Raw genomic sequence first — 243793 nt, 5'->3', positions numbered from 1 at the left:
AGGTTGCTGGTCACTCTTACTTTTAGAGTTTGAGTACTAGTGTCTATGACATGCAGACACATCCAGATGGTTGGCCGACACTGGTGACACCTCGTGAACTCAGCTGAGTCAGTCGATGAGGTGTCAGTGTGAATGTGACTTCACTGCACTGAATGAAGATTCAGTTCAGTCGAACATTAAGTTCTCTGTTAATATTTCAAGAAGTTTATCTTGCTGCTCAGCTCAGGGACAAATGTTGAAGCACATTCTGACTTAAGAGAGTTTTACCCTCTTTTTGTGGAGGTAAAGTTAAATTTAAGTAGGCTTCTTTCTACTTTTTAAACCATTCTTGAGTAAAATAAATGTTATGATGGAGGTCTAGATGAAAGTTTCAAAAATCTGACTTTAACTGTTACTATCAATTTTCCTCAAGAAAACAAAAAAATAGTAAACTCCTTAAATATTTTGGACTAAACCATTGCTTGGTTGCAAAACGCTTGGTCATTTAAATTTCCCTGCGTTTGTTGCCTCCCCAACCTTCAGTGTAACCTAAACGACACAGAAATGTCCAGCTCCATATTTTACTGAAAAATACATCTCTCCACACACCAAGTTTGGTTTAAGGATGGGGTTTGAAGTCTGTATTCACTTACACAGAAAATTAAATTCACTAAATTGAATTTATGATTTAACTAACCCATAGTTCTCGTCCACATTTGAATATCCCTTGAATCAAATCCCAAGAGGGTTACTCAATCTACATTTAGGAGCAGTGGAGCTGTCATAAATTTGTGATATGCTTGAAAAATACTCATGGATGTTATTTTGGAGACTAATATCATCATTTACTTCTTATTCATCTGTGAAGTATAAAAGCATTTAAAAGCAACTCTCGGTGAAAGCATCAATGGTGTACTAATGGAAGAACCAGACAGCAAGCGGTGTGGATCACCATAAAAAGGGTTTTTATTTTGTGAATGTACAGACATGTGGCGAGCTCTAACGATAGCGACGCAGCTGCAGGGTGTTGCGCCTCTTCCAGGCTGCACGGCGGGAGCCTCCGATGGTCAGGTGGAACTTGTGGCCCTTGCCCAAGCCGCGGCTCTTCTTTCCTGCAGACGTCAGGCCACGCATCTCTCTGTGCTTGTGCACAGCCTTTGTGATCCATTGGGTGTCTGGGTTGCGTCTGATGGCCTTGTGGAAGGTGTCGACCAGAATCACCTCGAAGAACTTGTAGGTGGAGTCCTCACCCACCCAGTAGGAGTTCAGCACTCGCAGGGCTCCGCAGTGACGCCCGGCACGCTCCTGGGGAACAAAAGTGAAGAAAAATCAGAGTGGAAAAAAAAAACATTACAAAGTCCTTTTCATTAAAACAGATAAACATATCAATGTAAGAAGGAATGCTCCTACTACAACTTCATGCTGTGCCAGTTCACAAAGAAACCAAAAAAAATACAAAAACTCACATTCGTGAACAAACTGTACAGGTCTGTAAACAGACAGCAAGGAGGGACTCAATCATCCCATACAGTTCTGTTTGTTTACTGCTCTCCTGACCTACTGTAGTTTGAATGCAGTAAATATATCTGACACCTTTTTATCATCAGATCAGATCTTTAACTTAAACACAACTGCTTGTTCATCCGCTTTCTCCACCTCTAAATGGATGTAATCTGTCTGCTGTTGGACATATATCTATAGTGGTACAGCATGGCTGAAAACACACACACAGCCTGAAATAACCTAATGTGTGAACGATCAGTAAAACGTGTCAGGGTGATACATAAAGTTGCTGCCTGCTTCATATTAATCTGGATTCAGAGCACCCTGAAAGATTCTCTTCTGCTGATGAATATTGAACAGGAAGTCAGAGCAGAAAATTACACATGCTGTTTTTCTGATGGTACTGACAGCAGACAGAGATAGATAAGAGCCCAGTCTTTAATTTACACACAACCCAAGAAAGTGGGTCACAGCATGGAAATGATACGGAGATTTCAAATTATTTGGTACCCCGGATGTAGCTCCCGCTGGTTTATCTGGTTGTTTGTTTGAAGCTGGAGAGTGTTTATGTCCTGATGTGTGAGGCCTGAACATGTTCCCATTATAACACCTGTCGCATGAAACTGCTTCATATGTCCCCGTCATTCTCATTAGTACAGCATTAGTAGTTCATTAGAAGTAATTGTATTAACATGCAGGGGTCAAAATAACAAGAGGATACCACTGAGTTGACAAAAACCATGCCTAGCTTCAAAACACCTCTGGTGTAATGTGGTCCAGTGGCCTCAGTGCGTTCTCTCTTTATAACAACCCTTTATTAAAACAAACATCAAATACAGTTGAATTTTTGCAAAGCAGGTCTGAGCACACTTAAAGGTGTTATGGAGACATTTTTAAATCTAGTTTATGGAAGCAGGGTCTCAGTCCAGACATTATAACAACAAACTCAGATTTTTGCAGCAATGCAACAAAGTTTCCTCACACTGAAAAACTGGAAATGTGCAGCCAGTGCCAATTTTTTGATTTACAGTCCCAATAGACAACAAATGCTTAAGGCTTATCTGAATTTGTTTTAATGTCTTTCTGTTTTTAAATATTTGGATTTGGAGATTTCAGCTCTAAAAATTAAATTCAGGTATCCCATGTTTGGGTTAATTGTGATCCTAATTTGGAAAATGTTTAAAAGAAGGCCCTTAGACCCAGCTGTAAGAGTAGTGCAATGTCTCAAAGTCACTAACCAGATCTCTTAGATTCCTGTTCATTGTGTTAATATCTGCTGTGACAACTGATTACAGCGACATTAAACCTTCACAGTTTCTACGTCTCACTACTGGGCAGAAAACACACTCAGTTGTTTCAACAAGCATTTAAGTCATAAAAGACAAACTCACCTCAGCGGTGGACTGCAGACTGCGGGCAAACTTGATCTGGTTGACACCATGGTGCACTGGCTTGCCGTAGGTGGCACCCTTGGGCACGGGGCGTTTACGGCCTCCACGACGCACACGGATACGATAGATTACGTATCCTGATTAAATCCAAACACAAGCCGTGTTAACAAACCGTCAAACAACAGATCAGACATATACAGCTCAAACTCTAAACCCCCCCACTCACCCTGCTTGGCCTTGTAGCCCAGCCTGCGAGCCTTGTCAGGTCTGGTGGGTCGGGGAGCGCGGTGGAGGTTGGACAGCTGACGGTACTGCCAGCAGCGGACGCGGAGCAGGAAGCGCATCACGTCGGACTGCTTCTTGCGCCATAACTCCTGCATATATCTATATGCTCCCATGTTGACTTATCTGAAAGAGGAAAATAAACAAAGATGAAAACTCTGCACCACAGGTCACACTAACAAAAACATGATGCAATAACTGAAAAACAGTGCCACTACTGGCTCTATAACCTATGAATGTTAAAATCTTGTTCCTTTGATTTTATCAAGTCAGTACGTGAGCTCATAAATGTAAAGGTGCAATTATTGCAAAGACTGAAAGTAGGCAAACATCCAAAGATATGGGATGTATGGCTGCTGAAGCTTGGTGATGATGGTGATGTAAATGCTTGAAATATGGTGCTACACGGTGAACCAATCACAGGGCTTACAGTCTGTGCTTTTAGCAGCTAGTTACAAGCTTCATCTTGCAAAAGAACACAAACCACTTAGATAAGTTGAAGCCTATAATTTAACAATAAGATAATGTTGCTTTCACATTAGCACAAGTGTAAATGCATCACACTGAGAGTTCTGGCCATGAGCACTGAGTAGGCACACTGTACACACAGGAAAACACACGACTCTTTTAGCAGTTTTCAAAGCCTCAATATTACAGTCTGTCAGGTACTATTAACTAATACACAGTTATAAATCCAGGAAATAAAGAAAACAATGGCACTTCACTGTTCAATTACCAGTTAGATCATATACATACTGTTCTCATGCAGAAGATGTAAAGGATAATTCTCCATGCTCTGAATAGAGTTAACAAGTGACACAGCTAGCATGCTACAGCTTATCGCATATCCATTAACCGGCTACTACAAACTTTCCCTACAATACGCTGACTATAAAATGTAAAATAAGAACAGACAGGAACGTAATCGCCGGGAGAAAAACGCGAAACAATATATAGTTTAAATAAGTATCACGACAGCATGGCAACACCACATTGGTACTCTTATACAGCTATCGATGCTAACGATGCTAATGGCTCCCGGCTCGCCTGCATCTCATCAGCTAAACAGCATTTATCTGCATTTAAAACCACGACATCAAACAAATACTGAGGGTTATAAGATCATCTGTAACACTTTTATCACTACAGAATGTGAAACATACAGATGGCTGTATAAACTGAGTGATTTTAATGGATTGAGTTTAGTATGAAGGTACAGAAATACTCGCTTACATGATGGCGTACCAGCCGGAAAGAGAGAGGAAAAGTACCCAGCATGCCTTATGAAAACGGCAGTGACGATTTTCCTGTGTCGTGCTCATGGGAAATGTAGTGTATTCTCAAAATTTCTGTATTCACGTTTCAGTCGTGCTTCAAATTCCTGTATTTTATACAATATGCGGTTTAAGTTACTACTAAACTATACTTTTGTTGTTGTTTTTTTAGAACCACAATTATAGTTTGAAGTATAGTATTTTTGGATCACACTAAAAATCTCATGGATTGTTAAACTGTGTATAGAACAGATTGAAATAAATCTACACAAACAGGATGATAAGCAGCAGGACTGATAACAACTACAGTAATAACATTCATATTAAATAGATACAACTTTAGGAAAGGTAAGTGTCATATTGTCATTTAATTTTACTTTGCGATTAATTGTAGGTGTTATTTCATCCACTTTTATTATCACGTGAACCTTACCCTAGCTTAAAAACAAGCACATATTCAATTAATTAAAAATAATAATAATTAAAAAAAATATATATAGCGTCTGCGTGAGTGAACGCTGTCATATTCGCATGCGCAATAACAGCCAGAAAGTAAACGCAAAGCTGCAGGATGGATGGTCTGGGAATGATGCCACATTTAAAGACCTGATAGACGGACACTTCTCCACCTGAAGTAAGTGCAAAAACTAACTAGATGAAGCTATTAATTTAATAGTAATGTTTTATTTAATGGTTTCACTTTGATAGTGAATAAACGTGACGTAGAGTGTGTAGCTAGCCGGATAGCTCGTGAGGCTAAACACCAAAACGCTGTCATACTAAGCAAGAGCGAAAGTAAAGGTGAATCCGGTTTGTGGCGATGTTAAAGAAGCTGTTCTCCGTTTTAATCTCGCAATAACAATTTTCATTTATGCCAGAGCAGGCTGAAAACATTGTGACTCATGGTGTTCATGTAACACAGGCACGAAATGGGGAAAGGCTGTAAAGTTGTAGTGTGTGGCCAGGCAGCAGTTGGAAAAACTGCCATCCTGGAGCAGTTACTGTACGGAAATCACACTGTAGGTAAGGACTGCACCAGAAACGATCATAATCATAAGGAAATAACACTTCTCACTGAGATTAACTTTTCCTGTCGTGCTCAGTTTCTTTGTTGACTCTTTCACATGTTTGTATGTGTCAGGCTCAGAGTCCAATGAGACCCAGGAGGATGTGTATGTGGCCTCAGTGGAGACTGACCGAGGTGTGAAGGAGCAGCTGAGGCTTTATGACACCAAAGGCCTTCATGATGGACAGGACCTGCCCAAACACTACTACACCGTGGCAGATGGTTTTGTGCTCGTCTACAGCGTCGATAGTGTGGAGTCTTTCAAGAAGGTGGACATACTGAAGAAGGAAATCGACAAGTCCAGAGATAAGAAAGAGGTGTGGCTTGTTCAGAGTGTGCTTTACACGTCATTTATTGCATTTACAGCTTCTTCTTATTGCAGAGAATGTTGAACAGCCCAGTCATAAAATATGGTGCTGCATTTAGAGTTGTCAAACCTCCAAAAAACCTTCAGTGTAATTAAAGGCATTGGAAACATACGGTTTGATCAACAGCATGGACTGCATTTTATGTGCAGTCAGCTGTAGAGCTGTGCCTCGACTGTTTCCTAGAAGCTAAATGAAGGGCCACCCTTGACCACTGTGGGCCCCAAGCAGAATTTGGCATTAAATGAATAGTGCTGCAGAAAAATAGCTGGATTTCCTTCCTGAGACTAAACACAGAGCTTCTTTCCTGCCTCGTGAGTTGCTGAGATCTATATGCTGACGCATCCTCCTCAGCCAGCTTCGAGTCAAGCATTAGCTTCCTTCTGTTTCTCTTTCCCTTGGCTGTTACTGGCTCCCAACTCAAAGTGCCTTATGCTGGCCATCTCTTCAGTGCTCCAGCAGCTCTGACTGGTCAGAGGCTGATTGATCATTGCAGTGATGCAGACTTGATGAGACCCAAAACTCAGCAGTGTTCCAATCCATAGGGAGTGGCGTCTATAGTGAAATCTTTCTGTCATGGATGATGTTGCAGTGTAATGACCAATCACAAGCACTCTTACACACACACCAGTATCATTGTAAATGGGAACTTTACAGCTTTTAAAGCAGGTTAACGGTGTATGTGTTTGTTGTCGTAAGTTAAAAATGTGTCTTGGACTTGATGGATTTTACATGTCTGAAAACAAGGATGAGAGCGCATCTTTTGTGTCCACAGGTGACTGTAATAGTACTGGGGAATAAGACAGACCTGCGGGAGCGTCGTCAGGTGGACCAGGAGGTGGCGCAGCAGTGGGCTCGAGGAGAGAAGGTGAAGCTGTGGGAGGTGAGCGTCACTGAAAGAAACACTCTCATCGAACCGTTCACCCAGCTGACCAGCCGCCTCACGCAGCCTCAGAGCAAGTCTTCCTTCCCCCTGCCGGGGCGCAAAAGCAAAGGCACCCCCTCCAACGACATTTGAAGCTCTGAAGACACCCCCATATGCACACATGCAGACACACACTCCTCTGTGCTTCTGTTAGCAGGCTGCATTCACCTCAAATGGGTAAAACCGAAAGGACAACATGTATTTATGTTCAGTCAGCATGACTTCTTTGGAATTAAGACTCAAATTCATTTTTTTTCTGTTTTCCACTGAGTTAGATAGGATCACTGTGTCTGAATGCTGGGAGCAAAGATGAAGTCAGAATGAAGTTAACCTAGCTCATCGCAGGGTCTTGAAGAAGTGATAAAGCTGGGCACAAGATGCCAACCAGCACATACAAAGCCCAATTACGGAAACTCAAATCTAAAAAAAAAAAAACAGATGTCTGTTTCACAAACTGACATATACAGCCAGTATGCAAGCAAAGGTTTCTTCTTGTCTGTGCAGGCCTGAGGGGAGCAAACCTGGCAACCTCATATTGAAGAAAATTCTTCTTAAGTTTAGTATTTTTTGTGTTTGCTTTTTTATTTTTTAGAAAAAAAAAATGCTGGTACCAGAGGAAGAAATGTTTCTGAACTATTTGAAGTTGTCAGTTTCAGTTCTTTCATACCTGCACAGAGACCAGAACTAAAACCTTTGACCGTTAACTGGATCAGTATGACCTGTGTGTGCTATGGCCGTACAGAGTTCCTGTGTGAACAGATTAAATTTTGCTTGTTCAAATTTTTCTTGAAAATATTTATATATTTGTTTGCACTTTTGAACGTCGGACCACAACCACATCCTGACTCTTGCTCTGAACTTCACACAGACATGAGGTTGACATTTTACCTTCCTCTCTGTACCTGGTCACCTACATTTGAAAGCCAAATCTGTTACTACCAGTTTCTGTTGAGTGCTTTGACATTTCAGCTTGCATCACATTTCCTTCAGTTTGAAAAAGTAGCATTTAAATATATTCTGTTTTGGTCATTCCAAGTGAAGATTTAGCTTGTCACTTAGCATAAAATTTGACTTAGTCTTGGGCTCAACATTTACTCATTCTTTTACCCGCAGCTGTGAAACTGGCTGTAATAACTGCAAAGTAATGCTTGTGAGACAGTGCACCTGATGAACGTACACCCTCTAAAAGTTCTCGTTATTGTCACTAATTGGCTCTGATTGTTGGTCTAGGTGTTTGGCAGCATGGCAGAAAGAATCCGAGATGATCCTGTTTGGTGAAGAGAGATGATTTTTTGAACCAAGACACACTTGTTACAAAACTCTCTTTGGCGCCCCAGACTCAGTTGTCCAAAACAGCAATTTTACTCGAAAGAATATAGGAGCTGCTGTTCTACCACTGCCTTGATTGGTTAGCTAGTTTGTGTTTTTTTTTGTGTCACATAATTATTGTAAAAAATGCTGGGTCAGACTCCAGCACAATATTTCTGTGATACAGAAAAACCCAATCAAACTTACCGATCAAGTCAGCGGTAGACCAACAACTCCTGGATTCTTCTTGGTGAAAATGGTGTGATCGTCATTGAGTCTGGTGGTTTTAAAGAGGTTGGTGTGAATTTGTTTCTGGCTAAATAAAATAAACTCTTCTCAACCAAAAAGTTTGATCTTTGTACAAATTATATCTGTCATGTTGTCTGACACTTGGAGTAACAATCTGAGCCTGTTGGTGGTGAAAACGAAAATATTTAAAGGATGTCCTTTGATGGGGGGTACTGTCCAACAAGTATTGCTTTGCAGGTGTCATAGCCGTTTTATGGACACTGGTTGAAGAATTGCATTTAGATCCTAAATTATGGTAAAACAGAACCTAGACCTCAAAAAGCAGTTTAATCACTTAAACTGTGTATTTGGACTATTTCAGCCTGTTATTTAGCCCATATGTTTTTTTCCCTTTAACTATGGGCCTCATTTCAAACACTGAAGGAAGTGGTTTCTTCGTGAGAAGTATTCACAGGGTTAACAACCTGACCTGTATTTTTTTAGCACACATACCAGCATGTGATCGGTATTTTTACTTCAGACTCAGAAAACAGGAACTGTGTAGTAACTGTGTTGTAAGCAGTCATTATAGAGGTTTCAAAGAGGAACCTTGCATAAGGTAATGTGATTTCCCATCTGATGTGAATGCAGCATAAATCTTTAGTCCTCCTTCAGGACTCAGCTAGCCTTCGTCCAGCCCATCTCATGTATTAAGTATGGCCTGGCAGCAATAATACTCATGGTACTGCCTTCAGTTTGATGTAAGGTTTCATTATGTTAAGTCTCGCGTTAGTTGCACTCTTGTGTTGTCCAGCAGGGCTGCTAGCTAAAGCGCTGTGTTAGCCTTTCTAACAGTAGAAATGTCCGTGTGAGAGGAAATATTTATTTTTTAACTAATTTATTTTTGTCACTTTAATGAGCCACATTCCTTGACTTGTGAAAATGGTGAATCAATGTGGAGGATGATCTTTGCTGTTTTCTGTCCTTAATGTTTGGAAGTAATAACATCCAAAGGAGAATTGTAGTATGTTAAAATCTGGACCTTATTTTTAAAGAGTGGTTGGTACGAGAGTTTGGTGAATGTTCCAGAAGTCAGCAGTGCACCAGACTGTAACAGCTACAGTGTAATCAATGTGGATGAATGTGCTCAATCAAAGTATCTCCACATAAAGTGTTTGTTTTAGCCATTGACAGACTCTGATTGCTAATTGTGTTGTCAGTCAAAATGACAGGAAACATCCCTCTCAAAAACAAACTTTGAAAAAAAATGATGTAGGACAAGAACCAAAGTCAGCTGATCTACTCCTGGCTTTAAAGCCACCACACTCCATTATCAAAAACAGACATTTTACCTAGAGGATCAGGGAGTTGCTGTTCCACAGCTGCCTCGATTGGTTAGCGGGTTTGTGCTTTTCTGTGTTACAAAAATATTGTAAAACGGTTGGATCAATTACAACCCAATGTTTTTATAACAGGAAAGAACACATTCAAGCTTACTGATCAAGTCAGCGGTAGACCAGCAACTCCTGCATTCTGCATGGTGGAACTGGCTGTTTCTGCTAGTGGAGTTTGGAGGTTTTGAAGAAAGCACTGATACAGCTTTGTACTCATACATTCCTGCTCTTAAATCCAACGGTCTCCACTGATAAAAACACCAAGTTTACCTCAGAGAACATGTGAGTTGTATGCCTACAGCTGCCTCTATTGGTGTGTTTCATTGTGTTGCTGTGTGAATTTGGTGATAATTTTTTGTATATCACACAGTAAGGCAAAGAAACTCACCAACAGATGCAGAGGTAGACCTGCAACTCCCATGGTCTGCGAGGTAAAATCAGTGTTTTTGTAGATGGAGCCTGGTGGCTTTTAATAATGCTGTGAGGGATCCTTTCTGTAATGATGTCGGACACTGATAGTAACAATCTGAGCCTGTCAGTGGTAAGAACAAACGCTTTCAGTGGACATACTCCGGTCATGTGCAGTTATCAACAATGATTACGCAGTAGTCATTATAGCCTGTAGCCCAGCTGCCAGCTAAAAATAATCCAACACTCACTGTAAGGATAAGGGCCAGGTCTGAAAAAACTGGGTTCTCCTTTGATCTGCTGCTAGTAGAACAGAGTAAATGAAAGCACTCTGTTGTCATGCTAACCTTTAATGATTCCCTGCTCTGTAACTTCGTCTTAAGATGCACTGAATAAAATGTAGCTTCTTCATATTTAATTATCTGGAAATGTCACCTTTTTTTTCTTCCTCCTGAGGATGATCACAGATATTTAGAGGTGTTACAACTGATCAAATGCAGTCGGGTGCTTCTGTTGGTCATGTTTAATTCGTAAGGAACAGAACAGCTTTTCATCAGTACAGAACACAAATCACAACCAATATCCATCCATATCTAAACATGTCTACATGTGTGAAACACCTTTTCAAAGAGCGGGAGTCAGAGCGGGAAGCAAACACCAACTGCAACTGAATACATGTGAGAGTTTACACCGACTGGGAATCATGCTGTGACACGTTTCATCTAGCAGTTTAGTATTAACGTCCATCTTCAAGCACAAGCTAAAAGTTCAAAGAGAAAACACTTAATGTATTATTGCCAGGTTTGATTATAGTTGGGCTGCAGATAACTTAAAAAATACAATAAACAACAAAATGTCAGGAGTTAAGACTTCTTCAATTCCCAGATAAAAATCCACCCGCCCCTCTGCAGGGGGGCCACAGCCCCTTCCCGAGTTCACCCTCCCTCACATCCCCGAGTCGTCCAACCAGCAGCAGCTCCTCAGGTGATTATGTGGCGTAGCGTTTGGTCCACTGTTTGGCTATCCTGTCGTGTTCAGGTCTGTTTGTTGTGTACTGTGTGGCGATGCTTCCAACCAGAGGGTCGGCTGAAACACAAACAAAACAAAGCTCAGTGTCTCAGTATGCTCTTCACACTTTCAGGTACAGGTGCACTATTTATCATAATCTAATGCCAAATGTACGTTATTATTATATAATCTAAACTTCAACTCTACACCCTTTCCAATGTTAAGTGAAATATTTTAAGCATTTAATTTTGATTTAGAGTGACGAGGACGCTGAGATGCTTTCAAATGTGAAACAAGCTTAACACAATTTAAAATTAGCCACAACAGAAAAATGTCCTATTTGCTTTCTTGTTACATAAAACAAGGCATGACTACCACGCCTCAGTGGAGGAGCCTCATTATGGAGTTCTAAGACGTGAAGGATGAGGGTGAGATTTTTTTTAAAGTATTTCCTACAAATTCACAATAAACCTTCAGCTAAGATTGGACAATAATTTCTACTGGCTCACTCAAGCCTTGCTGCACTCCCATCCTAACAAGCAACAAATATTTTCATCAAACCAGTTTTCACCATGCAGGTGTTGTAAGTGTAAACTGCTCCACCTTCTGTCTAAGTCTGGATTCAGAAACAGCCGGAGCTGCTAATCTGAAGATACCAAGCTGTGAGGAGGAGCAATATGAGCAGACGGCAGGAGTACTCGTAATGAACTCAACTTTAAAATCCTTTAAGTGAAGTCGTCTAAATCATGAGCAGCTGCCTGTATCAGAGCTTTGCAGCTGAAGGGTCAAAGAAGGGTTACTGCGGAGAAGAGCGTCAGCGTAATATACAATTACTGCAGATACTTTGAGCTGAAACTAACTCTGCAACCAGTAATCATGGTCCATATTTCACCTTTTGATATTTACAGTCATCAAACCTTTCGTAACCCTGAGAAATCTGCTGCAGATATTTCAAGCAGTGCACGGTTGATGTTTTTACTGATTATGATGCAGTTTCTTGAGAAGCTAACAAATAATAGCAGGTACGAAAACATAAAAGCAGGATTGAGTTTCACATGTAACTGACCTAGAGATGTGACATTTTAAAGAAATATGGTCCATTTAGTTTTAGAGAAGCTTTTTCTGCCTATCAGGGTAGTTTTAGGGACACTTCAATACAGATACTTCAGGCTGATCCTGATCCTCAAGACCAAATTGCAAATGCAATTTTTTAAACAAAGGACAAAGATGTGATCAACAAACTCAATGTCTGATTTCAGCAGAGATGGAGGCTCTGGCTCTGTGTTGCCAAAGTAATGACAGCTCTGGTTGTTTACCTATTAAGATAGGTGTGTGCGTGTGTGTATATGTGCTGCAGCTCTCACCAGGGTTGCAGTCAGTGAGCAGGGAGCAGATGGACAGCAGGACCTTGGAGATGGTGAGGGCAGGACTCCAGTTGTCCTTCAGGATGTCCAGACAGATCACTCCCTGACTGTTGATGTTACAGTGATAGATCCTGGTACGAAACGTCACCTGAACACACACAGGAAGGGGAAAGACAAGGCTTAGCCCAAAAGCTTTTAAAAAAAAACTTTTACTTTACTTGTGAAAGTACTCGTTGAAAAATGTGACCTTTATAAAACCTTGGGTTAGGAACTCTTCATTTATCAGTTTCTGACTGTGGTTTTCTCATCCATTTTTACACATAAACCAGAAAAACAGGGTTTGAAGAGCAGCATTCAGGGAGCCTCTGTGTTAAAGAGGCTGTAGAAGCTCAGGTAGAAAGCATGAGCTGCATTACAAAGTACAACAGCTCCCTCTAGTGGAGAACATTGATTTAACACCTGCTTCAAATACAGACTTGTTTGGAGACCCACACCACAGACTGTTGGTTTCCAGCTGTGCAGGACCCACCTTTGGTGGTTTGAAGGGATAGTCGGGAGTGAAAGCGATGTCCAGGAAGAAGACTCCTCCCTCATAGACTGAGCCTGGAGGGCCCAGGATGGTCGACCTCCACTCATAGATATTATCACCTTTAGGACCGGCACTAGTAAAAAGAAAGAGAAGAAAGCAGCTGTCAAAAGAAAACATACTTCACCAGGAAATTCTGTGATGATTGGACTGTTGTTGCAGTAAAGGTGATTTATAATTTGATCTTATATGATTGTTACCCTGAATACCATGAGATGTGCAATTTAAGATAATAAACAACTTATCTCTAAAGAGTGTACTGCTACACTTAATACTGTTATCCTAAAAGCAAAACAAAGATCAATGTGTGTCTGTGTGCCTTTTATCCGCAGCTGTCATTGTGGTATAATAAGTCTGGAGTAATGGGATGTATTTTGTTCTGTTCTTTAGTGTCTTAATATGCCCTGTCTACAGCGACAAAACAAACACATTATCACTGATGATAGTACAGCACTCTGTCAGAGCAGTGCAGACAAAAGAGAAAGAGACAAAGCAGACAGCATCTTGTACCAATAACAGCAATTAAGTTTCAGGAGATGGTCCCTGAAAAAGAAAAGCTTCATGACTATTTATGACCTGAGAGAAAGAGGGAAAAGCAAAAAGAGGAGAGTCAAATAAATAATGAGACCTGCTTACAGCAGTGTAGTTTCATACTGGGTAGTCTGAAACAATTAATCAAATGAGAAGTGTATTAAACCAGGCAGGGGAGATAGTGTTTTCAACTAAATCAGGTTTCAGATGTTTCATTACAGCATCACTTTTCACTTTTTTTAGCTTCATATGTGAGTATAAACAGCAAACAACTGTGGTCTCCTGGTAAAATATCTGCAAAGGTTGAGCTGGTGTGTGCATGCAGCAGGTAACATTCAGGAAAAAGTACCATGGGAAGAGGACAGGTGATGATGCTTGTGTCATATAGGTTATGTTCTAAAGTTTTGCTACCTTTACAAAAAAATGCTGATGATGCATGAATCAATAAATTACAGAGTTGATCACAAATATTTCATTACATCAACTTCAGTGTCTGGGCTGAAGTCTCTTTATTAGCAAAATTATGGGATTTGGTCCCCGTTTGCTCCAGTTAATAGCCTAGCTCCAAAGTGCGCGCGCGCACGTGTTAAAGCAGTTACATGATTTAGTCTACACCCAAATTACCAGTTGGTTAAATAAATGGAAGTATTAACATTTTAATGACGCAGGCCTGAAAAGGGGCACAAGCGGGCATATGGTTATGAACACAGCCACCCGTAAGGACTCCGGCTACGGTTGTAAACAATTACAGACGTCTGTGAACGAATGGCATCGCTGTGCAGTTTGACGTATTTTGATATAGGAATTGAAGATAATGTAGCAAAAAGGTTGAGACTGGTTAATTCAACCCGTGAGATACTTAACGAACAAAAACATGTGGACGTTGACGTACAAGAAGGACTAATGGTGTGGCCACACCAAACGCGAATTTGCGACGCGAATTTGCGGCGCGATTACATACAAAGTCAATGCAAAGACGCGTTTAGCCGCCGATTCGCCTCGGGCGGCGCGATTCGCGCGTTTGGCGCGGCGAGTTTGGAGCGTTCACGCGTTTAGGCGGTAGACGCGAATTCGCTCGAGTTCAAAATATTCCCCCACGACGTCATTGTTATGACAACGTTGGGGGGCAACTGCCGCCTGCTCCGGCTCCAACTCCGCCGGAGGATGGAGGAGAAAACAATCTGTGTGGTGTGTCATCATCCAGAGTTATACGATACGACGTGTGTACTCTACAGAGACCGGAAAAACAGGAGCAGGCTTGGTTGAAAGTCTCTGAGGAGACAGGTTTTGAATGTAAGTTCTGAAAACATTCGTTCCCAGCTGGATCTGCCTGCACGGGCTATCACTGAGTCCGACTGTGTTTTCCTCAGCGGAGTTTTGAGCCTGATAAAGAGGAGGAAAGAGTGGAGCAGGGGCAGAGCCAGGGAAAAGATGGAAGTTCTCTGTGCTCCTCTCTTTCCTCCACCCCTTCATTATCCCCAGGGAGACCTCCGTGAACATTGGGCCGGGGGTTCGGGTGGTCGGGGGTACGGGGTCGGAGGTTCGGGGGATCGAGGATGAGATCGCAGGGAACAGCCAAGCAGGGCTGGTGGATTACCAGGGAGAGGCAGCAGGCATTGATTGTGATCTCCAAAGCTTTCACACACTCTCCTGTCATGCTTTGGAAACCACAGCTCATTGTTTTTCAGCTGCTCTTTTGGACTTTCGGTCTTTAAATGAACGAGCTCTCTACTCCGCATGCGCAGTACCGCGCATTCGCGTGTTCGCGCCTCAGCTTGTCAAAAAAGTCCAGCGGCGAGACTCGGGCGTTCACGCGGCGCGTGACAGGCCATTCGCGCGAGTAAATTCGCGTGTTCGCGTTTGGTGTGGCCGCGGCATAACGGCTGGTGCTGCTAGCTCTGCTAACATTAGCCAAACCTGTTGACATCTTTCGGGTCTGACCCCGCGACAATCATAGTGCTCAATTTTGACCTTTCTTTCAAACAATTATAACTTTTACATTAGTTAGCTAGTCAGAATTGTAATTAACGTTTAATAACTCGCAATTTAGTCGCATCCCTCCTCACATAAGTTCCCTTGGTGTTTTTCTAAACGAGCAGAACCTTGAGCACGCTTGAAATTCTCTCTTTAACGTGTTTTCTGATTTATTATAAACTCGTATCTTCTTTGTGACCTGCTTCTGCTAAAAGCTGTACAATTAGACGCTTTCTACACAAAACCACCTAGAAACTCAATTCTCATCTCCTCATTGGTAATTCGTTAAAACATCGCAGAGCAGTCACTCGTGTGAGTCATTATGCCAACAAAGCGGGACGTGATAAAAAGGAAAAAGATCAACAGCTTTTTCCCCCTGTGGAGATAAAACTGAAGAGAGGAAGGCCACAGCACAAGAGCCTCGACGCTACAACAACAACAACGGCAGCAGCAGCAGCTCAGAGTCAACAGCAGCTTCTGTCAGAGCGTGCGTGCTGGAGATGTTTTCACGTAATTGACTGCTTGATGAAGCGCTCTGAACGATACTCTTCAGTTTGCCTTTTCATTTTCAGATAAGTAGAGCCCTTAAAGCGTGGTTGACTCATGTAAATAAACAACTTGTTCACTGGGAAATACTGCATGCATGCTAAAGTTTGAAGGAATCTATGTAGACGCTGGAATAATCTGAATGCATCAAATAAAAAAACACAGAATCCAGTAGCTGACAGATTCACTGTATATATCTGATTTGCAGCAGCAGCAACCCGGCACAGTAGCAGCCTCTTAAAGCTTTCTGTCCTGAGAAGAGACAGGTGAGGTAAATGTCAGCTGTAATCTCACTTTCTGAGAAAATCTGTCTGTGCTTTATCACCACAGGAGAGGACAGCGGAAATAAAGGCACAGAGAGATGAACAACAAACCAAAACTTCAAAAAAAAAGAGACTCTGACCAGCCTTTGAAGAGCTCTCTTTGTCTGAGGGGGACAAATATCAGGGTTAAACATTTGAGCTCTACTTGATTGCATCAGTCTGCAGCTGTAAACAGACATGAATGGCTGCCGTGATCCTTGAGGATAAATATGCTCCATCTAAAGCTTCAATATATGCACCCCTAAAATAATAATCAACAAATAAGGACAGCCTTAGCCTCAAATTGCAAAAGTTGGGGTTGGTGGAGCAAAGAATAGAGGGGAATACAGAAAGCGATGGAGAGGTATCTATCTTAAATTTTTTTTTTAAAAAAGGTGTGTACATAGTTTCTAGTTTCTCCTGGAGCAAGGGGCAACATATGGTTTAAAAAAGAAAAAAAACATGAAGCCCATGCTGAATTGCTAAACGTTACTGTGTGTTGTTGACAGTCTGCTTGAGGCTGGCTGCATAAAGACCAGAAACCACATACACACCAAGAAAAAACAGGACTTTTATGTCATTAAAAAAATGCTTTGAACTCAGTTCTTAAAACAGCTTGTCACTGGATCTTAAATTCCACAATCAGGACACACTGTATGGGGGGGACTTTTTTTCTAACTCAGCTGCTTAAAAGATGATGTTAAGATCACAAGTTTGTCCAATCAGAGGTGCAGCTGACAGGTCTGGCACCCGATATCTGTAAGTGAGGAGGCCCACTGCCCGCCTCCTGATTCATCATTCCCAATATGGCCCCTTCTGGTGGCTACTTCCACATATCATACAGTCGATGTTCTGAAGCCATCCCCAAGTGGAACTGCAGGTTTAAGTTTATGCCTCAGCTATCTTCCTCTCAGCCGGAGATTAGAGCTTGCTGTCAACCTGGCTCTCGTTATTAAACACTAACAGATTGTCTTGAAGAGTAATATGTGTAATGGAATAAACAATAAAACTAAAAATGCTGATATATGTAAGGCTCTTTTTGAAATGTTGTTAAGCACTTTTATTAACAGTCTGAGCCAAAAACAAAAATTTCTAGAGGATTATTTCAATTTGACACATACAACCCCAGACGAGACGCTGCAGCTTTTACAGATTGGATTCTTACTGAAGCAATCTGCAGTTACAGAACTTATTATATCTCTTTGTCATGAAGACACCAGAAGATACAGAAAGCAGGATTGAGTAAATGTTGGGAAATACAGACCAAAACTCGAAGTTCCAAATGAGAAGTGTTACCGTGATAAAAGTGCGCTACCTGTAAGTAAAATGGCAACAAAAACCCAGCTTCTTCTTTTATTGACACTCTGTAACCTTCACCTCTGTGACGGACCCGACCTGAGATGTGACTGCTGGTAAACTGGTCTCACCACAGGGCCTCATGTGGGACCTGCTGCTGAGCCGAGAATAGATATCGTATCATTTCCCTCTGAATCAACCGGAGTGAGGTTTCTGTCGCCTGACAACAGAGACATCTCACATCCACAGACGAGCCACACAGAGCGCTGGGCTTCCTCCCCGCCTGCCTCCAACACACAAAGACCTCCCAGTGCTTTGTGAGAGGCAGACACACACTCACACACACACACACACACACCATGCTATCACCGTTGTCACTCAATTCAATATCATGGGAGGGGAGGGGGGCTTCTTCTACGACCCCTGTATACACTCACTCTGCAAGAAAAGCGCTGACATTTTGGCTGTTTCATTTTTTCTGAGCAGTTAACCTTTCAGAGAGGAATACAGTGGTTTGCCTAAAACTGTCTGCAGCAGCACAAGAGAGGAGGACATGGATCAGCTGACAGAATAAATCTGAAGCAGCTGAAAGGAGCTCCAACTTTGTGCAACAACACAGTGTGAAAAAGTGGATATGAAATGCTTACATTAACACAGGAAAGAAGCTCTGAAAAAATCATCACATCTGAATTCAGTGAACTAGAATCATCTCAGCATTTTGTCGTGCTGTAAACCTCTGCAGTGACTCCCTGCATCTGCACTGGGCTTCCTTTTTAATGAGCACTATCTGCTCACAGTGGTGTTGTGATGACCAAAAGAAACACTGTAATAAGCTGCCTGACAAAGAGACCGTAATAAGTCCACTTCACAGGAGAGTCGAGGAGGCTCCATACAACTGCACACACACCCTGACAATTTAACACAACAGCAATCAGCCTGTAAATGTTCTCCCTGAGCTTTGTGTGGACAGAGAGGATGAATATCTCTGTATTTCCCTCCAGAGGAAAGCCTCATACTCATCTCTTCTTCACACAGAGCGCCTTCATTTACAGCCACAGCCAAGCAAAGAAGATCACATTATTGTTATAACACTGAAGAGCAGACTTGATTTTTTTATACGGATCCAGACAAAACAAACAGTTTTTACTTTGTTTAAGCCTAAAACTTGAACTTAAAGAGGGGATTTTTCTCAGTCATTCATTCTTTTCATAGTAGTATCTTTACATAATTTACACCTCAGATTTGTCCCAATTTTTTTCACACTGGTGTCTTAGAAAACTCTTATCAGCCTCTGTATGAAATCCTTCATTTTAGCAGCTGTCTCTTTAAGACTTCCTGCTCCACAAACCCCTTTCCACCTGATTGGTCAGTTCTCTGGGGGCCTGCCAGGAGTAGAGCAATGGGGAGATTCTGGTGTTTGAGGCCCACCCCGCCATTCCGACGTATGAATATGGAGAGGTTTGGAAATCTGCACGTTCATTTTGATCTAGCATTGTTACTTTATATCCATGTCTAAAGTATGGAAAAGAAGAATACCCCCTCTTTAAAGACTACCGGTATGTTTCTCATGAGAACTAGCACTCACCGTTGTAAAGATGTGACTGTAACTAAGGGATGAGTTTGTTGAGCAAATAAATGGAGAGTAGCTCTTCTTAACACTACTGTTCTTTGCTAAACAAAATTTTTCCCAGGATGCAAAGCAACAAGGTAATGTACTTGTTTGTAGTTATATAGAGCTATTGTTTGAAACGTGACAATAATCAAACGTGTACTCAGTTTGTAGTTTGGTGTCCAGAAGGTGAGCAGACTATCTGTTTAGTGTTCCTCGCAGCGCGGTGCTCTGAGACTTTTTTGTTATTTTCAAGCAGCCAAAGAGGCTTTTGATGTAGGTATACTTCTTTTTATGTTATGCAAAGTTTGTTGTCTTCAGTGGTGCATTTATAATTTCAGATTTTTTTCATGATAAGTTTTGATGCTTTTTGATGTTATCTAACATTAAAGAAGAGTAGTGATCTTTTTAAAGCACATGGTGTTAAAAAGTATTGAAAAGCCAATCCTAGCAGGAAAGGCACCAACATTACTGAAGAATAGTATCAGTATCTCATCAACGATTACATGAAACTTCTACTTCCTCTCTGACGCCTGGCACACAGGAGGGAAACTTCTCTCCGCTTCCACCTCTGCAGCTCAGAGCTGCTTTCAGGGCTTTCCGAAGCTACGGCAACACACAGGCCAGCCACTCTCTCTCCGGGGAAACGTTTTTTTTTTTTTTTTTTTTTTTTAAAGCTATGAAGAAGCTGCTGAGAAAACCACAGTAATCTCACACATGCAGGACGGCAACACACGCTGCAGAGGTGTGTGTATGTGTGTGTGTGTGTGTGTGTGTGTGTGTGTGTGTGTGTGGGAGAAACGGCTGCCAAGACCTGCAACTGAACAGGGATCACATGCAGCTCAGATGGCTCACACCAGGCCTGGCAAAGTCTCTTTTAGCACACACATAAATCATACACATTACATTTAGTAATCCTTAATAGTCGATAAAACCTGACCATAGGGGATAGCTGTAAATTGCTGTGGGTAAGGATGGTATTTTTTCTGGATATTACTGATTATGAATAATAGCAGAGTAAACACCTCCACCACCGACTGTTTAAGCAGCAAGAAGCTGTGAAGACAGTGGATGTCTTCAGTAAAAGAGAGAAAAGAAAGCAGTGGAGAGAGGGGAGGTTTAAGTCCTGCTGACCCTGAAAGATGAGAAACAGGTTACACATCGAGTCAATTATACTGCAGCTCAGAGACAAGCTGACCTGAAACTGCTTTCCTGTGTTTCTAATCATCCGATCACTCCAGGAGCAGGTCTCTGAGGAAAATCCAGCCAGGTTTTAAACCTCGTAAAAGAACCAAGTCCTATTCTGAAACAAAATCCATTGTCTAGTATTTCCACTGGATTTAATCAACAGATAAATTTGTTCTAGAGAGGGGAAGACTGATGAAGATTAAACTTAAACTTAAACTTTACAATAAAACCATGAGAACAGTGAACAGGAAACTTAGATAAACTGAGGCTCTGTACCGAGAGACCAGATGAATGAAACTAGAAAGGGTTACATAATACAGACTAAAATACTGCGCCAGGTATTTCCTGTTAATGCATCAATCAGATACCACCCCCCAGCTCCTCAACTCAGCAAACAATTGCAGTCAGCACAACAAACTGACAGCAATCTGTGTTTTCCATTTAAAGACATGTTTCCCTCTGATCCTGCTGGTATCAATGTGACAACATGTATCAGTTATAGAGCACTTTAATCAGAGTCAGAGATGAAAAGTTCCTCTAAAAGGTTCTGCGAGGACTGTACATTTGTTACTGTTATGGGGAGGTGACTTTACCAAGGTACGAGTTTGTTTTGGAGGTCAGATCTTCTTAACCATTTAATATATATATTTTTGTAATTATGTAGAGCTATTGCCTGAAATGTGACAACAATCAAACTTTGTAAACTCAGCTTGAGTGGCCAGAAAGTGAGCAGACTGTCTGTTTAGACCAGGGGTGGCAACTTATTCACGAGGGACCACATGACAAACCTGTCAGAGAATCACACCAACAATAATGTCAACTTAATTTTGCTTAATATAAATTTTTTCCCATTATAGAATAAACTTCTACATTTTGATAAGCAACAACTGCTAACCAGGAGCATAAGAATATTCTGTAAATATGTGAAATTGTGGTGTAATGTGGTGTCTAATCACTTCCTGACTCTACCTCCTGACATATTTTACAATTCCCCCAAAAAATACATGAGAACCACAGCTGTCAATCATCATTAAACGTTACGTAAAGCCTTGTTTTTAACCTCATATAACTAATGAAAACGAAACTTTTCAGAAAAAGAGGACTTGAATACAAGGCAGCCAAATGATATCTTCAAATCACCACAACAATCGGACGTGAGAAACATTTCTACAAGGTATATTAGTTTTTTAAAGTTTGACCACAGCCCATCTGGAATGGATGGAAAGCTGGATTTTTTAACCTATACTGCAGCCAGCCACCAGGGGGAGCAGTTTTTGTGGAGGAATCACTTCAAGCCGAGCAAGCGGACATCCATTTTTTTTACAGTCTATGCTCACAACGCGATACTCGGGGACATGTCTACAACATGTAACATCAGCAAATTCTGGTTATGTCCTACCAGTGTTCATCAACCAACGCCAACCTCACCAAGCAGAGCTAACGTAACCTCACTCTTCATTTTATTGATAGACTCAAGTTTGAACAGACCACAGCAGAATAACTGCTGCAGGGGAAAACCTATCCTACCACAAATTTTGAGGAATTGCATTTAGAAATAAACAAATCTGGCACTGATAATCTGATTTTTATATTGTGGTTATGAACACAAAGTCCTCACAGAGCCTTTAAAAATGACTGAAAAAAGTGGTTTGTTGGAGCCCCATTCCACCTTAAACCAAACTTTATGAGTAGATTTCAAGATTTCCTCCTTTAAAACAGAGACACTGTTGTAACTGGCACACAATTAAATTAAAAACATCTTAATGGATCAATATTCTACCTCATCAAAGTTTTTGTCATGTCACCCTGAGATTTGAAGCTTAAAATATCAATAACCGCCTTTAAGTCAGCGCAAAGTCTAAACCTACTTAGCACTAATTACTCGCTCACGACACAACGCCTCATTTTCCTGAGCTGTCATGAGCGCAGCGCTGGAATGTCAGGAATCTGTCTGACACCCAAAGGCATCATCTGAAGACGGCATTGAGTGACCGAAAACAGCGAGAAAGACAGAGAGAATAAAGTGTCAGGATGACTGCAATAAATAACATAGCAGGTGGAGGAAAAGAAGGAATAAAACATGGAGAATAAAAAGCAACACGGTGTTACGGGGGAGGGAAGGGAGGGGGTGAGGCAGGCCTGTGATGTCTGCAGTTCACACTTGAGCGACAACGAGGCAGTAGAAGGATAAAAAAAGAGGGCCCAGCTCGGCGTTTCCCGTGAGGAGCATAATTAGATTTTGATAAATGACAGATGAAAGACTCTTTGGCTTTTAGTGCTCATAAAACAAAGTTTGCTCCCAGAGAGGCGCTGATGATAATGGAAACTAGTCAGGATCAGTCTTTTCTTCATCACTCAGTGTCCTTTTTAAGAGCGAAAAGAAGCCCGAGAGGAATGAGACGACAACCGACTGACTCATCGATGTGTAATCCATTAAACAGCATCTGCAAGGCGAAGCAGGCCGGCTCCATTCATACCCTAATGAGCAGATTCTGTGCTAAATGAAGCAGAAAGAAGCAAAATCCTGTAAAAAGCCCCCCTCTCTGCACGTGCTGCTGAATGGAGGGTTTCACACCAACTGGAAAAGAACAAAATGAAGAGACCAGGCCTCTCTCTCTTACACACAGATAAATCACTCAGGGCGCGGTCACTACACACATGTGAGGAGGCGTTTAAGTCAACTCTGAAACTCTCCCTCCTTCAGATGATTAGGCCAGGTGAGAACAGCGTCTCTTTAACTTGGGTGTCACCTTAGAAACAAACAGACACATTGGCACAAACATGAAGGCTCAGGTTGAAGTTGTGCCAAAAAACAAACCAGTTAAAATAAAAGGTGCAGAGGTTTAGGCCTCATTTAGGCCTTAACTTTCTTAACTGGGGTCCAAAAGACACTATTAATTTTTTCCACCATCTCTGTCTTTTAATCTAAATGATAAAACTCTCTCTAAAAAGTGCCGATACCCTCTACGTGAAACACACAGTCAACATATTAAGACAAAATTAAATTTCTTTAAAGAGGGGGTATTTTGCTTTCTCATATTTCAAACATGGATAAAGAAATAAAGCTGAATGTCCAACCTCAATGTACAGCTTTCAAACCTCTACATGTTCATATGTTGTTGAAACCCCTGAATCTGTTCTGAAACTGATCCAAACGGTTCGCTCTACAAAAGGAGGAGGGCCTCAAACACCAAGGTCTGGCCACTCAGATGAGAGCAAGGAGCCTTAAAGAGACAGCAGCTAAACCAAAACTCAGTCCAAGGCTGACATTAGGTTTTGGTTAGAGGACCTGTACTAGAAAGAGTACCACACACTCAGTTTCTCTCCTGCAATCTGTGAAAGAGAAAACATCACGAGTGAAGCTGGATTTCAAGTCTTAAAACATCAACAGCACCTCCAGCTTAACGGTGTGGAGCATTTCTCCAAGAGAAACACTGAACACTAGATGAGAAAGCTCAATAGCTGCTGGCAGGAAAACACCCTGAACACACAAAACTGACACCCTGACCATGTTTGGAGAGGACCCAATCCAGAAGAGCAGCTTCCTAACTGCCGTCTACTCACTCCACGGTTGACAAACTCACCTTTGGGTGTGCTTTTAGTGTTTTAAATCCCACGTCCTGGTCTAAATGAAGGGGTCCCTCTGAACCAGGAGTTTTCTTAGAAAGACTTTAAATCAGGGTATGGGATCATTTATACGCTCAGTGTTTCACTGCTAAACTCTGATAATTTATCACTTTGTGTAAGTTTTGCCAATCACACTCTGTTGTTGTCTGATTTTAATCTCACTGAGGATGTTCCTGCCAACCTCCCTGTATGGCATGTGTCTTATCTGGATCCCAAATCTTTATTTTGGGAAAAATGAGAGATCTACTGTTATGTCGACAGATATTTCACTGTTTTCTGTACATGTAGCCCACTGAGATGAAAACAGACTCTCCTTTCGCCTCATCAAATAAAATATCAGAGATGTCAAACTGTGTGCTCCTGGAGGATTGATTTGAAGAAGGAGATGATGGATATCTGCCAACCATTGATTGACTATGTGAAATAATACCTCCTGCTGCTGTGCCCATGAGGTTTGAGGTGTGAGATGTGTTGGTATGAACTTCACTTTTAAAGCACAGGTGTTGATGGGTGTTAGAATTTATGTGTTTGTGCTCACACAATAGCATGTGTCAATAGGAGTCACACATTCACTGTTTGTTTTTTTTTCTTTTTCTCTTTCTCATGGATGTGTGAGTTGTGAAAGGGGAAAATACAAAATTAATAAAATATACTAATCACAGAAAGAAAAAGAAAGAATGAATGAATGAACATGACAAAGAAACAGAGAAAGAAAGAAAGAAAGAAAGAAAGAAAGAAAGAAAGAAAGAAAGAAAGAAAGAAAGAAACAAAAAGAAAGAAAGAAACAAAAAGAAAGAAAGAAAACCGTTTACTAGATGAATGGAGGAGAGGAAGACAGAAAGAGAGAAGTAAAAGAGAAAGATAAATGTATAAAAGAAGGAAGATTAGAGAAAACAGGGAGAAAGGGGAGAAAAACTGAATAAAAAATGAACATAGAAAAAATAGAAATAAAGAATGAATGTAAGACTGAAAGAAAGAAACTAAGAAAAGAAAAGGAAATAGAGTAAAAGAGAAAAGGAAAGACTCAACAAATGTAGACACCAAAGGAAAAAGAGAGAATTAATCAATAAACTAATCTGTTAATATGGGAAAGAAAGAGGAAGAGAAAAGATGGATTATGCAGTTAATTGAAGAAGAAAGCAGGAAAAGAAAAAAAGAGAAAGAATAAGAGAAACAATGCAAAATAAATGAATTAATATAGGAAGAAAAGAAGGGAAAAGAACAAAGTCTCCAAGTAATTGTTTGATACAAGAAGGAATTAAAAAGAAAGAAAGGGTAGATTAATGGATGGAAATAAGAAAGAAATTGAGAGATAGAAAGATGTAAAGAAAAAAGTAATACATGGAGGAAAAAACAGTGTGAAAGAAAGACGGATAAAGGAAAACTGGACATTGGAAAAAATTGTAATTAAGAATGAATAACTGAATGAATAAATGTAAGAAATAGAGAAAGAAAGTGGGAAGGAAAAAATGAAAAGGAAAGAAAGAAAGAAAGAAAGAAAGAAAGAAAGAAAGAAAGAAAGAAAGAAAGAAAGAAAGAAATAAAAAGAAAGAAAGAAAGAAAGAAAGAAAGAAAGAAAGAAAGAAAGAAAGAAAGAAAGAAAGAAAGAAAGAAATAGAGACAGTTAAGCCTCAGGTTTCATTTCAAAGAGACTTTGGCAGCTTATGATCAATGACAGACATGAAAAAGTCTTCTGTCAGCAGCTCTTCTGGTTTTTACAAACTCAGAACAAACTACGGAGGAAATTAAGCACAAGACCTGGACTGAACTCAGAACAGCTGAGAGATACAAGGAAGACCACACAGAAGAGAAATCCCCACCTGTGTGAATATGCAAATGAAGTCCTGTTACACCTCCTGTTAATCGTTCATGTTTTATCTGACTCTGATAACACTTGTTTGATTACACTGCATTCTGCAGTCCTGATGTCTGCAAGAGTTCACATGTCACTGGAACGCAAAGTGCTCATCGTAAAAGTGTCTATGACTTTGTTTAGTGAAGACAAATGATGAACAAATCTCTACTATATATCAATTCCTGTCATTTCTGTTGAATGAGAAGTTTAAAATCTGCCATGCAACCAAAACGTCAGACACACACCTCACCAGCTTTTCCAACAATCATTTCATCTGCAAATACCTGAACTGTTGACAAAGAAAAATCAGATCTCTACCAAGCACTTCTCTGAAATTCCTGCCTCCCTCTGGTTGGTAAGGGTGTGTCAACAAAGCAACAGCTAAGGACACAGGATAAAACCCTCAAGTACGCAACAACAAACAGAGGTTTTTCAGAGGGGTTAGAGTCAGGTGCTGGGCAAAACATTTTCCTTAGGAATGACAAGAGACTTAAAGAAGCTCTAACAAATCTCACACACAGGGATAAGTCTTTATAAGGACGCATCCTAACCTGCCAGGCTGTTTCAAAATATAACTCTATCAAACTAAATTTGGCAGCCCATAAAAAGCTGATGTAAATGTAGAAAGAATGTATTTTGAGAAATCTAACCTGAAAAGAAACATTAGCACAACATGCAGACCTCCACTCATCATGGCAGCCAGCACAAACATAACGAGGAGTGGACAATGTCAAATTAAAGCCTGGACACAGCAAAAACTGCTTCATGTGAGTGCATCTTTAAAGAGTGGGTATTGAGTCGTTTTTTTTCAAAGATAGTCTTTATATCCTGTCTCTCTGGACATCTTAAAAAACCCTGTTTTTCTCACCCTGGTGTTTTAGAAACCCCTTATTCCAGCCTCTGTCTAAAACATTTTGTTTGAGCTCTCTTTAAGACGCCCCCTTTACTCTGATTGGCCAGCCATCTGGAGGCCTGTCAGGGGCAGAACCATTAGCAGATCTTGGTGTTTGAGGTCCACTCCTCTTACATGTCTTGACCCACCTTAACTGTAAGCTTATATCCATGTTTACAATCAGAGAAAGTAAAACACCCCCTCTTTAAGTTGTTTTCAAGTATTATACAGCATATGGTTGTGTTTATCACTGCGTTCACTAGCCTTTGGTCCACTCGAGAGGTTTTTACAGTCCATGTCACATTTACCCATTCACACTACATTCACACATCGATGGCACAGTATCAGGGACAGTTCAGGGTTAAGTGTTTTGCCCAAGGACACTTCAGCACGTTAACGGCAGGATCTTACAGACTAACACTGAGCTTCATCTTTCTGTTTATGAGAAACTGCAAAATGGTCTGAAAGGTTTGTTTAGCTTTATGGTGTTGTAATAACGTATGTTTGTAATTTCTGATGGGAATGTGTCAGATAAAGCCAAATAGTCTCAATTTACATTTTTTATGAGAAAGATCCACAAATATGGAAAGATTTGACTGTTTAAAAGCAGGATGACATTTCTATCAGCAAATAGAAGCCCAGTGAAGCTCTACTGTTTTGTCCACTGGTGGCGCCAACCATGACATAAACCTAAGTCACATGCAAGAGCTTTAATTCCTAAATGCCGTTAATGGGTTTCTATGTGCACTCAAAGTGATAAGAATATATTTTACTTCCATTAAACTAAAGTTTCATTTAGAAAAAAGGTCAAATGTCTCATATCCAGCCTCCATTCAAGAAACAGTACATGCCGTATTAAAACATCAAAAGAAAGGAGAAGATGCTCACTGCAAGCTTTCGATCAAGTTGCCAAAGACATACTTCAGTCAAGAGTTTTCCCTGACAACAGGCAGGTAACCACACACCTGTTACGTCTGCAACATGTCACAGTTCAGTCTCTGATCCACCATCAGAGGTAGTGACAGAGGCTAAATGGCCTTATGTTCCAGCTGAGGCATCAGGGCACACTGTGTGTATGTGTATGTGTGTGCGTGTGCTTGCAAGATGAGCCCCCCCCACACACACACACTGAAACATCAGTATTATGCTGCTGTGGGGTTCAGAGTGTAAGCTCAGATGGGCAGGGATGACAGAACTTCATCATGGTGCTGATGTGGAGTTGGGCTGTATGAGAGGCTACTGACAATAATCTATTACGCAGTAATAACAGAAATAATCAAATAAATCAAAACTACCTGAGCCCTGTTATTAATGTCTTAGGTCTAAATGACCTGTAGGTAGAAACAGTGTAGGGATTAATACTGTAAATTGAGATCAGCTGTGATGACTGAGACGTAATCCCTGAAGGTAAAGACTGTCCAGGAAATGTGTGCTTGTGTTTGCGACCAACAGGACTGTTTTGTTAATCTAGCATCCCTCAGTGTTAAAGGCAGGATTTTTACAGACATTTTTAATGAGAAACACTCTCCTAAAAGAAGTACCCACTGACTCCATTCATCTATTTCCTTCTGCTTATTCAGGGTCAGGTCATCCTGGCAGCAGCCAAAGCAAGATGACCTAGAAATCTCTTTCCCCAGTAAAGTTTTCCTGTTTCTGAGGGATTCTGAGGCTTTCTTGTAGGGACATGAAGCCACACAGTTTAGAACTGGGTGGAAACACCTCAGGAAGAAGGTTTCCAGGAGGCATCTTGATCACGGGCTTGGAGTAGCTCTCACTTTGTAATGCAAAACAGAAATCTGGGCTGCCTCCAATGAAACCTTGATCAGTGGGCTTAGTCACAATTATTTCTGCACCCAAAAATTAACCAAGGCGGCAAGAGAAACTTCTCACTGGAGGGCTAAATTGATTTTTTTTTGTCTGAGTAATTTGGCGAATTTTTAAGACAATTCTGTTACACCTGTTTGTTCTCTGACTACAATTTCTATTTCTGTGGATCTCTTTTCTGTCTGTCATGTGGTCCATTTGAGCCCAATAGTAGCAAAACAGCCACTGCAGCCTATTCCACCACAACTAGATAACTAAATAGTTATATCGGGCCCAATGTAAAAGAAAAAAAATAAAGAATACATAAATCAAACTTGTTCCCCTTCAAACTTCTGTATATTATTCCTCTGGATAGATAATAATTGGATAGCCGTGTTCGAAGCCTGTCAGCCACAGAAAAGACAGACGCACAATTATCTTCTGGTTTATGAGGCAGAACATTTAGTTTCTCATTACATATTTCCTTTCTTTCAAGGACAACACATATAAAGCAGTAGAAAGGTGTAAAAAACTTTTTTCATCCTCGCTCCGAGACACATGGGCCATTCAAGTAGTCCACATCAAGGTCTGTCTGTGTTAGAGTCATTGATAAAAATATACAATAGCAGAAACCTGCTCATTCAGTGACTTGAATATTTCTAAAGAGGTGTCAATGGTCTCCATTAAACCATGCAGCACATTTATTCACTCACCTGCAGTTTGGTGGTGGATCCAACGTAATGTCAGCCAACTCCTTCTGGATTCTACAAAATCAAATACAAGACAGACGTCACGAGAGAGACCCTGAACAAATTCTTTAAATCAAAGCTGAATAGAAGGATGAATAGAAATACACAAAGAAACTCTTAACAATTACAGAAATGTCATAAATCTTAAAAGATGTTGCACAGATCTGAGTTTTAATCCTGGTTTGAGCTGATGAGGTCTTTCTGTGCCTTGTTCAAGAAGTTTAAAGAATGTAAACTTCTGCCTGAGTCGGACAAACCCCTGGACTTGTTTTTAGAAGCTGGGGAATTTGAAAGATTCTTCAAAAAGGCTGAGAGATCTTGGGACTAAAATGTGACTTTAAGGCTCTCTGCACCACAAACCCAAACAACGGTCTGGAGTTGACTCCCCACACACCACATCCCTGACCTCCGGCTCACCTTTTAGCGCTGGTGGAGAGGAGTTTGGAGGTCTTGCTCATGCTTGCTTTGTTTTCCCGTTTCTTGGAGGGGTTGGTGTCCTGTTGCTGGTGTTGCTGCTGCTGCTGATGATGATGGTGATGATTTGAGGATGACGAAGAAGAAGAACTGGTGCTGGCACGGGAATCTTCATCCGACATACCTAGCCTGGAGAACAGGTAAGGTTTAGAGAGGTATGACAACCCAACTTGGTCCTGAACGTAACCCTGTTTAACCACATGTAGCATTAAAGTTTGAAGCCTTGTTTGAAGATGCTGACAGCTTGAGCAGGACTTGACATATCTTTGGGGTGTGCTCTCAGATTCGGCATGTATTAAGTACATGCTGATGCTTAAACAATCTTCAGTTTTTTCTATATTTGATCTACTTCACACGTCTGTTGGCGTCTTCAGCACATGGACATAAGGTTGAGAAACATCTCACTTTAAACACACAGCTGTTAGATAATGAGAAAATGTAAGCCGAATTAAACACGTGATCATAACAATTAATTCAGAATCAAAAAATGTGTTTTATAGTACAAGGGCCAATGCTGACGAGCGATTTAAGTTGAAATTTAACGTTTTTTAAAGGGGTCTCGGACCTTCTTATCCGCGCACGTTCACGGCTATAGGCTGCAACTATAAATCCCTGGTGCATTCAGGGACTCCATAAACGCTTCCGTCGTTTTACGGACCGGGCCAGGACTGCACGGTGACCCGGGTTAACTGGGTCCATCAGTTTTAATCCATCATGTGTGGATGTTATTGAGGAACTTATCCGTCTTATCGGCGGAGCATTTCCCTCTTTCATAACGCCGAATTGTGACCCCGGCTAATGTTTGCAGTCGGGCGTTATTTTTAGCCTTGCCGAGCTGCGACAAAGGAAATCATTTGGTGAAATAGTTCGGCTACAGGCCTAGTTCTGCCTCCTGACACCATACAGGGAAACACGATACACCAGACCTCTGCTCCGGCTCCAGGCGGAAAGGTCGGACTGGAAAAGCAGAAATACACCGACGGGGCGATGTCGCAGTCGGCAGGGAGCCTCAACACTACACCTCAACAATCTCCAGGCGAATGAAACTTTCACCTTAAGAAGTCAGCAAGCTTTCACAGCCATGGCAAAGAGTAACCAACAATCTGAAGCCCATATAACGTCATTCAAAACAAATACAACACGCTGTTTGCTCCAAGGTTTTCCTCTTAAATTTAAAGCTATATCCGTCGACATGCAGCTGATCTCGGTCACAGGATGGACCGACTCTTAAATTCCCCCCCTGAAGGCGACACGGATACATTCATGGTCCCAGCTTCTTCTAAAAGACAAATATATCGTAAAAGGATGTAATATCAGGAGCTGTAATATAAATATTCAGTATCTGATACCTTTCTTTGTGTGTGCACAGCTTATGTGTGTGTGCCTCCGCCGCCTGGACGCACCAGTGTCAAACCACCCACCGCGAAAAGACTCACAACTACCGGTCATTACCGGAAAAATAAGAGCACACACAGGCAGAGGTGACATTTTAACGAGACAGATAAGATAAAGCTTTATAACGCACGCTGGAACACCCGTAGTAGTGAATACAAGGACAGCGTATCATCTTCTTTACACTAAACTAATCTAGAACAAGATAAGTGCACACTGACAGTAAATCTAAATGTATGCAGGTCAAAAATGTCTCAATAATTTTTGCATAAAACAGTAAGGGTAAAAGAAGATTTAAAAAAAAAAAATTGTACACAGCTTTGAATGTATTCTGTGAGAAACTTTAGGTTTATACTTATTTTGATGACCCCTCTGGAAAAAAGAGTACCTCTTCTTTCCTTATATTTATATTCCTATATAGTTTATTTACTTATTTTGACACTTATTATTAATAATTGCCATTGGACTTGGACTAAAACAAGTCTGTTCAGAAATATGAGTCAAATCATTCAGTGCCGTTCACCAGGTTTTGGGTCCCCCCTCTAGCCCAGTCATTAAAAAACATGTTCCCTTTTGGGAACCAAACTGTGCAGTACAATGCTCTTTTTGGAAGGGAAACCCGCAAAAGTGCCCTCCTGGAAACAAAAATGTGTGCTTAATCGCCATCTTGGGAACAAAAACATGCACTAAAGTGCCCTACTGGGAGGCAAAATATTCCTGTCTGTGCCTTTTTCTTCCTTTTTGCCCCCTGTCCTGTAAAAAGGCTGTGCACAACACTGTAAACACTGATGTTTCATTTTTTAAGTCATATTGGTGTCAGTCTGTTTCTGAACTTGCTAAAAACTTCTAACAGAAGCTTTAAACCCACTTTCAACTGTTTATATTATTAATATCATCAACTACTGCTAATATAACAGATTTATAGCTTCAGTGATAGCATGATTATATTTTCTTTTTAATAATCCAATAGACAATCAAACAGCACAAATTTATTATACTTCGGCTAAAAAACTATATGTGTAATTATTTCTTTGAGCAAAATATGAAGACATCAAAAAATAAGCTATCCTATTTTTAAGGATTAGTGAAATAAAAATTGTGCTGACTTGATCATTTTTTAGAATTAAAAAGAAAAGAAAAAAAGTAATATATGGAAAATAGCTCTACATGATAAAATGTTTTTAAAAACATTGTTACATAGGATTTTATCATTTATCCTCCTGACGCAAATTACCATTTGTTATGTTAGATATGTATAATCCTTAACTTGTGAGTCAGATAAAATAAACAGGATAGTCAAACTTTATCTTTGTGCAAGTTCACTTTGTCCTAGGGTCGGTGATAGATGTAGTTGTCCTGTGTCAATTATTTCACAACACAAAAAGAGAGGTTAAAACTTTACGGCAGGGTTACATCCCGACTCCTCCATGACCCTACTGGGCCCCTGCCTGTCAATGTTAAACCTCTTCAACGTGTCCATGAGCCGAGAACAGCGTGAGTCGAGGTTTGGTGCTTTTATTTTGTAGAGATTCTAGGCTCTATTTCCGGTATACCTGTGACGGGTTGATGAGAACTTGACTGCCGCTGGACGCGTGCCTCCTCTCGCCGGAAGTGTTGGTCCAGCAGCAGACAGACGTCCTGACATTGTCATCGAGATTCATCTGTTTTATCTTCAAACAGCATCAAAGAGTGATGTTACTCTGATTTTAAACTAAACAAAAACTTTAATGGTGATGAAATTATTAAAAGGAATCATTAACCAAAAGAGCAAACCTGCGCTGTGAGAGAAAGCCCTTAAAATAACCTCTGTCTGAAATGAGTGAGGTGAAGTTTTACTCACTCTGCTCTCGACATGCTGACCCCTCACTCCCTGTTACTCCTTCACTCTTCATGTTTTCCCTCTGAAACTCGGACAGACAGAGAATTAATCATTTTATCATAAATTAGGTCCATGGGATGAAAGGGATTTTTACAGGGAAGATATTTTTGCCATTATTTAAAGCAAATACAGCATTAAAGCAGGGTATTTACATATGCATTCAGTAGCTGAGTGGAGGAGAGAAGGAGAAGAAAATGAGAGCGTTGTTCCCTGGTTAGTAAAAAAAAAAAAAAAACACCTGCTGCTGTTGGTTATTAGTTTGAGTTACAACTCAACACTAAAGCAGAGTGACAGTTTTAAAAGGTCTTTATTCTGTTTGATTAAGGGTCTTGACAAGTGAAATGTGCTACAGGACAAACATCAAACACAGAGGCCATCTTTAAAGTGTACAGCGTTATCATATGACACTTCTACAGAAGGCCAGTCTCTGAAGACAAACATGAAAATCATACGTATTTCTTTAAGTGATAGAAGAAATCTTGGTCCGTCATCAGTATTGGCAGACTAAACTGACTTTAAAATAGAAAACAGATTATTAAAAAACAAGATAACCATTAATTATTTCAAAGACTGGTGCAAACACTACTGTGTTATTCGAGGGGTGATGTATAGTGAGCAGGTGGTTATGCAAGATTAAAGTCCTGACAGGGTCTCTCATCTCACCCTAAAGGGACTGTAACATAATTTGGTTTTATATGCAGCTGTCACCTGAAGATGTTACGGTGAACATTTCCTCTGTCCGTACAGTTAAACAAGGTGTGCTGGACTTCTGCAGAGTATTCACATCAGCATTTTTGTCCTCACAGCTTTGACGATACTATTCTCACCTCTCCTGGTTGAAGTGACCTCATAGAAATCAGCAGCTAATGGCCAAAAAACACCAGATGCATCTCGGGTTTGGCTCCATATCGGATCAGATGGGTTTCTACTCAAGTCAATGTGTCAACTTATACTGGATCTGCTCCGTTGCGGTCTGGCTGTGTCCCTGCTCCGGCAGGTTGCAGCAGATACACAAACCTCCTGTTTTTGCCAGATGCCAGAGCTCTGATGGGTCAATTTACAAAAAAGCAGATTAAGGGGGACTGGAAGTTGTGCACAGAAACCACCTAAAAACACTTTCAAAATGTAACAAACTGTGTCAAACCCAGATTGTGTTAAGCTTGACTACAACAACAAGATAGATATACGTTTATTTTGTCCCCATGGGGAAATCGAAGCAGAAAACACTCTAATGTCATTTCATTTCACACTTTAGGTAGCCCACAAAACAAAAGACACAAAATACTTTGATCCCTTTAAAAAAAAAAAAAAAAAATCTCCACATTCCACACATTATGGCCAGACCAGTTGGATCTATTTCCTGTCGATGTTTAAAAATTTGATGGCTTGAGGAATAAAAGACAGTTTGGACCTGTTAGTTTCAAAGAGAGGAAGGAAACAAAGCAGATGGCAGCAGTTTAAAGAAGGAGGCAAGTGGATGCCTTTCATCAGCCACAATAGCGTCAGCCTTTTTCATGACCCAGTCTTATACATTCGAGGTGTATGGTTCCTAACAGTTTACTGGCTGTTGTTACTGTCCTTCTCTCAGATTTCTCCTGTGCTTTAGAGGCAACAAATCAGCATAATGAGCACAGCCAGGCTAGGAGTAAAGAGGTTTGAGGTGTTATGGCCCAACAGTGTAGAAACTCCTTGGCAACTCCAGCTGTCTGGTGTCCTGCAAGGTGCAAGACTTAAGGTGTTGAGTGAGTTGAGGAACCCATTAAAATAATGGGGTCCAATAGCTCTTCTGACTGCTCTGAGACCAGCCTAAGGTGGACTAACCTCTTTACAACAGAGTCAACAGGCTGAGAGGAGCTGACTCTTTTACAAATGTTGCTTTGATAGGTTGGGAATTAAAAAATGTTGACTTTAAGTTTCAACCAATCAGGAGTAAGCATTCAACAGCTGGTTAAGTATTGTCTTTTTTTTAAACCTGCTTGACTAATCTGCAGAAATTAAAATCTTATATTCATTTTTTGTGGAAATTTCTGCATCATCAAACGATGTAGACTTTCTTTCTGATGCTCCGACTTTTATCAAACCATTTTTCAGGGACTAAAACTCATGGATGCTGTTTGTTTTTAATCCTGGCTCTGCTCCCTGGTGTGTTAGTTAAAATAAACTGACAGAAAAGTGAAAATAAAGAGTTCTGTTGAGACAACCTTTATATTTACTGCAAACAATTGGCTGCACTCCAACCTGCACCACCAACATTAACATACAGACCAGACACATTTTTATTCTCCGTCTAACTTTGGCCTTTTCTCTCCTATTGATCACTCACCTCTCTTTGCAAATGTTGCATCACTTTCCATGCATCAGTGACTTCTGCTTTTCTCTCTTCCTCCCACAGTGTGTGTGCATGTGTGTGTGTGTGTGTGTGTGTGTGTGAGGGGAGGCAGAGAAAGAGAGGAAGACTCCCCCTCCCCCCTCCCGATGTGTCAACCATAATTAACTCTGCCACTGTTGCTCCACTTTGCCGGTTTTGCAACACAGTTAGTGCCTGAAAACCACAGAAAAAGCTTTGTGTGCTGCTCACAGCGAGGCAGACACGTCTGCTGCGAAGACAAACAGCAACAAGTGTGAGTGTGTTCACTGGTGGATTCTGTCTCCAACACATGATGCGGCTGAAACACACACACACACACATACACCAAACATTCTTCCATCTTTCTCCTTGTTCTCAAGCTGTCAGGAGGCATTCTGGGAAGCGTAGGAATCACTACTTTGAGTAAAAATTAATACACTGTAGTAAAAAGGAGTCAACACAAGTTGAAGCTTACAGGCTTATGAGCAAACACTGTGCTATCTCGTTAGTTGTTTGCTTAAAAAATCCTGGAACAACAAGATATTTAATCAGTCTTTTGCACATTGGAGGAATAATCACTGAAATTCTTTTTAACGGGTGTTTTGTGCTGAAATCTCACTGATATAAACCCAAATTAGCTCCTTCCAAAAATTTATGTTTTCTAGTGCAAAAGAAGACAAAATTGTGAATATTTTTGTAGATCCATGTCAGCAGCCATCCTCATAGTCATCCTGGATTTTACAGTTGCTAAAAGAACTGAATATTGTATCTTTCCTTTGAGTGATAAAAATATCTCACCAGTCGGTGCGTTTAATATAATATCTGAGCTGTTTACAGGAGGGATCCTCTTAATGGTGTTTCAATTGCTGTATTACTCTGAAGTGCAGCTCAGAGCTGCAGATTTAGAAAAGGAGCTGTTGAGCTGAAGTCATGGGCTGCTAATCAGGGTACGTCCTCTCTCAGGATGAATTAAATCTATCATAACTACATTTAGAGCGCACCGGACGACACATCTTAAATAAGATATGAGATAAAATTGGCATCTAGATTTAGGAATATCCTCAAAACTCTCCCATCAATTGTCTTTCTGTGTTTCCTGAAGCAAAACATGCAGCCAAGGCTTTCAGGTTGGTATCACATTATTCACACCACAGTAGCACTGTCCTAATGGTTACTCGTGGTTATTATCCACAGCATTTCACAGCCGATTGACATCACAGTGTGTCATGGTCTGATGATGTACAGCATGTACCTCTGGGAACACAGGCCAACTCTCCCAGCCATTTCATCAGAGCGAGCAGTTAGTTTAAAGAGGCAGTCCTCTGCTTTCCCATATTATAAACAGAAAGAGACAACGCTGGAATGCTGAAATCCTTCTTCTCTGCTTCATCTCTGGGAGGAGCAGCAACACCAGTGCTAGCTGGGGTGAAATTAGTCCACTCACAGCAGGTAAAACTCTTCCAATGTAGTGTTCCTGTCAAGTGTTGGCTCCATTTGCCATGTCTCTCTGAATAGCATGATGCTACTCTCCTCTGTGGTATTCCTTCTGATTCTGGCTTGGAACAACTAGCTTGTACATCATATTGGAGATGAATCCTACATTCCCCATTATGCTGGATGGAAGGACAGGTCGGTGTTTTTATTTATTTATTTTCTTGTTTCTTATGTCTGTTTGGCTTTGTTTTGTTTTTGTTTTGTTTTTATCCTCTGTGAGGCACTTTGTGTTACTGAACTGCATGAAAGTACCATATAAATGAAATAAAGTAAAGTAAAGATGTTGTCTCTTCTTAGGGAAGATTTACATGACAACAGGTAAAATGCAAAAGTTTTGTTGCGTTTCAGCCTCGCGTTTACACGGAAACGGCGTTTCAGCCGACCCAAAACACAATCTTTTAAAAACGGCCTCCAGAGTGGGATTTTTCTGAAACGCTCCCAACACCGTTGTCGTGTTAACAGTAAGCCGGCGTTTTCAGTGGAAACGATTGTTGCAAACTACCGTGTTATGCTTGTGCTGCTCAATCTGCTGTATCTGCTGACTGTCTTTCAACAAAATGTGCATCTGTTGCTCCACTTTTGAACTTAGTATCCCCCAATTCACCAGATGATTGGCTCAACTCTACTTCGGAGGAGATCTCCCAAAAGCTGCTTCTTGACAAAACAGTTATAGCACCACCTGCAGGCCTGGTATGCTTACTACAGCGTTTTCAGTCCCTCAGTGTTACCGTGTAAACGCAGATTTTTTTCACTGCGCTTTCGCGTTTTCAGATGAAACGTTGTCGTGTTAACGGGGCCTTTGTTCACACCACCGCGGGGAACATTTAGTCTAGCACCGGTTAGCATTGACATGCTTTAGGCTGCTAACAGCTGATCTCATGTGTAAACAATGGGACCATGGTTACGCTCTAGATCTTTGGACATACACAGGAGCAAAAACAGTATAAAAACACCCAGTCAGTTTGGTGTCAATCCCAACAAGTAAACTGCAGTATCTAAATACAAAGCCAGTTACCTGTGATAGGTAGCTGATTCTGAACAAAAGATGAAGGAATTTTAGCGCATATTTTGTCAATGAAATGTTAACACAGCAGAACATATCACCACTTTTTGGGGGACATTTTAGGGGAAGCTGGGCTTCCCTTGCAGTCTTAGAGCAATCGCCACTGCTTGATAGAGAGGAGAAATTCATTACTGGATCACTGCTGGTTATTCGTCATCATAGGGACTGTTTTATTTTTGCTCTCCAAATCCTGCCGGTATGTGGTCAAAAAATCAACATCAAAGTAAAAAATGCTAAGGCTTAGAGACAACAAATGGACACAAGAACACTCCCCATAATGAAATCCGGACCCCTGAGGTGGATCAGACATAAATACTAAAACGGATTGAAATGTTATTCGCAGTATTTAGGGAAATGAGTTCAGTGTCACTGCACTCTGAACCAACGACTGTATGTTTGCACACCAACCAAAGGAGATACTGCCTTTAAGACGTCCAGGGGTCTGTGTCTAAGTGGCCGTACGAAAAGGGTCTCTGTTGGGGAAAAATCACAAAAAATCACAAAATGCTGTGAAAACTTAAAGACTGTTTAACCTCGAGCTGAGAGTCAGCTGAATTAGTCCACCTAGGATCCAGGTGCTTTACTGTCCTGCAGAGAGGTGGAGCAGAGTCTGGTTTAAGCAGCAGGAGACGCAGCCATGTTTTTATAGTCTTCAGGCTGACAGTGGGGGTGTGATGAAGCAGGAAATGTTTTCTTTACACCCTATAAAACCTGAAACCCATTACAGAACATCAGAGCAGGATGTAGAGAGATAAACTCCTGCTGCTCTAAAAGCCTGAGGCCGTGTTCAGAGGCACAACAGCACAGCCAGACAAAACAAAGCCTCCTCACTCACCTCTATTAGACCCCTGTGTGAGGACGGAGGGGGGCGCCGATCAGGAGGAAACACACAGGAGCTCCTGGCTTAAGAGGTAGTGCCCCTCTGACCACAGAGCGAGGCGGCTTCATCCGGGTTTTCATTCACAAAACACAAACCAGCAAACATTCCTGTTCGATTAGTTTACAGTTTGAGCGACATAAATCAGCTGGAAAACAGATCATAGCTTTGAGTGAACGCTGACTCTTCTTTCTACTCATCTCTCTAACTCGGCTTCTAGATCTTCAAAACGTTTACTTCAACATGTTCCCTATTCTGGAAAAGACCAGGGCCTGTATTTAACCTCTGTTAAACCAGATAAAAAACACATTGAGATCAAGATCTCTTTTACAAGTTGTTTCCAGGCTCTCATAGCCCCTCTGTTCAGAACGCTCTGATTTAGTGGGCGTGACCTTCATATGTAAATGAGCCACCGCTGATACCGCACCTCTCTTTCGTGTCATTGAGAGCGGCGCCACGAGCTCAGAGTGCACAATGTTTAGAAAACAGCCAAGCTCGTTTACCGTAACATTACAGGCTAAAACAACAGGCTAACCGCAGCTAAAGTTAGCATCCTGAAGCTAACACAGAGACAAGGGGGACACTGAGGAAAAGCTCTTACATCTGCTCCACAGCACACAGCATTTAAAATACTCACATTTCCAGGGTCTGAGGTTTGTTGGTGGATGGTTGGTGATGCGCCTGGATTCAGGACCAGTCTATTCGCTAGCCCTCTGTTGTACTGTCCAAAGTTGGAAAAGCAGTCGGCCGTGAAGTGACTAGCACACACATGCACAGTTTTACTGAGAGTAGCTGGCACATTTCATTGATAAATGAACTCTAGCCACTTAGTCTTGTCTTCTTCTGAGATGGGAAGCTTGTGCATGGAACTATGTAGCTGTTTACAGCCAAAAACGAAGCAGTGATGGCTCTCTAACTATGGCATTCTCCTCCCCTCTAGCAGCGGGGAGAGGAGTGGGAGAGGAGGGGGTTCGGGGGTATCTGCTCCGATGGACCAATGAGGTCAGACTTGCTTCTGATAGGTCAAAAAAGGGAATCGCTGACATCGGCAAATCCCGGAAATTCCCAGGATTTTACATTCAAAAGCACTACTAAATACAGGTTTTGTCATTAAATATCACATTTTGTGGGCTGGGAAGAAAGCCAAAGACCCACAAATTTCACTAAAAGACTTAATAAAGTGATTTTTTGCATAATATGGGACCTTTAATTTTGTGTGGATTCAAACATTGAAGTTAACACTTGTTCACTAACTTCAATATTTAGTCAGTACTGATCTAACAGTTCATTGCTATCCCTCTATATGTTATGGTGTGAGTGTGAACGCTATGTTTGACTCAGTGTACCATGAAGCAGTCAGTTTTGGAGCAAAAAATATGTTTAGGAGGTCAAAAGAGAAATGTGGAGCAGCTGCTGCTACAAAGTTTGGATTTTTAACAGATATTTACTCAAGTCTGTGGATCATCCAATCAGAAACAAGCTCTGAAAGGTTTAAGACACAATTCTCATTTAAAAAAAAATAGACAAGTACATTTTTCTTACACCAGACTCTTTCGCTCTTTCAAAACAATTCAGGTGTTATTTGTCTAAATATCTTGAAATTAGACATTTTTCTGTACTTGTCAGTTGAATTTGGCCCATACTAAGTCTAATTAGACAATCTTTTTACTAAAATAATACATAAATGCACTTATATATGTGTTTTTGCAGTGACCTTTATATGTAACAAGCCCTTATTCAGGCTGAGGTCAGATAACATCACTTTACCGTGCTATCTCTCTGCTCTCTGTGGTGAACCATCACCTGTAACAGGAAGTGGTAAGAGCGATACCGAAAATCACACTCACACATGCGTTTAGAGAAGAAACAGAGACACAGAGTCACATTACAGCCAGTGTTTAATTGAGTTTTCAATGAGTATGTATCTCACAAGGCATTAAATGTACAGCAAACTACCACTATTGTCATACATGGTGATGGGCTCACTCCATGCCAGAAATAATACCATGACTACATGTCCACCGCAGGAACACACATCCTGATGCCATGCACTAATATCCACCATGAGCTGGAAACAAAAACGCAGCCACTCAGTCTGAGCGTCTCTACACGAAACCATCCAAAAAAGAAGAGTCGGCGCAAACTCCTAGAGAGCGAAGATGACAATGTTATAAACAATGCAACGACAATAAGAACGACAACAATTGACAAGAACAACAACAGTATTAAAGCTTTTCATGACCATATCAACATTCAGTGTATTGGAAAATACAATCCCAATAGACTCTTTGTATAAAAAAGAAGCTTTTCAAGTCAGCATGGAACAAATAACAGTTCGTTTTTCCGGGCGGGGGCGAGGACGGGGGAGGGGTGGATGACAGGAGCGGGTGTGCTTCCATAGATTTAGGAGGAGAAAGGTGTGTATGTGTGTTTGTGTGTGTGTCTGTGTGTGTGTAAGGTAATGAGAAGGGTTCCAGGAGGAGGCGTGCAGGTCTATGTGGCGTAGCGTTTGGTCCACTGTTTGGCTATCCTGTCGTGCTCGGCTCTGTTGGTCAGGTACTGTGTGGCGATGCTTCCAACCAGAGGGTCGGCTGAAACACAAGAAGAACAAAAGTCAGATCCAGGTGTGACAAACTTATAAAACAGACCACTTGAACTTTAAAGAGGGACTAGGGTGTTTTTCTAACTGTAACTCAGGTACTTCAGCGGTATCTTTGTGTAATTAACAGCTCAAAAGAATCCCTATTTTTTCTCTCTGGTGTTTGTTCTCTTTAAGGGTCTCAACTCGACAAACCCCCTTCCCTCTGATTGGCTATCCTTCTGGAGGACCATTTGGGGAAGAGCTATGACAAACCTTGGTGTTTGAGAAGTTAAGAGATACAACGTGATTACCCCATTATTTCAGCAAGTCTCAAGACGATCTCGTGCTACTTTTGGAACCCAACATTTTGACCAGTTTACAGACAGATTCAGGGATTTTTACAACATATAAATATTTAGAGGTCTGGAAATCTGCACATGTTTTCACGAATATCCATCATTGTTCAAGATATCCATGTGTAAGATATCACAAAGCATCATATTCCCGCTTCAAAGACCACAAGGGCCTTCTGAGTTTTAAGACAGATTGACCTGGAAATCATTTGGACTTATGTTTTGGATTACAAAATCACAAAAACATCGCCACCCTAAATGACTTAACTTCATGATATGCTCATGTTGAACAGTTTAAGGTTGTTTGTGTGTTGTGGGATTTTTGTTTCATTTACCCTTTACATTTTTATTGGCACAAAGGAAACATACAATAACAGTTCAACAGTTGCAGACCATAAACTAATCTACAAATTACACAAACTCACGTACCCACACTTAACTTGCACATATTTTTGGATACAAAAAAAAACAAATTAATAAATAAAATATAAACTACAATTTCTGTTCAGGTGAAGCCTATATTCTTTTTTTATTATGTTCATATATGGTTCAATAAACAGCTTGGGTCTGAAATGCTAGTTTCCTGATCAGCACATTCTGTACAGGGGGTGCATTTTTTTCCAACTCATTGGTTTATAAGATATTATGATCAGGAGTTTGTCCACTTGGAGACACAGCCCAGCTCACATGACTGATGGGCACCCTACAGCTGCTAGAAAGGATGCTCAAGGCCTGTGTTATAGTCAATATGGCCCCCGCCTAGGGATGAATTAGGTACTTCTATAGGAACCGACCGAGTTCTGTCAAAAGTAATGGGTACCAATTCACATATAATCAAAAAGTACCATGTTTAGGTACCTAAATGCATCCTTGTGACTGTGAAAGAGAGGAAGAGTAGGTAATTTTCCATGCTACACACGAACACAGAATTGCAAGGTTATAAACTAAGGAATAAATATGTTAAATTGAAAAAATATATACTTTACTATTAAACAAATTGATATTTTTTACCACATAAACACAAAATGTACCTGGCAAACGGTACCGTTAAGTACCAGTACCCATTGCCAGGTACCGGGTATCAGTACTGTATCGTTTTAAATGTGAAAGGTACCCATCCCTACTGACAGCCAATGATTGGCTTCAATTCTCTTAATCAGGAACAGATGGGTGACATCACAGAGACTGGGTCTATGTTTTAAACAGTCTGTTTTCCCCAAGACAATACACTCTGAAAGTTCCCTTATCCACATTCTCACTGTAGAAGCGTCCACACTTTTCCAACATAGTGCAACAGCAATCCTTACTTGTAGAGGTCCAAAGTCTATAAATATTGATTGTTTTAAAGACTTCTGACCAACATTTTTTTAATAACATCTTTCTAAAAGTCTTGAATCTGTGGACATTTCCATAAACAGAGAATAGGAGTACAGTTGTCATTGACCCATTAGTTCAAGCATCTGGAATAATAGAAGACTCATGGTGAAGTCTGAGTGGAGTTACTTGCATTCTTGTCAACCATTGTGATTGAAGTATTTTCAATCTTGTTTTTAATGTCTGTCCAGTCTGCTTCATTGATGTCTTCTTGAGCATCATTTCTCCATGCATTTAGCTTGTCTAGTGTTAACTCTTTGGTATTAGACATTAATGTATTGTACCATTTAGATAGGTGAGCCTTTTTTCATCAAATTATCCAGGTTTATCTTCTCTTTTTCCGTTACAGGTGGAAAACACATAATATGCCCAGACTTTGATGGCAGAAAGTGTTTTTTTTTAAATTCGAATTAATACATGTTTATCGGTATATGATACTTCTCCATGACTTGAGTCCTGTTGTCTGATGTTTTATCTGATTATCACTGTTTGTTTATTTTTACAGTTGTCTGTTTCTGGGTTCCCTTACAAAGAAATAAAAAGCTTAAAAACTCTCATTGTTTCTTCGATTTGCTTTCATATATGAGAGAATCTGTTACATTTCAACACCTCTTTTAAAAACCTGAACATCTACATGAAGCCGACTGTTTTAGAAAACACTGAATGTCTTCAGGGTGCTCTCTAATGTAAACATCTCTTTCCCCCAAGGAGACGACGTGATTTCAGCTGCAGCCTTCAGAAATCCACATCTGTGACAGTCATATATTATTTATAAAGACATACAGCATGTTTACACAGTCACAGTCACACTGTTTGACATCCAATTACCTGACGCCAAGCATCAGAGTCTAAAACGGTGCAGAACACCTGCAGCCGGCCACCTTTTCTCATCAACATGCATGAGAATTTTATTGCAACCTATGAAAAAGCGGAGAAAAGCTGTACATCAAACAAATGGAGTTCTGTTCTTCCTGAATTCTGACGTGAAGCTTGTAGCGTGTGATGGACAGCGCTGACCAGGCTTTCATCGACGTGGAGGTAAAACGTGTTCGCTGCTGTAAATCACAGGTGATCATAGCTGGTCCAGTGTGTTGATTCACGCAGGCCCGGTCAGTAAACAGCCTCCGTTATGAATCCCCGACAGCTCCTCTATTGATCACGCTGATGCTCCACATGCTGTCCGAGCTGGTCAATTCCTCAGTGAGGTGACAGAGAGAGACACACACTCTCTTAGTCACTAACACACACACACTGCTCTCGGCTTCAGACCATCTCCTTTAGGGGCTCGGCCTGCTGACTGAGCGCTGTGATGAGCTCGGCTGAGCAAGCAGCACAAACAGCCCTGCGCTCTAATCCCTGACAGCGTTTCAATGATGGGCTTTTTACAGGCTTATACTCAGATTTCTGCATGAATGGATCCTCACATATCTCAGCATTGTAGCCCGCAGCTGGAAGCGTCTCACTTCTTATGAGACGGCTTGTGAAAGATTTCCTGAATCATCATGTCAAAGGCTGCTTTATGTCGTGCTTCTCTTGTTTGACCCATTCGTGCTCTGAAGGTCAGAGCAAGAGCGTTGTCTTAAGATCAGAGTGGATCCAGCCCAGCTCCATTCATGCTCAGTATAGTTAAGTCAGTCAGTAAATTGAAACTATTCTTCATCATACAAGATGCTAACATTTATGAAACATGCTGGAGGAGAGCTGTTGTTGGCTTTCTTGCTGCCTCTGAGAACGCTTTTGCATTTTGTCATGGTTGGAGAAGTCTATCTCCTTCTCTGCCTTATCTGCTCCTCACACAGGTCAGTGTGTTTTTCAGTGTGAGCTTAATTGTTTCTCTTAAGATACATGGAAGTGTGTTTTTGGAAGGATCACTGTACAGCTGGTTTCGAGTTACACGTTAAAGACCTTCAGGGTACACTTTCCTTTTTATTTCAAGGGATAGTTAAGTGCTTGTTTCACAGAAAACAAAGTTCACCGAAGGACTGTGCACATTTTGTAGCTACACAAACAGCACATTTTGCATACATGTAAATAAACTCCCCAGCATTCATTTTAAGCAAAACAGGCCCTTTCCTATTCAAATGAGCTTCACGTCAAATAACACCTGATTCACAAACACTGAGGCTACAGTAAGTGTGAAGTATTGCTGCCATAGCTGGTAGGAACTGCACCGCAACTATTTACAATTCTCTGAATGACCTGAGAAAAACAAACATCTGTACATAAAGTCTGTTCATATCACTTTAAATTACCCGTTATGATGATGATTAGTTAAATCAGTTTGAAGCTGTGCAAGCTGGCACCAGGAAGTGAGCAGAATAAAAGCTGAGAAATTTGTGTCACATCTGTCATGAATATGGAATGTCTCTCTCCATCCAGCTAAACATACACATGGGTACGATTGATAGCATTTTAGCGGCTTCACCCCCTTTGTCCTTTTCAAGCAGAAAACTTCTGTGTCACACACCTCGGAAAATTTCTAACTTACGCAGACAAACCAGAGCACCTTGTGTTGGAAGTACCCAACATCCTGGCATCTGTATGAGTCATCACACAGAGATCACAGCAATAGTTGTGTGATGAATAATTCCTGGCAATAAATTGCGGCCAAACTCGACAGAGAAGAGGAAAAAATGTTGCTAACAGTGTAAGGCCCCGTTTACACAACAAGGTTTCATCTGAAAACGCTGTGAAAAAGCAATGAAAAAAATCTGCGTTTACATGGAAACGCCAATGGACTGAAAACGCTGTAGTTAGCATGCCAGGCCTGCAGGTGGTGCTTTAACTGTCTTGTCCAGAAGCAGGTTCGGGGAGATCTCCAGTAGAGTTGAGCCTGTCATCTGGTGTATTTGGGAATACTAAGTTAAAAAGTGGAGCAAAAGATGCAGATTTTGTATGAAGACAGTCAGCAGATTCAGCAGATTGAGCAGCACAAGCACAACACGGTAGTTCACGACAATCGTAACAACGGTACTGTTGTCCTGTTGTATGCGCGCGCGCAAGGCAGAATGTGATGTCAGCGTTTCCACTGAAAATGCCGGCTTACTGTTTACACTGCAACGGTGTCTGGAGCGTTCCAGAAAAATTCTCACTCTGGAGGCCGTTTTCAAAAGTTTGCGTTTTAGGTCGGCTGTTATGAGAGGTTTCTCTGCCATTGTGTAGGTAGGTGTGGTTTAGGGTGAGTGACAGGGCCAGACGCACATGCAAACGTGAGGGGGGGGGGGGGGGGGGGGCGTGGTGTGCAAACTCAAGGACTAATTATCAAGGGGTTGCACCTGAGGAGGAGAGCTCGGACTTCTGAGGTTTTTGGCTCTGTTTGGAGAGGAGACGCGACGGCAGAAGAGACAAACTGGAGAAGAAAGCACAGTTGGTCACCCCACAGAATGAAAACTGTAAATACATCTTTTAAAATCTGAACAAGAACACAAGAGAGCGGGCTGGCCGGTAAATGGACCGACGTAGCTGAGAAGACGACGGACGGATCAAAGACGGGCTGGTCCGGGTGAGAGGATGGTCGACCGGTGTGAGTGACCACACACACAAACCCCCTCCAGAACAGGGACATGCTGCATACATGCAGGGTAAGGCAGCCAACACGTCCAGGTTCACGACAACACGCAAGGGAAAACACAGGAGCCGGTTAGGTTACCCGCTAGGCTAGGTGTGGGCTCGCGAAGCTTGGGTAGGCCGCATAGCTTGGTGGCGTAACATCGGCTGAAACGCCGACCTAAAACTGCTTTGCTTTGTGAATACGACCTCGAGGTGGAGCAGATAATGGGGACAAATGGTGCAAAATTCTTGGTGCTGTTATCAGTTACAATCTCCTCTTCAACTGTTTGTTCCATTATACACCTGACAGTCTGCTTCTGTCCTCAGGTACACTTTGAAATATTATGTTTACATTTGTGTCTGTTTTGAAGAACACTTTGGTGCATGTTTCAAGGTTTGCTTTAGTGTCTCTTTGGAGGTTTATCTAAGGATCTATAACATAAAACCTTTCTACAACCACTCTGAGTTGTTAATGAGCATCAGGGCACTGTTAGAAAGAAAGAACAGTACAATCAGAATATCTACAAAATAAACCAGACACATTCACAGTGTATCAATTCAACATGTGCAGAGGTTTGTTGAAAGACAATCAAAGTGAATGTCTGAGTTTAAAAAGATGTGTTTTTAGAGTGGATCTGAAAAGTGAGAGTCAAATTTATGGGTGGTTAATGGGGGGGAGTTCCAGAGGTGGAGAACCTACTGGACCCCATGGTGGTCAGGTGAACCAGAGGTGCAGACAGGTGAGAGAATGGGTGAGTGTGTTGATTTGAGTCCAGAGAGGTATGGAGGAGCGAGGTTATGGATGGCCTTAAAGTGAGGAGGGGAATCTTGAAATTGATGGAGCCAGTCGAGCTCCTGTACCGTGTGTGCTGTTAGAGAAGGTGGCTATTCAGATGGGGAACATTTGTACTTCTGCCAAGGAGGTTATGTTTTTGAAGGAGTTTGTCTGTTTGTTTATGAACAACATCACTCAACAAGTAACAAACAGATCTTGATGAAATTTTCAGGAAATGTACAAAATGGGATAAGAAAGAAGTGATTAAATTTTGGAGGTGATCCGGAGCACTGTCTGGATCCAGGACTTTTTTAAAGGATTCTTTATCATTGTAAGATAGGGCTGTTTTCACCATATGTGTATATAACTCCACAATAAATGGTCGGATTGCTTTACAAAAGAATACAAGACAATGTTACCATAATTTCTGACAGATGTAAAAGTACGATCCAGATCCTGCCAATATTCTGGATACTAAGATCCAGATTCTGAAATATGTACTGGGTCATCATAATTGTCAATGCTGTCAGGTAACAAATTATTGTACAAACCTGCAACTAACACCAAATTGTAGCAGATAGTCTGCTGAAAGGGAGTATAACATTAAAGTAAGACTAAAGTGTCTGGGTTTGCTTTTAGGTACCCACTCATTATTGCCCGATGCCTTCTTTTTTAATTTTGAATTCAAACAGCATAATTTGTTTGGTTAAGAATCAAATGCACTTTGACTTTTGTGTCACAACACAAACTTGAACCCCAATCTCAATGTGAAAGATCTCTGCTTCTTAGGTAACTCTGCCACCAAAATCCACCAGAATGGATAACAACACATCCTTTCAACCAGTTCATGCAAGGCCTACACATGACTCATGAGTGCAAGAGTCAAAGAGGACACAGAGATCTTTTTGTAGGTAGAGGCACAAACAGTAAATAAGAACAGCTTGATTTAAAGGTCAGTGCTCCTTAAAACGACTGTATGCTGATGGTTTTGGAAAGCTGTTTTTTCTAAACAAGGAAAATGAAGGAATCAGATACAAGTATTGAAATTGTTGGATGACAGTAATCCATGCATATTGTTCTTCCCAGCAGCCTCAGCTCTTTTTGTATGACTCTCCTGTTCTCAGTCCCTTCAGACGGAGTGCAGGCAGCAGACAGGAGCTGCAGCGGCCGACGACACAAACTGTTTTTATCTCAGACATTCTGATATCAATCCAGATAGCAAAGCTGTCCTTTCAAGCAGAGCGAGGTGTGTGTGTTATTACAGGTTTGACAAACTGACACCCCCTGAAGCTGCTGAGGGGACAAAGCCGACACTTTTATTATAAAAGACTGGCCGGATATCCACACGTATCAGCCAGACACACAGGCCGTGCAGACAGCAGCAGCAGGAGGAGGAAGAGGAGGTGGAATCCCTCTGGCTTTGTTAAAAATTTAAGATTACTTTTTGGACGTTTCACAGCAGACGACAGGGAGGAAGGAGTGTTGACACCAGACAGAGGCCCAGGGCTGGATGTGAGCCTGAGATACACTGTGACAAGGAATGTGACTCTGCCCCAGCGAGGCTCAGGACGCCTCAGGTAGAGATCCGCCTGTGGGACGGTGTGCAGGGCTCAGTGTGGCATGACGGCAGGGACGCCAGCCCCCAGGAGGGCTGATTAACTGTCATTTCATCCTCCACCCCTGCTTTAATGAGCCACATGCCGATGATCCCGGAAAAACATCAGACGGAGGGAGGTGGGGATATTTTTAGAGTATTTCAGACCCACACTCAGAACTTCAGGCTGGGTTTAAAAAACTTAGACAAGTGGAGAGACGTGCCGCGGGTGGACTGAATCTGATGAGGCAAGAGGCAGAAAGAGAGGTAGAAAAGTGCGTGGGTAACAGGAAGGAGGGGTGACGGGGTGTCAATCAAGCCTCTTTTGTATCATGCTTTAAAGGCATCAGCTCATTTCATCGCACAAACATCTAAAAATGTGGAGGAAGAGGAGGAGAGAAAAAGCTATTCTGTATTTTTTTCTTTTTTTTTTTTCGCCCACAGAGGAAGAATATCCGCTCAGAGGTTTATCAAAGAGAAATCCCAGCAGAGGCCGCGAGCGATCATCAGAGGACTTCACCATCATCACTATCGCTCTTTCTCTTCTGGTGCCATCTCATTCCCCACCATTCAACTCTGAAATCACCAATCTGTCTTCTGCCCTTTTAAGCCCCTACCTTTCTTCTCCTCACACATTTCTCACCCCTCTCTGTCTCTCTGATATAGGACACCTTTTTCATTGCTTCTACCACCTCTGCTTGCTCAATTTAAAACTTCACATCAACACTCATGAATCACTGTGCTAGCTGATGTTGAACTGGAAAAGGACTGGCTCTACTGGTTACATAAAAGACAGATTCCTCTGCTTTCTGTGCTGCGCTGGTGAACTGAACCATAATGGATCTAATCAGCTTAAAAAATGTCTTCTTCTTGACCGCTGTCAGCTGTGTACAGGCCTGTGTTTAGTCAGCCAGGCCTCGAAATATTGATTTAACTGAGATGAAGGGAGCAGAACAACTCAGCATCGATGTTAAGAGGGGATGCAAAGCAATTTGCTTTTTTCTGGGTCTTACACATGTCACCAATATTTCCCCACCATCTTTTAAAAAATAATGTTGCAGTGAGTAACAACTAAGAAAAACATGCTGCAGAGATGATACAGGTTTTCAAACGTCTAATCTAAATTAAATAAATTAATTAAATAAATTAAAAACTGGGACCAAAAAAGCGAAAATGACTGTTAACCTCTTACTGCTTGAGTTAATTACAATTAAATATAAAAATTGTTTTGTGTTTTTGCCCCCATTGAGTGAAGATAGTAAATTTGAATATAGCAGATCATTAGTTATAAATAAGTTATATAATAAGCTACATATAGATTTAATCAGTTCACCCTCTGACCAATATATTGAGAAAAAGTGTATTTAATACACTCCTTCCTTGGTATGTTTAGAAAATGACTCAACAGGCACAAGAGGGATACAAAGGTCTCCTCAGCTGCATCAAGACCTGACAAGTTATGTCACAAATTCACGAAAGGCATAAAAGGCTATGTTCACACTGCAGTTTAAAGTGACCTGAATCTGATTTATTCACTCAAACGTGACACATACCTGCTTTGTTTCCAACAGCCTAAACAGCAAAAGTCACATTGAATTTGACATTTTCATATCAGATTTCAATGTGGTGCTGAATAGATACGTGTTGGATCTTTTTGAATGCGATCAGGGTCTGACAGCCAGATCCCATTTGATGCGACTTTGACTTTGATTAAAGAAAGTGGAGATGGAGTTCTAGAGGGGCGGGGAGAGGAGCGCATAGAGAAAAGAGAAAGTGAAACTTAAGTATCCTTTCGCGTTTCTCCTTGTAGAGAGCTGGGAGTTGGGTTGCCAACTTTTTAAAATATATTTTTAAATATATTTTGGATATTGTCCTGTCTGTCCTTTTGTTTTTAACTATAATCATGAATGCTACTGGTTATCAATATTGCATTGAGCTTTTTCCATGTTGTACAAATGAAATGTCTGTATTCTTAATGTATTGATAAGAAATAACCAATCTGAGAAAATATATTCAGTAAAACTGTGGCAGCTCAAAAACAATTTATACCTTTTTAAAATCTCAATCTGTCGATTTTTTTAGTAGGATTAACTTTTCCAAATTAATCATATTTAATTAGTTATTGATAAGATTCCTATCTGGAGATGCTTCAGGTATGAACAATTGTGAGTCAGACATTTGTTTACTCTGATGTTGCACTAAAATTGCTCTCTGGTGGTCTGTTGCATGTCCAACAGGCCACCATGTTCCACAAAAAGCACTCGGCGACAGGTTTTGCCATGTCCTTTGAAATCGTTTCACTCACACTGTCAAGCCATTCATTTGAACTTACGTCTGTGTTTTTGCACCCTTTGCTTTTCAATGGGGCACAAGCGGAGTAACTTTCTCTCACCCAATAAATGATGAGCACTTATTCCACGCTTAAAATCAACCAACCAACTGCCATTTCTATTGGGCGGATGCGAACGCATGTTAATTTCAGGCAGAGTGGTGCTGCGTTCAAGGCATACTGGAAATATGGGACAAGTTGAATCAAATTGTGTATTGATTTCAAACGGGACGCAACATTTAAGTGTGAAATACGGGACGATTCCATATTTTATGGGACAGGGTGGCAACCCTAGCTGGGAGAGAAACAGGCAGGGATCGTACAGGCAGCAAAGCAAGCTCAAATAAGCAGCTACCCCTAAGAAGACAAGACCCCGAAAACCCGGGGCCATGTTCGTTTCCGTAAACACCGTTCTGTGCGTGACATCATAAATGTTCAGCTGAGCATGTGGGTCACTTCAGAAGCACAAGCAGTTCACATCACAGTGCAAACAGGCCACATTTAAAGAAGCAATGTAGACAAACAAAAAAAATCTGATTTGATCAGAAGGAACAGAAGCCAGGAAAATTATCATCAGACAAACCTCGTTTAAAAAAATGTTTCTGAGCTTTTATGGTTTTAAACTGTTTTTTATCATTTCTGTCACTGTTTTAACTTGGAGTCATTGTCCTCACATCGTCCTGTGTTGCCCTTTTTCTCTTTTCTTTGTATTTGTTTTCTGTGGGTGGTGGATTTGTCTTGTGTTGATGTCTTTATGTCTCATTCGCAGTGATCCTTGTCTTGTGAGACAGCAGTTTGTTTTATTTTCTAAAGGAAAGTCTAGTGTTTACCATCACAAGCATGACATTAGAACAGTGCAATCACAATAACTGTATCCAACCAATAAGATCAAACACCTATTAAAGTACTGATCATCCTGTCAACATTTTAACATTTCTTTTCTAATCTTTCCTTCATTTTCAATTAACACACATTTAAAGACATTTACCTGATCACTCCCTGAAATCCCTGAGGTCTTTACTTAAACAGACAGATGAAGTGTGAAATGTTTCAGATCCTGTTTAAAGAGGCTTCAGCTCTTTCCTCTCTGTAACCTGCCTGTCTGCCTCTCTGCACAAAGCGCTCAACTCAAACTGCAAAGTGACACACTTCTACCTACATTATCCACACAGAATGGACGTGTCAGTCAAGCTGTCACGGCTGAAATTGGAGGGCAATATGACAAGGAGAAGTGTGTGTGTGTGTGTGTGTGTGTGTGTGTGTGTGTGTGTGTGTGTGTGTGTGTGTGCTGCAGCTCTCACCAGGGTTGCAGTCAGTGAGCAGGGAGCAGATGGACAGCAGGACCTTGGAGATGGTGAGGGCAGGACTCCAGTTGTCCTTCAGGATGTCCAGACAGATCACTCCTTGACTGTTGATGTTACAGTGATAGATCCTGGTACGAAACGTCACCTGAACACACACAGGAAGTCACGTTAAGCCTCCACTTCTTGGTTTAAGGTCCTAACTGACAGAAATCACACAGAGACAGTGATGATATTTCAGACCTTAAAATCTAGTGTGGTTTTCTAGGAGAGGCATTTAAAAAAAAGGTCCTTTTGTTCTAATAAAAAAAGTAATAACATAAACACTAAGGGGTGAGAGGATTGCAAGAACTAGAACTACACCCTGGGACGATAGTCAATAAATCAATTAATCGTTAAATTAATCGTGAAATAAATGAAAAAAACTCAATACTTTTGCTGGTCTCAATATATCACCATGTGCATGCGTGTTGGGTTTTTGTAGTTTGGGATGAAACTGATGAGGCTGATGAAGCCTCATGGATGACAGGAGAAGCATCTTCACCAACTGTGAACAGTCCAGTTGCCTCTGTTTGGAGCATTTAGAATAACTGAGCTGGATGAGAAAAGTTTACTCGTTCAATACTTATTTTCCCCACTATACATGGACACAGAGAGTGTAATTGCTACATCACAATAGAAATTCTGAATATTAACTCTTTTTTTTTTGTTCAAGTGTATTTTGAGTGAGAGCCCATTTTGTTTTTATTGTTTGTTTTTTTGGATATTTGAAAGTTAATAATATTCCAATTACATTAGCAAAAATACTCATGACAACTAAAAGTTTATTGCATTTGAAAGGGTTTATTACATTATTATGACAAATATTTTTATATTAGTGGTTAATATGGTCTCAAACTAATATTGTCAATAATACTCTGTATTGCCAATAGCTTTGGGACAATATATCATCCAGCAAAATTTGTTTTTTGGCCCAGGCCCAACAACAGGACCAGCCATACCACAGTCATGAGGAGGGAACTTTGAAGCTAAAGAAGCTCTTTACTTCACCTTCATATTCTAACAATAAACTGTACAGCAGGGTAAAACTGGTGTCCCAGTGAGTGATTTCACAACAGACAGCTTAAAATTAGGGAAGGACTGACTCTTTAAATCTTTATTGGCTGATGCCCATACTGATCCAATTTGACACCAGTATTAATTTTACATTCTCTTCTCCTTAATATGAGGATTAGACTGAGAATTATGTTTAAGACCTTCAGGTTTTTATAAATTTGTACATCTAAGTGAAATAAAACTATCTTGAAACTGACTGAATTTTATTTTATGGGATTGTAAAATAGATAAATGTGAGGTAAGTAACTCTCTAACACTAACAGGAATAAGAGTTTCACTGTTCACCTTTAAGCAGTGGGTAAATGATGAATTTAACTTGCAGATATTGAAAGTTTACATCAGAGTTCTTGTGAAACACGTGAAATTCTTCCAAACTGTTTTTAGCTCTGTTAAGTAAAAATTCACAGACACACAGCAGTGTTGATGACGTAGTACACACACACACACACACACACACACACACACACACACACACACACACACACACACGCACACACACACACACACACACACACACACACACACACACACACACACAGGAGAGCACAGAACCGAGTTTAATAGATCCGCCCCATGGTTCAGGCCTTTGTCACCAATGTCTGGTGTAACTTTAATGATTGTGTTTGTACTGGTGCATCCCTTCTTGAAACACAGACGACAAAACAGCTCCTTCACAGTTCTCTACACTGGCTCACAGCAGTTTAGGTCTAAAAGCGGCCTCCTCTATGCTAACAGTCCTTTTTATAAAAAGGTGACTGATGCAGCTTTTGCAGCATGAGTAGATGAAGAACAGTGTGAGATAAATATAAAAAACACTAAAACAAGAGTCACTGAAGTGAGTGTCTGCTTCAAACCCACACAAGAATCTCTTCTGCTGTGGACTGGACCCACCTAAGGGCTAGACTGAATGTGTGTTTCCGTTGGATCCGCTGGCTCTAAGTCATGTCCCCAGGGTTACATTTCAGCACTTATAGAGGCAGTAGTTTGGCCACAAAATCTAATCAAGAGGATGTTTCTAGAAATTGGACAGTATCTTGCAGTTACTTGACAGAGAAGAACACAAAGCAAACACCTTACAGCTTTCAGAATATTAAAAAAGATGTAGAGACATCAGCAGCTCAGAAATAAACCAGAATTCTCTGAACAGACCTGAAAGAGACATCTATCAATATCCTAATCCATCAGTAAACAGCTGCCTTATCTCAAATCAATGTGAGCATCTGAGAGGTTTAAATATGAAACGACTGGCTCGACATGATGAAAAAAAAGTAAATATAGTGCAGACTAAGACAGCAGCTCACACTTCAGAGTTTGTAAGTGATGCTGACAGTCCTTGTGGATCTGAATAAGTCAACAACACAGCCCTGTATTACTGCCAAGCATCAACACCAGCAGCCCAAGCTCATTAAGGAGTGACCTCTGACCTCTCTGCTTTCTTTAAACAGCGGCTGCTGACCAGCACAGACAGTCTATCTCTGCTTCCTTTGTGACTGCAGCGTGCCCTCCTTTCTCTCCTGCCTCTGTTATCCTCTCATTAAGTCTTCCTTCCTCCCTCGATGCCCTCCTTTCAGGAGAAACAAACCACCGTCGCTCCCTCCTCTCATGACACGTTGATATTACCAACACAGAACGCTACACAGGACACACTCAGTGACGTGAGATGAGGATGCAGGGACTGGACAAGTGAGCGGTCTCGTGTCTGTCTCCTCTTCTGTTCTTACACCTTCAGCTCAGTCGGGTTAGCGTTGGCATGCCAAAGCTGGCGGCTCATGAAAAAGATCCTTGGCCGGTCTGTGTGGTCTCATTAACAGCCTGTAATCCTATCACAGCTGATGCTAATAGATTATGATGCTGCCTCCGTGTAACAAAAGCTGCTGTTCTAATCCTGCAGTCCTCTCTATAACAGATTCATCACTCGGGCTCTAAAATTAACCCCTCCATCATCATTTTGGATGACAAAAGCTTTCAGTTTTTCGGATCAAGACTCAGATACAGTCTTCAGCACAGAGGTCAGTTCTCCGTGTGTTAAGCTGGAGGGCTCCTCTAACATGATCCCAGGCGAACCTTTGTTTTAGATATTAAATTTAAATCCAGGATGATGTTAGTAATATTGAGACGTCTATGTTAGAGGATCAGTTTGTCTTCAATCGGCCTCATCATCCTAACACGAGTCGTGAGCCAGCGCCCTAAGCAGCTGCAGCTGTTGGGTCGGTGGCTGTGAGCTGCTGGATGACACCGCTCACAGCCAGACTGGAAAAACAAGACAGCAGGAGGCCAGGAGTTTAGACCAGCTCAGTTTCCCCCACAGCATGGACTGCCAGGAAGCAATGACTGGTCAGGAAGGGAGATGAGAAGATGATTGTTGCTATTTTGGAGTCAAATTTCACACCAATCTGCAGATTAAATACCCAAATGTGTGAAAATGAAGCAAATGTGTTCTGAGGAGTAACAGCAGGTTTCTCTCCTGTCAGTGATGGAAATGTGATATATCCTAACCCTGGTCTCTTTTGTGTTGATGTGTGGGAGAAAATGAAGCAGCTGTTTGAGTTCATGGTTTATTAAATAGAAGTGGTTTGTCTTCAACACATCACAAATAAAAACTGACAGAGGCAACAGGCTTGAAAGAGAGTGACGTAAAGACTACTTGTGAGGGGGCAGATTTCTCTGAAGCTGGTTCTAATTCTGAGGTATATATGCCTCATGGTCTGACCAATCCAGATTTGGCGTTTGTTTTGAAAACCAAGCACGCTTTGCCCTCAACTCCACTGTCTGATAGTCAGATTTTGACTTTTCAAGGCTCTGGTCTTTAAATATTGATCAGCTGATGATCAGCCTGTCTGAGTTTGAATCCAGTTCCCAATAAATTGCCTACTCTCTGTTTTTCATCTCTTGCTTTTGTTTTTTCTTTTTGTATTTCTAAGCTGTACTTACAACCTGCCCATATCTATGACTGCCAGTTGTGAATTCTTGTAATTTTCCTCTCAGTCTTATGATTTTGTTCACAAGTGTAAGGTTAGGTCTATGCAGCCCTACACAACTAACTGTGACACGCTGTGTTCTGACCCAGCATTAACTCCTTCAGCAGTTTGAGCTCCAGCAGCTCTTCTTTTACTCCTCCTCACACATATCAGGGAGCCCTGGCTGCCCATGGCCCCGTGACAGGCTGACTTCTTGTTTTCCTTTTAGTGACTGACCTCTGCAGACCAGGAACACCCACATGAGCTGCAGTTTTTGGAGGTGTTCAGACCCAGTTATCTAAACATCGGAATTTGGTCTTTGCCAAAATCCTTATCCCCACACTTGCCCATTTTTCCTGCTTTCAGCACATCAGCTTGAAGGACCACATCCTCACCTGCTGTCCATTATAACCAATCCATGGACAGGTGGCATTGTAGAGAGATAGTTAATGTTGATCTGGGTATATTTGATAAAATGACACGGAGCTGCTATTGCTAAGCTAGCAGACTGTCCTGTGTTTTACTGTTTTTGCCGTTTTGAACTGCATGTCCCCGGAGAGTTACCGTAGGGTGCTGTAAAGCAGATGTTCTTGCTGTAAAGTTTCTGATTGTGTATGTGTTCTGTAATAAAGCTAAGTGTGACTGTTGTTGCACATGAGTTTTATCATCAAGTTCAAGTTCAACCAATCACCACTCCATTTGAGAATGCTAAAATCAGCCCTGATCTGGTACTAGGGATTGAGATTGGGATATCCTGAATAATGGGGCCAGTGTGAAACATTTGCAGGGTCTGAGTTATTAAAAAAATACATTCATCTTTTTTTTAATGTCTAACTGTACCAGAAATAAGTCAGGAGTCACTCATGTTTAACTCATCACTTGAAGGATCTCTGTGGATGCAATGTTAAAGTCTAAATAGGAGACACCTGCCACCTGCTTTTTACAGAGACATTAGGGATGGAAATTGATAAGATTTTGTCAATACCAATGCCCTTATCAATTCTGCTTATCAATCTGATTCTTTATTGACTCCCTTATCAATTCCTGTTGTGAATTTTCTTGGTACAAAAAGTAGCTTTACTGGTTTTCTGTGTCAACAACATTTAATTGAGTTTATACTGTAAGTGAATAACATGTAATTGGTCCCAGTCTGGATATTTCTGGGCATAACTATACAGAAACAGGTAAAAATAGCACACAATGTGACGTTGATGTACTGTGTTGTAATATATTAATAATTTAAGTAGGCCATCTAGTGTCTCAAAGTGGTTACAGCAATGGTTAAAGTTGTTTGGAAGCTTTCTGTAGTTATGAAGTTAGCCATGAGCCTTTCAATTGCCTGTTAGCTTTTGACATTTGAAATTCTCAGTATTTTTTTTTTTTAAGAGTTGATTAGATCTGTTTCTGTGATGAAAGTTGAAATTCTATTCTGAAGCTGAAGTTATGCTTACTGCTAGCATATCAATGCAGTTTCCCATATACATCAGCATTAGGCTTGTGCTATTTTGTTATTTTGGTGATTTATACCATTTCCAATATACTGAATATGAATCTCCTGAGAGAGAGTAATGTACACTTCTTTATGAAGTCAGTTCTTCAGTAAAACTTCAAGCTGAAAATCCTGAATCAGAGTTTTCTTGAGAAACGTTATCTAACTGCTAAGCTAAGAAAGCTGCAGCAGACTAGTTGATGTAAGGCCGGCGGCTCCAGCACAATGTAAAGAATTGATAAGGGAAGCTAACAATATTGATGGATTGAAACATTTCTTATCGATTCCCAACAGGAACCGGTTTTCAATTCCCATCCCTATCTGACGCTGAGTAGGACTGTGTCTTGTACTCTGCAGTTGATAAGATTTTTGTTTTTCTGTGACTTTTCTTGACCACCACATAAAAATCAAATTAACAGCTGTGTTTAAAATGCACCAACTTTTTTTTTTCTTCCAAGAGACTGAATCCTAACATTTGTTTAGACTCTTCTCCAATAAGTACCCTAAAAAAAGATCAGGCTTTGACTTTGAGGGATTCTCTAATTTTGAACTTTTCTATTTCTGCAGTCCAAACAAATCTCAAGTTTCTGCCATAACTCAAAGCAGGCAGAGAGCCTCTCTGTGCTGAAAGGTCCACATTTAAATCAGATAAACATGGATCTCCCAAAGTATCCCCCTGTTTACTCCTCCTGTTTATTTTTACAGTAGGTGTCTGTAAATATCTGATAGAGGTTAGCCAGGGAGTATTTCTAGACCCAAAACCAAAACCCGGGGCAAAATCAGAAGCACGACTCATGCCGAGGGAGGAGGAAGGGAGGGAGGGAGGTGGCAACCGCTGTCAGCCAGTCTACTGTGTAAATACTGACACACACTTGCATCAGCACAACACACACACACAAACACACATATACCCACAAACCCACAGCCTCACTGGAGGGAAGCCAAAAGCTGCTGAATGCGAGCAGCGTGTCTGACAGAGGGAGACACAACAAGAAGAATCAGCTGAGGGAAAAGTGGTGTGATATTTGAGATTGTTGGTTCCTTTTGCAGCTCAAAAGCAACAATGAATGTTTCCTACTGACATGTGCTGTGTTGGTATCACAGAGCGTTATATCTTCTTTGCTTTGTGTCATAGAGCTCCATTGTTGTCCCTGAAAAACACATCAATGAGCCACACTGTTGCACTGGCTGACATGCTCCTTTATCATCATGAGCACACACACTTGATGTTTATTTTGACTCAATCCCACACACACAACCCCTCCTCCCCTCAAACACACTGAGGCACCCAGTGTGTATTCATCCACAGCTGAAAATAGTCCCTGATATAATCTCTGTTTTTCTATAGTTGAGGAGTGTAAATAAAATAAAAAATGACAAGGTTGTAATCTAAATCAGTCAGATTATGGTAGAGCAGAATATTCACAGAAGATCCCCTCTATAGACAGCAAACCTAAAAGTCATGGATGGCCCTTTTTACACAGTTTAAAGCAGGACTTTGATGCTGTTTCGCCACTTAAAGCCGTCACGGAGAGGCAAAGTTTTTCTGCAGCTGAGCCAGCATTGAAAACAGAGCGTCAGTGTGAAACATCTGAGCCTGTCAGAGTGTGTTTGTCCTGTTTGTTAACACATGGGCCTCTAGTGCTTCCCTGGCGCGGGAGCACGAAGTGAAATCACACACACTGTGATGCAAATATTACACCTTTGAAGATTTAATGTAAAAGTAAAAAGGTGTGATGATGGTGGAGCTTTGTTACAGTGCTGTTACAAAAGCCTCTTTTATATGGGCAGTTCACCATAGCGCCATAAAGCAGCTCCAGCGTCATCACTTTGCATTTCTGTAGTACCGGCATCCCAGTGTATAATTTTGCATGGCTTGAAGGCGCTGTGGAAGCATGAGAAGTGAACACACACAACAGGAGCTATACATACACATACACATACACTGTTCTACCTGATCCTCTTTACCTTTTGTTACTACCGCTAATGCTAAGACGGTGTGATGTGGGACCATTCAATTCAGCTGCCATGCCTATGAGACAACCGTGCTGAAGATGAAACATTACAGTGGTGTAAATAACATGCCTTTAAGCTGGCAGTATCAAGAATGGTAAGCTCGTAGCGTATAAATGGCTTCTGCCAGTCTTTCCAGAATGTGATAAATTCATCTTTTTTGCTGATTTTAAAGGAAATTCTGAGAAAAGAAAAAAACACAAAGGTGTGGCATCAACTTTCTAGTGATTTGAAAATGATCTACTGGGTTGGAATGGCCACCAACCCTCTTCTAATATGTTGAAAATTTGAGTAACAGGCTGAGTGAATGGGTTTCTCTAGCTTTTAAAAATGGCTGAACCTCCATACAACACACAGTCGCCTGGTTGTCCTTGAGCTTAAAGAGGGGTTATTCTTCTTTACACATGGATGTAATTTAATGCAGAATGCTCATGCTAAATGCGTGCAGAATTTCAAACTGATACATATTCATATGTTGTAGAAATCCCTGGCTATGTCTGTAATCTAATCAACACGGTTTATTCTAAAAATAGCAAGGGATCTTCATGAGACTTGCTTAAGTTATGAGGTTTTCTCTTTAGGATCTCCTAACTGGTTCATGACCTTGGTGTTGGCAGGAGGGGCCTCAAACACTAAGGCCATGTCAACATGTAGTCGGGTTTTTGGGAAACCGCATATATTTTTATACGTTTATGCCTGTCGTCCACACGAAACCGCAGCTTTACGTCACTAAAAACAATGTTTTCTGAAAAGTCCGGCCAAAGTGAAGACTTTGGAGAACTTTGGTTTCATGGTTTCGTGTGGACACCGGTAAACAGAGTTTTTGGTTCTCAAACATCACAATTGAATGACGGGTGCTCACTCTGTTGGCTGGCATGGGTTTTACGTCAGAAAACACTGCCCATTATGGGTTTGGCGTGCTTGAAACCATACTCCCCGGCTGATTCACCCGCTGCGTGTGGACGAAAGTATTTTTAAAACAAACAAGGGGGGTATTCTTGTTTTTGAAAACACCCGGCTACGTGTGGACATGGCCTAAGGTCTCATAGCTCTTCCCTCCAGAGGGCTAGCCAATCAGAGGGAAGGGGGTTTGAAGTCCTACAGAGACAAAAGCTTTACAAAAATTCCAGACAGAGGCTGAAATAAGAACTCTCTAATACACAAGTGTGAGAAAAATTGGATTATTTCAAGCAGCAAATCATACAGGGACAATATAAAACCAACTTAAAAAGGACGAAACCCCCTCTTTAACTGTAGTTCATGCTCATTTCACATTATCTAATGCTACTGCTGTTGACAGTGGATCGTAAAAGACCCCTAGGGATAAATCTGGTTAAAAAATTGTTGTTGTTTTTTTCACCTGGTTCCACACAGTTCTGTACTGCGCAGACTCTGGTTGAAAGATGGCAGCACCTCAGACCAGGGTATTTTGACTTCAAAACTGTTCGCTGGCTAAAGGAAGAGCCACGCTATCAGCTCTATGAGTCTATGATCTTGGATTGGACAAGAACTGAGGCATCACTCACTGGTTTTGAACAACCGTTCTGGAGTCTATTTTTTTTAGCCATTTTTGTCAGATAATTTTTCAAACCACATTTGGACCAGACAGAGGACAACCATTACTATTCCTGGTAGCTGTGATGAAGGTTTGCTAAAATAATTCTGCTTAGCAAACCTTGAGTTATAGCTCTGAATGGGACCATCATTTACAAAATGAACATTGTGCTGTGTTGAAGAACACTTCAGACCAATCACTGAAAATATTATGCTTTTGTGAAAAAACATCAACTGGATTACTGTGAGAGCTGAGAGGTTTAGAGATTTTCGGGATGCTTAATCAAGTCAAGCTTCTTCTTGCAACCAGTGGAGTCTCCCTCTACTGGTCACTGAAACAGAGCACTTCTGCATTATTCACAGTCTGTGAGTTTAGCCTGAGACAAGCAGCTAAAACACTTTAACACATCTGCGCAGTAATGGGGAGATTAAGGAGAGGATTTAGATGTTAGACTGATGGAAATAGGCATATCTCAAATGATAATATTGCATCAATCTAACATCTTCAGCAGAGCCTGTGAGCGAGGTTGAGATGTGAGCATATCCGCTTCTCGCTCACGGAGCTGTTTGTTCCCTCCGCTCCAGCGCTCAAAGCTGTTTCAGGCTGCTACGCTCAATATTGCTCTGTGCTCAGCTCAGATCTCGCCCTGCCCGACTCAAATCACTCACGGCTTGCTGCAAATAAAGAAATGTATCTGAACTTCACCGTTGAACTTACAGCAGCTGACTTTTGAGACAAAACTGTGTGTTTGCTTGAAAACAGTGGTATAAAGTTACAGATACGAAACAGCACAAAACTCCATCTGACAAACTCCATCTGACAAACTCCATCTGACATGCTTTAAACCATACAACACTTTCATCATTTCATGGTCTTCATCTTTAAAGTTCAGGGTGTTTCCATGCTTTGTTGCTTTTTGTCCACATCTGAGTTGGATTATGGTTGGACTGTGTTCATGAATCAATAAATTAAGTAGAGCACTTGTTTCTAATGAACCAGACATGTTGGCTAAATTTACAGGCACGGAGGAAACTGCACTCTGAATCCGATGCATTTTTTTTTCATGAATTTTGCAGCATAAGAAAAAGTGGTATCATCAAGCAGTCATCAAGCAACACACACACAAAGACCACACACACACAGACATATTTATCATCCAAACATTGCCCAAAATTGCACCAAAATGTGTTGTAAAATTTGAAAATGTGATGTTGCAAGTAGCCTTTGGTGTCTCTAAATAGTCAAACTACCCTGGAATTGAGCTGGGCAGATGTAAAAATGTGCAAAAAAAATCAAACTTGCTCTGAAAAAAATTATGATGGACAAAAGTTTTGGTGTGTATGTGCAAACATGATTAAGATAACACAGGAAATTGAAAATGGTTGAGGATCAGAGGTTCTTACTGACATATTTATTAACCACTAAAGTAACATATGGATGCTCTATTTAACTATTTCTTTCAGTGGTTTCTGTTAAAAATCAGTCACTTAGTGTGCCCAAACATCTTTGTGCCATCACTACAGAATTGTGAACAATTCTCCACAAGGGGGCGATATGTGGAAATTGTGTCAGGATGTTTTTATGGCAGGATCAGTATGTGATAAGGATTGTTTTAAGGCTATTATAACCTGCAAACTACATTTTCAAGCTCAAATATTTACTATCCTGCATTTTGAACTATTTTAATCCACTATTTTGTCTTTCAATTTAATAACTTTAATTTGATCTTGTGTCCTCTAATGTGTTTGTTGTACTCTGGATGTTAATGAAGCACATTTTCACATCATGATAAAATTAATATAAAGATGTGAGCTGTAAAAGTTCACTTGTAGTCCTGATATAGTTAAGTGAGGTGTTACTAGATAAACTTCGGTTTTGTTTGTGTACCAAGAGAACGATTTGTAACAAATGAATACATTGTAAGATGAAGGCTGGGCGCTGTTTGAAAATGGACCTGGGCCACAATTGTCCTCTGGGTCATGCTTTGGATATGCCTGGTTTAAGGCCCCTGTATATGGGGTGAATTGTTAAACCAAGGCACTAAATCAGAGCCCTAAAAACTCAGAAGTTTTAAACCCTGCCGTGGCTTCAAATACTATGAAAATGAGTTATCTGTACTGAACAGTCTTAGACTTGCTCCAGTCGATTGCTTCAGCCTTGAAAGAGATTGTGGTGGGTGAAATGTTATTGTTTGAAGCACACGTGCCTGTGATTGTTTTTGACACTAAGAAGCTCACAAGTGTCTGATAGCATTTTTAGAAATGACCCCTGTAGGCATGTGTTAGGAATCATTCCTTTTATTTTCAAGGCCTTTCTTCCAAAAGTCAACCAGACTTCAGTTATACTGATTAACTTTTATCTTCTGAGAGGCATCAGAAAGATTTTTTTCTTAATGGACTCTGGAGGCCTTTAAGAGGGTCATGAAATAACAAATCTTGACTGAAAGATCTACTTTTGAAAGGATTCTTTGTTAGGACACTTGAAATAAGAATTCGAAAACTGAACACAAGAAAGGTCTGACCAGTGACGAGAGCTCAACATTAGCAAAAACTATAAGCTCTCAGCATGGATTCACAAAGAATGAATTGCATCTGCTAATAGCACCAGGAATTGTGCATCATTTCCCTGCTATCTACTCAGTCTAGAGTCTAATTCAAGAAGCAAACTGCTCTGATGATATTCAGGCTCAAATACAGCCTCAAAGTTCTGCAGCTCAGTTTACTCTAGTTTTACATCTGATCTCAGATGAGCTGCCACATCTCCACTCTGCAGCTAAGAGCTGTGCTGGGTCTGTCATCCTGATGGTGCTGAATTCTGTCCACATACAGTATGAGGATGAGCTGAATGGAGAGGGTAAGTTCTTACTATTCATGGAGCTGAGTCATAACAGATGGGACACAAATTTCACAGTTTATATCCAGCTCACCTGGAGTGAGCCAGCAAGAAGCAGCTTGGCTCTTGCAGGTTAAGCATGCACAAAAGATGCACAAACTCATTCTGTCCAACGGTAGATTTATTCTGACAAAACTGTAAGATGTTTTTGTTCTTGGAAAAACATACAAAAAAGTGGTCTCTTTTATTGATGGTATAGTCACATTCATTACACAGCCGTTGTCTCATAGCTATAACTCCAGTGTACCCCTCATGACTGAGGCCAGCTGTGACTCAACACTGTGGTGCCAGTGGGGAGAGAGAAAGGGTGAACAAAGCAGCTCTAAAGTAGGATGAGTCAACTGAAATGGAAGCTATACTTATGAGCCTTTGGTCATGGATGCAGCAGAGGCTTTAAACAACTGATAGATAACCAATTAATAAGGCAACACTGCAAAGTAGATGGATTATCCAGATTTAACGCCTGTCATTTGATGAATCAATCAGTCTCTTTTTTTTCAAGAGCCAAATCACAACAAATGTTATCTCAAGATGCTTCACAAAAACATTAGCAGGTCCAGCAAGCCTGTAAACAGCCTGGGCAGAGTTAGCCTGGACGCAGCTATAGCAACAGTGAGTGAAAAGATGGTTGTAACATTTTTTTTGGGAGGGTGTTATTTTACAATTGTTAAGGTAGGGTCTGCAGGATTTTCTTAAAAAATAAAATTTAAACTTTTACAGGAATAATCCTGCTCAATGGTTTCCAGTGGGCCTCTATATACATGTGTCAGTGTCTGCCTCAAACCCCTCCTCAGCCTGTATGTTGATGTTTTGGTTATATCGGGACATTTATGGGATGAGCGTAAGCAACCAATCACAGCGCACCCAATGCGCAAGTGAATTGGCATGATGATGATCACGAGTGGAAGCTAATCAGAGCAGTTAGGATAGTGGACCTAGCATGGAGGAAGAAAACATAACCAAGTGAAACGAAACACCAAACAGATAAAGCTTATTGTTAAAGTATGGAGAAGCTTGGTTCGTCCTTTTCTTGCTTTGGGGTACTTGGGGAGCAGCTTGGGACAAAGACCAAAGCGAGTTGGTTTTCTGCTAACCAGGTATGTGTCAAATACCCTTGATTAGCTTGTGCTAACTTGCCAAGTCAGGTGCACAGCTCTCGAGTCTTTCCCTGCACCTCAGGTGGTTGCTGGGCTAATAAATGTTTTCACGTAGCCTTGGTCGGAGGCTGTGGGTGTGTGCTGCTGCTGGCACTGAGCCAAGGAGGAGGAACCCAGCTTTGAATGTTGTGTTTATGAAGCAGTAACAAAATTACTGAACAATCTACCTTTAACCAACTATATACAACCCAATTTTTTTTCTTCCAGGAAAACAAGAATTTGTCTTCCAAGTCTGTCCTGAACGGGGGGGGGGGGGGTGTCAGGTAATATGGTATTTTTAGTTTCATTGTACCCTATCAAATTAAATTAATTCAATTTAAATCAACTCAATATATGCCTTACTATATCTTTTCTAGGAAAATGGAATCAACTGGTTCGCATGGAACCAGTTAGACTTGCTAATTATTATAAAACACTTCTGCATTGTTCTGTTTGTATGAGCATGCCTAAATTCTCTTCAGTTATGTAATCTCTTTATTTTTTTTGGAGTCAGAAAAAAAAAACGAAGCCAGCTTTAATTTTTTGTCATAATATTTACTAATTGAAGTGACGCTGCTCCTCCAGCCCCAGAATAAAGCACAGCCCGTCATTCATCTGTCAGCTATTATTCTGTCAGCGAGCTGGAGGTGAACGAGCTTTAAACAAGCCATTGTTGCAGGACAACAGCGTGAAAAGCTGACAGCCTGCCGGGACAATGGTGACATTGTTCAGAGCACCGTGTGTGTGTGTGTGTGTGGAGGGGGAACTCTGGAGGGATGTGTGTGTGTGTGTGTGTGCGTAGCTGCAGGGCACTGCTCACTCACTCACCTTGGGTGGTTTGAAAGGATAGTCCGGTGTAAAAGCGATGTCAAGGAAGAAGACTCCTCCCTCGTACACAGAGCCTGGAGGGCCCAGGATGGTCGACCTCCACTCGTAAATGTTATCCCCCTTTGGACCCGCGCTGCATTCCAGTAAAAATAAAGAGAGGGAAGAAGAAAGGAGAGAAATTGAATCTTTGAGCAGGCGTCTGGGGAGGAAGAAAAACTCTAATAGTGTAACTAAATTCTGAGCACAGCAGCAAGAGGGAGAATAAAATAAAGTGAGAGATTATCAGCTGTTCAATCAGCCGCACAAAGCTGCTGTTTCAACCTCTTACCCATTAGAAGATTATTCTACACTGTAAGGAACAAAGAATGTGTGTGTGTGTGAGAGAGAGAGAGCTGAGAAAGTGATGAGTATGATCAATGTCATGTGGATGACTGATCTGTCTGGGATGTGAAGGCAAGCATGAAACACACACCACCCTGCACACACTGCACTTTGCACACACACGTAAGCAGGAAGGTGTTGAGCAGCAGCAGCAGCAGCTCTGTTTCCCCTCTCTTCATCAGCGATTCACCGCCTGGCAGCTGGCTGCTGCCGAGCTCCACTGCTGCCTTTATTCTCAGCACACAAACACAAACATGTACACACAGACAAAGAAACGCACACACACAGCTGCAAGAAGAGAGGTACTAATCCAATTCCATTTTCTGCTGGAATTAGGCCAGATGCCCCTGTCGGTTCCTTGTATTACTTTTACTTTCATCATTTACACACACGGGGAGAAAGGCAGAGAGAGAGCAGGAGAGTGTGTGTGTGAGTGAGTGTGAGTGAGTGCACAGGAACATAAATGTAAGATGAGAGCCTGAGTGGAGTCGTTCATGTGAAACAGCAGCCTGTTGTAAAGCGCTGAGCCTCTGCAGACCTATTTCTTGTCAGCGTGTGTTTGGACACAGAGAGGAATTAGGGGAGCGGGCTGGAGGAAAGGACGCCGGCATGTTCCCCTGCTTGGATAAAAATAGTCCAGAGAGCGATGGAGCGCTGGGACCGACGGGGGACTGGATGGAACCATAAATCGCCAGGCTCAGCGTGAGGCTGTGCCCTGGTGTGACTCTGTGCTGAAATCTATGTTTGTGTGTCAGATGCTGACGGTTGTTGAGACGCGCTGACAGACGAATTTCAACCTTGATAAGATACTGATCTTTCATTATAAGAACAGCTCTGACCACAACTGCTGAGCTTCATTACCTCAAACACTGTGTGTTTGTCAGTGCTGTGAAATTGAGAGATCTTAGTATGAGTTACACTGTGCAAACTGATCTTCAATACAAAGTACAAACTTTTAACAGTGAGAGCAGTGTGGCTTTGTTTGCAGTGCAAATCTAAGGCTTATGTTTTAATTATAATGAAGATTTCAGTCTAAACCTGCTCTGTTTGTGATGTCTTTGGATTAAAGATGGCATTAAACAAATATGATCTAAGAGAGGGAATTGTGCTCATTTTTAAGCTTTACACTTTCTCTCTTGTACCTCTAGAGTAGCTGTACATGATTTACAGCTTAGAAAAAAACTTTTTTTTCCCCATATTGGGGTTTTAGAGAACCCTTTATTTCAGCTTCTGTCTGAAACACTTCATTTCAGCTAATGTCTCTTTAAGGCTCTCCATACACAACCCCCCTTCCCTCTGATTAGTCAGTCCTCTAAAGGCCAGTCAGAGGCCGACCTATGGGAAGACCTTGGTGTTTGAGGCCCACCCAACATGTCACAAACCAGTTAACCCTTTCAGACTCAAATTAAGTTTGAGTCACAGAAAAAAACAGATATTTGGGGAAAAATATCATATGGGGTAGCTATATAAATTATGACTTTTTTTGAGAGAGAGACCTTCACGTGCAATGCATTCTGGGATATTGCAACATTGTAATAAAGCTACCCCTAGGGAAAAACCCAGAGGAGATAAAATCTACGAATTCAGGATTCATCTTTTGCAGTTTTGGTTTCAAATTAATGGAGGTTGGTACTGACACTTACATGAAATTGATGCCTTGAAAATCTGTTTTGGTGAAACCAAGGAGGCAGCCATGTTAAAAGTGACACAGCTCTGCCAGTTGGTGGGAAAGTGGGAAACTGTTGCCAAAGCACAACTAAGTTCTGCAGTGGTACTTCTGAGAATTAAAAAGGCTAAAATGTGGATGTGGAGTAATTAGGTAACTATCAATTTGCTGTTGCAAATCTGCAATGTTTGCCTTGAGAGGGTTAAGATAACCTTGTGTGCTGACCTCATCATTTTAACATGTCTCATGAAGATCTAATGAAGATCTCGTGATATTTACAGATTGCACTGTTTGGAGCAGTTCACAGACAGATTCTGTGATTTTTACAACATGAATATTCTGCGCACATGATGTATGAACATCCAGCGGGTCCATGTTTAAAAAAAAATGAAAAAGCAGAACACTCCTTATTTAAATTGTCCTCTGTGGATGAAATGGTTATGTCATGGTGTAATTCATCTTAGAAACACCACAGTTAGCAGGGATTTGCTGCAATCTGGCAGCAGGAGATTGCTGTCTACTTTGTCTTGTTTAAACTTAGATCAAAATTTACATAACTCATATTCTTTTGTTTGCACAGATTTTAGGGATATGTAGCAATTGAAAAAGCTAAGAAATGTTGGTGGTGATGGTAAGACTAATTTTTCTTCTCTCACATACTAACAGTGTGGATGATAGAAAGTGATACCATGCTGAATAAAGCAGTTCCATGCTAAAAATCAGTCTTGGCAGCCTGTTTCAGACGATTAGATCTCTGGGGCTAGACCAAAATCATAACATTTTAACTTGCTAATGTGATATCTGCTCTACTTTCATATGCTCTTCTTATCACTGCTTGCATGTCTGTTCTTGGGCAGAGCTTTCTGAACAGGAACTGTTATCATCATTAATGGTTTCAGTCACTTTCACACCGAGTTCCACAAAGAGTCTTTTAATGATTTCCTCAATTCTGTACTGTTTGTTCTAAAACAATCCACCAAGTCAAGCCTGAGTCTGGTTTATGTTACCAAATACCAACACATGAGAGCTGTTGGTCAGCCAAGTCCACAAACTACCAGTGTCAGCCTTGAAAATCAAGCCATTAGTCATGTCTTATTGCAAAGTAGACATCTAAAATGTCTCTCTAGGCTTCCTCAGGTCCACCAATCACCGGTTTTCCTCTCCGCACGGTTCCCACAGTTCAGTCAGCAGCATCTGGAAATGTTTAAAGTCTGCCAGCAGCACAGCCTCTTTGTTCTGTTCCTGCAGCCTGGTACAGCCCGCTCCGACAGGACGGATTTGAAAACCAGTATTGAAGGATCACTATTTTTATCACCTCCCTAAGCCTGTCAGAGTGATGGAGAAGACGGAGGAGACAGACCTCTGAGTTTCACCTCAGAGTATCTGCTGGGATTTATCTGAAAAGGCTTGACTATATTTGAGTTTACAGCTGAGAGGTCATCCTTTTAGAAACTAAATCTTAGAGAGAAGGGAGAGGAGTGCTGTTCAAGATAAAGGCTGAAATGATGAGAATGGTCCTGACTATTTCCAACCTGTTGTGCCCATAATCAAATGATTAAAACTGTAAATCGGACATGACAAAAAACAACAGGTGTTTAGAGTCTAGTGTCTTAAGCCACAAAAGCGACAACTTCTTTGCTGATGTGGAAGTGCAAAAAACTGCAGTTTAGTTTCCACCTGAAGCTCTAAAAGCCAAAGAAACCCAATCAAAGCCCATATTCCAATGTTAATTTCTACAGCACAACTAAACAGCCCAGTACAAAAACAGTTCCCTGGTCCATAAACAGCTGTATCAGGAGAGAACTTTCCTGAACTCTTCTGTTTATATCAAGACTGACAGTTATGTAAAACTTAGTGTTGTTGGGGAAGTGGCTGATTTCACTAACCTATGGGCTTATTGAAGCTTTATTCCCAAGTTGGCGTTGATAGCACCTCTGTGCTGGTCTCTAGATCATCAAAGTGAGTATGTGACTGAGTCTCCAATATGGCGACCATCATCTAAAACTACCATTGTAACCAATTGGCTGCACACTTTTTATTGCTGATGACATAGCCCACCCTATAGATCCAGATACGGCCCTTACTGAAGTAGAAGCCCGTACACGTAGCTAGCCTGCACCTGCTTCAAAATGTTACTTAGGGGACTGCAAGCCCTGTGATTGGTCGGCTATCAGGATTATGTTTCCTGTAATAATTTTACCTGCGGCGGCTTCTCTCTGTACTTCCTTGTAACAATATCAGCTTCATTAAGACAAAATGTGCTCAAACTCGTTGTGAGAGCAGAAAAGATAACAGAACTGGAAGCAAATAGAAGACACTGCCCTCATGTGTTTGGGGGGAGTATTGCATAGTGACCCTATGAAGTGATTATGACTGCATCACTCTTGACTGTTTCACCTTTCTCAAGCTACACCAACCCTAAACCTTTTTTGCCCATTTACACAACCCCCCCCCCCCCCACCCCCCCCCCCACACACACACACACACACACACACACACACACACAACACTTTTTACTCCGACATGGCACACTCACACCAACTCAAGGCCACACAGAAAACAGGAACTTTCAGTGGTGGCTACAGATGGTTGAAGCTGCTGTGTTTCCTCGCCCAGAGCCACAAAGAGGAGCTCAACGAACAGAAAAAAAACCTCTCTACTTCAGCACAGAAACTCTGAATGTGACTAATGTTTACACTGAGTGGGTGTTTGTCAGCTGCGGCTGAAATCGTAGCTATAATCTCCTGTGACAGCTTGTTAGGACTTCATAGAACAACAGTAGAAAACTTAGTAACCCAGGGTGGTGAATATGTCAGACTGCTTTTATAAACCTTTATTTAGGAGGTGGAAAAAAAAACTCCTCGCTGCACATTCAGACACAATCACAGCCTTGTTGTGCAGCAGGAGCAGCTGGAGGCTCTGTGTCCTACTCAAGGTTTCCTTCACAGCAGTTGTTATGATGCTCATTCACATCTCTGCAAACACAGTACTTTACAGCTTGAGAACTGCAGAAAGTTAAGAAGGGCAAAAGTTTGAAATTGAAAATCTATCATCTGTAGACTTCCTCAGAGTTCAGTTTACATCTTGAAGAACAAAGCTCATATGTAAAGTACATTTCTGGTGGTTTCTAACCTGGGGAGCAAAAAGTTTTGAAAAATAAAATCCACTAAAAAGTTTGTGTCTTGTGACAAGAAGGGATTCCTAGAGTTCATCCCTTTTTTTGGATACTTTTTGTTGAAGACCTGGTCCTGATTCCCCCAAATCTAAAAAAAAAAATGTGCGAATATGAACCTTGTTCAATATTCAAGCTCAAGTATCAAGTTGTGTGAAAGAAACCCAGGGGACAGCTGTGCACACGCTCTGTGGACTGTCACATGGAACAAACTGACAGCCAATCAGGAACCGAGTTGACATAGGGACAAAAGACATCAAATGCAGCCATAGCTACAATCAAAGAACATAAAGTTAAAAACCAAGTAGCCTGACAGACAGCAGTACATAGCTTTCTACAGATTTTGTGAGACATTTTGTACAATCACAAGTTTTGAGAGAAAGGGTTATGGAAAATGTGTAAAGAATATTAAAATCTTTAAAGAGGGGGGACTGTACTATTTTATAACTGTCCATCTCATTGCCCTGTAGTAGCAAAAAGAACCCTATTTTTCTCATTTTAATGTTTGAGAAAACTTTAATTTCAGCCTCTGTCTGAAACACTTTGTTTTAGCTGCTGTCCCTTTAATGCCCCATGCTCCACAAACCCCTTTTCTTCTGATTGGCCAGCCCTCTGGAGGCCTGTCAGCATAGGCTGTACAGCCCTGTTTCCACCAAGACCTTTGTGTTGGGGTGCCAGACTAAACTGATCTGATCCTGGAAGGTGGACACAGTTAAATGGTCGAAAGAATGGTCACTTGCCTGCATCAGCTGCTGTATTACTCCTTGCAGCACAGCCTCCTCTGAGACAAAGCTTGATTTAGAGTAAGCCTGAGCTGTGCCTCTGATTGGGCAAAATCGCAATCTTAATATCTTTTAAACTACAGAGTACATAATCTTATCAGAATAAACTCTTGCAGCCTAAAACTCTACTCACAGCTGTTTCTGTACAAGAGGTAGGAATGCACTTCTCTCTTTCGTTCTCACCTTTTTTTTGTTTCTCGTTGAAAAACTTGAATATTTTAAAACAGGACATGTATTATCTAAATAACCTCTGAGCTGTGGTTATACTTTCCCGTCTTGTTGTGCTTCTACACTTGCATGAGTGCTTCAAGTCAATGAGATGCATGTAAAGGGAATCCTCCTGGCTCTGCTTCAATCCATACCAGGAGTTTCCCGTCAGCCTGTAACAAACACAGGCCTGCTAACCTGGACTGCAATAAAAAAAAAAACTATCTTTGTAAATCTCTGCATCATGTCCAGACCAGCAGAGCAGCATTCCACTGACACACACACACACACACACACACACACACACACACACACACACACACACACACACACACACACACACACACACACAAACACACACACACACACACACACACACACACACACACACACACACACACACACACACACACACACAGTGAATGGTGATGTTTACAGTGAGTAGGGGGGGCCGCACAAACAACACTGTTTGCAGTTCAAACAGAGCGCTCAAACACACGCGAGCTTAAGCACAAACTGATGAGCAAGTGTACAGAGCTTCATCATCCGCTGTCCTGCTCATCATCCTCTCTCCCCCCAGGCTGACAAACACTGAACAGACTCGTGACCACGGACAGAGGAATGTATGTGTAGAACAGAAGCATGGAGGACAGAGATCTCTTGAGGATAAACGGTGCTTTATACGGAAGTTTATTCACTGGCTCCTGAGATGCAACAACACGCTCAGTTCAGGATACAATACGCTTTGTTAATAGAAGTGACACAAGTCAGGCCATGGAATCAAAGCACCAAACATTTTTTTCTCATTCAAGCTTATAAAATGCTGATCCATGTGTTTACCAAGCAAATAAGCTACATTTTTTTAAACAAGGTATTATCATTGTTTGATATAAACTGATTACAAAGAGAAAGGAAACTTGTGTTTGTTAGATCATTTCTTTGTTGTAACAATGCTTCTTGTAAATAAATCTTATGCTGTTGGAAAGTCTGTTTATTTCTCTTTTAAATGGAGCAACATTTGTAAGAAACATGAATTTGTGGGATGAGCAGCAGAGCTGAGTATGTCAAATTAAAAGTATTGCCAAGTCTTTTCTGCCAATGCCAAACAGCTTGGTTTATATAGAAGCACAGTTTACAGTTTACAGTTTCATTTAGCAGATGCTTTTGTCCAAAGCGACGTACAACACAAGCAAGAATTTAGTTAGTAAGTGCAACAACAGTGCTACAACTTATTTGGCTGCAGCTGCTGTCATTAAGTGCAAGTTATTTTTCTTTTCTTTTCTTTTCTTTTCTTTTTTTTTGTGGGGGGGGGGGGGGGGGGGTTACAATAATCAACAAGCCTGAAAAGTCATAAGAGCTGAGTCTTAGACCTACGTACTCATTCTACCTCTGAGGACAAAGAGGAGAACAGTCAGCTTAAGTGCAAAAGTGTCCCCTGAACAGATGAGTTTTCAGACATCTCTTAAAAGTAGAAAGGAACTCTGCGGATTGTAAAGAGTTAGGTAATTCAGTCCACCATACGGGCACAACAGAGTAGAAGAGTCTGGCTAGTGATTTGGAGCTACGCTGGGCTGGGAGCACCAGGCGTCTTTCACAAGCAGAGCGTAGTGGGCGAGAAGGAGTCTAGACCTGAATGAGGGACCCCAGGTAGGCAGGAGCCATTCTTGTTAATGTTTTGTAAGCCAGCAGAGAGCTTTGAATTTGATTCGAGCTGCTAGTCTTTGTAGCCGCTGTGACACCACTCATTTGTTTTGTTGTTGTTTGTCATACTGGAAATGTTGGCTAAACCTCACTTCTGGTCACACTCAGATCTGGGCCATTAGCGCCTTTGCTAACAGCTACAGTGTGCCCCCTTCCATCCAAGTCAGCCATGATGTTGATTATCCAAACTTTTTAGTTTAATTTCTTCAAAGCCAACAAGTTTTCAAAGAATTCTGTCCAAATAGTAGAAATGAGCTGCTCAGACCAAAATCATTTTTTTTAACAGACTGCAAAAAAAGTTTACTTTTGCTCAAAAGATTGGCTTCTTTAAACAAGTGTGTATGTGGTTTCCAATGATTCTGCAGTCTGGATTGGCAGCTCTGTGGACAAACAGGGATCCTATAGCCCTGTGTTCAGCATCAGCAACGCAGAGAGGGAAGAGTAAGAGAAAACCTTAAAAACACTTGTCCACGAGTTGCTGAACTTTTCACATCCATGAGCGTCTGCTTCACACCAGCACAAGAATCTGTTCTGCAGTAGTCTGTACCACCTGAGGGAGCTTTGATATTTACAAGGTAAGTGAGATGTGTTTTTGCTTAGCAGCTGGAGCAAGGCATCGATCCTGATGCTGTCTCAGATTAAGGAGAGTGATATTTCAGCCCTCATAGAAGGGGTATGGTAGCTTCAGGAGCTGACAATATCCTGTTGATCCTTATGTATAGTGGTTGGTCGAACCCTGCTGCAGACAACAAGCTGTGTTCATGTAAAAATCTGATGCAATATCTGTGCATGCTTTTATATTATATGTATTTGATCCAATTCTTTTGCATATAAGAAAATCAACTGTGCAGCATAAGCGTAATTTTTGTTTTCTTTACATCAAGAGATGATTTCCAAAAGTCATTTATGGTTTTTAAACACAGGAAACCAGTGATGGCAAATCCTGATCCAACAGGACTTTGTTTGAATTCTTGGCCTCTAACAGCTCAAACACCATCTTTCAGCATCTCTGCAGAGCTTCCTAACCCCATCCATGTTTTGTTTAAGCAGCTTTGGTTTCTTCAGTTCCACTTGATTTCAGTGTACAGCAGCAGCGCCTCTGTGACCTCTGCTTCTAGTAGCATCATTCTTCACTTTCCCCTGTGGCTGTATCAATGATTGTGTTAGCTAATCAATTCAGCTAATGAGGCTGAGTGACACAGAGGAGACCCCACTGTCCATCTCTGTCGACTCATACTAACGGATTAAAGGCGAGGCTGTGGGCGATTTCAGGTGGCTAAAGAATCTGCAAAACATTTGGTGGACTAGCTCTATTGGTGCCCTTAAAGCACTGTTCTAATGTGCTGAGTTCAAATGTACTTTCGGATAAAGTTAGACACAAAATTACAGATGAAAAAAAAAGAGTGTGTTAAATTTCTTTTGGTTTATTTTAACCAAAGCCAAAAGAAACGCTGTCAGTGACGATGAATCTAAGCATAACTTCTTAAGGATCTTTTGATTTAAAAGACAGAAACAGTGCTCCCTTTGTGTTCTCTCAGTGTGTGTGTGTTTGATGCCTTTTACACATCATCGTCTCAGCCACCAACACACTGTTATTATTGTAGAAGCGCCTCAGCCGTGTTTTTACGCTCAAGGGCACTGCGCAAATGTCAGTGACTCACCAGGGAGTGTAGAGAGGCCACGCCGCACAACTCTGTTACAAAACAGGTAAATAATGAGATATGGCTCACAGACAGGAAGCTGAAATTACTGACAGGAAGGATGTGGACATTAAGATGTTGTTAAGATTGGTCTGGGGTTATGTGTTTGAATTACAGTGTCTGTAATGTGTCTGCTTGACCATGTGTGAACAAGTCATCTTGAATTCCTTCCAGTGCAGGCTATACACAGTTTTTTTTATCTTCATAAGGATTAAAATGATCATTTATTTAAGAAGTGCGAAGAAATCCAATGAGTGCACAACAACTTTTCTTATCATTAGTCAAAAAAGACCTGAGTCCATTTAGTTTGTGTCAATAAAATCTCAGTAGTTTTAAAGCTCTTTGATTATGCATGGGGAAATGGAGAAGTGTTGGCAGGCTGATAACTTTACAAACTGACTCTCAGACCTGACAGTGTTAACTGCTCCCTAGTATTTTACCTGGAGATGCTCCAAAACAAGCAGACTCTAGGATTAGACTCTTAACATTGAGGTTTATGAGGCAAAAACTGTTTTACCACAACACTGTCAGACCTGATGTAGCGGGATCTGTGAGCTGAGTTGCAGCTAGCTGATTTTGGAGTCAAGACCCTTCAGTTACCAAGGTTTTAACCCAGAAACCAAAAAACTGAAATATTTCCACCAACTATAAAGGTGAAGCGTGTAGAAATGGTAATTTTAGCCACATCTAGAGATCAGATCCTAGAATGACCCCCTCTGTTCCCTAAGCCTCTTATCACAAAGTGACAGAAGCCTATGCAGACCAAACGCAGATGGCATAATTTACAACAGCAACATAAGGTGATGAGGTGAGGCTTTATTTACTCATTTCTGTAACTATTGTTTTTTATAGGTAACTCTTTTTGGTTCTTGTCTTTTCCGATGTCACTTCTTCTCTTTGTGATCTTTTTACAAGTGATTCACAATCACAAAATACTCTCAATATGAATGTTTTTTTGCAAATTACTCTCTCTAAATAAAGTATTTTCTATTCTATTTCTATTCTATTTCTATTCTATTCTATTCTATTCTATTCTATTCTATTCTATTCTATCAACATTAACCACTGTTTTCTTCTTCTTCTCCTGCAACAACTACTCATCTCTCTTCTCTTCCACCTGCCTTTCAGGTGAATTTCAGGACCCCACTGAGGCTTGTAATAAAAAACTGTGTTTTGCTCTTCCTGTGCCCAAAATCTGCCGTAGGCAACATGGCAGTTGTCAGCCTCCGTGCCAACTTCTACAAACTGTATCTTTAAATGAACGGATCCTGTGATTCAATTCCAAATAGAGTGGTTTAATCACCAAAAAACAGTTTCTCTGGGACTCCTTTCAGACACATGCTGTAATAAGTAACTTCCACCTGAGCTGACACTGATCTTTGGCTAGAAGCAACCTCAAGCCTCCAGAAATTGAGCCAATGCCAAAAGGTCCTCAAGTGTCCCCTTGAAGCTGGCTTCAAAAGCTGGTTGGAAGAACTGTTGCTGGTGTTGGCCAAGCTAAAAGCTAGCATAAATGCTGTCTCTTTGCCTCACACTGGGTTAACCTAAATTTAGGGTGGGCCAATAACTTCAAATACTCTGCTTCAGAAACCACTGAGTGACATCACTAAGACTAAAGACATATTTTATACAGTCTTTTTTTGTTTTTGTCCATGCTTTGAGTGACTGTCAGTGGTCAGGGTCAAACATACTGAAAAGGATCAGTTGGATAAGAACTGGTAGAAAGAAAGTCTGTTCAACAGCCACATTTTATTGAACATAAATCTTTTTTGGTCTTTTGTGGTTTTATGTGACCATGTGGAAAATCCAGTCTCTTAACGACACATTACTTTATAAGTGTTTGTTGGTAAAATAAACAAGTCCCCCCTTGATTTTAAAGTATCAAGTTCAATCTGGATTTAACAGTAAAATCCAGAGAACAAGACAAAAAGTCAGTTCAGACAGAACAGAAAGGCATGACATCTCATTTCTCTCAGTAAGAACAATGAAGTCCTCGTGCCTCCTCCTTGGATTCAACAGTTTTACAGTTTAAAACAGGTCTGATATGATCAGGTCTGCACAGCACTCTTTGACACACAGGGCTGAGGTGATCCATAGAGGCAGACATATATTCACATGTAGGAGGAGATCCAAACAGACAGGCCAGCAGGAAGTTGTCAGCTCTTGGCTCCCGTTTGCTCCAGTAAAGGACAGAACCAAAGAGGACAGAACGGCAGAGGATGAAACCTGACCGGCTGTATTCCCATCCACTTACATTCCAGCCTGCGTGGCTAATCCCCCTCGCATTCCAGATTACAAACTAACTGGATTAAAACCAGATGATGGCTGATACAGCAAAACACGGACTTACTGAACTGAGTAGTTTTAGATTTTTGTTTTTTCAGAGGGATTAAACAAATTTATCATCCACATTTTTAAACAATGTAAATCCTTTTGACCTCAGAAAAAAAGCCTGCGATACCACCCTGACTGTTCCTTCAATGATCTAAATTTCAACCAATGCTCAAACTCCACAAGCTCAACCAATGACATGACAGATGTTGGTGCACAACATAGATAGATAGATCTTTATTTGTCATTGTCACATGTACAACGAGATTAAGCCAAAAGGAAGAAAAAGGAAAAAAAAAAGACAGTCAAAGCTAAAATCTAAAATCTAAAGCCAATACATATGAAATAAGACTTGTTTTGTTGTTTCGAAATCTATTGACCCCAAGTGGCAATGCTCTGTCTAAGGTTTGGGTCAAGGCCATGTCAACTTCATTAGATTTAGGGTGATGGATTTCATTCCACAGGGTTGACCCTCTGGATGGGAATTCTTTTAAATTGTGTACAGTACTCTAAGAGGTAAAGAGATCTTTTTGCCCTAGTTACTCTGACACTAATGATCGCATGGTTGAATTAGGGCTAAGGGGTGACTGGATCAGTGGTAGAATCAGTTGTTTTTTTGATAGGAAGGTTCTAGGTATGATCCTAGGTCTCATTGTCCACAAAGTCCCTCAAATTGTCCTCTGGCACTTGTGTGAATGGGATTATTTGACACTAGCTGGGTTTCCATTACACCTAGAATTGCGCAAAACCGAAATATTGCAATAAAGAAACGGTAATGAAAACACCACATTTTCAAAAAACTTCTCAAATTTCGATGAAAAGTTTTGTTCGTGCCTGTTTTGAGTTAGCGTGATCATGACCGACAGTTTGAGCGGTGATTAAAACACTTATGTTCAAGAATCGGCATCATCATGAGTGCAGCGTCCGGACAGACATTATGTTTTACGTAACTCAAGTTGTCCGCAATTCTGGTCGTAATGGAAACACCGGCAAGGCGAAATTGTTCTACATTGAAACTTCAGAAATATAGCTTTTATTTTGTGAAAAAGCAGTCTCTGTCATCACTGTGTGAATGTGAATGGGGAAATGTGGAACGTAAGCACATTGAAAGATCAGAAGACCAGAGAAGGCACTACACAAGGGTCTTAAAGCAAGAAGAGACAAAAATATGTCTTAAAATATATCAACAACTAAGGGGATTAACCAAATCAGTTTGCATCAAGAAAATGTCATATCCTGGGTTCTGAATGAATAAATCAATGATTAATTGGTGAAATCATTGTGTGATTTTTCATGCTGTGCACAGTCACATCACAATTAACCAGAGCTGAATTTCTGAGGAGTGAGACATCCTGAATGATTACTATCCTTGGTGAGTGAAGTACATGCAAAACAACACCTGGGAAGTGACAGGTAAACAAGACAGCAACAACATCCTCATGTCCCTCAACTCTTAAAGGCAAGATTTGGAAAGTGGATTTTTCATATTAAAGAAGTTTATTAGTTATGTGTAAGAGTTTGATGAAACCTGCTGGATGTCTGTCTTTTAAAAGGTGTTGTAACATTTAAGAGCCGGTAGCTAAATACGATCCATATAAAACTTGTCAGCTCTTGATGTTAAAGCTGTTAAAAGACGAAAGCTTCATTATTGCTCCCTCCTCTAACTCCTGTTTTGTTATCTTCAGTGACTGACATGGTTGAACAGTAAATTGGTTTATTTCAAAACCAATGAGATCAGCTGCCAATCCAATTCGCTCAATCAGTCAGTCAATCAACATCATCCAATCACGACGATGAGAACTCTCTGAAGGCTGACATAAACTCATCCTTAGCTGCTTGTCTGGTGTTCCAGCTCCTTCAGGTTTGGTTCTTATGGCTTTTTTAACATCAGGGAAACAAATCACTTGAACCTAGGGTATCTACATTGAGTATCTTTTGAAAGAGAGTCTAACAGAGACATTTATTCATTGAAACTACAAAGCACTAATTCAGCTCTAAAGACTCTGAGAATTTCTGCCAAATCTCACTGAGACGCTCAGCGGGATGTTGGTACTGACTGACAACCAGCAGCCACTAAGTATTATTTAACTATAAATCTCTGGAGACTGCTCTGCTGGTTAGCGGGATGTTAAAGCCTAATTAGCTAACACTAACCGCCATCAACACATCAGTGCACTTATTGAAGGGTAGGCTCAAGGTCTCTGGAAATGAGCCATACTGAAAAGGCTGCAGACAGAGGTGAACGGCTCAAATCCCCTTGAGATAAAAGCTCTTTTGATTCCTTTGTTCCTTTGGCTAAAAAGGGCTAAGTGTTGGCTTGCGCGGGCCTTTGTCCCTCTTCACATGGTTCAACTCCACATTCACAAAGCTCAAGTTCACCAGGAGCAAAGGTGACGAGAGAGGGCTACAGGAGGGCTGATGGAAGGGAGGTCAACCCTGGTGTAACTCCAACACCCTCTAACCCTTTGAATCAGCACTAAACCAATTACACTGCCCGATTGTCTTCAACATGTTGCCTAGCAACATCACATCCCTTGAGGGACTCTTTGCATGTGCGTGTGTGTGTGTGTGTGTGTGTGTGTGTGTGTGTGTGTGTGTGTGTGTGTGTGCGTGCATGTTGTGTTGCAATAAGGATTTCCATGGAAACAACAACAGCAGAACAAGCAGACATAACAGCATGCAGCTCCACTCACCTGACAACTGTTTGGCTAATGGATGAAGCATAACAGCCAATAAAAGAACCAATTCATCTCTGGTTATGGCTCATAATCCACAAAAAGGTCCTTCAGGGACAAATCAACAAATGTTAAGCTATTAAATTAGCAAACAAGATCATATGAGAGAAATGGAGACGCAGATTACCTCCTAAATGTAAGTGACAGCTCATGCACAGGCATCCAATCTAATACACTCCCCGAAAGCTCGTTTTAATGATGCTTCAAATCAGAAGTGAAATTTTCATCAATATAAAGCAGTTGGAAATGAATCAGACCATTCAGGCTCTGTGCATGATTTGCTGTGATGGTGAGATCTGACAGTGCAGTCATGAGAGAAGCTAATCATTCTAAACTCCGCTGCCTCACGTCCCATCATTAAGAAACATACTGAAGGACTTTTAACTGAGAAATCAGACAGAATGCTGCTTATTTGGTACAGCATAAAACTCATCTACATGCTAATGGAAGCTTAGGTAAGAACACAATCAAAAAAGGTGAAAGTGATGTTGTGTAACCCTGGAAACATTTCCTTCAATAACTTTTCAAAGGCCAGGATGGCTGATGTCAACACCTTGCCAACATCTGATGAGGTGGACTGGTGTCCTTTTTTTTTAACTCCACTCTAAGCTCTAAATTTTCCCAGTAAAAACTGATACAATGTTTTTCAAATAAGTGGCAACCTCCAATCTTGGCTCGCATGTGGCTCCTTGCTTTTCAGTGTGTGGCTCTTAAATCCATTCATAAAAAAATTAAAGATATATAGTTATGAGTAGTAGAGTGCCAATCAATCTAAAATATTGATATATTGATGCCAATGTAGGGATCAGTATTGATCAATACTTGGGTGATGAGATTGATACTTAAGTTTCAGTTTCTCTTCTCTACATGTGCTCCTCTCAATCACTCATGTACTCATAGCTATTTTGATAGATAGATAGATAGATAGATAGATAGATAGATAGATAGATAGATAGATAGATAGATAGATAGATAGATAGATAGATAGATAGATAGATAGATAGACAGAGATAGATAGATAGATAGATAGATAGATAGAGATAGATAGATAGATAGATAGATAGAGATAGATAGATAGATAGATAGATAGATAGATAGATAGATAGATAGATAGATAGATAATTAGATAGATAGATAGATAGATAGATAGATAGATAGATAGATAGATAGATAGATAGATAGATAGATAATTAGATAGATAATTAGATAGATAGATAGATAGATAGATAGATAGATAGATAGATAGATAGATAGATAGATAGATAGATAGAGAGATAGATAGATAGCTAGCTAGCTAGCTAGATAGATAGATAGATAGATAGATAGATAGATAGATAGATAGATAGATAGATAGATAGATAGATAGATAGATAGATAGATAGATAGATAGATAAATGGAAATGTATTGCTTTTCATTTTATGTCATTTCATTCATGTGTAAGAGGAAGTGCGTGTAAGACCACGGTGTGGCTCTTTGTAGTACCACCGTCATTTTTGTGGCTCTGGGTCTCTGACTGGTTGGCCACCCCTGTTTTATGGCATCGACCGAAACACGTTGGTAGCACTGAGTATCAAAACATGTCTAATCTCTCAGTGCCAAGTTTCGGGACCCAAAGGGTTATTCACTTTATCAAGATCTGATAGTGCCCCCAGTTTGGCTGTAACGCTACATGTGGTTGCAGCATGCAGGTTGTTGCCATCTTGGTGGTTCTGTCAATGTTTTTAACGACTTTTGAGACACCTCTAGAGGATCTTTTTTATAAGAAAACTGCTAAGATTGGAAAAATATGACAGCTGAAAAGATTTGTACTGTAATGTGTAATGTAGTTTCCTTTTTGTTAAAACTGACATTATGAAATTGGTATTGAAAAATTATCCTTCAGGAACTGGTATCGAAGTGAAGGTATCGGTACCAGTATTGAACATTTTTGATCGATACCTTGCTCTGCCTGTGTTTTGCTTGTAAAACATGAAATCATTGTCTAATCTCTGTAAATGACTCGCTCATGTTTCCTCAGTAACTACCTGCCGTATGTGTCCCATGCAGCCCTTAACATCGCATCCACAGAGCTCATTTAGGCAAATGATAAGGTTGGATGTGAGTCATCTCTCTCTCTCATCTCCTCACACATTCAGACACTAAAGGGAGGGAAATGTGTTTATGATAACCTTTACCGCTGCTGTAGCCATTAATGGCTCCCATTACAGTCCAGAAATGGTAATTCATTAACCCTTCTCCACCTCCATCGGCAGTGAGGAGCTACAGCATGTAAAAATAAAACCGAGGAAAGAAATGAGAGAGTAGAGAAACGGTGGAGAGGAGATATTTTTGATTACATGTCTTTGAATATGACATGACGCCTAGTGAGGAGAATATAAGAATTTCATTATATTCTCATCAATAGAGACTGATGTTTTGATGATAACAAAATCTTTTTATAGGATAAAGCTGTGACAACATGACACAATATTCACTATGATATGTGAAAAAAACCCAAAGAAGATTCAGAAATGAATGCCATCAGTGGCATTCATTTTCAAGGACAGCACCTCTTTGGTCTGTATAAAACACTTCTGATTTCTAATTCCTTCTACTAAATGAAAACTTTGTCTGAATCTGATTTTAATAAAATCTTGAAAAGTAACAAGCTATAAAAGTCACTCTTCATGGTCTCAGTTACAGTCTTCATAAAATCCGACTGGTTCCAGAGTGATGTTCCTTTACTCTTCTCATCTTAAAGGCCTCTTTCATCTCGTGCTAAACGTCTTCAGTAAAACTTCTTTGATCTTGTTCTTAAACTGGAGGCGTAAAGTTTCACACAGCACAGAGGCTGGAGATTAGCTTGTGGTTTTGTGGGTGCAGTCAGAAGTGTGTTGTTGACAGGGGGACTAAATCCTGCCTCACTACAGTGAGCTCTGAGCAGAGGTGAGGCTTGTGTTGAGAATTAATGCAGTGCTGCTTCCACCTTTCAGGTTCCGTGCTACAAGCAATAAAGGCTTTGACTGAAAGTGTTGAGACGGAGCTTGAGGTGAGAGCTTATTCTTACGCTTTGACTTATTCTGCAGAACAAGAGGAGCGACAGGAAACTGACTAAACACAAACAGCTTGTTCTTAATCTTTAGAAACTATCTTTGACACATGTACCATGTTACACTGCAGGACAGGCATAACGTCTTTAACTCTGTGGTTCTGTCTGACGTTCACCCTGATCCAAGTCACAACTGTGGGCTAGTAAAACACTGTCCTCACCTCATCATAATAAAAAATAATGTTCTGTGAAATGTCATGACACCAGGCATATTTTGGATCCATTAAGTTCAACCTCCACACTGTGTGATGTTTCTAAAGTGGAGTCTGCTGATGTTGCACTGCACTTTCATAAAGTTGAAGGACGAAAGAACATTTCCCGTGTCCGTTTTATCACACTTATTTAACACACTTCTTTAACATGTGGCATTGAATTTTACGGCCAAAAAAGCAAAAACAGGTGTTCTGACCTTTGACCCTGATTATACACATTAATTTCAAACCACATTTGCTTGTGTAGAACTAAACTCTAGGACTGGGCAATGAGTTCCATTTCAATAATGGTTTTCATATGGCCATACGCCTTTATCAAGAGCTCAGATGGGAGTTGCAGATGTCTGAAATTTGTTAAAAAAAGGACCTCTGTTTTGTCAACATGTTGTGCTACCACAGTGCAAAGCACCACACAACTGCTAGTAGACAAAAGAAAGCTGTGTTCTGAGAGGGGCAGGAGGAATGTACTTGGGTGTGTGTGTGTGTAACTTAAGAAAAGGGGCTTATACCCCTTCTTGACCGAGCTGGTGCTTGTTCGGCTCTAGTGCCTGACTTAATACCTGTTCTTCGTGTTTCCACCAACAAAGCAACATCTCTAGGAACTAAAAACTGGAGCTTAGTAAACATATGCTCTTTACGGTGCTGGAGCAAAGCACCGACTACGTCAGGGGCTGGGGCCAGGGTAACGATCAGCGCTGGGAAAACTGCGATTTTTAAAAAGAAAATTTGTAAGTAAATGGTCCGTAAATCTGACATGGTGTTTTCCTTTCAAAACCTTTGAATTGAAAGCCACATTAAAGCAGAGATGGTCAGACACTGGCACTGTGGTCATCCGCAGATATACAGGGCAAATTGGACTGAGCCTCGCGGACAAAACACATGTTTGAAAAGCTCCTGTGGGAGATGGCTGCAGCAAGGCATGAGCGGAGTGTCGAGCAACTCCTAAATAAACATAAAAGTTCAAGAAAGAGTTCAGGGATGTAGCGGCAGTGGTCGACCAAAGAAGAGCCCAAACTTTGGCTAACAACGCTACCGGGGCTCTGAACTCTGAAAGCCACAGAGTCCATGCTGTCCATGTCTTGTAGACCACTTATTTCTGATCCTGGTAAGTTTTATTCTGTTGTTACACTTATATTCAAACGTAAATATTATGAACTTTACACCAACTATGGGCAGGGAATCAGTGATTAGCTTGTTATTGGCTGGTTAGCTTTCAAACAATGAAACTATTCCATAAGAATCCTGAGGAAAGCAGCAGCAATATTTCATTGCAAGAGCTGTATCCAGAATAAGAGCAAACGAGTGCCAGTCTGAACAGTGGGGCATAATTAACTGTTGGTTCTTCTTAAGAAAACTACATCTTTTAATAGTAGGACTTCGTTCTTTGTGAATCTGGATCTCAGGTTACAGGAGGGACAAGCTGTGCTAACACCACCTGCAGCTCAACTAGCAGCAGCACAAGGTGATAGACATCTATCTTTTTGTGTTAACCTGCTTTCAAAAGTTTGATTGGCTTCTTGTTCCCTTAAACAGAAATGGTTAATGAAATAATTATTTTCTCTTTTATACAATACAGAAAACTTAAATATGAACATCATACTTTTGCAATACTTTCAGCCCCCTGTATCCAAAAAAAACCCACAATCAAACTTTGGCACAACATTGCTTCTTCATAGTAACCCCCTTTAAAACACTTCACATTTCATTTAAAGCTGTGGCTCTTAAAGTCATTTAACTGTCTGCTGAGGAGCAAGAGTGGAACATTTGTGGAAGCAGGAGGAAACGTCTGCTGAATGGCTGTTGAAATGTCAGCTTTGACTACCAGCGAATGGAAAAAAAGTGAAATAGAATTCAGTGTTGCTTGATTCCTCCTTCTTTAAAATAACAACACACTCATTGTGCACTATTACTCACATAACTATCTGTAGGTGCTGCTGATCTCGCCATCCATGTACAGTTAAATTCTGCAACTGAAACACTACACTGACCTTTACGTGCAGAAGGAGATATCACTTACATCCAGCATGGTTCGTGCTTTGTTCCAGAGTACAATGTTTTCATGTTGTCTGAATGAGTCACTTTATTTTATAACAGTCAACACAACACTTAGAAACAAAGGCATAGACTGAAACAAAGAGTCAGACATCTTGGAAACCAGCTCTGGGACTCTCCAGTATCAAAACATTGGATATATTTCACACAGTCGTAAAAAGTTCAGCAATGTTCAGACAGTTTTACAACTCGTGCACTTTAAGTCCCATGTGAAGCTCACAGAGACAGCAATGCAAGCTGAAATAGCTTGATTCAGAGCAGTGCTGGACTGAAGGTCTGCATAAGGTGCCAGTATAAAATGCTTAAATTTGTTTGCAGCTGTCTGTTTTGAACCGTGAATCATGCTCAGCAGCTTTAGTGAGATCCTTGAATAAAAGTACAGAGCTGAAAACGAGTGTAGAGAGTCCTCTTTAAGACTCATAGGACGGCTGTGTCAGTGTTTGGATGTGAAATCTGCCGTGAAGTGTGGAAGTTATAAATTGAAAAAAGTTTGAAGAGGTTTTTCAGAAAAAAAAAAAGTTGAAGAGTATAAAACTATCAAACTGTTTGGATGTGACCTAAGACTCTTTTAAAAGTACTCCAACTCCACCAGTCGACCCCACTTCTGCTCTCTCCTGTCCTCTGATTTTATGAATCACTGCTCTCCATACTCTGCCCCCTGTGTGATATACTTCTGATGCCGTATAAGCACCACTCTAAGAAAAGTGGAGCTATTATTATCTATACAAGACCAAGTCTGGGGACGAAGTCAAATAACGTTTCAATAATATATCAGACGCTTCCTCTGGCCTCTCTCTGAGACCTGGCTCTGCTATTACATGCTTCTCCAGAGACACGCACTCACACTCAAACACACACACACACACATACACACACCAAGGTCACAGAGACCTGCCGACTCAGCGCGCTGTAGTGAGTGAATGTCTCGTTAGCTGCTCTCTGAATATGGTATGCAGAGCTGATGGCAGAGCACTCTCTCAGAAATGAACACTTTCTCTGTGGAGACTAAATTAAATGAGGGAGGAAAACTGCCAAAAAGAAACATGTTGATCATTCTGGGTGAGCAAACACAGAGCAGCACCATTACATTATTGTAATAAACACGGCGCTCTGAGCCTATTGTGAGAACAGAGGGTGTATCAGAGGAAACGCAGGGTGACCTCGCAGGCTAACCAAATAAAACAGTCGCTCAGTGCCCTCCACACAGTCATCATGGCAACATTGATTAGGCTGCACTCTGCTCATTGATTTCACGTCACTCCTCTATTGAGATGGGCTCCATAGACTGAAATCACTCACAGCCAGAAACATTCAGTCTATCTATAATTCACTCCGTCCTTCATCCCCTGCTCTCGCTCAGCACCCTGCACACATTCCTCTTTTCTGAGCCCAGCAGAGAAAAGAGCAGTCTGTAGTTTTTTAAGTAGACTATTCTTTCTCAAGGATACTGGTGTAGAGATATGTAGTAAATGTCTCTCTTGTGTAAATAATCATGTTTGGCTGTTTTGAAGCAAGATACTAGAGCCAAAGCAAGCGCTTCCACAATGCCAACACTATGTTTGGCATCAGTCTGCATCAGTTTCTATCAATACATGTTGAAGCTCCTCAGTCAGAGGAGACGGGTCCAATCAAGTGCATTTGGAAAGACATCCATGTTAACACCAGATCCATTTCATTATTACAGTGCATGTGGCTCAACATGACCTGATGGGAAGGCATGGCAGCATTTTACACTACAAACTTACAGCAACCAACCATCTGCCAAAACTTGTGTTGAATAGGGATGGACATTTCATGAAAAAGTACCTGTCATTCACCATCCAGGCAGACAGGAGAAAGGAGAGACCCGTTTGATGATAATAATATAAGAATCTTCATGATTTATATTTGAGTTTTACGCAAGCGGCAACCCCCAGTCTGGAAATATGAGACAAGGCAGAAAAACTAAAATCTGCTGTTTCTTGAGTGTCCACTTGAGGCTGGCTCTGGAAGCACCTGAACTCACATACACACCAAGCCAAAAAAGCAGTTTTCACAGCAGAAATAAAGATGTTTACAGCCTGGTTCAAAAAATTTCTCCCATCTGAATTGCTTTACTAACGGCACACACTGCACAGGGAGTGAATTCTTTCTGACTGGGCCGTTTTGAAGATATTAAGATCTTACGTTTCTTCCAATCAGAGGAACAGCTCAGCTTACGTGGCTGACGAGCTATGTGGGGACTTAAAATTTGAGTCACTTCCAATATGGCCGTGCCATCCTATTTGCTTCAAAAACCCATTTCAGAAACAGACAGGCGTCCATTAATCAAGTCTATGGTTTTACTTAGCAAAGTTTGCCCCTAAACTAATTTTTATTCTTTTGTACAAGTTCCCCGTAGAACTCTTCTGCGCTGCAGAAATCATGAAGTCATGAAGACATATTACTGAGTAGTGGAAAGTAACAGCTTTCAGATGGCTTACAACTACTGACTGAAGGTTGCACTGCATTACAACCAGGAGCTGGTAAAAATACAAATTTCAAAGATGAGATAATAGTTACATGGATTACTCAATTTATCTGTTATCCAAACATCTTTCCATGAGTTTATCACTTGGCTCGGTTCACTGACCTACTACTAATGTAGACAGGCAACTCATTTCTTGGCTGACGAGTCAACAGTCAATCTGGGAAAAATCTATTCAATACGGCTCAACACAAGATCACAGAATCTGTGGTTCCACAATGTAAAATAAGTCTGCTAATTTGTCTTACATTTGTAAAGCTTCAGTCTGTTTAACAAGTTATCGTCCACATCCCTGAGCTGGTAAACATTGCGGTTATTGTCAGTTAAACCAGACACAGCTTATGTATTCCCTTATCTTTATCTTCATAGATAGAAAAACTGACAAACTGCACTAATGCAATTAAATGACATCTTACATCTGTGCTTGTTTACATCCCCGTAGTTAGGCATTAAAGCATTACAGCTTTCCTTCATGTGGCTGGACCACACCTTAGACACAGCACATGGCAAGCATCTCAGGCTCTGTATAAAAAAAACCCGACAAGCTATTTGATTGGTGAGTTATTCTAGTACAGAACACACACACTCATCCCTAAATATGATTACGTTAATGACAATTTATCTCAAAGACTGCAAATTGAAGAAAATTAGTTATCATTACAGGGTTTTTAAAGTCATTCATCATGCTGCGAAACACGCCCCTGGACCAATTTACAAGTTCACCAATGAACAGTTCTAAAAATTTGCCCAAGTTACTTACTGAGAAGGGTTTCTGCATTTACATCATGTTTATAGATGGTTGTGCTGACATCTTTACCCATCTCATCTCTAGACCTTCATGTTGTTTAGTGTCACCCATCTGCACCCGAACACGACTCGTACTATAAACGTCATTACCATCACCCACTCTCAGTAAATTTACCTTAATACTTCCTGATGCGTTTTCATTTCACTTTTTACGGAGCATGCTTCAATGGCTAGTGAAACATTTCCATATGTACCAGGGGAAATTTTAGCTGTTCACACACACAGACCAGTTTTTAGCTGTTCAGTGTATGTGTGCAAAGAACATAAGGTAAATTCTGCACAATTTGACCAGTCTGAAGTTTTGTCAGAACCAAGCTCCACTCCGGTGTTTCCTTTTGGAAATTACCTCCATGGACTTTTTTGGAAGAAAATGTCCAAAGAACTAAATTTAGATCTCATCAGTGGAAATCTACTCAATTCCTCCAAAGGTTTGCCATTCCCATGGAAAGTTCCCGCAGTGGAAACACAGCTTAAGTGTCTTGGACACCAGAACTGGGTGTCCTGCCTCTGCCTCTCTCCCCAGGGTGCCAGCTACTGGGGATTCATCACCTGAATGAAACCAAAGCCGTGGCAGGGAGCGCTGCATGTGTTGCCGCTGCTGAGGCTGGGGGCTCAGGCCTGGCTGTCCGTGTTACTCTTCCTGCCAAAACTGTAATGAAACCTCACCGTGGCCCTGCTCTGCATCAGAATCGTTTGCCCCGGTGCCAAGATTTTACTGTTTACTCACACATGAGCCCCCCGGCCTCGGGCAGGTGCTAACTCTCCTCGCGCGTGCAGGAAGAGGGGGTTAGATGTCCTCTCAGCGCAGTGGGGACCCAGGAAGGAGATGATTTACACTGATCCATTAGCTCAAGCTTAAAACAGCATTTTCTCTGCTGAACAGCCATGAAAATAAAAGTGAAGACACCCCCCATTAAGATTTGAGGCTTGAAGGTGATAGCTGTTGAAAGCGGACCACAAAAGGGCACATTAAGAATTCAACAGCCACATCAGCTGGAAAACCAACTGAGGCATGCATGGAGACAATTAACCAGAGATTTACTGCATGGAGGATGATCAGGCGGGGTCGGAGGATTCAGCCTTTTCCCCCGTGGTCTCTGTTGAAAGACACTCTTTGATTAACAGTAGCTGGGGGCTTTGCCAGGGCACTGACTGGTATCAGGACAAGAAGGCCAGTAGTGTGAATGGCTCCCTCAGGCTCCATTGTGCTGCATCTGGCGTGCAGGTGACCTACAGCCGGCTTGCGGCAGTCCAACTACCTTGAAACTCTGACTACCTTTGTACTGAGCGCTTAATTAATCTTATCAAGGGCAGACGTGCGCGCGGCGAGGACAGCTGAGGCGAGTGAGTGAATGAAAATACTCTTTGGTGGTTGATGATAAGAGCTACAGATACCTCTCAGATAGGCAGCGGGGAGAGATCAGAGCAGCCTGAGAGGCAGAGAGAAGGGAAGATTTGGAACACAATCCCCGAGTGATGAAAAATACATCATTCCCACGCCTGCTTCGGTGTTGTCTGCTGACTGAAACACATTATGGGCTGATTTTTAAGACGGCTGTGAAGGGTATGCTTCAGTAGAGCCTGTGGGTGTAGCCTGGCTCTCACTGCGCTATTGATTCAGCAGCACTGCAGTTTAGAGAGGCATTGGCTGAGTATGAGGAACGGAAAATAAACAGAGGACCAAGTGGGAGCTGTGGGAGCTCCCTGGGAGTAGACCAACAGACTCTGAACCAGTTAAAGAATACAGATCCATGGTAAGAGTCCAGAAACTACCCACTGCAGATGACTTTAGAGAAACGTTCAGTGGAGTTCAAAAGCCACAATCTAAATCCTCTCTTTAAAGTCCTTTTAATCTTCACTGTCTCTCTTTAATCTGCAGTTTGAATCAATTATGGTACACCCCTCTGAGCTATGTCTTCTCTTTAGCAACATTAAAACCAGTAATCAATTCTGGAAAAGGCAAATATTTCTTTTAAGTTGTTCTGTATTGCCACAGGAACTTTTTTTTTTATTACAAGTCAGAGATAACTTACTGCCTGCATAGTGTCATCAGCAGCCTATGAAACAGTTAGAGGAGGTTATTTGTGGCTCTGAAGCAGCTCTGTTCAGCTAGAAAGACTCAAGGACACAAATGTAAGTTAGTTGTTTTGAGTAGAAGGATTACTCTTGTTTTATCAGGTACTTCTATAATCATTTCTGTTTAGATCCACTTTTAAAATCAGAGAACACGACTGATTAGAGGAAGGTCGTTTAGCTTACAGCTACCAGATAATCAAGCAAATAAGTAAGACACAGACAAACACGATCAGTCACAACACTGAACAGATCTACAAAAGGGAGCTTGGCATAGAAAGAATTAAAAGAATAAATTGATAAAAATGATTAACAAGATAAAATATGAGAAAAAAAAAATTCACTCACAATTCAAGGAGAGCAATATTAGAAGAACAATTTTCATATTTCAATAGTCTGAAAGCAAAGAAAGGCCAAAAGTATTAAAGGATGTGTTTGTCAGATAGACTCTAGGTTAGACAGTGTCATCCTGAGGGCGTTAAAGAGGGGGTATTCTGCTTTCCCATATTTTAACCGTGGATATCAAGTAACAACTGTGGGTGTTCATTTTAAATGTGTGCAGATTTCCAAAGCACTAAATATTCATGGGTTGTAGAAATGCCCAAATCTGTCTGTAAACTGACAAATCAAAATGTATGAGATCTTCAAGAAACTTACAGAAATGATGAGGTCAACACATAATGATTTCCTAACTGGTTCATGAGATGTTGGAGGAACTGCCCTAAAATTACAATGTCTGCTTATAGCACTACCCCCTCCAAGGCTGGCCAATCAGAGAAAAGGGGGAAAGCCTTAAAGAGACAGTAGCCAGAAGGAAGAGTTTCAGACAGAGGCTGAAAGAAGGGTTTTCTAAAACACCACAGAGAGACAAAAAAATGTTTTATTTGAGCTGTAAATTATGTAAAGCTACTAAAAGGAAAGCCTTGAAAAAAACAATACCCCCTCTTTAAAGAGAATTCCTCAGATTTAAATGTGCCCAGGTTGACCTCATGTCCCTTTAGATTTGTTAACAACCTGGTTCCTCCAAAAGGAGATCAAATCTTCCTAACATACTAAAATTATTTTTGAGCAAATCTTTTGAATAGAGCTTAAATGTCTTTCACAGAGACCATAAAACCAGAGGATAGAAGAAGACTGCAAAAAGACTTCTAATAAAGGCACAACACAAAAGTCCATAAAATACTTTCTGCCTGTTCTGTGCAACAGTAAAAATAATTCAGATTTTGTATCAGGTGAATCCTCTATGTGTTATTATGTATGTAATAAGGTTTCTGCCTCCTTCCCCACAGGGTGCTTATCTCTCTGCCAACACACAGCGTCATTTGTTTCAGTGTGAGAGCTTTGGTGATGACAGCTATCAAAGTTTACCTTCAGCAAAATAAAAAATGGTTTCTGAATGTTGCTGAAAATGCAGTTGCTGTTGAAATCTGGCTCAGTGGATGACTGAATAGCTTTGGTCTATGCTTTGAAAAACTTATTTTTTTCTTCTTTGGTAATTTTGGTGAGGCTCCATGACTGATTCTGATGCCATGCCAACAACACTTCAAAAATATGTCATCCTTAGAAAACCAGTGGTCTGACAAGAGACTTTGATGAGAGAGGAGTCTGCCTTCAATAAATCCATAATACTCTAAAATCCAGAGGATCACTGTATCAGACGTGACGTATGTTAAACTTTGTATGAGTGTCTTTACTGCAAAAAAAGACTTGGTTTGTTCGTCAAAAGTACAACACATCCATACACAAAAAATGCTACTCAAAACCTGAAAAGCAGAGCATGAATGTATTAAACTCTCCTGCAGCAGAGTGAGTCTGCCAGGCTTTCCTCAGGCCACACTTTTCTGTGAGCCTCTGGGAAGCATGATGATGATGATGAAGAAGATGATGATGCTGGGTGTCCCCCTTATCTCCCCCTCTCACTACTGGTTGGTTCAGTTAAGCTGTAACAACACAGAGATAAAGAGAAGCCCAGGACGGTGTCAGCTGTCTGCTTTATCTCTGGGATGACAGGGGACTGTAACCAGCCATGCACACACACACACACACACACACACACACACACACACACACACACACACACACACACACACACACACACACACACACACACACACACACACACACACACACACACACATCTCCACAGAGTAGGGGAGCTGATGCCATTACTTCAATTAACTCTCCTCTCTGCTATGTTGCAGCACTGTGGCCCAGGTGTTGTTGGTTTGAGTGCAGGGCTTCAGAGGTTTAAAGAGAGTGGAGTTTTTGTGACTATGTTTAAACAGCATGCATTATCTGAGCTCTACTCTGCAGCTTCCTGCAGTGTTGACACGCTTCTACTGACAGCACCTGAGCAGCTCTGTCTGAAGCACCTGGGGCCCAAACCACAGACTGCACAAAGATACAGTGGTCTGTTCTTCTTTTACACCTCTGTCAGAGTGCCGGGGCAGATGAGTGATTCAGACTTTTTTTTTTCGGTCACAAATCACACAGTTATGACACTTCCTTTACCTGAATGTGGCTACATGAGTGTTGAGAGAAGTAAATCTCCTTTCTGTGTGACCAAAAACCAAAGCGTGTGTTGAAACAGGTGTTGATGGTTAAGTCAAATCCATGTCCCAACAGAAGGTGACACTAGTGACAGGACACTCACACTGCAAACCCTGACATGTGACACATTTTCATTTTTACTCACAAAACAAAGATGCAGAGCGATTACCTCATATGTCAAAATGAACAATAATAAATGGGCTTTGAGAATCAATACCACTGATCAGGCTGTCCTGTGAATCTTAAAGTCAACCTTCCCTGGATTCAAAGTAAGGCTATATAAAAGAGGGGGTATTCTGCCTTCCCAAAGTTTAAACATAAAGTCACAATGCTGAATGTTCATACTACACCAGTGCAGATTTTCTAGATGTTACATACTTAAATGTCGTTGAAATCTCTGAATCTGTTTGTTTATTGCTCAAAATGATGTGTTTCATAAATAGCACAGTACATCAGCTCTGCATGATGATGTAAAAGCATAAAGGCCTCCTAATTGGTTAACTACGCTAGGGGCACGCCTCAAATACCACGGTCTGCCCATAAGCTCCTCCTTGACAGGTGTCCACGAGGCTGGCCAATCAGAAGGAAGGGGGTTTGTGAAGCAGTCAGCCTAAAGCTGGATACACTGTGCAGTTGTTGGATGTTTTGAGCTGATTTGCCACAAGTGAGACTATTTTTCTGATCGGGCTAAATTTCAGCCCAATTGTGTCATGTTTTGTGTAGTACACGTGAAGTAACAAGGAGATTGACATCTCACAATGTGCTCCCAATCACAAATCTGTTGATCCCAAGAAAATCAATCATGTTTGAGATCCTGATCGCTCCTCGTGTAGATATTGCACAGCAGGAGCAGTATCAGAAGCTGACCTGCTTCAACCTCTGGCATAGAGTATGCGCAATCTCTGAAGTGATGGCAAGAAATTGGTCTAAAGTTAAATTTAGCTGTCCCTGATTACCTCCTGTTCTCATTGAAGAACTGAGAGACCGTATTTCCCATGTCTGCCCAGGCAATTCCCAGTCCATACACTTCTTCTTCTTCTTCTTCTTCTTCTTCTTCTCCTTTTTGTTGTCTCTTCACACAGAATGGCACAAATTTCCAAGGCAGTGCGTTTGTTTTTGTTGAGCATCTTTGGTGTGCGTCCTCCACTTCTGGGTTTTTTCTGTTTCTCCTTTGGACGTTGCAGAGCTGGATACAAGGGTCCAGCTCCCTAACTCCATAGAGGAAGGATACAGAGTCCGAATATAGACCGTATAAAACATGGACATAGTCTCCCTGACGTCAACCGTCTGTTTCTGAAACGGAAAATGAAGCACATTGGCTATAGAGGCCATATTGGTAGTGGCAGGGGCTTTGCCTACATCTGTAGGGCACCTGTCCGTCACGTGACCCTGAGCTGTGCCTCTGATTGGGCGAGCTTGCGATCATAATATCTTCTGAACGGCCAAGTTTTTACAAAAAAATCACCCCCCCGTACAGTGGGTGCCGGTAGTAAAATTAGCGACTCAGACAGGAGACGTTTTTTGAACCAGGCTGTTAATAGGTAAATTTCTGTTTTGAAAATGGCTTTTTTTTCTTGGCTTGGTGTGTATGTCACTTCTGGTACTTCTGGAGCCAGCCTCAAGCTGACACTCGAGAAACAGCAGATTTTAGCACTTCCGCATTGTCTCATATTCTTAGACAGGAGGTTACCACTTGAGTCCGAGGCGTGGACGTGTAGTGTGAGCAGTGAAGTTGCATCAGAGCATTGGGTTGCATAGAGTGAGAACATGATTCGTGGGCTGCGAACTTTTGAACTCAGCAATCAAGTCGTGCCGTTTGAGATGAAGCTGAGTCAAACAACTTGAAATATCGCACAGAGCTTGATGCGCCCGTGAGGTCCAAAGGACTCTGTGTGGTTACAGGATGTAATTTTGGCAGCCTCGCCTTTCGCACAAACTTTCTCAAGCTGAAACTTTTTCCAGTTTGTCACATTTGTGTGGAAACCATAACTCAGCCTTTACAGAGACAGCGACTAAATCAAAGAGTTTCAGTCAGAGGCTGAATAAAGGGTTAACGAAAACACCAGTGAGGGGGAAAAAAGATATTTCTGAGCTGTAAATCAGGGAAAATATTTATAGATGTACCAGTTGGACAGTTTAAAGCCTTAAAAAAAGCAAAGTATCCTCTCTTTAAAATTTCCTTATACCATTGTTTACCTGCTGCTAATTCTGCGTACCTTCGAAACCACACTGCTGTTTTCAGATGAGGAAAAACAAGAACAGTAAACACTCCTGTTTTTTATTGTCATTGCAAAATATCTTCTTGTTAAGTTTCTGCTGTTATCTGTAACACCCAAGGTGTCGGGAGTTCATTAACCTGTGTCATAACTTTGTCACTGTGTCATTTGTATTTCACACCATCCTGAGTCCTCGCAGCTTTCCAACCAGAGCTCGACTTCAGACTCCATGAACATTTTTAATTAATCTAATGTTACAGATACACAGACTTTGAACTGGTTAAGACTTCCAGACTGTTTTTATGGAGCTGCACTCAGGGAAAAAGTCATCCTGTCTGAGGTGGACGATATGTCTACGTCCAGAATTTCATAGATAATCAATTAATGCTGGATTTAATGAGTGAAGCTCAGGAAGTGAAAGTGTTTCTGACATGAATGAAGTTTCCTCTTTGAGCACAAGAAAGGATGTGGTTGATCTGTGTATGAGCACAATGAGTGTGTTCCTGTTGAATGTGTGTGTGTGTGTGTGTGTGATAGAGGGAATATGTAACTGCCTGAGTGTGTTTCCAAAGGAGACTGAGCGGCGCTGAGGAGACTGCAGCTCCTCCAAACAGAACAGAACGTCATATCTAATGAGAAGCTAATCATACATCCAACACAGACACCATGTACTTCACTGACACACACACACTGATGATGACCTCATTCACACACACATGCACACACACTCAGACACACACCACTGCAGAGACAGGCTTAGTCAGCTGTAACTAACTGCAGACGAGAGGAGGGAGGAAATGAGCGAGGCGAGGAGAAAGTGGTGTAGAATCAGTTACAGCAGAATGTCAATATGTGGATCCTCTCTGAACACAGCCAATAAATACACAGCTTATGATCCTTTTAATAAAATCTCACAACAAAGGGAGCATTGAGGTTTTTCCACTGTGTTTAAAGAGCAGGCTAGGAAAAGAAAAGGGTGTTTTCTGTCATAGATGGCTGTGATTACAGAGAACAATACTCCCCATGCTACAAAGACACCCTCTTCAGTGTTTGATCACTGACTGCAGTGATATTCAAGACCAGCAGCTCAGGTCACATGTGGATCCTTTACACAAACACCACAAAAACGGCAGGATATAAAGATTCACTGAAACTAGATTTTCTTAAAAAAACGAGGACATTATAAGAATAGGAAACTCATTTCTGACCATGAGGCTGAAGAAGTTCTTGAGAGTTTGAGTTTGCAGCAGCGTGCAATGGAGCATGGCTAGAAGGGCTTTCAGTTTGGAATAACAGGGGATTTTTTTGATCAGGGAAAAAGTATTCTGACTGTACTGAATGTTCATGTTGTGTCACAGCAGATCACAAAGAATCTCCACATGTCAACGAAATATTTAATCTTTATTTTCTCACTGGAGTTTGCTGACATTTCATAGTTAATCACGAGTTAAATCATATTTAATATTTCCATCATTTTACTTTTCAAAACAGTATTTACCAGTATTACTAAACTGTCTACAACCATTTCTCTCTGATATCTTGATTTGGTTATCACATTAAAAGGACTGTAAGAATAATCTAGAAAAGCAATTTTTTTTCCCTGAATAAAGACTCAATTTCCCATGAGCACTAGCACCCACTGTCATGAGGATGTGACTCTTACCCATAGACTGTAAAAAAACAGACGTCTGCTTGCTCAGCTTGAAGTGAGGTCTCCACATTAACTGCTCCCCCTGGTGGCTGGCTGCAGTATGGGCTAAAAAATCCGGCTTTCCAGCCATTCCAGAAGGGCTGTGGTCAAACTTTAAAAAATTAATATACCTCATAGAAATGTTTCTCAAATCCGATTGTTGTGGTGATTTAAAGATATTATTTGGCTGTCTTGTATTCAAGTCCTCTTTTTTCTTAAAGTTTCGTTTTCATTAAATATACAAGGTTAAAAACGAGGTAACGTTTCACGATGATTGACAGATGCTGTTCTCGTGTATTTTTTTCGGGGATTGTAAAATATGTCAAGGTTGAGTCAAGAAGTGATAAGACTCTCGAAAGAGAAAAAAAATATACATTATTTTTGTCACCCAGCTCCTCTCAAATTCTCCCAGAATCCCTCATCGTCTCTACTGCGCAGACTCTGGCTCCAAACTGCTACAATGGTGGCGCCTGTGACAGGGGGGTATTTTTACTTCAAAACCGTATAACTATAAATGGCGGAGCCACACTGTCCACTCTATATACAGACTATGCTCTTACCAAGATGTGCGTTTTGAAGCAAATGGAGTGCAGATATTTATGGGCTTTCTTTAAGCTGGCTTGGATTTTTTATATTACTATTATTATTTATTTATATTGTATTGACATTTTGCCTCAGACATCTCCACTGTATACATCTGACATTGTGTGTGCTCATCAACCCTATATATCCATGTAGATTCTCATTCATCCAGGTCATGGTTACTCTGGTGATTAAGATAAAAAAGGTAACTAGACAATGAAGTGTTTGGAAAGATGTCTCACCTCCCATTATAGAAACTTCATGAGTTTGAGCCATAAGTTTGTGAAGTGATGAACAAGTCTGATCATTCCTCACTACACTGGACAGCGTAAATCACATAGTTCTGTCTATGTCTCTGAGTTTTGTCCTTGGGATGGACCAGCTTCTGCCTTTGTGTATTACAAGGCTGAAAGTGAACAGGAACGTGGTGTTAGCAAAGATCCTCTTTAGTTTCTCAGACATGCCTGCAATGTAAGGGATCCCAGTGTTCTTGCGTCTTTCTTCCCTTTCTGGTTCAGAGTCCTTTCTCTTCTTGTCCTCCAAAAAGGTCCACATGGGGTATCCACAGGTTTTCAGGGCTTCTCTGATGCATTTCTGCCATTTTCCTTTTCCTTCTTTCTTTGTGCGAGCACTTTCAGCCTGGTAGTTTAAGGTTCTGATGACATCCAGCTTGAGTGGATAGTGGGAATCAAAGAGCTGATATTAATCAGTAAGACCCATAACCCTACATTCTTATCATGATGCCAAATGCACACATTCAAAAAATATGTAAATTCAGGGGGAATGCATATTAAAAAAAACAAACAAACAAAAAAACACTGGAAATAAACTCAGCTCTATGGAAAGTTAGTGGTGTTGTTAGTGGTTGTTGGTTTCCTTCCTGGCAGCAGGCAGCAGGAAGACACTGCAGCAGCTCAACTACAAAGGGGCGGCTGTTGCTCAGTGGTAGAGTGGTTCAATTCCAGCTCCTGCAGTCACATGCCAAAGTGTCCTTGAGCAAGACACTGAACCCTGAATTGCTCCCACTGTTGGTCAGTGGTGTGTGGATGGGTGTGAATGTTACATCAAACTGTCGGTTTCCAGCAGGAAAACCACTGCCATCAGTGTGTGAATATGGTGTAGATAGGTGAATTAGACTAGCACTTTGAGTGGTCTGAGAGACTAGAAAAGTGCTTTATGAGAATTGGTCCATTTACCATTTTACCATTGGACTGAACACTGAGCTGAGTAATAGAGATTGTGCTGTATGGCTAAGTTTAAAGCTGTTAACTACAGCAGGCTTTGAGGTAATGATACTGACATCAAGCTACTGACCTCATCACCTGCTCATCCTTTCAACAAATGAGACACAATGACCATACACTCAAACACAATGAGAGATCAGCACTTCACCACTATTCTTTGTGCCTAATTTTATGCAAAACACAACTAATGATGAACAGTCATCATATTTATACCGCAGATCTTCACAGCACTTTGACTTTAACACTGCTCACTTTTCTCTGAGCGCGTGTGTTCTGCATTTGGCTGCAGAAACTTGCAAAGAGTGTGAAATTGAAAAAGGTTTTCACACTCAGCTGGTGGGAAAGCAGGGGTTGTAAAAGAGACAGGGCATAATTAGTATTTCTATAGTGGCGTCTCCCTGCAGGGGGGCTGCAGAAATCTTTAAGGCCCTCCTCTGTTTCCTCTCCGCAGCAGATGGGTGAGTCTCTTTCCCTCTGTTACTCTCAGCTCATCCTTCTGTTTCAGTCTTCATTTTTCTTCCCAAATACCCTGCAAGCCTGAAGCTCTTTTTCCCCCATACCCCTGGGATTTCTACCACAGAGAGGGTTTTATTGCACAAGTTGGAGGGATTTGACAGACCAGATATCTGTCACTTGTGTGTAGATAGTTTGCGTTTTTCTCAATCCTCAAAAGGAGCCTGTGTACTGAGGAATGTGTACTATTACATACACATTATCATACACTTTACAGACATTAAAGGATAACAATGAAGAGGGGCAAAGAGAATCATCAAATCACTCATAACCAGTAATAAAATCAGTAAGGCAGTGACCAGGTACAACAGTTCACATGAGGTTGATTTCTCTAAGCGTGTTTTTTTTTTACTGTAGAAATGGGAGAATGACAAAAACTAACACACAAAAAACTGTAGTCACAGAGTGTAAGTTGTGGGAGCTCTTTAGCTAAAAATAAACAGTGACATGAATAAATCATCACATCATTTTCCACGACAGCAGCAATCGAGTGACACACACTCAGTCAACTGTGTGGTTTCAAACAGCACTGACAGCATGACTGCTTTCTATTATTACACACACGGAGGAGGAAGACGAGCAGGTTCAGTGTCCTCGATGATAACAGATGTCTCCAGAGCTGTAACCTTGAGCTGAAAGGATTGTAAGGCACAAGTGTTGTGGAAATATCTCTGCCATTGTAGGTCTGATGGTAACCTTACAAACAGAGACCAGCAAACAACACGGTGGGATAACATGGCTGGGTATTAAAAGCATATTCCACAGAGGATGAGTCTTTTGTGAATAATGATGGGAGGAGGTTCCCCACTCTGTGAGAGGCTGTGTGAGCAAATAAAACAATTTAAGAGTAATGCTCCTGGGGCTGAAGTTGTAAAGAACTACTTCATCATCGAGAGTAAAATCATTAAAAGACTCAGAGAATCTGGAGAAATCTCTGTACAAAACGGATACAGCTAAAAAAAACACATCCTTTGCTGAATGGCAGGGATCTCCCTGCTTTCAGACAGTACGCCAGACTTAACTGTGACTCTGTAGTGGAAATCACTGCATGGGCCCAAAATCACATTTTAAAACCACTGTCTGTGAACACAGTTCATTACTGCCACCACAAATACAGGTTCAAACTGTACCATCCAAAGAGATCATGCCAAAGCCTTATTAAGACGGTAAAACTGTCCTGTGGTCAAACCAATCAAAACTGACACTCTTTTTGGAAATCCTGGACATTGTATGTTCAGCTCTGTGTGTCTGTGTATGTGTGTGTGTGTGTGTATGTGTGCGTGTGTGTGTATCCCCCCCCTCTCCCACTCTCTCTCCTCTATCTGTCTCTCTCTAACCCCAACACAGTCGAGACAGATGTCTGTCTAACATGAGTCTGGTTCTGTCCGAGGTTTCTGACGTTAAAGGGAAGTTTTTCCTTGCCATTGTAACTTGCTAAATGCTGCAAAGTCCTGTACTCATGGTGGATTAAGATAAGATAAGACTCCTTATCTTGTCTTGATGTTGGGTTTCTGCTAATAAAATTTTATTAACATTTACGGGTCTAGACCTGTAAATGTTTTTGTAAAGTGTCTTGAAATAACATTTGTTATGATTTGGCGCTATATAAATAAAGATTGATTGATTGATTGATTGATTGATAAAGGGGGAAGAAATTGTGGGGTTTCAAATTGGACTTATACTGCCATCCAGGCATGCTTTTTCAGAGAAATGATTCCAGACCACTTTCTGCATGTACTACAACATCATGGCTTTTAGTGGAAGAGTCCAGGTACGAAAATGGCCTACCTGCAGCCCTGACTTGTCACCCATTAAAAACATGTGGCACAAATTAAAACTGAAAATACAACTCCAAACTTGTGGGCTGCTGAAAGTCTTTATCAGGCTAGAATGGGACAACACTGAACAAAGGTGAAAAAAAAATCACTACAGAGGCAGACCAACTCCAGCAACATAGTTACACCAGCAAACAAACAGAGGGTCCAAAGCAGGGATGGACATTTAGGCCAAAAGTAATATATAACAGTTAACAGTTTAACAGCTGACTAACAATAACTAGAATAACTCCCCACTCTCTTTGCAGACATATGGAAGTTTATTGTTGAATGTCAAAAAGCAAGCAGCTTTCAGATGCCATAGAACCACTGTCTGGCTGTGGCAGTTATTTCACATTATCACCAGGGTCTAATGATGACAATAAAAGAATACATTCTTTTAAAACCATTAGACAATATTTGAATGTTATACAATCACAACCTACATCAAACAGGAACTTCAAAGATCCATAAAACAAGTCAAAGACAGGTAACTGTCTTTTTTCAACTCAAACTGTTAACTGTTGTCAAATAAAAATCGTCAACAAACTATTATTTCCAACCACAATAACAGCAATAACTAGCTACCCTGAGTTGTATAGTCAGACTGGTATACTCCTAAATCGATCCAGTCAGCTAAGGGATGACTGGATCTTCATACTTGATGCTTCCCACCACTCTTTCACTCAGCTCTTGGGTGATATTTTGCCGCTCATGATGCAAAATTCAAACTGCTCAGCTTGGTTTGATGATTTCTCAGATGATGAACAAATCAGTGCCTCATTAAGAAGAATGAGGGGTGCCTGCTGACACTGTAATAGAGTTGCCTGAATGCTGATATCAGGAAAAGTTTGGACCAGCTCTTATTTTTTTTCTGTAACACAGGAAAGAAAGCCTTTAGGTTTAGTAAGTGTCAGTTAATCCTCCAGAGCATGCTCTGAGTGTTCAGCACTGTCTGCAACATGTGTAGCAAAGTTTACACAACTGGCACTGGTGTCTCCAACAGAGCATATTCTTAAATAAACTACTTTGTGAATAAAACAACCCTTTGAGGGTCTGCAAATAAATGTTGTTGTTTAATTCACATAAGAACAAGGTTTATTTCCATTTCAGCTAACTTTTCTACATCTGAAATCTCCCTCAGCCATTCTTGCTTTACATACTTGTGGTATTTCACAGCAGTTAAACAAAGCCTCAGCATGATGAACCACATACTCATCACCAATAACACAGCATGCAGGATATTAACTCACACATAATTGTGTCTTATTGCGTAAAAAGTTTATAGAAGTAATAATTAGATTCTTATTTTAGTTGCACCCAGATTGTTCAGATTGTGCCCCCCCTCCTTCCTTGGCGTGACTGTTTGTGAACAAATGCATCTTTTGGTCTGAGCAGTGAGTTGCTGGCTGAACAGCTGCTGTGCCCACGAGCCGGCTGTTTCACTGCAGGATGTTTCCTGATAACAAACCAAACCTCCTCCCTTTTATCTGACAGGACCACAGCTACAGCTACCACAGCTTACTCAGACACTGCAGAACTGAGGCTACAGGCCAGACCGCTTCACAAAATAACAGACTTCAAAACAACTCCAATATTTAAGAGAAGAGGTTGGCGCTCTCGTAACTTTTAAGAGACAGCAAAATACATTTACAGACATAAGACAAGTAACTTTGACTAACAGGTTCAGAAACAAGCATAAATCAACAGGAGTTCAAAAAACAAAGGACTGTTATTCCAGCAGGTCATGTTGTACGGAGCTTTAAAAAACATGAGGAGCTGCAGAAGCGTGTAATGAAAGTGAAAGATGCCGTCTGTCTCAGCTGTGCAGTGGACACATGAAGGACAGCGAGTGCAGCATCCACTCTGATCACAGCTGCTCACAGCTCAGGCTTGTGTGGGTACATGATCCTGTGATCACACTGAGGCGTCATACTGCTGTGTATCTGGACAGGTTACACACGATGCTGTACATCATGAAGATGTTGATGTACAGTCTATCACTAGAAAATGGCTCAATCCTCTACCACCTACAAGAGACGGTTCAAAATAATCCTAGAAATCTTAAAAATGGAGAAGTTGACCTACAATCTAAGGATTAAAAAAGACAAATTTTATCTCATTCGGAATAAGTGGATTGAATTTGTTACCCCATTTAGAGCAGACTTTGTCTGACCCCACTATCAGTTATTCTTCTTCAACCTCCTAAGTGAAAGACACAATGTAAATGTAAACTCCCCTTGTTCATTTGTAAATAGTTATTCATTTATATGAGTGATGTAACATATGTGGATATTATATGGAGCTTTACACACACTTAAAATGTAAACAACAATAAGAACGAAGAACTAGGGATGCACGATATTGGATTTTTGCCAATATCCGATATGCCGATATATCGAAACCCCTTTTGGCCGATACCGATAATCACACATTTATTTGTTTTTTTCACTGTAACGAAAGCTAAGTCTATCCTGTACTGGAATTTATATGTTACTATTATTGTGACGGTCTTATTTGTTTAAGAAACACACATAAAACAAGACAAAAAACATTTGATTTTACCATAAATAAGAAATGTGCTATTTTTTCAAACTCAAACATTCAGTATTGAAATACAGAAAAATAATTTCTTTAGATCACATGAACTTTAAATGTACAATGCATTTTTAAACATAACCAAGTTGCATTTGATTATTTTAGAGCTACTGTAACAACCTGGTGACAGACACAGAGCTCTGCAGTGCAAATAAATGAAGTGCTACATTTTATTCAAGGAGCTTATTTTTCAGATGGAAAATAATAATAATCCTAACTGAATAGCACCTCATCTGCTGTGACTATCGGCAGAAATTTTCATACCTGCCGATACCGTTAAACGTGTTTTTAAGCTTTTATCAGCCGATACCGATATTGTGCCGATAATATCGTGCATCCCTAAATCATACTGGTGTATGGCATGGTTTGAATGGCAAGCACCCTCAGTCGGCTCTATAGTGTGTCATAAGCTATGAAAAGCTTCTCATTTTTTTGGTTTAGTATGGAGGCAAAGGAGCTGACAGACGTCTAAGCTCATAGTCCCGAAACATCCAACCCTTTTTTCAACCACTGTGAAAAGTTAAAATTAAGTTCTTCCTATCACCTGTGTAACAACATGTTTAATTTTGTCCTGTGACGATCAGAAGCTTCAGCAGCTGACCAGTAATCATTGATGAGTCTGTGTGAGACTCCAGCTTCTGACTCTGATGCACTACAGGCTTCGAAAACTGCAACAGCTGCAGAAAGATGACTCACCAAACACACTTAGGAGGGAGATTTATGAGGAGACTGGTAACTGTTAGAGCACTGAAAAATCTATTCTCCCTTTAGTTTCACAAAAGATGTGTGTTGGTCATAAATCTAAAATCAGTAGAAGACTCAACTCAAAGTATTTCTCACTGTCTGCTTTGCCAAACCATCACCAAGAAAACATGAAGTCTTCAAAACTTTCTCATGTGTTGCAATGACAAGTTGCAACTTTTGGAAAATAGAAAATATCAAAACATACAAAATAAATTTGAACACTTAAAGTAACGACATTGAGTGGAGGAGGCAGGCTGACCTAAACAACTTAAATATAGTCACAAATTAACAAGAAGGTCAGCCAGTGATTGCCAGACAGTTAGTTTTAGAGAATTCTGGCCAAACTCAAACTTCATCCTCTCCTCTTATAATCCTATTTTTGACCCCAAACAGATTCAGTTTGTTATCAGGGGCCTCATAAATTTACTGAAATGGATAGTGAAGTCCCTCACAAACTGATTTGATGTTTTCAGTTGGCATGTGCCTGTTTTTGTCTCTTTTCATGCCACCGGTATAACGTTTTCAGACACTTTTAATTTACACTCAGATTTTCCATCGTCAGACTAATGTATCAAATATTTATAATTTGAACGATGATGATGATGATGATGATGTCTACAGATGATATCAGGAGCCATATTTTCCCCCAAAAAATTAAGTGAGTCAAAGAAAAATGTGAATTTTTGACATTCATTTGAAGAAGAATCCTCTCCAAACATAAAGATTTTATTGTTTCACAGGTATTTTTCAGTGATTTTACATAAAAGAAGATTGTAACATTGAAGGTATATGCTGTCAGTTAAAAAAAATAAATAAATAAAAATCAGTAACGGCCCAAATTGGTATCGGCAGGTCGGGCTTTTTAAAGATCTGTGATTGGCCAAATAATTGTGATCCATGCACCCCTAGTTGGCAGGTATGTGTATGTGGGTGGGTGGCGGCACCTTGCAGGGGTGGCTCCTGGAATAATTTATGAATACGAGCGAATATTGAAAAGTTTTTTTTTTGCATGAAATGCCCCTCCTTCGTATAGAATTGAGAATGCTGCAGACAAACCTAAAAAGAAACCTATCTTAGCACAGAGGAACCTCTGAAATGATGTTGTTACCTTCAGCTGGAGGGCAGACTAATACTCTGAACTAATCCCTGCTCTCTGCTTGGAAAGGAAGGTCAGGAAGACACAACTTTAATGCAGTTTCTAACTAATTAAATTGTTCTTTGCATCTCTTCCACAGCTTGGAGATAAATCATAATAAAACTGAGCTGAGTGCTGATCAGATCAGGATTCTTTAAGAAAAGGAAGCAGCACGAAACCTGAGACGAAACCTGAGAGTGGTGTTTGAGTCTGTGATTTCTACAACCTGATAGTCATGAATGAATTCACGTTTCTGTCACTTAACCCATTCTGCAGTGGCCCTCTCCCTGCTTTTATTTCTAAAGTTCTTCACTGATACTCACTGGAAAGTTATTCCTCAGGGGCTCGCTGGGATTAAGAAGGAAAGAGGGAGAGGGAGAGAGAGGATGAATGATAGTGAAAGAGAAAGAGAGAGAGCGTGGCCAATTCCCCCTTGGAATCCACTCATTGTTTCCCCTCAGCCGATGGGGGATTCTTATCAAAACGCTGCCAGGACTATCATGAAAGGATATGGTAATTATAGGGAAAACACACACACACCCTGCACACACACACATGCACACACACTGCACACACACAGAGGTAGGAAGGCAGACGAAGCACAGGGCTAATATAATGTGTCTGGTGAAGGGGCTATTTACATACCCTTCTAGAGCGCTTGTCACATTCAATTAATTACTTTCTGGCAGGGTGACAAAGATTATTAAAAGAATGATGAAAATTTTTCCTCATTTGGCTCCATGAAAAAAAAAAAATCGCCAAGTCTTTTTAAAAGGAAGCCAAGTGATCTCTGAAACACCAAGTGAAGTCTAAAAGTTAGAGGTGTTTTTTTATTTGCGCTCCCAGGAGGGATTACAGAAACGCTTCTTCTCCTCTGCAGAAATCGAGCCAGAGAGGATGTTTGCTGGAGCGGCTGTGATCATGAGCCGCGCTTTATTCTGGCGGGGTGGAGGGAAAAAAAAAAAAAAAGAGCCGAATCCTGTGGGGTAATGAGCTGCATCACAGCGTCCGTTCATAACCCCTCACATCTGATGTCTTTCAGAGAACACAGCCTATTTAACACTGTCACATCAATTAGCAGGTGAAGAAAGGGGCCGGGAGACGTGCAGCCTTTTGTTCAAAGAGAGCATGTGTGTGTGTGTGAGTGTGAGTGTGTGTGTGAGAGAGAGGAGGTACAGTAAGTAAATTTATCCCAGCAGTTCACAATATGCGCTTATGCTTTGCTTATCACACAAAAGAACAGGCTGAATTGGGATTGTTGTGGTAAAACGTGCTGGCTGAATCAAACACCGGGGATGTGACAGCCTTTTTTGGGGGGGATCTGGAGCTGTTAGAGAGCGGCAAATACCCCAAGGGGCCGTATGAATACAGAAAATCTACATTTCAAGTAGCGCTGAGACTCCGCCGGCTCGTTCCTCTCCTCTGCCCTGACGCTGAAATACGCTCAAGCAGCCAGAGTCTAATTTTTCACTCATGGCTGAGGACTCCTGACTGCAGCCGAAGCTCGATCCATTCGTCTCGAGGGCTCCTTTCAGCACGGACGTTCTTCAAGGAATCCTCTCTATTGCACCAAAATGTCATTTTCTACACAAACGGCTAGCCGTGAAATTTCTTTTCCCCCTCTGCTGTTTGGCCCTTTGTCAGGAAACATAATAGCATGCTTCAGACAGATTAGCCTTGTCTTTAGATCCGACAAACAGACTGCAACTGTGACAGATAGTACCTTCTTAAAACAGGTTATTTTCTGTCAGTCCTCGCCAGCTTAAAGACGCTGCGGTTGTGAATTTTAACAGCAAAGCAGCCAGCTGACAAATTGTTATGTTATGACAGGTGAGACACTCTGCAGATGCAAACTTTTCAAAGGGGAAATGGCTTTTTAACACCTCTCCAAATGCTCCATCACAGCGAGACATAAAGCATTTGTCAAAAAAGATAATGGCAGGAAAAAGAGAGTTTATAAGGCAGCAGAGAATAGATGTTCTCCTGAGTAAGTCCGTCCTACAGTCTGCCAAAAAATAAAGCTGTGAATATCTGCCATCATCCCAACTCCCCTTCAAAGCGTCCACAGTTATTCCTTCAGCATTAGATCACACGAGTTAAGATGGAAATCACAGCAGAAATCTTATAGTGTTTTGTAGAAACTGATTGTTGTACTGTCTCAAGTGTATTGGTAGATGAGTTTTATTGATTGTAAAGGCTGCTCCAGGAGCAGGCATTGAGACACTAATACTGAAAAGATGTAAACAGGAGTAATGATCTGAAAGCAGCTAATCTGTTCTTCATCTGTCCTTATCAAACATTAAGACATGCTGTGGTTTAAAGAGCTGGAAAGTCCTCTTTGTCAAAGACATGAGGAGAAGAATGCTGTGGAGGAGTCATCCAAGACTTCTGTGCATCTTTAGGTCATCACTTATTCAAAGCAGAACCATCATCACTTCCCTTCACATTAAAATCTACATGTGCAAGTATGAGTAAAGTACAATGTCAGAGTAAAGTACAATGATACAACAGATTTGTATCATATTGTGTCATGGTGTGTCATATTATACTGTGTTGTATAGTATCTTTAAGTACAGTGTTGTGGTGTGTTGTATTGTAATGTATTTAATTGTATTGTTTTATATATTATATGATGGTATGTGATGTGTGATATTGTGGGAGCCAGAGCTTAGTGTGAACCATACGTTCACATTCAAAGCTCATTACTTTAGATTTTGATCTTAAAACATAGCCAAAATTAGGGCTAGGCGATTATGATAAAAATAAGAATCCCGATTATTTTAAGTTATATTGAAATCACAATTAATATACACAATTATTCATTTATTCAGAAACTTCAGTACTGATTTGAACACAACTTTAAAGAACCAGCAAGTGCCACATACAGTATTATTGATACGCATAAGTCACACACACTCGCTGTGGCTGCACATGGAACACAGAAGAGCTATGAAGCACAGGAAGTTGCACACATCTACACTGTGTGGCATATTAATTGTTTTTCTTCGATTATATTGTTTTTATGATTGTCAGATGGCAAAATTGAAATCACAATTAAAATCCGATTAATTGTCCAGCCCTAGCCAAAACATAAACTTGTTTAGGTTTATTTTTTTAGCTTCACTTCAGGTAATTACTTCAGTAGACCCTGATGCTTCTCCCCACCTCAAAGGGGCTGTGAGGAGTTTTATAAGTGATCATGAAAAAGTGTCACTTCTGGATGCCTGATGGTAATCCACACTTTAAAATGAGATTATAAGTACCAATAAAGGATAATCCTTACTGCTATTTCTTAGCTTTCTGATCAGGTCTGGCAGGACCAGATTGATTTATGGAATGTTGAACGACAACACCACATCGACTGAAGAAGTTTAGCAGTGAGAAGGCAGATCCGTGTTTTTCTCTGCTGAAAACGATTTCTGTGATTACTGTTGTTAATGCAGTGGACACAGGAGCTGAACTGAAAAAGAAAGAGAAGCATAAGAAAAGCTGAAACAGGAAAACGATAGAGCCCAGGTCAAAAGCTAAAAAAAACAGGTTAAACGCAAAAACACAGGTTAAGCGGTTTTTGATAATGCTCATTCCAACTCACATTGCAGCAGTTATTCTGCAGGGGTCTGTTCAAACTTGAGAGACTATCAATAACATGAAGAATGAGGTTACGTTAGCTCTGCTTGGTAGATAAGCACTTGAAGGACATGAGGATGATTTGTTGTGTAATGTTATGTCTAAGAGCATTGGGCTGAGAGTAGTGCAAAATTAAGCTGGCAACTTAACTACAGTACAAACTGAAAAAGTTTGCTTGTAGCCACATTTCAAACAACATGTAACTGTTGATAAATACATTTCCTCATTGCATTGTATCTGGTAAAAAGTTGCCTTGAAAAATTAAAAGTAGTGTTAAAAAGAAGATCTGATTTCCATTTACTTTTCAAAAGAAACATACAGCCTGTTAAAGGTCCTGTATTATGCAAAAATCACTTTATTAAGTCTTTTAGTAAAATTGAGGGTCTTTGGCTTTCCTCCCAGCCCACAAAATGTGATATTTAATAACAAAACCTGTGCTTAGAGCTCGTGAATGTAAAATCCTGACCTAAAACGAGCTGTTTGGATTTTGGGGATCTGCTGACGTCAGCGATTCCCTTTTTTTAGACCAAACAGGAGCAAGTCTGACCTGATTGGTCCAACGGAGCAGATACCCCCAAACCCACTCCCCACCCACTCCCCTCCCCGTTGCTGGAGAGAAATCTCTCCAGCAGCAGGGAGAAGAATGTCAAAGTTGAAGAGCCATCACTGCTTTGTTTTTGGCTGTAAACAGCCACATAGTTCCATGCACAGGCTTCCCATCTCGGAAGAAGACAAGACTAAGTGGCTAGAGTTCATTCATAAAGGAAATGTGCCAGCTACACTCAGTAAAACTGTGCATGTGTGTGCTAGTCGCTTCACGGCTGACTGCTTTTCCAACTTTGGACAGAACAACAGAGGGCTAGCAAATAGACTGGTCCTGAATCTAGGCGCATTACCAACCATCCGCCAACAAACCTCTGACCCTGGAAATGTGAGTATTTTAAATGCTGTGTGCTGTGGAGCAGATGTAAGAGCTTTTCCTCAGTGTCCCCCCTGTCTCTGTGTTAGCTTCAGGATGCTAACTTTAGCTGCGGTTAGCCCGTTGTCTTAGCCTGTTATGTTACGGTAAATTAGCTTCTCTGTTTTCTAAACATTGTGCACTCAGAGCTCGTGGCACGGGTCTCAGTGACGTGGAAGAGCGGGGTTGTATCAGCAGTGGCTCATTTACATATAAAGGTCACGCCCACTAAATCAGACCGTTCTGAACAGAGGGGCTATGACAGCCTGGAAACAATGCTGCTGTGCTTGATTTATTGTCTATTTGGACCAAAACATGTTACTACCATTTCATGAAGACATCAATGATCCATATTAAACTGCAGAAAAGTAGCAAAATATGGGACCTTTTAAATAGATTACTTATTGTGATCTACAGAATCATAGAGGGATATCAAGTTTAAAAGTCACAAAAATTCTGATTGAATATAGAAAAAACCTGCAACTTTAAAATCTTAGAAACACACCTAGGAATATTTTGGTGGTTTAACTTACAACCAAAGATTCTACGTCCAGTACTTGATCACAGAGGAGCATCTGCTTCATGTAAGACAGTGTCCAGACTGTTTTATTATCCCTCAAAATGAAAATGCCCAGAATAAGAAACACTGAAAAATAGACAAAAAGTAAATTTCTGCCTGTTTAAAATAAATGCTACACCTCTCTTTGGATACCAAAGACAGGTGGCTTGTTGTTCATTTATCATCACTAAGGATTTCTTTCTTATGTGGTTTGAGAGCAAATGCTGTAGTCTTTGATGGGACACTTATCTGAAACACTGCATGGGTGAAGTCAAACTGGAACTGAATACTGTGTTGGAAATAAAAAAAAGAGTTGAAGTTGCAGTGGGAGAAATCCCTGGATTGGTGCAGCCATATTTCAGTAAAAAAAAAACAAAAAAAACAAAACAAACAAAAGTGACTAGAGCAGGACTCGGCCAACATTTCCTAGCCTTCAGGTCCACACATTAGTGAGTTTCTATGCTTTCTCAGCCCTACAGGAAATGCCTGGCCTGCAGTGACTGTCTGCCTGCACAGCCTCCCCCTCACCCTCCAATGCTGCTCCCTGAAGACATCAGTTTGAGAAGAATAGCAAACGCTGACTCAATGCAAACCACACACAATGAAAGCTCTCTCTCTGATCTTGATTGTCAGGAGCGTGCAGCACCTCTGTCTTTCCCCACACTCTGACTCGGGAGGAAAATAAACCATGCGAACCAGTCTAGCCGCAGCAGAGTGCCTTTACCAGCCTCGGGGAGAGTGAGCAAACACAACACTGTTGCTACAGCGATGCTAATGGAAAACAGTGCCAATCGGGTCAATTGCACAGATATTTATTTATTCTCCATGAGTCTGATTCACGCTGCAAACAGCTTACAAGGTCCATTCATTATTCTTCAGCCCGAGCAAACAGAGGTGAAAATACTGCACAATAATCCACCTTTACTATTCATGTGACTCACTGAGCCGACACAATCCATTCACGCTGCTCACACAGGCTCAAACACACCCGCGCACACACACAAACGCCTCAGGTGTCACAGCAAATGGCCCTTTAAAAAACACACAATCAACAGGCTCCTACCTGCAATTTGGCGGCGGGTCCAAGGTTATCTCTGCTAGCTCCTTCTGGATCCTGAAACCAGAGGAAGAGCTGTGTTACCATCACACACACACACACACAAAGCACTGACAGTTATATAAATCCTGCCTGTGAAATCAATCTAAGTGTACACACTGAACGCAGCATTGATTTTCTAATGAGCCTCTGAGCGCTGTGACTGGATGCACAAATAAGTGCTGTCATGCAGGATCAACACAGCCAAGGATTTGCTATTATTTTAAACCACATGAGCATGAATTGATATGGATGTCAACAGAGCATGTCTGATAAAGGAATCATATATGAGGGTGAATTAATTCCTCTGCTTATCACTGCCCCGTCTTTACAGGAGACAGTAGGAAGCATTTCCACAACAGGCACCTGGAAAGGGTTTAATGAATAGACCACGAGGTCAAGTTTCTCCCTGGTTAAGGATTCATTACATAACAAAGGCAGTGATAACAATAAGGGTCCAGCAGTAAGGTGTAGTACTGCACAATCACCCAGTCAGCTGTAAATGCAGCTGTTAATCTCTCCATGCCGGTAAAACTACCTCTCACTCACTAACAGAGTTTTGTTTTTCATGCTTTTAACATGAGAACATGTAGTGTGTGCAGTCTTTTTGGTGCAATCTGAGTAAGACACCAATTTTAAAATAGAAAATTTTGTCTCATTAAAAGTTCTTTTTTAGGCACATTTTGAAGTCATTCCATGTTTTTTCTGAAAATACTCGCTTTCAAAAAATCTGGCAGTGGATAAATGCGCAGCACTTCGGAGCTCTTTGCACAGTAGCCAATATTTCAGGGCTTCTGTTGTAGGATAACAACCAGACAACTGATCATGACCATTGATTCAGGCCAGGATTACCTCTGCAGTGCAAACATTTTCCTGAACAGTCTAATTAGCATCATAATTGAACTGAAGTCATCTCCATCAGTAAATACATTTAAACACATCATTCACTAAAGAATCACTTATATGTGTCAGGTAGCACAAGAGTAAATTGAACACCCCTCCTCAAAGCGCCCAGTCACTTCGTCACTCCGGGCTCAGATGGAGCCGAAGTAATCATCAGTCCCATTAGATGAGCAAAAAACTGTTCGAGACAAACAGGTTAAGTCCGTGCTGTTTGTGATCCTCTGGGTAGGGGCTGACTGTAGGCAGAAACCAAGTCTTTTATTGCTTGTTAGCATACTGCTTTAAAGTTCGCCTAAAACCTGCAAATCACTTAAAGCTTAGATTTTCAAACAGTGCAATATAATAAAAATAATGTTGAAACTGAATATTTTTTGGTTGGTTTTATGAAAAACAAACTCATTTTAATTTTCACTTTTTATGCCAGTATCATTTTCAAACAAGTTTGAAAAGGAACAGCAAACCACTGAAAAATTGGATATGCAAAAAACATATAAAAGAACATTTCCTACTTATGAGTTTATTTAGAAAAACTTTAGTAACATGATTGGGTATAAAAAGGATACTTCAGAGAGGCCGAGTCCTGTAGAAGGACAGGTAAGAAGAGGTTCACCACTCACTGAGAGACTCCATGAGCAAACAGTTCAACACATGAAGGGGCATAAGTGGAATAATTGATTCAAATCAGTATGGGGATATCTGTTTCACGGTTTTGAAATAAGGATACTTTTTTGTAAAAAATGTGAAATTTTGATTAAAAAATCTTTTTTTTTCCAAGTTAAATTCTTAAATTTAGTTTCTGTCAGTGAGCTGGGCTGGAAATAGAGCCCGGGCCGATTATAGCCTGTCACCGATTAATCAACATCAGCCAAAATGTAGCCGATTATAAAAATTTTTGCTCCGCAGAGATTCTGTCGCTCCTGCTCCTGTGTGTTAATTAATATAAAACTACTACTCAGCATCTCACTACATAATGCCATGCACGATTAACCTGGGCTTATAAATTCACAAGTTATTGTTTTGGTTGAAATAGTTTTTGAAAATGTTTCGACGTATTTTGTTGTAATTGTATTTATTGCATGTTTTGAAAGCAGCTACATTGTTACTTAAAATCTAGTTTAGGCCCATGCATTTCTTGGAAGATGGAACTTTTCAATTGCTAGTCATAATTTGTGTTCATAAACAATATTTATCCTGTGTATATCAATGAATTTATTACATATGTCAGCCGATATATCGGATATCAGCTGATATACCAAATATCGGCCTATATACCAGATATCGGCTTGTTTTTGCCCCCCAATATTGGTATCAATATCGGCCCCAAAAATCCCATATCGGTCGGGCTCTAGCTGGGAAAACAACTTTCTCCAGCAGAGAGAAATTGTTTTTCTTTGACTATCTAGTTATGTGACATCAGATCCCCTGAAACAGACCCAAATAGCCAACTAAAAACTGCAAAAAATTGGCAGAAATCGAAGAACTGCAATTCAAATTGAATTGGCACCCCCAAAAATCTTAGAAGAGTCAAATCGGGAGAAAAGCATATCACCCCAGCCATAATATACACGAACCAAGGCAAGGTGGAAAACTGTCCTGTGGTCTGACAAATTGAATTTGACATTGTTTTTATAAGTCACGGCCACCGCAACCTCTGCTCCAAGGAGGAGTGGGACCACCCGGTTTGTATTCACTTCACAGGCCGAAAGCCTCCATCCATTACAGGAAGAGAATGCATAAATGCCTGTGACATGGGAAGCCTACACATGTGGTTTGATCAAAGACAGCAGAGAGCAGGAAAGTCTCACTGGATGGGGTCTGTTTCTGCGTTAATGCTTAACATGCTTAACATGTTAGCTAGTTTAAGTTGGACAGGGTGAAATGGGTAGCCTGATGTTTGATTAAAGCCTCAGTAGCTCAGCATCACATACTAAAACATCCATTTTCTCTTGTTATACTCTTTAATCCCGTCCAAATGCTTTCTTGTTTTATCTCTGAACTTATTCATGGTTGTAGAAAATAAAGCAAAATAAATAATTGACAACAGTTATTGATCACACTGTCTGTACGCTACGCTGTTTGTTATCCAGGACATAAAAATAATCTGCTACAGCAGCAGAGAGGGAGAGAAAAGACAAGCAGTCGATGTTGACATGATTTATTGTTTCTGTGTCGACTCATAATAAATGAAGTGCAATCCTTTCACTACAAAGCAATGTGAGGTTCTGCTACATTCCACTTTATCTCCTGATGTTTGAGGGAAATGTTCTTTAACAAACATGTTGAAACAGCTCTGTTCTGTTCACTGGAGAGAAGGTCTTTGAATGTTTACGGTTCATTTTGCCTCATAAATGTGCTCGTTTCTTGCAGGTCATCCTCCAACACCTTCATCTGTCACACTAACTTAAGGCAGGCTTAACATGTATGCTTGTAAACACCGTGTAAAGACGATGTAGCCTCTAGTTTTGGAAAGTGAAACTAATCCATATGTGCCTTACATTTTTTCTTTTCAACTTGCCAGCAGGGGGCATCTTCTCTCTTTTTTTAATACGTGCAGGTTATTTAAACTGCTAAATATTTATGTTGTAAAACTCCCCAATTCTGTCTGTAAACTGATCGAAACTCTTTGTTCGAAAACTAGCACAAGATCTTCACAAGGTCTTCTCAAGACTAGCTGACAGTCCTCCAGGGGGCTGGCCAATCAAAGGGAAGGGGTTTTATGGAGTGAGGATTCTTAAAGAGACAGCAATGGAAAACAAATTGTTTCAAACAGAGACTGGAGAAGGTTTTGCTAAAACTCCAAAGTTCTGGTCCCTTTGACTGCCAAATAGAGTATAAAGAGGGATCTGCTTTAAGGCAGGACCACCTGTGACTAAGAAGTCTTCAAATATAAATAAGTCAGCTGAGAACATCTTGTTCAGCATTCATGTGTGGTTAAAGACGCTCTAAACAGGTTGTGCGATTGTGTTAACCTGGTCCATTTTGTTTTTAAGTTTTGACGTTTGACACCAAAATAAATATGGATTGAGCCATAAATTAAAGATGTAGCTGATGTACCATGAATGTATTGAATCTACGTCCATCCATTCATTTTCTTAACCGCTCATCTTATTCAGGGTGGCGGGTGGCTGGAGCCTATCCCAGCTGTCATTGGGCGAGAGGCGGGGTACACCCTGGACTGGTCACCGATCAATCACAGGGCTAACACATACACAGACAACCATTCACTCACACCTAGGAACAATTTAGAGTGCTCAATTAACCAGGTAAGTATGTTTTTTGGACTGTGGGAGGAAACCGGAGTACCCGGGGAGAACCCACACATGAATGGGGAGAACATGCAAACTCCACACGGAAAGGCCCACCAGCCAAACTGGGAATCGAACCAGTGACCTTCTTGCTGTGAGGCTGCAGTGCTAACTGTTGCGCCACCATGCATTATTGAATGTAATTTCTTTAATTAGCATTGTGTATATCTTGGATAAACATCAGGACAGATATTAATTCTATAGTATCTGTTATTGGTGACAAATACTTATCAGGAAAAATGGGGATGGATGTGTCTCTACCTGGTTCAAAATCTAGTCCAACAACCTATTACTTACAATAAGTGTCGTTACAAAGGCTTGTGCACTTTTAACATAAAGTCTTGGGGAGTGGTTTCCAAATTGAGGGGTTATGAAAACAGTGATAGGGGTCGTTAAATGCCTTCATAAATCGAAAATTATTCAGTTGTATATTTCATCCATTTTTATAAATATATAAACAATAAAAGGGATTAAATGTGATAAAAAATCATGCAAACAGAAAATGTTTGATCTCTTTTCCACATTTCTTTGTTCCCACAAGATCCCAGAGGTGACTAACCAAGGGTGATGACGGTATCAGTGGCAGCAGATTAATTTAGGAAACACAGCAATATGTTCACAATGTTTTCTGCCAAGCAGAGAATTTAAGCATCTTTGCCTTTTCTGACATTTTTTCTGTTTTTCTCTGATTGACCAGCTATATGTACTCCATCAGGGGGTCGCTGGTCTCCAGCACAACTATTTTGGGGGTCACTGGTTGAAAGTTTGGTAACTCCTGGTCTAGGGTATCACAGAACTGCTACTGTTTTCTGATGGATTGTGAGTAAGCTTTATTTTGCATTTTTCTTTGGGACTGTGTAAGAAGTGAAATTAAGAAGTGAGATTAAATTTAGGTTTAAGTTTCAGATGGGGGATTCAATTACAATCAAACAAAACAAGCAATCTGACCAAGATATCCTCTCTTCAAGTATCTCTGATAAATCAAATCCTCCCCTCTACAGTCCTTGTTCATGTCTTCATTAACTATATGAGAAACATTTAAAACAGAGATATAGGGAAAAATACAAATTTTCATTAGCAGAAAGACTTTCTTCGGTATGAGTGGGAGGTTGGTGGTGGCACAATGTCCCACTGCTCAAACTGTGTTTAAAAGATCCGTCTTCTTGTGTACAAAACAAAAACAAACTTTAAAGTACAAACTCCTGTTACTCCCTCAGAGAGCTCTGTGATGAAAAAGGAACCAGGAGCTAAAGATGTCTCCCACAACTCTTCATCATCATAAAAGAAGTCGTGAAATGAAGAGCACATCACAGGTTGATGACACATAACATGGTGGGATTATCCAAGAGGGGGATTTTCCTTCCAGCTCCTCTCCGAGGGGAAATGACAGCACACGACTCACTCGGGGAAACGGGAGAAATACAGCATATTTGCAGAGGAGCCTGTAATACAATCTCCACGGTTACAGAGTCATCCTCAGCTTGAGTGCGTGCTGTGTAATTTTATCTGCAGTATTTCCTGAGGTGGCACATTCTGTCTGCCGAGGCTGGGGACCTGTTAGGGAGAGCGGGTGATGAACAAGACCAGAGGAATCCAGAGGGAAACAGCTCTGATGATTCTGCCAGTTCCTCCCGCTTCTGCACGCTCTTTCTAACCAAACACTAGCTTTTTGTAATGCTCCACAGCTCACTGCGTTTGATAATCCCCACAGACAGTGCACATGCTAAACTATTACATTCTGCATGCCTCGACAAATGCTAATAAGTCAATATCATCTGAGCTGAGTTTTTATGATGGAAAACAGCACCTCTGGCATCTGTGTGCAGAGTGCTTGATGATTTATTACAGGATGTAGCACTGAGAGCAACTAAATAACAGCGTGCCTGTCAACCTCCTTATGAAGTGGTAACCCTGCAGGTCCTTATTTTTTATGTGGCACCCATCTTCGCTGATAAGAAGTCATCACTGTGAAAATATCAAGCAGTCTGGGGTGGCTGGAGTCAGGAGCAGTCAGTGTATCATTTCGGTTTCTCCTCCACATGCAGGAGCTTTTATAGCATCAAAAAGATGCAGTCTTCGTTAGAAGCTCCAGCGAGGTTAGAATAACCGACCAGATGAAAAGAGCTTCAGCTTCCCGTCGCTGTTACATGTAAAAAGTAGAGTAATGCAGCGTTGACCTTGTACAGAATGATGTTGGATGAAGAGATAGTGAATCATCAATAAAAATAACATCAGTCCAACTCCTTGCCAGCCAGTTTTATTTCTTGTATTAGCTGTTGAATTCAGAACAAAGCGGGGGCACTAGCAAGGCATGCTGGGAACTCTCCAAACTTCTGTATCAGTGCTGTAAGGCATCAGGAAAAGCAAAAAGAGTGTATTTTTGGAGAAAATCTCATCACATTGGCTTACATCTTGTGGTAGAAATACGTTCTTAACCTCAAATCATTATTTCTTAGCCTCTATCATCTGATTGGATAAAGTGCATTTTACACTTCTTCTTGCTTCTGTTGTACGTTGCTTTGGACAAAAGCGTCTGCTAAATGAATGAGGCTGGACAGTTCGAAGGTTTGTCTTGCTTGTTACATAGACTGTAAAAACAGGACATCATCTCGCTCGGTCACCACAAAAACTGCTCCCCCTAGTGGCTGGCTGCAGTGTTGGTCAAAAAAATCTGTCTCCCCACCCATTCCAGTGGGCTGCGGTCAAACTTTAAAAAATTGATACGACTCATAGAAATGTCTCTCACATCTTATTGTTGTTGGGATTTAAAGATATCATTTAGCTGCCTTGTGTTCAAATCCTCTTTTTTCTGAAAGGTTTTATTTCATTAGATATTAGAGGTTAAAAACGATGTTTTACCTCACGTTTAATGACAATTGACAGCTGCTGTTCTTGTGTATTTTTTTGGGGGGGGGATTGTTAAACATGTCGGGTGAAAGAGCCAAGATGAGATTTGACTCCCAAAAGAAAATAATAATTATTATTTTTGCCACCCGGCTCCACTCAGATTCTCTCATAGTGTCTACTGCGCAGACTCTGGCTGCACAACGTCTGCGCCTCTGAAGGGGTAATTTTGGCTTCAAAACTGTACAATGATAAATGGTGGAGCCACGCTGTCCAGCCAATATACAGTCTATGGCTTATTTCACCAGCAAAACCAGTGACATCTTGAAAAGTGTGCAAGCAAAATATAACATGATTAACCTAACCCACCACCTTGAGACTCATTGTGTCAAAGAAAACAAAGAGTTAAAACATAAATGGTAGTGAGAACATTGTTGGATATGTTACAAAAAACTGTCCAGTGATGGTTTGAAATGTAAAAAAATAAGGTTTTAGAAGTAACCATTTGGGTGAGCAAACCCTGCAAGTAATGGGAAATGAGGGATACAACTACCGGGCTGAACACTGAGTTCACCATCACGCAAATGTTTTCTTACACAGCTCTGTCTGAACTCCACAAGAAAGTGTGAAAACAATGAAGAGAGAGTGAAGAGATGGAACAGGGATATCTGGGGCGCTGATGTTTGCCTGTCATCACTCTAAAGCCTGACAGTACACTGGTTAAACAGGAGTCAGGCACCATACAGTACAATGCTTCAAGCTGAAAATCTCCACAGATCACACGCAGTTGCATCTTTAAAGGGGACATATCATGCTTGTTTCTCCTTTTCACTATGCCAGACGAGGATGCTTGTAAAGCATTTCTGCCCTCAGTACAAGTCATTTAGTTCTTTCATTGCCCCACAATAGCGTTCTCAATATCCTCATTTTAGGCCATTCTGAAGATCTCGTTGAAACGCTCCGTTTCTAGAATGACCTCCAGTAACCTCGCAACGTCACAGCCCTTTGTGCTCTGATTGGTCAGTTCTATCAGAGGGGCGGAGGGGGTAGAGCCAGGGGGCGGTTTTTGCAGCATGACAGTATTTACAAAATCGCCACATTGAATGGAGCAGACCGAGCGAGTTTGCTGTTTGCCAAAACGTCACCGTAAGGCATTGATAGCACTAATAAAATGGCAGAGTGTAGGATACGTCCTTTTGTATTGGACCCCGAGTCAGACCCGGACAGTTCTGCAGCTCAGGAGGAAGAAAATCCACCTCGACACAGATCATCTCAGGACACTTCAGTGTGGTGAGTCAAACCGGTACTGTAACATGTATAGTTTTTGCGTGGAAATATAGGCAGACTTCACCAATAAACTATTTCTATAACAGAGCTCCATCCTGCTCCTTCACTTTTCTCTGTCTGTTTTATCCATCATGCTGAAAGTGTAGTCTAAAGATCGCCTCTACCGTCAGTCCGTCACTATGTTATTACCGCCGTTATACTCGGCTCTTGTTGGGTGTATCCCTCGGTGGCGGTTGTGTGACTAACTGACACCACAGAGGAGGAGCTGCTTTATCAGATTACTCCAATAAAAAGATGGGATCCTCGTGTCGTCACGACGGTCGAAATCTCGAAGCCAAATGTCAATGACCTATTTTCAGAGGCATCAAATCTCGTTCTAGGATATCAGAAAAAATACAATATCTCATTTTTTGAAAATTCAGGGGGTGAAAGGTCTTGTTTTCAACTTTATTATTTTATATGTAAGTATTAAATCACGGATCAGCGTGATATGTCCCCTTTAAGTTAAATAAGGTTTGTTTGCACTGTTGTGTGACATGGGTGTAATTAAAAGAGGGTGGGGGTACTCTCCTTTCTTATTTCACATGTACAGTCATTATAACAGTGTATTGTTGTCCCATGGTAGGAAAGATGTCTGAGTGAAACACCCTGTGTGCAAAGGAAGTGGTGCTTTCATGTATTTAGTTTTTAGGATAATAAACAATGCTGCTGAATGAGCAAAGAAAATAATGACACCAGCTAAAAAATCAAAGCTCATTAGTAAAATCAGTAATGACTATTTTCATTATTGATTATTTTTGATAATATTTTCTCAGCTAATTGATTAACTATAAGCACACAGCCCTGCTATAATTCAACAGAGCCCAGGGTGACACCAGCAGTATTAAATCATGCAGATGGAAAACAGATAAAAAGCTGCACAGTCTCACATGTGTGAAGCTGGAGCCAGAGAATGATAAGTGAATAAAAGACCTCAGTGATTTATCAGAGCTCAACTGTTATTTTTACACTGCTTAAGTAACAATTCATCAACCAATCATTGTACCCCGCACTGCTCTGAGTGACTGATGATGTTTTAAAACTCCACAACAGCGCTCAGAAGTGAGTGTGCAGCACCAAAGATGGAGAAATAAATCCAGAGAAGGAGTAAATAATAGATGACCACTTGAGCAGCTCCATCAGGACAAAGTAAAAGCGGATCTACCTCTTGGCGCTGGTGGAGAGCTTGGCAGCGGTCTTGCTGGAGATCTTGGCCTCCTTCTTTTTGGGCTGGGTCTGATCCCGCTGCTCGGGGCCCGGCTGCTCCTGTGGAGCCGCCTCCCTCTGCTCGGCGTCCGAGCTGCCCCCACTCGTGTTGGGGCTGTCGTCCGGCCTCGGCTGCACCTCACTGGACATGCTGACACTGCAGGTACACAAACAAGAAACCCCCACATGGTGTTACACATTCAGACTGAACTGACATTATTTATATGTTGTTCTCACAAATCTGATAGAAAAATCCTGCAAAATTCACAGAGGTTACAACTCCTAATAAATAAGTTATAGCTTTGACACAAAGAGTTAGCGTTCACAGAGCTGGATAAAGTCTCAGGTGCGGTCTTAAGTCTTTTATACTCATAAGAAAGTCTGAGTTTGATATTTGTCTTAAAAACTTAATGTCAAGAGGAAACTTTGGTGCATAGTTTCAGATTTGCTTTAGGTTTAAAACATCAGAAAAAGTGGAAAATGCTCTGCGCAAATACTGAGTGCTATCTTTAGCTTCAGTAACAGCTGAAACCCCGAAGATCCTCATTCTACAAAGATGTCAAACACAGGATAATAAGCCTATCTGAATTTAATGAGTTTGAAAAAACAGGGGGGGTGGGGGGGTCTCTTTTTGCTCAAAGGGTAATTTTAGCATTATTAAACCTGTTCCTTATTTTCTTATCAAGAGTGTTAATGGCTCAAAAGGTACAAAAACATTTTGGAATTGTTCCTGTCATAAAAACAACTTTAATGGCAGCAATTTCATCCTCAGGGGCAAATGTGCCCAATCAGAGCAGATCCTCTAAAAGTGCTTCTTTTCCACTAACAGACTCAGAGTTTTATTGTGATGACAACATCACTAAAATTATCCCCACAGGGACAGACCTTTCTGTTAAAGAGGTAGATGCTCTTTAAAGCATAAACATCCTTTACACTGCTTTCACCAAAACGACACAGAGCAAACAGGCTGTTAGTCTGACACTACTCTCGACACTTTCTGCAGCACAAGTGAGGAAGCATCCCAGCTGAACAGTAGATGTCTGCTCTTAAAACACTTGATTCTGATTGGTCAAAGCATGTGTGTATTATGTTGACTGCACTAGGGGCTTAGTTTGTCTCAGTTTGTGTTGTTTCCTTTGGCTAAAACTGAGACAGGCCCCCAAATCATACGATCACACTTTCTGGTACTCTTCTGCTTTTCTGCCAGGCATACCGATCTGACTTTAGAAGGTAGAGCTAGAAACACTGCAGTCTGTTGATTGGTCGAAAGAATCGTCACTTCCCGTGTAACAGCTGTAATAAAAAAACAAAACAAAACACATAACCCTGCCATGTTTAGCCCGTTTTCCACCAAGTGGTTCAGCACAGGATGCATTTTACAGCGTTTCTACTGACTAGTCTTGAGACAGATCTCCAAATATCCGAGACAAGCCGTCCCACTTTTTGGGACCCTGGGGGTGACAGACTAATGCGGCATTCCATTTGTACTCTGAACTGGGAAGTCTGGAGCGGGAATGATGTCATCTCTGAGTTTAGAGTTCCAGTTGCCAAGTCGCAAAATTTTGCTGTAACAGCATAAACATCGAAATTTACTATATATCGCTGATTCATTGCGACAAACACTAGACAGAAATCCTAAAATAAAAAGAATATGTAGCTTAATTATTGTTTACCCCTGAACTCGAAATTTCCTACTGGGAACTCAGGGATGGTGTGGGTGGTCTGACTTATAAGTCGGAAATTTCTCGTCACGGCACACAGCCTCTGAATAAAAACTTGATTTGTAGCAAAGAGCCACGTGCCAATTACTGAATGTCTCCCATATTTGCTCTGTTTGCATATTTCTTCTTTGTTGGATTTAGTAGCGGGGTACACTGTGTTGCCCTGCTATGGCATCACGCTATTTTGTAACTGATTCAGCGCCCGGCTAACATGCTGCCTACCAATAGGGGGCACAGTTAGCTATGGCAATGCAAACAGGAAATGACTTTACCAATATTTGGTTACATTGTGCTTTATTTTGACTTGTTTTTTGAGCTTATTCCTTTGTCAAAACCCACAACTTGGGTGATTTTTTTGGTAGCTAAAAGCAACGCCAGGGAAAACTTGATCCCAAATGCAATATGAAGTAAATCTGTAAAAAAGGAGACTGTTACGTTGGCCCTTTGCCTGTTGACACTGTGGTAAAAACAGTGGTCTCAGCTTGACCAACCAAGCAGTTCGGGTTGGTTTAGTATGGTTTGGGACAATTTGGTACAGTTAAGCCTGATCCCATTTGCGTTTACACAGCAAACTGTGCCCTCTTGTGGTAGGCGACGTGTAAGCCGGATGCCGGAAGCCGCAGCTGTTAAACAATAGCGTGACGCCGTAGCAGCTTACCCCGCTATCAAATCCAACAAAGAAGAAAAAATGCTACACAATAAACAAAGAGCACGGATGGAAGACATGCAGCATTTCGTCCTCTCTGTGATTGTCATGTAGCTCTCTGTTATGAAGTGCAATCCAGCTTTGTTTCAGAGAAGTCTGTGTGCCGACAAGAGAAATGCAGCCGCTATTGGGGTAAGTGACGATTCTTTTGACCAATCAACAGTCTGCAGTGTGTTGCTCCACCTTCCGAGAGCGGATCGGTTCAGTCTGGCACCCATACGAAAGGGTCCCAAAAAAGTAGGTCGGCTCGTCTCGGTTTTTAGGGATCTGTCCCGGGATGAGTCAGTGGAAACGCCGCAAAAAGCGCGCCATACCGAGACGAACCGAACCGGTCTGCTTGGTGGAAACGCGGCTATAGAGTGAGGAAATGATGACAGTTGATAGGCTCAGATGTGAAAGCAGCCCGAGGAGCTACTGGACCCCAACCATCAGAAAAGAGGGGCAACATCCTGTTATGCAATGCAGACAACAGCTGCAGAGCTGGTGATTTAGTCTAAAACCACAATCTGTAAAAAACGATAAAGAAAGATCATTTCTAAGAGCTCTATGTGCATGGATTGTTGGACTAAGAATAATATTAAATTCACCGTAGAAACAGCCCGTAAAATAAAACCGCCCATTCTCACACTGCAGCCGATCACTGGAGCCTCACATGTTGTGTTAAACGCATGGAGCCACATTATGCTTTGTTTATGGGAGCGCTCGAGGCCACAGCGATTCTTGGGAAGGCTGTTGAATGTATAAAGCGTGTAATTGGTGCAGACGTTTACTCTGCAGGCTTAGGAGGATCACTGCTCTGCTCTGAGTAAATAGAGACATATATACACACGTACTGTACAGTACGGGGAACAGAGAGGCTCACAGTCTGGGCTGTTTTGGGGGGAGACTGAAATAAAACAGTTAATAAAGAAAATGGAAAATATCACAAGACTCCATTCTTGGACAGTAAAAATGTCATGGTGAAAAATTGATGGTTTTAATTTGTCTTGCATACAGAGCATCTGTGTTCTCAGTGTTTTGATTTCTGACTTATACAATTTCAGTCATTCAGCATCTGTGTGTGAGAGAGTATTAAGCTTGGGTGATGTTTTTCTGTCTTTAGAAACTCGATTAAGGTCACAGAGTCTGTTTTGAAATGTTATTCATTAGGAGAATTTTACACTGCTTTTAATATTACTTTGTCTTTTCAAGAATGTGTTTAATTAAATACATTGCCCCGAAATGCTGATGGCAAATTTTCACAGATTCCTAAGCCTAGACGATCCAATCTCTGAGCACACAACACGTCCAACCTTGAAGCAGACGGGCTACAGCAGCAGAGAACCACACCGGATGACCCTGCCGTCAGCTCAGAACAGGAAACTAAGGCTACAATTCACACGGGCTCACCAAACCTGGTCCATAGAAGACTGAAAAACATTGTCTGGTCTGATGAGTCTGGATTTCTGCTCCATATTCAGATGGTAGGCTCAGGATTTGAAATAAACAGCATAAAAAGCATGAATCCATTCTGACTGGGATCAACGCTTCAGGCTGTTGCTGCTGGTGTAATGTGAAGGAGATTTTCTTGGCTCACTTTGGGCCCCTTAGTACCAACTGAGCATGTTTTAGAGTCCACACCCTACCTGAGTATCATTGCTGACCATGTCCATTCCTTTATGAGCACAGTGTACCCATCTTCTGATGGATACTTCCAGCAGGATAACGCTCCATGTCACAGAGCTCATATCATCTCAAACTGGTTTCTTGAACATAACAATGAATCTAATAGGACTCCTTTGGGGTGTGCTGGAACAAGAGATTCTCATCATGGGTGTTCAGCCCACGAGTCTGCACAACTGTGTGATGCTATCATGTCAATTTTCATCTCAGTGGAATGTGTCCAGCACCTTGTTGAATCTATGCTACCAAGAGTTAAGTGAGCTCTGAAGATAAAGGGGGTCCCACTCTGTAATAACAAGGGGTACCTCACACTGCAACCGGTGAGCATAATGCATATTAGGCCCTGTTTACAGGACAACGTTTTATCTGAAAACGCTGTGAAAACACAGTGAAAAAATCTGTGTTAACACGGAAATGCTGATGGAATGAAAACGCTGTAGTGAGCATGCCAGGCCTGTAGGTGGTGCTGTAACAGTCTTGTCCAGAAGCCACTTTTAGAAGATCTCCATCGAAGTAGAGTTGAGCTGGTCATCTGGTGTATTGGGGAATACTTAGTTAAAAAGTGGAGCAACAGATGCACATTTTGCACAACACGGTAGTTCGCGACGGTTTCGGTGTAACAACAGTACTGTTGTCCTGTTGGATGAGCAAACGCGAGGCGGAGTGTGACGTCAGCGTTTCCACTGAAAACGCCAGCTTACTGTTTACACGGCAACAATGTTGGGAGCGTTTCAGAAAAATCCCACTCTGGAGGCCGTTTTTAAAAGTTTGCGTTTTGGGTTGGCGAGGCTGAAACGCAACAATTTTTTGCGTTTCGCCCTAAAACCGTTGTCGTATAAACGACCCCTTAGTTTGACGTATTATGATTGTTCAGGGAAGGGTGTGCACGCTGCCATTCTTGGCCTTCCTCACATCAAGTATTGATGATCTCTCATCTTTCTTTTATAGTCACTTCAATTCGTCTTTGTGTGAGCTGAACATTTCTGAATATCAAAACATGAAAGTGCATCAATGGTCCTGAGGGCAGTGAGTTAAAACTGACCCCTTTTAATGAAATCTGTAGTGTTTTCTGGGGATGAGGACTTCATCTCCCAAAAGCATCACCCCCCACTGTGATACCTTGTTGTTAAGCCAATGAATAAATACAGATTTTCTCTTTTAAACTACTTTTCCTTTTCAGATTTTTGGGGGATGCAGAGGGGTGAGGTTATTATTAATTTGTAGGGGTGTAACGGTACACAAAAATCACGGTTCTGTACGTACCTTGGTTTTAGGGTCACGGTTTGGTACATTTTCAGTACAGTATGGAACAACGCAAAACTATTTGCTTGTTTAACATGTTTATTAAACCAAAAACTTGCCATTATACAGCGAGGGGGGAGGCTCTTTAAGCTCCGGTTGGTCGTTAGCAGCAGCCATGATGCACAATTCAGACACAAGCTCCTGTGGCTACGGAAGCTCTTTGATATTCATCTTCTGATTGGCTCACCGTGAGACGTCCCGTCCACATGATATGCACATGATCACTAAGTACGAATCACAGACCACTTTCCTCATGAATATTAAAATGCCTTTCCTGCTCATCCAATCATAGACCAGTACTCATGTAAATATTAAAGAGCCATGTGCAGCGGCTAACGTAAACTTACTGTACTCGTTCGAATACAGCACTGTACCGAACCGAACGGCCTTATGGAGCGGTTCAGCACGGATACATGTACCGTTACACCCCTATTAATTTGTATTAAAGTCAAATTATTATCTGCACAATGTGTTCATAGTCATTTAGCTTTGTTAGCTGGCAAAGTCCTGGTTGTAGAGTTTCTCTATCTAAAACTGTAAGTGGTACCTTCATGATGTTGAATTCAACCTTGAGTTGTTCTTATCCTAGAGCAAGATAAGGTATTGTAAGATTATGATGTACTTTGAGACAAGACCTATAAAACTAGTCTTCAAGGTAGCCTCTCTTATTTTAACACCACCTTTAAAATGTATCAATCAAATACAGAAAAAGACTTCTCATACTCACACATGAAGTCAATAGAGATAGCAGTCCCGCTCTATATTGGTTATTCTGTATCAGTGCAGCGCTCTATATTCTGAGCCACAGAGGGTAAAAGGGAAAATTCAGGGCTCACATCTTTTAGCACTCATCGTCAGAATCAGCCGAGTTGAACGCCTGCTGGTCTGAAGCCTCCAGTCTCAATAATGAAAAGACACCTACAAGGTCATGTTCACTAAATCCAATCCCTCCATCTATCTCTCCATCTGTGTGTGTGACTGAATGTGTGCGTGTGTGTGTGAGCCTCAAGGTGAATGCCTCTATTTACATTCCTTGCTCCTCACTGAAAAATGTATGATACAGCTGAATAAGTGTGCAGACACTTTTCTCTTCTACATGCTGTGGAGCTGAAACGACGGTCACATTGGACAGAAGTGCACACGGATTGTTCGATAAACACGACAGCAGCCTTGGCACGCTGACTCGGCTCCTGACATTTGACAAACAGTCCTCTGCACACAGGCTATCTGATTCAATTAGACACATTTGGTGGTGAGATAATTAAAGGGATTATAAGGGTAAGGATGAAATAGAGGGGAGAGGGCGTCGTTTTAAAGGTTAAAACATGCAAACACTTCAGTAAATTCAGCCTTTGGAGGGAAAAACTTTCAACATGTGGTAAATGATGTGTTTCCAGGACAAAAGCTTTGAAAGCAAAAGTTGCAGACAGAGCGGGAGATCCAAGAGACTAGGCAGGTTTTTCCCCCTTTCAGGTGTGAAACTGTCAAAACAGCTCAACCAGAACTATCAACACAGACAGATTTTAGACTGTATTACTCAGAATTTTTACAGAAAACCCCTACAGACCAGGGGATCAGCTGTAAAAACAGATATCCTCTCTAAAGGATAAACTTGTTCTCATATCACACGGTTATGTCAGGATTTTTTTTTACAGCAGAATCAGAATCTGGATTTTATCAGGATTGTTTTTCATGATCTTTTTAAGCCTATTCCCACCTGCAAACAACGTTTTTAGTCCCAAACATTTTTATCATTTGCGTCTTTTCTGCACCATTTCATAAGTTTAATCTAGCCTTGTGTCCTCAAGTGTGCTTTTTTAACCCTGGATGTTTACAAAGCACATTTTCACACATTCATTTAAAGACATCAGTTGAAAGAGTTGTTGAGTTTCTGCAGAATGTAAAGAGCTTCAGCTTTATACAAGTAGTCTATGCATAGTCCAGATGTAGTTTAGTGAGATGTTACCAGATAGACTTTGGTTTGGTTTGTGACCTTGGCAGAAAATGTAAATGTAAAAATAGTTTCAAGCATGATTCATTTCAGTGACATGATTAATACTTTGTAAGATGAAAGCTGGGGGTCTTGTGAAAATAGACCTCAACTGGACCCCAGGCGGGACGTAAAAATTTAGAGATAAGTGTAAAAATGCACCAAGTTCTTTTGACGCGGTAATCCAGGAGACTCCTCCCTTGTTCCAGTGTGTTGTAATCTTAACTGTTTTTTGGTGTTGGTAAAACTGAAATACTTCATGAAACCTCAGATTTTACCTCACAACTTTTTTTTTCCAGGCTGCTGCAGTGCCGTCTGCAATGGGGACTGTCCTGTACTAAGTCAGAATACAACATAGCACATACGCCAAATCCAAAGAAAGTTGTAAGACGATAGTAAGTCGATTTAAAGTCCACATCACTTCCATTGGACATCCTTAAGGTGAGTTAGATTAGCTCTGAAACAGAAGGCAGAGTGCCTGAAATGTCAATGCAGTCAGTGAGCACATACCTGCATGTTCTCTGCCAATACAGTCAGACACAACACCAGTCTTCAAATGTGTAAACAAGATTACTTTCAATGATTTTTACTGTGTGGGCTAAAAACAATGTCGTTGACTGAGCCGACTCCAAAAGGTGGCCTCAATAAGAAGCTTGGGTCACAGTTTTTAATGTTAAAATGTCAAATCCTCATTTTGTTTTAAATTCATAAAACAGTATTTAGCATCGTTTGGGTCTATACCTCTTCTTCTATTTTGAGGTTCTATTTTGCTTGTCTTTCTGTATATTTTTTGTAAGTCATATTTGAGTGTTCATCGCTGTTACACATTATTTATGTGTTCTTACTAAAGTTGTATTTAATGCTGTTTTGTGGTGTTTAAACTGAAACAATGTAAACTTACAATACAAAATCTAAAAAGTTTAAAAATTGGACGTACATGTTTGGTGCAATAGGTGAGCACAGAATGGAGCTGTGATTGATTATGGATTTTAAAGCCCTTCAACGGCATCGATGTAAAGAATCAACATGCAGTAAAAGTGAGCAGTTTTTAATAGATTGTCATTTAAGATGTTTTCCTGGAAACGCTAGTTTAGTGCGGTTATAGGCATAAGGGATGGTAGTTTAAGAGCACCGGGGGCACTCACCGCCCCGGATCCCCGGTTTCGGCGGGGGGTTAACGGCAAGACAGCTTCGGTTTCCTGGTTTAGATGTACGGAGATGAATCTAAACGAATCAGCGACTGGATATGGGGTCCCTCCTGTTCGGAGGTTTCACACTGACCACCGGTAATTGTGCCCCAGCACAAAAGACAGAATGGATGCCCCCCTCTCTTCCCCAACCGCCACCGCCCCCTCCCTCCACAAGATAACGTAATTAACCTGCGTTACACGCAGTAAGTTGGATTTTTGGAGAAGAATGGGGCAGACTCACCTGTACAAGCAGGCTGGACGCTCGGCAGTAGGAGAAATGTGAGATAATGTCCACTGTTTAGTTGGTAATCCGTCACGCTGTTTGTCCGCTGCTTTGACTGCTGCTAGAGAAACCTACGACCGTTAGACTAACTGGAGTTACATGCAGTGTTTCCGGTTGGGGTGGGCAAAATAAAAGCCCTTTTTAAAAAGGCGAGTGATGTCACACTTTGATAATGAATACTTTATCTTTCATCTAAGTTGTTACTTACATCCATTACTTCTACGCAGATAAAATGAAAATGCGAGCTTAAATCACTCATTATTACTGAAAAAATTTCACTCACGTTTGTAACACCAGCAGCTAAACGTAGCAACTCACTTTGTAAAACGAGGAATCTTGAAGTGTTAAGATGAATTTCTGATTACATGTCATTATTTGTTTTCAATACTATTAACTGTTTTTTGTTTTTGGTTTTTTTTAGTTCCCCAGAGCCTTTTGTGGCCCACTTCAGTTTTGAATGTTTTACTTAGCAATGACATAACAACAAAATCAAATCATCATCATCATCATTACAAGACACTCCACACATTAACTTTCTTTTGGATAGGACAGGTTTGGTATTGTGCATGGTGATTGCAAAAACAAATGAAGAACGAATATGTTTTTGCATTAATGCACTCAGCTGTAATTATCATACATGCACAGTTCCAGAGCCAATGTGTGACACCAGCTGCCATGATTCCACTGTAGGTGGGCAGTGTGACTTAGGGGCCTCCATTGGAATGCACCTGGAACAAACCATTAATACACAAAAATGCATTAAAGAGGCTGTGAGGGGTTTCTAAGCGATCTTGGAAAAGTCTGTAGATATAAACCTGATCCTAATCCACACTTTAAAATAATATTATCAGGCCCAATATTACAGATTGCAGTTTATTTTAATTTGCTACTTCTTAGCTTCCCAATCAGGTGGAGCAGGACCGGATTGAAATGCGGCACATCTAGGTCTCTACGACAACACCACGCTAGCTGATGAAGTTTATTAGTGAGAAGAGATATGTGTGTTTTTCTCTGCTGAAAACAATTTCTGTGATTCATTTTAAAGCAGTGGTGGACACAGGGGCTTAACTGTTTGTGAATGTCCATTCCAACCTATATGCAGCAGTGCAGTGGTCTGTTCAAACTTGAGAGTCTATCATTAAAATTAAGACGAAGGTTAAGTTAGCTCTGCTTGGTAGATGACTGGCAGGACATGACCAGGATTCACCAACTTTACACATTTCGGACATGTCCAAGAGCACTGGGCTGTCAGTCGTCTAAATATAGACAGCTACTAAACTACATACAAAGTGATATTGGGTACTCGTTTTCACATTAGCCTACAGATATTTTGGAGTATTGGGTTTCCAAAGGCGCTACATATAGCTGGTTACTACATTTGCTTGTTGTCACGTTTCAAACCGTATCACTACTTCACTGTACTGATAAATATCCTACCTTGGCGTGTTGTATTCAGTAAAAAGTTGTCTTCAACAAAAAAAAAGAGTTTTGATCAAATCCCCATTTAATTCCAAAGCAAAGGTATGCCTCACTAAAAGTAATTAACAACAGTGTGCATAAGTCTCTGGGCCAGAAAGTGGCGAGGCAGTCCTTCTCATGGCATCTTTGATATGCTCATCAAAATATATTCACCCACTGGTGTTGCCCAGTCCTGCAACACAGTGAGAAATGCTTTATTTTAACCATTTTCAATTTTACCAGTTGCGAATCTTTGATTAGTTATAGGGTGATGTTCTATGACCACCTGATTGACTGCAGCAGCCCAGTCAAAATCTCAATCTGAGTCTTTCAGGAAAGAACACACATTTGAAAACCTGCACATGCACATAAAGAAAACGGGAACCATGTGTCAAGACTTAACATGATAAATCTTGCATAACTCAACTACAGTTCCTGTCAGATAATGTTTTATATGTCTCGCTTGCTTACCCTATCATCTACATGACTCAACAGATGGTCTCCAACCTTCTCCTCTTTTGCTCACCGCTCACAGACAGACCAGGAGGGACCACTTCTACTGAGCTAGATGATGTGAACCTGAACAGCTGCAGGTTCCAAAAGAGGGAAAATGGCACACATTTGGAGTTCTTTTCATATCTGCAAAAGTAAATTGGTTTCACAAAACCCAGCTTCCGCAACACCACATTTTAACAGGTATTTAGTTTGGCCAGATTTGTGATGCCATGAAAGTGATAACAGCTGCACACAGTTCATATATTTTAAACCAGAGAGACAAACAGCTGGACAGACTATACTGATATTTCAAATCTTACCCTCGAGGTGTTAGCTAGCATTACCTCGCTCATGAAGCTGACAGGCATGAGGCAGGATCTAACTGACAGCTTTTAATTTCACATAGTAGAGCTTTGTGCTAGTAAAATTATCAGTGGTTTAACTCTCTTTTTGAATTAAAGTTGTGTTACTAAAAATTACTGAATGTAGTTTAGAAAAATGCTTCTTCCTTGACGTGTTTTTCTTTCTCTCGGTATAATATTCTTCATGCAAACTGACTGACTAACACACCAACACCCTTCCAGGATGTGGAACCTTTGGATTACATGTTGTTTCTCTGGGCCGTGTAAGGTGACGGACGCAGCCACTCAACATGCGCCATTGAAAACAAACGTAGCGGTAACATTTCCAGTTAGACGTGTTGTAGAAAGAAGCATAGTCCTGTTTGTTGAAACCTGAAATATTTTTTTAAGAATTATGGAGACGATCCTGGAGCAGCAGCGTCGCTATCATGAAGAGAAGGAGCGGCTAATGGATGCTAAAACAAAGGAAATGCTCCACAAAAAGTCCACGGTAAGCTGTTAGCTTTATGCTATCGTTAGCATTGATGCTAATCAAACATACAAAATGGTAAATCTACGGATTAATTTGTACTAAGAGGGTTTCTTTTTCCAACAGCTGCGGGAACAGATCAACTCTGACCATCGAACAAGAGCAATGTTGGACGTAAGGAAGATTTTTATTCATTACACAGATAGCGCTAACCGGCTAACAGCAGGGTCGGCTCTAAGTTTACATTTCACAGAAAGAGCTTTTCATTTTCTTTTTGCAGGTAGATAATATCGATAATTTCAAGTGAGAAAAAATATTGTGCCCTGACAGGGAGTTTTATACAAAAAGCTGTACTTGGTTATACTGTAAAATGCACGATTTAAGTATTTCTGTGCTACCTGTCTTTCTAATACTTTCGGACTGTGCAATTATTTTGTTCTGTGAAAATTTCAATAAAAAGATTTTGATTAAAAAAAAACTGTACTTGGAAAATGTATATAAAGATGAGGTCTTTTAGATTAACAGGCATATCATTAATGTACACTGGATCTCAGCTGAATGTCAGATAGTTTCAACTCAAACTCAACATTAATAATCTTAACTCTCCTCATTATTGTGAGAAATGGCAGCTTGATATGGTTTGTTCTGGTCTATTAATGAGCGGCATCTTTTCTTCTGGAACACCTCAAAAATTTGCCTGTTGTCAAAGAGTACAAGTTTCTTTCTTTCAACACTTCACTCCAAAACAGTGAGATCCATAGCAAAGCCTGCATCTAAATTGTTTTCCAATATACTTTGTTCATTTGAGATTATTGCAAGTTTGAATTAACCAAGGTAGTTTTCAAGCTTTTAAACAGAAAACATATTTGTTGTCTTTTGACAGAGATATATGGATGTGAGCGCAAACCTTCGAGACTCCTATGAAGACAAAGATGGGTAAGAGGCTTTACCCATCAACACCAGATATGTCTTACTGATCCCTCCTTGCAGGGCAGATATTGTTGCATGTTGTTATTGTGCTCAGTGAGAATTACTGCATACCAACCAGTACCTTAAAATGTTTTCTTCCTGACAGGATGAGGAAGGATGAACTTGCAGCCATCTCAGGACCAAACGAGTTTGCAGAGTTCTACAACAGACTGAAACAGATAAAGGAGTTTCACAGAAAGCATCCTAATGAGGTTGTTGCCCATTCCAAGCAATGGTTACAGTTTGAACCTTTGGGTGTGATGGTTTAAGAATAATGCATCATGACTGTGTTTTTTGTAGATCTCTATTCCCATGTCTGCTGAGTTTGAAGAGCTGATGAAGGCCAGAGACAACCCGAGTGAGGAGGCTCAAAGTAAGTCCACCTAGATCTGAGCTATTCAAAGTGTCATTTTTTAGCATTTGGCCACAGCATAAATGTTTTTCAGTGTTAATAAAGTGTAGAAATATTCTCAAAAGTTAAATACTTGCTCGGTTTCCCGGTATCATTGTCGAGTACCTGTTGTCTAAAACCCCAAGAATGAAACTTACCCCCCCTAATAAACTACTGCTCTTCAAAATGCCCAAAGCATCACTCACAGAAGAACTGAAGTGTGTCTCTCAAATAGATTTTCAGTCATCTCCATTTTCAGATTCCAAAAAGAAATGAACAAACTGTGCTTTAGGAGTCTGAGAAGTTAAGACTGATTTCTCGAGGGGATTTGTAGTCCAAGAAATATTAATGAGTCACGCATCATTGAGCTTTAGTGTCTGCAGGACAAACACTTTGTATGAAGCCGACAGAACACGGTGATAGCTCAGTGATCAATTTTGCCAACTTAGGGCCCGTGGCAAAAAAAATTGTTATTGGCCCCTTGTAAATTTTTGCTGGCCTGGATGCCAAAAAGATGAGAAAATCAATTTATTTTTGTACTTTTAAGTCAGTTTGAAATGGAAACTTTTCCCTTCAAGGCTCTTCAAAGCATTTCTGAGATATTTGTGACTTTTAACCTTATTGGAAATCAGCCGGGACTAAAATTGTTTAAACAAATCTTTAAAATTGTCATTGTAATACACAACTATTAAAACTGGTACAGCTGAACTTCAGGTCATTCAAAGATTCATACTCTGCAATGAACAGATGTTCTTACATGTTGGAGAAGGAAGGTTTGAAAAGGCACAAAATTTTTAAAAGGATCCTGAAGTGAAATCTGTTTTCTGTCAAAGACCTGGTGGAGTTCACAGATGAGGAAGGATACGGCCGCTACCTGGACCTCCATGACTGCTATCTGAAGTACATCAATCTAAAGGGAGCTGAGGTAATTTAACTTTAAAGACTGCATCATTTCCACTGCATCTCCAGCAATAAAATGATAATGTTTAAAACCATGGTCTCTCTTATTTACCCCCCAGAAACTGGAGTACATCACTTACTTGTCTTCATTCGACCAGTTGTTTGACATCCCCAAAGACAGGAAGAACGCAGAATACAAAAAGTAGGTCCAACTTATATACCCACCTCACAACTTAACGAATATAAGAAATTAAAGAAATGAAATTCAGCAAGAATGAATTAAACTGTGCAGTCAGTTATCACTGATGTAACTGCTTGCAGGTATTTGGAGATGCTGTTGGAGTATCTGCAGGACTACACAGACCGAGTCAAACCTCTGCTGGACCAGAACGAGCTCTACGGAAAAGTGCTCTCAGACTTTGAGAAAAAATGGGACATTGGAAATTTTCCTGGCTGGCCTGTAAGTTCTCTTCATGTACTATTTGTATTTGATGATACTTTAAATTTTCTTTGTGTTTCAGTTTAATGTTTTTGTGTTGTTGCTGCTTTTTTACTGTAGAAAGAAACAAGCAGCGCTTTGACACACGCTGGAGCTCATCTGGACCTCTCTGCTTTTTCCTCCTGGGAGGTAAATCATTTACATCCAAAAATTTTAATTTTATTTGAAACTCAGGTGCTCAGTCCTTTCAAACATGGTATTTTCTTCTTCTTTTGCACAGGAGTTGGCTTCTTTGGGTCTGGACAGATTGAAGTCTGCCCTCATGGCATTGGGACTGAAGTGTGGAGGGTGAGTGCATTCTAGAGAAAAGACATCTGTAGATTTGGTATTAACCTCTGAACTACTGGTAACTAGAGTGCTACTGATACGGGTTTAACACAATTTAAGGTCAGAAATGTAGACGTCTGACTTTGTGTGTGTGTGCTGACAGGACTCTGGAGGAGAGAGCTCAGAGACTCTTCAGCACCAAAGGGAAGTCCCTTGAATCACTGGATCCATCTCTGTTTGCCAAGAATCCCAAAGCCAAAGGCCCTAAAAAGTAAGTGTGTGTTTAAATGTAGTGAAATTCAGTTTGTTATGATGGGCATCATTATACAAACCATATCTCTTTCTATCCATTAACTCTGCAGAGACACAGAGCGTAACAAAGAAATTGGCTTCCTGGAGGCTCAGGTCTATGAATATGTGGAGATCCTTGGGGTGAGTCAGTAAATCATCAGGTTACGTCTCCATTCAGAAATGAAGGCTTGGAGCCAACAGTTGGAGTGAAGTACGATGGGTTTAATGACACTTTCTTGTGCTGTTGGGTTTCAGGAGCAGAGGCAGCTGACTCACGAGAACGTGCAGAGGAAGCAGGCTCGTACTGGAGAGGAGCGAGAGGAAGAAGAGGAGGAGCAGCTCAGTGAGAGTGAGAGTGAAGACGAAGACAACGAGATCATCTACAACCCCAAGAACCTGCCGCTGGGCTGGGATGGCAAGGTGAGATCAGTGGAATCCCAAAGTATCTTTCAAGAGCGACATTTAAAGAAAACACCCCTGAGCACTTGTCAATAATGTGGCATCAAATTTTGTTTTAAGAATTTTGGGTTTGCTGACGTCTTTTTTTTGTTCCTTCAGCCGATTCCTTACTGGCTTTATAAACTACACGGTCTGAACATCAACTACAACTGTGAGATCTGTGGAAACTACACCTACAGGGGACCTAAAGCCTTCCAGAGACACTTTGCAGTACGTTTAAGTATCGTGTTGTATCTTTGTTATTGATTAAAGTTTTTCCTCAGTCGTCTCATCAACGCCTTTCGAAATACTCCACACTGCATGTTTATTTCATTAAACGTGTTCTGCAGCTGAAGTGTGTTCTGTGTTGCTGGTTTTTGCAGGAGTGGAGGCACGCTCACGGTATGCGCTGTCTGGGGATCCCCAACACGGCTCACTTCGCCAATGTCACACAGATAGAGGACGCCGTTTCCTGTAAGAACATCAAGCGTGATAGAAACGTCTACTTCCTGAAGTATCTGACATTGTGATAATGAGCATTTTGTTTGTCTCTCCAGTGTGGGCAAAGCTGAAGTCACAGAAAGCATTGGAGCGGTGGCAGCCAGACACAGAGGTGAGTAATGAAAACGACAACACTGCATCTTAATGAGACTGTCACAGTAATTACAGAAAAACAGCACCAGATACAAAAAAGTGGTTAATTCAGGCTTTTACAACTACAAACTAGCTGCGCAGAGGTTGTTCTGAAATGTGACTAAAACATGTGGTGCCAGCTCTTCTTGTAGACTTATTAAGGCAACATCTGTTAAAAGTGTTGTTTATGCATCTCTTAAATCAAAGCAAATGAGATCATATTAAAAAAACAGTCACACCTTAACCAAAGCAAAACAAAATCCCTTTATTGTGACGTTCATCCTTGTTAAATTTGATGTTGTTTATGCTCACACCGTCTTTGTGTTTACAGGAGGAGTACGAAGACTCGAGCGGAAACGTGGTCAACAAGAAGACTTACGAGGATCTGAAGAGACAAGGCCTGCTGTAAAGAGAAGAAACGGTCTCACTGAAAAAGATTTGACGAGCGTCCTTTCAGATTTGCTATATTTTTTATCACCCGTGTTTCTTTTTATTTGTACGTAGTAATGTTTTACAGACTGTCCCCAACCTCCATTCCTCCCTTTGATCACTATGTAATGTGGCAACCATTGATCGTTATAATAAACGGAGTACTTTTGACACTGTGCCTTGTGTCTTTATGTGCCGTTTGTCCACTCAGTGTGTGTGTGTGTGTGTGTAGTGATTTTACGCCCCAGTTGACTTGTAAGCATATTTCAGCTGTCTTTATATTGGCCAGTTTACTACTATAGTTTTATGGTGGTAATAAACTAGACTAGTTAAATAAATTTGTAAAGCTCAGCTGTATTTCCGTTTATGAGGAAACCTACAGTTTCTCCATTAGCAAATTAAAAGTATTTATAGAGCAGTGACAAAACAAAATGTCAGGGTTTCACAGGAGGGAAAAATCTCAATCATAAAGCTGAATTTTGTTTCAGTGTGGATGAAACCTGGCTGATGTCGATGCTGCGTTCAGGGGATTTTACAAAGAGGTGTTGATTGTATCACACTTGTTTTACACACTGACAACAAGCAACAGAAGAATGGCAGAAACTGATAGAGGAGAAAACAAACACTTTCAAAATCATTTTGCAGAACAAATGATTCAATCACAAAATAAGATGATTGTTTTTGTTTTGTTCTCAAGTGATTTTCCACTGGGATGTGTGTTATTGTGTTTTTCTTCTGATCATTTTGCAGCCGCAAAATCAACTTTTCTGATCTGATTATCTCCTTTACTTCAGGGATTCATTCTCTATTTGTTGATGCGTTTAACTCCTCTCAAAATCCCAAGTGCACAGAGGAAGAAACATAATCATTTTCTTTAGAGTTTAACTGCTGGAGCTGTGCAGATCTCCTGGGACATGCTGATCGCCTCATAATCACCTGCCTAATATTTTTGTGTCCTCTGATCCCAGGTGAGGGAAGCTGTAGTAGGTTTTTGGTAAAGTTTATTTCTACCTCAGAGATCTTTTTTAAATCAAGTTTACAACATAAGTAACTAAAAGACAAACACCAAGTGTAATAAGAAACAGGAGACAGATCGATAAAAGCCTATTAAAACTTCCACTGTGGAAGACATCACAGTAAAAAAGGTGGATTTAATACAGTGTTTGAGAGAAACCTAAAAGTAGTTTGAAATTTCAACAGTAAACAGAAAAACAGACAAAAGCAACTTTGTGTACAAATTTACTGTGATCCTGGAGATTCAACAATGTGCAAAATCGCAGTGGAAAAGTTTCTTACAAAAGGGGAGATTTTTCTGCACAATATCAAGTGAGTGATGATTGTACTACAGTCTTTTCGATGAATCAAACTAAATTAATATTTGAGACATAGACTATGAGCTCAGAGATAAAGTAACAAGCTCATTACCTGCTCTCACAGCTCTCTGAATGAATGAAGAGCAAATCTAAAGCAGCACTTTTATTGTGTTAATGAACAAGCATTGGATTAGTGCGAAGCTGCATGACTGACTGGTTTTCATTTTTCATCTTTAAGCAGAAAGAAATAAGCTCCTCATTTGTGCAGGAGGTGTAAATTTTTTTTCCTGATTTCTGTATAAAAAAAAGAGGTCCTGCTGTGATTTTCCCTGAAATAGCTTTACAAAATTTATGTTCTGAAAGAAAAAAAAAATCCCTGTTTTTCTCATACTGGTGTTTTAGAAAACCTTGATCCGTCTTGAGTGTTTCACTTAAGCTGCTGTTTCTTTAAGGATCCACTCTCCACAAACCCCCTTCCCTCTGATTGGCCAGTCCTCTGGAGGCCTTGGGGTCAGAGCTTTTAGGAGACCTTGGTGTTTAAGATCTGCCCCACATTTCATGCAAGCCTTGTAGAGCTAATTTTAGAACGGTTCATTTTGATCAGTTTACGGACAGATTCTGGGATTTACTCAACATATAAATGAGCTCATTTTTAGTATGAACATCCAGCATTGTTACTTTATATCCATATTTAAACATGGGAGAGCAGGAAACCTCCTCTTTGAGATGAAAAAGGTTGCTGCTGGTAAGCAGCATGTGATAAATCACTAAAATAACAGGGTTTTTATATCACAGGAAAAGTGATATTATTGGTGGTATCCTTCAAAGTTTTTTTTTTATTAAATCTTAGATATTACACACATTAACACTGTACTCATTAACACCAACAAATCCCATCCCTATACAACCTCCCACCCTTGGCAGTCACTCCCATATACAGACTCTTCCACTACTTTGCAACATTCTTTAGGTGGCTATGGTGAGAGACAGTCTGTTTAGGCACTTGGTGATAAATATTAAAAATAAAAATGCACATAAAATTTTTTGATGGTATTATAATTATTGGTTCTGCCCTTTAGCTATGATCCAATTGAAGTTTATTTAAACAATTTATTAAAATCAAAAGTAGACCGAGGTTATAATAATAATAATAATAATAATAATAATAATATTAACAATATTATTATTATTATTATTATTATTATTATTATTATTATTATTATTATTATTATTATTATTATTATTATTATTATTAATAATAATAATAATAATAATAATAATAATAATAAAACGAGAAAACAATCGGAGCCAACATAAAAACGATCAACAACAGAAGTGAGGATGCCGAGGTCAACTAGAAAAAGTTAGACAACAAAACTGTCCTGTTGTATGCGCTCGCGCGAAGTGGAGTGTGACGTGATCGTTGCCACTGAAAACGCCGGTTTACGGTGTCGGCAGGGTTTCAGAAAAATCCCACTCTGGAGGCCGTATTCAAAAGTTTGCGTTTTAGGTCGGCTGAAACACCGTTTCCGTTTAAACACGAGGCTGAAATGCAACAAAACTTTTGCGTTTCACCTTAAAACCGTTGTGTAAACGGCTAAAGTGGGATTTCAACCTGAAGAGACAGGTAATGTCCCGGATGGTTTGAGGTAAAGAGATCCAGAGACCGTGGTCAGCACGGCCAAAAGCTTGGGACCCCATTTCAGATAGACGGCCAGATGTGGAAGTGTAGAGAGGAGCATGGAGGAAGATCGAAGAGTCCTGGAGGGTGTATTGTTGTGAAGGAGATCAGACAGGTATGGAGATGCAAGGTTATTGAGAGCCTTGAAGGTGAGGAGAATCTTATAGTTAATGTGGTATTTGATTATTTGCCAGTGCAGTTGGTAAAGAACAGAAGTGATATGATTTACAGAGGGCAGCTGAGTGCTGTACCAGATTGAACACCAATAGGAAAGGAAGAATGATTAGGAGCTCAAACTTCAAAGGGTCTTCAACACTCCACCAGGTGGAGCTCTTGTATCCTAAAGTATCAGAGTCACAAAGAAGGTTGTATAAAACACAATCTATCAGATATTTAAGTATGAGTTAGTCACAAATATACTGCCTGATGCTTCTTGAGTGTAGAATTAGATTATGTAGTCCAGTCATGATAACATGATCAGTGTTTGGACAGACATGTTATTGTAATTTAATAATGCTTTTTTAGTGAAAGACATTCACTGCCGGGGTTGAAAAAAGGAAAAGGATCAAATCAATTGTGAAGTTTTTTTGGAGGCATGTTTGACTTTATTAGGACAGCTAAAGAGACACAGGATGTCTTGTAATAAAGAGCAATGGAGGACAGGCAGTAAAGGGTCAAGGCCTGGAAATAAACCAGCCACTGCTGCGATCAGGACTGTAGCTTCTGTCCCTGCCTACCTTGCTCATCACAGCAGTTTGTTATCAATAGAAATCCCCCTAAATAAACAGATCAATGATTAAAGCACAGTTCTCTGTAACAATATTCTCATCTGAGATTCTGCGTTATGTTTCTGTTTCATTGACCTCTCATGCTTGTAGTGTGCGCTGTGGTAATCCTGATTATGTAAGTGTAATGTGCTCAGGGCGGAGGGGTTGGGTGACCTTGACTATGAATATGAATGTGATAACTTCTCACGCATGTTTTTGAGTCATTACTGCCCCAAAACTGCTATTCAGTTAAAAACAGCCAGGGCTCTATTTAAATATTCTTTGGGGAAAAATAAAAATGCATGATGCAAGGACGGTAAGAGCTTGCACAGCTCTACTTATGCTGGTTAATGCTGCACTTTCTGGGCCAAGATTGAGGTAAATAATGCAGACTTTTTAGTAAATCTTATAACGAACCATTAGCGTGTTTAAGGGGAATAAAATCAATTTTGAGCGCCTTCTTTTAAAAAGCAAATGAGTCTCAATATTTAATCTTTTGTTAAAACATGCAAACAAAGTTCTGTGAAACCAATCATGATCTACAGATGTAGCTTCTTTTCTCTGATTGAAACACATTTTGTTTGTTGTCACTAAATTTTCTAATGCTTGGTATCTGCAGTTACATGATGAGTTCTGAGAGGTCATGAAAAGTAAATATCTTGAGTACCGCTCCACATATTTAGCCGTTTTTCTCAGAAAGTAAGCCATAATTATTTCAAGTCAGTGAAAGACTTTCTATTCCACACGGTTTGTTAGCCATTATTAGCTGCTTCCAGGCCCATGTATGTAAGTGTGCTCCAACCAGCCTCAAAGCAAAATGTCATTTTCACAGGCAGAGCCTTTTTGTGAGTGGAGCCGTTAAAGCGTGACATTAGATTGTTCTGAGGGATCAGCTCTGGTCCAGTGATTCCTTATTTACATGAATCCAGGCTACTTGGACACTGGTGGATTAACTACGCCTGATGTGGTTCACTTTCAGCAGCCTGGCATGAAGTCACAAACTGAACACTTCTCAGTCATTAAACTGAATCAGACCTGAGCATTTAGAGCTTGTTTAGAGATTTATGAATAAAGTACAGGAGTGTAGGGGCAGGTAGAGCATACATCCTAACCTTGTGGCTTTTTTAACACTTCTCTATAGACCCTTGTTTTTGGATTGAAACATGCAAATAAAACAGTGCTGAATGTTTATACTGAGCGTGTGCAGATTTTCAAACTCTTTTATATGCTGTTAAAATCCCTGAATCTGCCTATAAACTAATCAAAATGCTCTGTTTTAGAAAAAACATGAGATCCTCACAAAAATAGCTGAAATGATGAGGTCACTGCATATCCATCTTTTAACTCAGGGGTCTGCAACCTTTACGTTCATAGGAGCAATTTTGCCCCAGCTCACCTGGATAAAAGCAATTCCAGAGCCACAAATCTGCTCTATATTCACAGTAAAGACAATAGCGTGTTTTAAAATTATAAACAGTTATAAGCTAGTGAATAAATATCTAAACAAATAGGGTTTTTTTCTATGAAATTGTACATGTGATATCATATTATTATGATTTTTTAAAATAAATTCCCAGGCATTGCAAAACATTTAGACATTTCCAAATTGGAAAAAAATATGAAGTTTCAAAAAATTTGCAAAAAATGCCAAAAGTAAAAAAAAAACAAAAAACTAAAAACCACAGACATTAAAAAAATGTAAAAATCTAAAGAAATGCAATTGAAAAATTTGTGCCAAATTAAAAAAAAATAAAATTCAAACGATTTTGAAATTTGCAATATTTAATGAGAAAATTGAAATTCCCCCAAATTGCCAAAATTTTAATATTATTGAAGGAGTACTTGAGTTTGATGTGCTGCAACAGTTGGTGCAGCAGCTTCACAGCAAGAAGGTCACCGGTTTGAGTCCCAGCCTGGCCGATGGGCCTTTCTGTGTGGGGTTTGCATGTTCTCCCACTGCATGGGAGAGTTCTCTCTGGGTACTCCGGCTTCCTCCCACAGTCCAAAAACATGCTCAAAAGGTAATAATGATTGGTCACTCCAAATTGTCCGTAGGCGTGACTGTGTGGGGGAAGGGTTGTCTGTCTCTCTCAGCCCTCTGATTGACTGGCAACAAGTCCAGGGTGTAGCCCGCCTCTTGCCCAATGACAACTGGGATAGGCTGGAAAATGAATGATTTTGATATTTTTGTTGTTTGCTATCGTCTTGCCAGATATCAAGCATTCATATTAAGCTGTCATGTTGGTAGTTAAACGAATCCATCCACACAGAATTAAAATCTTTATTTCTTCCAGATTTGTCTTGTTGTAGATTCAGTTAACTTACCAGGGGTGTAAAACTTGAGGTTAGCCACAGGCGCATGGAAAGCTGGTGGGCTGTTGATGTTTTAGGAGGTGAAGTAGAGCTGACTTTACTGCAAGATGTGATGCATATTTAGTTCAACAAAATTGTAACACATGATTTCATTTAGTGTCAGTTTCTTCGATCATCTAAACTCTGAAATAAAAATCTCTTTTCTTTTTTTTAAGCTACAGGGAGATGCTGCAAAGGAGTTAAAGAGCTTCAGGTTACAGACCATTGTCCTAACTGGCTCATGCTAATTGGAGCAGTGGCCCTCAAACACTAAAGCCTGCTCATACAGACCTCCAGGTGGCTGGCCAATTAGAGGGAAGGGGGTTTGTGGAGCGGAGACTCTTAAAGAGACAGCTGAAGAGTTTCAGACAGAGGCCGAAATAAGAGTTTTCTAAAACACAAGTGTGATCTCATGTAAAGATGCTACAGGAGGGACCAATACAATACATACAATACAATACCCCCTCTTTATCATCTCTTAACTTTTTCTCTCCCTTTCCACCTGTTTTACCCCATTAATAAGAGACTAGAGCATAAACCCTTGACTTGCATGAGTGCTTCGACCCAAACTTGCCTTTTCTGCTTATCCATCCCTCTCTTTCCTTTTATTAATGTTGTGAAGAGTACTAAAGACCATATAGTTGATTATGTAACTTATTAGTGGAGTAGAAGTGTTGATGGGGTGGGATTCTTCATTCTTCTGATTCTAGTCCAAGCTCCAGGTATTTATTCTAAGAGACGCCAACTTTTCTTCACCTTCTCTTCCTTTTTTCTTTGTTTCTTGTCCAGTGATGCCACAGTCTTGGCAAAAGTAAACAGACACACTTTTTAATTTCTCTTCCAAGGAATACAGGAAAGAACAGTCCATCATAAGAAAGTAAGAAAAAACCCAGAGCAGACTTAACTGTACACAGCTTCACTTTCATACGGTCACAAATAAAGTTCTTATCAGGAAATAACGATTAGCTGTCGTTTTGACTTCACAGCTTCAACACACCAGTCATGTTATCAACCTGTACAAAAAGATGTTAGTGATAGAAACAGTAAAGGTTAAGCGAACAGTAAAGGATTTTTTTTATCACAAGAGATCAGAGCAGGAGAAAACAAAGAGGGGATAAAGAGTGAAGAGTGAAGTCTTTAACAGGGCATTTACTCTCAAATAAAGACCAGTCTACATCAGCCACTTGTCCTTCTCCTTGTTAAAGTTCTCGGCCCACTGACGCGTGAGTTCCAAGTAGTGGTCTGGCTGGTTGGGATGGTAGTCCAGGTATAAACGAGTCACTGTTTTCTTGGGCACAGCCCTCTCTATTTGTGTGCCCTCGTGCCATTGGTTGAAAGAAGTGATGGTGACGATTTCTGGTCTGACAGTCAAAGCTGCCTGCAGGGACGTCTCATAGTACCGTCCGTTGACCCTGTTCCTGGTGTTGTGGTTGTTCCAGGGTCGAACAGCAGTGTCCACGTACCCTGGACCCACACTGGGAATGAAAAGCAGGTTGTTGGCATCGCAGAAAGCCTTGATGGCTTTCCAGTTTTGGTGCGATGAGCCAAAAGAGAAGCCGTTTGAGGCAAAGTAAGTGTAGATACCATCAAACCCGCTCGCTTTGATGTCATGTTTGTGGCGCTCTTCCACAATCAGGGCAACAAAAACACCATCGTAAGGTGTCCCTCTGACAGTGTGGGAGCCTTTAATGGTCAGGAGCTCAGCCCAGGACTCTGGTGGTGTCAGGTAAGAGTCATAGACGTAGAACAGAGGCAAGATTTGTCCTGTGCTGGATCTGAATCTGTAGAAGGCGCCATGCTTTCCATACCTGGGGAAGATTAAAGTAAGAGAAAGTTTCAAGGGGTTGCATCGTGCACAACAAAAACAATTTTCTTTATTTTTTTGAGTAGCAGAGTGCAGCAAATGCCAAAATTGATGTGTGCTATAAATTTCTTTTTGGCAAGTCAAAATAGGCATCCAAGTAAATATTGGTCTTGGGTTACTGACAATTTTGACCATGTTTATTTGTGTTCACTCATTTGGTTGAAAAATATGAACTCATTGTGTCATCAATAACACCAAACTACTGACACTGTGTCTGCATCTGTCTGTGTCTCTCTCATAAGAATAAGAGACAATGCGGAAGTGCTAAAACCTGCTGTTTCTTGAGTGTCCGCTTGAGGCTGGCTCTGAAAGTGCCAGAAGCCACAAACACATCAAGCCAAAAAAAAGCTGTTTTCAAAGCAAAAATAAACCTATTTGCAGCCTGGTTCAAAAAACATCTCCTGTCTGAATCACTAATTTTACTTTCGGCACCCACTGTGCAGGGGGTGAATTTTTGTCTAACTCTGTGGTTCAGAGGATATGAAGATCACAAGCTTGCCCAATCAGAGGTACAGCTCAGGTCACGTGACTGATGGGCGCCCTATAGCTACACGTGAAGCCCTTGCCACTTCCAATATGGCCACATTTCCCAATTTGCTTTATATTCTGTTTTAGAAACAGACGGGTGATGTTGGGGAGACTACATCCATTGATTATACAGTCTACGGTCTCTCTGTGTCTCTCTGTGGATGCAGCTCCAACCTGTGCTCAGTCTGATGACTGTTTACCTGCTGTCATCTGTCTCTCACCAGTAGGTGGTTTATTTACAATTTCCAGCTAGTCTCGCAATAAAGTAAAATAACTACTAACTGTATCATGTCTATAAACAAACACGTCCACACGTCCTACTGAGAGGTTATTTTTACCTCCGCCAAAGAGGTTATGTTTTGGGAGAGTTTTCTGTTTGTCTGTGAACAATAAAACTCAAAATGTAACAAACAGATCTTGATGAAATTTCAGGAAATGTTCAAAATGGGAGAAGAAAGAAGTGATTACATCTTGGTGGCCATTCGGATTACCCTTCAGATCCAGGACTTTTTGAAGGATTCTTTATCATTGTGAGATAGGGCTGGTTTCACCATATGTGTATATAACTCCACGGTAAATGGTCTGATTACTTTGCAAAACAATACAAGACAAGGTCACCATAATGTCTGACAGATGTAAAAGTACAATCCAGATCATTTTAATGTTCTGGATACTAAGATCTGGAATATGAACTGGGTCATCATAATTTTTAACACTGCCATGTAACAAATTATCCTACAAACCTGCAACTAACACCAAATTATAGCAGACAGTCTGCTGAAAGGGAGTATAACATTAAAGTAGGATTAAAGTGCTATGTGACAATCACAATATGATTGGCGGAGGCCTGCCCTCTCTGAGTGCTTTTCAAGTTTTTTTTTTAAATGAGATTGGAACAACCACTTCTGAAACTTTATCTAAGTGAGGTGATCTGCCTGAACCCCTAAGAAGTTTCTCTGCAATTTAAGACTAATTGCTGGGTTCTTAAAAAAAAAAGACTTTTTTGCATGTTTAGTGTATTTTGCCAAATTAAAGAACATTAAAGCAGAAATTGCCGAGACTAATTTTTAACAGGCATTGCAACAGTATTGTGCTAATTTAACAATAATCTTGAGGTGAATCCTGCAATCTGCTTTTTGGAGAAAACAAAACCCAAGGGTGATGGTTATTTATGGGCTTTGGCAGAGTTATAGAGCTGGTTGAGTGAGAAAGAAACACCAACACAGAAAAAGTTGCTGGAAAAGTAACTCATTCAGGTGCTGCTGCTATTTCTTACATCTATTAAAATTGCTTCAAGGAAAAAAATGTAGATTTTAAGACTTTAATTGATTCTGTGCAGCTTAGTGTTAATGCAACCTGTATGTAGGCTGATAAGGACATTGCTGCGTGTACCAAACATAACCACCTGCTCACTCAACATTACTCTCTACACAGCTGTGTCCACAGATCTCTGTCCTATATTCTGACAAAACAACAGTTTTAAGTTTAACTCAGCTCAGATTTCACAGACTGAGTTTGTCTCTGACTTCGGATCATGTTTATGTTTCACCAAACCTCCATCTCTTTCCTCTCAGCACAAATATTGTGCCTTGTCATACAGATGGTGAGCACAGTGGGTTTCTAAAAATATTGGCAGCAACATAAACTCCAGGAATCAGATTCAGCTCTCGGTGCTTGAGCCTGCGCTTTGATTTGACTCCAGTCTTGTATGACTACAAACACGGCATCACCGAGGCTCTTTCTTCTGGTTCCAGGTCACAGCGCCAGTTCACTGGCTTCTTTTTTTTCATTTAACATTTTATTTGATAAAACTATCTGATCAAACTCACAGCTTTTCTCACACTCCCTCTTATTGTTAATATGTTTCTTTAGAGGAATATCACCAAGTGTTAGGACCCAGACTCCCTTTGACACACTACAGCTGGCTGAAAAAGCTACTCACTGCTCCTTCTGAGCTGAATCACAGGGGAAACATCTATATTTAACATCCAGCATCCTCATCCCCTCTTATCAGACTTAATGTTTCACCGGATCCGCGGTCTCCTAACGTCAGCGGCCAATGATACAGAGAGCAGAGCTTGACCTTTGGAAAACAAAGCCGGCACAGGAGAGAGTGGAAGCTCAGGGAGAAAGAACTCACTTGTCAATAATGTATTTGATGTTGTCATGCATGCTCTGGTCCGTCCGTCCTTTGTACGGCTGGATGTGAAAGGCCACCTGTGCAGAACACATTCGAGTGTAAATAAAGAGTTCACAAACACACAACAGAGATACACAAAAGCCTGAAAAAGAAGGTGTTATGTGTTACACATTTCAGACTGAGCTGCTTCACTGAGTCTGTAAGTGATATGATGGAGAAGCAGCTTGAAAGCAGTCTTTGAACCTGGCCCATTATTTAACCTCCCTTTCAGAGAAATCCAGCGTTAGTTCAGGAATCTGGGTTGAATGTCCTCTACGTTACTGCGTTATCTCATTTATCAGCCTCTAAGCTGGTTAAATAATTTTCTGTCTGGGATAAATAAACCTTGTTTGTACTGTTTGTAACTTTATCCTCTGTGCTCAAATCTATGTTCATCCATTCATTACTGGTTCTTAGAAAGCTTATTCCAAGCTCGCTAGTGTTCAGGAAAATCTGTGAAGCATTGTTTTCCCTGGAGACACAACAGCATCAGAGGAACAAATGTAGAGATAATAATTGAAGTATCACAGTTGTAACAAGGTTCATTCAGTATCCTGTTTTTCTTTTTGTGAAGGCTCTTGTCCTGGTTCTGAAAAACCAGATTCTGCTACCCAAGGAACACTTAAAGAGGGGGTATTGTGCTTTTTATAGTTTTATTCTGTGCTTCTCATGCTCACGTAGTAGTTTCATTTAATTTACAGCGCAGATAAATCTCTATTTTCATCACACTTTAACCTCTGTCTGGAAAGCTTTGTTTAAGATGCTGTCTCTTTAAGGCCCTCAGCCCTACAAACCCCTTTCCCTCTGACTGGCCAGACCTCTGGATTTACCAAACCAACTATTCACCGTACAACATTTTGTTCTTTACCTGGCAAACACGTAATAAATAATTAAATTTAGAAACTATTCATTGCATGTTTGTGCTGACCTCAGTCAGCTGCTGTTCATAGACAGAGGTGTTTGGTCTATCCAGAGGGAGGAGGTTGAGTGACTGGGTGAGGGAACACTTCTACGTCTGGAATAAATTTTGTTTCTTTATCATAGAGGGATTACATTAGCCAATCAGGCAAATTAAGAGTAAAAATATAAAATAAAAACAACTCATTGGACTGCAACATTTCTCTGAGGTTGCTCTGACCAAGCGTTGGCAAAAGACTAAATTTATTCGGCCTTGATTTATTTTTTCTAGGCCTTGAAATTAAGGTTTTAAAGCCCGTAATGTTTGAACAATTCAGTCAGAAGCTTTTTCGGTAGAACAAGTGAAAACAAATCTTCTTCTACTACTTTTAGAAAACTCATTCAGGAACCAGCTGATTTTGCTGAGAACAGCGTTTCTATGTGTTTTAAACAACATGTCCATTGTTCTGATGGACATCTGTTGGAGTCACACTTTAAGGCTCTGCTTTAAGCTTTAAAGAACAAGATGAGGTGTCAGAGGCCTAACAATCTATAAGGTATTTATTCCAGTAGGTCTGTACTATATGACTACAACATAACATTACTGGTGTGTATGAAGATTTCTGGAGCACTCAATCTTTGGGTCTAGCTTTAGTTTTCCTTCAGACAGATCATCCTTGTAATCTTTCCTGCACAGCGTCAACCTTCAAGCTTCACTCTGGTTTCAAAGTACAGAGCTTCTAACCAATGGAGGAATAGTTTACACACAATCACAGCTCGACTGAACTAAAGTTTACTCTCTCTCTGGACCTGAGATGACCGTGCTGTTAGACTCTGGTTTCATCAGTGCAGCTCAGAGCAACATGAGGTGAAACTGTGATCGTATAAAACCAAACTAAATCCTCCTTTGACAGAAAATTAACCAGCACACAGCTAATTAGCTCCCATGGTGACAAACAGAACATTAGGTTGAGGCAGACTTTTTCAGAAATTAACCTTTCCTCTCTGCTCTCCTGTGTTTTGACACATAGTGCTGCATTTGACCTCTACATGTGCTCTGATGCAAGTATTGGCAACGTGAAATTATATTTAAGTGGATCTGAGCCTGACCCTTGTTCAGGCAACATGAGAGGATTCACACTGCTGCTGCTCAGAGCAGAAGCGTAAACTATACTGCTTGTTGCTGGCTGAGCAGAGCACAATCTGGGAACTAGGTGAGGTAAAAGAGGTTGGATTAAGTTCTGAGTTTATTTAAAGAGTGTTTTAGTGTACAAAAACATTGAGAGTGCTTCCATTCCCTACAACAGCCAGGAGCACCTGCAGGCTGGAGTGTTGTTCTCAGCCTGTCTACTTGAATACACCGGGCTCAAGACTGCATATTTAACCCTCTATGACCTACCATACCAAGTCAGCTGGAGACAGTCTTTACATTTTTACATGCTGTAGTCTCATTTTTTTTGCATTAAACTTTTGCTATGCCTCAATACGACCCTTATTTCCCAAACTTTTAATAAAATGTTTAAACTAATGTACAGAGCAACTAAAAAAATAGCTAAAAAGTGCAATAAACCATAAAAATTAAAACTGTCACACATATTTTTCTAAACACAGAAGGGTCATGGATGAACCCATCAAAAATGTATAAAATGTGATGAGGTGTGTTTAATGAGTGAACAACCGGGGTCTGGATCGTAATGTTTTTGCTTTTTACGTTTTATGTTGGATTTCTGTAAACACATTAGTGGAAGGAAACAGTGCTCTGGTAACTCTCCAGTTAGACAGGAGGATTTGCAGTATTATTTAGAGTTTATACTAGAAGTTTGGCACACTTTACAGCTCAGAGAAATCCCTATTTTTCTCAAACTGATATTTCAGAAACCCCCCCCCCCCCCCCTTTTTTTTTTCTTTTTTTTTTTTTTTTTCTTTTTAGATGTTGTTTCTTTCAGGATCTCCACTCTACAAACTCTGGCTGGGAGAGGCTGGTTGGGGCAGACCTTGGTGTTTGAGGCCCCTCCAATGTGTCATGATCAATGTTGTGAACAACAGCATTAAAAACGAACAGCATAAAAATTATAGGTACCTGGACATAAGATTAAAGGTTTGAATGTATTTGGTATTATGCTCACGTACAAGATCGCTTGCCTTTTCTCTATGAGATTATTTTTGAATTTTAATTAATATTTTTTTTCTTTTTTTTTTTCTTTCCTCTTTCTTGGTGGATGCTGTATGTGATATTGAGAACCAATCGAGATAATATTTTGTATTAGAATGGACCATTGTTGTTGTTTTTTTACCCATGAAAACTACAATAAAAAGAATGTTAAAAAAAAAACAAACAAAAAAACCCAAACAGCATTACTGTTTCACAGTAGGGGCAATAAAATTATTATTATTTTGAAGGTCACAACACAGTTACCATTACTGACTATGGAAATGTGGTGTGTTATTATGTTTTGATATCTAACACCTGTGCTTGGCCCTTTTGCTTCTTTTACATTTTTTTGTCACAGAGTGATGTCAAAAGAATCCAAAGTCTTTACAGTTTCAGATAAACAATGAAAATCTGTGAAAAAAGGAGATGATAGCTATGGTGTCCTAAAAGAAACACGACGGTGCAGAGATACAGAATGTTTGTTGTTTCTCAGCAAACATGTGTTGTGAATTATTATCACATAATCCTCTTATATCCGTTATTAACTGAAGAAAATTAGAACTTGATACCAACTTGATACCCACGTTACTTGATTCTAAACCTCAAAGAGCATATTTTTTTTTTGCACTTTACGGTTGCTAGGCGCTACCCAAGTAGCTGCCTGTTGCAGCAGCTCTCTCGTCTTTGTCCGTTTCTTGTAATTTTTTCGTCTCATTTTCGTCATTTTTGTATTTGGAGTGGATCATCACTTTGTATGGTTCATTGTCGGTCACGGACACCAAACTTTTTGTGGCTTCGGCGGTATTTTTTACTACTTTTCTCCTGTGTTTGTCTGGAGATCCTACATGTAACCATGGCTGCATTGTTTACATGCGAAATTAGCTGTTAGCAGCCTGTAGCATGTCAATGCTAACTAGTGTAGGGCTTGATGATTTCCCTCGAGCTGAGGAGGAGGAGGAGAGGACGACGTGCTGGTTCTCGGATGTGAGCTGAGAGGTGACGACGTGGACCTGTCCTTCCATCCATCGTTGTTGGGAACGTGGGATCTCGCTCCGGGGGATGGACGAGCTAGCCGTGCTAACCCAGCGGCATCGTGCTGTTCACGGACGTGGCTGACGGAGCTGACATCGGACGCCGCGACACATTGGAGGAGCTTCGCCTGCTGTAAGCAGACAGGATCCAGGAGACAGAGACTGAACAGACTGCTGGGGAGGCTCAGTCCTGGACCCTGTGGAGGTGGAGACTGGCTGGGCTGGAGAGTGGTGAACGAGTGGTGGACGGGATGTCGTCATCTAATTTCTTATGGACATTTTTGCACTTTCTATATTCTTTCTTACTTTTGTTTTCTTAAATGCTGCTGTGACTCCTGAATTTCCCCTCGGGGATAAATAAAGTATTTTCTATTCTATTCTATTCTATTCTATTCAATGATTAAGTGATGCTGGCTGCAGTAGAGCGAACCCCCCTTAAAGCACAGATTACAGGGCACCTGGGTTCAGTCATGAAAGAGCAAAAGAGGCCGGCAGCTCGTCCTTCACCTCCTCTGGTTTAAAGATAGAAGCAGACAGAGTGGCAGACAAGTTTAGCCTGCAGGAGTAGTGAGAGAGGAGGAGGAGGAGGAGGAGGAGGAGGAGGAGAGAAGTGTAGCAGATGCTCCCTATCCCCACAGGGTCAACCTGTCACATCATAAAATGTCTGCAGACTCAGGTGACTGGATGTCATCTTTAACATTCACCTGAACTGTCTCTGAAGTCTTTTTCTGTCAAGCCTCAGCAATAGCTACGACATCAAACCCATGAGAGGAGTTTTAACAAACCTGTGTGACCTGTTGAAGAAAACCAGAGCACATATGACACAGCTGACTCCTAAATAAAATGGTAGGAGTGCACAGCTCAGTTTTACGCAACAGAGTAGTCATGCTGACAGTTCATCTCTGTTACAATCAGGTGCAAATATAGAGCAAACTGTACAGAGCTGCAGGACTCTGTTGGTGTTCTTGTGCTTAAATATCATCATAGCAATTTGCTTTGGGTTTTAGATTGTGAAACAGAGCAGATAGAGGGGCAAATGATGTGATGAGCATTAAAAAACCAAATCTATGTGCTACTTCAGGAACAATGTGATCTACAGGTAGCTTTAGTTTGAATGCAGAAGAAAAGTCTTCAGGATGATCAGACTGAAATGAAACTTTGACTATAATACCGCAGTGCGTTAGGCTCTGTCAGGGGAGCTGAAAGCAGAGTCCAGCAGGACTGACTGTGGCACGTTTCCTTGCTCCAGCCACAAAGAGAAAAACAGGTCTACCGCAGCTCAGCCGCACACACTGAAGCATTTACGAAGCTGTCAAGCCACAAACAGCGAGCGCTCAACGCCCACGCCATTTTTTCAAAAGAAGCTGCAAGGTCTTCCTAAACAGTTTCCATGGTAACCTGGTGTTTGGCACGCAGGTTGGAGCCTGTCAGCTGTCTCAACCGGTTGGAATTCACGAAAGGCCAGTGAGGTAAGACGCTGCTCAATCTGCTCCTGTTTGGCTGAATAAAGCCCGTGTTTTGTTTTTCTCGGCCCCCTCCTGTGGCGCAGACACGCTCTCATATTTACCCTCTGAGTCTCTAGAGTACAGACGACGCTGCTACAAACAGGCGTCCTGAACGCTTCTCACCCATGTGTAGCCTCTCTTCAGACAATGACAAACACTAACCTGAAGCCATGTTATATCACCACGTCAGTGGACGCCACATTAAATCAGCTGTTATGTAAACTGAGACGTTAAATTCAAAAATACAGCAGCGGGATTTTTCACAAAGGAGTGTTTTTACAACAAGAAATTATGCAATGTGGCTCATGCGAAAAAGAAGTTCAGGAACTAAGTTCTAAATGTACAAATTCAAGGATCTGAGCTCATTAATTAGATAAAGCTAAATGATATCAGCTGTGCTAACATTAATTTCTGCTGACAAAGAAACTTTGACTCGTAGCTAGGGCAAACTTTTTAAAGAGGGGGTATTCTGCCTTAGCATGTCTCCAACATGGATCTAAAGTAACAATGCTGGAGGAACATGTGCGAGATTTCTTAACTACTCAATGACCTGTTGAAGGGGAGGCCTCAAACACCAAGGCTTGCCTCAAAGAGACAGCACCTGAAACAACAGACAGAGGCTGTAACACAGTTTTTCTCACCAGTGTGAGAAAAATAGTGATCATATAAAGACTAAAAGAAGCACAATACCCCCTCTTTAAGAAACACCTTTGATTGTAATTGTTGAAATAACTTTCACATTCCTGTTCAGTGCAGTAGCAACAATTCTGCCACAATAAAGAAAAAACTTCCATGTCTGTCAAAATCACAAGGTTGCAATTGTCATACCCTCCACCTCCAGCTCTGCCTTTACAGCCTCTACCTTCCCCTTCCTTTCCCTCTTTTCATTTTTCCCCCAGGTGTGTATAAGCGAGTTATGTTGAGTATGGGCAGGTGCAGGCGGTTAGTAATCACCTGAAACTCATCAACCTCTGCCATAAAAGCCTGACAGCGACCATAGCTCAGATCCTGACCTGGTATTAACACACTTCCTGCCAGCTTCACCTGTATCCCTGCCTGACCTTTTAACAGCTCTGCTACAACTCCAGGCTCGCCTCCATCCACCCTCTCCTCTTACTGACCTGTTGACCAGCCTCTGTGCTCTCCCTGGGTCAACTTGTTGGTAGTGAGTTTAGGGGCTTTCTAGGGCCATGTCCAAACATACCCGGGTATTTGGAAAACCGCATATATTTTTATACGTTTACCCCTGACGTCCACATGAAACCGCAGCTGTACGCCAATAAAAACAATGTTTTCTGAAAACTTTGGCCAAAGTGGAGATTTTGGATACTTGTGTTTGAAAATACCCGGCTATGTGTGGACATGGCCTAGGGCTTTTGAATTTTATCGCGTTGGTTAGCCTCCTGTCAACCTTCGTTAGCATAAACTGACTGTCACACAGTGTGCTTGTTTCCAGATCTTTAACTCTCATAGCTTGGTTATCAAGTCCAGGGCCCTGTTCTATGAAGCAAGTTCAGCCTAACGAGATAGCCTTTGAGCTATCGAGCTGAACTGAGCGCAGTAGCCGGCGGTCTCGCTACATGGTTTTACGACGCTGGTTATCAACCTCATAAGTTGATCCAGCTTGGCAATAAGCGCGTACACGCATATATGGTGGAGCCCGCTGCATCTGACCAATCGCTAACATGGAGCAGACTGGAGCATCAGAGCAGGCCGGAGAGAGAAGGACCCCATACTTCACACAGGAGGAGGAGGTGATCATGAGGAAGTATGACGAGGTGAAACATGTAATTAACGTTAAAAGCAGCACCGTCGCCGCTGCTAAAGCACAAAAGGAGTGCTGGCAGAAAATTGCTGACAGTCTAAATGCGTAAGTGTAGTGCAAAAAAAATCTTTTCTGCCATTATCATCCTGAAATAGCACTGTTCACCATGCACTTTTACTGTAACATGCACCATACCTAATTTATTTCATAGATGAATTTATTCATTTGTTCATTCCTATCGTGTTTACATTTTTTTGTGTGATACGTAGCCCACATGAGCCCTACATGAATTCCAGTCACAATTTTAATATGGGCAATAAAATATTGTCATGGAACAGAAGTGTTGGCATTGAAGATCTTATTACGGCAATGAGAGTTCTTCATTCCCTTTAACTACCTGTAGAAAGTGTCATGTACTACTAACCCCTCCCTGGAAAACCGGTACCTTTCATAAAGGTGGTCAACCGAAAAAGAGAGTGGGTCGGTCCACGGGATCCTCTAAGAAAGGGCAAGCCATTTTTTCGTGAGGGCTCATTGGTCAGTGGGCGGGGTTTTTATAGTCTGTGAGTTCAATCTGGAACCTAACCTTCCCCGGAGCAGGTTGGCCGTGCAGCGTATGTTACCATGGAGACTCGCCTCGCTGAGGAGTGATCCCGTGTCGTAGAACAGGGAATCCAGAACCTATCCTCAAAGCTACCTCGCTAGGCAGTAATCCTGCTTCGTAGAACAGGGCCCAGGTTCTTGAGCTCGGAGTATTTATCAGCCCCTTTAAGTTAAAGAGGAAGTCCGGGCATCTTTAGTAGACTTTCTGGTCTGCATTTAACCTTCCTTGCAAGTGGGGCAAGTATTCAACTGCGGGTGCTATTACTGCAATTCTATGTTTGTAAAATGAACTCTTCCTCTGTGTATTCTGCTGATCTGCTAAGTCTCTGATCTGCTCTGTGAAGGTGACATCTCTCTCCATTCATTTAATACTAACTAAGTGGAATGATTGGACAATGTACATGCGCACATTTCATTTTTACATATTCTGAAAGCAAAACCAGGAACTATCCTCTGTTTCTATTGAAGGAATTTAAAGACGGACACTATTGTAAGAGAAAAGGAAGGTTAAGTTTTTAGCTCTACCAACAACTTCTGCCACTCAGAGAGGAAAACAATGGTGGTAGCTGATTTGTGTTACATTTTAACTACCTTTAAGCAGTGGAGATGCAAAAAGACCTTCCTCATGGCCCTGATCTTTTGGGTGGTGATAAAACGCTGGCTAAAGAGCCCTCTTCTTTTCGCACCTGCCCTTTCAAAAAATCTGCACGCGCCACTGGGACTGATACTTATCACTTTAGTTTGGTTGTTAGTTTTTCTGAAAATTTGATTAAATGTTTTAAAACTTTGTTATGCCATGTTTATTGATTACGCTCAGTATGATAACATAAGAAGTGAATGGAGTTCTTCGGTTACAAAAACTATGAATGAGGTAGGGAAGCCGTCTATGGTGTTTGTGTGTTTTGGAGGTTTGGCTCTGAAACAAGGCCAAAGAGGATAGGTCCAATTTTTTTATGTTGTGTTGTTTCAAAATCTAGCTTACTCGATTGGTGTTCTCCACAAATCCTACACTAGCTTTAACTGACTCTAATCTACAGAAGAATATTCATCCTCTTTTTGTTTCCTGTAAGTAAGCACTTATCAAAAAATCAAAGTCTCAAAATGAAGAATCAGCTTGAGGCTGAGTGGGACCCAGTTGTTAGGTTTTATCTTTCTGGATGCTAAACTAGTATCAGATCAGCTCTCTGTGTACCCCAGTTTTTGGAGCTGGGCTTTTTGGAAAAATGAAAGTGGAACATCTCTACTTTTCTGCTCCACTAAAGGTTTTATCTCACTCCTCGTGTTCAGCTCATATCCACGTTTCAGTGAGCAAACAGGGTCAATCCATCCTTAATTAATGAGGATGGAGCAGCAGGACTGATTATAGATCCGCCTGTGTCGCCCTGTTGGTAAAAGCATCGCAGCAATCATCTCTTTCCAAACCTCGTTTGGTTCTGGAAAACAAGTTTCTGATCTCTCAAAATGCTTTGTGAAGACACACACACACACACACACACACACACACACACACACACACACACACACACACACACACACACACACACACACACACACACACACACACATACATACACACACAGATTTCAGCCTGTGTTTCGTCTCCGTTGCACTAAAACACTGCAGCGTTATGCCTGAGGTCAGCTGTGAGATGCACACTGTTGTATAAGTCTGAATGACACACACACACACACACACACACACACACACACACACACACACACACACACACACACACACACACACACACACACACACACACACACACACACACACTTCAACTCCTCCACATAAGTATCATGAAAGTCGACTGAGAGGAAGCTCTTAGTGCTGAATCTACACTTTGTGCTCGGCTTGTTTTGGCGTTTCCGTCTCGAGCACCTTCAGCATCTCACAGCTCCGTGGTGTCAGACCCCCTCTGTGCTTAAGTAGATGTGACTCTGTTAGATAGAGTGCTGCACTGAAATAGAAAGCCTGCCCTGAAGCACTCCCAGTCTGTGAAAATAGCTGAAATAAGGAATGAAAGCAGAACATTTTCATCCCTCTGCAGCGCTCCTATTACTGTAAATGTCAGTTTTTCGGGTCAGAGCTTCAGACATTGAGGATGCAACCACAGGAGGGGGGTAACAATTTCCTCACTGTGAAGAGCCTCACTGGACCAGAATACAATGCAGCTGCAAGATATGCTGTGTTTAAGTAAAAGAGCATGACACACTTTTTCAGAACCAGAGACAAAAAGATCGTCACAGCGGTGTTAAAAGCAAAACTTCAGTCTGAGAAAAAGTAGATCTGTGAAAACTTTTTGCTGCAGGCTGAATGCTCAAATCTCAAATCTGCATATTGACACCATGGTGACCTGTAAACAACATGTTTAGTTTTAACTTAAGTGTTCTTATAGTTTACATAATGTGTTTTATTGCAGAGTAGACACAATCCTTTCTGCTTTTGCAGGATTTTGTGTTTGTTGCTTTTGTCTTTATTTTGTCTTTTGTTAATACAAGTTTTCAATGTGTTGCTTTTTTCACTGTATGACTATATTTTTAGTTGGTTGAGATGTTCATACTGTGGCTGGTAGGTGTCACACGTTTTGCAAAAGCCACATCACAACTTAAGTACAGCCATGACAGAAATTAAGAGGTCACCTCTTTCTAGCTTTTTTTGTGTTGTGGCTTTTGCAAATCATCTTACGCCTACTGGCCACCGTATGTTCACATTATTACCATCAACAGTTAGAAACTTGAACTTGACAAACCCATGCGTCAGTTTGAAGTGTAGCTTACAGGTCAAACATTTCAACACTGTTAATCAAAAATCACTGTTGTCACAGCTCGACTCCATGCAGCTTTTTTCCCCTTTCACACTAGTTCTGGGAACTCAAACAACATCATTTCACATGCACATATTTTCAGCAAAGGTCAGAGACATCTAAAGGTCTTAGCATGAGCCTGAACATGTCCCTGCCACAGTTATTCATTCAGTCAATCATCAGAAAGGAAAAACATACCGGTTGTCTCACCAGTTACCTTGATGCTGTGCCGATGGGCGGCGTCCATGACGGCGGGGACCAGGTCCTCTGTGGGCTCCCCGTGGTCGTCGGCCACTCCGGGAGGATACCAGGACAAAACCAGCACCCCTGCAACACACAGGCAGGATGTTTCAAGTGGATACTGGAAGACCATCAAGACACTTTCTACTTCTTGATCTTAAGGGTAAAAGTATTTAATGTAGGTATGAATTATATAACCTGTTTTACTCAGCCTGGTATTGTCATCATCACCACCCATGTTACTTCGATGTAATCCTCCACATAAGGTTTTACTTCAAATTCCCAAATTTGGTGCAAATGCAGGAAAAGGACTTCAAAAAAACTATTAGCCATTCAAAACAAAGATCCTGCATCATGCAAGCTCCTAATGGTCCAATCACATCCCATCGAGCTGCTACAACTCCTCTAGAATATGACACTCCCAGAAAACAAAAGAAAGTCTAATGGCAAGAGTTTACAAAACTACATAGGTGCATTGAGATATTTCAGAATGCTGGATAAGAAATATATGGGGTGAAAAATGTTGTTTTCAGGTCAAAATACTCTGGATATGAAAATAACCCTGATAAAAATCCAGATCCTGATCCTGACATAAAAACATCCTGACATATTTTCCCCATACCACCCCCTAATGGAGAATATTTTCCTTGGTCAGAAGCAGAGTTTGCTGATGTTTACACAGAATGTAACATTGTAGAAAACTGACCACGGATAATCTAGTATCAAGAGACACCTGAGGGACAGATGAGGTTTGACTTCATCAGTCTGTAACAATGGCGCAATGGTGTTTGCTCACATTTAATAACTGACAGCCTGATGTTGTTTTTAATGTTTCTTTTTTGTGCTGCAGAAATGCCTCCAACAGGGTTATTTTTGGATTAGAATGGTCTACTTTCAAGTAAACAAATGAAGAAATTGGTGCAGAGAAGCTTTTGAAACAGCTTTCATTTATTGCATCATGGGTAAATCTAGAGCACCAGATGCCTCTGTGTTTCTCACTCTGCAGTTGATGACTAGTTTCGCGCTGACAGGTTGTTCAAACCTCTACATCTGAGTTGTCATTGATTGCCTCAGAGAGACTTTGAAACTTACTGAAACTAAGTTTTTTCACTTGACTCTTCATCTATGTTGATTTGATGGTTTCCAAAAACACTTTAAATCAAAAATAATTGTTATTTTTCTTGGGAGCTGAGTCATGTCAACATCATTAAAAGTAACATACACATCATTTGTTACCTGCTGCAGCCGCTTCAATCTGGGACATGTGAGACTCCAGCACTTTTGGGTCCCTGGAGCTGTAGGGTCCCAGCTCCGGGTAAAAACTCGACGCAATATCTTCCGGGGGAGTGTGCCTTCCTTGAGCATGACTGGCTGCGATCTTCGGGTCCCAGTGTGGCACCAGCACGTGATCCCAGTGGATGTACTTGTTGTCCATGCCTGGGGATCCGTACCAAAGGTAGTAGAAGATGTGCACGTCATAAAAGATGCTGTACTCTCGGTCTGATCTGGTGAAGACCACCTTGGTGTCGCTGCTGCCCATGTGGAACTGGCCCGGAGACGCTACCACGTCTTTCACATCCAGCCTCCTCCTCTCGGACCTCTCCCCGATGAAGTCCATGCCTGGAGCCAGGTCCGAGAAGCCGTCGCTCGGTTTGAGCGTCCTGAGCCCCATCATGGCCCCGAAAATGAAGAGTGCGAAGAGGAAGAGTGCGACAAGAGCTTTCCTGCGGAGCCGAGTCATGATCGCTGTCCGTGGTGCTGCTGCAGAGAAACAGACCTCAAACCAGCAGGGGGGGAACACGGGTCCTCTCTGTGCCAGCTACAGCTTCAGAATACAGGCATCGTCTTTCAACACGGAAAAAAAGCGCGTTCAGTCTCTGCAGCTGCTGTTAAATAACCCAAACAATCTCATCTGACTTCCATCACCACAACCTGAGGGAATCACTCCGACGCTCCTGTAAACCCGCTCCTGCTCGCCTCGGCCCAGCCATGATGCTTTTATTTCTACCCTGTCATCCACTCGTGGAGTGAGAAGTGAAAAATCGCATTTATCCCTCCACTGCTCTCTCATGTCTCGACAGAAAAGTCTGCTCACGCCAGCAAAGCCGTTATAAAGCAGTCCTGGTTATCTTTGTTTTCCACCCAAAAGCTCGAACTCACTGTGCGTCTGCGCCTCATTCCTCCATCGAGCTGTTGCAGCTGCTCCTACCGTCATCATCCCATCTTCATCAGAGGAGATCACATCGGTTTCTTGGAAAGCTGTTTCTGCTCTGTCCTACATTACATAAACTGTTTTTAACGGAGGCTCATGCAATGAGAGAGGGACACATTTGTTCCTGTGGTGCGGGCAGGAGGGAGGCAGGCAGGATTATCCCTAACCGGAAAGATACGGAGGCTGAGAGGGGCGGTTAATGCCACATGAGAACTTGGGGGCGGAGCTTCAGTGGATGTTGAGAAAAATCTCACTTTGGCTGACCTTTCTATGTTGTAAACAAATAAAGCAGTCATTTTTTCGTGTATCATATTTATCATAAAGTCTGAAGATGATATGAGGGATTTAAAATGAAGCAGCGATTGTGATATTATTTGCTGACTTGTGGCCTGCTCAGGAATTACATTTTTTTTTTTTTCAGTCGCTTTGGTTCATTTCTCGGATCAAAATTTAAATACTCTAAACTACGTGTTCAATCTTCACAGCATTGCGTCACATGGGCACATAAAAAGCAGTTTCTCATTTCTTTTAACAAATTGCAAATGCTTTGGTACACAAGTGCAAATGCAATTCTTAGCTGTTTCCATATCAATTGCTTATGTCATGTTGATCAAAATGTATTATAATGGTTTCTGTTGGAATAGTACCATTCTGATGGTACTGACATGTTCACTTACTCAGGTATTTACTTTTGAGAGATGAACTGAGAAGCATTAGCGTGGGTGCATGAGCAAGGGACTGAATTTTGCAGATAATGATGGTGTTTTGCTATTTGTATGAATTGTTTTGAGAAATGCACTCACTGTTTTGCAAATGTCAAGGATGGTTTGAAAAATATACCAAAGCAACTGGGAAAAACTGTAAACTGTCATATGACTTTTCCCTCTTCAGATAAACACAACCATTGGACCATCCGGCTAAACAGAAAACATCAAGCTGATAAAACTGGCTGCTAATTCTTCTACTGCATGGCTGTGAGATACTTAACTATCTTTGTACGGTTAGTTCACCCCACAGCACAACAAAAAAAGAATCATGGTTGAATACGTAGATTACTCATATTTATGGACCATTTGCAGATATGTGTCCACTGAAACGTCACTCACATTGGGCTGCAATGCATTTTGGTTGATAATCAAGTTTAAGGGCTTACAGCTCTGTTTCAAATACCCCAAACTGCTTGTTACCAGACAGCACAACAGCTAGTGTGCCAATAATAACTGCCTTTACTTTCCCCCACGGTATGACTAAAGGATATATTCACATTGTCTTGCCTTTAAGTGCACTTAAATATACAGCACAAGACAATCATGGTTAAAAATAAAGATCAGGCCTCATTGCAGGGAGTTTGTGGACAAGACTGGTTCTTATGGAACTGCCATCGAGTAAGTAATGTGTTTGACTTACCGTCTGAGTCAGAGCAGAATGATTGTGTGATGTCAATTATGGCACTAACAATCCCTCATAATGCATGTTAATATACTGTAATGATATTAATATTCATAATGATACCAAAAGCCATATAAATAATAATAACAATGATAATAAAAGAATAATCTTAAATTCAACACCATTTATGCACGTCTGTTAAACATAAAAAAAAACACCTTTGTAATGTAGAGTTATTGCAGGTGTGTCAACAGCTTCCTTTAGGGGAGAGCTCTTTTTAAAATAAGCTTATAGTGATATTTTGGATCATGAAATAAGAAAGTGATTTTGTTGTGGTGGTTTTAGAGAAAGCTTGCTTAAGGGGACATCTAGTGGTGGAGATGAGTACTGCGTGTATTTTCTGCAGACTAGCAGGTTTGTGGGTCAGTCATCGTGCGCTGAGGCTGGTCATTATCCCTCCAGCAGAGGACTCTTTAAACCCCTGGATGGACTGCATGTCCATTTGTCACCCATAGATGGTGACTCTGCATTTAGGATAGAGAGCAGCTCACAGAGCATAACAAGAAGATAACAAGGGTGTTTAGGAATGAAGAAAGGATGCTTCATGAAAGAATTATTTAATGATTCAAATGATTTTTATTTTTATTTTTCGGATAGAAAGGTTTGATGTCTGACTGTGACAGAAAAGATATGGGTTACAGAAGTGAATAATAGGTCACATGAAAAATATCAAAAAACATAAAGATTTGTGATATGGATGGTACAGATCTACTGTTTAGATAGATAGATAGATAGATAGATAGATAGATAGATAGATAGATAGATAGATAGATAGATAGATAGATAGATAGATAGATAGATAGATAGATGTTTACACATCTAATTAATCACACATCAGCTATTATAAATGCCATTTACATCAGCAGTATATGTAAATGAGTATATGTAAATAATATCTGTACGTTTTCTATTATTGCTCACATGATAATAAAGTTTATTGACAGGAAGCTCCTCCAGGTAAGAAGAGCTGTCCCCGGTGCTGAAACAGTTAGACTCACCCTCACAGTGATCTCTAACAGTGAGAAATGAAGCCTGAAGTGTTGAAACTAAAAAACACATTTATAAAAAAAGAGATGAAAGCAAAAAGTTAAAAAATAAATTCAGGTTTTACTGTGGTAGCTCAATTCTTCTCCTCTATCTGTCTGCAAAGAGGTTAAAGGCCCGCCTCTTTACCTCATCCGAACTCAAACCAAATAAGGTTGAGCTCAGCATTTCTGGCCCTTGCTAACAACAGGCTTCACAGCTACTAAACAGATGATAAGTGGACGCTTTACCTATATTTTACAGTCTATGGAGCCAATGCACAACCTTTACTGTGAGGAAAACTTACTATGAGTCAATAAACAACAAGACCATCAGCTGATATCCACCAGTTCTTTCCATACCTGTGCAGACTTGCATCTGTGTTCTGTGTTCAGTTCGGTATCTGACTCTATCACCCATGACACTAGAGGAGATCTGATCAGAGCAATACAATGTTTTGTAGGGTTAATCATGCTAACATTGATAGCGAGAGCAATATGGGGTTAGAGGGGGGAAACGCATTACATTATGTTAGATTTTACCAGGACTGCTCCTGGAACTGTAGCCCCTGTATGCTGGGCTCCACAAACTGGGCCAAACCAGAACTGATTTCACACAGCCGAGCGCTGAAAGCAAAGTTGAATGTAATTTGTCAAAGTGTTTGGTTGAATGTTGTGCAGAGTGAAGGGGAACAGATGAAGTGGATCGTTAAAATCAAACAATCAGAGGGAGCTTCTCATTGAGTTAAATTCTATGTCTTCACTATGTCAGACTATAAGCATCCTGATGTATGATCTCCCCAAGTACCACGCCAGTTATTCACACTGGACTGAAAGCTCCCTTTATTACCATGAACAAACATACACTTTAGATTCATACAGCTCTGTCATGAACTGGGCTGCATCTCAACCACAGCAAGCACTGTTAATTATTGGAACTAGACATAAAACCTTCAGCAGCTCATCACTAATGAAACTTATTATTATTATTGCTTACCCAAAGTAGCATCCCAGCTGAAGCCAATGCTGGAAAAAGTAAAACTAAATATGAAGCTGTTTTTTTTCTGGCTTTTTGGCTTCAACACCAAGGGCAGCTAAAGAGAGAGACAGAATTTAGAGACCCAAGGTCAGAAGATGAACTACTATCTGCTGCAACCAGGACTGTGTAGCCATAAGGTATGGCACATGTTTAAACCAACAAGCCCAACCATAGCACCCCCCCCCAAAATCATTTTTTTCAATCTGTGTCCATTAACAGCTTATATTAACTCCTTCATATCATTTCAATATCAGATGTATTGCTTTACCCACCCTACCTACCCTCTCTTCTATTCTGGGCCTCGTTCGCTCAAAAATGTGTAGAAATGTTCTTACTCTGTTCATGAAAGAAGTACATACGCAAAATCACAGTCAGATTCATGACACATGGGTACAGCCAATTTTGTTCTGACCACCTTGTGTAGATTAGTAAAACAGGATAATTCTAAATTGACAGGCACCAGCCCACAGCCTGCAATTAGCAAACTACAACAAAGGTTAAGAGTTAACTTCAAGAATGGGTCATTTTAATACGAACATTGTCATAATTTTAATTGTAAACTTAAACTAACTTAAGATTTAATATTATAAGTATAATATTGAATGAAGGTCAATTTTATGTTTATTTAACCCATTTAGTATTCATTTAGTTTAATTCACAGTTTATTTTTTTATAATTGAATTTTTTTACAATTTTCTGAGAAAGTTGATCGTCATCATTTGTGCGTACACATGATCTAGGTACTTTTGAAGGTACCCACCAAATTCTGTCTGTAGCACTGAGTACTGAGTAACATAAAATCAAACGGCACCAGGTTTAGGTACCTAAATGCATCCTTGTGTCCGTGAGAGAGTGGGAGAGTAGGTGATTTTCCATGCTGGACATGAACACAGCATTGCAAGTTCACATTTTAAGTAATGTATATGTTAAACTTAAAACTCTGACATTGTATTGTTAATCAATGTAATATTTATTACCACATAAGCACACACAAGAGAACAGAGTATCATTTGCCAGGTACCGGGCATCTGTGCCATATCATTTTCAAATGTGAAAGATACCCATCCCTAGTAAGAATAAACGCAAGTAAGAATATACCAATGAATTCCAGATTTGTGCTTAAAATATTCATACGCATGGTTAAAGCAAATTTTTGTGCGTTCACACTGTGAATAAGGCAATTCTCACAACTGGCTACAGCTAAAAAGCTAGCTGCGCAAAAACAATGTTTGTTGTCTGGGGACTGCAATGCACCACACTCCTGCTCAAAAGACATTCAAAAACTGCTTTAATGTAACGGTTACCATAAAAAAGAAATTAAAAAAAAAAAGAAACCTGCTGACTCATCCAGTACATGTGGACTGTAAACAACTATTAGCGTCTTAATCCCTCATCATCTCATCTAAACACAGAAACTATGTGCGATAAATCAAAAACCCTCAAAACATCTTATTGACAGCTGAAAAGCCAAGCTAGAGGTGAATAGCAGCAGCTATTTCTACTTTATTTAGCTTCTTTTAAAGTAGAAATAGCTGCTGTTATTCACCTCTAGCTTGGCTTAAAGTTATACACCTTCTTTCTTTCGTCAGTGGTATAAATCTGACTGTAAAACATGATGTGTTTGCTCCATTTAAGCCATCAGTGTTATTATAAAGTTGCATATAACACAAAAAAATTAAATCTCAGCCACCATTTGACAAGTCACAAAGCTCAATCTGTTTTATCGATGGCAGCTGAAGCAGCAATCCCTTAAAACCTCGTCATGTTCCTTTAACAGATTTCTTTGACAAACAAGGCTTCAGTCCGTCATTGTTGCCCGTTCAGCCCTGCGGCGGTCCGCTGCTGCCTTCTCTACCCAGAGGCTTGTTGTGGGAGGGATATCTGTCACAACACGGCAGCACATTATAGATTTGTTATTGATCGGCTGTATTGATTTATTTCCCACTAGAGGAGAGGTGAAAGGTGAGCTGACAGGCCTCCCATGAGGCTGCTGCTTATTGTCCCCCCTCTGCAACACACAAGGGTGCAGGCAGCGAGCACCGAGGTGTGTCTAAAATCATACCTCAACACACACACAACGTAAACACTGTGGAGATGTTGTAGGGCTCTAATATGACAAATTTAGGGATACATACAGGAAAAATGATGAAACAGCAGCAGTGTGAGCATAATTCAGTAATGCCTGAATGTGCGTGTGCCATCCTTTGTTCCCACAAGCCCTTGTGCCTGACCCGGGTCACCCTGTGCTTTTGTGCAGCAGCCGGTGCTTTTTCATTTCCATGGTGACTTTTAGAGAGCCTCCTGCTGCACCATTACACACATGAATGGAGGGGGTCATTTGGTTTTATACGGCAACACCCAACACATGCATGCTCACACAAAAACACACACACACAAACACACACACATACACATACACATGGTAAATATGGAGACATAAAGCTCCACTTGTACAGAGGAAGTCAGAGAAATACAAGTTGTAGCTCAGTGTTTCAGTGGCCATGTTTCACCTGTTTACAACAATGCTTTGTAAAGTATACAACCTGTTTCTGATTGGCCATTCAGCAACAACATTTTATAACATTGGGCAGCTATTTATCAATTGCAGAAAGTTTCCAGAGATGCAGCTCCAAACACTGACTCTGAAGAACCTACCATAGTCACATCCAAGTGTGGAAAGACTTGTGATTAATTTGATGTCAGAATGGAAGAATTCTCCCTCATAATTATCCTGGCCCAAAGAAATCCCAATGACGATGTCATTGTAATATAAACTTGGGGAAAAAGCCTGAATTCGGATAAAATTTGAACATAAGCAAAGTAGGGTTCAGGTTAAGGTTATCTTTACAAAAAATGTACAAGATAAATAAAAATGATGAATTAATAATGAAGAGAGAAAAATAAACAAGATAAACTGATATGAAATCATCCACAAGGCCCAACATCTGACAACAGTTCACTTTATTATCTATCCAAAGGTGCTGTGAGGCCAGGTTAAACACTCCGTCGCCCATGAGTACTATCATCCACTGTCACAAGGCGTGCACTTGTTTTGAAGCAAATGAATGGAGAGCAGATCTCTTTTTTTACTTTTCTTTGGTCAAAACAACTTTTCCTTGGATTCAAAGCGAGGAGGTAATGTATTTCATTGTAATTATCTAAAGCTGTTGTTTGAAACATGACAACAATCAAACTTTGTAAACTCAGTTTGTAGTTTAGTGTCCAGAAAGTGAGTAGACTATCTGTGTTACTCATAGCCTGGTGCTCTGAAGACACATTAATGCTCAATGTGAAGTACGGGTAGAGGCTTCTGTCCATGATCTGTGCTCATTTTGTCCATATTTCTGCATGTTTCCACAAAGCTTTTTGGATACAGGCAAAACAGAGTAGTACCACCAGAAACCGTGGGGGCAGTGTTGCTGTTACTACTCGATATGTAGCTTTAGTGAGACTCGAAGAAGAAACAACAGTTTCAGGACTTTTTGAAGAAAAACTTTGAGATTTGGTGGGTAACTCCAAACATCTATATGACAAACCCCTACAACGCTGCCTCAGTTTTTGTCTTTTATGCAAGAGGTGCATTAGCAATGTACCTCTGGATGTATGGATGTAGTGGTTAACAGCAATGCCAATGCAAAGGATGCATGGAACTGTGTCAGCAGTAGAGTAAGTATGGGAGTGTAAATAGGCCTTGAGACATGTCTGTAACATGTTAAGTTTATGAATCCTGTTTATCTCCTCGTAGTACTTATCTACCAACGCCAACCATACCAAGCAGAGCTAACATAACCTCACTCCTCATTTTATTATTGACTCAAGTATGAACAGACCACTGCAGAATAACTGCTGCATATGGGTTGGAATAAACATTATCACAAACAGTTAAACACGTTTTTTAAGCCTGTGCTTTATCACTCTCCTGTTTGGCTTTCCTCTGCTCTGACCTCCTTTTCCTTTTGATAGTTCAGCTCCAGTGTCCAACATAGTTACAAAATTAACCCAAGAAACCCTTTTCAGCAGAGTAAAACAGATCTCTTTTTCTCCTGCTAAACCTTGTCGGTCAGTGTCTGCAAAATGACTTTTGGTCTTCGAATCGTAAACAGATTCATGTTTTCTTGACCAAAATCTGACCAAACCACAGAGTAATAACATTTACAAATTATCAATTTGGTTCCTGAAAGTTTCATCTTTAATCATGGATTATGAACAGGCAAATTTTAAAAAGTTAGATTATCACTGGGTCAAATATAAATTCCTCACAGTAGCTTTAAAAGATGATTTTATTCATGGAAAAATAATTTGTTTATAGACTAAAAAAAAATAGTTCCTTTGATTTGAACACTCAGTGGTATTTTGCTGGTGTTGTCCATGGTGTTGCTTCTTATGTAGACTTAATCACTGTTATGTTGCTGGGTTTTAGCCAATCAGGATCAAGTATTTAATGCAGCTGGGTAATAATCCACAGTCTATACATTATCCCCTCTACACTGTGTGTGTGTTTGAGTGTTTTTGTGTGGCATTACAGTAAATTGCATGACTCAGCAAGTTTGTGGTTTTTCTCCAGCAGCTTGAGAGCAGCTAATTACATATTAATGAGTGTGAGTGAATGACTCAAACAGGCCACCATATGTCTCCCTACAGACTGTAACAGGTGGGCGTGAATCACCGCAGCAAAGACAATACATGAAGCTTCATTTAATCTGCAACAAATATGATTCATCCTGAAGAGATATGATAGAAGGGGAAACCATCTGCTGCCTACATGTCACTGATTATCAATTCATCAAATAGAGAGCAGTCATGATCAGTGTTCCCCAAATGGACAAATGTTTTACACTTTGTTTTTTGGTGGTTTGTTACATGTCAGAAATGTTGATAGTACAAAGATAAACTAAGAACGATCCCTTAAAGCGCTATGTTCTGGCTTTTAATAATCTAAATCACACCAAACGCATCCAGTGACATCAGTTTATTAACTTTCAGAATTTGCTCCAAATTAACTGAGCATCAAACTTCAATTACATTCAGCTCAGTTTTGACTGAAAGAAGCAGACCTTGAATAGACTTGTGTTTGGTCTATGTGGTGATATGTCTCTGATATATGCTTCAAACAGTGATGAGTGGGAGCTTTGAATCAAAATGTTTCACTGTACACAATGTGTCTGAGGCACGCATGTTGATGACATCACTGACATCACATCAAATTAACATCGTCAACATAATTTGTCCGGTCCAGAAATACTTATTGGCCAAAATAGTGGTTAACATTTTGATACTGTTGCCCTGAAATTTTGCTTGAATTGTGTTAATGGCTGCTGCCATAACGCTACAGTGCTCCACTACCCTGATGTAAACAAGCACAGATCACAGACAGCTTAATGAAGCCCAGCACTGTCTGTTGATATTTTGACATCGAAAGTAGAGAAAGAGTCGTAAGTAGGGTGTGCCTCATTAAAGTGACATATATCCACTCCATCACAGCAGTGTGTAACAGGCATGTGGACGTTCCTTAAACAGGACAAGTAGATGACTTCAGTTGGCAGTATGCTCACTTTAAAAAAAAAAAAAAAATGACTCTGACTTGCTTGGATCTTTATTCAAACTGTTCTGAACTTAAGAAGTATTCACAAGTGTCAAACTTTTACCTAAGGAGGAGGTATGCACTTTTTAAAAGCCAATGACAGACATCAGACATGCTTCATTCAAAGCTAGAGAGTTTTATTAAAAGGAAAATTTTTCATTTTAGAGAAGAGGAGTAGTTAGTCTTCAAATACCTTAACGATTTAGTTTTACATAAGTTTCATTTAATATTAAAACAGTCAGTGACATTTAAAATTAAAGACCTTTCAGATGTGAACTTTTATCTGAGAAGTTGTTTAGAAACTTTTTTTTTTTTAACCTTGGTGACAAACATCAGGAATGATGGTTACAAAGCCACCAGACTGCATGGAAAATGAGCAGACAGAGTCTATGGTGAACTAATTAGGGTCTCTGTTTGAAAAATGACGTACTCAAATCGAAAAGAGTACATTTCTGCACCCACAATGTCTGTTTGAATCATTCTGGTGTGCTCATAAAGGGAACACTTGTGAAATTTGTTCACAGGTGTCAGAATTGGTATCAGTGTTGGTATCTCAGAGTAAAAACTCAAGTATTACTCTAACAGAGAGTTCATTTGAAGTTTGACTCGACAGCGTTTGTAGCTGAGTTTCTCCTGTTTAATTTGATGAGCAGTATGAGTTTACATGTTCGTGTTAAGTGCTTTGTTTAACGCCTTTTTGTTTTGAATTAATTTCAAAAGAAACTGACAAAACTTAGCGTCAGTGTTATGTTTTATCTCCATTCCCCCAATAAACTGGTAACTGTTGGTTTAATAAATCCCTCCCCCCTTTTTCTTCTAAACAGAAACATTTATTTTCTTCTCTTCAAAGCTTAAAAGCTCCAGACTGAAAATGTGCACTTTGGAAGCAAAAGAGAAAGCATTGCAGAATGTCCAATTTTACATTTCTTTTGAATAATTGCAGCTCTTGTTGTCCTTGAGACTTTGATTGCTGTACAGATGCAGAGTACCTTCTCTCTCTTTGTGTGTGTGTGTGTGTGTGTGTGTGTGTGTGTGTGTGTGTGTGTGTGTGTGTGTGTGTGTGTGTGGAGAGAGTGACAGTGGGCGGGTTCTCCTCTTCGGCCCTAGGTGCAAATTTCATCCAAAGCTCTGATTGGTCACTTTCTGAGCAGTTTTGGCTCCCTCTCTGATTGGACATGTGTGACTTATCCACGATTGGAGGTCACGTGACCTCAGCCGTGTGCGTGTGTGTGTGTGTGTGTGTGTGTGTGTGTGTGTGTGTTGGGGGGGGGGGGGGGGGGGGGGGGGGGGGGGGGGGGGGGGTATGTGAGGCAGGAGGGTCACTGAGGGTTTTTGAGCATATTGTGAAGTAGGGAGCAGGAAGAGAAGACAACCCCATCGTTTCTCTCCTGGAGGATTTAAACTGTGACCAAAGGAAAGCTCGTGCAGGGATGTCCAACATGCAGTCATCTTATTTCATCTGATATCTGTGTGGTTTATAAACGAGGCTGTGGACACCTCGCACCATGGCAGAAGGTATGAGAGCTTTTCTTTAAATTCTAAGAAACAGAAAGTTGCAAATACAGTAAAGAAAAAATAACTTTTTTATGTCATGTCTTAGCTTAGTCAACTATTTTCTCCCTGCGTAAAGCTAAGTAGTTATTTATCCAGAAATATTTAATGATGTTTGTGAGGAGGTGGGTTTTGATGGAGTGGAAGGATGGGGGCGTGAGGGACACAGAGATTGAGGAGAGCATAGAGGTAAAAACAAACAAACAAACAAACGGTCCATCGAAAAAAAAAACGTCTCACGCCGTTTCCTCGCAGTTTATTTTAAAAATTTGTTGACAAACAACTCTTTTCCTGCTGTCGCTATTTTTACGATTTGTTTTCTAACATGATAAGCTTATTTTGAAGGCCTGAAGAAAGAGAAATATTCTTTAAAGAATCCAAAAAAGCTAGCAAATGAGACTTGATCTGATCTCCAGTTGAAAGAAATAGTATGATTTTATTCACAGTACAATAACAAAAGAACTAAGACGCTTGAAATATTCAAATTATATTCTAAACAATGAGCAGATTGCTTGATTATCATAATCGATCCTTGAACCGATTCGTTTTCTATCACAACAGGACAAGCAGAGAATTATTTCAATGTTGTTTTATTATGTAAAGTTTATTAACATAATTGTAATAATTTATATTTTACTGTGTTGTATTTTTAAGCAATTAATTAATTACACAGATTAGTCCCATCTTTGCCAAACTGTAAAAAAAAAAAATCACATTTTCAAAACTTTATACCCGGAAATTAGCTTTTTTTTTTTTTTTTTTTTTTAATTAATCGCTATATGTTTGACAGAAAGTGTCAAATGTAAAGACAAAGTGGGGTTACCTGGCGTTTTAGAGTGTTATTGACATTTTAAAGACTCTTATTTTGAAGGGGAATAACGTAAAGCTATTTTAATTGTGAGCACGATTTTTGTCTCCTCGTTTATTTACCGAATAACCTCACATACATCTTGAAAATGATGGTTACATACTAAAAATATCCGACAGGTTTTGTCATAGCTTCATTGTTTCCTCGACCCTTTACGTTACGTAACACGTCACACGCACGCATCAGGTCTGTGGTCCTTCACGGCTTAACCCTGGTATCGATCACTTCACCCTGAAAAGAGCATCTCCATCACTGTGTGTCTCTCTGTGTGTGGTTCAGGAGGCTGGGTGCGGGGTGAAGAGGAGGAGGAGGTGGAGGAGGAGGCTCTGGCCCGGGGCAGCGGGGTGTGTAAGTGGTTCAACGTGAGGATGGGCTTCGGCTTCCTCTCCATGAGCAGCAGGGACGGAGCTCCGCTGGAGGAGCCGCTCGACGTGTTCGTGCACCAGGTGAGACGCTCCTACTGCAAGGTTTAATATCAGTCCCTCCCTCCGAAATGTGGCCAAAGTTTATCTGAGTCATAAACCTGTTACCACACAGAAATACATGAAATAAGTTTATTACCCTGCACGTTTCGTCCAGAGTGCTCCAAAAAAGAAATCAAAACCTGCAAGAGGGCCTTTAAAATAACTAAAGCAAACCCTTAGAATAATAAAGGAAGCTGGAGAAAAGCAAAACCAAAAGTTTTAGAATCATAGATTTAACTCTAAAGTGACAATATCTCTCATGCTTAAAGACTGTTTCCTCAACAACGCCATTTAGCACACTAAATTGTAGAATCACAATAGATTTAGCTCCTCAAGTCACACGCACAGAGTCCACTTCTCTACATGTGAAGTGGATTCAAAGCGTTGTCCTTATAGGGATTTTAAACCTACCTGAGGTGTTCAACCTCCATCCCACCACTTTAAACATGGATATAAATAACTATGCTGGATGTCCATACATCATAAATGGACTGTCACATAATTATATGTTGTAGAGATCCTTGTATCTGTCTGTAAACTGATCAAAACAATCCGTCCCAAAAATAGCACGAGAGCTCTACAAGACTTGCTGAAATGATGAGGTCATCGCACAAGGATGTCCTTATTTTTCACGACACTTTGCAGGAGCAGGCCTCAAACACCAAGGTCTGCCAATAGCTCTGCCTATGAAAGGCCTCCAGAGGGCCGGCCAATCAGAGAGAAGGGGGTTTGTGGAGCAGGGAGCCTTGAGGCCCATTTATCTTCCCTATACAAAAATGTATCGGTCCTTTTCAAAAGATGCTAATGTCACTGCTCACATACTTCCATATGTCCTTTGCGTTGGCATTGCAGTTAACCAATACATCCACCAGGGGGGTAGCCCACAGTCAAAAGTTTATGACAACGAAACTCAAAAACAAGCATGGCGACTGTGGAGGAAGTATTGCTGATGTACCTCTTGCACAGAAGACAAAAGTGGAGGCAGTGTTGTAGGCGGCAAAATCCGCCATTGTTATTTCTTCTTTATGTCTCACTAAAGCTTTGTATCAGGTAGTAACAGCAACACTGCCCCCATCATTTCCAAGGGTACTGCTCCATTGCTCCATAATCGTCATGGAAACGTGCAGAAATACAGGTGAAATGAACGCAGAGCACGAACAGAAGGCTCCGTCTGTATGTGTTTGTAACGCTGAGCATGAATGGGCCTCCAAAGAGACAGCAGCTAAATTAAGGAATTTAAGACAGAGGATGAAATTAAGGTTTCCCAACCCCCTCTTCAATAAGCTCATTGTCATCAAAACATTTCCATGCAAACTACACCCAAAACTTACATCATGACAGGTTCACATCTTGTTACACATTTATCTTTATATTCATCAAATTGTCTTCTTCAAAAGATTTCTGGTGTGTTCTGTGTAAAATTATGTAATGATGAAAACATCTTAAGGTTATCTCAGACTATCCATGCCTGAGTCAGTCCTGTTCAGAAGAACCCTGACTGACTCCCATAGAGAAATGTTTTTAGTGAGACCTCAGAAGTGCAGAGTTGGAGTAAGAGCTCAGACTTTTCTGATTACAGGGGTTAGAGGCTAAAGCAGAGAAAACACGGCTCATACCTCTCCCCATCGCTCCTGCTTCCTGTTATAAAGTCATTAAAGCATCAGGGAGCCCACCCAGCCCTTAGTGTCAGTCCCACATCTCATGTGGAGCCTCTCTTGGCGCAGAGACCTCTCAAGTTACCTGCTGCTGTGAGGCTGTAAATCACCAGATCTGAGAGAGGGGCTTTAGACTTTTTTTTTTTCCTGAAGTTTTTAAAGCTTCAGTGAATCACTGGTGTGCAGAGGCTGCAGCAGATAGACGGCTGCAGCAAATAACATCATTAGAAATTACGCAGGTTTGAAACTTTCAGATGAGACATAAAGCTGAGACTGTGATAGAACTTTAATCCTGGGACCTTTGTTTACATGGATTGGGGTCTAAATGACTCACTGATTGAGAAAATGTCTTTGAACAGGCCTAGTAGTTGACTTTAGACAGCAGACTGGACGCATGGATGTAAAGCAGCAACAGAAATCTTGATACCAAACAAAGTATGCTCACTAAAAGTGCATCCATCCGTCTTTGACTTGTTTAGATTTTCATTTTTGGGGTCCAACATTCCAAAAATACCCACATCAACAGTCAAATTGTGTCACCTGGTGACAAACATCAGAAAACTAGGATACTAGGATGTGCACATTTGATGGAATTCACAAACCGAATTACTGATCAGATCAACACGTTTTTCATATTTGAGAGTTAAATGCTCTTACGCTAAAGATGCTTTAGAGTGTTATGGTTTTGCTTTGTTTTGTTTGCCTGTCACTTCCTGGTTGTTGTTTCACACACACACACCTATTTGCATCTATTTAAAGATGAGAGATGGATCACTTTTCTGCATCTCAGCCCAAGAAAAAAACAACGTCAACAACATTCAAAGGACACACTCATTGCAATCTGAAGAATTTTCAACCATTAATCTCACTGATGGCTAATTTTGTGTCCAGTTTTCTCAACTTCCTGTATGGAGCTTAATGTCTGTCCTCATATGAATGACGGGCAGATCAGAGTTGACGCAGATCGCCACAAAAGTGCATGTCCCATGTCTCACTTTGCATTTGCACAACTCCACATCACATTTTTGCGTTTTCACAAAGTACACATATTAGAAAACTCTTAGAAATCTCTGCACAAGCTCTGATTTGACTGTTTTTACTGTTAATGATGTTCACAGAGGTTTGAAATCATGCCACACAAACATCTGTGCATCGCATGTTTGGAAATTCTGTTCAGGGTTTACTGTAGACAGCCAACAACAGTAACATTAGACATAGATGCTAAAACATAAATCAGTGTAACTTTCGTTGAGTTATTTCATTTTTCTTTTATTTACTTCTTCCATTGGAAAGTAAATACAGGATCAATGATGTAGTGGATTTTTTTTGGCGATTTACCCCTCTTGGGATTAATTTGTTCTCTCTGGTAGCAATTCTAGCAATGTACTCCTCTATGATGCCCAGCACCCTCTCGACAAGGAGGCACCGAGGGAGTTGACCAGATGGATCTTTTATAGAGAATTTGTTGGTAGCTCGCAGGTGGTGGTTCTGAGGAAGAGGATGCTGTGGAGGTTTGGGGATGGGAGATTGTTCAGCTGTAATCATAGAGCCTGTAGTTTATAAGTGTGCGATGGTCTTTCAATTGACTTAACTGGAATTTGCCGATTTTAGGCTAAGATGTCTTGAACTGGTAGAGAGACAGCTGGCTTGGGGTTGAATTGTTTGTTGAGTCGTTGTTGGCAGACCTTGGTGTTTGAGGCCCATCTCATGAAGATCTTGTGCTATTTTTAGAATGGACATTTTTGATAAGTTTATGGAAAGATTCAAGGATTTCTACAACACATGTACGTATGTGGCAGTTTGAAAATCTGTACACATTTAGAATGAGTATCCTGCTGTGTTATTTTACATCCATGTCATGAAAAACAAAAGCTTTCTCTTTAAAATATGTGGAAGGAAACAGCTCCTTTAGAATCAGACATACTTAAGTAGACAGGTTCTAAATTCATAAACAGATTCGTTAGTTCACTGACCTTGAAAAACCTCCCTAACTGAACTCTCTCTACTATCCAGAGCAAACTGCACATGGAGGGTTTCCGCAGCCTCAGAGAGGGCGAGGCTGTCGAGTTCACCTTCAAGAAATCCTCCAAAGGGCTCGAGTCTGTGCAGGTCACTGGACCAAACGGAGCTCCATGTCTGGGCAGCGAGAGAAGACCGAAGAGCTCTCAGAAACGACGCTCCAAGAGTGACAGGTGGGTCCCCCCGACACTGACTACATATAAAATGTGACTGATAGTTGAGCTCAGCTGCAGTTTCCTTAACTTTAAGGTTTCTCTTTTCATGACCTCCAGAAAAAAATGAGATTGCCACTAATCAAAGACTTTGGAGTGTCTATGTTTAGAGCTCTGCCTTCACCGTTTTCAGTGAGAATTAGTTATTATATATTAAGCTAGAAGGAGTTTATCTTCTCTGAATAATTTCATTTTGGAATAAAGTTTTGCCTTCATGGCTGATGCTGTTGCAGGATGATCAAGATGACTTTTTGTTGAGTTCTTGCTTTAGATGAAGAAATCTTCAAGCAGGGCTTTGTTTGCTGAACAGAGCTCATGTGTATAAACAGGATTTAATGTTTGTATCAGTGTGTGTGAATGTCTCCCTGCTCTTTGAGGACTAAAGAGTCAAATTGTGTGTATATTTTCGTCATTTGGACAACTTATTGGTAAACCACAGCAAACATCACGACTCTGGAGCTGTGATGGCTAACATCAAACCTGCGCACCAGCTGACTCTTTTAAAACTTACTAACATTAATGAATCAAAATATATAGTTTCAAGTTAAGTTGTTGTTCTGGTACAGTTAATGATCTGACACAGCTACAAATATATACACGACCTCTTCACTCTGCAGTCCACTGAAAGTTGTCCTAAACATGGAAAAGTAGAAGCGGAAAGAAGATCTGTATCTGTAATGATCACTTTGCCAAGAGACTCTTTACTGGGATCGATAGGTTTTTCTTAAACTTTATGATAAACATAGAAAACAAAGTATGGAACAGTTAAGATACTGATATGTGAAATTAAAAAAAAAAAAATTCAATCATGGGAACAATACAAAAACAGATAAGTTACATGTTTAATTCAATCAAGATATAAATAAATATATATATATATATATATATATATATATATATATATATATATATATATATATATATATATATATATATATATATATATATATATATATATATATATATATATATACATATATATATACACATAATTCATCATATTTGATTTAGAATATAATATATCTTATATTATTCATTGGAAACAAATCTGGAGAGGATTAAATTTTTATTTACAGCTGATGGAAAAGAAACTACTTTTTAATCCATGCATGGCTTGAAAAAAGTAAATAAGTGATTTATATAGAATTTACTGAATTTTGTAGAGGTTAACAGTCACCTGTCAGATGTGCATTTTGCGAAATTTGGCCCAACATAGATTTTCCCATTGCATACTGGGCATCCTTTTTTTTGTTGCATACTGCAGATTTTGCTCTTTTATCACATCCTATGTACCACTTACTAAATATTCATCAAATCTGGAGACACTGCTAATATAACAGGCGGTTTGGAAACCAGCTTAGGTCTTAATTTTGGAAAAAATAATACTGATTATACCAAAGAAGGCACCAGAATCAACACAACATGAAAACTCCTCACTGTGCCTCTAAGAAACTGTCCAAAGTGATGGCAGCAGTTCTAAACAACACAAATTTAATTTTACATCAAAGAAACATGGATTTGGTTGTTAGAAAAATGCTAAAAAATGAAACATTAATGGAACAGATGTTCTCAAAATGCTGGAAAGAAAAAAGAGTTACATTTTAATTAATCAATCAGATTTCATAATTACTGGTCTTGCTGGGGATGGTCTTATTTACTCCTTGAGGTCTTACATGGGCATCACTGAAAACATCTGTTCTTTAACCAGTAAACAACTCCTTACATGAGCATTTAAAGTATTTAACAATTCCAAATGTGCTGTTTTCACCAAATCCACACACAACACAAAGAAATGAAATAACAGCTGAATGTTCTGAGCAGAAGTGAGATGTTTCTGGTATTATAAGTCAAACATAAGGCTGAAGTGAAACAGAAACAGAAAGTGACCAGCTGACTGACCGTTGTCTCTCTGTGCAGCAGCTGGCCGAGCTGATCAATACATGGTTTGATCTTTGACGGTTTCCTCAACCCCCAACGCTCTGTTTTTGGGCTTTTGTGCCTGCCTCAGTGTAGCTCCATCAATTCACCCAGCACCTCACTTTCATGATAATAGATCATTGTTGAGTAAATATGAAGACACATTCTTACATCGAGTATCATAACAAAAAAAAAGTTCAGAGTTGTGTATGAAAATCTAATTTTGTTTAGCTCATATTAAGTCTAAAAGACATTTTAAACTAAGCATACAGATTTTATTTTTGGTGGTGCATTCAGAGGTTACAGGTTTCATCTCTCCCAGCAGGAACATTGCAGCCAAGAAATCTTGTTTTGTTTGCAGATTTTGAGCCTCTGAGAGCAGAAAAGCTCTTTGAGTTGAAGGTTTGATCCAGGTGAACTTCATGAATCACTGTCGGCAGTGGTTAAAATAATCCAGAAACTTCCTGTCCTTAAGTACCTGCTGAATGTTTGATTGCATTCACATGTTCCTGAAACATAAAAGTAGTATTCAGAGGAACCAAGGATCCCACTCATTTAATTGATAACAGATGTACGTGCCCAAGAGAGGTCAGAGGTCACCATCACCTTGGCAACAATGGGATGTGGTGTGCAAATGAGGCAGAAGGAGGATGGGAGGAGGGGCAGTGAGGGAGCGGGGGTCAGGGGTCAGAGGTCAGAGAGGTATTGAAACAAAGGAGCTCGCTCTGTCCACGCTGATCGATACTTGGACCTGATGGGGGGCAGGGAGGGAGGAAGAGGAGGAGGAAGAGGAGGTTAGGTGTGAGGTGATCAGGGGCTTAGTTTGGATTTCATTAATCTATATCTCGCAGGCATTGAGAAACATGTTTTATGTGTTTAAAACCACTAACATAGTCCTTTAAAAGACCTAAACAAAAAAATCTGTGAGCATGGTCTGTGCATCAAAACCTGATGAAGGTTTTCTTCCCCTGCTCCACAGAGCTCCATCATGAAACAAAGCAAAGAGGTTAGCCTCACTGCATGATGGATCTTTAATCCAGTGTGTTAGGTGTAGTCCACCATCCTTCTTCCATCATCACAGACTTGGAAATCAAACTTCACCTGAGCTTCAATCGTCTCTTGATACCAGATGATCAGTGGTCAGTTTTATTTTTCGATGTTATGTTCTGCGTAAACATCAGCAAACTCTGATTCTGACCAAGGTAAATGTTCTCCATTAGGGGGCGATACGGGCGAAAAATGTTAGGATGTTTTTTATGGCAGGATCAGGATCTGGATTTTTATCAGGATTGTGCGCTTTATTCAGATTATATTAATATTTAACATTTCTTATCCTGCATTCTGAACTATTTTCTGAACCATTTTTGGCTTTTTTCAGCCATTTCATAACTTTGATCTAGTATTGTGTCCTCTGGTGTTTCTTTTGAACTCTGGGTGCTCATGAAGCACATTTGAAATTAAAACATTCATTTAAACATGTCAGCTGTAAGAGTTGTTGAGTTTCTGCAGAATGAACAGAGCTTTAGCATCATACAGTCCAAATGTAGTTTAGTGAGATGTTACTAACAGAAAATATACTTTGTTTTTTATGATCTTGGCAGAGATTTTCGAAAAATTCCACAATTTCAGTTAGCGGGTGCTTTTGTCCAAAACAATGTACAACACAAGCAAGTATTTTTTCTGAAAATGTGATTACACACATATTTCAGAACATAAATATTTTAGTAAGGATGTTTACAAGCAACTTCAGAAATTGGACTATATGTTTAGTCAGCAAGATACTGGACTATTGAAATTCATGTAAACAGCTTAGTCCAATTAAAATCGGACAGGGCTTAGCTTGATTTACACACCAGTATAATGCCATTTGGTATCAGACTGTGGTTTGATTCAGCAGGACTCGGGAGGTCTCGGTACGCCTCAGTGTTCAGTTGGAAGAGGAAGTAGATGAATATGATAGACAGAGTCACTGCGCTCATATAGTCTATGGCTCAAACACAACAAACGAACACCATGGCACATACTTACATAAAAACATAAAGAGCTACAGCTGCATCCATCTCAGCCACTGTTAAAGTGTTTCTTCCTCTTCAGGTGAACTGAAACTAGTGGAATACGCACACAGCTTCGCTTGTCAAAACTTGACACAGCGCCACCCACTGGAGTGGAGTGAAACATTCTCTGCCAGAAGTTTGATTCTCAGTTCAAAGTCAGCAGTGAAAAAAAAAGTTTTAGTCTGATTTTTTTTATTTCATGGAATCACTTTGTTACTTTTATTCTCATCCCAAGGGGCTGAATCGACCAGAGCCTGTTGTTTTCCAGCACTAACAGAGGATGATTTTTAGTTCATGCATGTGTCGTCTTGTACCTTGGGTCCTGGCAATCTTCCTCACATCACTCATTCCTACAGACAATGAAAAGAAGAGCAGGAAATGCACTGAACAACACAGATCTATTCAATGCTTGACAAATTGTATATGTAGGAGAAACCCTGGGTAGGACTTCATTAATCTTCTACACATGATTGTCTTGTCCTGGACAAAACTGATGCTTTTGACCTTGATGCTTTCTTTGTTTAATGTTTGATAATATTTTCCTCGATCTTTTATAAGAATCAGCAGTAGTGTTACTTGTCTTGCTGTCTCTGTTTATTTACTTTTGCCTACAGATGGAGAGTAAAGGGGGAAACACAGGGTGTGTAGATTGTGCAGACTCTCTGCATGCAGAAAATCAATGCTTTTTAACGGCCTGTTTAAGTGGCCTGTGTCTCTTTGTGTCACACGGCACACACTGGCCTTATTTATCCTGCCCTAATGAATTCGCCAACAGGATTTCACTTAACCACTGATCATTAGCTTTCTCAGCATAGATTTACAGATAAATCCACAGCTGACTGCAAGAAGTAGCTGTTTGTTTTTAGTGGTAGCTGCCTGTTGAGCTGGAGAAGTTCTCTGCAAGGCAAAAGACAAATTAATGTGAAGTATGACTTACTTTTATTTGCTTGATTTTTAAACAGAGATGGCCAAAATATTTAGAACACCTGACAGATCTGAAAATGTTGGCCTTTGCCTCCAAATTATGATCATTAAACGTCATACTTTTTAAAATGTATCTCCTTGTAACATTAATATTTGTCTTTTCCAAGTTTTCCTGCAGTTACAGCAGCAAAAGTCTCTGGTATAGTGTTGATATATCTCCTTAGAGCTTCAACACTAATGATATCCCATACTTTCTGCAACCCAGGCAAAATTTTTCCGCTAGGTGTACATTAAATCAGTCCACTTTAGTTTACAACTCAAGCTAAATTGCTTTGCAACAATCAATTCATCAAAAACAACTGAGACCTCTTCAATAGGCCAAATGTTCTCGTAATCTTAGCCACCTCTGTATGTATCTATTTAAGCTCCCCCACAAATGAATGTATGTTCTCTGTGTATGTGTTCTCAAGTTTTACTCTTTTTTCACATATTGGTACCATAAGGTTAAATTTCAGCCAGGTTTTAAAATTACAAAGATAAATGGCTTTTTTTCTAGCACACAAATAATAACTTTTCTAACCCAGGTGGACTTTGTGGCTCTGCAAAGACAAGCTCTACTGTTTCACAGTGATAAGATCAAACCACAAATAAGCATCTTTGGTGTAGATGTCCAGATATTCCACAGAAATACCTCCAGGGATAGAGATCAATTTGGATAAATTCTAAAAAAAAGATGCTCAAAGCGGAGACTGGGGAATACATGGATGCTGAGTAACAATAGACATGATGAGAAAGCTGGAGTGTGCTGCCCTCTGGTGGTAGAATTCAATCATGACATCTAATCGCAAACAAGCTTCTTCCTGTAAATCAGGGGTCCCCAAACTTTTTCCCTTCAGGGCCAAACATTTTTTCCCTTCTCTGATGGGGGGCCAGGGTCAGTTTGTAAAAAAAAATGTGAGGATCGCAGAGGTGTCCAAATGTAAATATTTGTTGTTTCCCAGAAGGCCACACACAACCAAATATTAATAACACTTGCTGGGAAATTGACAGGAAAAAGAAAACAGAAAATAAATAATAACACTATTGATAAAATATATAACACTATTTATGAAATAAATAATATACAAATAACCTTTTTCATTTTTTTCACAGAAAAAAAGACCATGAAATATTAACTTTCTTGTAGACACCACTGTTTGCATCTCTCTCTCTCGTTAATTTCACTGTGAAAACCAGAAAACAAGCAAGCTAAGAAACATGCACAAACTGCAGAGGGGTGGAATAGAAAGTTACGTTCTATGCATGTGTAAGTCTCGTTCACATGGCCAAACTGAAAAAAATTGAAAAAAATCATAATGCGCCTCTGGTATTATTCAGGGGGCTGGGCAAAATGTGGAGGCGGGCTGTATCTGGCCCCCGGGCCATAGTTTGAATTTCAATTGGTGAGTTTCAAAGACATGTTTTTATGCGGATACTGACAGTTTAGTTGATCAAAAATAACAGTATCTGTTCCTGACTTCATTATTTTACATTTACAGGATTTAATCTCTTTTGACAGTTTGGATAAATATATGTTTCAATAGCTTTAATGTTTAAAGCACTATTTACATGATAAACATTTTGAATGAACATTGATAACATTGATAAAATCACATACTACGAAATAACCTTTTATCACTGCTTTGTCTAATATGGTCTAACTTTTGCTGCTTCATTTCAGATGCTACAACTGTGGAGAACCAGGCCATCACGCCAAAGAGTGCCAGCTGCCTCCTCAGCCCAAAAAGTGCCATTGCTGTCAGAGTATCTCCCACATGGTGGCCAACTGCCCAGTCAAAGCACAGCAGCAGCAGCAGCTGCATTTGTCCCGAAGCGCTCAGGGAGCATCTACCTCACAGGGGGAGGAGGAAGAGGAGCAAAGCCAGCCTCCTCCTCCCTGAAAACTCAGAGTGAAGGTTTTACTGGAACGCTGCTCACAGAAAGAGCTACCTCAGGTTTTATTTATTGAGCCCATTAAGACATCGCTGTGATGCTTCAGTGATGAGTGCGAGTTCCCATATCAGAAGCTTTTATCACTTTCTCTATCTTTATTACTGCCTCAGATAAAGTGTCCTCACTTTGAATAGAAACAATCAGACTAAGTTAATATTCAGCCAAAGAGTAGTCACAGTTAGTGGATCCTTCTGTGCCTCCATAAACTTTATACAACATTCAAGAAGACATACAATACCAAGACAATATTTATTCAAAATTAAAAGTCATTCATGAGACATTGAAAGATTTCTTTTATCCAATACTCTCATAAATTAGAGATCAGATATTTAGTTTCATAACATGTTGCCAAATTTTAAATATGAGGCCAACAATCCAACATTTGAATGTAAGAAAAAGATATTTCTCTTTATCAGAAACACTGCTCAGGTATTTAAGTGTGATGATGAGATAAGTGCCATAACTTTTCTATGAGGTTGATAAAAGCTGCTTCAAATGCAACATTTCACTGAAAACGAGAATATTTCTGGTACCATGTGAACAATACTTGTTTCCATTAGTGGTGAAGTTTTTGTCTTAATAACCAAGTTGCCGTTTCAGTATTTGAATTGATATGCAAGACCCGTATTGATTGTATCGCAGACTCTGTCTGCAAACAGAAATCCAAAGGGAATGTTCACACATATCAGGGATGTTTTCACATAAACAGTTTTCACTCAGTTATTGTAAACTGAGGGTGAAGCAGGAGTGAGAGGTTGAATGTATATAGATGTTAACTTTTTATATGAACTATTTATTCAGAGTTGTTCTCCCTGAAGGACAAACTGAACTTTTGACAGCTTGAACATTTTTATTTTGATCCTGTGCTGTGATTCTGTAAAACCTTTATATCGTTCAGATACCCACAAATTTCCTGAATTCTCTCTGCCAATGACAAGTACAAAGTCTGTCAGTGTTTCGTGTATGTAATTACTTTCTCAGTAACCTCAGCCAGTGTGGATGCGATGTAGAGGTTTCATTTTGAACTCAGGGAGAACTTTTGACTCAGATTCTGTCAGAATGTATTTAGATATTTAACTTATTACTGCCTTGAAGAACCAGGGTGTTGACTGCCAAATGAGCCGTGCACTGTCTTTGTCATTTTCTGCAACAACAAAACTATGACCGGAGAGGACCGTCTCATATTGAACTCTTTTTGCAATGTGTCCCCTGTAGCATGATGACTGTTTTTCTGTATTCCCTGGATGAGTTTGTTTATGGCCATCGTGATTGACCTGATAATGAGACGTCAAGTAAACAGGCACGTTATCCTAGTTTTGAGGGTACATAGTGCATCCTAGTGCTACCCTTCCTGCCAAGTCATATTTAGCTATTTGGCTAATTAGCAAACATAGATATTACCTAATGCTGACATTTTCTTAAGAATAATTCTAACTTTTAAGTTATCTTCTTTTTTTTTCTTTCAGTATTTGTATTGCCTAAAGTTGCATTGACTTGAAACCAAATACTGGTATTTGACTTTGAACTAATTTGCTGAACAGTCCACTGTCTTGTCATGTTGTATTTGGTGTGCAAAGAATCATGAAGCCCTGAGTCAGGACTTGGCCATCATGATCTTTGATATTCAACTCTGGCATGTTGCAGCAGGGGGCTGCACGGTGGTGCAGTTGTATAGTTACCTTGCCTTACAGTAAGAAGGTTCTTGGTTTGAATCCTCTGCAGGGCAGGAGCTCAAAATGTATTCAGGTTGCCTATTCCATAACACTCAAATGACTTTATTAATGAGTTAGCTTGCTAACTGGGCGATAGCATTGTTCAGCTTCCATGCCTTTGAGTAATTTTTCATGAAAAGCCTTGGCATGCACTTTTTATGTTTTGAATATGTTTCACAATTTGGGAAACATTCTGGTGCTTGAAATTTTCAAAAGGATTAAGTTGATATAAAATAATCTAGCTACGTTGCCATGGGGAATCTTCAGAACTGTCTATGGTATACTAGCTTAATGGAAAAGCCACTTACCAAGCTAACCAAGCTACAGGGTCCATTTGTTGTGCTCAAGATTAAGTAATAGCTTCTTTGCATCCATCTTCCCCATTATCAGCTAAAGTCATACATTTAAAACTGAGCTAATTAGCCTGTGTCATATAAGCAAAATGGCATAAACATCTAAGGTAGCTGCTCTGTCTGTTAGCTAGCTAACACTTTACCATTCAACAGTGATAGCACAATTTAATTCAAGAGTATTCTTAAGTAGACTCACGCTCTCAATTAACAGCAATTTGACTGAGCAAACACCTTATAATGAGGGCTAAATGGCTATCCTAGCTATGTCCAAACTGGAAAGAAAAGGTGAACAAGTGTTTTAAAAAATCTAACAATGAACACAACAGAAATGTTAACATTATTTTTTGTGCAGAAAGTGTTCTCTGTGTTGGTTTCCTGATAAAATATCGGTTTCTGAGGTTGTCATGATATTCAAGCCTGTAATACTTTCCATTACCTTGTGCTTTAAAGTGATACAATGTGCATTGTCTTTCTGTTAGATTGTATCTAAACATACCAAAGATTACATAAAAATACAGCTCTATGACCCAAAGCTGCTGTGAGACAAACAGCAGTGCTTGAGTTACATGAATATTAAGCAAAGGGAGCAAGCAGTGCTGGCAAATTTTAAGAAGTGAAATAAAAAATAAGGTTTTGCTCATTAGTACGTCAAATTTTCAATTAATTTTCATCAATCTGCAGACACTGCAGTGTGGTAATGAAAAACAAAAAAAAAGTTTGAATTTTGTAGCTGTGGTATCAAAACAGGTATTGGTATTGTTTGATTTGTACTGGCATCAAAACAAAGTTTAAAATTATGTTATTGGGAAAACCCTACTAGCAACTATATGGATCCACGGTGCAAAGAACTTGAGTCATTTTAGAAATTTAAAGCCAGTAGGTTGCATTTTCCCTTTTCTGTTGTGTTACAAATTGGTTAAATGGTCATATTTTTGGATTTAGGAAGAGACAGTCTATAAAGAAAAACCGCCAGGCCATCTGTTTGCAAAGCCATGGCAGTCAAAGGGGAAACAGTCAAAATGTTTGATAACATATCACACACAAGTTTATTCCTCTGCTTTTCTGGTTGCAGGAATAAGTTAGAAAAAATGTCTGAAATTGCATAAAAAAAAAAAAATCAACCAAAACCAGAGCACCTGTTCAAAAATGACACAGCAGGTATCATGTGACACATACAGCATGGGACATGTTTTGATTGTATATATCCAGTGTGTTTTCTACATGTATTTATAAGGTTTTATGATATGTCTGCATGGTAGTATTAGAATAATAGATCAGCTGTTTTGTGTTAAAGGTGACTGGAGCCTGAGCTAAATAATTGCACAGCCCACAGGATGTTTAATAGCACTGGAATTGATCATCATTAACGGTCATTACGCCTCCATTATGTGCTTGAGTTCCCCATAATGCTCTCTATGCTACACTTCAATGGGGTCTAATCTACCATGTATAATACTTTAATTTAGCTCAGTCCTTGTGCTTTGTCTTCTCTCGTGTAGTTTGCATTTCTTCTGTGTGACTGAGACAGAACTTGTCTTGTCAAGAATCTATACAAGTCTACCTCAGGTGTGATGTTGGACAGCTTGAGAACAGCATGTCCAAAAAACTGCACTGTGTGTATCATAAATGTTTTTATTTAAGTTATCTATTGAAATATTTATTACTTTTTATTTACATTTTTATTTAAAAGTTATTTAGTGCTACTGTTGGTGCCAACTGAAGGAGAGATTCCTGTACTTAGACCAAAGAGATGCTTTTTGATCTTATTTAAAGAATAGAGAGCCACTTAGAAGATGATAAATAAGATGTTCACTCACATTTTCAACCAGGAAACCATATCTGTACCCACCAGAGGAGACACACCCAACGCACGTGTTGGTCAGCACACTGCCTCCTGCTCAAATCAGTGATAAGGTCTCAAATTATGGGTTATGCTCATATTTTGCTAGACCTTTCATCCTGCAAATGAGATGATTTGTGCTGCAGTACAATGGGAAATAAAGTATTTAACATCAAACAAAATCTGTTTCACTGCCTGTTTTTTTTGTCTTTTGCATCACACTGTACGCGGATGACTATCAACTTTTTTCTAAGAGTGGATGACTAGTTTTACTTAAAGCAATTAATATCCTTTGGGCAGTACAGTGTTGTGCATTAAAGTGTGTCTATCTGCATTCTTGGATGGTAGTTTCCAGTGTTTGATATGTCATGCCACTGTCTGCCTGTTGACTCTGTGGTAAAAAGGTCAGTGTGGTTTCAGAGTTGGGAAATAATGACAGTGTGAGAGCAGCCTGAGGAGCTCCTGGACCCCAAACATCTCTGATAAAGAAAAGTGGAACAATGTACTGTCCTGCAATCCGGACAAGAGCAGCAGAGCTGACAAGAGCATCTCTAAGCTGCTGATCTATAGTCGCTCTAACCTTAAAGATGTAGTGATACCAACGATGTTCAAAGCTGAGACTTATGACTTTTAATGTTTTGTTTTACAATATTTATCGTGGGCAGCACAGTTTCAGGCGCATAACTGCCATCTATTGGGATGAGTGGTGCAACTACAATACCACGACACCTCAACACTGGCATTTGGTGGTTCATGGGTTAACAGTGAAGTCAAGTGAAGTGCATTCTCAGGCAGAAAATTCGGAGGCATAAATGCACTTTCACAAACAAACTGCAGAAAAAGTACCTCTTTTTTCGTCATGGTAATGACCAGTGGGAAGCACTGTGTACTGTACTGTCTGCAAAGCTGGCACCTATGTGTCAGTTGCAAATAAAGGTTCTGAAGACTTGAAAAACCATCAAAATGAAGAGGATTGAAGAGACAGAAAATACTACCTCTTTTCTTTCTTTCTTTCTTTCTTTCTTTTTTTTTTTTTAACTCATAACCATCGTTCATATTTTTTCATGAGTCTAAAAAAGACAAGAATGGATGACCTCTTTTTGTTCACAAAAAGACATAGAAGAGTAACTGTTTAACTAATATTTTGAGTTATAAGAAAAATTTACTATTGAGCAATAGGCTTCTTCTTCTTATTTTCATGTTGTAAGGCCTTATTGTGTGTTTACGTTAAAGAAAAAAAATGAACTTCAAACAGTAAAGGAATGTTTGATAGAAATGTATGGTTTACAAAACGTACAAACGTTGCCAGTCAATTCTGAGTATCCTTAGTCCAAGAGGCCAGGTAGGGGGTCCTCTTCTTGGTTTTTTAGAATATGGTCACCCTAGATTTGAGAAAATGCTAACCTGTAAGACACGCTGCTCTATTAAGTACCAGGGGCGTAGCTACAATTAGGCAAACACAGGCAGTTGCCTGGGGCCCCAAGATTCCCAGGGGCCCCCAAAGCATCTCTTATAAACTGATTTATGAAGTTCTCTTCAATTGAAAGCATTTCTTTTTACTAAATCCTACTTCACATGCTTCAAAATACATCAAAAGGCTTCATCTTTAATGATCGTTATGGGTACTCCCCCTCCCTTCTTATTCAATTGGCTATTCCATGTTACAACACATCTGAAAATTTGATTCAGGAAGAAAGTGGTAACACCCCCCACCCCCCATTTTTCCTTATTTTCAACCAAGTCAGAAATAAAAACAATGTTGCTCTGAGATCTGATATAAACATATAAGACTTTTAGGATTTTAAGGGCTTTATCTAGCCCAGGAAATAGGATAATTTTCTCAAAATCAAACTTGATGAGTTGGTGATAAACATTATTGTACAAAATCTCCTTTTTGGATACATAACTCACTGGACAGGGGGGTCAAACAAAAATACATTAACTTTAAAATAATAGTACCAAAAAGTATGGTAACTTTAAATATCACCTCTTTCAGTAGATTTTTTTTCCAGTTTTAGGTTGTGTTTGAAATTTACACATTTTTCTTTTCTAAATTATTTTTTTCAATATTGACCTATTGTAATGTTTTTCACTACATACTTTCTTGTTTGTTACTGTTACTCTGTAAATTCACCATTGTGGGACAAATAAGCTGTCAATTGACCATAAAAGATTTCAAATCCAGGACAAAGTGGACTAAATAATGTATTCACTCTTTTCAAAATCAAACTGAAGTACAAAACTTGAGGAAATTCATTTAGTTGCGTTAAGTTACCATGTACAAGATTAGCACTGTCTCATGCCTTGATTCTCGGAAAGAGACAGTGGACCCGGGGAAGGCCAGTCTAGCTCTGAGGAAGATGAGTTACAAGGACATGGAGGGCCCCATTACTGGGTTTGCCTTGGGCCCACAAACGACTAAATACGCCCCTGTTAAGTACATATATAGTGTTCGTAGTGTGCTTCATGTTGGTGCACTAATGTAAGTATCAGATTTGAGACACTGTCGAAAAAATACTAATTTGAACCTTGAACATAAAACTTCCTTGAAAAAAAACCCAGAATTTATCAAGAGAAAACTGAGAGAAACACTTGCTGAAAAATGACCTGTACTAACATTTCTGTGCAAAAATAGTCTTTCTTGATGTGACTCTGTTCCCACGGGGATCAATAAAGCTCTTCTGACTCAGATTCAGAGCACTACGCAAAGCGGGGCTTTACTTTGAAAAGTGAAACCGGAAGTCTTATAATTGTGGCCACCTCTGCGCTGCACAGCACAGCAGCTGCACGCGCTCACGTCCAGTGTTTGACTAAACCTCCTCGAGCTGACTGCGCGAGCTGAACGTGTGCGGCGGTAATGGCTGCCAGGGAGAGTGAGGAAGACAACAAATGAAGCTCTGAGCAACGATTCAAAGGTGAGTCTGAGCAGACGACAACTTACAGCCTGACATTTTCAGCCTTTTACACACTTACACCGCTGTCTCGCCTGCCGTGGCTACTTATCTACTTGTCTCGCAGGTGTGTGTGTGTGAGAGAGCTGTGGGGAATCTGGCTATTTGTATGACACACACATACAGACATAGGGACACACGCACACACACAGGACAATAAGCTGTCAATACCCTGTCCTTATCATGCACGCCTCATGCATGCCCCCGGCGTTAGCTCAGTTTAAGATGAGTGGCCTTGTTAGAGGTTTGAATTATATAAGCTAGACGCAGACAGACAGAGTGTGTGTGTGCTGTGAGGAGCTGGACTCTTTGTTAGCTGCTGTTAACGTGATTAGCTAACGCTAGCTCACCACAGGCCACAGAGCTGTTAGCTGCCTGTTAGCCAATCAGGCGACTGGATGTCTAATTAGCCTGTTAGCATGCTGCCAATCAGTCTGTCAGTCTTTAAAACTGGTTTCATTCTCAGGGCCATTATTACATTGTCTTCAATTACATAATATTAAGCCAATTGCAAAAATATATATATATTGTTATTATTTTTCTTAATATGCTCAGACAAGGCATGAAAAAGGGAGAGGGTGGAGGAGAGAGTGGTGAGAACTGTTACTGCTCGTATTGAACAAAACTCCTGTTATAGTGACAAACATCTGCTGTAACTACTGAGAATGACACAATACCAAAATATATGTGTAAAAAAACAACTAATTAAATTAAGTTGGTACATTTCCTAGTTATTAATTTCCAGAATAAGAGCCGTCCAGGTTAAAACCAAGGCCAACAGCACAAACCTACACCTACTGTATTGTAAATATTAATTTAAAGTTAAGCTAAAAGGATTTTCCTCAAGTATAAGTGATAAGATTCTTAAAAAAAATCTCACAAAATATTCTGATTTTTACACACTGTGCCTTAAAAACACTTGACATTAGTGTCTCTCTCCTCAGCTGTCCTTGTGTCTACAACAAACTGAAATGAAACTGAATATTGGACACACTTATTGTGTAAAGATGATTCTGAACTGGGTTTTGAGTGGCATGACTGATTTTGAAGTGCCGCTGAATTTCAGCTTGACAGCACTGTTTACTGTTTACTATGTACTGTACAGGAGGACTCCAAGTCGCCTGATCGGCTGCCCCTTTCCTGTTGTATCAGAATTTTTTGCCAGTCAGCTACACACTCACAGTGAAAGCAGAATCACAGGTGATTCCCCAACTTCAGGGTATTTTTTCATGATCGCGCCCGCGAACTAGAGTGGCAGACAGCTTCTAAAAACACCATAGTGGTGTATATTGTGATTTGAACAGCGGAAATACACTTACAGTGAGAGCACTCAGAGACGTCACGTGGTGGTGTTGTGACTTTTTTGGTCTTCATACCTGATCAGGGGCGAGCCCAGAGCACAGTAAGGGATGAGAGGGCTTACATGTTGTCACACACCTGGGATGCTGTCCTAAGACTGTCAAACAACAGGAGGCGTGGTCTGTGACTAGGCCTGTCACGATAACAAATTTTGTTAGATGATAATTTTCCAAAATATTATTGCAGATAACTAAAATTATTGTCAATATTATTTTGATTTTTTTTTTTCCATTTTTCCATTGATGTAATTCTGATAAATGGGATAATAAAGTGAGTACACCATATCAAAAGCAAGAAACTTTAATTTCTTAAGAGTATTTAACTGTAATTAAAAGGTCAGGATCTTTTAAATAAAATAAATTAAACAAAAAGTATAATTAATTTAACAAACAAGAAAGAGGAAAAAAATACAATGATGATGAAATGGACCCTCTTTTAGAAATAAATGCATGTCAATGAAAATAATTAATACTAATTGAAAACAATAAAACATAGACCCTGTCTCTAAAGAAAAAACGAAACTCCCCCCCAAAAAAACCCCAATAAAAACTATAGCCTAAATAAAAGGGAGTTTATACAGTTCCTGAATTGTTTGTAACATGTACTTTTTCCCAGTCAATCCGTACTGTCTGTCAAACATTTTTAACATTTCTGGCTTTCAACCGTATTGAAGGGCTGCATTTCTTTGGCAATGTAGCTGTCTTTGAGCGCCCACCATTTGCCGCTTTTATTTCTATTTACTTTGTAGACCAAAAGCCTCAGTAAGAGCGGATTATCAAAGAACAAGGCTCCGCTGCACCTCCCCTTCTTCTTCGTCGCCACTATTTTCAAACAAATGCGACATATCAGCTCGTTGGTGTTCATGGGCTCACACTTTGTTCATTCTGATAAAAAACAAAATATTCCCACACTGGGACTGTGGCAGGCGGCTTAAGAACCGTATCATTCATGCCATCACTCATATTAGCGTGTGTTTCCTCCTTACCCCTCAGGACACTTGCTTCAGCTCTCTCCGTGTGTACGCGAGAGCAGCCCCTTCTTCACCCCAAAAATCACATTTTTGACTCCGCTATAAATCGGCTAAATCGGCTATAGAACCTATGCATCCTGATGTTAGGAAAGTTAGACGTAGTGAGCCATCTTCTCATTCAGCCTCTTTGGTCGGAAGAGAGGAGGAAAACAAACATGCATGCACGTGTCAGTTTATCGAGGCTGGCAAACTTACCGAGGATGTTTTTATTTATCGTTAGGTTAATTGATTTATTGATTATCGTGACAGACCTATTCTCAAAACTATGAGAGCCTCCTTCAGTTTTACCCAGACTGTTTTGCTTTAACTAGTTATTTTTATCTATTTTATCTATTTTTCTCAAATTCCTAAAACAAATGAATCCATCATACTGAGAAAAACTATTTCAGTTATCTTGAGAGCCTGGGGTTTTTTACACAAAACAAGACTTGCATAAATAATGGATGAGTCACAATTTCCAAAAATTCATAAAAGATGAACTAATAAATGCGACTGTAATCCATTATTTTTATCTGGCTGGGGTACAGCCACATCTGGAAGCTGTTTGCCGACCGTCAGGTAATAACAAAAGAAAAAGAAAGCATTAGAGACTTAGTTGTCAGAAATTTCTTTGAGGACCATTTGATGAATCATTGAAAAGCCACTGGTGATTATTGTGTTGTATTCCAAAGTTGTGTCAAAGTTCCAACATTAAAGGGGACATATCATGCTTGTTTCTCCTTTTCACTATGCCAGACTAGGATGCCTGTAAAGCATTTCTGCCCTCAGTACAAGTCATTTAGTTCCTTCATTGCCCCACAATAGCGTTCTCAATATCCTCATTTTAGGCCATTCTGAAGATCTTGTTGAAACGCTCCGTTTCGAGAATGACTTCCAGTAACCTCGCAACGTCACAGCCCTTTGTGCTCTGATTGGTCGGTTCTATCAGAGGGGCGGAGGGGGTAGAGCCAGGGGGCGGTTTTTGCAGCATGGCAGTATTTACAAAATCGCCACATTGAATGGAGCAGACTGAGTGAGTTTGCTGTTTGCCAAAACTTCACCGTAAGGCATTGATAGCACTAATAAAATGGCAGAGTGTAGGATACGTCCTTTTGTATTGGACCCCGAGTCAGACCCGGACGGTTCTGCAGCTCAGGAGGAAGAAAATCCACCTCGACACAGATCATCTCAGGACGCTTCAGTGTGGTGAGTCAAACCGGTACTGTAACATGTATAGTTTATACGTGGAAATATAGGCAGACTTCACCAATAAACTATTTCTATAACAGGGCTCCATCCTGCTCCTTCACTTTTCTCTGTCTGTTTTATCCATCATGCTGAAAGTGTAGTCTAAAGATCGCCTCTACCGTCAGTTCGTCACTATGTTATTACCTTAGCATTATTGTTGTCCAGGTTCACAGTGCATGTCAGAACAAGCATGCAAATATCACAGTCTCACAAGTATTACGACGTCTGCTAAAACTACGGTGTTTTAACTGCTAATTCACCATGTAAAGCTGAGCTGCTCCGCAGAGCAGAGTCCCTGCATCCAGCACTCACACAGTCGGCTCTTGGTGGGTGTATCCCTCGGTGGCGGTTGTGTGACTAACTGACATCACAGAGGAGAAGCTGCTTTAGCAGATTACTCCAATAAAAAGAAAGGATCCTCGTGTCGTCATGACGGTCGAAATCTCGGAGCCAAATGTCAATGACCTATTTTCAGAGGCATCAAATCTCGTTCTAGGATATCGGAAAAAATACAATATCTCATTTTTTGAAAATTCAGGGGGTGAAAGGTCTTGTTTTCAACTTTATTATTTTATATGTTAGTATTAAATCAGGGATCAGCATGATATGTCCCTTTTAATAGAAATTTATTCATAATAAGAAAATTAAAATGTTTGACCAAAACCTGTTAAAAAATTGGCGATAAGCTCTTTCTTAAAAACATATTTGACAAAACATTTTCAAATTTCTGCTTCTTGGTGTTTTTGCTTTTATCTGTGTCATACCATGAGCCCATAATAAAGGAGTTTTATGCTGTTGTCAGGGGATGGTTTATTGATTGATTACTTGTCAAAATATTATTTTTTTACTGATAAGCATCAGCAGCACAGTTTTCATATGCTCACGCCTGATTCCTTCCACACTTTTCTTCCATTTGTAAAGTCCAGCTTGCATGGTGTGATCTGATTAACTGATTGTGAGAAAGATTTCTGCCTGATTATGAAATCCACTTTTGAAAGCACAAAATCGTCGCAGCCTCGGCGCTGTTTCTGGTCTGGCAGGTAAATCAGGATTATGTAACCTCATCAGAAGGATATGTGAGACTGACTCGAGCCATTTGACCTCTTGTGGTTAGATCTTGTTTCTTACACACTTCCTGTTTTCTGGATGGAACCGTTTAGAGTAAGCTGTTGGCGGTGAAGCAACTCCTGGAAGCACAACAGGCGGCTGTGACGTCATAACCACCTCAGCTCTGAAACACGACCTTTTAACAGATATGAATTTGTGAAGCCTGGTGTCAAGTTGGCAGGGTGATCATTTCCTGCCTCTAAAGGAGGTTTGTTTTCCTTTGGTTCGGGTAGTGGTCACTGTAAACATGCTGTACGCTGGAGGAGCTGATTGTATCGGGTTGAAAGGTTGTCTGATTAGTTTTTCCAGCAGCTGATAGATTTTTCTCAACCGCTGCTTCTGTCACAGTTAACAGTGAACGAATCAAGAACTAACATCTGTGTGTTTGTGTTACACCCTTATGAAAACTTGTGGAGATTATCTGAGTGTTGTAGAGTGTGATGACAGTCCAGGGGAATTTTCAGTGAACATGTGTTTTTCAGACAAAAGTCTCATTGATTCTGTGCTCAGGGAAAGATGTCACTGTGAAGGCAGCAGAGGGAAAGTGATGTTTTCAGGGCAAAATGTTTGAGTCTGAAATGGGATGAAAGTTGATGGTTTTGGGAGGAAGTAGTTTGATGTGGTTGTTCATTGTTTAGATACCAAGTCAGACAAAATGTTTGACTCCAAAAAAAACAAAAACCCCTGAACAACTACTTGGCCTGAGAGTTCCCTCTATGTAAAAGTCTTTATGTAGGACTGTATTTGCACTTTGGAAGATTATAAACTTGTCGTTTGATTTCATCAAATTCACATTTAATGTCTTATGGCCTTTCTCTGATTAGCATCAGTGGTTACATCGAGTGTAATTCCAGTGCTCCTCCACAAAAAAGCTAATACATGCGTGATCCACTGAAGTATGTTTATAAACCTTTTTTTAAATTTATAATTTCTTTACCAGTGCAGAACTTCATTCTTCAATCTGTGATGATGTCTCTTTATTGTCTTGTTGTTGTCTGCCTTGAAGTACAGATCACCTGCAGTCCCTGGTGCGTTCTTTGCAGGTGATGAGAGAATGAAGCCTGGCCATACACAGTATTATAAATAAACATAGTCTCCGTGACATCACCAATCTGTTTCTGAAAAGGAATTTTGAAGCAAAATCATCAGCAGGAGCCATATTGAAAATGAGGCGGGCTTTGAGCCCCCCGATCTGTAAGGCAGTGAGCTGAGCTGTGCCTCTGACTGGGCAAACTCCATCCATCCATCAATTTTCTGGGCTGGAGCCTATCCCAGCTGTCATTGGGCGAGAGGCGGGGTACACCCTGGACTGGTCGCCAGCCAATCGCAGGGCTGACACAGACAGACAACCATTCTTGCACACACTCACACCTAGGGACAATTAACCTGATGAGCATGTTTTTGGACTGTGGGAGGAAGCCGAAGTACCCGGAGAGAGACCCGCGCATGCACGGGAAGAACATACACACAAAAAGGCCCACCGGTCAATAGGGCTGCAGGATATTGGAAAAAACTGACATTGGGATTTTTGGGGGGTTGCGATACATTGCAATATATATTGCGATATTAAAAAAAAATGATAATTTTCACCAAATGACTTGAATAGCTCTGTTTGGGAAGAATTTGGTTAACTAACAATGACACCATTGTATTCCTACAATACCGTTAAATCCAGGCTAAGGGGGTTTATTTTTGATTGATGAAGATTGAAAGGGATCCAGGAGGCCATGTCTGTGTACAAAATAGAATAGGTTTCAATTTCAGTAGCTTTTTTTCCATTTCTCCAATAAATGGGGGAAATGCGATAGTCGCATCACATGCACGATGTGACTATTGCGCATGCGCAGATGGCGATGTTGAAACGATATATTGTGCAGGCCTGCCGGTCAAGCTGGGAATCGAACCAGTGACCTTATTGCTGTGAGGCTACAGCGCTAACTGTTGCGCCACCTTGCAGTTCACCCATGTACAGTTGGTGTGTCAATAGAAAAACGAGCTACTCAAACTGAAGTTATTTTTTGCACCAGGCCGTGAACATGTGTCTTTGTGCTGTGAATATTGTCTTTTCTGGTTTGTTGTTAGGGCTGGGGCGATATGCTGTTCTCGCAATTTGATTCTATTACGATTTTTGGGGGTACCCATATGATTTAAAATTGCGATTCTTGGATATTTATGATTTTTTGCAATTTTTAGTTTGCTTTTTAAACACCAGACCATGTGAAATAGTTAAAAGATGATGATGATAATGTCTACAGACTATATCGGGAGCCATATTTTCGCATAAAATGCACGCAAGTCAGAAGTGTGTAAAAAAAAGTGGTTACTTGGTCCAATCCAGTTTTTAAACAAAGACTAAAATGAAGAATTGCAATGTGAAAAACCAACTATTTTTTGACAAAGAATCCTGATTTTTATATCGCCAAACAAAAAATCCTGATATATCAATTTCTCCCACCCCTACTTGGTGTGTGTGGTTTCTGGTTCATCTGGAGCCAGTCTTAAACGGACACTTAATGAACTGTGGATTTTAGCACTTCTGCATTGCCTCACAATTTTAGATGAGAGGTTGACGCTCGGGTCCAGCACTTGGTGTTTGGCATATCATGTTAAAAATTTGAACCTCTCTGAAAGCTATTAAAAGTTGATGTGCAGCTGGTTGCTGTGGCCACAAATTGAGAAGGTTCCTGGTTTGAATCCTAGCTTGGGCAAGAGCTTCTCTGTGTGGGATTTATTTTCTCTGGGTACAATGGCTTTCTTCAGTCCAAACTCATGCTCCCCAGGTTGATCTGTCACCCTAAATTGCCTTTAGGTGTGAGGATGTGTGTGACTGGTTGTCTGTCTCTATTTCTTAGCTCAGTGATAAGCTGTGACTCTGTGCAGTGCAGACCTACTTTATGCCCAAAGACAGCTGATAGTCTCCAGCCCCCGTGAGCCCAAAAGAAAAAGCAGTAAAGATGAATGAATGGATGGGAGAGGATGGATGGCTGCTGCTGATGCTGTTTTACTTCAGGTTTTCATGGTTGTAAAATGCTCCATTCTCAACAGGCATTGTCTGAATGTGGGTCTCCTGCTGGGATGATGGTAAACTGACAGTATCTTGCTCAAGGGCACTTTGCCATGTGCCACAGGAGCTGAGTCTGAACCCCAAGCCTCTCAATTGAGAGAGAAACCCCTCTACCATTGAGCCACTGAGGCCTGATAATGTAACACCAAAGACTTCAGATAGGATGGAGTGTTTTTGAGTGTCTGATAAGTGCAGTGAAAAAAGCAGATGAACAGAGCGTGAGAGTTGTGTGCTGGATCTGAGAGAAAGTGAGGTAAACAAACTAAAGCTGCTCATGAACAGAATTCAGTGGGAAATATGAGGTTATAAATTTAGATTATGAGTTTTTTAAGTCAAAAGTGTTGAATTTCAAAACTCTGATTTTCACTTTGAGAAGAAGAAATTAAGAGGAGGTAAAATTTAGACACTTGTTGAAGCTGTTAAATAGGCCTGCATGTACCATCCCCCCATATCCCTCCTATGTGAAGCGTGGAGGGTCGGGGGATTTCAGGCCCTAGTGCACAGGGGCACCAAGTTATCGCTCAAAGGAGGAGAATGAAACGGTCATCAAGTTCAATTATCCTTTCAGCACAGCAGAGGAGGAATGCCCATTCACATCCCGGATTAAAATGACGAGGAGCAGAGCGCTGAATATTCCCACTTAACGGACCTGATAGAAGACAACTGGGAGCCTTGAGTGAAAGCTGCCTCTGCAGTATAAAAAGTAAAACTATTAATAGCCTTAATTTTTCATCCTCCTGTGTATTGGTAGCATTGCCAAATGACGATTAAATTTTAAAAAAAAGTGCATAAAAACTTTGAAAATTGGAAGAAACTGCAACTAAGTCTGAGTATCTGCATTCAGCATTTAAAGTCTGTCCACCATGTTCAGTCACCCACTTTTATTTGTGCAGAAGTGACTTTTTTTTCCTGGCACAGATTTTTAGAAAAAGGCAGCCGAGTCTGAAGAATGTCTTTATCTATTCCCCTGAGATTCATAGAGAGCCATGCTATATCTTTACTCCCTGAGCACTTTTTTTAACCTTTAGACAAGTCAATAAGAATTCAAATATTATTTTCATCTCAAAAAGGAGGTTTTCCAGAACATCCGTGGAGTAATCTTAAAGTTTGTTGGGTTTACATATGGTGCTTGCTGAATAAGAGTTTATTTCCAGGGTAAACTATTAAAGAGGAGGTATTCTGCTCTCCCACATCTTAAATGTGGATATAAAGCAACGATGTTGGAGGTTCCCTATGGAAGTGTGCAGATTTTCAAACCTCTGATTTTTTGTTGTAGAAACCTAAATCTGTCTGCAAACTGATCAAAATGGTTTTTTTCTAAAAAAAAAAAATTGCACGGATTTTCACGAGATCTACTGAAATGATGAGGTCATTGAACAGGCAGACCTCAAACACCAAGGTCTGTTCATAGCTCTGCCCCTGACAGGCCTCCAGTGGGCTGGCCAATCAGAGGGAAGGGGGTTATGGAGAAGGCTGACTTAAAGGGGCAGCAGCTAAAGTGAAGCATTTTAAACAGAGACTGAAATAAAGGTTTTCTTAAACACCAGGGTGAGAAAATATCTTTCTTTTTTTGCTGTAAATCATGTTAAGCTACCACAGGGGTGGATGAAGGAAAGTACAAAGACTAAAAACAAAAAAAACAATCTTTTAAAGAAGAGTTTTTGTTGATGTATCCGACACAACTCATCCAGTACCAAAGTAAAAAAACAAAACAAAAAAAAACGTGACATCCTTTAAGCTATCCTTGAGATGCTACATGATGACAGATGAGCTGATAAACAAGATAAAACAAACTATGACCTTTGGACTTTTGCACCGCTAGGAACTCCAGAACAAGAGAGTCCACCAAACATTTGAGCCAGGTCTGTCGGCTCACAACTGTTTTCTGTCTGGATGCTGTCAGCTCTCAACTTTATGCGTGTATTCAGAGCCAGAATGCGTGGATAATTGGACAGACCTATAGGCAATGAAACTCTTTTGTTCTACATTTATACACACTCATAGATCAGGGATGCAGCCTCTACCCGTATATAATGTAGTCATTTAAAGCAGATGTCTTTGGGTTATTTTTAAACTGCAAGGCAGATATTTAGCCAGAGATTTTGACCTTGAATGTTATCTCATGGTCCCCACACCACACCAGTCTATTATTACTCAAGGATGCCTTGGAATTTTCCATAACTCTACTTGAAACTGAATCATTTTTGCTTTTTTAAAAGTTGAAATGATGCCTCTGAGGGCTTTGTGGAAGTGTAAACCAAACAGAAATGTCGTGAGTAGAAATCTAACCCCTTGTTCTTTGTCTGCAGTGAGGACTAGGATGGTAAGCAGCCAGCCGAAGTACGAGCTCATCCAGGAGGTGGGGCGCGGCAGTTACGGCGTGGTCTATGAGGCAGTGGTGAAGCGCACAGGGGCCCGGGTGGCGGTGAAGAAGATCCGCTGCCACTCTCCGGAGAATGTGGAGCTGGCCCTGCGGGAGTTCTGGGCCCTCAGCAGCATCCAAAGCCAGCACCCAAACGTCATCCACCTGGAGGAGTGTATCCTGCAGCGGGACCAGCTGGCCCAGAGGATGAACCACGGCTCCAGCTCTCCTCTTTACCTGGAGGTGAGGCTACAGGCTGAAGTGGACAGGGTGTGCTCTGTGGTTTAACAGTGATGCTGCTTTGACTCATATTAAGCAGTAAAGACAGTAAACACAGGCGGTAAATGCTGTTGTCATGAGGCTGGATAAGCACTCTTTAAATATTTAATTTGTTGGCTTCTGTTGAGTGAAATGTAAAAGATAACTTCATAAAGTTCATTCAGTGCTGGCATTCTTAGCACTTCCTCTTGCTCCTTCAAAATAAAAGCCTGCATGTAAAGATAAGACTTAGTGAATCTGGTACTGTTGAGTTTACTGTGCTTGGTTACCCCCCCCCCCCCCCCTCTTTTTATTCTGTGTGTTGGATGTTTTGCAGTCCACATAGATTAGATTACTACAGAAGAGAGCAGCCGAGAAAGATGAGGAGGAGGTCGTTGCAGTGCATTCTGCCTCCTTTGCTCTCTGCACAGACTGCTTTTCGTGCTGCCTGCTGAAGCATTATTGGTCAGCTCTACACACTAGAAAAAGAACTACAGGTGAAAAAACAAGAAGATAATGAATCCAGACCCTCTCCTACAGATTTTTTCATTATCTGTCAAATAAATTAACAGACATTAATTTACAAAGCTAGTTTTATAATTACAGCAGTAATATTAATTTTTAAGAATTGATGGGACTTATTTAGCCCTCATCTGGAGAGTATTCCTGATGATTGGAGCTGGTGTCTGACAGGACGAGGTTATTGAGGTATACTCCAGGAATACTTTTGGACACCTACCTTTGCTGCTGCTTTAAAGTTGTGATGGAGTGCTGCACTTTCATCATGTCAAATGAAATAGTCATTTCTCTGGAAAAATTTGTTATAAATCAACAGTTCAGTGATAATAGCCACAAATTCATTTCCATTACAAACTAATGCAGATCTTTGGTTTGTATTTGATATAAATGTATTTTATTCATGTAATAGAAATAATACACTGGGTTGTGATATTGATCTCAAAATATGAGAGTTATGAGAGAAATGCTCCATTAAATGACAGGTAAGGGATGCCAAAGTCCCTGTGAGGACTGTCTAGTTAATCTTGAAAAAATCTCACTTCTGTATATATTGTAATCCACGGTTATCAGTGCCCAAATGCCATTTTTTCAGTTTTAGGGAGGTCCCGATCATGTTTTTTTTGCTCCCGATCCGATCTTTTAGCAATGGGCTAAGAAAAAAAAAAGAAAAAAAACTCCTACAAGTTGCCCTTTGAGTTTTTTTAATTTTAATTAAATGAAGGTATCATTCTAGCCAACATGGATATAGCTTTTTTCCTCCACTTAGTGCAGCATTGGATCAACAAAATAAAAATAAAGCTTCTCAGTGGTGCACCACAAGACTACCTTGTATGTGTGTGACAATAAGGTTGCAATTTCTTGTTTGCAATTTTGTGAGCACTGGTAGGACATGGCCAAGATTCAAACACATCTCGAAGCACGGGGCTGTGAGTAACTGGTTACTTAACTACAGTACAATTATGTTTACAAAGTTTGCTTGTCGTCATATATCAAACAATAGCCCTATCTAAATACAAATAAATACATTACCTTGTCACTTTTTATCAGGTAAAAAGTTGTCTTGAACATAGAAAAGCAGTGTTTAAAAGATCTGCTCTCCACATCCTTACAACAGTGGGTCTAACTGTAGTTCTTTAACAAATGTTTCAGAAAATCCTGCATGTGTTTGTTTGGTAAACAGAAAGTCACAGCTAAAGACATTCGGATTAGCTGTGACACTTCATAATGTAATGGAGGTTAAACCAGCCTGTCAAGTATTAATTACAGCGAGCGGCAATGTTTGGTTATGATTGAAGATAAAGGTGTGTCGACATCCAACATGAAGCCAAATAAAAACACAGAACACATTTTCTGTGGACTGCCAACACAAGCTCTGGGAATCACTGAACAGTCTGAGTATGAATAAAACAAAAATATCTCTGTTATTGTCTGACCACCAAGATGTGTCCCAGAAACAATAACTGAGACACTTGGAGGAGAGTCAAACTGGACTATTCGAAGAATAATTTTCCAAATACAATTATGCTTTCCACAAGACTGGCACGTTATTGAGATTTGTGAAATGCTCGTTTAGAACAAGAGAGATTCACAAATTACAGGGATGGCACTAAAAAGGATTTTCTTTAGCAGAATGTAGAAGCTCACACTTGACAACAAATACGTTCAGCTGAAATTTCCAAGAGTTGACAGAGATGACCAATAGAATAGGAGACATTTCTTGGATCACCCATGGGTTACTGTAACCTCATAACTGTCTCTGGGATATTTAGCAGAGCATTACACCTGAGGAGAAATTCCACTAGAACTGATTGGGGTTGTTCAGGTGCGACACATTTTCTGGGCACATAAACCAAAATGCAAACTCAGACCAAGCCTTCCACCATGAAAGCAAGGCAGGTGCAGAATGTCGTGTCTGAGGAACTTCCTGGAAAACCCAAACCTCCAACAGATTATGCATGGGCGCGAAGTCTTTTTAAAACAGCCTGACAGGTGTGGTAATCCCACCGTTAGCCTGTAATAGCGGGGTCTACCGCCATTAAGTTTAATGCTCTGTTGGAGTGTTAACCTGGCTCATGCATACTGCTGAGCGATTTTTTATTTCACCATTTGTACAAATGGTCATCACTAATGGCTGGAAGTGCACACAGGCCCTTGTTACTTGTAAACAATGTCAAACTGGTTTGCTGGGTGAGGCTAAAATTAGCAGAGCTTACAAGTTAGCGTCCTCATTCCTGTTGTGGCTCCTGAGTGCTCAAGTGGTGGAGTTAAAAGTCAGTTTAACCAGACACAGCCCACATACCACTGTATCTGTAGATCAACATTAGAACCCGACTGATATGGGATTTTTGGGCCCGATACCGATACTGGGGGCAAAAAAAAGCTGATATCCGACATATCGACCGATGTCTGATATATCGGCTGATATATTTAATAAATTCATTGATATACACAGGATATATACTGTATATAATCACAAATCATTATAATACCCATATGATTCAAGACAGAGACAGAACACTATTAAATTAAAACAAGGAACTTAAATTATAAAACTGTCAACATAAGAACTGTAGCGTAAACCAATGATGAATAAGAACAAGCTGTTAACACAATGATAAATAAAGAAGTCAAACTTTAAACACAGTAAGTAGAAAAAAAAGTCAAACTGTAAACACACAATGAGTAACCTACACGTCATTAAACGCTGTATTATAGTCTTACATTAGATAATGGTGGACATGTGAAATAACAGTACCATTTATCTCTGTTTATCTCACAAAAAAGCAACTAACACGATGTTAAAACATCATTCTATTACATTATCTAATTACATTAGATAATGGTGGACGGAGGGGGCGGGCGCTCGGGCAGTGCGCAGCCCAACACACAGACACACAGGAGCAGGAGTAACAGAATCTCTGTGGAGCAAAATTTTTTATAATTGGCTACATTTTGGCCGAATTGGTGACAGGCATAATCGGCCCGCCCGATTAATCGCCCCGCCCGATCAATTGCCCGATTAATCGGCCCGTCCGATTAATCCGCCCGCCCGATTAATCGGTCGGGCCCTAATCAACATATGATGAGACACCATCCGTCATCTTTGCTTGTTTACATCCAGGTAGTAGAGCATTAAAGCATTATAGCAGAAGCCAATTGAAGCTACAGCCCTGGCTAGTGGCTGTGCTTTAGCTTACACAATATATGATCATCATTTCTTTCAGACAACAACAAAAGTATTCAACTCGCACTTCATTCTTGTGCAGATTAACAAGGTTCAACAACTTTTGATCTTTATCCGACCAAGGCACACTTCCCTTTTGGGGATTTCTATAATTCCAGCTCCACTTAGCATTCTGTTTTGAGTTACATTTTTTAAAATGTCATTTTGGTGGGGTTTAATTTTGACTCCAGCCAAGTGCAGAACTTCCTGATATTTTTTAAATTTGCCAAGATTTCTGTCCAAAGTCACAGAGCTGGAGAAGCCCAGAGAAGAATCCAACTCTTCTTATTCTTATTAGCATGTTTTTAAAACTCATGTTGGCGGTCTTGTGAATTAAGAGTTTATGATTCATGATGTGTATTAGGACGTTCTGGCTCTGGACAAAGGAAGGAGTGTTCATTTTTTTCCCACCTGCTGCTGATTTCATTTTCATATCATCTGTTTGACAACAGAGACCTGGAAGGTTAAGTGTGTATGTCTGGGAATTTTCCACAGTTGCAGGGAGTGATCAGCTGCATGTGTGCTGTTTCTATGCACCCTGTAGTGTTTAAGGTTGTAGAAATGCAGGAACAGAATATCAGCACCTGGTTTAAATAGAAAGCAGCTGTAGCATGGATATCTTTGTGTGTCTGCATTAGCAGAGGAGCTGGGTGTTTCTGGCCGTGTCCGTGTCCTCGCAGTCGCATGAACGTGTTGTCAGGTTGAGGTAGGGGGCCTCTCCTCCTCTCCCCTCCCCAGTCAACCTGTCTGCAGCCTGTCATGTCGCAGTACCTCCCCGCTGTCTGACGGCGGGCACACAGGCGCTCTGCCGGTGCCTGATTATAGTCTCTCAGCAGCACGCTGGGCTATTGTCACACCGTTCATTCAGCTTTCTGCAGCGCTAGCATTGGACACTTTCCCAGAGTCTCTTTTATTCCAGCTCTTTTTTTATTGCGCTGTAATGTTCCAGTACGTGCTTTCAGAAGAACACATGATAATGGGGCAGAATTATCTGACTGCACCAACTGTGGGATAATTTGCATCCATTCTTCTTGGGCAGTGGGTTCTTTGGCTGCCGGCATGTCAAACAGTTTGAAGGCATTTGTTTACAGCGGAGCTTCCACCAGGATCTGCCTACAAAACATATTCAGAGCATATGTGCTGCCCATAGAGCAGAAGCTTTCATGTTGGATTTAACCTGCTGCAAGTGACGTTTATTGTTTTTTTAACATTTTAACTGCCTTTGCTGTCTCCACATGAGCCAGGACTATAAATTTAACAATACGAACACTTCTGCTTGGCTTCAACTCAATGCAGGGCGGCGACCTCAGGTGCTAAAATACAAAATTGTCACTTCTCGAGTGCCCACTTCAGGCCGGCTCCAGAAGCCAAGTTCTCTCTATTAGAACCCAGATTGTTACAACTGAATCAACATTTTTACAGGCTGGTGCAAAAAGGTTTACAGTCTCTGAACCTCAGTTTTTTATTTGTGACAATTATTTTGCATGTGATCCTTGCTGATTGGCTGAGAGTTCGGAATGATCCAGCACTATGACAGTTGCATTGATCTCTTACACTTACGGCTAACTAACACCAGATCCATCTCCCTTTGGGTGACAACACGTGATCTGCTAGGTGTCAAACGCCAGTTCCACTTTGTTGCCTCCCAGCTCCAGTAGATCTGAGCTCTCTTGCTCAAATACACAAGACTCCGGTTTCTGCTGGATGCTGGAGCAGTGATGCATCAATTTGCATGACACAGATTGAGGCCTGAACCACACGTATATGGATATTTTTTTGATCGGATATCTTTGTCCTCGTTTAAAAAAAAAAAATCTCCATCCACACCACAAAAATATCTCTGTCCATACGAAGAGGCCAAACTGAAAATGATCGCCTCTGAAGCCTGCAATGCCATGCCTGGCCGATAAGTGGCAGGTTAGCAAAATGTGAAAAACATAGAAGAAGAACGTTATGAGCATGCGCAGTCAAACACAGGAAAAAGAAGCAGGCAACCGCTTCAGTGACTTGTTGGTAGGTGTTTGACGTCATTGCGTCAACACCAGCTCCGTTTAACACCGCTACACGGATCTACTCAACCAGATATTTTTTTATTTCTTCACTTTTTTATCCATTTTTAAAAATCTCAGTTTATGTGGGTGAAATCGCCGTATTCGTGTGGTTGAGAGGCCCAATTGGACAGAAAAATGTGCGTTTAGGAATATATCCATATACGTGTGGTTCAGGCCTGAGAAGGACAGAAGAAACATTTAAAGATCCAGCAGACTTTGACTCGACAAGTGGTCATCACACATATTATGTTTCCAGTCTAAAGCATGTTGGCAGAAGTTTCCTTAAAAGCACATCACCTGGCACAGAGGCCATCTGGGAACTGTTTGACCCTGTATTTCAGAGTTAGGGATGAGTTTCAAACTTTCTTTGTGGACAGAGTTTCAGGCGTCTGCAGGAGGAGGCGGAGTGTTTGTGAGGAGATGTCATGAACAGGCGGTGCCACGAATGAGCAGCCCCTGGAAACATTTCCTCGGACATCAGAAATGACAGGAAGGTGACAGCATTGTGTCAGTTTCCCCGATATTCTGTGTTAAAGAGTGGATTCAGTTTTGTTGACCACTTCCGCTATTCTGTCAATCTGCTAGTTGTGGTGAAGTGCACCAGTTGTCATCCTTTGTCGATATTTGCTTCATTTATGAGCTTCTTTTTTCCCCCACCATTCGCATCGAGACTAGTTGAAGGAAAAATGCAATAATTTTGTTCTGCTGCTTGTGTATTTCTCTTTAGGTCTGTTTCCATTCACCTTAAGTCCTGCCCACAAAATTATCTGATGGATGTCACATGACCATGACTTAACCTGACCGCACAGGAAGCTTAACTGGTTAGTTGTGAACTAGAATTTTGATAAAATATCTGCTAAAGGCCTTTAAAAAAATCAAGTGTAGGAGTTAATGATCCAAATTTAAAAGTTCAGCAAAGACTTTTGCTTTTACTGTGACTCCATAATTACAGATATTAGATTTATGTAATCGATCAATGAACTCCTAATCATGAAAATTAGTATTAGCTTTGACCCCTGCCCTGTGGATGTGCATAAACTGGTCTTTCAATTTTCAGTCCTTGACATTTGGTAAAAAAAAACCAATCCGATATCTGTACAGGGTCTTAAACAACAATATTTCTTTATGCTCTTAGACTTATTTAGTTTTAACTGGCAACGTTTTATTCTTCAAGCTATTAATATTTAACTAGTTTAAGCTTCATTCAAATGAATTTGTCTGGAGAGTTTTATCGTTTCATGTTTTTCTTTCATAACCTGTTGCTTTTTTGTACTTAATGCCAAACACCATCTATCAAACTGAAGAGCTCCATCTGAGATTAATCTTAATTCAACATGAGATGGATGAAGCTCACAGGTTTGTGGTCTGCTGTCAAAGAGAAAGATTAAATGAACTCTCTTCCTGCAGCAGATATTAAAGATGAGAGGCCTCTCGCTCTGCTCTGATTTAAAAAATGGTCCACAGAGGAAGACGGGAGACGACGTGATGAATACAAAGCCAGAGCAACCTTGCTTGTTAAGTTCTGACTGACATTTTCTTCTCTTCACGCTGCAGAGGTTTTTCACAGCATATCAGTAAAAATGAAGCCGACCAGACCTGAGACATAATCATTAATCTGGAGTTAATTCTTTTTCTGTTTTAATTCTTGTTAATACAAATGTCACTCAGCACCTTCAATGTCTTCATTTTTAGTTGAGATGATGATTTAATGCACTGAAGGGAATCACTCAGCCTTTGTCTTTGCTGATGAGACGTGTGAATCGAGCTGAATTACTCTTTACGTGCTCTCTGTACAGACTCTACAGTCCAATGAGAGGTATATGAGGTACATGACGGACACATACAGAATAAAGCAAGTGTTTTCCACACGCAGATGATACTTGTCATGACCTTTTTGACATTTTATTCTTGCTATTGGCGATTGAGACTCCTCTAACCACTCCTTGGCCCTTAAAGTGATACTCCGGGATGGAACAAGTTGGGTCCTATCACAAGGTTTAGGGCAGAAATTACCCCTACAGCAGTGTTTTTGTGCAGCAGAAGCTCAGAGTGCACGCATCAAACACCCCCTCCCTGCTCGTCAGCCGGTTTCCTCTGCACTCAGACGGGGCCAATTTTTACTTGACCAAAAACACAAATAAACGGACTCCCACCGAAAAAATCTGATATCGGTCTGCATTCACTCTTTATTTAGAGAATTTTCAGCGCGTTACTTGCACACAAAACCACCGCTAAATAAGGCTCTAGTTCTCATCGTGTCGTAAAACAGCGCTACCTCCGCTGCAGAGCCACAGCTGGCTGCAAGGCGCTCCTATCAGTCCGCATGCGCGGCGTGCCAGATAGAAACAAACGCAGGTAGTCTGCCAGGACGAAGAGACACGATGAGAACTAGAGCCTTATTTAGCGGTGGTTTTGTGTGAAAGTAACGCGCTGAAAATTCTCTAAATAAAGCGTGAATGCAGACCGATATCAGATTTTTTTGGTGGGAGTCCGTTTATTTGTGTTTTTGGTCAAGTAAAATATTGCCCCGTCTGAGTGCAGAGGAAACCGGCAGAGGAGCAGAGAGGGGGTGTTTGGTGCGAGCGCCCTGGGCTTCTGCTGCACAAAATCACTGCTGTAGGGGTAATTTCTGCCCTAAACCTTGTGATAGGACCCAACTTGTTCCATCCCGGAGTATCACTTTAACCCTGATAACTTGAAAGAAAGAGAGCGGTCCGTCAGTACATTCATCCTGTTAATGCATCCATCAAAGTGTTGTCTCATTACACTGTTTTGAAAGTTATTTGCAGCTGGTTGCTGCCGGTGTCAGCGTGTGTTATCCTAATATTTAAAATGCTACATCACACAGAGACAGTGTCATGACGAGTGGAACACTTCTGAAAAAATAAAACGTGGAACAATGAGTTATTTAGGTGTCTTTTGTGAAACAAGCTGCTAACTGCTCTGCTAAACAGCTGGTTGGGGGTGAGGGTGTGCAGGAAATTAGGAAACAAAGTGATTGAGAATAAAAAGTGGAGAAGAGAGACCAGAGATGCACATGGGAGTTTTTTGGTTTAAAGCATTGGACGTAGATTCCCTAATTCTCAACGCACCTTTCCTCCTACCAGCTGTTTAGCAGAGCTACAGCTCTCAAGCTACACACAGAATACCTCTGCAACATAACAATTATTGCAACTGTGAGTGAGGAGGGAACGTGGCGCTGTGGCAGACCCCTGACAGTCTGTGCTGCACAAATCAGTTTGCATGAAGAGACGTGCATAATAGAAGTAGTGTGGTTTACTGCGACACCTCCTAAGTATTAAAACACCATTTTTTTTCTTTTGACTTTCAATGTAGTCTTCATGTTTCTCCTCCCTCTCTTTTCTCTTTATTCTTGTCTCGAAGCCTTTTTGCTTTCTCGCGCTCACCACTGTGGCTGTAGCTCGCAGTTCAACAGTAAAAAGTCAACATTAGTGAGAGCATAAACTGTATGTATTGTTCATCTGACTGAAAAGGAGCAGACTCACTGCAGGCAAAGCACACAGTGTTCTTCCAAAGAGCTCTTTCTACTCTTTAAAAGTCCCAGAGTTTGGTTCAGGGTCAGATGTTTTTTAATCTAAGGCAGGAGAGTGAAAATGTTGCTGTCACAGATGTAAGTGTGTGTTGTGAAGGAAGGATGATGAACTTGTAGACTCTGACTCCACCATCGTTTGCGTCATACTGATCCTCTCTGTTCCTCTCTTGTGTTTCTACCGCAGCTGGTGGAGACGTCCCTGAAAGGTGAGATCACCTTCGACCCCTGCTGTGCCTACTACCTGTGGTTCGTCACTGACTTCTGTGATGGAGGTGACATGAACGCCTACCTGCTGTCTCGAAAGCCCAGCCGTAAAACCAACACCAGCTTCATGCTGCAGCTGGGCAGCGCCCTGGCCTTCCTGCACCGCAACCAGATCATACACCGAGACCTCAAACCGGACAACATCCTCATCTCCCAGGCCTGCACGCCGACCGGCTCCTGTGAACCCACCCTCAAAGTGGCCGACTTCGGCCTGAGTAAAGTGTGCTCCACCTCCGGGCTCAACCCAGAGGAGCCGGCGAGCGTCAACAAGTGCTTCCTGTCCACAGCCTGTGGAACAGACTTCTACATGGCCCCTGAGGTGTGGGAGGGACACTACACCGCCAAGGCGGACATCTTTGCCCTGGGGGTGATAATTTGGGCCATGGTGGAGCGCATCACCTTTGTGGACGTGGAGACTCAGAAGGAGCTGCTGGGGAGCTACGTGCAGCAGGGCACAGAGATTGTCCCCCTAGGGGAGGCCCTGCTAGAGAACCCAAAGATGGAGCTGCTGATTCCCGCCAGGAAAAAGAGCATGAACAGCCACATGAAGCAGCTGATCAGGGAGATGCTGTCGGCCAACCCTCAGGAGCGGCCTGACGCCTTCGAGCTGGAGCTCAGACTGGTCCGTATCGCCTGCAGAGAGCTGGACTGGGACACGTGATGAGTGAACATACGGCGCCACAGACTGAGCTGACAAAGCACATGTACACATCTCATCATACTGTTAATCTAAAGGGTCACTTAATGGGGATTGCTTTTTTACGAGGGGAACAATAATTAGAATAGTCCTTGTTTGTGTTAGTCCTGGACGGGGGATTCTGGTTTTCTTCAACCTTGCTCTGATTTCTTGTTATACAGAGTCTGAATGACTCAGAGGTCCATAAAGTTTGAGAAAAGCTCCTTTAGATTGTTTCAATCCAACCAGCAGAGAAGCAACGCAGAGCCAATCTGACAAGAGCTGCTTCAGGAATAGACTTCTTGTTTAAAAGGGAAGATCCTTTTTTTAAAGTAGCGTAGGAGAGGAGTGAGGATCAAATATGCAAACTCTTGCTCGCTGTCTAACTTTTAAAAAGATATATGTATCTTAACAATGTCTCAGTCTCAGACCTTCCTCAAGCAGTTTGCTTTTTTTCTCTGTTATGATGAAGTTCTAGGACTGAAACACTGGTGTATATCTTTTTACAAGTTTGGCAATATTTGTGCAGAAGTCTGCATGATCCAAGATCATTTTTTTTTTTTTTACCACAACCAGTTTCTGACGTCTCTTTTCACCACGCAGCGTGCAGGAGTTGTTGATCCAGCCCTTCAGCTGAGTTGATCTCAGGAGGATCTTTGTGAATCCCCAGAATAATGCAACCACAACTGTTAAGGTGGAGTAGTCAAGCAACTCCTGTATGTTTAGAAAATAAAATTACAGCTACAGTCTGGATTCAGCAAAGAGATTTACACAACAGCTGCTACTGGGTAAAAAAAAAGGCTTCTTACTGTAACAAAAAGCAATTTTAGTCTTTTTGTGTCTTTATAAACTGGGAAACTTCGATCACATCTTGTCAGTATCAAAAGAAGCTCTTTTATGAGACTCACTCCATCTGAAAGTGGGTATTTGCTGCTTTCAGAGCCTGTTTTGAAGCAGTTGAAAAAAGCAGTCTCTAATCTTAGTGCACCTGTAAGCCTTCAGACCCTGAAGAGTGCAGAGAAGAGCCCAGGTGTGAGAAAACCAGAACCCTCCTTGAAACTTCATCCACTGTTCAAGCACATTCAGTCCTCTACAAGCTGTGTCTTTATACTGAAGAGGAGAGGTGTGACACTCACCGCTGCTGCTGCTCCAGACTGCAGCTTAGTCTCAGGCTAATCACATCACAGCTTCTACTTCCTCCTGACAGGATCACTCGTGCGTGATGAGAGAGCAGAATGACCCCCAAAAGTCCTGGATTCAATTAGAGGTGAAAGTCAAACAGTTTGTCTACAAATACCACTGTGGACTCGGTGCTAATTGTTCTAACTAAATGCAATATGAGACATTATCCTGTGATCATGAAGCTTCTATTTATCCAAAGGGCCCATATTAGAACACAGTCACCTCCAAAGTGTGGATGTTTTTGTGGCTTTGACTAACTTTCCTCTGGTACACAACCACCAGCACTGATTGGATGCTGTTTTTAAACACCCAAAAAGCTCAGGTAGTAAAACCAAACAGCACAGCAGATATTTGTAGACAAACGGTGAACTTTGAGGTCTGCTCTAAATCTCCAAACTTTGGTGCTTGAAGATAACATTTTGTTTTTCTGTTTTTTGTTCTGAAAGCTGCTTCGTCGGTCGTTTGGGTGGAGACGTTTTATCTGTTGGTTCCCTCCCAGCACGCGCTTGTGGTTTATGTTTCTGTCTGTCTGCTTAAAAAAGGAGACGTCAAGATAAGTTGATTGATCTCAGACACGCCTATAACCAGAATGTAATGAACCAGACATGCCACCTTAATTTAAAGAGCCTTAGATGAAAACACTTGATCCTGTGAACAAAGCACTTCACACAGCCGAGGAGAGCTTTGAAGATAATTCTGGTTTAATGTCCTGAAACCTCGGTCTCTTTTTATCAGAGATCTTTGACTGATAACATTGTGCTCACAAAGCATTATCAACTGTTTGATACATGCTGAAGAATTGTGGCGACGTAAATCAGGCTGATTATTTCAAATTTCTGAAAGGAAAAAGAGAAATGAAAGAAAAGTTTAAATGTTTATTAATAGTATTTAGACAAAAACCTAAAATATACAAAATATCATAGATGACAAAACAACTTGAAAAGCAACACAAATGTTCAATGTATGGTTTGAGTATTTAAAAGCAATACTTTTCTATGGAAGCACTTTTTCCCGTGAGAGTTTCCTGAGAGTTAAAAAAAAGACAAATAAGGAGTCATTATCATGACACATCAGTTCATAAGTGAGATAACAAGCCAAAGTATTGAGAAACAGTTTGGAACATGGAGAAAGTTAGTTGTTCTTTATGTGAAATTGATTCATGATTAGGGGTTAAAAGTTATAATTCTGAGGCAAAAAGTTATTATTACAAGAAAGTGTGAGACTTTAATGAAAGTTGTGATACTTGAAATTGATAATAATGAATCTATAATATAAATTAATGAGTAATTTAATTTTATGAAAGCAATATCTATGAGAATTCATAGTTGGGGAGCTAAAGTCATAATTACAAAAAAAAGTAAGTCATGAAGATAAAATTGAACATACAAATAAAGAGATTAATAGTTTTATTTATTTATTTTTTTTCTGGAGATCTCAAAAAGATTTGGGAATTTTTTTTTTAAATCTAGGCCAAGTCTTGTCCTTTTTATTTCAGTGGCATAATTGGGCCTCCATACTTTTTTTGTGTGGCGAACAGTAATGCACAATTTTTTTGAGGTTCTCCTAAATTTAAGCTGTCTTGTGAAGAATGTTACCCTCTGGCTATTGAATGAAAAAGACTTTGGTACCACTAAAGATGAGACAGCAGATGCAGGATGACAGTAAGAATCAATACTCACCAGAGACAAGATGAAAAATGAATAATGATGCCTTATTGAACAGCAGAGGGCGCTCTCTGCCCCTGATTTTAAGTCATCATGTGTCCCAAATCTGTGGCGTAAGACTTTCAAATGCTAATAATAGTAATAATGATAATAATAGTAATAATCAAATTTCCCCCCTTTTTTCCTATACATTTATCATCTATTTGCCATCTGGATTTATTGAAGAAGTGAGAATTCTTTTTCTTTCCTCTCTTTTCTTCCTGGCTCCTGAAATGCTTGTGCAGACTGTGTGTCGCTTAAGATAGCTCCACACTTGCACTGCAGGTAATTGAGAGAGGCGATAGACACCATCAGAGCCATTTGCAGACATAGTTTTGCTTTCCTTCAAAATAAAAGCACGTTTATTGAAACAGGAAAAAAATGACCAAGACATAAAGCAATAAAGGAATCACAGACGGCAGTTTTATGATACAATCTCTTTGATCCGTTCTAAAATGTGTTACATGTTAACAGTTATAACTTTCATGGATCTCTGTGTTTCAGTGTAAAGTCTTTTTTTTTTTAATGTTGCAAAGCCTAAACACCGTAATTTCAACCAATATATGATTCCCTCTCAAAAGGAGAATGTATAATCTCTTTCTCTAAACTGACACAATGCATTTTCCAGCTAATGTTTTGAACTTGGACTATGCACAGTGCCAATAATCTGGATTATCCCTATTATTTCAGGTGTTACCATCTGCACTTTCACCCTGATGCTGAGCCAATAGGCTTTAACAACCAGGCTGATTGTGCATGATTTTGGCATCACAGTGTCGCAACAACTCTGCAGCTGTTTTTGTGAGCACAATGTTGTGAAAATGGAAAAGCTGAACTAAACTTTAATACAACAACCATTGGTAGAGAAATCAAGAGCTTTGATTGAAGTTATGATTATAAATATCAGGACCTGTCCGCAGGGTTTGCTCAACCTGATTTTATTCATTAACACGGTTTACACATCAGGCTGAAGTTCAGGTAAACCAGAATTATCATGAACCAGAAAATCCCAAACACACAAAGCACACTACATTCAGAAGACTTGATGAAGTGACTCCTCCTCACGCTCAGACACTTCCTCTGTGGAGAATAATCCCCATTTTGACTAAACCTAGATTCAATTATCTGAAGGTGAGCTGTGCCATGAATATTCATCTCTGAGTCCACTCAGAAAAAAAAAAAAAAAGAAGTGGAAGGATTCCCTGAAAGCACTTTTATTTCCTTGTCTTTTATTTATTCCTGATAACGACCTGCTGCGTTGTATGGAGCTGCTCTGCCAGGCTGGATTCAGTGCGATAACTGCGTCGGTATTTGTTTACCGTAAGGAACACAATGTCAGCCAGCGGTCTACTTATGCATGCAGTGCCTCTCACCTTCAGGGAAGAAGCGAGAGTAGACACCAGCACACGACACAATCCTCCATGAGCCAGAGGATCTCTGCTTTTCTTTTTTTTTTTTTCTTTGAAACATAATGCTGTTGTGTTTAACTTGATCTCCTCTCACTGTGTCACTGCTGCTCGTTTCCTTTGGCTCTGGATCTTACAGTAATCCCTTTCTTCATGCCTCCGACGGGCTCATTCTAAGCCTATTAAGTTGTTGCAGCACTTGGCGGAGGATCATGTGTTTAGGACCCTTTGCCTTTCAGGTCACACATACATAATTTGTGCAGTTTTACAGGAACCTATCAAACCAAACAATCCTGCTTTCAAACTGTGGCGGAAAGTAAGTTCCCTTTGAATTGCCGCTGATATCAATCTGCTCGATGGCCTTTAACTCCCACCTGTTAGTCTTTAAATAACCTGTGATGATGTGATTGAGATCTGCCTTATTTCTGAAACCCCCTTCTTCCTTTCTGACACTAGAGTGGCCTCGTTGGTATCAAACCCAAACACGTAATTGGCTGAAGTTTTGCTCTAGATGCACCGCCTCTCTGTGCTCTGATTATCAGTACCTTAAATCAGTATTAAACACGTTCTGTCTGTGCTGCGGGACATCCACGCTGCTTTGGGCAATGCTGCTCTGCTTCAAGAATGTGGTATTTGTAGTTTACGAGCATCAAAGTTTGGACTCAAAGTAGGTCAACCATATCCTGAGCGCTCCAATCAGAGCAAAGGATGATGGGTAGAGTCAATTCCGGCCAGATTTCCTCCCTCATGAAAAGACGAGGGAGGAAGTAACATGGCTTCCTGTGAGTTTTGAGATGTTTGCCAAACAAACGCTGGTGTGGGGTTTTACGGATTTCACCCTCTGATTTGTTGTATTAGATTCTTTTGCACATGTGTAAATACTGTACAGGATTAGCGTGATGAACAAGGTTGATGTACATTTGACTGGATGTGCTCTGTTTTTAAGAGCCTGACTTGTTTGTAAATTGCTGTGATGGAGTCATTCTTTTCTTCTCATTCAGCTTGGGTTTACTTTGGAAAAGATGTGATATAAAATACAGGTCAATACTGTTGGTGTGCTAGTGATACTTGTATGTTTTTCATTGGCCTATTGTTTGTGATTTTGTGTAAAGAAAAGCTGGTAGACAATGCGGGTCAGGTTCAATGGTTCTCTCTGGAAGTTTTGGGGAAGATTGGAAAAGGAAAAGTCTTTGGGACTCTGGGAAATCAAACCTCACCACTTCAATTAGCCCTGATCCAGAACCACTACATGATGTACCCCTGATACTACTGACGTGAGACATCTCAGTCCAGAAAGTGGCTCCAGGATTGTTTTGGGGAAAAAAACGTGAAAACAAAAACTGGGGCCAGTCTGAAATGAGACACTTCAAGGCAATCTAGATTTTGTTTTCGTTTCATCTGCATTGAAAAAATAAATTTTCCACATGTGCCGCTGATTGAATTTGGACCAATGTTACAATTCCAAAGCTGTCTCCTGGAACCTCCTGGGTTTTTCTTTAGTTGGTTACTAATCAGACTAAAAATGATACTACTGTCACTTTATGACCCACAAAAACAAATGAGACCATCAGCAATGAGATCAATCATCTCTGTAGTGTAATTATTTGTTCCTGAAAAACGATGATGCTACATCATGTGAAGAAAAAAAAACACATCTTATGCATCTTGACAATATTCATAGAAAGACTGGATGTACTACTTCGTCCACAAGGGGGCGCCAAAATCAGTGTGAATCAACTTATCTAATCAGAAGAAGACGTGATACAGAAAGTGTTTTTGGAGAGATGAAAACTGTCATTTCATATTCCATCCAGCAGAGTGTGCCCACGTAGCAACCTCCAGCTGCAAGAAATGAAGCCAATGCAGAAGTGCTTCAAACTGCAGTTCATGCAGTGTCCACTTGAGGCAAACTCTAGGGCATATTTTTCAAATATAATTCTGCAGTTTAAAAGAAATTAAGATCTGGGTTTTGCAAGCACATCTCGCAAAGCCACCTCAAATTCAGCTTCAAAACTCAGTCTCAGAAACTGACGGGTGATGTTCAGGATACTACGTCCATTTATTACACAGTCTATGGTGTGCCCCATGGATTAGTACTTCAGCACTGTCTGTAGCACATGTAGCAAAGCAGCACCTGAGATGTAGGCAGATTGTCTGCACTGTAACTGTTAAACATCCTTTATCCTAGTCATGTGTTACGATTCTGAGCATGTTTTGCAGAATTACATTTGTGCACGAGTTGCATCACATCAGCTTTAGATATCTGCTAAACAAACCTCTGATATGGTCAAATTTCACATGCGTCCCTATTGCATATAGATTATGCTCTGTTGGCATTTAAATCAAACAGTTTTATTTAGAACTCACCAGATGGAAAAAGTGAATGTTTGGCATGTTAAAGAAGAACATGTCACTGACAGAAAGACGCACCAGAACAGGACAATGATCCATCATCTCTGGGTCCTGGATCAGGGCTAAGCTTTACATGAAACTTGTCCTGTGTCGGAGAAACAACACCTTGATTCATGTCAAATTAAAGATCCAAACTAAAACCGGGTAAACTTCTACTCTCACTCTTTTGTACGAACAATTTTTGGGCTTGTTATTGTAAAATATTTTGAAGAGATTAAATGAAGTTTATGAAATGTGGGGGTGAACACCTGTCAATCACTGTTGAATTGATGCATTTTTAAATAAAAGAAAATGAAACAATACATGAACTGTGTCCAAAGATGATAGGTGTGTATATGCTTTTACTTTTCCTGTCTCTCTTCACTCTCGCGCTTGGCACAGCTGATTGCTGTAATTTAATACACCTGCAGGCTGACAGCTACACCTGATAGTTCCTCTCCCACCGTGCTCACAGTCTGACTGTTGTTTCTGCTCTCACCTTTTGTGCTCCCAAGTTTTTGACCTAACTTTGAGTCTGCGCATGCGATGGTTGTATTTGAAGATATTTTGTCATGTGGAACCAAGGTAAGGTTGAACATTTTCCAATCAGACACAGAAAACACTGAGCAGTATCTCTGCTGTCTATGAGGTTTGTATCATGTGCTTTCACAGCCTGCAGTCAGTCCCCTGCTGGGACGAACAGCCACAAAGCAGTGATATCAAAGGTGTGTCTGTCTTCCGTCAAATCATGAAACAAATGTAGAGATCTGAAGATGTGTTCATATTGACTTAAATGGATTCCTTCACCCCAATCTCTCCGCAGAGGGCATTTCTTCAGATTTTACCCTGCACTGTGTCTCAGCTGCTGTCTGCTTCAGAAGTTGGAAGTGATTCTTTTGCAATATGCAACTCAGAACTGAACCAGGTGAGAGCTGCAGCACAAACACACTGTTCCAGATGCAAAGAGGGCTCGAGTTCTGCTCTAGAGAGTATTTAGAGAAGTCGGGAACTCCTCGGTCTCATGAGTCCAGCTGTCTGTCAGTCACGCAGCTTGCCAGACCAAACCATAGACTGTAAAAAAAAAACCCAGGGACGTCATCTTGCAAGAGTAATCCACAACCCTCACTAGTCATAAGAGGTTAGAAGCTAGGCTTAAGTCTTGTTTAATGATAATCGACGGCTACTGTTCTTGTGTAAAAATATTTTATTTTTGTCACCCAGCATCGTCAGATTCTTTCTGAGTTCCTCTTAGCCTCTACCGTGCAGACTCTGGCTCCACAATGGCAGCACCTCCAACGGGAGTATTTTGGCTTCGAAACTGTACAATGGTAAAAGGCCTCACTGTCCACTCTATATAACATAACAGCCAATGTGAGGTGTCAAACGCAGTCAAACTGCACCAGAGTGGAGCTGGAGTGCAGATGTATCTGGGTGTAATTGGCTGGCACAAGTTTTACTTCTGGAAAGCACTGCCTATTTGGGTTTGGCACACTTCAAGCCACACTTATCGGCTGATTTTCCCAGTGCGTGTGGATAAAAGTATTTTTAAAAACGAATGAGAGAGGTTATTCGTTTTTGAAAATGGCCTAGAGCATTTCAGTTTTATCATTCACACTATCTCACGGTGACAGGAGTTTTGATTATAGTTTGCCATAACCTAACTTTCTGGGTGCGATTCAAAACTCCACTGAAAAAATAAACTCTTCATTTATAGTTTTGTTTACTGAAAAAGACTGCTGAACCAAACCCTTCACTTCAGTTATAAAGAACAAGAGATGCACCCATCCAACTTTCTTGGTTCTGGTACTGACACTGATACTTGGGCTTTGGGTATCGACCGATACTGATACTGATCCAATACCAGTATTAAAGGATAAGTTTGGTTCATACAGCTTTTGCATTGTTTATAGAATGAAGTAGAACAAAATACTCTCCCAGTAGTCTTTCCTGATCCAAGCAGTGCTTTGGGAGATATTAAGATCCAAAATCGTGCAGCGGACGTCCGTATAATGGGATCCATCAGGGGCATAGACCTCTGACCTGACAAAGACTTTGATTGCCCCTCCGCGTATGCTCTGTGAGGCTCATTGTTTCAGGGGAAGACGGCAGGCTACATGACGACGAGCAGAGGGGCAATCGTAAACAAAGTCTTTGTCAGTTCAGAGGTCAGTACAGCCACACAGCGCTGTCTGGAGTGACACAGACTGCAGCAGAGGACTAACCCGGAGCGGACCATGATGGAATATTGGTGAAAAACATGAATTTTTGGACGATTAATGCAGTTTCAGGAGCGGCGCTGTCTATGCCCCGATGGATCCCATTATAGGGACGTCCGCTGCATGATTTTGGATCTAAATATCTCCCGAAGTACTGCTTGGATCAGGAAAGCCTTCTGGGTGAGTATTTTGTTCTACTTCATTCTATAAACAATGTAAAAGCTGTATAAACCGAACTTATCCTTTAAATAATAACCTGCATGCTCTACTGTGGGATAAGACTGGTACTGCCTTAGTTGATAGGCAAAAAATGAGTATATGGAATTACTGAAGTTAATATTAAATGAAACTGTAAAATGTTTAAACGTTTACCTGCAGTTTGGTAAAAACAATGCTTCAGAATGTGCAGAAATGAATATTCAATTCTAAACTTTTGTACCCACTCAGACCGATCCAGCTTTGAGGGACATCAATACCTGATACCAGGAATCGGTATCAGTGCATACCTACAAAGATCGTCAGGGAAAATATTTGTGCTTTCTCTTTGCTGCAGGTGTCTGTGGTGGGCATCATCAGAGCTAACGCTCCCTTTGTGACAAACATTCAGTACTCTGTGGACGACATGACGGGTCCTCTTCTCTGTGTAAGGCAGTGGGTCACCTCAGAGGAAAGTATCTCCTGGACTACATCTGGAAAACTTTTGAGTATATCAAACATGGCTGGTTTCATAGTTAATAGATTATATACTGTGTTTCCCACAGGCTAACGCCCTGTCAACATTATTTTCTCCTGGAACCTATGTGAAGGTTATTGGAAGTCTACGCAACTTCTGTGTAAGTGATGAAAACAGAGGTAAAGGGTGATGAGCCTGATTTGCATGAACAAAAATCATCCACTGAGCCTTAAGATGAAGTTTAATTTGTGACTGCTCTCAGACATCTGAAATGTGACCGCAGTGAAAACCAAGTACTCTAACTGCATGAGTTTGGTTTGCTTGCTTTAGGGTAAAAGGACGTTGTTGGCCATGGATATCCGTAGTCTCCAGGACTCCAATGAGATCACATCCCACATGTTGGAGGTGGTAAGGGCACATATGGAGCTTTCTGGAAAGGTACGGGAGAGTGTGAAAGGTTTTGATGAGAAGCAGAATCTATAACTCTCATTCAACCATGTGTTCAGGAAGTATTTAAATCTGTTCTTGTTCCTTTTTCAGGGTTTCGATGTGAATATGAACATCTCAGCTGCCTCATCTTCCCGGGGAGTCTCTGGTTTTTCCAGCTTACAGTATCAGGTTAGTGGATTTATTGTTTCACTCGGTTAAGTGTTGATTTTAGTCCCCTGACTTGATTCATTATCCATTTGTTTAAAAGACATTTCAGTTTCAGTATTAAAAAGACACTTAAATAATAAAAAAAACTGTTCACTTTACAGCATGTCTTGAAGTGGTGTGATGTTTAGACTTTTTAAAACACAATGCTTTTTCTGACTATTTTTCAATCTCACCCCTGACAACAACCCCATATGGCAACAAAAACTAAATATATAAATAAAAAAATACTGAAACTAATAAAACTAAATTAGAAATCTGCCTCAATTTTTAATCATCTCAATTATTTCTGTAGACTGAGCTGAATAGGGCAAAAAATCTCATTCACACAACACAGCCGAACAATAAATGAACAGTTCATTCATGGGTGTAGTTTGGGGTGTCTGAAGTTCTCACCCAACCCAGCAGGGACATTACCACAGACTAATGCTGCGTTCCATTTGTACTTGGGACTGGGAAGTCGGGAGTGGGAGTGACGTCATCTCTAAGTTCCAGTTGCCAAGTCAGAAGAACTTGCCTTAACAGCAGTATTTCTGTATATAAACATCAGATAATCCTATATATACAGCTGATTTGTTGTGACAAACACAAGTCAGAAATTCTAAAATAAAAAGAATATAACAGGAGTTTATTTACTGTTTACCCCTAAACTCAGAATTTCCTACTGGGAAATTGGGGGTGGTGTGGGGCTCCAGTTTACAAGTAGGAAATTCCGACCTCAGGGGGCATTCCAGCTGGGTGTTCCCACTCAGAAATTGAATATTTTTAGAGACTTCTGAGTACAAATGGAACGCAGACTAAAACCCAGTCTGAAGTCAACCCTGCTGCTTTGTTTTTTAATACTTGATATTTTTGAAGTTATTAAACCTGAGATTTTTGCCCATATAAGGGCATGACTGACCTCACTGACTGGTGGGCACCATAGACTGTAAAAAAATGGACGTCCGCTTGCCTGGCTCGAAGTGAAGTCTCCATAAAAAAACTGCTCCCCCTGGTGACTGGCTGCAGTATAGGTTAAAAAATACGGCTTTCCAGCCATCCCAGATGGGCTGTGGTCAAACTTTAAAAAATGAATACTCCTCGTATAAATGTTTCTCTTGTCTGATTGTTGTGGTGATTTAAAGATATCATTTGGCTGTCTTGTATTCAAGTCCTCTTTTTTCTTAAACGTTTCGTTTTCATTAGTTATATGAGGTTAAAAACGAGGCTTTATGTAACGTTTAATAATGATTGACAGCTACTGTTCTCGTGTATTTTTTCGAGAATTGTAAAATATGTCGGGAGGTAGAGTCAAGAAGTGATTAGACTCTCAAAAAGAAAAAAAAAGTTACTATTTTTGTCTCCCAGCCCCACTCAGATTCCCCCAGAATCCCTCATTGCCTCTACTGCGCAGACTCTGGTTGCACTCTGCTCTTATGACTGTGCCTGTGACAGGGGTAGTTTGGCTTCAAAACCATACAACGATAAATGGCGGAGCCACACTGTCCACTCTATATACACTCTATGGTGGGCACTTCTTGGCTATCTACAAAGAGGATAAATACTAACCTCTTCACCTCATCCTAACCAATGGAGCTAGGGTGAAATTAGTTTTACCAACATGCTCCCCATAGATGATTGCCCTCAAAATTTTGAGGTTTCAAGGTCCAAGCCCACCAGGCTCATCCGTAAAGACACCCCTGGGGATCTGTGCCTGTTTGTCCTTTGCCTTTGTTTGTGAGAGCTTTGGTTCTGTGGTGGGTGTAATTCTTGCATCACTCTGGAGCTTTTAACAGCGTCACACTTCCTACCCTTTTCTCATAGTGAGGGTTGTGGATTACTCATGGCTTCATAGCAGAGGTACTGAAGGTAGATCTGTAGTTGGACAACACTGTGACCAGGCTGCTTTACGAAACTTCTTCATTGTTCCTGTTTTTGCTGATAAAACTGAGTGACACTACATTGAGTACTTATTTAACCCCCTTTTTTCTAGATATGAAGCATTGTGCAATAATTTCTTGATTGATCCGTCAGGTGTTTGATGCCATCAGGAAGTTTTCCGTCCACTTTGAAGGAATCTCTTTGGATGCGCTGAAGAGACAGCTGGAATACATCAGTATGAGAGACCTCAGGTACCAGGTTTTATCTGACTACTTTGAATATCTGTGCAAGTTTTGATAGATAACTGATAAATTAATGATCCCAAAATGAGTCTAACCTTGATGCTTTTCCTCTTTTTGTTGAACAGACGGTCTTTGGCGTTTTTGGTTTATGAAGGTCACATCTTCACCACCGTTGATGAGAATCATTTCAAAGCTATAGGTCAATGAAGACATCTAAACCAAGAAAACTGATCAGGATGCACCCACATAATGATTTATATAATAATAATATAAGTTAGCAACTGCTGTCTGTTGTTATGTTGTTTTAGTTCATTTGTTAATGACTGAATGAAGCTGGAGGCCTCTCTGTTCAGCTCACTTGTTGCCTGTAAAGATTGGTACACAGGCTTATTTCTGTTTTAATATTTTAGTTTGTTTCTAATTTTTTTTAGGTTTGGTGAGTGCCCAGTAAACGTCCGTTTCTGTATATAAAGGAGGAAGTTTCAGATGTACCTGGTGTCCCTTGTGTCAAAAATTACTGTTCATTTAAAGGTTTAATCTGTAGCAGCATAACAATGTTCTTATTTATACAGCACAATTTAAAGAGAATCCTGCATGACACGAAATGGCCTGCAGTGCAACTAATCAGTTAGCCAGATTTGGTGTGTACCTTGAGCATCTAATGATCCACTCTCACTCCTCATTTAGAGGTTTTGGACGGCGTTCAATTTGGAGGATCCTCCATGCCAATGTGTGACGAGAGGGAAGTGTGTGGTGAGGGGGTAAGAGGGATGGTTTTGGACGGACTATCAGTTTCTTCCTCCAGTTTGAACACAAGGTGGATATTCACTAACAACATGTTTTAGAGAGTTCAGACGGACTAGGAAGTGAGCTCAAAGTGTCTGAAATTACCTCTGCAAAGAATGGAGAGACAAAAGATAAGATAAACACCAGAAATTGATAGATAATTCAATATATTTTGATTCCTAAGGGCAGATTTCCAAAGTTTTGGGAATCAAAACAAGAAGTTCTGTGTCTTATGTCTGTGTAGTTCACATGAGGAATGTTTGAAAGAACAGCATTCAAGGACCTGAACAGCTGTTGGGGCATAAAAAAAAGAGGATAAAATGAAAAAAGAAAGTGAAAAGCATCTGGTCCATGACCGTTCCCTGCTCCTCCCATTGGTTACTGCGATTCAATATTTATCATCAGTGAAGCTTTGGCTGTGTAAATAGTAAGTTGTACAGTGTGTGGACTGCTGAAATAATTAGCATTGTACAAACTCTTGGTTCAGTTTAAATTCTTCTTTTCAACTTGCAGGGATTCAACACTTCTGAGTTGTGGGAGTTAAAAAAAGAAACCTCTAATCTGTTTTGTCCAAATTGGAGCTATAAAGTTTAAGGAAAAAATTCTGAATCCTTTTTTTTTCTTTTTTTTTTCTGTTGACCTCTAACCATAAAGCCTCAGTGGATCCCATTACACTTCACAATGCCAACCGGGTTATTTCAACAGATCCACATTCTTAAGGAAAAGCCTCAGACCCCAGACAGCACCGCACCAGGGGACCTGAACGCAGGGTCGAATAAAGAGTTGAGAGGCCTGCTGGGAATCCCTGAAGAGGAGATGAAGATAGACATGTGCAGATTCAATCTTTGTTTGCCACCACTAGCTCACAGCAGGGTGTTAAAATAGTCTGGATTCAAAAGGGAATCCTTCTTTTCTTTGCTCCAACTCCTGAATGTGAGCAGCTCCAAACTCCAGACACATTTGCTCAAGAAAAAAAAACCTGCATCTCTTCAGATCTGAAGGAGCTGGAGATTGACAGCTGTAGAGGGATTAATAATTTAAGGCTGGTGCTGGTTTCCATTCTGGACTGGAGTACATGGAAACAGAAAAAAAGAACCTTAAACTCCTACAACACTGACAGTTTGTTTCCTCAAACCAGAATTAGATTTTTGGGACAGCTGAATGCTATTTTATGTTTTAAAAGATAAGATGAGGTTTTTTTTTTTTTATTTACAGTGGTAATTTGTGACAGCACATCCCCATCTGTTGTTTGAAAGAAAAGAACTCTAAACTACAGGTTTCTTTTTATTTATTTGTTTATTTATTTTTGGGATAAAGAACAATAATTGATTTGATTTTTTTTGTGGCACAAAATTTGCTCTGCTCTCTTTTCCCAGAGGATGTTGACCCCATGCTTCAGGAATCAAGCTAAATGAAATGCTAATAAATAATTGGAAAGCATCAAGTCACAAAGCTGTAATGAGGAAGTTATTTATGAGCTTTAAAATGGACAAAAGTTTAGAGTTAACAGCGACAAAGAAAACTTTGTTCTGCTTACTCAAGGCTGGAAAAAGGTATCTCTATGCAAATGTCTGAATCGTATGTCTTGTTTTCAATTCATTCATCCACTCATCTGTTGTCAGTTGATCATATCAATCAGTTTTTATTTGTATAGCACAAAATCAAAACAAGTATTATCTAAAAAACACAATATGTCTCTAAAAACATCAACCTGGACCTGTTATCATGTTATAATGATATTTATCCATTATCTTCTATCACTCCTACTATCCATCTGCCCCTTCATTTATCCACTGATCAATAACTGTCAGTCAACTTATCTCTTTATTCATCCATCCATCCAGCCATCCATTAATTAATCTTTTAATTCATGATCAAGCAAAATGTCCATCTTTTTTCAATCTAACCAAACAATGATTTGCCAATCTATCCATTCATTCATCCATTTATTTTTCATTAATCCATAATCCATCCATTTCTTCATTCATAAATAATATTTGATCACTCACTTCACTAATATCCATCCATCCATCCATCCATCCATCCATCCATCCATCCATCCATCCATCCATCCATCAACTTATTCATTCATAAATTCATCACTCACCCCTTATTAATCTGTTTATTAGTTGCTTTATTCATTCATCCAATCATCCATCCACTCACTATTCATCCATAAATATGTTCATCCATCAATCCATCCATCTCCTTTTTCCTCTTTGAACCTTCATCCATCCGTCTAACCATAAATCCATTCACCCATTTTCCACTAGATGTATTTACCCATTAACCCATGCATTCACCAGTCCATTCATGATCCATTTTTGTATCCATCCTAAAACTCTATCCCTCTATCGCTGTGTCCTTATCTATCTATCTTTCATCCATCATAAGTTTATCCATAACCCTTTTATTTATCATCCATCTTCCCAACATACTTATCTTAACACATATATTTCATATACATTCATCTATCAGTTGATCTGTTATGTTTCTATTCATCCATCTTTGCAGGCACATGTCCATTGATCCATCCAGTCATCTCTCTATAAATGCATTCATCCATTTATGCATGTGTTGATGTATGTACCCATGAACCCATTATATCAATCTATGCATCCAGTTCTCCATCAACCACTGTAGTTCTTCATCCATCTATTAATCTATCTTTGCAAATATCTGTCCATCAGAAGGAGCATGCATTCATCCTTTGAGGCACACTTTGTAAAGCCTGATGAGTTGTTGTGTGATTGTGATCCAATGTCTGAATAAACCAACAATAGGAACTACAACAAAGGGATGTAGTGAGGTCCACACGTTCGCTGCTGTTTCAATCAGAGAAACATCATGATGAATGAATAATTTTCTTTTTCTTGCCTTTTGTCTTTGTCTCATCTTCATCCTGGTAGTGATGGGGAGGCAGAGGTCAGGTGTCTCAGGTGTGACATCATCACTTTTCAAGCCTTTCATCTACTTATGATCAGAATATTTCCATATTCACTAATCCAGCTTTTGTGTTTCCTGAAGGCCTACTTCTGTCGTCATGTTAATTTTGACTGTAAGGTTGTCGACATATGCAAACTGTGACGTGATTAAGGTTTTATATTTTGATTTCCTTTTTTACTTTTTTTAAAAAACTCTTACGCTTCACCCTCAGCTTGAAACCATTTGCAGAACAACTTAAAGCTTAAGGAGACGGTGTTCCCTAAATGTTTTTAAATAGAAAATTAAAGACATGGAGGCCGGTTCTATAAGATGTTGGTGTTTTCGCTCAGTTGTTTGAACAATTGATTCCTATAACATGATTTTAATCCACAATCTTGTGTTTTGTTGATTGTGCTTTGTCTCTTCTTGTGCTTCCTAGGGTTTTTAATCTCAGTGGGACCAACATGGCTGAATAAACTTTAAATAAAAAAACAAAACATCAACAACAACAGAAAAGAAAACATTAAAAACCAGCACAGGCCAAATATCCTCCATGATAACTGTGACGATGTTGCACACAACAATGCCGGCCTGTCTTCACCTTCTATGTTGTCATCCTTGCTGAATGCCCTTTGTCATTGTCTTACTGCCCTCTACTGGTTTGGTGGTGCAGTGCAACAATGTTTATTTTGTTCTCCTCACGTCATTGGCCTCGTCTCCAGGCCCTGGTGGAAGTGTGGACAACAATGGGCAGCAGATAACAATTAGTTCCTTAAAAAGCAGTTCCAGGAACATTTAGTTCTTCTGTTCAGTACTTCTTGTTTAAAAGCAACAAGACAGGGCAACCAGAAAAGTTCAAAAGTTGCATCAAACAATAATTTCTGCTCTCTATAGATATTAGAATCATTCCAGAATGACTGCACACCATGCTGACACTGATTCAACATTTTGTACTCACACTTCTGCATATTTCTGAAGGACCAATGGTGTTATAGTTAAATGAAAATAAAAATAAACACAGTTTTTCACAGAATAAGGACTTTGATGATCTCTCCTCCCTCTAAATCCTGGTGTCAGAGCTCACTGGTCACTGGTCAGGATTGCTTTAAAATGATTATATGAACTCAAAAAATGATTAAACACAAAACAGTGTTTATTTAATTGTGATCAAAATTGAAGAAAAAAATCACAATTAACAATGGAGTTGTGTGATTAACTAAGAATTAAATAATAACAATAATTTGTTAGCTCAATTCTATTCTGTAACTGGTTTTCAGTATTTTTTTTTTTTTTTACAGAATTTTACAGTAATATCTGCAGTAAGTTACTGGAAATAGTTTTAATGGAATGTTACTGTAAACAGCAGAGGATTGTGGGACAAAAATGCAGTTATAATATTGTAAATTAAAACACTTAAAGATCCCATATTATGCAAATTCACTTCTCCTTCTCTTGCTTGCTCCAGACAGAACTTGCTTTCAGGACATGTGTGGTCAAACACACCGAGTTGAGATCTGCCCTGCATGACGTCATGATCCTAAAAAAAGTAACTCCTCCAGGCCCGCCCCTTGTACTGCCCCTTCTGTGCAGCACGTTTGTCACCTTGGCTGCTTAGGTAAAATAATCATGGCGAAGGTACGAGCAAAGCACGGTGGTTGCTCTGTTGTTGGCTGCACAAAAGAGCACGGAAGTCTTTTTTTAACTCCACCATCTGAGGTTTTGAAGACACAGTGGATTAATTTTATTTCTGATGGAGATGCACCCACAACAACTTCTGAAATGTTGTATGTGTGTGCTCACCATTTCACTTTGGACTGCTTTCTCAACGAGGGCCAGTACAAAGCAGGATTCGCCAAGAACCTGAAGCATGGATCTGTAACAACTGTCCGTGACCCAGCTACATATGTGGGAGCTGTAAGTTTTACTAATTTATGTTGCTTTGCTATAAGCTCTACCTAGCACGATAGCCTGATGAATGTGGTTTTAGCATGGCTGCTAACTTAAGTTACGGTTTGTAACTTAGTTTCCTTACTAGGGCTGCGCATCGCAAACCGGTTCTAATTTGGAACCGGGTCCGCAGTTAACCATTTCCTTGGAATTGCTAGTAAAACTCCATTTCGGTTCCCCTATCGATTCCTCCCGGGGTGTGCTAACACAGCAAACGAACGCACCCCACGAGCAATGCACGGTGACGTCGTTCCATGTGCTTTTTGTTGTTGCTGCTAGACCTCTCAGTTGAAGAGATGTCACCGGCTCGTCCTGAACGGTCCAAGGTGTGGCTATATTTCACCAAAAAAGACGATGCGGGAATTAGGCTTGTAGTTCCCGAGACCGGTCTTGGTCTCGAGTCCACTTTTTCGTGGTCTCGGTCTTGTCTTGGTCTCGGGGTCTCCCGTTCTCGATGGGTCTCGGACTGACATGTCGGTCTTGGAGGGATTAGAAGCCAATGATATGTCCAGGCACACTGCTGGCTTTGTAGAGCACAACTTTCTACAATGGCTTTTATTATTTCTACGTGCCCTTTGAGTATTTTGTGACAAACGTCTGCGCTCATCCTGTTTGTGACTGCGGAGAATCAGACGGGACGCAGATGGGCGATCCACATCAATCTAACTGGAGAGAGAGAGAGAGAGAGAGAGAGAGACAGAGACGCGTTGCATGCTTGGGGAGTTGTTTGACTCTTACCTGGGGAAAGTGAAGTCCCATTTTGCGTTGTAACTCCCTCTAATCCACGAGTTGAACCCTCAGTCTAGCCTAAATCTATCTTCTGATGAGCGAAGCAACATAACGTACCTGCAGAAAGATTTGCGCTGACATGCAGGGGTGTGTCCAGATATTTTAGAATGGGGTGCCCCGACCAGGGCACTCGCTATGTACGTATTAAAAATACAGGATTAAAGGGTTCCGCATTAACTAAGTAACATAATTTAAATAAATAAATAAATGATTATAATAAAAATAAAAATGATAATAATAACAATAATAATAATAATAACAATAATAATAATGATAATAACTATCATTGAAACAAAAGAAAAAATATAAATAAAGGGACCTTTTTTACATATCTGTAATCACATAGTTCTTATTTTTCCGGAGTGAGAATTGATAAGAGAATTGATAAGGAATTGGATCGATAAGCAGGGATTGATAAGGCATTGGAATCGTTAAAACCTTATCAATACACAGCCCTATTCCTTACACTACTTTAACACACATGAGTAAATAATATCAGGGGACACTGAAAAGAAGATATGTGGACATATATGTCACGTGAAGCTAGCTTTATAATCAATATGTTATCTTTTGTTTGGACGGATGTGACTACTTGTCGCGGTGGCCTCCGGCGGAGCTAATGTTGTGCTACAGGGCAGCGAACACACTCTCAGCTGTTATTATGGATGCTAGACCACAGTCACCACTAAAGTGTGTGTTACTGCTGCAGTTTAGTTTGCTTGATAGATGTCCCTCATGGTGCTGTCTCTAAAAACTAACAGTCCAGGCTGAGCGCAGTTCTTTCTGCTTGGTGTGGTCATATAACTCTGGTTCGCACCAAGCTACTAATGTTAGCTTTATTTACCTGATGGTAGCTGCAGCAGTTGAGGCTAACCTGATAGGTGTATTCGATAAGGCGTAGAGTTTGGATTTCTTCAGGCGCCTCTTCTTCTGGGTCAGACTCTGGATCAAACTGGTATGACTGAACCACGGCGTTTCTATGAGCCATATCTACGCACTCGGTGTAAACACTGCAGCATGGTTACGGGAGCAAAAGCCACACCCTCGTCCAAAGAAGTTGTGAAGGAGGCGTGGACAGAGCAGCTCATTAGCATTTAGAGCTACGCCCACAGAAACAGCTTGTTCTCAGGAGCACTTGGGAGAGGGGATACACAGAGTGGCTTAAGTCCAGGAAATAACTGGATTTTGAGGCAAAAAACTTTTAATTGACTGCCCTGGGACCTTTGAGACCTATTCGAACTTGTTGAAAAGTTGCATAATATGGGACCTTTAAAGTACTATAAATACGTTTGTAGTAACTTACAGGTACCTTGCTTCCAGCGAGTTATTGCAACATTTACAGTAACCTTTTCATAGAGAAAAGAATTAAAATCCTTTGACCCATTTCAAACTTACACTATGTTGTTTCTATGGAAACACTGATCAGTGTGAACTTACAACTTGACCAGTTGCTGTTGGCCAACATCTGAAAGTCAGAAACTCACCTGTCTATTAAAGCTGTTATTGACATCTTACCTTTTTGCATGAATCCACTCTAAAACTTCTCCTCTTCCTCTCCATCTCATACATTCTTCTTGACCCTCTTTGGATGGAATCTTCTGTGTGTGAATTATATTTGGTCAGCTGCTGATTTCCTCATAAAAATAGGAAGAAAATGTCACCAGCCAGGAGAGGAGCAGCAGAAGTACCTGTAATAGACTCCGACAAGGCTACGAACTGTGGGTGAGGACTGGCTTCAAAGGAACTCGATAAAGAAACGGGTATCTGTGACAGTAAATCAATGTTATTTTTCTCTCTGGTGCTATTTTTACACCTGGATGTGGCTTTTCTAAGAAAGTGCCACAGTCACACATTTATGAAACTCTTGAGTGAGAGGGCTTTAATTGATTTGACTGTTATTAGAATCCATCAGTGCTTGATATTTGTATAATCAACTATAATCCATACCTCTCAGTTGGCTGTGTGTGAAATGATGTGGAGGAGGATTAGCAGGTCCCTGGAGAAATCTCCCACTGAGCTTACTTTACTTTCATGTATTCACTTTTGTCTGCTTGCTGGTAATGGTCCCATCTACAGCGAGAAAAAAACCCTTGAGAGTGCTAATTAAGTGATTTTTTTTATAGCAAACTGATTTTGATAGCATGTCTCCAGCGCACGCTAAATGTGTCATTTTCTGCCCATGTTGATGAAAATATTCTCTGAAGATTTTGAGCACCTATCTGTTCTCTCTTTTTGAATCCAGTGCTGATGGCTGACAGCTCTTGCTTTTGATATGGCTCGTCTTTTTTCCTGTGCAGTATGTTTTTTTATGCTTCATATTCTAACATAACTGCTGCACCGTGCTCCCTTTACAGACATTAATAATTGTCCCCAGCTCATAATGAAGTGTCTCTGTGCCTGACAATATGCTGCCTGCTGCTAAACAAGGCTCCTGACACCCTTCAGCAGCAAAGCATGCATGCTTAAAATGATGTTGTTTTTCCACCAGAGGGCAACATGTGTACTGTAATCCACAAACACCCTGCGTCTCCTTCACCACACACTGAACGAGATTTAAATCACATTCTTATTCATTGCATTGATGCAACACTGAATGCCTTTGGCAGTCTCTTATAGACACAGACCTGCTATTATGAGGCTCAGGAGAAGAGAGCACATCAGTCTGGTCAGTTTGAGCTGCCCTGCTCTTGCTCCCAGTTACATTTAAAATTGTTTTTTTTTTATCCCACCTGAAACACAACCCTACTAGAAAATGTAATTTAAGATCTTTGGAAAAGTCTCCAAAATTTTCACAATTTCATACAATCTCAGTTGTATCTTTGGAAGCCTTTCTTTTTTCTCATGCTGAAAAGCAGGAGATTGTTTGGCTGTTCTCACCACAAAAAGTGGTAAAACATTGTGCACACTAATCACACGTGTTATACATGATGTCTGTTAAAACACATTTTTTTATGATGCATAGTCTTGAGAAATTGTTTAAACTGTATCATTTAGTTACATTGTGTATTTTGAATGTGTTGTTGTCAGTGTTTGTCGAGTGAAAGAATAGACTTTGTGGCAAATTAATATATATGTATATGTATATATATAAAATCAAAAACAAACAAACAAAAGAAAATAAACAGACACACTGCATATTTTGAGAAATTTTGTAAAATAGGTTTTCATATAGGGCTCAGTTGGCTTAGTACATTAAGTATGTACCCCATGTACGATAGCTCAACTCCTTGCAATGATCCTTTTGCTGCATGTCAAACACTCCCTGTACTCCCTTAAACTGTCCACACAACCTTTATTATCTCACCCCTTATTATCAATATTTAGAGGCACCCTCAAAGTAATAATTAGGCTGTATTTTCTATCTATTTTCTTGTACAAATGTATTTATTTTTATTTTTATGGGTTTTATTGGGTTTACAGGTGCTACAACAAACTTTTACACTATCACTGTTTTCATTTTAGATTCTGTCTGAAATTCTCAGTTTCCAGAGGTTTAAAAACTAACAGTAATCTACAGTGTTGTATTTACAGCTTCAGTCTCTTCAGCTGTAATCTGTACTTTCTATACACATGATAAAGTGCAGGTGTACATTGTGCCTGTGCATGAAGCATACATTGCATTGTTTCCACCTTTAGGGGTCTCTAAAGCACTGTGCAGGCCCTGCTGTTGAGCCGTTCAGATAAATGGCACCTCGTTAATCAAATCTGCATGAGTGCGCTCAGGTTGCCATGGCAATAATTATCAGAGCTGCCTAATTAACTTTCTCAATTGCTTAATGATATACGACCCTCTGAACTCCCTCATTTTTTTTTTCCTCTCTAATCCAAGTTGTTGTGTTTTTATTCCGCCATTTTCACTCCCCAGTGTTAACCCGTGACCGCCAAGATAATAGAAATTATGGAGAAATTAAATTCAGCACCACATCGTTTCCTGTCTGCCTCTTTCCTGAGCTGCAACTTCACATGCAGCGTAGGCACACACACCGCTGAGTGTGGACGCATGTAGCCAATGTGTCTGGCCTGTACAGAGTGTGACTCGCATACTTTGTCTTCAGCGGTGACCTCGTGTGACAGCTGACTGAAGGTTGGGAGCAGCGGTCCTGTCGTCCCTGATCAGCCAGGCGAAACTCTTGAGATACATGGAGACAGGGGGAAACGTACCTGGTGACACCCACCCTGCCATCCCCTGTCACATACGGCCTCCTGTACTGTCTACTGCCTCTCTTAGCAGCCCCCTGTCAGCCCACGGCCCCCTTCACTGACTGCAATCCACACCAATCCCAGTTTGTTCTCTCTTAGTTTTCATATCTGGAGTCAGAAGTTTGGGGAATGTGAATCATGCCAACCTGCTTCCAAGCAACACTAGAAAAGTTTTGAAGTTTCTTGATGCTGTGCAAACATTGAATATCCTATATGTGAAAAATTTACTGATTTAATAATAAGAAGAAACATCAAAAGCAAACACTTAACTCTATTTTAATCCAGGTGAAAAATATGGACCCAGTCCGAATTACACAATGGTGTTTTAAGAAGCATAAAGAGGGCAGGCACCATGCTCAGGCATAGCAGGGACATCAACTAGTGTGTGGCTTACCCCAGCAAAAAGGTGGTGTTGAGCCAAAACAATAACACTATAATGCTCTACTACCCAGATGTAAACAAACATAGACAACCTTTCATAGTGCGGTGCGGTTGTCAGTGACAGTTTGAATTGACACATAACCACTCAAGCCAAACAATGTGTAACCAGTGGATACAGGTGGACGTTAACCTGCATGATGTAAGCCACATTCAGCAAACTGATGTGACACTGGTGTCACACAGGCTGTGTTGGCTTTTAGTGTATTCACTCAACTTCATGCTGGTCAGTTTAAGTGTAATTTGTTGTTTACATGACTAAATCATTAGTTTTGGAGCATCCAAGCAGCAATCTCCGGCTGTGAGAAATGAAGCCCAAGCAGAAATGCTAAAAATTACAGTTCATTGAGGGCCCACTTAAGGCTGAGCTGCAGAAAGACTGGAAACCACAGCATTAACAAACTTTTTTACAGATATGCTCAAAAAAAGGTTCTGGACTGAATCGCTCAATTCTCTGTCATTACATGTTGTATGGAGGTGAACTTATTTTTAGAACTATAGTTATTAAACCTAAGAGTTTGGTTCATATAAGAGCATATCTGAGTTGACTGGCAGGCGATACCCTGCATCTGTCTGCAAAGGGGCTAAAGGCCTGTGTCTTTGACCCTCTTTACCATCTGCAATGTGCTTTAAAACTCTTCATCAGAAACAAATGGGTGACATCACAGACACTATAATCATATGTTGAAGACTATGGGAGCATCCTTGGTGCGCAACTGTCCAACTGTTAAGACCACAACTATTAAACTGCAGTATAATTCTGCTTAAAAAAAGGTGCATTTACATGAGCTTGGACAGGGTTTTTGGCATTGGGGGCCAGCCTCAAGTGGCCATTTGAGGAACTTCAGTTTTTTGTACTCCTGCATTGGCTTCAATTTTCTAGGGGGCCATACATGGTTTTCACCCCCAAAATTACTTGAAACTCCAAAATAAGTATTGAAGCTTATTGCTGGAGCCACACTTTTTTGACTGGGGATACAAAACAGTGGCACTGACTTTGTCAAGGGTGACCAGGTGTTGAGGTCATTTTGGTGCTCTCATTTCAACAATGTTCTCTAAAACTACATCCTGATAGTCTACTGATTTGATTCTTTAAAGGCAGGTCTCAAGTGGCCTTTAACAGTGCTGCAGTTTTTTGGGGCTCCCTGATGGCCTTCCTAAGTTGTCATGGTTATCTTGATCAAAATAAAGTTGAACCCTGGTCAAATGTGTCACATTGGTTGAAAGACTTGCTAGAAAAATCTCTGTCTGTTCTGTCACGTCTTCTGCCATGCAAAACCTGTTGTGTGTCCATCCAGCATCCAGACCTGTTCTGGAGGTCTGGGATCAGTTCTGGGTTAGCAAACCACAAAGCCTGGAAGAGTTCATGTGATTAACTTTCTTCAAGCCGCCATCAGGAAGCTTTATGGGACTGGGTCAAATCAAGCTTTGGCAAAAAGGAGCCTTACAGCGTGGTTACCACAAATGTCTGGCATATGTCTGGCACCGCCCGCTGACACAGTGTGATACCATTCCCCTTTTTATTCCCAACATAACCCAATTTTACAAAACCATCCTTCTTTCCTTTCTTGCATTTCTCTCCCTCTGAAGACCTACCCGTGCTTTAATAGCACCTGCTTGCTTTTGTTGCTTTAAAGCCAGTGGGGAAAAGTGGCAGGGGAAAGATTATCTTTGTAACACCTCTGCACTGCATCGCTGTATTTTTTCCTCTTGTGAGTGGATTTCATGGTTGAGAGTGCAATTTGAAATAGGATTAACAGTAGGTGTCGGGTAGTGTTAGCTAAACCTCTTTATGTCAGGTACGGCAGAGAGAAGTCTGTCACTGCGTCTGCCTGAACCCTTTCACCATTCGACATTGCTTGAGGGGGATTCTTTAAATATTACTAAAACTCTATTTGTATTCATCAAAGGGTTGCGAGGCAGGCGGGCGCTGCACAGTGTCGTGGTTTCTTCTCATAAAAAGCAGAAAAAAGCGGATACACGTGCACATTATCAGACAGCCTCAACATGTACTGTCAGTATGGGAGCAAAATGCAGCCTTTTGTTTTCTGCTTTTTTAAAAAAAGAGAAGTAAAGCGCTCGGTCTCTTTTTGTATCCTTCCTTGGTGACATTGGGAGGCCACATGGTTGGCTGTGGCCCAGACCCACAGAGAGGATGCATTCCTGGGATGGCCACTGGCAGAGTATGGGGCTGAGATGCCCAACCCTCCACTCCCACAGTTTCCGCACACAGCAGTGAGTCCCACTGGAAAACAACAGTTTCGGCAGTCTTATGTAACTGGGGTTGGTTGTAAAGAGAAGGGAGGGCTGGAGGGAGGGATTATGGATAGATGGAGTGAAAGAGAAAAAAAGAGGAGAGGTTGTTTGAGGCTGAACGTTGAATCAAAGTTGAGTACAGTAACTAATTTGCCAAAAGTGCGTTTACAGCCTCCATAACCAGTTTCCACAGAGACCGAAAAGTATGCAGGTTTTCATTTTAAAAAGCTCCACAGCAGGCGATCACAGTCTTTGTTCTTTGGGTTGAACATGTGTTAATTAATGGCTTGAGCTGCTTTGGTCTTTGAAATTTAGAAAAGAAGGCAAGCAGTGACTTAGCTGTGTAAGCCTTTGTCAAGCTTCATTAGCACTTCTTACTTAAATACACCTCAAGACTTTCAGACTGAATAATAAGAATAATTCTATATCCATGTTTAAAAATGGATATGAAGGAACAATTCTGGAAGTTAATGGTGAATGTGTGCAGATTTTCAAAAAGCAAAATGTTCATATCTAGTCAAAGTCCATGAAAACTGCTTCAGTCTGTTCAAAAAAAGCACAAGATCTTCCCGATATGTTGCTGAAATGATGAGGTCATCACTTAAGGATCTTCTAACTGCCTCATGACGTGTTATAGGGGTGGGTCTGCCCATAGATCTGTCACAAAGACTAAAGGGTCAATCACACAACGGTTCTAGGATGAAAGTAAAGTTATCATTGCGTTTTGGCCTCTTGTCCACACAGAAATGTGTTTGGGTCTGCGTTTTTAGCCAACCTAAAACAGAAACTTTTGAAAACGGCCTCCAGGTTGGATTTCTTCTGAAACAACATGGCCACTGTTGCCATCTAAGTGGCCTATAAAAATATGCACAGAGGCAGGTATTTGCAAGACCAAAGGCAATGAGTAACAGAGGTTTGGGGCAACAAATTGAAAGGCTTGGTCACCTCTGGTGAGCAACCTTGTTGGCGGCACAGCAAGGAGCTCCTAGTCAGAGGACCTCAGTGACTGCTAACACATATACACAGGTGCCTCACCATGGAGGGCTTTGTATGCCAGTATTGATATTTTGAACTGGTACCAAAAAGCCACAGGGAGCCAATTGAGAGGCCAGGATGGGAGTAATATTACAGAACTTATGTGATCTGGTGAGCAATTTGAACAAGTTGTAAGCAGTCCAGGGATGCTTTGTTAAGGCAGGTGAAAAGAGAGTTCCAGTTATTGAAGCTGGATGATATAGGTACAAGAACATCCATCCATCCATCCATCCAAACGGTTGCTAGGCGCTACCCAAGTAGCTGCCTGTTGCAGCAGCTCTCTCGTCTTTGTCCGTTTCTTGTAATTTTTTCGTCTCTTTTTCATCATCTTTGTATTTGGAGTGGATCATCACTTTGTATGGTTCATTGTCGGTCACGGACACCAAACTTTTTGTGGCTTCGGCGGTATTTTTTACTACTTTTCTCCTGTGTTTGTCTGGAGATCCTGTATGTAACCATGGCTGTATTGTTTACATGCGAAATTAGCTGTTAGCAGCCTGTAGCATGTCAATGCTAACTAGTGTAGGGCTTGATGATTTCCCTCGAGCTGAGGAGGAGGCGGTGAGGACAACGTGCTGGTTCTTGGATGTGAGCTGGGAGGTGACGACGTGGACCTGTCCTTCCATCCATCGTTGTTGGGAACGTGGGATCTCGCTCCGGGGGATGGATGAGCTAGCTGTGCTAATCCAGCGGCATCGTGCTGTTCACGGACGTGGCTGACGGAGCAGACATCGGACGCCGCGACACATCGGAGGAGCTCCGCCTGCTGTGAGCAGACAGGATCCAGGAGACAGAGACTGAACAGACTGCTGGGAAGGCTCAGTCCTGGACCCTGTGGAGGTGGAGACTGGCTGGGCTGGAGAGTGGTGGACGAGTGGTGGACGGGATGTCGTCATCTAATTTCTTATGGACATTTTTGCACTTTCTATACTCTTTCTTACTTTTGTTTTCTTAAATGCTGCGGTGACTCCTGAATTTCCCCTCGGGGATAAATAAAGTATTTTCTATTCTATTCTATTCTATTTTCTATTTTCTTAACCGCTTATCCTGTTCAGGTTTGCGGATGGCTGCAGCCAATCCTAGCTGTCATTGGGCGAGAGGTGGGTACACCCTGGACTGGTCGCCAGTCAATCACAGGGCTGACACAGAGACAGTCAACCATCCATGCACAGACTCACACCTAGGGACAATTTTGAGTGACCAATTAACCAGATGAGCATGTTTTTGGACTGTGGGAGGAAGCCAGAGTACCCAGAGAGAACCCATGCATGCACGGGGAGAACATGTAAACACCGCACAGAAAGGCCCACCGGCCAAGCTGGGAATCGAACCAACGACCTTCTTGCTGTGAGGCTGCAGTGCTCCCCGCTGCGCCATCGTGCAGCCTGGTACAAGAACAGCCATTTCCATTTCTGTGTGTGTGGGAATGGACTAGCTCTGAGTCTAGCTATATTTCAAAAGTGGAAAAAGCAAGTGCTGGTCAGAGATTGAACTTGTGTTTCAAAATGCAAGGTGTCAAAAATGACCTCAAGGTTCCTTGGGTCTAAGATGTCTTCAACTTTGATGATATTTTGTCATCAACTTGATACAACGGGAGAATATGACAAGAAGTCATCTTTCCATATGTAGAGTTTACGGTTCAGACTGGTTACAAACACATTCAGTATGTCAACTTTGGAGACAAAAGATCAGTACAAAGGGGGTCAATCAGATCAGGCAGCAGTGGGGTCCAAAGAAAAAAAAGGGTTCTATTTACAGGACCAGATTAGGTCAGCATTCCAAGGAGATGTGAGATTAACCCCAAATACTCTCCTCTAATTGAATGGACATTTGGCATTTTTGGTGCTTTTGGTTTCAAAACATTATGCTCACACAACCTTAGGTTTTGGTAGGAGGTTGTGTTCATTTCACTTATTTTAGATCAGGTTGGTAAATATTTTATTTCCTTTTCTTTTCAAACATTTCCCACCCTGAGAGTATGTTTGAAAAAAAAATGTGTTAATACAAGTAAAGAAGATTTTATGAGTCAGAAAGCATATTATTGGATACATTTAAAAAGAAGAAGAAGTAAGACCCAGGTTTTTAGGGGAAATTAAGGCTTCCTTCTTATAGCAATCTTGCAGGTATACAGCATTGACACTTGGTGCTGGGGTGACATGCAAAGAGCCATGAGCCACAGTTGAGACACGTTTTTATGATCAAATAAAGTGAAACAGGTGAGTCAAAAACTCATGGAGCAACCATCTCTCTCAGTCTGTTTTTCCTCCTTATTGGCACATCCCCACTACCCTGATTGGAGGCGTCGGTGGCAGCACTCATTGTTACTCAACAGTTAAAAGCCTCAGGGTTTCCCAAGGCAGGGAGTGGCATCCCCCTCCGTCAGTAAACACATCAATAATCCTGCAGGTTGACTGACTGGCTCAGTGGAGAAGGCATGAAAATGAGGGAGGAAGACCTGCAGAGAAGAGGCAATTAGTGTTCCCTCTAAGTCGTGTGGGGTCTTCGAATAGTTAGTGATGGAGTGTTTAAAAGGAGGGTAAGACCTGAGTCCCAGTTGGTGATCAGCCTAATGCCAACAACTGCCAAAAGGAGAGAAAATCAAGTTGTCTCTAAGAGAAGTGAACTTAACTTTTAAGATCTTAAACTTGATCCTTCTTCTCAAGCTTTCACAGGAAAATTAGTTTCCGTTCCCTATCTGTGTCTGAGTCCGGCACCAGGAGGATGGTTAGGCAAACTTTCGGCAAAATAAACGGAGCAGGACTAGCTTCGCTGTGTCAGAAGATTAAAAATAGTCCTTCAAACTGCTCCAAGGCTTCCCGTCTCATGCAACATAGGAAAGGAAACATAAAAGCATCACAATGTGGTTTGTGCTTTCACAACAAGTGTCCATGCCCAAATGATGAAGTAGGTCAGTGCCTTACAAAACATCCGACCACATCCATGGCTAAAGCTGCTTTAATTCTTCTCATCTTACACACTGACCTTGTAGTTTCAGTACTGAACAAAGGTACAGGCAGAACATGGGAGTTCCTTTTTCTCTATTCTGCATAATCAATTCTGTTTTTGTGAATGTGTCAAAATTACTGGATGGAAAATTTCAACACCAAATCCACTCACTGATACTAAGGTGGTATTCAGACCTGGACTGTTTGGTCCACTTTAAACCGACCAGGGTTTGTTTCCCACACTGGTCCGGACTTTCCATGCAGGTGTCAATAGACACAAACAAACCCTGGTGCGGACCAAACAACCAGATCGAGACCCACTTTTTGAGGTGGTCTCAGTCCACTTTCAAGCAAACT

General features: G+C 40.6%; 9 protein-coding genes across 10 annotated transcripts; 5 read left to right on the top strand and 4 right to left on the bottom strand.

The window, feature by feature from the left end:
* Positions 1–927: 927 nt before the first annotated feature.
* On the bottom strand, positions 928–4478 carry rpl15 (ribosomal protein L15). The gene is made up of 4 exons (XM_074686788.1): positions 4389–4478; positions 3100–3281; positions 2874–3010; positions 928–1284 (listed from the first exon to the last, which is right to left on the bottom strand). The coding sequence occupies exons 2-4, from the start codon at positions 3269–3271 to the stop codon at positions 979–981; spliced, it is 615 nt and encodes a 204-aa protein (XP_074542889.1). The 5' UTR covers positions 3272–3281; positions 4389–4478; the 3' UTR covers positions 928–978.
* A 467-nt stretch (positions 4479–4945) lies between these two features.
* Positions 4946–7226, top strand: nkiras1 (NFKB inhibitor interacting Ras-like 1). The gene is made up of 4 exons (XM_074686279.1): positions 4946–5063; positions 5352–5452; positions 5571–5812; positions 6636–7226. Exons 2-4 carry the CDS (start codon positions 5359–5361, stop codon positions 6876–6878), a joined length of 579 nt encoding a protein of 192 aa, XP_074542380.1. The 5' UTR covers positions 4946–5063; positions 5352–5358; the 3' UTR covers positions 6879–7226.
* A 3405-nt stretch (positions 7227–10631) lies between these two features.
* On the bottom strand, positions 10632–31392 carry LOC141802681 (ubiquitin-conjugating enzyme E2 E1-like). Of its 2 annotated transcripts, none has more exons than XM_074686277.1 (6): positions 31277–31392; positions 29871–30056; positions 29418–29468; positions 13025–13157; positions 12496–12643; positions 10632–11209 (listed from the first exon to the last, which is right to left on the bottom strand). In XM_074686277.1, the coding sequence occupies exons 2-6, from the start codon at positions 30047–30049 to the stop codon at positions 11112–11114; spliced, it is 609 nt and encodes a 202-aa protein (XP_074542378.1). In that variant the 5' UTR covers positions 30050–30056; positions 31277–31392; the 3' UTR covers positions 10632–11111. The 2 variants fall into 2 exon arrangements, with proteins under 2 accessions (XP_074542378.1, XP_074542379.1); XM_074686278.1 differs by lacking the exon at positions 31277–31392 and adding an exon at positions 30981–31188.
* Positions 31393–40859: 9467 nt separating this feature from the next.
* LOC141803395 (ubiquitin-conjugating enzyme E2 E2-like) lies at positions 40860–132044 on the bottom strand. Its single transcript, XM_074687389.1, has 6 exons — positions 131958–132044; positions 123105–123302; positions 113529–113579; positions 66822–66954; positions 52836–52983; positions 40860–41570 (listed from the first exon to the last, which is right to left on the bottom strand). The coding sequence occupies exons 2-6, from the start codon at positions 123293–123295 to the stop codon at positions 41473–41475; spliced, it is 621 nt and encodes a 206-aa protein (XP_074543490.1). The 5' UTR covers positions 123296–123302; positions 131958–132044; the 3' UTR covers positions 40860–41472.
* A 2513-nt stretch (positions 132045–134557) lies between these two features.
* On the top strand, positions 134558–139771 carry sf3a3 (splicing factor 3a, subunit 3). The gene is made up of 17 exons (XM_074686712.1): positions 134558–134804; positions 134910–134957; positions 135667–135719; positions 135859–135964; positions 136053–136125; positions 136977–137068; positions 137163–137245; positions 137365–137503; positions 137603–137671; positions 137763–137830; positions 137973–138080; positions 138172–138241; positions 138356–138520; positions 138659–138769; positions 138922–139012; positions 139096–139151; positions 139503–139771. Exons 1-17 carry the CDS (start codon positions 134709–134711, stop codon positions 139578–139580), a joined length of 1506 nt encoding a protein of 501 aa, XP_074542813.1. The 5' UTR covers positions 134558–134708; the 3' UTR covers positions 139581–139771.
* Positions 139772–145121: 5350 nt separating this feature from the next.
* maneal (mannosidase endo-alpha like) lies at positions 145122–163684 on the bottom strand. Its single transcript, XM_074686734.1, has 4 exons — positions 162517–163684; positions 161258–161367; positions 150246–150322; positions 145122–147521 (listed from the first exon to the last, which is right to left on the bottom strand). Exons 1-4 carry the CDS (start codon positions 163019–163021, stop codon positions 146885–146887), a joined length of 1329 nt encoding a protein of 442 aa, XP_074542835.1. The 5' UTR covers positions 163022–163684; the 3' UTR covers positions 145122–146884.
* A 10404-nt stretch (positions 163685–174088) lies between these two features.
* LOC141803321 (protein lin-28 homolog A-like) lies at positions 174089–186385 on the top strand. The gene is made up of 4 exons (XM_074687284.1): positions 174089–174098; positions 175282–175448; positions 179135–179313; positions 185968–186385. The coding sequence occupies exons 1-4, from the start codon at positions 174089–174091 to the stop codon at positions 186185–186187; spliced, it is 576 nt and encodes a 191-aa protein (XP_074543385.1). The 3' UTR covers positions 186188–186385.
* A 6524-nt stretch (positions 186386–192909) lies between these two features.
* Positions 192910–220046, top strand: pdik1l (PDLIM1 interacting kinase 1 like). The gene is made up of 3 exons (XM_074686658.1): positions 192910–193059; positions 203192–203487; positions 213033–220046. The coding sequence occupies exons 2-3, from the start codon at positions 203203–203205 to the stop codon at positions 213771–213773; spliced, it is 1026 nt and encodes a 341-aa protein (XP_074542759.1). The 5' UTR covers positions 192910–193059; positions 203192–203202; the 3' UTR covers positions 213774–220046.
* Positions 220047–220898: 852 nt separating this feature from the next.
* Positions 220899–227369, top strand: LOC141803195 (replication protein A 32 kDa subunit-like). The gene is made up of 9 exons (XM_074687137.1): positions 220899–221055; positions 221143–221195; positions 221294–221395; positions 223240–223354; positions 223449–223519; positions 223690–223797; positions 223900–223977; positions 226027–226124; positions 226241–227369. Exons 1-9 carry the CDS (start codon positions 221043–221045, stop codon positions 226320–226322), a joined length of 720 nt encoding a protein of 239 aa, XP_074543238.1. The 5' UTR covers positions 220899–221042; the 3' UTR covers positions 226323–227369.
* The last annotated feature ends 16424 nt before the right edge of the window (positions 227370–243793 follow it).

Source organism: Halichoeres trimaculatus, unplaced genomic scaffold (genome assembly GCF_033239565.1).
Source record: "Halichoeres trimaculatus isolate MK-OKI-2021-1 unplaced genomic scaffold, fHalTri1.1 fHalTri1_scaffold_14, whole genome shotgun sequence".
Classification (NCBI taxonomy): Eukaryota; Metazoa; Chordata; class Actinopteri; order Labriformes; family Labridae; genus Halichoeres; species Halichoeres trimaculatus.
This window is presented reverse-complemented; position numbering and strand designations above follow the sequence as displayed.

Coding starts and splice junctions, on each gene's coding strand:
- rpl15 (XM_074686788.1), bottom strand. CDS start 3,271: ATGGGAGCATATAGATATATGCAGGAGTTATGGCGCAAGAAGCAGTCC. Junction 3,011..3,099: donor GGGCTACAAGGCCAAGCAGG/GTGAGTGGGGGG, acceptor GGATTTAATCAG/GATACGTAATCTATCGTATC. Junction 1,285..2,873: donor GTCTGCAGTCCACCGCTGAG/GTGAGTTTGTCT, acceptor TTTGTTCCCCAG/GAGCGTGCCGGGCGTCACTG.
- nkiras1 (XM_074686279.1), top strand. CDS start 5,359: ATGGGGAAAGGCTGTAAAGTTGTAGTGTGTGGCCAGGCAGCAGTTGGA. Junction 5,453..5,570: donor GTACGGAAATCACACTGTAG/GTAAGGACTGCA, acceptor TGTATGTGTCAG/GCTCAGAGTCCAATGAGACC. Junction 5,813..6,635: donor AGTCCAGAGATAAGAAAGAG/GTGTGGCTTGTT, acceptor TTGTGTCCACAG/GTGACTGTAATAGTACTGGG.
- LOC141802681 (XM_074686277.1), bottom strand. CDS start 30,049: ATGTCGGATGAAGATTCCCGTGCCAGCACCAGTTCTTCTTCTTCGTCA. Junction 29,469..29,870: donor CTCTCCACCAGCGCTAAAAG/GTGAGCCGGAGG, acceptor TTGATTTTGTAG/AATCCAGAAGGAGTTGGCTG. Junction 12,644..13,024: donor ATCCCTTCAAACCACCAAAG/GTGGGTCCTGCA, acceptor GTGTGTGTTCAG/GTGACGTTTCGTACCAGGAT.
- LOC141803395 (XM_074687389.1), bottom strand. CDS start 123,295: ATGTCCAGTGAGGTGCAGCCGAGGCCGGACGACAGCCCCAACACGAGT. Junction 66,955..113,528: donor GACCCGCCGCCAAATTGCAG/GTAGGAGCCTGT, acceptor ACTGGAATGCAG/CGCGGGTCCAAAGGGGGATA. Junction 52,984..66,821: donor ATCCTTTCAAACCACCCAAG/GTGAGTGAGTGA, acceptor GTGTGTGTTCAG/GTGACGTTTCGTACCAGGAT.
- sf3a3 (XM_074686712.1), top strand. CDS start 134,709: ATGGAGACGATCCTGGAGCAGCAGCGTCGCTATCATGAAGAGAAGGAG. Junction 136,126..136,976: donor CCCGAGTGAGGAGGCTCAAA/GTAAGTCCACCT, acceptor TTTCTGTCAAAG/ACCTGGTGGAGTTCACAGAT. Junction 137,069..137,162: donor TCAATCTAAAGGGAGCTGAG/GTAATTTAACTT, acceptor TTTACCCCCCAG/AAACTGGAGTACATCACTTA.
- maneal (XM_074686734.1), bottom strand. CDS start 163,021: ATGACTCGGCTCCGCAGGAAAGCTCTTGTCGCACTCTTCCTCTTCGCA. Junction 150,323..161,257: donor CCCATCGGCACAGCATCAAG/GTAACTGGTGAG, acceptor TGTTCTGCACAG/GTGGCCTTTCACATCCAGCC. Junction 147,522..150,245: donor ATCAAATACATTATTGACAA/GTGAGTTCTTTC, acceptor AATCTTCCCCAG/GTATGGAAAGCATGGCGCCT.
- LOC141803321 (XM_074687284.1), top strand. Junction 175,449..179,134: donor TCGACGTGTTCGTGCACCAG/GTGAGACGCTCC, acceptor TCTACTATCCAG/AGCAAACTGCACATGGAGGG. Junction 179,314..185,967: donor CGACGCTCCAAGAGTGACAG/GTGGGTCCCCCC, acceptor GCTTCATTTCAG/ATGCTACAACTGTGGAGAAC.
- pdik1l (XM_074686658.1), top strand. CDS start 203,203: ATGGTAAGCAGCCAGCCGAAGTACGAGCTCATCCAGGAGGTGGGGCGC. Junction 203,488..213,032: donor GCTCTCCTCTTTACCTGGAG/GTGAGGCTACAG, acceptor TTTCTACCGCAG/CTGGTGGAGACGTCCCTGAA.
- LOC141803195 (XM_074687137.1), top strand. Junction 223,355..223,448: donor GCAGTGGGTCACCTCAGAGG/AAAGTATCTCCT, acceptor GTTTCCCACAGG/CTAACGCCCTGTCAACATTA. Junction 223,798..223,899: donor ATATGGAGCTTTCTGGAAAG/GTACGGGAGAGT, acceptor TTCCTTTTTCAG/GGTTTCGATGTGAATATGAA.